The sequence below is a fragment of the Blennius ocellaris genome (genome assembly GCF_963422515.1).
Source record: "Blennius ocellaris genome assembly, chromosome: 3".
NCBI lineage: Eukaryota > Metazoa > Chordata > Actinopteri > Blenniiformes > Blenniidae > Blennius > Blennius ocellaris.
The window spans coordinates 5,145,565-5,430,364 of record NC_137652.1 but is presented as its reverse complement, the minus strand read 5'-3'; the positions used below and the strand labels follow the sequence as shown (position 1 = coordinate 5,430,364).

The window sequence follows — 284,800 nt, the reverse complement described above, 5'->3', positions numbered from 1 at the left end:
GTCACAATCCTTCAAAACTGAGAGTCGCCACAGACGGACGCAACGAGAACCAGTGACACAGGTAGCTGTATTAAAGCAGTGACATTCTGCAAACTATATATAACTATATTACGTTATTTACATCTGTACCCCACAGAGCTCTTAATATACGACTTAATGGCAAAAGGAAAGAGGACAATTTAATGAGATGGTTTATCGTCATTGATGGCTGATTTTTTTTTTTTAATGTACTGTATTTATTTAATTTATTTTTTTTTTAAATACAGAAGTCTTTGGGAAAGCTCTTTTCCTTGACCCACAGATTTCTCCTGCTGCGGTGCCCAACAACACTGAAGCTTTGTCAGAACCACTGTGATAATGAAAAGTTTCTTTTCAGTATCACAGTGGAAATAGATGAGAAAAGTTTAACTGCAGTCTTTATTTGCTGGGACTATGGCTAAAAATTTAAGCAATAAGTAAAATATAAAAGCTTTTGGTTGATCCAAAAATTCAGATCGCCCCCCCAGACACACACTTTGGCCAAAGTAAAAAAAAAACAACAACATTGTTTTATCACTATCCAACTTAAAGCTATAGTGATAGGTTTTAAATGAAGTTTTATAAATGTTTATATAATTTGAAAATGGGATAAGTCGAATGACAAAACTAACTCAAATAAGCTCTGAAACGCAAAAAGCGTTTGTTTGCTTCAATAGCTGAAGATAATACTTACGAGTTAGTCCTTGAATCTATTTTTTTTTTTGTTCCTCACAGATTATTGTAAAAAGGAAGAAAATGTCACATGGGAATTAATTAAACTTTCTGTTTTCAATCCCTCCCAGAATTCAATGGTTTGTCCTTCAGCAGCACCTCTTATTTGTCCTTTTCGGAAAGCTCTGCAATGAAACATCTTCCGGTAAGAAAAAAACACGGACGTCTGCTGCGATCTTGAGAAATAAAAACAAGACTTTATCGTCCCTGCACCTGTTTGGCCTCTGACAGGATCCAAATCCTTGCTTTCACCTCTGTGTGCCTTTTTGTTTTTTTCACAGGACTGTGAGTGCTCCTCCAGCTCTGAGGCCATGCTGCTGCCAAGCAATTTCTAACCCGCCGGATATCACAGTATATTGTTCCGTATAAAAGGTACAGTGGAGGCAGAATAGGAATCAGTGTTGCTCTGCCATTAGGCCGACTGTAGAGGTGGTAATAGACAGTAATCACTGTGTGTGAAGGAGGCTGACCTTGGACGGACTGGACGCAGACACTTATTTTGTCTCGAAAACTGTCCATTCAGCCATTCATCTTTTCTCCGTTTATTTAGAATAGGGTCGTACGAGGCCGAGTCCCATCCAGTTAACACCAGACAAACAGGCGGGACGGATCCAGCACAGCGTGAACGCAGAGAGACAACCCCCATAAAACACGCAGGCATTGACACCGTCTAACTAAAATCACTAATTAACCCTGACAACAGGCCCGACAACATGCAAACTGTGTTGCCGCGTTGGACATCAGCTTTGAAAACGGTTCCTTCTTGATTCTTATTAATTGTTGTATTACCCAGGAATTGATCATTCCGTGTAAAATTGCATAGTTTGGCGGAAAAAGACAGGAGTCATTGTGGAATCTGTGTGTGAAATCTGTATTGATCTCTCAGTCCGGGCAAGGACTGAGTCATTGCCCCAGATACAGGATCGGAGCGGGCAGCAGCTTAAGTCTTATTCATGAGAGCAAATTGATAAAACGTCAGCAGAAATGCGTGCGTTGAACCGGCACAGAGAAGAGGGGGTTCGTTTTCCCTCCCCACACCTCATCTGGGCTTCATCGGCTCCGGGTATTGACCCAGTCGATGAGATTACAGATGCAGTAGCTGAATTTACTTTTCTTTCTTTTCTCGCAGAATGGCAGATGAAACACGGCGAGGAGAAACACCCCGTGATTTATAACGGCTTGCCGATTCCTGAGGTATTTCAGTAATCTCATGATTACGCCCCATGAGGCTCTCGTCTCGTAGTTCAAACGGCTCCAGGTCACCAGGGTCAAAAGGGGGTCACACACGTCTGTAGCGATTCTCACGGCAATCCATCAAGTCGTTTTTTTTCGTAACTTATCCGTCTTTGCCGAACTCTGCGTGGAACAGACATGTTGGTATTAAGATAAAAGAGTGAGCTGCAACCTGTCAATCACAACTCTGGTCGATTATTCAAAGTGACAGGCAGGTTTGATCCGAGTGTAAATGAGTCGTGCGGCTCCCATCCGCACACAGGAACCTTGGACAACACTGTTATCGGTGAAGTCTCGTGCTTTATCTGGCCCACCTTGTTGCACAAAGTCACACAGCTGCATTTCCAATTCTTCCTGCTCGTCTCCCACAACTGAAATCTTCAACAAAATACTGAAACACCAAGTCAGTGATCAATAAAGCAAAGCTGTGGTTGACAATCTTGCCATGATAATAGGTTCTGTGCTGAGCGAAGGAGTTTATATCCCAAACTTCCCTCTTTATAATTGCTTCTCTTCTTATTCTTAACTTTGTTGGTGTAGGTTCATGTCAATTTACGCGCCACAGTGTTTAGTGCTTTTGTGTTTTTTCTTACCTTCTAGTTCAGGATGTTTTTACAATGTTCATCAGGGAGTTTTTTTTTTGTTAGTTGTTTCATTTTCTTTTCTGTTTTTTTTTTCACCACCAATGTGAGGAAAACATCCTTGTGTTTGAACTGCCAGCAAGATTTTCTCCTCGCTTCTATTCCTGACGACTTATCTTTGGAAATCCACAAAAAGCTGAAAAAGAACAAGTTAAAACATTCATAGGACGCATCCCAGAAACCGTCACAATTTCCTTCAACTCGAGCCGAATTATGTGGCACAATGAGACAAAGAATCTAATATACAATTATATTGGGTTGCTAAAGAGTTTGTCAGCATCACATCATCCATTTGTAAAAACAAAAATAGGAAATTGTACATGTTATTGCAAACTGTTATTGTTGGAAAGAGTGAAACTGTATACGTTGGGGGATGTGTGAATTTTTTAGATCATTGATATCGAACCTTTTAGAACAAAAGAGCTGTTTTCAACACGTTCCGATAAAATACAATTCTGTTAATCTTTAAAGAAACAACAAAGCCCATTGATTTTTCTAAAGTATTGCTAGCGGGGAAAAAAAAATCTTGCGTCGCATCCATGACTGAATTTAGAGCAGACGACGTTTTATTTAATCCTTTAAGTTGCAGCTATTTTAGTGAATGTATGTTTTATCCCGCCACCTTTCCAGTGATTTAAGATGTTTTGGTGATTTCTTTTGCCATTTTAAGAGTTTCACTTTTCTACAAAGCAGCTACTTCAGCTGTGTTTTAAAACTTTCTTTCTCAATTTCTTCGGCCCCGTTTACACGACAACGAATACGAGTGTATCCGCAAAAATGTCTTCACTTTTGGGGCATCCATTTACACGGCACTAGTGTGTGGATCCACTGTATCCGCTAAGTTTTTGTACTGGCTCCCAAGGTGGAAAGATTCTTTCATGGTCAATTATGTAAAACTAACCCTGCAGAGACTGCCGGAAGCGATGAACACTCTGACTGCGCATGCTCACATTTCTCCCCCTCCCTCCACTCATTCAGTTGTAAACAAACATGGCCGACCCGTAGTGGTACGACTCACGGTCAGTATTCTAGTTTCATCGTCCATATCAGTAGTTTAATAGTTGAGACTCACCCTGATAGCATCCGATGCGTCATCAGTCCATACAGGTGTCGGGTTCTCTCAATTTCCTTCATGTTTAAAGCGTATTGTTCTCTGCACACATGTCTGTGTGGTTTCATGACAAAATCAAGCAACAGCGCCGTCACGTGGCCCGGCATACTAACTACATTGTTGTCTGTGTGCTGCTGTGTAAATACGCTCCTTTTTTTTTTTTAATGGATTAGGCGTTGTCACGTGAAACGTTGTCATGTAAACGTGGCCGTAGCCAGGAGATAACAGCCTTTTCAACAAGAGTTTACTATGCAAATGAAAAGAAAATAAGATAAGAAAATAGGATAAATAATGTTTTGCATATAACTTTCTGGAGGCTTCAGGGAACCACTCAGGAACAACAGAGCCCACGGGCTGCAGACCTCTGGTCATGGTCAAACATCTCATTCTAAACCAAAAACCATTACAAAGTTTTCATTATTCTGTCTCTCGTTTCATAAAAGTCATGGTTTACTGGTGTTTGCCAAACAAACAGTTATAATTTAGCTGTCCCGCACACCCACTGAGTCTCTTCCATTTAAAATAAAGTCAATATTATGGGAAATACACTTGAAACTGAGTCATTTTGAATAGCGAGAAACTGCCTACTACATTCATTATGTATTTGATTTCACTTCCCTGCTTGTTTTTTCACTTCAAACACTGGAAATAAATTAAATGCTGCTCGACAACTGACCATGTTAAACTAATGTTTAGTGCCACTGAAGCTGGTTGTGGAATCGTTCAAGAGCTGCGCTGAAGAAACAAATGATGAGATGTGTTCAACGTAAAATAAAAATTGCCGAAGTCATATGCTTTGCTAAAATTAACACTTATTCTGTTAATCAGTTTTGAACTGTCCCTACTTCTGCTGACCTCAGACTTGAAGCGACAAGATGTTTCCTGAATCAGTGCAACACGTGGGTATTTTTAGGACACGGATGATTTCACTTTTGCTTCTGTGTGTGTGAAACAGGCCTTGTAGCGCTGCGTTATGCAATAATGGTGCAATGTGTAATAAGCGTCATACATTTTCAACTCATTATGTAATAACGCCACATTTTGTAATCATATTGCTGCAAAATTCTTGAACGTATTCCGTAATAAACTTTGCCGCATTTTGCATTGGATTGCAACTTTAAAAATCTACCAGCCTTAATAGCAGGTGATTTAAAAAGCCCTTTATTCGACCATTGCAATGTGGGCAGGATGTGTAACATGTCATTTTAGTCCAACTGAATCTTAATTTTTTTTTTCTCATGATCAAACAGAACCATGTATATGGATAAAGTTTATTACATAATGCATCAAATTATTATTTTTTCGCAACAAAAAAGAGTAACATATGTAACAAGTTATTACAAAATGTGGCAACGTTTATTACGAAATGCCACATTATTACGCAATGAGTTGAAAATGTATTACATTATTACATAATGCGGCTACATGCCTCGTGCCTAGGTTTAAAATAATATGTACCTTCTTCAGGTGAGGCTGTTGTTAATTCAGCTCCATCCAGACCCACGTAACACGGGTGTAAACACGTGGTTTGGCTGACATACTTTCTCTTGAGTACATGGTCGTCCCATGCATGCAGGCTGCATGTTCTGCAGACACACGGTGTCACTCTCGTGCTTCAGGAGCTCATTAGAATTTAAGGCGGGTTGACGTCCCGCTGTGAAAACCACAAACTGTGTTCTTGTACACATGACTAATTTGAGGAATTTAAATCGCTGATCTGATCAACAAGTCTTTCACTTGTAAGCTGAATCAACTGTTACAAAGACAATTGGATTAAAAAAAAAATACAGGAAAATAAATCAAGTTTTTCTCTTTTTTTCCCTTTAACAATATGCTTTTATAGTTTAAAGTAAATAATGCAAATGCTGGTTTAGTGGTTGGATGAATCAATGCAGTGGCTGCCATGTTAAAGGAAAAGTCATATTATTAACAGTATTAGTGGATTCATCCTTTGGAATGCATGAATTTCTGTGGAAAACTGGTGACCAACCCAATGAGTTTGAAATGACTCAGTGGACAAGAGAATGCATCCACATACTGGCTATAGTCATAATGTTTCACTAGCCAATACACAATATAGAATTAACCAGTGCAAACCATATATAATATACAGACTTGGTGAGAATTGCATAAATATAGTGCGACATAAGAGGAACTCGATGTTCTTGGCTGATATTTACACAACATCATACCAACAGCAGCTCAAAGATCATGGAAAACACATCGGTTATTGAAAGTGGGACATTTTTACATTTGTTTCAAGTAGGTTTAAACTGGATAGCAGTCACGTCCACAGCTGAGTGAGAAGTGATCGGATTCATTTCTGGAGTCTCTTCTTGTCTGATACATGATGACCTGTCCCCCCATTATTATTGTCATTCATTCATTCATCCATCCATCATGAGCGAGTGGAGGCAGGACGAAGAGGACAGACCCCCAGTCCGTCTGTGGCTCAAGCTGAAGTCATCCAATAGCCTTTATTTTCACTACTCAAAAAAATAAATAAAATAAAATAATATATATATATATATATACATGACAAAATCAAGCAACAGCGCCGTATATATATATAGACTTTTCGTAGACTTTTTTTTTTTTGCAATAAAGTAAATAAACTACTTTAGTGTCAGTTATGAAGTGAAGTGTGCCTGTTTTACTAACTGGTGAAGGGTTTGGTTTCCCTCTCTCTTTTTTTTCTCATGTAGTCTGTGCGCTCTCTCTCTCTCTCTCCCCCTATCTCTCCCACCCTCTCGCTCTATCTCCTGTAGTCTGTGCCCTCGCCCCCCCCCCCCCCCCCCCCCCCCCTCTCTCTCAGGGAGAAGAAGGCGTAGACTTCCTCCAAACATTTCCTCCGCCATCTCTCCGCTGCCGAGCCTGAAACTTTTTGCTGGGATCTTTGTTTGGAGCGGAGTGCTCCTCTTTCTCCTGCCCTCTCGTTCTCCCCCGCTCCCTCCTTCCTTCTCTCTCTCTCTCGCTCTCTCTCTCTTTCTCTCTGTCCTTGTCTCTCCACCTGGTCGCCCCTTTGTTTTTGCTGGAAGGAGAGAAAGCCCAGGCTCTTTCCTCCGCCTCTCAGCTTTTCGCAGACATGGACTGGGGCACTGATCTCTGGGTAAGTTGTGACAGCTGAGAGAAATACCTCCAGGAGGTTTGGTTCCTTCCCCCTGCTATTGTTTTGTTTTCTCCTCGATACAATGTTTTGTTTGCTGTTTCTTTTTCCACGGTGGGCCCGGGCAGAGTGGGACTGTTTAAAAAAAACAACCCGCAGCCAGATGATTTCGCAACTCCTGCTGCAGCTACATACCTTATCATCATAAAACCGAGGGGAGACAGGAAGAGGGGGGGGGGGTTCCCACTGCTCCTTATATATATATACTCTTATCTGCGTTTAGTTGGCTTAAAGGTGTGTTTCAACCTTTCCACTCCTCCCAGGAAGCGCTGCAAGGCTTTCTGGTTCCAGCTGGAACAGTCCCTGTCCTCAGGTCTTCTTCTTCTTCCAGGTCCGGAGCTCCAGAGGTCACCGATTCAGCCTTCAGCTCTAAAGTGTCTGAAGTGCTTGCAAAGTATCTCAAAAAAGTCCTGTGAAGACACGGACTGAGGGGTGGACTGTTGTTCAGGATGAAAACATGTCTCCTCCACTTTTCCTTTTTTTTGTTTCTCCAACACACACATAATGGCAGGAAATGTTTGTCACATCAGGAGCTTTTTGGACTTAAACGCTGCTATTTGCTGTCAGATCATGTGTATGTTTTCGTTCTCGGGCTCCGGAGAGTGTCACATTTTTTGTCCTCTTGAGATTTTAAAGAATCTCAAGGTGACGTTTGTTCACAGCTTGCTTTGTCCGTAACTCGGTGGCTTGTGGCTCAGAATGGCAGGAAATCCTCCCATTCCTGAAACTGCGACTCGAAAGTTTGTCGTCACCTCTGAGATGAAGTTCCTGTGTCACTTCTGAGGGAAGCTCACACTTCAGGGTCTAACTGATTAGTTTGATCAGACCAGATTTATCAAGCACTTGAATCTGTTTATGTGGCTTTATTTATACAGGTGATCTTGTTGAGGAGACGGACCTGTTGAATCACATGAGACAAACTTGCATAATATGACGTGAAGTGACAAGGACATAGTACAAGCACCAGCATTTTACAATCAAGAATGAAATTTCAAAAGAGTTTCAGATCAAGTTGGCTCAGGAACTCGACTGGCTGGGATCGATTCTTAACTTGCTTTGTCTTTGCTTGTCGCCGAGATTGTGGAACGGCTAAAACTAAATCAACCTGTTGTTCGTGTATGATTGGAGTAGTAAACAAAGGTAAATGGGTATGCGGTTCATAAGATCTTGGTTTAAATTCCAAACCTGATGTGACGTAGAATTCTGTGTCGGTGCGTGTAAATTGTTGGGCCCGTTTCTATTCATTCCTAGAAATGTAAATAGATTTTCAGTGAGACAACTGTGTTCATAGCAGAGCCGGGCAACGTACCGGCGATCGAAGTGAAAAGAAATTGTGTGCAGATGATTGCGTTTACCCCCCTTGCCCCAAAATACATCTGTCTTCATTTGCTGGAGTCAAAGGTGAAGCAATGTGCTGAGTTTGTGGAAAACAGATCTCTGGGTTCCAGGATTATAATTTAAATTCCTGCTACCGGGCAGATTCAGTACTGTAATGCAGAGTTGGGACACGAGCTTATCAAAACCATGGAAACTATGGGGTTATTGCTGCGACGCAGCAGAACTGAACTAAAGGAATGGCTCGGCCCTCCGCGGCTGCGTCCCTTTGAAAGTTAGAACACTCTTCTCAAATCTCGTTGATAAGAATAAGTATCATGACAGGTATTGAGTGTTGTGTGTCTCCTGGTGAAGAGTACAGAGTTGAGTACGGAGTTGTTTTCCAGTGAACTGAGCAGCGATTGTGGTCACAGTGTGAGTACACACACACACACACACACACAGACTGGGTGAGGCCGCCGGGCTGTGGTTAATGCCGCGTTTGTCAAAGAGTTCAAGTTCAGAATCACTCGTCTGCTGCTGCCGGTGGAGCTGCGTGGCGCCTTAATGTGGGGACAGCCGTCAAAAACCTTCAGCGATTACTGTGAACACCCAGAACCACATCCACAAAGCTGTGTATGTTCTTTCATTAAAAAAACAAACCAAAAAAACAACTATAAATGGGGGCGGGGGGGGGACTCATGACACTTTCTGAAGGCTTGAAGTGGTCATATTGAGGTTTTTCACCCACGTGAGGAAGTCGCGTTATAAATCGTTGTGCAACCATTTTTGGACGTCCGCCATAAAAAACGGTAGTGAGCAGAGGTGATAAATGAATTAAGTGTGCAAGTGTGTCAGCAAGCCTCACAGTGACGCTGGGCGTCGTCTGGACGGAGGCGGTCGGCAACAATATGGAGGTTAAACTGACACAGCTTGAGGACAAATGACCCGTATCTGTTGCCTCCTGGTATGTTTACTGATGTTGTGAAGTGTGATCTGGCTTCTGTCCCCCAGTTTGAGTGTCTTGATCTCTACAACTATGCTGGTCATTCGGTAGAAGGTGCCAGTATGGGGGGTGTTATCTCTGTGTGTGTGTGTGAGTGTGAGAGCCTGTGTGTCACAGGAACCATGAGAGAAGAGGGCGATCGGAGCCGGTACGAATTACTGCATGTATAGATTTAATGGCAAATAAATGCAACAGGTGCCGAGCAACAAACTGCGGAGTGAACCCCGAAGCTGAGGGCGACTTTCAGCGCTGAAGTTAGTCTGTCTAACTTCTATAATTGAACCATAAAAACTGTTCACCCAGAAACAAACCGCCAACCTGATATGAAATGGGCTCTGCAGAGTTTCCCCCTCCTGCGGTCCATCGCTCCCGTCGCTCCAGGTCGCCAGGGAAACGATAAAACGAGAGGTGTGACAGGTTTCCTGAGCGCCGGTGCAGCCGACAGCCGCGCTGAAGAGGCCCAGCTTCCCTGGTGTCTGCTGGAATCCTGCCGAAAGTGTGACTGTGTTTAGAGCGTTGTTTTACGGTCCGGGGACAAAATGGCGGGCCGGGTCGTACCGCTTGGCCTCTGACATCACGTGAAACACCTCGGTTGGACTTGTTTCTGGCTCAAAGGCAAAGTTTATCAATAATCAAGTAGTGAATTGACTTGTACGGTTTAAATATTATCTTTACGAATATAATATTGCACCGTTATTTTGTATGGTGCAATATTAGCTTCATTAGCTTTTCCCAGAGAAATCCAGTGGTGTAAGCACTTTCACAACTTTCACTACAGCGGTGTGATTGTTTAGAGAACTCAAAGTCACTTGCATTGACGAACACGTGTGAGATTATATCGGCTTTTAAATGCGGCGTGCTCACGTTTAACCCTGGTGTCTATATAAAGTCCCTTCTGGTGCCTGATGCCTCCTGTGTTCAAACGGCTTTCGGTTGTACAGGCGGCCTGCGTGGTAGGTGGACGCTCTGCATGGAAAGCCGGCGCGGCTCAGCCTTGCCATGACAATACTGTTTGTCAAGAGTAAACGGACAATGAAGGGAGCACTTTGGTCAACAAACTGCTGCTCCTTTATTTTACCACAAGGTCTCCGTGAGCCACGTTTGTCTTCTTCAGCTCAGTGACCTTGTAATCGCTGCCAAATTGGCCCCAGTTTATCTGAAGGTAGCCGACCGCAGGCCTGATGGCTGCGGGAACATGGTCAGTGTACATAATATATATTAAAAAAATAATAATAAATCCCCTTTTCATTGCGTTCAGGGAGGCCTTTTGCACAGTCAATGTCACTTTGGTTAATATCAAAGGTTGCACTGGACTATATTGTTAGTTTTGACTGCCGGCTAAAAATCCATCTCCTGTAATCTATTCCATTACCATAGTGGCCAGACCATCAGACATAGAATGAACATTTGCATTATAGGTCCAACTATTCATTTGGAGTGGAAAAAAAACAAACTCCAAACACTCATTGCTCTTATCAAGTTTGTGGGGTACGTCACTAAGTATGAACTTACTAAAGTACAATAATTCACATTGAATCCACTTCACAAGTCATAAACCCACATTTCAAATCAATACTGAAACCTTTTTTAGACGTCCCATCTTTCTAGTAAATATGTTAACTTAAAGGAATATTCCCACGTTACACCTACATTAGTTTACAAACTAAACCGCCAGTGTGTGATTTTCATTGAATTTGTTGTTTAGGTGGGAAGTGCAGTTTGGTGGCAGATCAGGGGAGTCAAGCACATCTCAGTTCAGGGGCTACATGGTGCACAGCGGGCGGTGAAATAGTGCCACATTCGTCTTAAAATTTCAACTTTGAAGTTTGTCTCTGTTGTGGCACAGAGTATGCGTGATGAAGAAGTCTTTGTGGAGTAAACAATTACGACAGAAAACTACAACAGTGTCAAGTTAAAGCCGATTGTATTAAAACCTTCTGGTGCAAAATACAGTCAAATGTCTAAAACACTGCAGCATTATGGATGTTTTCTTAAGATTTCTTTTTAATCCAATTTTTTCGTTAAACTTCTTCCACTTTGCTTGGTAGTTTGTCCAGTCCAGAGCCTCTTGCAGGCATGATTTTTTTTTTCTTTCTTTTTTTAAATTTGGCCCCTGGGCCCCATGTGGTAGACACTATATCCAGACAAATTGAGCTGAATGTCAACAATTGAATACCAGCCATAAAGCAACCAATACTGCAGTAGTTTTTAATGTAGAATAAAAACTTTATATGTCGTTCACGGTCCAGAAATGCGTGTCTGAGGTGAATTGGTGAAATGAGATGTGATTCTGAAAGGGTGCGTCTGCCACGCTCTGTCTTTTGGTATACTGTGCTTTAGGAATGTGCTGGTATTTTCAATTTTAGTACATATTTCAACCTCGGCACTTTACTTTTGAACATCCTTGTAAACTTTATCATCTTTTTATGAGGAGAAATTTCCGAAAAACGTCCCATTTCTTCAGCCGTCGTAACGCTTTTATTGTCGGCAGCTTTCTTAAAACCACCTGCAGCTTCCATTCGGCGTTACATAAGTTTAAAGACCACGGTCCACGGGCGGCCTGGGATTTGATCCCACTGGTGTTCAGGTGCTGGAGACGTGGGCGTTCACTTTTTATTGTTCGGTGAAGTAGACGTGCTTCATTTTCTCCCCGTTGCCTTTTTTTGAGGTTCAGATTTAAAAGCATTTGATAGCCTGTTGTTTCATTGTGAGCTGTATTTTTTTGTGAATAACCTTTTTTTGTTGTTGTTATTATAATTTTTTTGTGTTTCTCCACATGCCTCTCAGTTTCAGGGCTTCTCACTCGCTAATGCTAACAACAGTTTTGGCCGCCACCAGCTGCACGGCACAGAACCGAGTAATGATCGGTTTACCCCGAAAGCATGCGTGTACAGAGAGTTGCACTAAAATTAACAGACTGTACGGTCTATTTAAAGTACCCCCCCCCCTCAAAAAGGACTTTTCCTTCCTGCTGCTTTGGAGGGGGGTGGGTGGGTAGAGAGAGAGAGAGAGAGGGGGGGTGCTGTTGGCGTAATCTCCCCCGTGCAGCTGAGGAGAGCAGACTGCAGAGGAAATGGCTCCACGAACATGCGCTATTCATCACGTTTTTATAAGTGTCGGCCCTGAATGGATGATCAGCCTGGAAGGCTACGGTGATACGACTTCCCCTCATCGATCTGCGTCTTCGCTGCCGATAAAGTGGCGTTTGACGCTCACAGAAACACTCCAGCTTCCTCATTGCTTCCTTTGACGCCACAATACTCTGAGCTCCATGTAGTGAGCACAGCTCTTGAAATTCATTAAATATTCAACTTCAACGGTACACGGTGCCAAAAGCGTCTTCTTATTTGGCGTGCAGGTAAACGTAACCCCTCTCGCATGCACGCACGCGATATACTGATCGTATACTGTAATGTCTGTCCAGTGTGGAATCACCAGTTTAATCAACAGCAAAGACGCATCATAGAGGAAGTAGTAGTAGTAGTAGTAGTAGGAATCAGCTTTGAGTCACAAATGACAGGCTGGAATAAAAAAAAAGACTATAAATATCTAAATAAAGTTTGAAAATGAATGTTGCTATGTCTTAAGTGAACATAATATGATGTAACATAATATAAATGTAATAAGGACAAGTTAAAAGCGATTGGATAGACTATGGTGTGGAATTCAAGACAACCGGAGGCAATAAATCTAGTTGTACCAACCTTCCGTTGCCACCAATTAAAAGATTACTTTGAAGACCTTGACATTGTCCTTACCAACTATAAATCCATATATTTTATTGTGACACACAGGAAGTCGATTCATGCCAGTGCTGTTGTTTTTCTTTGGATCGTAAACTGCCGACTCGACACTTTCGTTCTCCGGTGTGCTTTCAGCTCCGTGTTGTTAACGTCTGAGTCGTCGTCGTTAAGGCTGAAACTAGTATTCAACTACTTTCGTTAAAGAAAGGAGTAAAACAAAATGTAGCTCTTCACTTCAGTACGTTAGCAAAGTATTAGTCCGTCATTACATCCCTCCTGATTCAGCTTAGAACTTTTATATCCAGAAACGGGACCACTCTAGAGAAAGATGACACGTTCGTTGTCACACAATACACACAGAATAACTATTTTCCTTCAAAAAAAAAAAAGTCCCATCGAGACGGTGATTTGTCTTTGAAAAATGTCTGAACCGGCTCGCAAGCATCTTCTGGAGTCTAGTCATGTGCGTGAACGAGAGCGTCTGGGACCGCGTGATGTTTCGTCAACACGCAGGGTGGGGACGAGTCCGACTGGTTCCAGGGTTTGGAGAGGCCCCCGGGACGTCCGTCACTGGGCGGCGGTTCACGCTGAGCTAATGATTATCTCATTCCTGAGCTCCCTCTGTCTCACAATCAGCATTTCCTCCCTCTCTCACAGAACATTATGCGTTGAAAGGGGAAACGGGGGGGGGGGGGGGAGAAAGCTGCACACAGGCGGATATTCAAAAGGAAAGTAACGCCAGCTCTCCAGTGTCGAGGTTGTTGTTTGGGGCCTTCTGGTTCTCCACCAGCACTTTGGTTCCTTGTTCCTCCGAATGACTTTAGGGTCATTCTCCTCTCGCCGTGTCCTCTGAGCTCGAATTTATCCTGGGAGCTGCTAACTGTGCTACAGTGGGATCTCCATTTAGACTCCGTCGTCCACTGAGGACTCCATATCTGTGTCTCTGAGTCCAACACACATACACACACAGGCGTAGAGACTCCGCCTGGTGTGTGTGTGTGTTCAGACTATTTAGTTCATCTCGTTTTCAGTGTGTCCCTTCCTGTACGCCATTGTATTCAGGCTTGTAGGAACAAAACAGGCAAATGTCACCTGTCCAACAGGTTTCTCTCTCTCTCTCTCTCTCTCTCTGTGTGTGTGTGTGTGTGTGTGTGTGTGTGTGTGTGTGTGTGTGTGTGTGTGTGTGTGTGTGTGTGTGTGTGTGTGTGTGTGTGTGTGTGTGTGTGTGTGTGTGTGTGTGTGTGTGTGTGTGTGTGTGTGTGTGTGTGTGTAAGGCATGCGTTTATGTAATGAAGGTTGGAATGTGAAGCATTGCCGGCGCTCACCTCTTCCTCTCCACGACAATACACTTGGTTGCTCCTTCACTTTGATTGTGTGAAGAGTTTTGTTTCCATGCCCTGATTGCAGATAAACAGTCGAAACAAATGTGGCGTCTATTTTCCGCTAAACCTCGACTCATCAAGAGGCATTTTATTCGCCGTCTCGATAACAAAGCTGTTAACATTGTGCTGACTTGAAATATGAAAAACCCAGATTGCACCGTGGCCGTATGTCATACGGCTAAAGTGTACAACTGCATATTTTAAAATGTTTGAAAATAACTCATATGGATTTATTTTTGATATATAAATAAATGTCTCTGTGGATGTTTATGACACCTTGTATGTGACATCTATTGTCCAAGATATTCTCTTGGACAATAGATGAAGTTTCAGCGCATCAATCAGGGACTTTGCAGAACAATAGATACCAAAGCAAAGAGGAGTTACGGTTATTATATTAAACCAAAGTGTCTAAGCATTGTCATGCATTTGCAAATTCCAGAGACACTGTTAAAAAACACGACTGAGAAATAGATCTCATGCTTATCACAATTATTACTTTCCTTTAATCATATATTCTTTTAACTTTAGAAAATGATGCATTGAAGACCTGCAGAAGTCACTGAATATTATCAACTCCCAGATGAAGGGGCATTTGTGATTCTGCATTTAATGGTTGTGCCGTATGTTTGGTGGCAATGTGGAGTCACTTCAACAGTGACTCGGTTCACCATGTTCTGACGCTAAATACTCAATGTTTTCATTATTTACCTTAAACAAAAATGTAAGATAACCCAAATATATGTTGTACTCTTACATTGCTTCATGCTGTGGGAAAACATGATAATATTTGACTCTCTATCGACATCCTCGAGACCAAAACAATGAATTAACCGAAGAAGGAATGAGTGGATTAACCAAGAATGACAAGATTAATGGAAACTTGGAAAAACACTAAAGATGCACTTTGTCAGGTACCTCTTGGGTTCATCAATCTGCGTCTAATTAACTGACAAAGCAATCACTGAAGTCACTTTTCAATCCAAACAAAAGTCAAATATTCCCCAGCCTCTCATGGTAAACTGGTTTCATTGGGGGGATTTGTGTGGCTCCATTAGATCCCCGTGATGATTTAGTTGCTGGAATATTTTCTGGATTTAATAAAGGTGACTCATTCACTGCGGCCCTGCAGCTTATCGCTGTATCACGTGTTTACTACCATCCTCATTGCCACAGTTTGCGGTGACGTCGCTCAGTCTCTGACATCCAGAGGTTGCGTGTGAGATCATCTGATAGGCTGGAGCCGTCGCCTCGGGAGGCTTACGAGTAGGTTTGCTTCGAATATCTTCGACAGGCATCACATAAGTACAATCACCTTTTTAAGAACAGTGACGGACAGATGCAGTCCGTCTTTAACATTGCACAAAGAAGACGGATTAAAAATCAAAATGTCATTACAAAGTGCCTTCAAAACATTAGGGAGCAGGTGAAATGTAATAATTGGTAGCAAAAAAGTAGAGTGTTTTTTTTTCTTTTATCAAGGTGGGTAAGGAGCTTGTCCAATCTCTGATCAGGTCTTTCTCACAAAGAATTGCTTCTCGCTGATTGTATTCACCTTGTGATATATTTAGGGTTCAATACTGTCCTCATAGTTCAAGAAATCCCGTAAATTCCAGACTATGAGCGGCTACTTTTTTTCCAGACACTTTGAACCCTGCCGCTTAAACAATGATGATACTAATTGATGGATTTTTACGGTCTCAAGAGCTTCATGCCTCCAATACAAGAGCGATGCGTTCAGGTACATCACGTAGCTCCATACTTTCTTTTTTTGTTTTCTAATTTGGTGGGTACAGCTAATATTCAGGTGTGCTCAATAGTCCGGAAATTACGATAAATCTCAAATCTACTTCTCGTTGTCCAGCACAACAACGATAACATTGTGATTTGAACTCTTTAAATAGATTTTGATCCAATATTCTAAAGGGGGGAAATCAAGGAAAAGCTGGATTTGGAGCAATTAACTTTGGTTTTTGGACCAACAAGACCATGTGAAAGTGTTGAAAAGCTACATAATATGACTCATTTTAAGCTTTAGAAATGGACGATTATATGGGAATTGACAATTGGATGAAAAACTGATTTATTCACCACAACAGAGGAAGACTCAGAACCCAAGTTATGTTAATTTGGTCAATATTGTGTGACGTTCTCATACTTTGTGCGTTGTTCATAAAAACAGTGCAGGTCGCACCCTTAAGCCTCAAAGTCACATTTCCCCTTTAAATTCACATTTCATGCTGTAGGAAGACATAACTGCACGTTGTGTCGGTTTACACGGTCGGCTGCGTCCACATGTCGGTCTCTGGGTGTTTCTCACCAGATGTCTCCACAGTTTGTGTGCAAACAGAAGCTGTATGTAAACACGAGTCGCTCTGTCCTCTTCCTCTCCCAGGACCAGAACGACGTCATCGACAAGCACACGCAGTCGGGCCTCGACCTGGTGGAGCGTTACATAAAGTTTGTGAAGGAGCGGACGGAAATAGAGCAGAGCTACGCCAAGCAGCTCAGGTGGCTCCCGTCATTCCTTTCTGCACGATTGTTTGTTTTTGAACTAGATGCTGGAGTCTATTTATTCACTGCTTTTTTTTTTTTTTTTTTTTTTAAACAGGAGTCTTACAAAGAAATATGCCAAACGAGGAAGCAAAGAAGAACAAGAATGCAGGTGAATTTCCCTATTTTTGCAAATGGTATGAATGAATTTTCGCAAACCTCTGGGTGTTTTTCTTCGAGGAGCTTTACAGGCTTTGTGAATTTCTTTTGGTGGCTCTTATGTTAATGAATTGATGTTGAGGATCTTCCAGGTTTCTGACTCGTATCCGTGCAGCTTCTTTCGTGATACAGTGCATCTCAGCTGGGATCTCAAAACGAGAAACTTTCTTTAATCGAGATTAGACCCATAAAACACCCATTTGATATAGTAATTTAATACTTTTGTATATCTGTGTCTTTATTTAATTTTATTTATTTTTATTTCTAATTTAATTTATTATTAAATTTTTATTTCTAATTTAATTTGTTATTTTAATTAATTTAACATGTTCAGTACGAGGTTTAAAATATACATTATTCAAATTACAAAAAAAACAAAACACACCATCTGTATATAAGTATAATGCAATGAGAATTCAGGAGGAAAACTGTCCTTTTATTTACATTTTACTTGTTAGGAATACATGTGTATGGCCTTAGATATACTTAAGTGGGACCAGTTGACTGCAGGGGGGTAATGCAGTAACAATAATAGAGTACAAATTACTGGCTGGTTTTATCTTGTGTCTAATTAAAGACACAAAAAAAAGACGTTATCAGGCTTCAGTGGATTTCTTCCGCCGATTCCTTTTGAAACCAAGAAAGGTCTTTAACAAGCACATGTTAGTTAAATGATGTAACCCTGCATGTCTCTGGAAAAAACATCAGCATCCCTCCTTCGTGTCTGCTCCCCGAAGAGGACGTGGAAACAAGCCCGCCAGATTGCTTCAGCATGCTAGCATTTGGGGGTTACATTAGAGCAGATAAAACGGGGTTTCAGCCATCGCTTGGCTCTTGTCGCTGGATCTCTGCGTATTATTGCTCCACAGACGGCACCTCGGCGCGTTGCGAAACAACGACTTGCAGGGGCCCGTTTGACCGTTCTCAGCTGTGACTGGGAGGGGTTTTACTCAACGTTCGTCCGTTGTATGTTCAGTTTCCAGCCCCCACCCCCCACCCCCCTTCTTTTTTTAACTCCTTTAACTTTCTTGGTGCAGATTCAGCAATCACGCGTCGTTCCAGGACATCCTGAACGAGCTGAACGATTACGCCGGGCAGCGGGAGCTCATCGCTGAGAACATGATGACCGGAATCTGTGTGGAGCTCACCAAGTTCCTGCAGGACCTCAAGCAAGAACGCAAAACAGTGAGAGAGGGAGGAGTTCGGTGGGGGGGGGTGGGGGGGTGGGAGGGGGTTTAGATGGGCTGTGGTTCGTCATCTTAAAATGTCAACTCTTCCCTCCCCAGCACCTGTCGGACGCCAAGAAGGCCCAGCAGAATTTAGAAGGCAGCTTTAAGCATCTAGAAAGTGTAAGTCCTTCACTTTCTTGTTTGGAAAACTCAACTTTGTTTTACAGTTTTTTTGTTTGTTTGGTTTTTTTTTTTTTTACGTTGGTTGAAATATGTTTCAAGGCAAATAATTCATATCGGGTTTCTATTCATCCAAAGAAATCATCTAATCATGGTTTGAAGGTTGTTAATAGATTGAAATAAGCTCTGGGTGTTGACATTAACGGCACATTTGAATAATGGACCTCTCACTTCTTGTTTTTCATTCCTGTTTTTACAGATGTTACAGAATGTCACTTTAATGATAGTTTGCTTTTATTCTGTAAACGAGAGACAGTTTCATGAATAATGCATCACTTTACTGTAATGTTATTGCTTTTAGCCGTAACTGTTATGAAACTGAATCAGAATAACTGAAGCTTGTTCTTGACGTGCAACTTTTGATACGGCAGTAGACTCTGTGAATTAGCTTCAGCTAAACTCTCTTAACAGTTGCTATTTCACTAATCTCCTCTTGCTGGAGGAGCATCTCCCTAATCCCGAATTGACTCTAGATTATGCTTCACTTAAAGCAACATTTAACATTCAGCTTGTACCTCCTGTAACGTGAGCCCAACTTTGACACTTAAGTGAACCTAAATATTAAATTAGTCATTGTCGGCTACGAGCACAATATGAAGACATCTGAACTACATTTCAAATAGCCAACTAGTAACTGTAATCAAATCCTGAGATTCACCAAAAGTAAAAAGGTAAAGCTCAGTGGACACTTCATGTAAATGTACTCGTTTTACTGTGTTACCCAAATGTGTACCTTAAACAAGTCGTGTCCTCAACGTATGCAAAGGTGAAAAAAACTTTAAATGGTAAATCACTGCTTCCTTTCAGGCTGTTAAAACACACGGCGACGGGTCAGAAGGTAACCTGTGTGTCTCCTAACTGGTTACAAGTCGTAGAAATTGCTCGGCGATTAAAATTGTGTCTGTTAGTCTGTTATTGGTACGTTCTCACAGTTTCAATGCTCAAGTAGTTTCCATGAAGCTGGTGGAGAAGAAGCAATAAGACAAAATGATGTTTCACAGTCTTGCAACTCTACGTTTTTTGGAACTTGGTGTCGACTATCTCTTGCCTAAGCTGTGTATTGCCTTAATACTTTACATCGACTTGAACTACAAAGATCAGCAACAATGGAAACTGGAACCCCATTGACCTCAATGTTCTGTAGAACAATTGTATTATTTGTCATTTATATAAAGTAGGACTTCAACACACGGACCAGATGTGTATCATCAGGTTTCACTGGTTTTCATTGAATTTGTGACCACTTTACAATAGTTAACTTTTTTTTTTCTTTTTCAAATCACTGTTAATTTTTAACTTTGTGAACTTCGACACTTGCGTTCAGTGGCTGTAGGAAGAATGTATAATAAACACAGTAACTCTTAACTTTTTTCCCCAAGTGTGCCCAAGGTGTTAAAGCAAATAAAAAAAGTATAATAATAATCTTGAATTTCTTTGCATGTTTAGTTCCTTCACTCCCTGTGTCGGTGATTGGTAACGCCACTAATACTCGGACTAGCATTAAAAGTGTGTTTTGTGCCTTGCAGACAAAGAAGCGCTTCGCTAAGGAGTGGGCAGAGGCGGAAAAAGCCACACAACAAGCAGAGAAAACAGAAAATGACCTCAATGCCACCAAACTCGACGTGGAGAAAGTACACAAACATATTAACACTTCACTTCCACAACTGAGAGCACTTTTTTTTTGTTGTTGTTTAAAGAATGTTCTCAATCCCCAAAAAGTAGTCCTTGAACTCATCGTCTGTATCTCTCACTCTTCTTCCTCCTCCTCCGCTCTGCACCTCTTCCCACATTCCCCTCCACTTTGCATTTCATTTTGCATCCCTTCAATTACGTCTTCCTCCTGCATCCTGTCATATTCCCCGCTCTCTCTCTTTCTTTTTTCCCTCCTTCCATTCGTCCTTCGCTCTGAAGGCCAAGCAGCATGCCCATGCTCGCACGCACACGGCGGAGGAGTGCAGGAACGACTACGCAGCCGTGCTGCAGAAATTCAACAAGGAGCAGAACTTCCACTACTACACCGAGATACCACAGATCTTCAATGTGAGATTCTCGGAAACACACACACACACACACACACACACACACACACACACACACACACACACACACACACACACACACACACATATATAAACTCATATAAACCAGTGCGACTGCGATCAAAGCAGGCTGTCGCACTCGCGTGTGTGTGTGTGTGTGTCGAACAGAAGCTGCAGGACATGGACGAGCGCCGGATCAGGCGGCTAGCGGGGGGCTACTGCCAGTTCTCGGACATCGAGAAGAACGTGCTGCCCATCATCTCCAAGTGTCTGGAGGGAATCTCTACGGCAGGAGGCAAGATAAATGAGAAGCAGGCAAGTGGGGCTTGTTTGTGGCGTTTTGTCAGTCACTTCTGCTTTAGCGTCGCGTCGCCTCTGATCTGACTCGGTCTCTCGAGCGACGCTCAACTCTGTTCTCGTGTCTGGAGGCCTCATGAAAGAGACGTCGGATTGACTTTTGAGCCTGTGTGTTGTGTAATGCCAGCAGAGCAGGCATGTCACACATTCAGGATGTGCAAAGTCAGTTATACTGTTTGAAGTTGATACGCAACAAGATTCACTGTTTTACACTATTTTACAAGAATCAGAAAGAAGAGCATTTAGTGTCAAAACACTCCAATAAAAGCTTTCTTGCATTGATGTGTCTGAAAATGTTGGTATTTTACAGCCTGTAGGCCACATACCAACTATTTACCACAACAACAGAATCTAATTAAAATTAGTGCACATGGTGCACACAATACAGCTGCTACACTTCTTATTGTAATGCACATAGTTCATGTGTGAGCGCTCACGATTGTTGCCGCGGAGACGGGATTACCGTCGGAGGAAAAGGCCGCGTGCGTTTAGTTCATGTGGAATGAGTGGTCGCGTTCAAGGGCGAAAGTTCTCACTGGTATTATTACAAAGTACGGAGCCCCCGAAGGGACATGGAGAAAGGGGGAAAAAAAGAAGAGGGAAAAAAAAAATTTCTGGGGAAAGGACATGCAAAAGCACGTCCTTTCGCTAAGCACTGCTTGAATGTCTTTATATTTTAGGGCCGATTTCAAAATAAAACTCAATAAAACTCTCGTACGGGTGGGCGTCCTCCATTAGCTTTAGCTTCTCTCAACAACAGTGGGGTGTACGGTGTCTCTGAAAGGACAAACTTAGTCAATCACATACACGATGTGCATATATAACAATATAGTTTTGCGAGATAGTGAGTTTTCTTTTTTCCCTCTTTTTTTTTTATTTTCTCCTTGTCCCTTCAGGGGCACAAAGAAACGTGCAGAGAAATACAAGTTTTGACTGCTGCAGAGCAACAACAGTACCTCGTCCAAAACACGTACCAGCCTGCGTTTCATCGATGGATGAACATCAAGTAGAATTGAGTTCAGCCGGTGACTCGTCCCTCTCCGGCAGGCCTCATTTGGCATGTGGCCCCTCGGGAAATTAATTGCCCACCCTGCCTCACATCCCCGATAAACCTGCAAATATGTCTTCATTTTATATTATTAAAGGAATAGTTAGACTCTTAGCAAATGCATTTAGTGGCATCAAATCATCAGTTTTTAATGAAGCCGTCATCATGCAAGTTGATCTCGTGTCTTTGACCGGCAGTCTGTTATTAATCATTCTGCGTTTGTTTCTTATTGTTGTGAATGCGTCTCCCTGCAGGACTCGTCACTGCTCATAGAGCAGCACAAGTCTGGCTTCGAGCGGCCCGGAGACGTGGACTTTGAGGACTACACCCAGGGAATCAAACCGGCAACCTCGGAGTCGAGCCTCAACCCACCGAAAGTGCGCGCAAAGCTCTGGCCTTTCAGCAAGAAACACAAGGTGAACTCGCCTCACTTCATTTTCGGTTTGCGCGAAAAAGTAAAACCAACACTGAGATTTCGGAGCCTCTCCCCTTTTTTTTTTCTTTTTTTTTTTTTCTGTCTCTGCCGCTCGTTCTTCTGCTAACCTGAAAATCCTCCCCGTCCTGTTTCCAGATTAATAGGAGAAGCTAAAATTATCCTCTCCTTTTCTATTTTGTGTAACTGTGTCAGACTGAGTGGCATCTAGCATCGAGTCTGCAAATTGCAAGCAGCACAATAACACTAATTCATCAGCCCTGCTTGGGTTATGTGGAACAACGGTCCTCACTGAGCTCATAAAAGCAAAAAAAAGTGTGTTTGTGCTGGATGTGTGCAGAAATATAGCAACGCACTGAGCTCTGGAAGACGGCCTGCTCAGTGTTATTTTCTGAAATGCCGCTTGTTTGGGTTATGCGACATGCGCAGCCATTACTGGAAAATAAATGGGAAGCACTAATCTATTGACCAACTGATGATAATCCAGCATGCGGGAGCATTTCGTTTCAAAACGCTAAGCTTCTTAATTATATGAATATTTTTAACATCATTGAACAAAGGCCTTGATTGCTACAAGTCCCAACATATCCTGTAATCAGGGGGATTCACTTTCCCACGAATGTCTCGGACCGGGATGTGGTTGACTCTGCTTATGAGCCGTTGTGATCGCAGCTTGTATCAAATGAGAGGATGATTTCCTGTGTGGGACACGGGGCTTCATGCACAGCAATGTCGTGCTGGAGTTTTAAATGGCAATATCCTCTAAATGAAGTATGGCTGGGGAAACTTGTGTGAGCGTTAAAGAAATAAAGGCAGATTGACTGTATATATAGTATTTGCCAGCACTCACACCTCGACATACAGCTTGGAGAAATATAAATATTCTTTCCACATTTTGTCACATTAAAATGTAAATTCTTTTTGTTGGGATTTTTTTGTTTGTTTGTTTTGGAAGCCAATTTATATTCATTATTTGTTTGATACATATAATCAGCGAGAACACACAGATACACACAAATATCTACAAGCGAAATAAATATTGATAAATTGAATGGGATATTTAAGTATTTCTATAACATATGAACATCTTCGTAAAATGAATAAAGTCATAATTTAAGAAAATCTGGTAAAATAGCTTCTATCTTGGTCTTTTTTTTGACTCAGGTCATTTTATCTATCCTAAATGACAAGAAAATATCTTTAAATATGAAATGTTTCACTTTTGACGCAGCGTTTTTGGTTTGTTTTTTTTTTGTTTGTTTTTTTTAATCTAAAACATTTATAGGAGAAACTTTTTACTATTTTAAAAATTTAATATCTTTTTTAAATCAGTAAATCTCAGGACAAGTCTGTGAATAAACTTATTTTTCTCAGACATTTACTAAAAAAAAATCACTCTGAAAGTAGTAAAGGATATATACGTTGGAGACGCATATATCCTTTACACGTTTGCCTAGATGGAATCATTGGTGAAGTCAGTTTGTGTGAGGAACTCATTGTTTGCTTTTGCTCTTTTTTTGTTTTGTTTTGTTTTTTCTTAATAGAAATAAATGTACAAGTCAGCAGAAATAGCACATTTATCTTTTGTGCGTGGAATCATGGCCAGTTGAATCCATATGAACCGGTCCTGTTGACCTTCTATAGGACCTGATGCTCACTCGACTCATCAACGACGCACAAATACAAACACACACATTCCAGTCATGTCTCAGCCCTCCACCTCGTCGCCCCGAGGGGCAGTTCTGATTCCTGTGTGCTGCGCCGACTTGCCCCAGACACACACATTGCTCCACGTCCTCCTCCTCATCTGTTATTACTGAAATCTCTCCCTCTCTGTCTCTCTCTCTCTCTCTGTCTCTCTCTCTCTCTCTCTCTCTCTGTCGCCCCCTTGTTGTTTCCTCCCCCTCATCATCACTCCGCCCCTCCGTCCACATTTAACTGGTGACCGTTGAAGTGTGTTCTACTGTGGCGTGTTTGTCATGAGCCTGTCTAACACGCCGTCTTCATCTTTCTGTGTCCAGATCACTCATGTGGAAAAGCACGCGGTAATACTCCACGTTACATCTTTTTGGGGAATGTGGTGCTGGATGGTTTTCAAGGGGAAATGCTGTTTGAAGAGTAACTCCACTCTAGATTAAGCTGCACTGACGTCTGTGGTTGAGATGCAACAGGTTTTATGCATTTAGAAACTTCCACAATTTTAACCGAAATGGACTTGTGAAGTTTATATGCAGCATGAAGAGCAGCTTTTCCACAGATGTCATTTATCTAGGTGTAGTTACTCTTTAATTAAACTGAATCATGAAGGCAAAATCAAAGTGGTTTTTTTTGGTGCAGGTTAATCGATTGTCTCTTCTGCGACTAAATTAAGTTGACATATCCTCTATATGTTTATATGTAGTTTGCAAGCCATATTTTATGTTATGTATTTTGTTTCACATGTCAATTTCTCTCCATATATATATATATATATATATATAACAAATCCAGGTAAACCAGCAATCTGTCCACTTTTAGTGTAACTTTCTATTTCCTTCTAAGCACTTTTGTTTTGTGTGTTTCCCTGCCGAGCTTCTTGAGAACTGAAATAACTCGACATTAGTCACCTGCAGAGAACCAAGCGCTGAATAGACGATGGGATGGCATCATTTAGTTAAAACGTTTTGTCAAAACGAATGAGTCAGATTTAAAAATGTGTTTTGTATTTATTTTTCAGTCTTTATTAATGTTTTAGTAGAGTGCAAAGGTTGTTGTTTTAGTGAAATAATCCAAAGCTGGTTAGTTTATGGTGCTTGACAGAAAGGATGAGGTTGGACAGAAGGACAAACTGTCATGTCAACTTGCGCGCTGCTCAAATATCAGCGACGTACGCTCCTGCCGTCTGGACCTGTGCCCAGAGTTTGAACACACTTACCACTTCCTGTTTGCTTTTCCTTCACTTCCTGCTCAAGCGATTTCAGCTGGGTGACGGTGGAGAGATGGAGTAATCCCACATGATGCTTCGTCTTTTAAACTTGACCCACTGGTTACCGTTGAAGTGTTTGTTATAATCCTGTTCTATCTTTCTCTGTCCAGACGACTCACGTGGAAAAGCGTGTGGTAATACTCCTTATTGTTACATTATTGGATCTGGTGTTGGACTGGTTTGCAGGGAAAATACTCTTTAAAGAGCCACTTCACACTGGATGAAGCTGGACTGACCTCTGTGGATGAAATGCATCAATTCTATCCTTTTAGAAACTGCTCATTTCCCCTCGGCGGCATTTAAGAGCACTGCAACAATTACAACAACAACAAAAAATGCATTTTTTCCACAGACATTATTTATCTTGGCGCAGTTGCTCTTTAATTAGCTGCCATGAAGGCAAATCAAGAGCTTTCTCATGGTGCAGGATCTATCATCATCTTTCTAGGGATGTGTCGCAGCTTTTTTTTCCTCTTAAATGAACCAAATAAGCAGCCAGACAGCTATTCAGTACTGTGAAAAAAAGGTTTTTGGCACGTGTCATAAAATGTGGCATCGTAAAGACACTCGACAGTCGAGGTGTTTAATTTGTTTCACGTAACGCAACACAGAGGGAACGAACAGAAGAGACATCGGTATTCAGTGCAGCAACACTTCATGTTGCCCACAGCGTCGGCTCTTCTGTAGTCTGGTTCAGATCACTTTATATGGACTCCGTGATGTTGGGATCACGTTGGCCTCAGCGAGCCCAAATCTTTACTTGTATCTTACTTAATGACAATGGCGATATGATACATATATATATTGATTTCAAACTGATCTGATGGGATTTTGTTTGTTTGTTTGGTTTTTTTTGCTGGAACGGCAGCATTTCTTTCAGACCTGCTTTAAACTTTACACAGTACTGTATAACGTTTCATTTCAGGCTGGATTTCCTTCATTTTTGAACATCGCAACCACAAATCATCTCCAAATGACCTCAAAAGTTGGCTTCAGTGATGTTACTGCAATACTGGGACACATATGGGTTGATATTGGGAGCAACTTAAAAGATCAGCAAACGCAGATCAGATTTTAAGGGCAGCAGTTTCTACTGTTTGCCGTCTGGAGCCCAGAGTTAGAACACACTGACCACTTCCTGTTTGCTTTTCCTTCGCTTCCTGCTCCAACTTGGCCCTCAAGCGATTTCAGCTGGGTGACGGTGGCGTCATCTCACATGTGTCAGAGAGGCTTTCTCTCCGTCTCGCCTGTTTTATCGGTGTGTAAAAGTGTGTTTGTCATAAACCCGTCTCACACTTCATCTTTCTCTGTCCAGACGACTCATGTGGAAAAGCGTGTGGTAATACTCATTATTGTTACATTGTTGGATCTGGTGCTGGACTGGTTTTAAAGGAAAATGCTTCATGAGGAGTGACTGTAGACAAGATATAGCTGCACAAACCTCTGTGGAGAAAATCCATTGATTTCATCCATTTAGAAAATGTGTCAGTGGACATCAGTCATTTATCTCGGTGCAGTTTCTCTTTAATGAACCACCATAAAGTCAAATAAAGGTAATTTTATGGTGCAGGATGCAATATAACATGTTTTCTGGGATGGGTCACAACTAACCTCTTTTTCTGCGATGGTATACTGACTTTTTCCTACTTTTTTAAAACCGTGACACAGAAGGGTCAATGCAACTGCGTAAGCCAGTACCCATCAACAAAAGCCAAAAGACCGCAATGGAAGTTAACCCACAAGTGAAGTGGGATTCCGGGGGACGATATTTTCTGACGGACCATTATAAATTGCACGAGAGTTTAATGAAATGTCAGTAAATCGCTTCTGCTCGACAACTGCGATTACTTACAATCGCCCATTGTGATTGTTTTACTTACGTTTCATTAAAGTCTCCTGGGATTTAAATAGTCCATCAGAAAATGTTGCCCCCCCCGGAAACTAAGCTTGTTTTTCTGACCGCTGCAGCTCACTTCCGTTGTGGCCTTTGCCTTTGCGTTGACCCTTCTGGGCCACAATAAGATCTTCATTTGAGAACAAGCCAGCCTCACAATAGCTGCCGTGTGTCATGTACTACAAACTGCACCCGATATTTGGACAAGGTTGGTGGTTTGAAGTTTTTCTATTCCGATGTTTACCGCTCCGGACACGTCAGACTGTTTTAATATGAGGCGTTCAGAAACATGTATACAGCAATAGAAGTCGCCACTAAAGCAAAGTGGGGTTGTTTTTTTTTTTATGTCTGTCTATGTCTCGGTTGCTCTTCTTTCACTTCCTGCTTCCATAAGCTGTGTTTAGTTCAAGTGAGAGGAAGATCTTGAAAAAACTTAAAAAAAAAAAGGATCCAGTGTTTTCAGCTTCTTTCCCTCTGATGTCTTTTTATTCACGTTGGTTTCAGCCGTCATGTCGTTTATCAAGTCCTGAAAATTCCTACGTTGCCGAATGTAACTTATTGGTTACAAATGCAAATCAAAAGATTTGAATATTGTTTCAGATTGACGGAGGCATTTGCAGTGATTTATGATTTTTCGCATTAAAGTAGATCATGTGGTGATAATTACATGCAAACTTTTGTAAAATTACATGCTAAGAATACTCGTGAAAGTTACAGTTACTCTCAATCTTGTGCTTAAGTTACATTAATGCGCGTACTCGTCAAGAAGGACTTCCTCCTCTGGTTATTTCAGTCAGACCTGCCTAATGACAAGAAGTGAACTGGTTCTTGATCGTGGCGCACACAGCAGAGACGTCGTAATCGTTCCTCTCGTCCGAATGTACCGAGAATCTGGTGCATGAGGTTTTCTGAGAAACACCGTCTTCTCATCCGGTCGGCTTTTTAAATCACTGGCATTACACTGATTAATTATAACTCGTTCAATAATTACACAGTCGCTGGTGTTTTGAGTTTTATAGCTGTAACAGGTTGTGATGCCGCTGCCTCTTCCTGTCCTGTTCAGCGGAGCAGCTGCTGGTGACATTAACGTGCCTCATCGGCTCCAGAAATGTGTTTGCAGAATCTAAATAAACATTATCTGGCCTTTTTATAGGAGCTTCTGTATTTTGGCACTTCATCTGAACTGTTTACTTGCTTCTTCTACTCGGTGTTATTTTATTTATTTATTTTATCCTTTTTTAATTTTAAAACTGGTGTTGTGCCATGTTCTAAAAATCACTTTTCCCCTTTCCTGCGGAAATGATCGCAGTCGATTATGTGACCAGTTGAAATTGCAGGAGCGTGCCACCGTTTGACTTTGCACTAACTGATGTTCTTTCAGCTGAATTAAACCTGTGAATCAGGAAATAATCTGAACCGCAGCTCCACAACACTGCATTATTATGATTACCCGCGCACGAGTAAGATGGGCCTAATTAACAGAGATTAGTACGGCAACGCCAATTTAAAAAAAAAAATTGGGGGGGGGGGGGGGGTTGTAAGTCATAAAATCAAGTTTGTTCTGATGTACCTATAAAGTGTATATACTGCAAGGTACAATCAATTCTTTACTTATCGGCGAGCCGAAAAGGTTGTGGGAAGATTTAATTTTTCCTTTCAAAGACGATCTAAAATTTCCTAAGATGGAGTGGCTTCGGAGCAAAGGGTCTTCCTGTCTTTGTTAGGTGTGTGTGCGTGCGCGTGTGTGTGCGTGCGCGTGTTTGTGAGGTGTTTGTGCAATCTGCACCGGTCCAAACCACTGCACAGCTGAACTGTGGCGCTATTCTCCCAACTGGGCAATTAATGAGGATCATGGGATGTAATGCCTGCCTGAACAGTCACTCACTGTCTGTGTGTGTGTGTGTGTGTGTGTGTGTGTGTGTGTGTGTCGTCTCTTCTCTGGCATCTCGTACGGAGGTCGCTCTACTTGACACCCAGTGTCGGCGCGTCTCTCCGTTTGTCGCGTCGCTTTGACTAACAAGCTGCGTTTGTAGTTTTAACCTGTCATCGTGCTGATGTGTGACAGATGTGTCTTATTAGCGCTGGGAAAACAGACAGAATAAAGGGAGGAGTGACATCTGGAGGGGTTACGGTTTCTTGTCCAAATGGCACTCGGGAGACTCACTGTGTGTGTGTGTGTGTGTGTGTGTGTGTGTGCACGTTTGTGTGTGTGTGTGTAGCCGCCGGCTGCAGAGGATTTCTCTCACCTTCCCCCGGAGCAGAGGAAGAAGAGGCTGCAGGCGAAGATCGATGATATCACCAAAGAGCTGCAGAAGGCGCAAGACCAAAGGTGAATACATCACCAACAATATCACAGAGATCTCTGAGGGTGGAAGAAGAAAAACAAACAAACAAACAAGAAAACCTCTGTGCTTCTCATGTTGGCCGACGAGCAGCTGAGCTGACAGCGAAACCTTTAATGGGCGAGTTAAAAGACTCTGCGTCTCCCAGGTGTTGCTTTGTGTTGCTCTGGATCACATTACACACCTGATTCTTCTCTGTCACTCCTTTATCTTCAAAGTTAAGCAGGAATGAGTGAAATACATCATACCTTTGTGTTTCCGACGACAGTTATTAGTTCTGTGCGGCCCAGTTTCTAAGATCTCCACCAGCCTTTTCACTTTCGCTTTTATTTACATTATTTATATCATTTTATTTTCTCATTTTTTCAACACAAACGGAACGGTTTATCTTGAACGAATGTGGCTGAAGTTAACGGAGCAAGACAGAAATATGAGATGTCTGAAAAAGAAAAGTGAAAGAGGGAGAAAATAAAGGGTAACATTTTGTTGGCAGCTTCATTCCAGTTTGTCCGTTCGTTTGCAGTTTTCATCGTCTACGTCGATTGGTTTTTCAATTGTCTGTCGCGAGCCAGGTTCCAAAAAAAGTGAATTTATTCCACTAATCTTGTGCTTCTTGTAGTCTTAGTTGATACGTTAGTTTTTCCATTATGTAGATTTCTTGTATTATGTCTCAAGTCTCATGTCGGTGGATCCACTTTACCCCAATTCCCTGTTATAACCTTTTTTTCCCCAGCTATTAGTAATATTTTAACCAGATCTCTATCCCCAACACGTATGGCGTTTTCCATTAGGTTACCCAAATAAAGCACCATAAAGTGTCTTAGTACATGTTGCAGTGTTATATCTATAGTTGTCTAAAACATCTATGTCTTCTGGCAATTCCAAAATATGTGCATATCTTGGATATTCTGTATTGGCTGCCTCGTCCACATTCTCTCCATCGTGGGCTGATTTACATTCGAGTGAAACTCTTTAAATGCATCTGCCAAACAATATAATGTCCTCGTCCTTCTGTGCCGCCTCAGTGAAGCACTGGAGAAGATGAAGGGTGTGTACGAGCAGAATCCACAGATGGGGGACCCCTCCAGTCTGGAGCCGCAGATCACGGAGACGACCCAGAACATCGGCCGCCTGAGGGGAGAGCTCACCAAATATGAGGTTAACACACACACACACACATGCACACACAGGAACTGGTGTTTGGGGCTTCTTTTTTTTTTTTTTCTTCTTCTTCTGTAAAAGTTCTGATGCAGTGTATCTGGCTGGTTCATCACAGACGTGGCTGTCTGAAGCAGTGGGAGGAGAGGACTCTGCCAACGCCATCAACAATAACACTCAACATGGGTAAGACGCGCGTTCCCAGAATGACCTGCAGCTGCATCTCCGCTCTGCTTTGTTCACGAGCATAAACATTAATAAAAAGTTATCAAACTCGCGTGTAAAATGGTGCAAAATGGTGTCATCTTCTAGTGAAAGGGGAAACCTTGTAGCAGAATGAGGTTTTCTTAGTTGTCTCTGTCGGGACAGAGATTAAAATTATTATTTTTTTAAACATTGGATAAGGCATCCAGAGGGATTGTTAATGGAGCTGCAGAAGATTCTCGAACATCCATCTTTACAAGATTCAATGACGCAGGACTCCGTACAGAATACATCGACTGTATCGAGCTGCAACGGGAGACACTTCCCATAAAGAATGGAGTCATTAACAGAGTAGACTGGATGTGTATGGAAATACTAAAGCACTAGAAAGTATTCACATTTCATTGATTTAGTCTCAAAACGTTGTGACGCTCCCAAAATCAATCTTTGCTTTGAGGCGAGAGCTCGAGCCACTCCACACTGTCACACAAGCAACTTTAATTCAAACTTGTTTGGAAACGGCAAGAAAAGACAGGAAAAGTTTTTCTTAATGATAAGAGAAGGCAAATTAGATTTTTCAGAACACGAAAACAAAACAAAAAATCACACTTCAAAATGTACGATTGTTGGTTTTTGGATTTTGGGGGGATTTCTGAGTGTTGGAGAAGTGGATCTCTGTCTCAACAGGAAGGACATCTGATATATATTTAAGAACAAAAGAGACATTTTAGATGCTATTTTAGTTTTTGGGAGCAAAAAAAAACTTGAATTGTTCGTTGAGGGTGTTAAAGTAAACTTTGTTTCTGGGGCCATAAAAAGACCAATTGAATCTTGAGTGGGCCAGACCCGTTTTAAAATAGGAATTTTAAACGCGCGTACAAATGTTTCCCCTTTCTTTTAGTGGGAAGACGTAATAATACACGAGACTTGGATTCAATATAGAATAGAATCAAAACACTTTATTAGTCCCTGAAGGAAATTCTTGATGTACTTGATATACGACTAAAACTTCAAATTGTTTAAATTTACAAAAGAAAACTCGTTCACGCTTAAGATGTGAAACACAGTAAAAACTCATGTTCTCACTTCCCAGTGCGTATTTTCTCTTTAAATTGCGGTGCCACTAAAATGTACTGCTACACCGAATAAAACCACAGAACCCCACAAGCTTTTTGTCATTTATACGCTATAAATGACAAAATTGGGTGCAAAGGAGAAATCTCAATTCCCAACATGCCTTCTTTCTTGTAATTTTTTTTAAAGGCGTCAGTGTTTCTTCGGTAAAATGTAGCTTTGGAACTGAATGTGCGGATTATTAAAAACACTATGATGTCAAACCACGAGTGCCAAAAATAACACACATATTCTGTTGCTTTTGCTTCCTTATTGAATATTGGTCAAAACATCTTTGATTATAAACATGAGAGGAAACTGCGGTCCAGTTTGAGGAAAACATTTGTCACAGTTGACAGACAAACGCATATTTTTTGCTCAACTTTTATGAGGTTTCAGCCCCGCAAGGCATCTTTCACGTACTTTAATAATATATATTTATTTTTTTATTTTTTTTTTTTGTTAAATTTGAAGCTGTAATAAATACAAAGTCTGACTGTCTTGCCTGAATGTCCAGAGTTGGGGCGGTGGAGCCGTCTCACAACATCTACACGGACTTCGACGACGAATTTGACGACGTAGAAAACCCCATTGGCCAGTGTACCGCCCTGTACACCTTTGAAGGTACGACCGGACGCTCCGGCGACTCGTTGGCACTCGCACACCGCCTCCAGACTTCCTCTGCATCTCTCGCCCCGTTGCAGGAAACAGCGAGGGCACCATTTCCATCACGGAGGGAGAGCAGCTGAGCGTCATGGAGGAGGACAAAGGAGACGGGTGGATGAGAGTCCTGAAATCCAACGGCGACGAGGGCTACATACCATCTTCCTATGTCAAGTCTTAGCTGGCGTCCCGGGAGCCCCCGGCGACAGAAGTTGAGAGCGCAAAGGTGAACGCAAAGTCATCCGAGATAATTGGAGCGGTTCTCGGCATCTTTTATCTCGGCCGCCGCCGCCAACGACGCGCGAGTAGAGATGAAAGTGAGTGATTATAAAAGCTTGTTATCGAGGCTGATTGCAATATCGCGCACTCCTCGTCTCCGCTCGCCGTGGCGGGAGATGCCGTCTCTTTAAGTGCAGACTGTCAGTCCTCACGGATCTTTTATAGATATCAGCTCTTTTAAAATTTTACCAAAAAAAAAACACACAAAAAAAAAACCACACAAAACTTTTGAATGTATTCCTGAAACTTTTTTGTCACGATGTTGAGTGACGACTCCTCTAACATATCCAGCATTGTAGTTCCCCGATGCTACAGTATATTTATCGCGACGCCTTTATCTGCACACACCTGGTGAACTCTTTCCTCTCTGCTCAGACCCCCCCCCTCCTTCCTGACAGGATAATGTGAGTTTCTTTTTTTTTTTTTTTTTAAATCGTGGTGATGTTTTATGACTTTTAAACTGGATGAAAACCACTACCCTATACGCAGTGCGCACACAATGCATCTCTCGGTGGATGGTGACGATAACGAGTGGCCTCCCGTCTGTCTGGAACTGGTGTTCAGTCGCCGTTATGAGGAGTGAGACACGAAGGGACGTCTCCGTCTTGTGTTTCCCTTCGTCTCATAAAGTCTCAGTGGACGCGTGGAAAATGTCCCGGTGAGTGCAGGGAATGGTTTCGCTTGCCTCATGTTTATAGAACAAACTGGTGTAAAAACTAAAATCCCTCGGCATCCCGGTTCATTTTCAACAAAATGTGTTCCAATTTTTAAAACTCCTTGTGTACCACAGGTCTATAAAGACCTTCAAAGAATTCGCCTCATAATTTAAGGTATTCAAGTATGTTTTTTTACCGTTTTAGTTTAATCAGTGTTCTTTTTTTTTTTTTTTTTTAAAGAATCCAATTCTGTTTTACAAAGTCCTTGTCAGGCCTAAAATAAATCTAGCTGTAGTTTATTCGTCAGTCTGTTTTTTTTTTTTATAGAGAACTGGTGTAGATTAAAGAGTGAAGTCAAGTTTGAAATCTGAGTCATATGTTCCTGTATCCTTCTTTAGCTTTAACAGTTTAAAAGGGAGATTTTTCCATTTTCATTATTTTTCATTCAAGAGGATGTGAAAAGACTTTATTATCAATTTCAAGCTGTATTCATCAAACCCCATCATCCATCTGAGCGTCTCCTCATGGCGGCGACTCCTGTTCAGACAGACTGGACACAATGTGAACCTATTATCTATATTCATTATGTCACAGCTTCTCTGGCGCCTAAAAAGGTTTGAAAGGAAACTTTCTCTGCAATATATTTTGTGAATTTCAGGCTAAACTAAAGGAAAAGCACAATTGCAAACCAGAGCAAAGAGGTTTTCTTTTTTATTATTATTTGTTTTTCTTCTAAAGAGCATCTGTGAATCGCTCGTGTCTGAGGTTGCAGAATTTGTGCACTGGTTTTTCTGGAATCTGATGATTCAGATCTGGACTCTTTTATCTTTGGATTTCTGACTTTGCACAGAAGTGGCGGCTGGAGTGGGTTCGGATGATCAACGGTTTCCTATATAAGCCTCCTTCATATCTTATTTGGCATAGCTTGTTACTCTGGTCATCTGAATCTTTCTAAACCCCTCTGAAACCATTTTTCAAAACCTTTCGTCATTATTCTCACTTGAGATCCCCTCGGTGGCTCGATGGCACCAGAATCAATTTCAAAGAGAGTTTTGGACCACTGCCAGGAATGATCAGGCGCTTCTTAAATCTGCATATCCTTCTGGGATTGAGCCACGTAAAGGTTTACTCGTCTGCTCTTTTTTTCCTATACCACTTTGTCCTGCACTAAATGTTATCTTAACATTTAAAGGGTTTTTTTTTTTTTATTGTATGATACATTTTTTAAGAAAATGTTTGTATTTACATGCATCATAAAGTATAAAAGGAAAAAAAAAAAAACCTTGTCTCTTTTTTTGGTTTTTCTTTACAAATGTTCTTCATAAACAATACAATGCAGAAGCTGATGGACAAAGTTGACGTGTCTTTATTGCATCAGAAACAGTGAAATACATAATATCCAGTGTGGGTTTTTTTTTTTTTTTTTTTTTTAAACAACCGCTGTTAATGAAGTGGCCAGAATCTCAGTCTTTAATGCTCACGTTCACCCTCTGGAATCTCAAGTATGCGACAAGAGGCTTGGGCTGATAAAACAGTCTGACAATCACAAATGTACATTTTGTAAAGTAAACAGATGCAATTTGTTCAGTAAACTCTTCTAAATAGTCCCAAGAAAGAAAAATGAATCCACAGCAGCCCATTTTCACAGTAACTCTCTGCCCACACATTCCAGTTCAAATCCCTTTTCTTTTGTTTCATAAAGTTGTCACTTGAAAAGCTCCGCAGTTTAATCTGGGGGCTGTAATCTCTTCCACAACATGCCGAGGCTCAACTAAAAGCTTTTGGGTTTTTTTTTTTTCCCCCATCCAGTGAAGAAAGTGCTGATTTGGCCTCTCGCTCCTCGCGGCCCCGGGCTCAGGTTAGAAGGTCGGGCTGCTGCGGGGTGATCTCCACAGGTTCCAGTTTATCAGAGAGGACACAAAGGATCTTGTCAAACTTCTCGTATCGCTCCTTTCTGTCTGCCGCCGCGCCCACGTGGCCCCAGAGGAGCCGCAGGGCGAACTCGGTCCGGACGGCCTCCAGCAGCTCGGGCACCGGCTCCCAGCTTCCCGCTGCAAAACGGTGTGACGGGACATTTGATCAGATCGACTCGTAACTTCTCGCCGGATTCGGTGTCTCAGTACAGCACGTTGCACTTCGCCGCTTCCTGCCACAGCCGACGTTAACTGCATATTACTGCAACCCTCATGTGCGACAGATTAATTCCGCTAACTGGAGTTCATACTGCGTTCGCCGTCAAGTCGTCGGCGTGTCAATTTGATGACTTGTACATTCCGACGGTTGTTAGGGAAAAAGTCATCGCTGCGACAGGCGCCTCAAGGGATTGACGTAAGTCGCCATCAAGGGAAACGTTCGCTGTCAAAATACCTGAGAGTGTAACGTCGCCCGTTCTGTCGTACTTCTGTCATTCCTCCCTCAGCTATCTGGGTCATGAGCTTTTAAAAACCTGCTTTCTAACCCCGAACCTCGTGTCAAACCCCTCCATCTTTATTTCCGTCACAGCACACCTCGACTCCGGTTACTGGCAGCTCTAGTTTTTATTTGTTTACCTTCCTCCGGTACTGTCACTGTCATGTGTACGATGGCGTGTACCTGTGAGCAGGGAGCGCGCGTGGCGCTGATAGTCCTGGGAGTGCAGCGCCGCACTGCGAGCCGCCTGGAGGACGTCGTAGAGGAGCTGACAGCCCCGCTCGCTGTTCTCCACGGGGTCTTCGCCCTCCATCAGCATCAGCAGAGGAACCAGGTGCGGTATGGCGATGGGACCCTTCACCACCGAATCTACGCGCAAAAACAAATCTAAAAATCAGATTTCATGCAATGCATGTGAAAGGTTAAGGTTGCTCTATCATTTATTTCTACACAACCTCTTAATAAAAATCAAATAACATCTGATCTTATGAACTATCCTAATAGAATTATGGGGGAAAAGCCCAGACAAAAAACTGGGCCATAGCATCAACATTGCACTTGTTTAAATGAGTTTCTTCACACACAGGATATATAAATGTCATTACGAGGCTTCTGCTGAGCGACATGGTGATCCATCCATTTCAGGCGTGTGTTATTTTTTTTCCATAGCTTAAAAGGGCCTTAGTTTTTAACATTAAAATCAAAAGATGGAGGTCAGTGGTTGTGAATCTTAATCCCGAGGCTCTAAAGGTCTGATTGTAATGAGCAGCTTGTTATCAGGCTGCCAAAAATTCAAATTCATCACCAGTTTACGCAGCAAGAGCCGATACTTGTTGCTGGAATTGATCAATAGGAGAAAATGTTCCATCAACAGAGATCTGCTGAAATAATCTCTGACAATAATTAGTGTCGCACTTGTACATTCATGTCTCCCGTTTGCCACCTTGTTGATCGTTCATTTGAACGACCTGAGCCTTAAGCGCAACAGTTCAGTCTGAAGAAGCATAACGAGGTGTGGGCACATACATAAAGAGAGCCTCACAGATTGTCTATCAGTAACTCAAAACAACTGCAGGGATTCCCGATTTCCAAGTGGAGTCGCAAAGCCTCCGAAATGTGTTGCTTTGATATCAACACATTAAAAACTAGAACTACACTCGTGTGCCAACGCCACATTTGCTTTGCGGAGTTAGAAAGGAAATTAGTGTGACGAGATGAAAGGCGATAAATGGGATTTTTTTTTTCTTTTTCCCAAAAATCTATTCGACTGGTGTTTCATTGATGACAAATCATCCCTGGAAACTTGGCGAGTAGTTATGATGAAAAGTTGGTCAAATACATTCATAGAAACTGATTGTGAAGGTAATGAATTTTTTTCCCCCTAAAATAGATTTGTAGGTATATATATATATATATAACTATATATAACTCAACTGTCTCGACACCACCGCAGTAGTAAGAGTAAACAATTTGATCCGGACGGTATACAAAACTCCAGGTGAATTATACCACAGATATCACTGTACTGCAGTTTGTGTGATAAAGTTGCCAATTTAGTGGGAATCTAACAGAAAACTGGCATCATTATTTATTTTCACCTTGCCTGTATTGGTCACAGGAGGGCCCTCCTCATACATGCAAACAAGTATTGTAAGCCTTTTGTGGCAGACTGATTACTTTAAATATCTTATTAAGCAGTTGAGCCCAACCAATTATGTCTTTGAAACTTTATTCATCTTAGGTTGTCAAAGGAGATTTTGAAAACAGGTGATGGCCGTTCAGTTTACATTAATTAATCCAACAGCACGTACAGTTATTCTTAAATAGCTTTTGTGGCCTGAAAAAAAAAAACCTGTCAATAAAAAAGATAAGGTCTGGACATTAATTAGACTTTGAGTTTAAAAAAAAAATAAAACTAAAAGAGAGTTTAAACTGAATTACACCCTGTCGTGATAAAGCCTCTAATCTGTGGCACTCTTTTAGAAAAAATAATTCATCTCTGTCACTCGAAAATCACCCATTTATTACCCACTGTGCCCTTTGTGTGCACGAGATTAGCAACATTGGGTGTTAAATTGGGATCCAGCACAACAAGCAGGGAGTAATTGCCTGTCGTGTTTGTGCTTTTACATTCCCTTATATAAGTGCTGGAGTGAGATGCATGTAATGTGTCGCTCTCTTGAACGCGGAACACTCACCGTCTCCGTCACTCAGAGAGTTCATGAAGGGCTTGAGATTCTTTTCAAATAAAACGGCACTCTCCGTGTGGTTCCTCCTCAGCGCGCGCCACGTCATCTCCAGCCGCATTACCTGCACGCGTGCGCCCATTAAACACAGGGGGTATACGGAAAGGGAAAGTGCAATCAGCGTTCCAAAATTTGCATGATTTTCACATCCAGCGAGCTGCGTGTTTGTCACAAGTGCTCCACCTGAGGCATCTCGAGAGCCTTCATCACGGCCGAGAAGGAGTACAGGTCGTGGGCGTGTTCTTTCAGGGCCCGAGCCAATGAGATCACTTTGTGTAAGACGGTCGCTCTCTGGCTCACGGTGCCTGTGCAGCCCAGGATGTCCACCGCGACCCCCAGCGCGATGACATGATGTCTAGAGGGTCAAAAACGAGAATGAATAAGACATCTTTGTCTGGACAGAAGATGAAGAGAACTCGTTGGTGAGCTGAATTTCCTTTCTTTTCTTTACCGCTGAGACGATCCGGAGCAACACGGCAATCTCTCACTCACTCTCCATTACTCATAGTACTTTCAAGTATCAACAGTTTCATGCTTATTTAATCCCATGTGTTTGAAATGACACATTCTGTGTTCACTGTAACGCCGCTTGGAAAAAGAAGTGGACATTTCTTGATGAAAACCTAAAAGAAAATATTGCATTCAAATGGGGCTACAAAGCTGTGCTGTACGCCAGTTCTCCCCCAGCAGAAAAAAAACATGAGAAAACATACGCTTGCCACAATTAGCGACTTGAAATTTCACGCATTTGTGACTTTCTGCTTCTGCGTTGGACCTGTGACCCTCAACCATTCTCAGTTCGTATTCACTCCACCTCAATGCATCCCTCAGTGGGCGAAAGCTTTAAAATGCGACAAACACCAAGTCCTACATGGATACGGATCGCAGGTAAGAAAGCGTCTTTCCTCTCTTGATATTTCACTTTCTCATACCTTTCCAGCAAGTCCTGTCGTAACTGATATCCATGTGGCAGAGTGACGAGCTCCAGCCCCGAGTCCACTCCCATGATCCTTTTCTGCTCGTCAGTGATTCCGGTGATGCGTGCTACCTGCCGCAACGCAGCGAAGGGAAATTGTTAACCCGCCGTGTTTTATGTCCGGTTCACTGAACGGGCCTCGGTTCGACCACTTTCAGCCTGCAGGGATCGTCACAAGTCGACAATCCATTTCTCACAGTGTCGCGAGAGACATTACAGACTGAACTGAAACGTGCAAATTGAAAACAAACACCATTGTGTTTGTTTTTTTTTTATTGTGACCTAAAGCCCACCCCGAATGGGGAAGCAGAATGTGGTGTAACCTGACTTCCCCCACTGTGACCTCCAGCACACTTTGAGTTTGAATTGGCTCAAGAGGTATGCAACGTTTTACCTGGCAGTCCACACTGAGCATGTGCAGAGCGGTGGTGTTGGAGTCTGAGCGGTTGAAAGCCTCTTTAAGAGCCAGCAGGACGCTGGGGTCCAGAGGCCGGTTGTTCTCCGGCAAGAGCAGCGACTCAAACTGATCCAACCGGAAACACGATCCCGACTCCACCTGCAGGGACGGAGACAGGCGTGCATCAGCTCACAGCTGCGAGCACGCAGTATTTAATTGATGATTACTGAGCCCGCTGAATATATTGCGGGGACACATCCGACTAATGGGTTCATAAAGCATTTACAGGCATACAGCTTGCACTAACTGCAACACATAGTATTACTCTGACATCTGGTGGCAAAAAGACAGTCATTTAAATAACCCTAGAAACAACATTAAGCTTCTCTGAATCACTGCGTACTAATATTATGAGATTTTATTGGGTGATTTTAATAAGCACAGATTTAATTTTTTATCATGTCACAGGATCATAAAACCGATAACTTGGATGGTTTTAGAGACTTTCAAGTAAAAATTACCTGTATTTAAAAAGCAGCTTCATAAACCACAATAGATTCATGGATATGTGCAAATGAAAAGTGCGTCCTCTGAATTCATTTGTGTTTCTGCTGGATGGAAGTGGAGCTGCATTCTATGATCAGTTTATTATCAAACTCAAACACTGAATTTGTTTGTCAACAAAATAGTGGTCCAATCGCTCTGAAATCAACCCTAAAAAATGATGTATTTATCATCATGGAGGAGCTAAAGGAACCAACAAATGGTGATGTTTCATACTGGGGGAAAAAATGTCATCAATTATTTTTTAAATCTTATCAAGTTCTGCTCCATTTTATTTTCTCTTCCTTGATTCGATGCACCAGCTCGTCCGTTGTAAATATTTGAAGGGATTTAGTTCAATATGAAAGCTGCAAAACTAAGGAAAATATCTAAAACTGTAAAAATTGTGCAAAATGCTAAGATAAAATTAAAAAAAAAGAAAACGGGTTGTGGTTTGGAGCCAAGCAGTCGGCCGGCACTCTGACCTCCACATTCATGAGGAACAGTAGAAAATGTGATGCGACTCATTGACGATATACAAACATGTGGCCGTTCAAAGTGCCAGTCCTCCGCCTCCTCTGCCGTGTCGTCCCGGGGCTCGAAGGGCAGCTGTGGCGACGCGTCCTTCTCCAGAAACCCGAAGGAGGACTCCGTGAGGCGGGCGCGACTCTGCCACTTCTCCTCCGCTCGCAGGCGGTCGGCGTGGCCCCTCCGCCGGGACTGCGGCAGCTGAACGCACAAAGTGAACACTGAGACTCCGCGCCGGCGGGGCGTCTTCCTCGTCGCGACGCGGCGGATGCTTCACCTGGACGACCAGCTCGTCGTAGAAAGAAGAAGGGTCTGCGTTGGGGAAAACCGTGGAGACCCTGAGGGGCTTGGGGGGAGCTCTTGGGTGCAGCTGCCCATCCGAACCTCGCAGAGTCACGCCGCCGCCTGCGGCGGCAGAAGGACGGGGACGGGAGTGTGAACCCGGCGCGTCGGGCGAAGACGGGACTTGGTGCTCACGTCTGGACGTTACCTGGGTGGAAGGCTCGCGTGTGTCGGGGCCGCGGGCTCAGGAGGGGCTCGCTGCCCGTGCGGAACACGGGGGATATGGGGGCGGGGTCAGGCGTCACGGCGTGAGTGCTCTGTGGCACACCTGGAGGGACGGGGTCGAACATTCATGAAAGCCTACTTCGAATAAGAACAACACTGCTAATCATACTACCAATATCACAACTGGATTCTCGAGCATTTCGAACATTTAATGGATCACAAATAAGATTTAGTGATTTAGCTTTCACATATGTGGAACCTGTGCCTTTATTTGAACTTCATCACTTTGACCCTGCAATTTGTTAAATGTGCTCATTAACCCAGTGAGAACAACATTTATCTACGATGACCCAATTTATATCGGTTTCCTGCTTTTTTCTTGTCTATTCTTTTTGTTTCTCTTGAGTTAAATTCAAGTTCTGATATTTCTTATTTTTAAGTGTCTTGACCACATCAAGGATCAACCGATGACTCTCACAACATCAACATCCCGGGAAAATCCCCATCCTAATACTACCGGTATTTTAGTACGGCTTCTTCTAACTTGTACGCTGAAATAAGACGCTGATGTCGTCTGAGGTAACAGTCCAACTCTGTTGCCTTCCCACCCAAAGGCAATCATTCAGAATAGTTGCCCTAATCAGTCCAAAGCGTCCCTCTGTCTCCCCCACCGCCTCGCTCCACTGAGTGACTGGTCCTCTGTGGGCACTCACTCACCCAACATGTTCCCTCCCCGGCTCGCCCTCTTAAAAACACATCCGTCTGTCTTGTTTCCGTTCAAATGGAAACGTCTACTGCAAGAAAACGATATCAAGAGTTCTTCATGTTTTATCAATTCGGACCTTCCAGGACATTTTAAGTAAGAGCTAATTATCTATATATTGTTTCTTATCCTTGAAGAATGTCATGCTCTAGAGTTCATGCAATAAAAATGATAGAACCTTTAAAGATTATTTTCTAGTTTTGGGGGGGTTGGTGATCCAGAACAAAATAATTGTTACAATTTAAAATGTCCATTTCGCAATATATTCTCTTATCTTGTGCTCTTTAAAATTGTTAAATAAAATCACGTGATCACTAAACTACATAAATGAATAAAGGCAGTGGATCTGGATGTGGACTATGCGTCGTGTCCCTCGGCGGAGGTCAGAATGCTCTTGTTTAAAAATGCAGTCTTGAAATGTATCTACTGCAAGAGAAACTCGTCAATAAAATCAAACATTAAAGAGGAACGACGACTGAATACATTGGGAGTAGATCAAAAAGGAGGTGGCGTTTTCATACCAGCTCGCAGGTTACTGTCAGATTGTGCAGACTGAAGCGAAGGCCGTCGTCCCAGATTCTCGAGGTTGGCCGGCTGACTCCCGCTCCTGCTGCGCACAAAACGACTCTCGTCAGCGGGTCCGGCTGCAGAGACGGTTCAGCGCGTGACGCGACACCCCGCCGACCCACCACACCTCAGCAGTGGATTGATGATCTGCAGCATGTCTGGATGTGTGGAGCTGAAGCTGCGCCTCTTGCTGAACTGGGCCAGTTTGTCTGCGCCCCGACCGCTGCCGTTGGACTCGGCGTGCCGCTCGTTGATCACGCGCAGCGGGAGGGTGCGCGTGATCGGGTGGAAGATCACGGCGCCCGAGGCCTGCGAGATGGGCCGGCGTCCCCCGACGTAAAATCGGATCAGGGCGGGGACGTTGTCGAAGCGATCCTCCTCAAACTGGAACAGCTCCCGAGAGTAACCCTGTCGCGCAGACGAGAGGAGCGGCGGTGTCACGTCGCGAGCTGAGCCTTCAAAGCCAGCCGGAAGAGAATGTAACCACGAGAGGCCGCACAGGTGGCGGCTGTCGCTTGCAGCACGGCAGGTGTCCGCTTGGAAACAGAACACGCAATACTGCACCAGACACAGCCGAGCTAGTAAATCATCACCGAGCAGATTTTCTCATTTTGAAACTCTTTCCTGCAGCATCACCAGCTCATAGAAAATGACCTGCACGTGCAGCATTTTGCAAACTAAACCTTCTGCGGTATCGTAGATCAATAAACCGATTGCGTGTTAAGATTCAGAGCACAGACGTACCTTTTTGGGACGAAGCACCACTCGTATGATTTTGAAGTGCATGGGCCCGTCTTTCCAGAAGCAACTTAAAACGTAGTCGCCGGGAGCAGAGCTGGAGTCCCGGACCAGGAAGTCTCCATCCCTCTCAAACAGAGACTCTGCAGCCTGGAGACACAAGTCAGCAGGTTAACCTGGTCACTTTCCGTTCAAAGACACTAGAAATACTTTAATACCCCCAGGGGCGGGGGGAAATGCTTAACAGTATTGGTGTTACAAAAAAACTGATATAAATAAGGTATTGATGAAAGAAAGTGGGGAAAATTAATTTCTGCACAAGTTGCTCAAAGCAAAACTGATTATAAAACAAGATATCTCTTATTTGCCCTTTTGTTGACGGTTCCGGACTGATAGGATATACTTTGTGCGCTGCCAATTAGGAGATATTGAGTTCAGTAGAACAACAGATTAGTTTCCCACTGAGCCGAGTTTATAACAGCCGTTGATTTGAGCTGTGTGATCTCGCCGTGATTTACATGTGAACTGCGCTGATGCACTGGAATCTCTGCAGGAGGTTATTCTACTATTAACACATGTTGTTTTATATGAACGTGTTGGACCAAATAACAGAGACACCTGCTTACAGCATCATTATCTGCAACCTTATGATTCCCTGGGTTTTCAAACTACGGCCCTGCTAAATGTCTTTAAAGAGCTGCAAGGTAGGTATTTCATAAAAAAATTTTCCAGGGATACGACAAGAAAATATACCAGTTTATATTAATTTCAAGATGACTGTATAAGCCACTGGTCTGTGTAACATAAATTCTCAATGATGAACTGACAACAGCCTGCAAAACATGGATTAATCATGACATTTAGCCAGTTTGAAAGCATCCAGCTCGTACAGTGATCAAACAAAAGCTATTGAGTTTTTAAAAAAGGAAAAGACCCGGCAAGTATATCAATAACTAACAAAAGCTCAGCAGCAAAGACGTTCGATAAGTTGCTGGCTGAGTGGGACAGTCAATTCCCAGGTCAAATCTATAGAGTATGGATCATCCGTTTTATGGAACAACAAACTTGAGCCGAGATCTTCTTCCACATCTTTAATTGAAAGCAGTAAAATAACGACATGACATTTGTCTCAGCAGGAGTTTTTGTGAAAACTAAAGAATAGGTGGCTGTACTAGCTTATACGTGGGGAACAAAGATTAAATTGACGAGGCATTAGGCTACGAGCTTGGCTTCTAAGTGGAACTGATCTTCTCACGTCACTCGGCAAAAGAAGCACATTTTCCAAACGACGGTGAAACTATCTTATACCGCGTGGCTTGAGGACTTTATTATCCAGGCGTATATCAAATGAGAATAGATGTGAGGCGCACCTCTCTGCTCAGCTGTCCGTGGTACCAGGCGTGACTCCTCGGGTCCTCGGTGCTCAGCTTCAGCTCCTCCTCCAGCTCCTTCTTCAACGAGTCCATCTCCCTCCGACCACCGAACACCTGCAACGTGCCCCAGCTGGGGTTAAACTGCATGCGCTGTTTTTCCCAAACAGGCCCCGAGAGGCTGCTTTATTGGGAATGACCCGCGTTCGGAAGCAAGCGAGAGACAAAGAGGGCGTGCGCTTAACCTCTTACCTTCAGCTGGCTGAGGTATGCACTGATACTCCTCCTCTTGCTGAAAAACAGGGGGGGGAGAGGTGATTTGGAGCGAACCCCAGGGAGCCAGCCACCGTCCACGATGCCATATTTTCCCTCTCAACACAAACAGCACAAAGATGGAAGGCCAAGGTCTGGGTCTGCCATTAACTTCAGAAAAAAAAAAAACTGACAGGCTTTTAATAGCCTGCCTCATTTTCCTCCTTCCTTCCTCCCCGAGCGTCCACCTTCCTGCCTCAGTAAACACAACGCTCACAGATGAACAACTCAGAGAATTGACAAACCTGGCTTGCTCCGCACACAACCCCCAGCGATCATGTGAACGACGACCCATTCTGGAAAATCTCCCATCTGCGCCTGCTTCTGTGTGTATGTGTGTGTGTGTGTGTGTGTGTGAACGCAGTCAAACAATGTGGAACAAATCATACGTTCGCGGAGTGCTGGAGGGATGTGCTGAAACGGAGATGTGAGGGCCCTTTGTCTCGCCTGGACGTCGCCATCAACCGTCCACACGGAGCAAAACAAACTCGTGGATTCCGGTATTTCTATTTGCAGCGGGTCATTCCTGCATGAGCTCACACATCCTCAAACTAATTAAGAGCCTTCTTCAAATCATCCATGCGGAGATGTTCCAATTATGTTTTTTTTTTTTTTTTGCTTTAATTGTTTGTAAAGGCGCTGATTGAAGTGGATGGCAATTACAGTGGGAGCAGTTCAGCACGGTGTCAAGAGGAAGTCTGTTATCCACAATTAGGCTTCTTGTTGCCGCAGATAAAAGGGGAAGACGAGATTTTGTTTAAATCAACTCTCCAGTTAAAAAACTAAAAAAAAAAAAATCCTTCTATGATGCAAAGGTACACAAACATTCAATGTTTCTTCTTTCTTCTCCTTTAAGTCATTCAGTTCAGTTTTTTGTCATATTTGAGGCAGATGTGTCAGGAGATTTCTAACGGGAAAATTAACAAATGGTTCTCGTGACTCAATGAGGAATCCCGAGCCCTTGAATACAAAGACAATAAAAGTTAGAATATGTCTAACAAATGCCGAGCGGCTTTACAAGATCGCAATCTAAAGTCCCCCAAGGTTGTTAGCACACGCCCATCCCCATAAAAACACAGCAAGGACACGACCTCCACATCCTCAGAGGTGCTCGTGCTGCCGGCTGATCCCACCTCCTTCCGCTCTTCAATGTTGATGAACCCGGTACGACTGGGCCTTTTCCAACAAACCCCCCCTCCTGAAAATCCCTCCCAAAACACACCGATGGCAACAACAACTCCCAACATCTCTTGACGTATAATAAATAGTTTTTAATAAATGACCTCCTCTCCAAATACCATTTCTCTCACCAAAGGCTAAATAGCCAATCATTTTTCAATTACCTTTTTCACGCCTGCAAAATGTCAAAGTATAAGGTACACAGTCACAATATGTCCATTAAAATCATCAAACAAAGTCAGTGATTAAATTAAAGGCGGTTATCAAACGTGCTGCCACTTCACTTCCCCTTGATTAAGTTTTAAGTCATATTTACACACAAGTGATGTTCAGCGCTCCGTCATATAAATTGTCACTGATCCCTTTTGAGGTGTTAAGCTGCAAATTCCAACAGTCGTCATCCCCATTTGAATAATAGTTTGTGTTTCTCGTCCCCAGATCATCTGTTTTGCAACAAAATGCTGATTTTAGTAGAGAACAAGTCTGGACGGGATCCCAGTGCATCACAAAGCCAAACAGAGTGAGACACACAACCATGGCTTTGAGTTTGAGAAGTGCCAAGAGGAGAGCTGACGATCCAGACATGCACAGGAAGAACATGCAATCTCACTGATTCTTAACACTGATTGGCTGAATACATTTTAATGAACGGAGGTGGGGTGTTGGGGGGGGGGGGGGGGGGGGGGTGAGAGATGCAGTTGGACATGTAGTTCATTGGGAAGTCCCCTCAAGTGTGTTTTTATTTACTCCAGCATGATGCATCAGTTCTTGCTGCAGAAATGTCACATAAAAGCATAAGACCTACCTGAACACGGTGTGCATTCTATATAGACCATCTGTATGCTTTCCAAAACAACTCTTTTCTATAATTTGTGGGTTTGCTCGTCACCCTGTTGGTCCCTGGTGAATCACAGCAGGAGGTAACAGGGTCCCACATCCTGTGAGGGGCGTTGGCCCAGACCAACACCTGTGCAACGCGCTGCACAACACCTATTGTGAAATGCAACACGACACCACATATTGCAATGATTAAAAAAAAAACTCCTCTTACAGCTTGTGATCTGGCAGATCAGCTGGTTTTTTTTATTTAAATATGGAACTTCAAACTTTGAGAGTTGTGCCTCAGAGCTGCGCAGCAGGGAGGTGAAGTTAGTTGGGAAAGCTGCAAGTGACGACCGGAGGAAACGTGAGAAGGAAAGACACAAACGTCTTGAAGTGAAAATATGATGTTTATAAAAAATAAAAAAATAAAAAAAAGATCTCTCGCGTTGATTAACGGAGTTCTATAAAGGTGGCGGAGGCCGAAGGGAGCCGTCCTACCTGGCAGTCCGCGTCACGCCGCGCTCCTCGCCGACATGTTTTACGGTCTGCGGTCCAAAGTAACAAAACCAAACAACAGCTGGAAACCTGTAACTCTCAGCCCGTGTGTCGGCGGTCCCTCCCTGCTCCTCCTCCTCCTCCTCCTCCTGCCAACTTCAGACAAGTTCCCACAAGCCTCTCCCTCTCGCTCCCCCCCCCCCTCCGGTCCCCGGCCCCGGGGCTGAAGCGCCGCTATCTGCTCCGGCATTCCTCGGATACCGACACAGGCCGCGCTGCCACATCACCTGGCTGCAGGCAGCAATGCAGGGTAGGTAGGCTGTCCCGGGTAAAGCCTCGCATATGGAGCCGGTTTACTGTCTTCAGACGTGCCTTTTATTACTCAGACTGAAACTTAACGTTCCCCAACTTGTTCCCGCACGCAGTCCCGCAGACTGACGTCCTCCCAGCCTCATAGTCAGTGTACCTACATTTATACATGTTTGGTTTTTTTTGACACAAGGGCCAAACTGGAAACACCAAGTTACTTGTAACGGGAAAAAGTAGTGCCTATTCGAGGAGCGCATTAATTTGCGTTTACTTTACCTGGATCGTGTCAGCCAATCAGAGGGCAGACCCGGATCTACTTCCTCCATCCACAAGATGTGCCTGCACGCGACAGCTTCCACTCATAACATGCATACATTATATATATATATATATATATATATATATATATATATATATATATATATATATATATTCTTCTGAAGCAGAGGGGTGGTATAGTGATATCTAGTATTGTATTATTTGTTAGGCGACGGTCAATTGCTCATATGTGTCCATTTGTCTGTTTATCTGTGTTTTGCCGTGGTGTAGGGTGACGACGTGCGCAGGCCCAAACCTTCATATGCAGCTGCAATCGGCTGGTATTCTGTGTTCCTAAGGTGGATAAGTCAGTATAGATGATGGGTGGATAAATAATCTGCTGTAGAAACTAGAGGTTTTCATAGTGTGGGAGGATGACCTCCTTCCACAGAGGTTGAACCACATTTTTTCTCCTGCCAACTTCATTCATATTTTGTCTCAGTAGTAAGGAGTAGTTGCATGACATATTTCATACGAGATGGTAATAATTGTAAATAGCAGGAAGGTCTGTAACTGTTGTGGTTTTGCACTTGAGCCCTGCCTCCCCCATAGTGCACAAGAGGTATAGACAACTGATGATGGAATATATATCAGCTACATTTATTGACATTCAATTCTGATCAACAACAGTTAATTTTACCGACTACTTTTTTTTTGCGATATACTTTAAAGTATATCAAGTAAAAAACTCAAGCTAAGAATAGGCAAATCACTGACTTCTTTGATACCCTTGCCCCCCCCTTAACATCTTTTGAGCCCCCGAGAGGAAGTCTCGAGGGCTCAAAAACAATTTCAGCGTTACAGTGCACAAAATTAATTAAAATGGTCATTAATGCCAGTATTATTGTCATCTGGATTGATTCTCTACTATTTGAGATCTCACAACAGAAACTATATGCATAAGACAAATCGGGTAAAGAACAAAAAAAGTTAAATCAGAAATTTAAAGATGCAAATTCCAAATGTGTGTAAATGACTTAGCATCTAGAAGGGTAGGCAGAGTGGTGAAAGGTCACTTCACACAAATCCCATCCATCATTTATGCCCATTTAATCCAAATCCACAGGGTTGCAGGCGGCTGAAGCCGATCCCAGATAACAGTGAGAAAAAGACGGCGTGCACCCCGGAAAGGTCACCAGTCCATCACAGCACAAACACACATTTACACCGGATTTCGATAGAGACATTAAATAATCTTAAGAAGCATGACTTTGGACTGTGGGAGTACTCCGAGAATGTGCACACCCATGCATATATGGAGAACGTACAAATTGGCTCCTCCCCCAGTCCTCCACTGTCTCTACCCTCAAATAGGCATTTAATTAACACATTTTACTAGCGTGTTTTAATTTTTTTTTTAAATGGGTTTACCCTTCACCGTTGTCTTTCTGTCACCATTTCTTCTAAAAATTAAAAAGAAACATGCAGGGAAACGGGCATTCATTTCCGCAGACCTTCAAAGAGGAATCAAACTCTGAAAGCCATTGCTTCAGATGTTCACATCCAAATCTTAAGATTTTGAAAAGTCGACAAGTGTTAAACTTCTGCAGCCTCTTTTCAGCTTTTTAGGTGAAAAGAAAAGTCTCTCGCTGTGTCCCTCTTACTGAGGCGGTAAAGTTTATGGGAATGTTGAATGCTGGAGATGGTTGAAGACTGAACTGATTTGTGTGTAATGACCAACGACTTGAGAATCAACATCTCACAAACACACTGAGCTCCTTCATTACTCACTGACCTCTCCCTGGTGGGGAGCGGGACCTGAATATGTAAGTCTAAAGTTCTGTTTCGTTCATTCTTATTCATTTTAAAACTCTATTCATGAATGTATCCCTTTAGATCATTAGGATAATTGACAGCTTTTCAATTGGCTTAGTTTTGTTTTGTTTTTGCCTCCACACACACTGGGAACGACTGTTTGTCCCTCCTTTTTAACTCTGACACAGATTTTATGAGGCGAGTGTTAATGATTATCCAAGACCTGAGGGCACTACCTGGGGAAAGTGGCTGTCACAGACACACACACACACACACACACACACACACACACACACACACACACACACACACACACACACACACACACACACACACACACACACACACACACACACACACACACACACACACTAGAGGGTAAGAGAGGGGAGGGAGTCTACCTGTGTTTGCTCTCTGGACTGGTGATGTTGTCTTCATTCAGGGGGCGGAGCTGTGAGCAGGAGGCGGACAGGCGGTGCTTCTTGTCGGCTCGCTGGAGGCGGGGAAGAACACTATGACGAAACAGGTCCTTTGGCCTCTCCTGCAGGGAAATGGTAAAGACCCAAATAGTTTTGCTGGTGGAACAGATGTTTTAAGCTCAGAGGTGTGCCACTGCACCCTCACCAGATCAAGAGAGGATCCCAAGGAGTACTTTCTGCTGACTCTGCGCTTCACCTGCACATCTGGAGAGGATTTTAAAAAAAGAGAGACAATTTTTAAATGATTAAACATATTGCAAAATATAGAACCTTTTAGGTGTCAGTCAAAGAGGGTCAAATGCATACCATTTTCATTTACGTCTGTTCAAAAGGAAGCTGAACTAAAAGGTACAGCAAGTTAATGAGAGGTCTTAGTAAGTCAGTGTGTTTGTTTTTATTGGAGTGATTCTCACTAAGACAACCAGCAGGCAAATTTATTATTAAAAACAATTCTTTTATTAGAAAACTCAGGCTATACGTCACTCGACAATCGTGAGTGGTGAAATGGAAGTTTATAAAAGTAAGCTTTAACTGGTGAGGAATGGACGCGTGTTCAAAGTGCAAAACATCAAATTACTCATCGCAGTATTATTAATTTTCCCTCACGTATCCCTTTATCCTAACATTTGGCTCCTTTCAGTGTTACTGAACAGAAGAATCCAGCAACAGCCTCAAAATAAATTACCATTTGACTGGATAAAGCAGCTTGTCACGCTCAGCAGAGAGCAGATTAGCGCTCTCCGCGCACTGAAAAGGATGATTCAAAGATAAAGAGATATTTTTTTGGGAGGCTTGTTACACAACACAGGAACAGCATGTAAACAGGAACCGAGGAGGATAGAGAAAAAGGGACTGAAGCAGAAACAGTTTGTGGGAATGCTGTGATGGTATGAGTGACATGCAGCGTACGCCGCCAAATCAACAAGACTATTAATCTATTTTTGTTGGGTTTCGGGTTAAAAGTCAGCTGTTTCACTTCACATCAAAACACCCAACCCCGTACAAAAGACTGTCAAATAATGAAAGCTGGCGTTGTGAGTCTGGATAGATTTGTAAAGTTGTTCACAGCCTCCTGCGCCTGCTCGTTTATATGCAGAACGAAGTAACACGCCGCCACAAAGTTTGCCCTACGGCATCAAGAATAGCCTCAAAAGAAAATGCCCAATTTAAAGGCAGCTATTATCGTAGCAGTTACTGTGCTTTGCGGCGACATCGAGAGCGGCAGTTTGTCAACTCTATTAGTTTGTGCACATTTTAAGGCACATTACGGGGCCCACTTTGTATTTCAGCCCCAGAAACAATACAACACAATGTGCTTCCTCCTGATAAACGCTCATCTGAACATTCATTCTGGATTGTTCTTGTCTGCGTGTGCAATTTGCGTGCAGCTGCTGTCCGTCACCAGAGTGCGGGTCCAGCGTCTGCCGATGTCTCGAAAGCTGGTCGAGGATGGATTCTCTGTGTGTCGCGTCGTCTATCCCTGCATCCCTCAGCTCGCCGTCCGTCACGTTCATCAATCCCTGCAGGGGGACGCAGTAAAAACAAAGAGTACAGACGAAGGTCCCACGTAAAACAGAGCACAGTGAGGACCGGGGACACGCCATCAAAGGGCACGCACACACGGGTGCATTTTGAAAATGTACATACCTCCAAACCGTAATATTCACTCTCCAGTGACTTGGTGTACTGCGGCAGGCCGATCTGCCTCAGCCACCAGGCGATAGAGCGATTATTCATGTCTGAACTGCAACAGGGGGGGAAGATACCGCTGACATACCAGCACACATGCTAACACACACGTTTGTACATGTTTCTGTGCAGAAGAGTTAGTGAGAAAACACAGGGATCAGCCTGACATCGGTTTGGTTTTAAAGAGCAGTCAGCCAGACACACAAGCAGCAAGTCTTGGTACTGTTTGCCTTGCAGCAGCCCCACAGCATGTAACACCTACCTGTTCACGGGGGCCCAACCGCGGCACGCTGGGATATTTTCCTCTCGCCTGCCCTGCGAGATCTCTATTTCATTCTGCCTCTTCTTTCCTTTTCTCTTTTTCTTTTTGTCTATCTTAACTTCTGTTTCCGCCCCTCCTTTGCAGCTGTCATGTGTGTGGACCCGTGTCACCAAGTCTGCCTTGTGGTGTTCGTGGAAGCCCGCTGCCCCTCAAACATTCAGGGTCATTCAGAGAGCCAATCACATCGCACCGGTGGGTGCACAGGACCCCACAAACATCAGCAAATCAACGGGTGGGAATTTGCATAGGCTCTCGGGAGGTGGAGGGCGCAGGTAGAGACATGTCAACGAGAGACGGAGACAGTTCGGGGAAAACAAGAAGGAGGAGACTCGGTAGCTGGTTCGGGTTCAGTGACTGTCAGCGATAGGAAGACGTTCTCGGTGCGTCTTTTCAAACTGCCTGTTAGTCCAGGCCAGGCCGTTGTGAGACGCGGTAAAGCCGGTGTCTGTACGAGAGCGACATCTAGCGTTTCAGCGACTTTATGCGTCGACCTGAGAATTAATGGCTTGACTTTCAATCCCCATTTTCCACTTTGTCCAAGTTGAGTTGAAGCCTGTTTGAACAAACACCTGGCAAAAGTTAAAGTCCACAATCAAAGGGAGACACACATTCACACTTCAATGTTCCCGAGCGGGGAAGTGAACAAACCAAAGTGAACTGAGAAAACTCAACTTGGTACATCGTGATTCTGCAAACGCTGCTCCGACAGGATGTGCTGGCCTGCACTTCAAACCAGGATTATATATTTTTCCTATGAGACAACTGCACTATTGCACCTTGACCTGAAAGTATGAAAGTTGGTATTTATAAAACTAGATTTTTTGTCATAGACTTGACACATTGACTCTGAACAACATGGCCGATGCTTCATTGTGTGAAGCTGAAATGGAGCATTGTGGGTAACGTAGGAGAAAGCAACTCGTCATGAATCATCAACGACGACCTGGAAAAGGGTGGGACGTTGCGTACAGTGTAGGGAAGGATGCAATGGTTTTCAAATAAATCTTTTATTACGGTAAGTGTATTTTTGATATTGTTCCATAATTACACATAAAATGCAAATCAGTTTATAAAATCCCTCATCTGGTTTTTCTTTGCAGCAGCAGTGTCGGTACGTACTTTGTTCTGTCACTGATTGTAAATTAAACAGCTACTGTGGAAAAGTGTTGTGCCTGTCTCAAGGTTATGCTTCAATTCCATCAGACTTAATCTTCATTAAATGTATAAATCCTAATCATGGAATCAACATCATGAAGTAAAATCTAAAGCGATAAAGATGAATTAGGAGAACTGGAAGTAATACTATGGCCTCTTCCGAGCCCTCGTCTCAATAACATGGGGACTGTTTGGGCTTACATGAGGAGACATAAAGATGTGAACCAGATTACATCTACAGAAAACAAGAGAAGAGGACAGCTGTTTATGGAAATACACATTTTTACGAGTTTTTCAAATGTGCCCCTCCAGATGAAATATATTGTGCAAAGATTCCCAGGAGACCTCAAGTCAACCTCAGAGAAAACACGTTGTTTTTTTTTGTTGGGTTTTTTTTGTTGATATGACTGAATTGGGACTGTAATTAAAAGTAAATCCAGCTGTCTCACAGTGGCTGGGTCCTGAGAGAAAACAAACTCAGGAAATAAATGCTGTTCGTCCAAATTAGTCACATGAGCCAGAATGATGTGGCCTAAACAACCAGCAACCCTGTAATGGAGGTGGAGGTGATTCGTTTTACTGCCAAACTGTCCCAGATGGCAAAAGTAGTGCTGGCCCAGATCTGACTTCCGCCCGAGACGTCCACCTCGCCCGTATTCTTTGTAGACTAACCGCACTAACCTCGGCAGATCCCTAAAGTAAAGCGAAATTTAAGAAAACAAAGTTTTTGTTTGAGATGTTACATCTGAATGAGCTCTGATTGCAGGGCTCCTCCCCTGTGCCCACATCCCAGTAACATCACCCCCGGGGGCTTGTCAGGGCGCCTGAGCTGCTGCTTCATTATTCATTGTACGGCACAAGGACTTTCCTCTGACTGACGTCGTGGCAGTCTGTCTCTCTACAGGTTTGAAAGTTCACAAATTATGGATGAGCTATGCCCCATAAATAGATTGTTTTAATTTTGCATTCCGCCATAAGATACTGTCACAGCCTCATTCTGTGTGTCGAACGTTTCATGCAGCTGTTTAGATGCACAAAGTTGGACGAAACATCAGAAAATGACGACTCCATCAGAAGCATGCGCAGACTTATTAAACTGTGTCTTATCTTGACGTATTTGAATAATATTTGGTGTTCAACCTTTGCAATCTTAGACAAAAATACAGTTAGTGGTTTCACACGCAGGCTGAAGTCTCTTCATGAACATGTGGAGGGTGTGTGTGTGTGTGTGTGTGTGTGTGTGTGTGTGTGTGTGTGTGCGTGAGGGTGCGTCAGAGGAAAAAGGAAGTTGCGGCAGATGAAGTTAAAAGCCTTCAACACACTGCAGCGTTGCAGAACACCCACTACGGAAGAAAGGCAAGAACAAGAGAGCCCAAGTCTGAAAAAGAGACGGGGAGGCGAACGTCGAGAACGGAGACACACAACTGCCAGGACGATCGACTTAAGGTAATATAAGACTGCAGTATTTCACTTACAGTTATAAACAGGAACTTTTCTGATACATATATTATATATACTGTATATTGTAGCGTGGGACAATGTGTCTGCTCACTGTAGGGCCAGTGGGTGTGATTGAACTCTGCCACGAACCTGTCAATAGAGAAAGTGACGAATCTCTCTAACTATCTATCTATCTATCTATCTATCTATCTATCTATCTATCTATCTATCTATCTATCAGAGATGGAGTTGTGGCGACAGTGTGCGATCTGGTTAATTGATTGCCGAGTTCTCCCAGAGAACCACCGGGTCACATGGGAGGGAGCACAGGTGAGTCACCTGTGTCAAACACACACACACCTGCGCTCATGCTGTGTCGATAGTTTGGTATTTAATTGTGTGTGTGTGTGTGTGTGTGTGTGTGGCTGGTGCAGGTGTGTGACCTGGCGCAGGCCCTGAGAGACGGCGTGCTGCTCTGCCAGTTGCTCAACAACCTGCTGCCTCAGGCTGTCAACCTGAGGGAGATCAACCTGCGGCCGCAGATGTCCCAGGTAAGACGTTCACGCTCATTGTTGGCCGGTTGTTTCCATAACAACCAGCCGTGCATGGCTGAGGCCTTTGTGGCTGCCCGATAGGAAAATGCTCTAATTTAAATCAGTTCACATCCGGGAGAAACCAGAGTGACCACGATGCAATGATGTTGGAATACATACGGACGTAACAGTCATGAATTACACCCACTCTTATCACCTGCATTGGCTGTCTGGGAGGTTTTAATTGAAGTTCAGTCAAATTTATTGAGGTAAATTCAAAACTAACGTGACATTTTTAGCAACATACCTCAATGACTGATGCATAGTCATCTGACCGAATCATCCAAACAGGACAAACTGGTTGAGTTTACCTGCATATGCAAACATATTTGACACAATAGAACTCTAACTGATGTTAATCGGTGATGTCTTCTTTCCTTTATTTTGATATTTTTTCGGAATATTTTGACAGTTTGGGTTTTTGGCGACCAGGAAAAACTTTTTTTTAAGTTTTTCTTGACAGCTACTCCCAAAGGAAAGAGGCTTGACGTGCGCCCCTTCGACTCAAACAGCAAAACTCCGGCTTTATGTGTTTGTACAGATTTTACATAAGGTATCTCAGATGTTTTAATCAGGTGCAGATGGGGTGGATTGACTTTCATTTGTGTATTTAAAAACAATTTCGATCAGCTCATTTCAACACAGAAAGCCTTTATTCAAGTTTTTCGAGCTAATTTTGACCATATTTTTTACAAACTCATCAAAATCCACTCACAAGTTTTCTGAGAAATGAGTGAATGGGATGAACAGAGAGCCCAGCCGTCACATGGTTGGACTAAACTCCTCCCTCCAGGGAAGGCCTGCTTTCATATGTGATAGGGCTCACAGCGATGTCTTAAACACACTCACGTGTGTGTGTGTGTGTGTGTGGGGGGGGGGGGGGGGGGGGGGGGGGGTGTACTTATTGCACTTCCACATGCGTTCGAAACTTTGGGAAACCCTATCGGTGCGAACGCTGGTTAAGAAATATCCGCTGATTAATGCAAGATGCGAGTCCACTCTTTGGTGTTCACACACACACACACACACACACACACACACACACACACACACACACACACACACACACACACACGACGGTTTCATTTGAGCCGAGGATCTTCCCCACGCTCTCGCAATGAGGGTGACTCCATTGTGAGTTACTGCTGAAGAGTGTGACTCGGTAGATGAGTCGAGCTCCCGGCGGAGCGATGTGGCGTGTGCAAGCAGTATCGGTCAGAATTAAATGTTTCCCCTTTTCTCAAATTAGACTTCCTCTTTTCCCACTGCTGAGCAGACAGACTGAAAAAAAGTCCGAGGGGGACGGAGAGGGCTGCTCCGTCAGGGTGTTTTGCGAGGCACAACAAGCGCCGTTGGGCGGGCGCACTGCTGTCAGTGGTCCCTTCGGTCTTTTAGCCTGATGTCCTTCTCTATCAGCCCCTCTTTGTCTTCATTTCAGCTCTCTGCTGCTCCTGCTCACTGTCCAGCATTCACGCTGGATTTATTTATTTTTTTTAACTCTATATACGGTATATTTTAGCCACAATTTAAACTCTCCCAGCACAGGTTTGTGTTTCACTGTGCAAACAAATATTTCACGTTTATCCACCGACAAGGAAACTTTGCTCTGAAATCTGCGTTTATTGAAATGTGACAAATGTGTTTATTTGATCCTAATTCAATGTGGAAGTCATACTTGGCTTGTGTGGAAACTTGAAATCGCTCACACTCAAACACAGGTAATGAGAAATAAGAGAAATAAGAGAAGCATTATCATATTTCTACTTTGTTTGTTAAAGAAAGATAAATTCAGTTGATAGGACACAACTGATCATCAGTCCATCTGTATTTCACACCTGTGTTATAGCCGAAGGGCGTTTGTCAGATGTAACAGTAAAGATTGATCTCATCTTCCTTTTTTTGCTCAGGCTGTCGTTAAACCACTCATGTGCTTGAATCTTCATGTTGTGTAGCTTTTTGCGTTTGTTTAATTTGCCCATTAAATCTCCATCAATGTCAATGCATTTTAAACATTTTCTTTTTTAATGAGTCTGTGAATATTTTAGATCTCGTACTGACTGATGAATCTACTGATTATTGTTTATATCTCTTTACCTCAAAGTGTGTTTTGCATAGACTGTAGATTGACTGTGCAAAATGAAAACACACTGGAATAAAAACTGTAAATACTACGACTAAGATCGCTAAGGTTTCCCTCCTCCTACACACAAGTAGATGCGGCTATCGCGGAATAAACGAACTGAATTTAAAGACGAGCAAACTGCAGCGATGGACTGAATTCTGTGTTTTTGGTTTTTAGTTCCTGTGCCTCAAAAATATCCGGACGTTCCTGGGAGTGTGTCACGAGAAGTTTCAACTGAGAAAGAACGAGCTGTTCGAAGCCTTCGACCTGTTTGATGTCCGAGACTTTGGAAAGGTACCGTCTGCACGTCCGTCAGAAAACATGAAACCAGAATGTGTCAAACGTGAGCGCGCTTTGGCTTTAAATCAGCAGGAGTTCTGCAGCCAAAACTCACTGTCAGGGTTTTTGTGTTTTTTTTTGTGTGTTTTTTTTTTAAAGGCACTCAGCAGGTGGATTTCACAGCATCTTGGAAAAACTCAATACAGTTATTCTACCTGTGGATTTAGTCTCGGTAATGGTGAAATGGCTCCATGGGGGTGAGCTCAGACCTTGAGCACCATCATTTCGCTGGTTTTGATGATTGCCACTGCAGGATTTGAACTCGGTGTTGCTGCAGATTCAATGCAAAAATAATAATAATTACTGCATGCTTTCATGGCTCAACCATTATGTCTATAAGCAGAAACGCAAGCCCCAGCTCCTATTTGCAGCTTGCAAACGCCCGCAAAGACTTAACAGGAAGCTGGCTGCTGATTCTCCAAATGTGAAGTGGCTCATTGTCGCGCAGCACTTTCACTTTCTGTGCAACGCAGTAATTCAGTGCGTGCAACTTTGAGCTGGAGCTGTGGGATCTTTTTTGCAGCGTTTTCCCACGTAGTATTTGTTTAGGTATTCTTTCACAAATAGTCTCCGTGCTTCTACTTTTAGTTTTACTGCTTCAAGTCATTCACCTGAAAAGGGAAGCAGCTTTGGGTTCAGTCAAGTTCACGTGAAAGGCAGAGCCGTTCAGATCGTACGGCTAAATTAAAACATTAGTGATCTTATGCATATAAAATCACTTCATTCAAATGACCCGACAGGCGAATGGTACAAAACGGTTGCGGCCTGTTTTATAGTGGCACAATGCAAAAGTATTTGCTGAAATTGAATTTGCAGGATTCTCACTGTATTTTGCTTTTTATTATTATTATTATTATTATTATTATTACGTGTGATTCACTGCTCCCATGATGTTAGCATTCATGTGATTTTAGTGACTAATCAACCTCAAACACACGTATTTGTACTGTAAGAGGAAATTAGAGAAAGGCCCCGAACAAACAGGAAGAAGACGCAGCATTCACACAGAGAGGTCCAGACTCCAACCAGTGACGCACGAGAGCGATGAACAACATATTGACTTTTAAATATACTGCACTACTTTACTTTGCTTGACATAAAATAATTTACATTTATGTTCACATTTCTACTTTCACCTTAACTCCTTGATTTGCCCCTGGGTGTGACTGAGAGTGTGTGTGTGTGTGTGTGGTTGTCTGTCTCTTTGTGTGTTTGTCTTGTGATGGACTGGTCGAACGTCTTTTTTATCTCAGCTTGATAGTTGTGTTTAGCTTTTTGTAACTAAGTGTTACAAAAGGTTTTGGGGGGGTTTGGACAGGAAGCAAAATTCGAAAATTCTTTTCGACTATATAGCGTTTTTCTTTTAGTACCTGTGACAGAGGTTGGGCTGTTTTCGGGGAGGAATGTCTCTTTGGTGGAGCTGCGAACAGCTTGTGGACGTCGGCATTCGGGTCCATTTCTGGCGGCGATGCAGACGAGAAGATCAAAAATCGCTCCGTCAAGTTTGAAAGAGGGTTTGATCTCCTCGTCTTAACTCTGCCCCAGTAAGCTAATAAGTGTTTTTCTTTGAAAGTCCCATTGAAGGAGGCGCCGGGTTCTAAGACTGCAGTAGGATGTAAATTACTCCATTCAAATCTTTTTCTTTTTTCTTATTTTTTTTCCCCCTCTCAGAACTTCTCCCACAGACTTTCACTTCTCGTTTCGTCTCTCCTCCTTTTTCTGTCGGTAATGAAAGTAGAAATCCGTCTGAGAAGTCCAGCGGAGACACACTTCTTACTCAGAATATCTGATTTCTGTCTCCGGGAGTACAAGGAGAGACCCTTGAACCTTTTTTTTTTTTTTCTCTTTTCTTTTTTTAGTCGCTGAAAGAGAAGGGTTGCACCTCAGTGGTTTAGCTGTGAGGAGAAAACGCAGGAGAGTCGAATGCTTTTTGAGAGAGGCGAAATTTTGCTGAACACCTTCAGAACTCAATAAACTAAATAGATGACATTTTTCTTTGTCATTGAAATTCATCATTGATTGATTGCGGGTCTTTTCAAAGCCGTTTTTTGAATAATCGCATTTAAACTTAAATAAATCCTCCTCTAAAAAAGTTTTCTTCATAATTGCAAAAAAAAATAATAGTAATGATGCTCACAAAGCCCTGACCCCGAGATCGAGCTGCTGCTGAAACTTTAAGAACAGTCCGACTACAGAAACATTTAAGCTTGCTGATGCACTTTGTAATCAAAAAGGAGAATCGGTTTTGTTTGGAGTTTGTTTCTGATTGCATCTCTCATGAAATCTCTCACTGGTTTCCTCTCATCATATTATCACGCTTCTCCTGTCATGTTATTCCGTGTTCAGACTTAGATACAGAAATATGCTTAAAACTGCGTTCAGATCAGTGCAAACAGATGAAAGAAAGCAGAGTTCTTCGTCCTTCGTCAGCCGGTGACGTTCACAGTCTTAGGCTCTCGCAGTAACGCGACACAGACGCCGTTTCCACGTTCAAATTCAAACATGTCCGTCTTGAAGGGCGACGAACACGCCCGAAATAGCCACCATTATTATCCTGCAGCAGCCAGATGCTGTGGGAGGCATACGGAGAGATGTTTAACAGTTTTCTGGGACATTCAGGTTTAATCTCAGCCGAGGACAGAAAGGAGAGACACTGAAGCCAGTCGAGGAACGAATCTCAACCTTTTGTAGTTTGGTGTCCGCTCCTCATTTTTATCTGCACATGACCCGAGCACCGGGAAGGGCAGCTTTATTTATTGAAAGGGCACACATTTGTTTGTTTGGTTTTGACCAGTAAAATAATGAACCACAAGACGTGGGGGTGAAAGTATGATGGGGAAAAAAGCTATTGTTAAGCCTTTAAATTAAATTTACATGAATGTATGTGATATTTTCTGCCTTAAAATGAACTCGTACTTCTTTAAATATATTAAAGAGCAATTAAATTTGATATCTTTTTTTTCTTTTTCAAATGTGCTTACCTTCATTCTATCTTCACAACCAACCAACGCTCAGTTTTGGGAAAGTGGCGGCAAAGATTTGAGATTGGTGGCAATAGGGAATTCAAAACATCTGGGGGTCTGAGGAATGCCTTTTCCCCAACATGAGCCTCAGTTTTGATTTTTAAGAAGAAATCGGGGTAAATTGAAACAAGTAATGGGCAAAACTGAACCACTCTGCATACAGAAAAGCTTTGAACTCACAGAAGAAAAGCTCTGCTTTTCTGATGGATCCCAACAATATTGTGAAGATAATATTATATAAGATATAATGGAAGTCCAGCGTCTGAGATCAAGGTTGTGTTGTTTTGCGTGAGCATAACTTAAAAGCATCGAACTTGAAACTCAGCCAGAGCGATAAGTAATTATTCATTGCCTCATTCCATCAAGGTTAGACTATTCTAAATCCACTTCCACGTCTCTGGAGAATGTAAACCCGCACTGATTAAACATCTGATATCACAACAAGTCTATATTCTCTTTAATGGCCTCCACTTACATTAAGCTTTAAAAGACATTTTATTGGGTTTTTTTGGTCTTTGCAAGTATGCAATGTTGACTTCAGGTCATGGCTTTTTTTTTTTTTTTATTTAAACTTGCTTTACCTATGCACCATGCCTCTTCAAACCCACTTTAATTATCTTTTTCACTCATCCCCACCTCTTTTTTCTCTCTCTGTGTGTATTGTATTAACCATGTGCCATGTTTTTACAGGTTATTGACACTTTGTCCATCCTCTCTCAAACATCCATTGCTGTGCAAAAAGGATTTCAGTAAGTCAAAGCCTGCCTTTATCATTGAGACGTTTTATTTACAGTGCAGTAATTATCAACAGATGCCAAGATTTGATCGTTTTTGCACTCAGACTGCAGCTGCATGATTTACATTTTTCACGCTATCTTTTGCTAAAGAAAAGCACAGACATATGATGAAAAACTGAATTCATGTTTAATCACGACCATCCACCTTTTAATCAAATGGTTGTTACCTGGACTACATTTTCCTCAGTCATGTGAATATTGTTCATTTATTGACATCCGATGACACTTAGGAATTGTTGACATATCAATACAAAAGACTGTTGCATGTTAGTATTGTTCCGCTGCAGTAATAAAGCTTCAACACTGGTGTCGGTTTTATTATTACTTCATCAAAGAGTTCATTTTGTTGTAATGTTATAATGTAATCTACTTCCCCTCCTGAAGGCCTTTTCCTTTGGAAGCATGCGCTCCTGATGATGAGATCTACAGCGGCCTGTCGGACCAGATAGAGTAAGCCTTGACTGGTGTAACTGGTGTAACTGGTGTGATGTTCCAGAAGAGGAAGAGAACAGCTGCACAAAAAAACTTTTTCTATTGCCGCTCAATTGTGACTGTCAGTAAGACAGATTTTAGCATGATTTAGTAGCGGTGAGGTGGCGCAGAAACAAAGAATGAAGTGTCTTAAAATAAAACGCGCATCAGACTGACATTTTGACCTTTGAGGTGAATTCACACATGAGCAGAAATCAGGCCACAAAACTTGCTGCCACCTACAGATTACAGGAATCTAAAACCGCCCACCGTTTCAAATATATTCCCAGCACATCTGGACACGTTTGATTGAACACCAACAGAAATTTCCACACACACACACACACACACACACCGTCCCACAGAAATATAGTAAATCCTACAATTTATGTGAACAAAAGTTATTTTAAGGCACATTCAGCAGGAGATCATTCAGACACACTCATCAGGCTGCAGCTGCCATGGCGACCATCTGAGCTCCAGCTTCAATAGTTATTCTCTAAATGAACGCACTGTCTATCAAGTTACGAGCTGAAACAATTTACAATTGTGTTTTCAAGCAGGTGCTGAATTATGATGTGGAAGTTGTTCTTTTGATTACAGCTCGTACAGCACACGCATTAGTCGTATAAAAACTTAGATAAGGTACAATTCAGTGACATTAGGCTGTTGGATGGTGGTTAAGTGCTTCCGATTGAAAAGTAATGAATTGTGTTTTTGGAGATGTAATTAATCTTCAGGCTTAGTGGTAACGGATTATTGTGTGTGTGTGTGTGTGTGTGTGTCAGTGACACAGTGGATGAGGATGACGACTTGTACGACTTTGTGGAGGACGAAGAGAACGAAGGAGACGAGATCTATGAAGACTTGATGAGGACAGAGGAGACCCCTGAAACCGTGAGTGTTTAAAAAAAAAAAAACAATAACAAGCTTGTCCTCTTTCTACACCTTATCAAATTCATTTGGTGTTGAAATCAATCTCCTCATTTATCATAAACTTGTTTTGATTGAAATGTAAAATAACCCAATCCGAATACCATCGTCTTTTCCCAGTGGTGGATGTTTGTTGTTCCTCTTTGCTTCTCTCTTGTTATGGACAAAGATTTATCAAGCAGAAAGGCTGTTTCTTGTTTTTGGAGAGGAAACTAAGCCGCTTGTGCATGAAGTTAAAAAAAAACACAAAAAAAACCAGCTGTGGTAGAGTTGAGGACTGTGTTCCAAAAAACCTTGGATGGGGTGAAGTCATTGTATCTCAAGTGGAACAGGAACACCACACCATTCTCTAGAAAACACTGGCCTGAGATGTCCGCATGTTGTGTATAAGAGCTTTTTTATGAGCTCGCTTTGGTAACTGCTCTCAGCAATGTAAAAAAAAAAAAAAAAAAAAAGATTTAAATCCCCTTGAAATAGAACGACATTTATTCCAGTTCTTTTATCATGGTCATACACTCTACATGTACTATATACAATCACTTCACGTGAAGTGTGATATTCTTTTTTGTATTACCTTTAAAATTATTTCATGTTGTAACTTCAAAGAAGGGAAAAAAGAAAATAAAGCAAAGATGTTCCAGAGAATATTTTTCTTTCCCTCTTATCCACCCTTTAAACAATCTGATGATCTCACGGATTATATTTACCACTTTGTGAGTGTCACGACTCCTCAAATTGAAAACCCCTGATCCATACTGCACAGCGGGAAGATCTGCAGTGATGACAGATAACTGCAGACATCAGATTGCAGCGACATCCAGGGAAGGCATCCTGTGTAAAAATCATCCAGATACATAATCAACAAAAAAAAATCTATTTAAAAGATACTCCAATAGAGCTGGCGTAAATATTCCCACTGGAGACACAAACTATGTAGTGCTAATGCAAAATGCCAATTTCTTTGGAACAGACATTTTTCTTTTAATATATTTATGCGTCGCTGGACCTTTAATTTATTTTTAAACTGGTTGCATTTGACCCCATTGAGGCAAAAAGCTATTCATTCATCCATCTTTTCTCTTTGGACTGAGTGACGATGAGCAAAAGGAAAACAACCACACTTACCTGAGGGCAAATCTTTAGTAAAATGAAAATATTTTCATGATTAGACAACGGAATACATTTTTATTAAACGAAAATGCCCTGAGGTCAGTGTTCAACTGCAAGATACAAGTGTTACCACAACAAATTGTGTCTTTATTAACGAGCTTACATTCACAGTAAATTTATAAAAACACAGCAGGCTCAGGCTTTGACTTGGTTTTTTTTGGGGGGTGGGGGTTTTGTCTTTGTGTTCGTGCAGCAGCAGAAATCTGGCGTCGACAAACGGGAGTGCTGCCTGCAGGAGATCAGGCAGACAGAGGAAAAGTACTCCAGTACACTGGAATCTATATTACAGGTGTGGTGATGTAGGAGCCACATGTTCTCACACACACACATATACAGTATATAACATCACATACAACCATGATCGTCCCCCCCCTCTCTCTCTCTCTCTCTTGTGCAGCACTTTATGAAGCCGCTTGCAAAGTTTCTCAAGCCTCAAGACATTGAAAGCATCTTCATCAACATACAGGTACGTGAGGTGATCGTCTGCGTTCCTTCTCCCTGAGACGGCTTCACGTACAACTCTTTGTTTTCTGCACGTGTGTGTGTGTGTGTGTGTGTGTGTGTGTGTGTGTGTGTGTGTGTGTGTGTGTGTGTGTGTGTGTGTGTGTGTGTGTGTGTGTGTGTGTGTTTGCAGGACTTAGCAAACACACATAGGAACCTGCAGGAGGAACTTCGAAGCTCCATCTTGAATCACGGAGCAATCAATCTTCACCAAGTGTTTTTGAGCTATAAAGAGAGGTGCCGAGCACGCACACACACACACACACACACACACGCACACGCACACGCACACATAAGCCACTGCTCACATTGTGTCTATATGTAAAGTGTGTTTTGTCTCTTTCCAGACTCTTAGTGTACGGCCACTACTGTAGTCAAGTTGAAACTGCCACAAAACACCTGGACTATCTTTCAAATTTGAAGGAAGACATCAAGATGAAGCTCGAGGTGAGAAAAGCTCATTAAAAAAAAAAAAAAAAATCCTTGGACATCACACAGATAATCACACTTCAGTTGTCTCTAAAGTCCCTGAGGAGCTTGTTTGTGGTGTTGTTGTTGCTGATGTTGATGTCTGCAGCTCAGATCCTGCAGATCTGTACAAAATTAGGTCATAGCAATGTCACTGTTCCCAGATGGTAAATAAACTCAACTTATCTCCATTCAAGCTTGTCTTTAGGAAAATATCTGATATTTTTACGACATTATAACCAACACGTATCTTCAGTGCTGTATTAGGACATTTGACTTTGTCTCCCTGCATGAGTGCTTTGTTTTATTCATGCAGAAATGAAAGAAGTCTAAACACATTGTGATGTATTGGGACGTGCTTCTTGGTCAGACTGGAGGCAGACATATGCTAATACACAGTAAATATAGCCATTTGAAACTTCTCAGGTTTCCACAGCTGGCATGATCCCGCGAGGATGAAAGAATATTTGGCACAACTTTTAGAGAACCGATGTTTTACAGAACCAAGAAGTCAAGATGCTACCTGTACGTTTTATGAAAGAAACTTCACTTCCTCTTAAGGCTTTAAAATCAAACAAACAAAGTTCCCATCAATGGCTTACTGATGCTTTAAAACAAAACAAAAAAAAATTGAATTTTTCGCAGAAACAGCAATACATTCCACACCAGACTCCTCATTTAGACTGCATAGGAAGTTGGTCAAGTTGAAATAAGAAAATAAACTTTCCGGTGTGTCTCCAAGTGAGAATAATCAGGTCGGGTTGAAGGTTTAGATCAAAGAGATGATGGGTGATGTAACCACTCCGTGGACCAGAAAAACAACATCACTTTAATAAATATCTTCCCTGCGGTCCAAAAGCTCATTTTGCTGCCAGGGGTATTAAACACAGCACACTACAAGGTGGCTGTTCACAGTTCCAGAGCTAGAATAGCCTCAGAAAATATGCATCTAGGTCATTAACAACTAGGCTCTGTTCAGTGTGTGATATCAAAGGCTTCCCACCGCACTTGTGACCAACCACCAACCACATAAAAAAAAAAAAAGAATACCTTGGCATAAACTTCATCACTAACGATTAAGTTGGTGTATCCACATTGACAAACATTATATTGACAGTGGCAGACGTTCTGACAGTCGATATATGATGACTTCCTTCCACGACTGCCAGAAAAAGACCTTGTTGAAACAAGCTCGAATACAGATGTGGTTTACTGCAGATGTTTACTTGCCTCTGTCTCTCTCAGGAGTGTTCAAAGAGAGCAAACAGCGGACGCTTTTCCCTCAGAGATTTGCTCATGGTCCCTATGCAGAGAGTTCTCAAATACCCCCTGCTGATTCAGGTAGGTGTGTGTGTGTGTGTGTGTGTGTGCGCGTGTGTGTTTACTCACACAAAAATCAGTTACTGAATCACAATTTAAAAGTTCAGTTTGGGGAGTTTTTTTCTAATCCAGTGTGTTGGTGTCTGCAGGAGCTGATGAAACACACCACTGACCCAACGGACAAGGAGAACCTCCGAACAGCTCTGGATGCCATGAGGGTGAGTTTACCCACGTGTGTGTTGACATACTGAAATCTAGTGTAATTAACCCTTTGTGTGTGTGTGTGTGTGTGTGTGTGTGTGTGTGTGTGTGTGTGTGTGTGTGTGTGTGTGTGTGTGTGTGTGTGTGTGTGTGTGTGTGTGTGTGTGTGTGTGTGTGTGTGTGTGTGTGTGTGTGTGTGTGTTTGTCAGGACCTGGCACAGTGTGTGAACGAGGTGAAGCGAGACAATGAGATCATCAAACAGATCACCACCTTCCAGCTCTCCATAGAAAACCTGGTGAGGTCACGGCTCAAATCAGTTTTTGAATCAGTTTCCATCAAAAAGAACCGGGTTCCAGTTCAGGACCAGTTCCTAAATGAGCACCGCCAAAGAACCCGTTGTTTTTTTCATTGTCAAAGGAGTCAAGTGAGAGCCACGTCATTGCGTCACTTCATCGGTTTCGTCCAGGACAACGACCAAAGAGACAGAAAACATTGAGTCTCCTCGTCGCTCTATTGGTGTTTTTTTCCCCACGTCCGTCTGTTTTCAGTCCGGCGCCCCTAGTGTCCAGAGAGAGAGAAAAAAAATAAAACGTGTGAATGAGCTTGGGGCTTATTTTTCAACATTTGGGCATTACATGGTGATTTTCTGCTCCTTTCACTTTATTTCTGGACGTGTCTGAATCCAATGTTTCAACATCAGGAGGAATGGAGGTGTAGAATGATAGAACGCAGCCCTACAGCCGTTTATAATGGAAACCTACGTAAACACACGCTGATTAAAGTCCTCTTTCACATGGCGCCATTAAAAGACTCATTCTGTGGCCGAAAAAAATCCAGGCTTTCATTTATAGTAGTCTGTAGTTTGTTTTTTAGTTGCTGATGAACCAAAATTGTGGCTTCATTATAGAGACGTTCTGTGGGTTACAAAATATTAATCGGGCTTAGTGGAGCGGCTCCAAACTAGAACCCGGTTCTTTCCGGTGGAAAAGCCCCCTGATTGATTTCGACTCTCTCTCTCCCGCTCTCTCTCTCTCTCTCTCTCTCTCTCTCTCTCCCTCTCTCTCTCCTGCCCCCCAGAGTCAGTCTCTCGCTCTCTACGGTCGGCCAAAGATCGACGGGGAGCTGAAGATCTGCAGCTCGGAGAAGAAGTCCAAGCAGGACAGGTGTGTGTGTCGTCCGCGCCGCTGTCTGTGCTCGGTGTGTGACGCCGCCGTGGTTTGACTTTGGTGTCTGTGTGTGTTGGCCAGGTACGCGTTCCTCTTTGATAAAGCTGTGTTCATATGTAAAAAGAAGAGTGGCGAGACTTTTGAGCTGAAGGACATCATTAAACTACAGAATTACCAGATAAGAGATGAAACCACGGGAGGGAAGGACAATAAAAAGGTCTCATGCTTCACATGTTGGCACCACTTGTTGCAGGAAATGCGTACATGACGCAACATGCTCACTCTGTGTGTGTGTGTGTGTGTGTGTGTGTGTGTGTGTGTGTGTGTGTGTGTGTGTGTGTGTGTGTGTGTGTGTGTGTGTGTGTGTGTGTGTGTGTGTGTGTGTGTGTGTGTGTAAATAGTGGTCCTTTTGGTTCCTCTTGCTGGATTGCTCTGGGAGGTGTGGCTACGACTTATTCTTCAAAACTAGAGAGCTGAAGAAGAAATGGCTGGAGCAGTTTGAGATGGCTCAGTGAGTAATCAGTCACGTACACACAGAGTCTGCAAGACTCATGAAGTATTTTCTTTTTACAGATATTTGTGACAACTTTTTACTGTTCCTCCCAAAGTTTGAACACAAATGTCTGATTGTAATTGTTTTGCCATAATGAAGCTGCAGAAACTGATGTCTTAGTTATTTCCTGTGTTGTTGAATTTAGAAAACAAATTCATTTCTGATTGAAAACCGTGACACAATGTGCAGACAAGTATATACCTGTATGTGCATACAACAGCCTCAAACCAACACAGAAAAGGTATCATGTGTCAACAAAGTGGAAAAGTACATTGACTTTTGCTGAAGTTGCAAAGTTGAATCAGTATATTTATTTAATTAAAGTAATTTTCAAAGGGGTCATATTATGCAAAAATGACTTTCTAAAGGTTTTCTAACAGTAATAATCGTCTCTATACCTGGAACGACGCCCCAGAAGTGAAGAAAGTGTGTCCTCTCTCTCTCCCTGGCTTGTTCCAGGTTTTAAAAAGTGTGTTGCTCCAACCAGCCAATCAGAAATCAAACCCTATACAGTGTCATCGGGGGTTTAGCCAATCACAATCAAGGTAGGCTCTTCCCCTTTGACTCCTCCCACAATCAGGAAGCTCTGCTCTGGCACATGGCACCACGAGAGGAAGTACTTCCTCCTCTTCCCATAGATGGGCGTGTGTGGGCGGAGCCAGTCCAGCTCACACAGACACAGCAGATTCTGAATGCAGCTCCTATGATCCAATATTCAAATGGAAGAAAATCAAGGAAAAGCTTGATTTGGAGCAATAAACTTTGAATATAATGTTTTCGGACCAACAAGACCAAGTGAAAGTGTTGAAAGCGGCATAATATGACCACTTTAAGTTAAGACTCAGAACACAAACACACTGTCGTTGTCTGTGTATCCATCAGCAGACGGAAAAACTGGTCTCAACACTTCAAACCTGACAGATATGAGCAATCAGCAGGGTGTGATTTGTGCTAAAAGCAAAAAAGTACATGTTTTCAATGATGGAATCTTTACTCAAACACAAGATAGTGTTTTAGTGGAAATCAATGAACGTAATCGTCTGAAAGTGTCTCAGGTTTCAGAACTTCTGCTTTCCAAGTGAAAGCGTCAAACTGGCACCTGCCAACGAATGTCAGTTAATGCCTGACAATTATAACTTCTCATCTGAAAATACAGGAACTCTGGAGTCTGACCAAAGTCGTACCGCCTGGTGTGTAAACATTCTGAGCTTGAGTTTGGTCATGGGAGTGAAAGCTCCCATTAAAAAAAAAACCCCAACAGTTTGATAATGTCTGATAAATAGCCAGATAAATAGATAATTCCGACCACCAAATCATACTGTGGCTAAAGTCTGACTACTTCAGCCGTGAAACACAGAAGAAAAGCAGAACTGAATATGTGTACACACATGCAGTGGTTTGACTGTCATTTAGGACCACTTTTTGTTTCATGTTCTGTTTTCAAATTGTTCCACTTTGTAGAAAGCATACAGACATACCGCAATTTGTTTAAGAAGGCAATGGTTGATGGTAAATTAATAAATCAATTTATTTACATGGTTAATAGAGACAATAAAATTAGTTGTAACAACACTAGATATGTAATAAATACACAAACTGTAGTATTTATTATCACTTATAGGCTATAAATCTTCATTCAAAGTTTTCTACGGTTGATATCTTTTATATTACACTTTATTTATTTGTTTTAGTTGACCTTTGAAAAGAGCAGTGAGTTTTAGCTTTCGTTCTCAACGTCAAGACTCACTGTAACCTCATGGGAGACATTTGTATTCACCAATGCACATCATGTAAATCAGAGGTTTACACCCCCAACTCACAGAGCTTGAACTCGATTGTTCTCCCTTAACTCTCACATTACACTTTTGTTTAATGCTTGGTTATCATTTTTTGGTTTAACGTTGGACTTCCTCATGCTTTTCAGTAATAAAAGCTGCTGGGATAATAATAATAATAATTATAATCAGAATCAGAATAATAATCAGAATAATCATAATCATAATCATAATAAGTATAACTCATCTTATTGTAACTGTATTTATGCCCAGAATATTTAGTTAACATTTAAATTAATCATTATATAATTTGTTTTTACCCGAAAACCCGAAGGACAAAAATTATGCCAGAAAAGGCTTTTTTTTTTTTTTTTAATATGACACATTTAAGTGACGCTACAATTCAAAGGGCTACACATATATTGATGGTATGAACAAAAGCAGGTGAATTAAAAACGAGAGAAAATGAAAACATGAAAGCAATTTTTCTTTTCTAAATCAAATAAGCGGAAATGTTAAAGACAGTAAGATCAACCTCTGCATGTTTGGTTCTGACTCTTAAAAACAGCCAGAGCTTTGCATATTAAAATGAATTCTTTGTATGACAGGAAGCTGGTTAAAAAAGAAAAAAAAGAGCTGAGTTGTTGCGGTCCAGGTTCTCAGTGACTGTGAGGAGCAGCTGTGTTTTGAATCAGCCGCAGCTTGTTGATAGGAAAACCAGTAAAGTCTACATGACACCAGTCTTCACTGTCCTCCCGGTCGTCTCTGAGTAGACTGTCCGCTTCCCTCCACGTTCCGCCTCTAAAGTGGCCTCTGCCGTTTGCAGGTCCAACATCTGTCCCGACAACGCCACGGCAAACAACCACGACTTCCAGATGCACTGCTTCGAGGAAACCACGTCCTGCAAGGCCTGCTCAATGTTGCTAAGGTCGATTCATCTCACTCCCTCTCTTCCCTCTCCTCAATCGCCTCACGCCTTTTTTTTTGTTTTGTTTGGGGGTTGTTTTTTTGGTTTTAATTCCTTGGAGCTCAAACCTTGCCGTCCTCTTGCAGGGGGATCTTCTTCCAGGGGTATCGGTGCTCCCGCTGTAAAATGGCGGCTCATAAAGAGTGTTTAGGGAGAGTTTCTGCCTGTGGACGAAGCTCAGGTCTGTACCCACGCACTGTTTGAATACCGCTTTCTTTCTGATCGCCGTGATTCGCGCTTCTCATGGTTTCTTCCTGAAATTCCAGATCATTCTTCTACATTGAAGAAGGTAAGGCAGTATCTGCTTAAATAGAGTCCATATGTTGGGCTTCTTGTTTTTTTTTTTTAAGGCAAAGTATTTATGCATTCGGTTTTTCCTCCTTCCAGAACCATACAAAGAAATCCTCTGGACACACCGGCATTGGTAAGACATTATTGCTGAATTCTATGAAGTCCTGCAGCAAATCTATTGTCCTGTATTGTTTGTAAATAACTGCCAGGACAGCGCTGGATTATGTATTAATGAACATGTGCACTGATGCTCTGCACGTCAAAGCGTTTGGCCAATCAGATGAAGCTCTGCTGCCTCGAGGTAGATGGCAGGTCGAGTGCCAAATTAAGTGTTGAGACGAGTGAGAAAAATGATTATTGTAAATTATTTAATCTGGTCTTGAATATAAATTACAAATTTTAAATGACCAAAATTCGAGGAAGAATTAAAATGACAAATAATTGTAATTTATTAAAAGAAAATGCGCATTTAAATAATATTTTCTGATTTGAATTGACAGCCCGGACCATTTCATGGCCGGCAGCCACAGAGTCGACGACGGAAACCCAAATATCTAGGAATCGAGAAAAAATAACCAAAATTAAGAGCCAGCATACTCTTTTTCTTTTTTCTTTTTTTTTTTGGTTTAAAAAGGTCACAATTAGTTTAAATTAAAGAGAAAGACTAGTGTTCTTTGTAAGAACAAATCGCAAAGCATAAACCAATTACACAAATGCTTTTATTAACTCAAATTGATATTAAAATATTCAAAAGCATTGTATCGCGCTTCTTTATCTAATGCCTGCTGTGAAATATCTGGTTTTGATTGTTGATGAAATTCGCAGTGTTTTTTTTTTGGTTTGTTTTTTTAATGTGCCATATTTTAATATAGAAATAGTTTGAAAAAAATGTACTTGAACTTTTATGTCGACGAGACAGAGTGCAACACGTCCGCAATCCAAAGAAGCTTTTGTTCTTAGGGGACTGTGTCTCTGCGCGTTGGCCATGTGAAATCACGGAATAGAGACATAATAATGGTATTTATCTATACATGTTCTTGACATTTCCCGATTTAGTGCTGACATTTCAAATCTATAAAGCCAGAACCTTTTCTTTTGTTGTTATCGTTGGTTTTTTGCATTTTTTTTTTTAACAGTAAGTGCTCAAATCTGCAACACGTTGCCTCGTAACCAAGTGTTCAGTACTTGAGTTTGTCTTTTAGATGTAATGGAAATAACGTGTTCGTTTCAGCCGCGATTGTTCTCCACGTATTACCTGGACCGTGAGAGAATCAATCAGCTTCCTAAAATCAAATCTCTTGGGTTGTTTCGCCTTTGCAGGGTTTCCTAAGATGGAGGTGTGTCAGGATTACTTCGGCCTGCCGCCGCCTCCGGTCGCCTTCGGCCAGCCGCTCCAGCTGTCCAGGGGAGACATCGTGGAGGTGACCCGAGCCGGCGCGGACCTGGCCTGGTGGGAGGTAAGACAACGTGCAGCACGCGCTCCGGAGGCTCCACGTAACAATCCCCGTGGTTAACCTGCAGGTCTGACACGCTTTTGTCTTCTTCAGTCTCGTTTTCCTCCCTGCATATCGTTCTCTCACTTCCTCTCTCTCTCTCTCTCGTGCCAAACCTGCACTCCTGTCGGCCCGCAGTGATTCGTCACAGTGATTTCCATCCGGAAAGTCAAATGACATGTGTTGGCTGGGTTCCATTCAGCTTCTCTGGTGTTTGATGGCGCTGCTGCTCTCTCGCTCTGGTCTTGTGGTTCGTTGTCAGGGAGCAGAACTGACAACGTCTTCTCTTACTCTGCTGCTCACTTTATCAAAGCACACGTTGGTTTTCTCAGTCTTTCAGGCAGCGGCCGGACAAAAACTCTCGTTTCGCATTTGAAAGACATGCTCAGCACTTCAGTACCATTTGGCCGGCAATGGTGTGTGAACGTGTGTGTGAATGGGTGAATGTGGTGAGTTATATAAAGCGCTTTGGGGCTGCTCACAAAGCTATAAAGTGCTATGTAAGTGAAATTTACCATGTGTTTCCTTTGCTGCGTCGTACCAATTGATCACAAACACATGTTTTCAGACTGAGTGAGTAAAGCAGCGGAAACCAACACATGAACTGATGAATACATGCAAACCACAACTTATCAGCCTTTATTTATTTATTTATGTATTTATTTTTGTGGCCAGCTTGCTCAAATCTGTTAGATCTACAATTCCTATCTGATTTCATTCAAACAACTCGAAGAGGTTTACAGATGCATTGAAATGAAAATGACAAACGTTGACAAAGCGTTTCGGAAATTAAACCGGAACACAAATGAACACATCATGTTTAGTTTGAATTATGTTTGGTCACCTTCATGTTTAACTTGGGACCTGACTTCTTTCTCTCTTTTTTTTTAATAATTGTTTTTGTACCACTTGTAATAAATGTGGATGAAACAAAAAAAATGACCTAGATGTTAATAAATGAATATGATAAGGTAGCAGACTGATGTATTATATTTTATCATGATGTCTAGCTTTTTGCAGAGTTCATCTTTTTTTTTCATTTAATGGCATTGATCACAGTTGTTAGCATTACATTTTACATGAGTTGAGACATTAGGTAAAATTACTGCAAGTAAAACATTTTAATAATGCTCTTTCAAGCCTGTAAACAGTTAAAGTATTGGTGCAACAACAACTAAATCAAGGCTTTGTTTCAAAATGCTTATTTGGGACTTTTGGTGGAGTTATCGATGGCGATAATGATAGTGGGCAGAATGTTTGGTCAGACTTCCATGATGTCATCGTCTTTTAATGACAGTGGCTGCGAGGAAACTACATATATATGGTTTCAGTTCAAATGAGTATTTCTTTCACCTTGTTTGTTTTTGTGATGGATGGATGGATGGATGGATGGATGGATGGATGGATGGATGGATGGATGGATGGATGGATGGACTTTTATGTTAGTTAGACCAACTGACATAAAAACAGATTAATGGATGTTATGAAAGCAGCCGGCAGCAGTAAACCTTTTCCATCTATTGTCCCCATTTCTAACAATAAATCTCAAACTAATTGATTTTCTGTTCCAAATTACAGTCCGGGGTATCTGTGCTTTTATTCTGACGTTGTAGCTGCGACTACCCGGTAATAGGGAGACATTTCTCAGGATTCGCACACATTTGTGATTCATGATTCATCTTTTTGATGTCACAAAGTTGTGCCAAGTTTTTTTTTTTTCTGAACGTCCTCACTTAACCCCTGCTGGCAAGTTTCACAAGTGTGAATCACCTGATTGTAATCGTCTGCCCAGGATCCTTCGTTTGAAAGTTTGCTTGTCGATAGATCTGACATCAGTAAACTGATGGGAAGATTTGCTTGTGCCGCAACGACTGCACAAGTCATGTGACTTGCTGTTTTATGTGTCGCTCAGGGAAAGAATCTGACCGTCGGTCAAATGGGCTGGTTCCTCTCCAACAAAGTTCAGCCCTACATCTCTGTGAGTCCGTTTCTATCACAAAACATGCATCTTTAATGTTTATTTTCCAGCTAAAGTAAAACTAACAACCTCAGCATAGACCTGTTTTTGTCAACAAACAGTTACTGCACTGGGAAAGAAAGAAAAAATCAACCCATACGTCATATTAAGGAAGTGCAGGGTCGTTCCTGTCACAACCACACAAGGTTTTTACATTTACATCTGTGTGATCTCATGTCTTCGCAGAGGGCAACCCCGGACCTTTCCGGCTTCAACTGGTGAGTGTGAAGAAGAAGTGAGCTGAGTCACTTTGTCCTCAAGTCAGGGTTTACCAGTACAAGCTAACTCCTTCCTGTTTTACACCTCTTCTCCAAAAAAATTTTAATAAAAACACAGGGCTGACCCAGTAAAAAAGAGACTTGCCTTCAAAGATACTGAAAACTAGCAGTAGTTTAAGAGGTAAACTATCCATTAGTTGAATAAACTCAATTGTTAGTCAGCTGCAAAAATATTAACACCGTTTGGAAAAAAAAAAAAAAAAAAAATGGCTGAATTTTGTCATTAAACGCCCCACGTGCCATTACTTAAAGAATATATACTTTGGCACCATCTGGTGGAAATGTCAGGTAATTGCATCTCTTAGCCACAGAAGATAGTGGGACTTTGAACATTTCATTTCCTTGGCCAGTTCGTTTTTCAATAAATATGAGCTGGAAAAAATTGCAGGATTTGGCTTTTTTTTCCCCCACTCTTATGTATAATTTGAAGTTTTTATCTTCTCCTCAAAGCAGACAGCTGTTCAAAGGGTAGTTATGGAAGTTTGCTTTCGTCTCTTCATTGTCACTTCAAAAGTTAAAAACGCCACTTTGTGATTGAAGGTTCGCAGGCAACATGGACCGGACAGCCGCCAAAAACCTCCTGATGTCGCGCTCCGATGGAACTTTCCTCGTGCGGCAGAAAGATGGAGGCGAGTTCGCCATCAGCCTCAAGTGAGAATCAACTTATCCTGTTTTATCCACCTGTTACTTACATGATAGGTTTTTTTTTTTTTTTTTAAATGTGTATATATATAAGTACCGAAACAGCAAATGCATGTGGAGCAGCAAATATTGGCTGAAGAAAGTTGTTGTACGAGTTACTAATAATGAGTTACTTTGAGATGATGTGATTGGGAACGAAATAAAACTGCAACTCCTTCTCCTTCTCAACTCCTTCCCCCCGGGAAATATTCGTTTGAGTCCTGTTTTAAGTCAAAACAATAACCTCAGCTTTTCATAACTTGTGTCTAAATTATAAAGATAAAAAAAAAAAACTGTTACCATATTGATTTCAATTAATGGAACCAAATGTGGGTTTTTTTTTTTGTTTTTTTGTAAATGAGCAAACCAAGAGTGGAAATGGAATTATACGCCCCACTGACTCAGAACATTGCAGAGTTTGGAAGATGACCTGCAGTATCTTTGAAATCCGATGATATCAGTCAACTAGCGAAATTCCAAGTTTGTCTTAAGGCCTGGAGGAGCTCCAGTCTTCCACGTTCAAGGTCTAAGGCTGCGAGAACGTGGACGTCCCACACGTCTCTGTGCCTGTCAGCCCGTCGACTGCAGAGTCGGTGGGAGACGTTTGTGTGACTTTCCTCCTGAGTGCACAAACGTTTTTGCTCGATCCCTCCTCACTGTCACAGGTTCAACATGGACATCAGACACATCAAGATCACGTCTGCTGAAGGCCTGTACCGCATCAACGACAAGATCGCGTTCAAAGGTTTAATTGTGAGTCCCCCCCCCCCCCCCCCCCAACCCCCCCAACCCCAAAGAGCACATGATGAAACCAAATTATACAGCGTGGTTTTTGTGACTCACTTCATAACTCGGGTCTTCTCATACCTCTCTCTCTCTCTCTCTCTCTCTCTCTCTCTCTCACCAGGAGATGATTCAGTATTACCAGAAGAACTCTTTAAAGGAATACTTCAAGGAAGTGGACACCACGCTGCAGACGCCGTACAAACAACCAGAGCAGGGCAGCTCCTTACCCGACACGCCGCGTACCACACCAGGTACAACGGATTTCTGAGTGCGAGTTAAAACAAGGAGGTCGTAAAAAAAAAAATAAAACCCAGAATAAATAAATTACAGATTAACTCCTTCTAAGCTGCGGAACTTTGCCGTTCCTCTCGGTACCTACTCCACGTGTCGTAATCTTCCGGCGTTTCGGTTCTTCACGTGAATGCAAAGTGCCATGAGACGTTGTGGCGCTCTATGAATAAACGTGAACTGAAGGGCGGCGTCGCTCTCGTGTTTTCCAGGTGGCAGTATGAAGAGCTTCGGCGTGGCGCGGGCCAGGTACGACTTCTCAGCCCGGGACCGCTCCGAGCTGTCGCTGCGAGAAGGCGACACCATCAAGATCCTCACCAAGAAGGGTCACAGTGGCTGGTGGAAGGGGGAAGTGTACGGCAGGGTGAGAACTCTATGCCACACGGGATTTGTTTTAGGGGGGGGGGTTTGGAGGAGGGGGGTACATTTTTTGGAGGAATCCATTTAACTTGTGTTGCTCCTGTGTCTTCAGGTCGGGTTCTTTCCAGCCAACTATGTAGAAGAGGATTACTCTGACTACTGCTGAAGCTCCTCCTGAGGGGAGCGTCTTAGTCTGTGTGTGTGTGTGTGTGTGTGTGTGTGTGTGTGTGTGTGTGTGTGTGTGTGTGTGTGTGTGTGTGTGTGTGTGTGTGTGTGTGTGTGTGTGTGTGTGTGTGTGTGTGTGTGTGTGTGTGTGTGTGTGTGTGCGTGTGAGACGCCGATGCTTCTGATTTATTGAGTGCTGCCGTACTGTGAATAAAACCTTTTGTTCGGCTGATGTGATCGTGTGGCTTTTATATGAACAAAGAAACCAACCGCAGCTTTACACCCACCTGGCTCGAACCTAATATTCGATTATCTGCCCTTTAAATATTTGCGTAAGTTGCCGTCGTCACTCACCATTAAAACCCCAGTTTCACATTCAAAGACGGAACCTGCCGGTCAAATTTAGTCTCCAAGCATGATTAGCGTTAAGTTTGTGAGCGCGACAGCTTTATCATTGTGTCTGGTTCCAGATACTGAACTGCCTCAACAAAGTCAGATTGGAGGGCGAGAGAAGAGCTGTTGTGTAAAAAAAAGAAAAAAAAAGCATGTTAGAAAAAGCCTCCATTGAGAGCATCTCTTTGAAAGGTGTCAACATTTTAAGTAATTGCATTTTGCACTGTCGATATGGTTAATTTTTTTTTTTTTTTTTGCACTGGCTGTAACTTCCTGCCACAAACCAGGTCGTGAACACTCAGAGTGAACAGGAGACAAATAGATGTAATTAAACGGCACAATGCCTGAGTGGTAATGAAGTGAAGCCAAGAAAACTAGCAATTTATGAAACGAGGGAGGTTGGGAAAAAATATATTACTTTTTAAAATGTGAAAAGAGAGATCAGAAAACTGGAAATAAGTGATAAATTGAATCCCCCCCCCCCCTCAAATTACAAAAAAAAGAGAGAGAAAAACACTCTGGGTAGTTCTTATTCCTTATTTGGATGAAACTTTCGTGACTGCAGTTGAATGTCGTTGATATCTGTATTGTACCAAACTTTAACGGGACTTAAGGTGCAAATTTAGCATATATATTGAGAAACAAATGCTAATGTGCCCATTCCACAAGGGTGTGAGTTAAATACGTCAACTGCAAACGTGAGAATGGATTCAGGGTTACACATGGCGGTCTGGAGTTGATTGAAACAAGCTTTTAGCCTGAAGTTTGCTGGTTCGAATCCCGCTGTGGGTCCCTATAACTTTAACCCAGATACTCGGGTTGCATGAGGAAGGACATCTGGTGTAAAACTTGCTCCAAATCAAACACGCGGGTCACATGATCTGCTGGGAGGACAGCAGCTGAAATGAACGTTCTCTCGCACGCCTCAAATCAACCACAGATAAATTGAGCTACACTTGTTTTTTTCACCCCGTCTTTACTTTGCGGTGGAAACAAAGACATTGGGGGGGTTAACAAGTACTAACAATATCTACTCTCATACGTCTACTTGTAGGGTTGTTTAAACCAACTCCATTACAAGTAGAAGTACTGTTGTTAAACATGCCAGATTTTTGATTTATCTCTATTGGGATCTAAGTTCACAGTACAATAGTAATCAACTATGTGTAAATCCACAATTATTGGCGATACAAATGTAGATGAATGTTTGGATTAATAAACTTACTTGTGAGTAAAGACGGTTTTTAATGCAGTGATATACATGATGGAAATTCTCCCGAGAGTATAAAGGAAATTTCATACTCTAGTATTAGACGTACCCAATAATTACACTTAACTACGATACTGTGAATATGAGTAGTTTGTCAATTCCTACCCTGTGTAATACCAGTGTAATACCATAATGTGTGACGTGTAGGACACTGCAGTGGGTCACAGACTTGATCTCTATAACTGAGTCACGTTTAAATCAGGCAGGCGTCATCAAATCCAGAAATAAGTAACAGCCACAGGACATTAATGACCAGCACTCAGTTTTTTGAGTATGTAAATATCTGCTTTACTTCAAAAATTATCAAAACAAAAAATTAATACACGTCTTCCACGCAACAATTTGCAGACCGAAAAACAATTAAACCTCAGATGTAAGCGAGCGTCGGGTCAGGTGTCTGATGGAGGGGACTTCCTGCAGCAACACTCCGTTAACACCATCCGAACCCACGTATTTGTGGAGCAAATCGTTTGTCTGTACATCTTCCGACTCATGTCTGCCCTCTGCTGGTCTACTGGTAGTAGAGCTCCAGGTTCATCCCGTCGTGGATTTCATCTGAGGAGCTCACAGTTAAGTACAAATGCTGAAAACTTTATCAACATTATTCTCGTTACAACACTAAAAATATACATCAGAATTGTGCACTTCAAGTTTGTACTTCACAGTGAAGAGATTTCAGAAAGGATACAGTCGCCCAGAGACACGTGGTCCTTGAATATGGTGTACCTGTGGAAATAAGAGAACAGTGAGCTACCAGAGGACGGTCACAGTCAGGGCATTGTTTAAAGACGAGAGCATTACCATTTCTTTAGTACAATCTTGTCGTGCCGCGTTCCTGTCTGGGCTGCGATGAGCTTCTTCAGGTCCCCGATTGTGTCCTCCGAGCTGAGAGGAGGAAGTTAAGGCAGACACAACAGAACATGTCCTTGTTCTCCAGCCTGAGTTCACATATTCTCACCAGGAGACAACAAAGTGAGACACTACACCTGTAGCTGTCAAAAAAGAAAAAAAAACCTCAGGAAACAGCTCCTTTTTTTTTTTTTATCACCATGTAAATGTCTGTATTTTACATTGAAAAGCCTTTTAAAATACTGGATGGTGGATGATGAATGCCTGCCACAATTACCTCCGTCAGTCTGGTCTGCTACTCTTGCTTCTCCTGAATTTGATTTGGAGACATTTTCCAGTATGGAGATTTTACATGCTCATCATAACAAATGTGGGGGGGGGGGGGGACAGTGGTTGGTGCTCTCGCCTCTCTCTGTGGATTTTTCATGTATTCCAATGACCGAAAACATGTGAGGTTGATCTGTGACCCAAAATTGGCCCCTTGGTGTGAGTGTGTATGGCTGACTGTAGGTGTGTGTTTGCCCTGTGATGGACGGGCGACCTGTCCAGGGGGTGTCTCCTGTCCTCACCCATAGCTAGGGTGAGGGCCTAGCTATGGGTCCCCCCCAAGTGGTTTCGTTAATAAATTGATATATAACCTTTTTGGACGGATCTAATGCAAAGCAGCTACAGGTTGGAACCACTATGTGTCAAACACGAGTTTGAACAGCAGTGCAAATGAAAACAAGAGTGCAGATCTGCATCCAACATTTCCTGTCTATGACAGAAAGATCAGCCACATGATTCAACGTCAAGACTTCACGCGCACAGACCGTCCTGGTGACTTCAACGACACTCTGCACCGCTTCCTGAAGGATACTTGCACTTCACCCGGACCTTTTTGCCCAGACGATCGTTACAAATCACCTCGATCATCTTCAGCTCCTGTCATACGGAGAGTTAGCAGACACACGTGCAGCGTATAGACACCTGGAGACAATTTGACTGTGTTTAAAGTTAAAGATTAGACTGAAGTTACGTGTTTATGTCGTGGGGAGGGGGAAAGGTAGCATTACCGTATCATGATTAGCTGATGAATGTTAGCAACTGGGCAAAAGAACAGACTAAAGAAAAAGCATTGTTCTGAAATATATATGGAGACTATGTCTATAGCCAATTTGTAGTGTATCGAAATGTTAAACGTTTCGTTCATACCTGTAAATTCACAGCAGAAGAACAATAAAAAAAAAATTTGTAGTCCGTCTAGGTGCTGTTTTGAGGAAAGTTCTCGATTCTGTTTCCGCTTCCTGTGCGACTCTCAACCAATCAAACAGGCAGAGCTATGATTGACAGCTCACATCGGCCAATCGCAGGACCGGAAACCCCACAGTAGGCAGGCCTCAATCTAAAAACATCTACTGCAGTTTGAGCCCAGTCAGGCGCTGCAGTGAGATTTAAATTTGGGAAACAAAACGCTGCTGTGGGAAGAATAACCATGTCAGATGAGGAGAAGCTACCACCTGGATGGGAGAAAAGACTCAGCCGCAATTCAAGTAATGAGACGTCAGGAGAATCATGATGCGCCAAGCGGCGATGTTAGCTTCGATGCTAACGCCGTCAGCATCGTGGTGCGGCGCTGAAACGAGGCCCTACAAAGTTTAATCATGGCGTGTCGAAACTAACCACAGGGATTCCTCAGCACGGGGCGGTTTTTTTCTGAAGTTGTAGTGGTTTGCTGTATGTCTGTAGTGGCTCGTTTAGGGCAACGCAAACTGACTGCCGCAGGGCCCAGAGTTAGACCACCCCGCCCTCCCGTGCAGACCCGGTGGGAAATCGAACGTGCTTTCATTCATTCACTCAACGAGGCCAACGAGCTTCAAATATCAACTTTGTGCTGCTTCCTTTGTCTGTCAGTCACTCCTCCTGCATATTTGTCCCATTTCCCATGTGCACACTGTGCAAACTGTTTTAAAAGTGTTTATAGTGAATTAACTCTGAGGTTCACTCGGCCTGATCAATCTTTTCCTCTTTCTGTCGAATCACGGGCGGATTTCTGCCAGCAATTGAAGATTATGTTGCACATATTGGTTTTATGGCTCCATAATCTGGATATGAGCAAGTTGATCAGGGTGGTTTGTTATTGTCTTTTGCCACGTACTCTGCAACATTTATATTATTGAGACCCAGTGTTGCATTAGATTTAGAGAAAAGTGGCATATCTGCATAAACATCTGAATAGATTGAGATCAACGGAGAGAAATAGTCTTGGACTTATTGCTTCTAAAGGTTCGTCTTGCAGTGAATGACGGGGTGATAGTTTAACAGACTCTGCACGTGCTGTGTCTTATCTTGTGTGACATAAATCGGTGAATGAGGGTTTAATGGATCTGTGTCTTTGCCTTTGCAGACCGGGTTTACTACTTCAACCACAACACAAATGCCAGCCAATGGGAACGTCCGGTGGGAGACGGCAGTGGAGGGCCAGATCAGGTGGGGTGTGAACATTGTATTCTCTTTTTTTATTATTTTTTAGAAGCCAAAACAAATCTGTGGGCTTAAAGAGTATTAATAGGTTGAAAATATCACGCTTCGTTTAAGAGAGAAAATGATCATATTTCAGTATGTTTTATTTATTTCCTCAGGTACGTTGCTCTCACCTCCTGGTGAAGCACAATCAGTCACGACGGCCGTCGTCCTGGAGAGAACGGGAGATAACGCGGACCAAGGATGAGGCACTGGAGCTCCTACAGAGTGAGTTGGGCACAGCGCCGAGGGAACGGCATCGCGGTTTCACCGCGTCCGGCTGGTGTGTTGATCCTGTCCCTTGTCTTCTGCGCAGATTACATAGAACAGATCCAGTCTGGACAGGAGAGGTTCGAGTCTTTGGCCTCTCAGTTCAGCGACTGCAGCTCGGCGAATAAAGGTGGCGACCTGGGACTATTTGGCAGAGGTACACTGATCACATCCAGGCTGTTCCAAACCAGCTTCAAGCGTTTTTCATTCAGCAGTTTTGTTTGTTTTTTTCTCCATTTCTTTTAAACATATCAAGTGTTTTGCTGGCTTGATATCGAACACATTTTTTGGCAATTAAAAGGAAAGCGTTTCATTATTGCAAATTATATTCACAATTTCTAATAATTATGCTCCACCTTGAGCTCATCCTCCTCTGCAAAGGATTTGCAGAAATTAGAAAGATTATTTTTTTTTTTTTTGCAAAAGGGACGGGAAGAAATGCAAACATCAAACCAATACAATCTTCAAGACCCTTAAGAAGCACAGCATCAAACCATCCTGTGGTAGGAATGACTGAAGGGCCTCAGCGTTCACACGGTCAAGAAAAAATTAAAATTTAAAATGCAATTTGCCCTGGAAAAATCATAGATTTTTATTTTTTTGTTTAAAGTTTTGGAAAAGTCAGATTGGGAATGCAGATGCCGTAATGGATATTGTGGGCAAATTATAATTATACATTTGTTTTCCAATATAATTGATTACTGTCGGTCACGATGTTGATACTTCAGTGGTATGCGATGAGCGTATCAGAATATTTCTGCCTCCGGACCGTAGCTACGCTAGCGCAGGTGGCTTTGAAAATATCAAGGACTCAAAAAAGACGAGGTCTCTCGACCTGCAAAGTGCAAGTTCTGCAAAACTGGAATGAAAGAACAAAAACACAATTGTATTTATATTAAATGAGTTTATTTATGCTACACTGAATAACCAACGTGCCGCGTGGGCGATAAGGTTTAGTTTAAAACTGGGTGGTTTTTTTGCATTTATTTATTTATTTTATCCCTGCTAAGAACTTGTTTTTGTGTGTTTCAGGTCAAATGCAGAAGCCTTTTGAAGACGCCTCCTTTGCCCTCAAAGTGGGAGACATGAGCGGTCCAGTTTTTACTGACTCTGGAATCCACATCATCCTACGTACTGCCTAAGAGAAAAACGTCCTGTAGCTTCTTCCTGCAGACACACACACACACACACACATACACACACACACATAGTCCATCCAAAAACTACAACTGATTCTAATGGTAAATTGTGCCCAGTAAACAAATCGTACAATCTGAGGCACGTTTTCTTCAGGTGGGATCATTTTAGGTTTAGCTCTATCAGACATGTGAGGTTAATTAAATTACACTGGCGTATTTAGGATTATTCCTTAAAACCTCTGGCATTCGTGGCCATGCTGTCCGATAACAGGAGTGCCTGTCGAGGCGACCAAAATCGCTTCACAAAAGCAGAGTTCAAGAATTAATTTGGAATATCCTGTTATCGATATGTGCATGTCTTTAAAAGTATGGAAGACTCGATGTGCTAAAATTAAATAAAATGTACCAGTACATAATTATTTAAAATGTGTGAATAATTAAAAGTGGAATTGAATATATGAATGTAAAAACAAATGTATTTAATTCATTAAAATTGTTTAATGTATTTAAAAAAAAATGTATAACTATTTCACTATTTAATTATTACATGGTACCATGAATTAAAGAAGTAGTGAAATAGTTAATGGTTCTTTTTCCATAAAATGAGTTGGTATTTTAATAACTCATTTAATGCCGCTTTTATATATTCAATTCCAAATTCAATAAATTTAGACATTTAAGTGATTAATGAGATTTATTTAATTTTTGCTCATTTAGTCCTTCGTGTAAAAGGACCATATGCTGTATGTTTGTAATCTTTTTCATTTCTCTTTTTGTGCCAAAGCTGTTACTTCCTCTATGTCATGGCTTTGGAAAATGGATAAATAAGATGTTTGACATGTATTCTCTCCAATGCAGGCTGGAGAATGCAGTTTAGTGTTCTTGGAAAGCCTATAAATGCATTCAATTATTAGCTTACATGATCCATAATGTTTAGGAAGTGCATGGTTTCCCTTTTTGGATGTGCAACGCAGACGACGACTTCACAGCTTTTGAATGCATCCATGAACAAATGAACTATTAACAATGTTGCTGGGGCAAAAATAATAAAACCTTTTTTTTTTTTAAGTCTTTGTTTTCTTTGTTCATTTTTGAAAGCTGCAGATTACATTTCACAAATGTTTGTGGGAGATGATGTGGTTGTAGCGTTAAGCTTTCTATAGAACACCACGAAATAACAGGCACATCAAATGTTAAATTGTGCATTTGGCAGGAAAACAATGAAGAAGGTACGGTTCTCCTCTGACCTGAAGGTATTGTCGGAGAACAAGAGGATCTTCAGCTCTTAATATAACAGGGGAAGTGAGGATGGTACAAAATGACCATAGATAAGAAATAATGAGTTACAAAGAAGCTGCAGCAGAACAGGGTGTCGGTTGGACCAATGCAGTCAAGACCAAGCACCTGTTGGGATTTCGTACCTCGTGAAGATCACGTCTTACCTTTGATGTAGTGTTTTAGCAGTTTGGCTATCAATAATGAATAATTAGCAAAGATAGTTAATTATTTTATTGACAATTTGATCTGTATCATACCTTGAGAGCACAACCTGTTTAACAGGACATGATATCCAATTCAGTTATATCAGTCTCATAAGATAAACTAAACAATTTGGAATTTTTATTAATAGTTAAATTAATTGCAATTATCAGAATTAACAGTAAAGCTTGAAGGATTTTGGAGTTCTTGACACGGAAGAGGCTGACATTTCATTCACCTTTGTGCTCATTAATAAAACAAGTATGAATTAAAAAATTATATTTATTGACAAAGACAAATAAAACAGATTCTAACTGTGTGTGGGTGTGTGTCTCAGAATGAGAGTTTTCAGAGCGGCAGGAAGTCTGTCCTCAGTCTTCCACCATGTGCTGGAGAACAATAGAACATGGAAGCTGGTCTGCGACCTGTGTGTGTCTGTCAAAGGCCCATTTCTGGAATGAGTTGACGTGATTCCCCGTGTCAAATCCTCGGGGGGTCCCAATCAACCAATCAATCCCCGACAGGCTGAAAGCATGGGGCGGTCAGTGCCCTGAGAGCAGGATGCTGGGGTGGATTGGTATGGCGTTGCATTGGCTCACGGCCCACTTGCACTGAGATGCTCAGGCACAAATGAAGATTGTCTTTCATTAGAAATGAAAACACTTTCCTGAGGTCTGCTGAGATCGCAGCAATCTCATTAAAGTGACACATTAACATTTCGACGAGTCGACAGCGTTGCTTTTAGCCTGCTGGTTGGTAATTGCTCCTTCGGTAATCTATAGGCTGCTCTGCAGGGTGTCTCCGCGTGTGTGTGATTGGTCCGATGCCTCAGACTCCGCCCCTTTTTTGTGAACACGCGCTCATCCTGAAGGGAAAACACCGGGATGAAGTCGCCAGTTGATAACCTGCTTTGTGTTAATGCTTATCAGGATCGCACGTGTCTGACTGAGTCAAACCAGGAAACAGAGATGTTGAGATCTCTGATGTTGACGGGCTGATCAGAACCGTCTCCAGATCTACACCAAGATAGAGGAGCTGGTGATGGATTTCTGCAGACAACCACACGTCTTTGCAGTGGTGGACATCCAGGCTTTGGACACTGGGACAGTGGCTCCTGCTTCCCTGGATGTTCAGCTCAAAAATAAATGACAATAATCAGTGAAGAAAATTCTACGACAATGTAATAGCATCAGGTGTATTTTATGCAGTGATCCACTGGTGCTTCTCCGGGACTCGCAGGGGCAAGTTCATCATGACCATTGAGGGTCTGAGCTTAGCAAAGCTGAAATCCATCATGGACAGAATCCCTAACCTCCTTCATTGACAGAATGCAGAATAGGTTATTCAAACCAGCTTCAATACAAAGTTTCAAAGTCCCTCGTCCAACCTGATCAAACATTGTACCTTGTAAATATAAATATTTATCTATTTCCTTGTAATATGTAGACCTGCTTTGATCCCCGAATCACACGTGAAGGATAGATAAAAGTCTTTTCTTATCTCCTTGGACTTTTGGACCAGTGCAACTGATCCAGATCCAAGTGCAGGACTCCTCTCCAAAACATCTGATGACTTGAGGTATGTCACTTGAAAATAAAGCTTTTAAATTCACTGAACTTTGTCAGGTGGTCAAGCTTCCTCAAGCTTTAAACGTGTCTATACGTAATTCCATTCATCCAGGTAGGAGGCCTCTTAAAACAATGAATTCAGCTCATCTGGGCTTGGTCATATGTCCCTTGATGGACGTGTTTCACTTGACCTGATTCAATTGCTTTAAAAGACATGATTTCTTACCTCTTTTCAGGATTTGCCTCTCTCTGCTGGTTACTATGGAGACAAGTGTTCTTGGATGATTTAGTCAACATTTCCTTCAAGTCTGAACTGAGATGTAGAGCAACATTTGCTCTCTGACTCTTAAACGACATACAGTAGAGGGACACCCTGCACTGGGGAGACACATCACTGTGTACGGACACATATTTAACTGTTAACACACCGTGATGAGTGGACAACCTGCCAAACGAGGACAACAGACAAAACCAACCAGAAGAAGCTCCAATCTGGTCCCACCAAGCAAGCTGGTTATAGAGGATTTATACACGTTTGTTTTTTTTACATTTCATTGTATTTTGCACCAGAATGTTTCATTAAAATTGACTTCATGTTGAGATTGTAATCATTTTCAGTGCAAAGTGTTTGATCTTGCAAAAATATAGACAATTTAATTCCATACACTGAGACCACAACAAAGAAAAACTTTGAAGTGTGAATTTAAAGGTTATTATAGCAATATTTTACCAGTCTGGTCACTCAGGATGAAACTGGACTGTATGTGGTCCCCGAAGTAACTTAAATCTTATTTAATAATAATTTTGGATACATCTTATATACATGTAAATTATACAATACATCTTTGTATTGGTTCAGTTATGTGCTCTTAAATAACCAGAACATATTTGGTGTTTGGTTCGTTCAATATCAACTGGTCATACAATTTGTCCTGGTGACCCGTCCGTCCGTAGAGAAGACACTTGCCTTCAGGAGACACTTGCCCTTGGATTTCAGGGTGTCCCTACATCAGAGGTTTTACTGTATTAACAGGGACCATCATTTATTCACCTTTCTTTTCAATATAATTATAAATTCATAAATACACTTCAGTCACAACAACATGGTATGAGCAGGAACAAATCTTTCTAACTATCTGTTATCAAAACAAAAACTATCTATATCTAATCTACAAGGAAGTTGTTTCCAACATTTGAAGGTCATTTCCTTAAAATGGCCCATAATGATTAAACCATTACCTCTTTTATGATCTTTAGGATCTTTTATGATCCTTATCTTTTTTCTAAATTCCTTATAAGCGGTGGTCCTGTGTTTGTGTCTAAACCATTCTTCCTGAGTCTTTGTTGTGCTCAGCAGCATTTACTGGAAGGAGACCAGCAACGGCAACGTCTGAAGATCTAGAACAGGTAGAACATCATTTCTTTTAAAAGATTAAAGCTGGAGATATCTGTTGTGTTGGTTTATAGATCTTCTTTGTGTTTGAGATTTTTCATCCAGGTTTACCTTTTTGAATTTGTACGAGTGAATTGATGAAATAATTTCTCTATTGAGATGGTTTTACTGACGTACTGTAAATCTTAAGTCACTTGCAGCAGAGGGATGAGGGATTTGGTGGTACAGAATCTTTTCAAAACTTGTATCTGCGTGACTTTATGTCAGAAATGTATAAGTGTTTTTCAATACAAAGAAAATGTTGGTGAAATGTTCAACATATTGCCACTCTTGTGCAAAGGTGATGGTGTTGAGCCTCCAGAATTCACCATGCGTTGGTTTCTTCACCAACTAATATGAAACATGAGCTGAAATTAGACCAGTGTGAGACAAGTTCAGTTATTTAGTTTACCTGACCACTGATATGTTGCTGCAATAATAATCGCAGCAAGACTGCAACCAATAACATTTAAGTTTTAGTGGGCCAGATGCGGTGCAGTCCTCTTTCTGCCACATTAGGCTTGAATAGACTCACATTCACACTCCAGCATGAGACATTTAAATACAGATACCAGAAGAGGCGTGTAACTTCCCTCCACTCATACGGTGACATGTGTTCTGTCAGTGAGGCTCTGGACCCCGGCTGTTAGCTGGTTCTGTTTACCTGTTCACTCCTGCAGTTCCGGCAATACTTTCAAAATGACATGGTCTGTACTAGTGTTACCTGTTACACAGTCCCCTCACACTTCCCTCCTCTTTCTCCCGTCTCTGTCATTTTAGTGTCTTTCATTGCAGCCATGCTGTCTATAACAACGCCGCCGGCAGTCTGCCTGAGCCTGCTCCTCTTCCTGTGGTCCCAATCGCCTGTCCTCAGCTGTCAGGTGGGGGAATTCTCCCAGTGTGAGTCCACTCCCTTCGTACCAGGCCACAATCTGGTGGGGGAGGGCTTCAATGTGCTCACTCTGCGGCGAACCGGATCCTACATGGTGGACGTGAAGACTTCCCTCACCCCAAATCGTACCTGCACTCTCTGCTCCAATCCTCTACAAGGACACCAGCTGCAGAAAGTAAATAATACATCAACTGATTGACAGTGACAGAAACAATCACACACAGATTAAAGGTTCATGGTTTGGCCTTTATTTTCAGCTGCCAGTCTCTGCAGTAGATTGGCGTGCAATGAGCAACTGTCACACCAATATCTATGGCAGTTTACACACCTCTGTCAGGTAAGGAAGTTCATCATCTAAAAAAATGTTTGCATTAATTTTGGTGTTTCATGCATAACTTATCTAAAGTGTCGTTTGGACTAGCAAAAGTCCAAGCTATACAAAAGTCTGAATATAGTCACAACCACCTTTAAGCTAACCTTATTTAGTGGTTATATAGTACTTTTCAACTGCTTGAGCAGCTCTTAAAGTGCTGTGTATGTTAGTCAAATATACTTCCTCACACAAACACCAGTGGAGGCAGCTGCCGTGCAAGACAGCTAATTCATTTCATCATTGGATGCCTTTCTGGGTTTAGTGTCTTTCCCAAGCAAACTTTGAAATGTGGACAGGCAGCGATGGGAATTGAACCTTTCACCTTCCAATTGGGAGACACACTCACCGAGCCACAGCCGTTTACAATATTGTCACTGATGCACATTTAACATTTCCATTCTCCATGTTTATTTGATTGTAAATAAATCTTTGACCGCCTCTTTAGAATGGTAGGAAAAATGACATTTGAACTCACTGAGTAACATTTACTTGTACCGACAGGTCACTGTTGAACACCTACACATCCCAGGATAGCAACGACTGGACGGTAGGAGCTGTCTCAAATATGGTTGACTGTTACAATCAAATATTAGCTATGAATAATTTTCAATACTGATATCTTTTTTTAGAATCATGAGTAAATAACTTTGATGTTGACTCGTGGGCTCTCCCCATATGTCATTACCGGAATTTCATTCACCTCCAATCTATGATTCAATCCATCCTTTTAACCCATGACTAAGTACGATTTGTATTGCTTCACAGTTCTTGACCCCTTGACATGATGTTTCATGTAAAAAAGCAAACTTTTGTTGCGTTTGGTTGTTTGTTATATAGTTTTATTATCAGATTAATTTGCAATAAAGGCTGTACTGTATCAATACTTTTTAGGTATAGTGTTGACTCAAGGGGGTGCTAAAGGGGCCTAGCATCCAGTATGTGTTATAATCTGTCATTTATTCCATCAGGTTGGGCTGAATTTACCACCTGCCGGTTTGACTGTGGGAGGAACACAGTCTAGTCTGTATAGCTTTGCATTGCAAAGGACCGATGAGGACCGTCATACCTTCAGCTCACACAGAGTTACCTGCACCCATTATGGGTAGGTAGTGACCCTCCTTCCATCACTACTTGTATGATTTGCTTTTAACGAAGTTTGGATAATTTATTATTTTGGTCTTTGTGTGCAGATACCGTGTCTCAACTAGACCCCCACTCAGCTCAGAGTTCAGTAAAGACTTGGACAGGCTGCCAAGCGTCTACAACAACTCGTCCAAGGACGAGTACAGAGAGCTCATCAAAATTTACGGCACACATTACATCCGCCAGGTTAGGACGTCATGTTAAGTTTCTCGAGTCACAAATAAAAAAAACAACCCTTTTCCTCTGTTAACATCAAACTATATTTCAGGTTTACCTTGGTGGGCGACTCAGGCGAGTGACCGCCTCACGGACCTGTTTGTCCACTCTGAATGGACTCTCCTCCAGTGAGGTACACGAAGGGACTCAACAAAGTCAACACAGTTCTCTCATTTCTTTTGTTTTCGCAGCAAACAAACCAACACAAAATATCAGTTTGACTTCAGTAAGCAGAGCTCAGCTTAACTCAGTTTATCATAACTTAGCTTGACTTCACTTAGTCCAACCTAATAAAATGGACTTGATTTATATTGCACTTTTCAGCTGCATGAGCTGTTTCACCTGCTGCAATGCAAGGCATTGTCACTCAATTGGGAGCAATTTGAGATTCAGTGTCTTGCTCGCGACACTTTGGCATGTGACTAGGTGGAGATGGGACTTGAACCTGCAACCTCCCGGTTTGGAGACAACCACTCCACCAAACATACCATAAATATATTCTCGAGGCAAAACCACATTTCCCAATGTTTTTAAATGATTTGATTCAGTGGCTTCTGAATTTTCAACAATGATATGTTATCGCATGCATGAGTTTTTTTTTCTTAAATGGCAGTACATATTTGGTGTATACTGCACAGTAAGTTCTACTTCTGCCCCACTGAAATAGCATGGCCTGAACCCTTGAAGATTTTAATGAGACAGTCTTTCTGTAAATACAGTTGTTTACATCATGCCACTATAACCTGTATGTAGAGTGCTTTTGCTCTTGATACTGAGACTCTCACCCCCTCTTTTTGTGTTCCAGGTCCACTCCTGTTTATCACTGGGTATCTCTGTTGGTCTCGGAAAAGGGAAACTATCTGGTAGCCTACAGTCCTGCAAAAAAGTCTTGAATAACAATAGCCTCTCTGTATCATATGGCTCCAGTCTTCATCAACACCACACAGAGGTGGCAGGGGGGAATGGCTGGTTTGGGGAATTTTCACTAACTAAAAATGATTCATTGGGCTTTACAAACTGGTTGAACAGTCTGAAGGAACACCCTGATGTTGTGTGGTATGCCCTTCGTCCAATGTTTTACTTGGTGCACAATGGGGCAAAGAGGGCAGGGATGAAGGCCGCCATAGAACAATACTTACTGGACAATGTTGTGCCGTTGGATGAAGAGCCACCTTGTTCTCAGCCGAACTTGGCTCCGAACAACTGTCCCCCACGTGCCGGGAGAGGGACACTGACGGTCACCATAATCCGAGGCTGGAATCTAAGAGGAGATCTTTTTGGCTTGACTGAGAGGTGATGGAGTCGGTGCTTGAACTCCGAAGTTTTTTAAAACAAACCCAATAGTAATTAATATATTTCTTTTAATTTTCTTCCCTAATAGCTATGCTCGGATGTGGTGCGGCCCCCACTATCGACGAACTCGCATGATCCGGTCAAACTACCCTCGGTGGAATGCTCGTTATGATCTGGGAATGGTCAGTAAACCTCCTCCTGAGTACTGTACTCTTTGACTGTACATTTTCTAACACTGAACTGAATCATCCCAACAAGGACAACCATCCTGATTCTAATACAATATAGTTCAGTGAATATCGTTATACCAACAACAATGCCAGTTTAAAGATATCTGTTTCCCCGGCAATTTATTACAATGATGGTTTGAAGTGACGTTCAGTTGTTCATTTTCTTCTTTTATCATGAAGGTGGACACTGACATGAGTTTGAAGGTAGAAGCTTGGGATGAAGATCGGTGGCGTGACGACCGTCTGGGTTCATGCACAAAAAGCCTTCACCAGGGGACACACCTTTTCCGCTGCCCAGCGAGGAGGGGTGGCTTTGAGTTCCGGTACACTCTCACCTGTGACAGTCACCTGACTGGAGATAAATGTAACCAATATAAACCATCTCCAACTAAACGTGTATCGTAAACATTTATGTTAGGTCCGAAGTTCTGACTGTAATACACACTGCTGGACTTATTCCCACTGTCCATCTCTTGTAAATATTCTATTCTTGCATGCAATGCGCAAATTTCACCGTGCAGGATGACGAGCCTGTTATGTGGTTGTGCTTTCCATAAGTTCCAATGTTCCTATTTAGTTACTTTTCTGATTCAGGGACTAGAAAAGGGAAGAGGAGTGGACTGAGCCCTGTGTATTTCTGTTTTAAAAAATAGATTGTGTCACATCCTGTCCCCTCTGCTTCTTCTTTTATTTGACATGTTTTAATCACGTTCACTTTTATTCCATGAGTCACTATTCTAAGCCAGAAAACCTGATTTTCTTTTGTAGTTTTGTTGACATTTTACTGAAAACAATTAAAGACCCACATCATTAATCTTACTTTCATCTAAGTGTATATGTCTGGGATTTTTGTTTTGATTTGTTTTTGTACCATTTTTATCTGATTACTGTAAAGTGTTTTGTAACATTCATGCTCTTGAAAGGTGCTTTTGAAATAAAGTTTCATACATTCATACTGGCTGAATTTGTGTGACCTTTATGGCGATTTTAATCCAGAAAATACATTTACATTCTGTGTTTTTCTCAAAGGTTCAATGACATTGTGTAACCAGTCTGGAGTTCTGTAATATTATTCCTCTCTGCTTGACTTACTCCCACTTTCTGTCTCTCGCAAATCTATCACTGCATATATAAAGTGCATTTCACCCACAATGCAATTTCAGACTGGACCTAACCATGAATTAATCAAAATGAGTTGGTATTTTAATGAATAATAGCACATTTAATGCCACATTTATATGTTTAATTCTAAATTCAATTAATTGACACATTTAGGTAATTATTTAATGGTATTTATTTAATTTGAGCCTGTTTAGTCCTTCATATAAAAAGACCACATGCTGCATGTTTTCCTGTAATCTTTTTCATTTGTGCTTCGTTTTTGTACCAAAGCTGTTTACTTCCCCTATGTCAGACCTGGGCATTTTAAGGCCCGCGGGCCAAATACGGCCCGCGACCCGATTCTGACCGGCCGCGAAAGGTTGCTTAGAATTAAGAAAACAAAAGCTTCTTTCGAATTTTAATGCGTGGACTAAAACCATCGGCTGTATAAACTAAAACGGAAATGCATTTACTTTGAAGCCTGTTTATTTATGCACAGTGTACGTTACCTACGTACGTCGTATACGTAATCCGTAAAACAAGTCAATCAGTGCATGTGATTGGCGGTCATTGTCGCCCCTCAATGATGTACGGGCACGTCAAGAAAAGAAAGGTGGATGCTGAAGGCCGAAATTTCAAGAAGATTTGGAGCACTAAATATTTGTTTACTGAAGTCGGTGGTAAACCCGTCTGTTTAGTTTGTGGGGAGCACGTCGCCGTGTTTAAGAAGTATAATGTGAGTCGGCATTATGAGACAAAACACGCGGAGAAATACAGACACTTGGCGGAGGCTGAGAGAGCGCGAATATCAGAAGACTTGCTAGCAAAGCTAGCAAAACAACAAGGCTGTTTTAGCAAGCTACACACAGCCCGGGATGTAGCGACCAAGACCAGCTTCGTCATATCCCACAAAATCGCTAAAAACAGCAAGCCGTTCTCGGATGGTGAGTTTGTGAACGAGTGCTTGGTGGACTCTGCCGCGCTAATATGCCCTGAGAATAAAGAAGCATTTGAAAAAGTCCCGCTGTCCAGGTGAACCGTCACAAGGGTCGAAGGAATCGCGGAGAATCTCGAATGTCAGCTCAAAAGTGGAGTTGAAAGTTTTGACTTTTTCTCTTTGGCTTTGGATGAGAGCTGTGATGTCTGTGACACTGCCCAGTTACTGGTGTTTCTCCGGGGAATAAGGCAGGACTTCAAGATCCCGGAGGAGCTGGCAGCATCGAGGTCAGTAAAAGGAACGACAACGGGAAGCGATCTGTTCCAGGAGGTCGATGCATGCATGGTCAAGCTTGGACTGAAATGGGACAAACTGGTAGGCGTAACTACTGATGGTTGTCCGAATATGACAGGAAAACATGTCGGACTTTTGAAACAGATCCAAGATAAAGTGACTGAACTCGGCACAGAGCATAATTTAGTGTTGCTCCATTGTATTATACATCAGCATGTACTGTGCAGGTCTGTGCTAAAACTTAACCATGTTATTGATGTTGTAACAAAAACGGTTAACTTTATCAGGGCACGAGCATTAAATCACAGGCAGTTTGTTGCACTTTTAGAGGAGCATGAGAATGAACATGGTGACATCATGTACCACACAGCTGTCAGATGGCTCAGTCTGGGCAAAGTGCTCAAAAGATTTTGGGACCTGAAAACAGAGATTCAAGAGTTTTGTGAGATGAAAGGCAAAAACATCCCCGAGCTTTCAGATATGAACTGGATGGCAGATTTTGCATTTGCTGTTGATGTGACGGAACTGATGAATGAACTGAACACTAAACTGCAAGGCAAGGGCCTTTTCGTTCATGACATGCATAACCTGGTGAAGGCTTTTATGAGAAAGTTGCTGTTTCTTTCAAGTCAACTACAGAACAACACTCTCACTCACATGCAAACCCTTAAAGAAGTCAGACCATCAGCTAATCATCTCTGCAGGTACTCATCCATGTTAGGAGATTTGCATGGTGAGTTTTTAAGGCGATTTGATGATTGTAAAAACATTGAGGATGAAATGCACCTGGTTTCCTCTCCCTTTGCCTGCAGAGTAGATGATGCACCCAGTGACGTTCAGCTGGAGCTCATTGACCTGCAGTCTGACACAGAACTGGCAGAGCACTTTAAGTCAGCATCACTGCTGGAGTTCTACTCATCTCTTAAGGAGGAGAACTTTCCAAACACGAGGAGACATGCTCAGAAGATGTTGGTTCTGTTTGGATCTACCTACATATGTGAACAAACATTCTCAGTAATGAAGTTTACCAAATCCAGGTTCAGATCCTCTCTTACTGATGATCATCTGTCAGCTGTGCTTCCCATCTCCACCTCAGACATTCAACCTGACTTTGATGCACTCGTTAAAGCCCAGCAAAGGCTAGATTTCTCTCACTGAACAAGAAAATACACAAAAGTGTGTTCACTATTACTTTTTGTCTGCACAGCTTGGCAGTTTGACAATCATAATGTGACATATCTTGTTAATGATATTTGGCATACAAAGACATTGTGAAGTCTTAATAGAAAAAAGCGCTTTTGGTTAATGTAATTAAAAAAAGAGTTACAAATGTTTCATGTTTACAATTGTTTTGAATAACTGCACTGAATAAAAACATTTTTTGTTAAAATAACCCTCACTTTCTCTTTACCTAATAATAACATAGACACTTACCAGCATGTGTAAACAATGCTATTTACTGCTTTCAATTTAGAAATAAAATTCATATGCAGAATTGAGTTTAAACTTTTGGCCCGGCCCTCCACAATATTTTCTGCTTCTCATTTGGCCCCTTCGGAAAAATAATTGCCCACCCCTGCCCTATGTCATAGCGCTGGAAAAAATATATATAAAATGTTTGACGTGCAGCAACGAGCCGTCCAGTCGTACAAATAGCGGATGAGTTGCTCAAAGCCGTCTAAAATATACGTATAATGGCCATCACTACTTGTCACCATCTAATTTTGTCTAAATCCATCTTTTTTCAGTCAACTTCAAAACAAACTGGATGGAAATGTAAACTGAAAGAAGAGCAGTGACAAACTTCTGCCCGACACCTTCCTGGTGTAATCAAGTAAAATTGAGTGATCACAGTGCCGTGCAGTCCGTTTATATTGTCCGATGAATTAACATCTTATAATCCCATGAAGTCCCACACGAACAAGTCAGGAATAGTCTGGCTTTGGCTGCAGCATTAGCCTGGTGGATGTGTTTGAATTTTTTCATATTCTCAGGGAATAACTGCTCCTTCTGCAGGTGTCTCCGCATGTGTGATTGGTCCGATGCCTCAGACTCCACCCCTTTCTTGTGAACACGCGCTCATCCTGAAGGGAAAACACTGGGATGAAGTAGCTAGTTGATAACCTGCTTTGTGTTAATGCTTATCAGGATCGCACGCATCTGAGTGAGTCATACCAGGAAACAGAGAGACGTCATGGATATGTTTAGTTTTGGCTCCAGAACATTATCCTCAGTTGAGAAAAAAACTATTGTTGGGATTTATGGTTGGTTATTCGCATTAAAATTGCTTCATAATTCTCGGGTGGTCTCAATCAACCAATCAATCCCCGACAGGCTGAAAGCATGGGGCGGTCAGTGCCCTGAGAGCAGGATGCTGGGGTGGATTAGTATGGCGTTGCATTGGCTCACGGCCCACTTGCACTGAGATGCTCAGGCACAAATGAAGATTGTCTTTCATTAGAAATGAAAACACTTTCCTGAGGTCTGCTGAGATCCCAGCAATCTCGTTAAAGTGACACATTAACATTTCGACGAGTCGACAGCGTTGCTTTTAGCCTGCTGGTTGGTAATTGCTCCTTCGATAATCTATAGGCTGCTCTGCAGGGTGTCTCCGCGTGTGTGTGATTGGTCCGATGCCTCAGACTCCGCCCCTTTTTTGTGAACACGCGCTCATCCTGAAGGGAAAACACCGGGATGAAGTCGCCAGTTGATAACCTGCTTTGTGTTAATGCTTATCAGGATCGCACGTGTCTGACTGAGTCAAACCAGGAAACAGAGAGACGTCATGGATATGTTTAGTTTTGGCCCGGGGGTAAAGGAAAGTCATCTCTGATGTTGACGGGCTGATCAGAACCGTCTCCAGATCTACACCAAGATAGAGGAGCTGGTGATGGATTTCTGCAGACAACCACACGTCTTTGCAGTGGTGGACATCCAGGCTTTGGACACTGGGACAGTGGCTCCTGCTTCCCTGGATGTTCAGCTCAAAAATAAATGACAATAATCTGTGAAGAAAATTCTACGACAATGTAATAGCATCAGGTATATTTTATGCAGTGATCCACTGGTGCTTCTCCGGGACTCGCAGGGGCAAGTTCATCATGACCACTGAGGGTCTGAGCTTAGCAAAGCTGAAATCCATCATGGACAGAATCCCTAACCTCCTTCATTGACAGAATGCAGAATTGGTTATTCAAACCAGCTTCAATACAAAGTTTCAAAGTCCCTCGTCCAACCTGATCAAACATTGTACCTTGTAAATATAAATATTTATCTATTTCCTTGTAATATGTAGACCTGCTTTGATCCCCGAATCACATGTGCAGGATAGATAAAAGTGTTTTCTTATCTCCTTGGACTTTTGGACCAGTGCAACTAATCCAGATCCAAGTGCAGGACTCCTCTCCAAAACATCTGATGACTTGAGGTATGTCACTTGAAAATAAAGCTTTTAAATTCACTGAACTTTGTCAGGTGGTCAAGCTTCCTCAAGCTTTAAACGTGTCTATACTTAATTCCATTCATCCAGGTAGGAGGCCTCTTAAAACAATGAATTCAGCTCATCTGGACTTGGTCATATGTCCCTTGATGGACGTGTTTCACTTGACCTGATTCAATTGCTTTAAAAGACATGATTTCTTACCTCTTTTCAGGATTTGCCTCTCTCTGCTGGTTACTATGGAGACAAGTGTTCTTGGATGATTTAGTCAACATTTCCTTCAAGTCTGAACTGAGATGTAGAGCAACATTTGCTCTCTGACTCTTAAACGACATACAGTAGAGGGACACCCTGCACTGGGGAGACACATCACTGTGTACGGACACATATTTAACTGTTAACACACCGTGATGAGTGGACAACCTGCCAAACGAGGACAACAGACAAAACCAACCAGAAGAAGCTCCAATCTGGTCCCACCAAGCAAGCTGGTTATAGAGGATTTATACACGTTTGTTTTTTTTACATTTCATTGTATTTTGCACCAGAATGTTTCATTAAAATTGACTTCATGTTGAGATTGTAATCATTTTCAGTGCAAAGTGTTTGATCTTGCAAAAATATAGACAATTTCATTCCATACACTGAGACCACAACAAAGAAAAACTTTGAAGTGTGAATTTAAAGGTTATTATAGCAATATTTTACCAGTCTGGTCACTCAGGATGAAACTGGACTGTATGTGGTCCCCAAAGTAACTTAAATCTTATTTAATAATAATTTTGGATACATCTTATATACATGTAAATTATACAATACATCTTTGTATTGGTTCAGTTATGTGCTCTTAAATAACCAGAACATATTTGGTGTTTGGTTCGTTCAATATCAACTGGTCATACAATTTGTCCTGGGGACCCGTCCGTCCGAAGAGAAGACACTTGCCTTCAGGAGACACTTGCCCTTGGATTTCAGGGTGTCCCTACATCAGAGGTTTTACTGTATTAACAGGGACCATCATTTATTCACCTTTCTTTTCAATATAATTATAAATTCATAAATACACTTCAGTCACAACAACATGGTATGAGCAGAAACAAATCTTTCTAACTATCTGTTATCAAAACAAAAAACTATCTAATCTACAAGGAAGTTGTTTCCAACATTTGAAGGTCATTTCCTTAAAATGGCCCATAATGATTAAACCAGTGGCAGTCTTTTATGATCCTTATCTTTTTTCTAAATTCCTTATAAGCGGTGGTCCTGTGTTTGTGTCTAAACCATTCTTCCTGAGTCTTTGTTGTGCTCAGCAGCATTTACTGGAAGGAGACCAGCAACGGCAACGTCTGAAGATCTAGAACAGGTAGAACATCATTTCTTTTAAAGGATTAAAGCTGGAGATATCTGTTGTGTTGGTTTATAGATCTTCTTTGTGTTTGAGATTTTTCATCCAGGTTTACCTTTTTGAATATGTACGAGTGAATTGATGAAATAATTTCTCTATTGAGATGGTTTTACTGACGTACTGTAAATCTTAAGTCACTTGCAGCAGAGGGACGAGGGATTTGGTGGTACAGAATCTTTTCAAAACTCGTATCTGCGTGACTTTATGTCAGAAATGTAAAAGTGTTTTTCAATACAAAGAAAATGTTGGTGAAATGTTCAACATATTGCCACTCTTGTGCAAAGGTGATGGTGTTGAGCCTCCAGAATTCACCATGCGTTGGTTTCTTCACCAACTAATAGAAGACGTGAGCTGAAATTAGACCAGTGTGAGACAAGTTCAGTTATTTAGTTTACCTGACCGCTGATATGTTGCTGCCATAATAATCGCAGCAAGACTGCAACCAATAGCATTTAAGTTTTAGTGGGCCAGATGCGGTGCAGTCCTCTTTCTGCCACATTAGGCTTGAATAGACTCACATTCACACTCCAGCATGAGACATTTAAATACAGATACCAGAAGAGGCGTGTAACTTCCCTCCACTCATACGGTGACATGTGTTCTGTCAGTGAGGCTCTGGACCCCGGCTGTTAGCTGGTTCTGTTTACCTGTTCACTCCTGCAGTTCTAGCAATACTTTCAAAATGACATGGTCTGTACTAGTGTTACCTGTTACACAGTCCCCTCACACTTCCCTCCTCTTTCTCCCGTCTCTGTCATTTTAGTGTCTTTCATTGCAGCCATGCTGTCTATAACAACGCCGCCGGCTGTCTGCCTGAGCCTGCTCCTTTTCCTGTGGTCCCAATCGCCTGTCCTCAGCTGTCAGGTGGGGGAATTCTCCCAGTGTGAGTCCACTCCCTTCGTACCAGGCCACAATCTGGTGGGGGAGGGCTTCAATGTGCTCACTCTGCGGCGAACCGGATCCTACATGGTGGACGTGAAGACTTCCCTCACCCCAAATCGTACCTGCACTCTCTGCTCCAATCCTCTACAAGGACACCAGCTGCAGAAAGTAAATAATACATCAACTGATTGACAGTGACAGAAACAATCACACACAGATTAAAGGTTCATGGGTTGGCCTTTATTTTCAGCTGCCAGTCTCTGTAGAAGATTGGCGTGCAATGACCAAATGTCGCACCAATATCTATGACAGTGCACACACCTCTGTCAGGTATGGAAGTTCTGCATCTAAAAAAATGTTTTCATTAATTTTTGTGTTTCATGCATAACTTATCTAAAGTGTAGTTTGGACTAGCAAAAGTCCAAGCTCTACAAAAGTCTGAATATAGTCACAACCACCTTTAAGCTAACCTTATTTAGTGGTTATATAGTACTTTTCAACTGCTTGAGCAGCTCTTAAAGTGCTGTGTATGTTAGTCAAATGTACTTACTCACACAAACACCAGTGGAGGCAGCTGCCGTACAAGACAGCTAATTCATTTCATCATTGGATGCCTTTCTGGGTTTAGTGTCTTTCTCAAGCAAACTCTGAAATGTGGACAGGCAGCAATGGGAATTGAACCTTTCACCTTCCAATTGGGAGACAAACACTCTACTCACCGAGCCACAGCCGTTTACAATATTGTCACTAATGCACATTTAACATTTCCATTCTCCATGTTTATTTGATTGTAAATAAATCTTTGACCGCCTCTTTAGAATGGTAGGAAATGACATTTGAACTCACTGAGTAACATTTAATTGTACCGACAGGTCACTGTTGAACACCTACACATCCCAGGATAGCAACGACTGGACGGTAGGAGCTGTCTCAAATATGGTTGACTGTTACAATCAAATATAAGCGATGAATAATTTTCAATACAGATATCTTTTTTTAGAATCATGAGTAAATAACTTTGATGTTGACTCGTGGGCTCTCCCCATATGTCATTACTGTAATTTCATTCACCTCCAATCTATGATTCAATCCATCCTTTTAACCCATGACTAAGTACGATTTGTATTGCTTCACAGTTCTTGACCCCTTGACATGATGTTTCATGTAAAAAAGCAAACTTTTGTTGCGTTTGGTTGTTTGTTATATAGTTTTATTATCAGATTAATTTGCAATAAATGCTGTACTGTATCAATACTTTTTAGGTATAGTGTTGACTCAAGGGGGTGCTAAAGGGGCCTAGCATCCAGTATGTGTTATAATCTCTCATTTATTCCATCAGGTTGGGCTGAATTTACCATCTGCCGGTCTGACTGTGGGAGGAACACAGTCTAGTCTGTATAGGTTTGCATCACAAAGGACTGACGAGGACCGTCATACCTTCAGCTCACACAGAGTTACCTGCACCCATTATGGGTAGGTAGTGACCCTCCTTCCATCATTTGTATGATTTGCTTTGAACGAAGTTTGGATGATTTATTATTTTGGTCTTTGTGTGCAGATACCGTGTTTCAACTAGACCCCCACTCAGCTCAGAGTTCAGTAAAGACCTGGACAGGCTGCCAAGCTTCTACAACACCTCATCCAAGGACCAGTACAGAGAGCTCATCAAAATTTACGGCACACATTACATCCGCCAGGTTAGGACATCATGTTAAGTTTCATGAGTGAGTCACAAATAAAAAAAACAACACTTTTCCTCTGTTAACATCAAACTATATTTCAGGTTTACCTTGGTGGGCGACTCAGGCGAGTGACCGCCGCACGGACCTGTTTGTCCACTCTGAATGGACTCTCCTCCAGTGAGGTACACGAAGGGACTCAACAAAGTCAACACAGTTCTCTCATTTCTTTTGTTTTAGCAGCAAACAAACCAACACAAAATTTCAGTTTGACTTCAGTAGGCAGAGCTCAGCTTAACTCAGTTTATCATAACTTAGCTTGACTTCACTTAGTCCAACCTAATAAAATGGACTTGATTTATATTGCACTTTTCAGCTGCATGAGCAGTTCCCTGCTGCAATGCAAGGCATTGTCACTCAATTGGGAGCAATTTGAGATTCAGTGTCTTGCTCACGACACTTTGGCATGTGACTAGGTGGAGATGGGACTTGAACCTGCAACCTCCCGGTTTGGAGACAACCACTCCACCAAACATACCATAAATATATTCTCGAGGCAAAACCACATTTCCCATTGTTTTTAAATGATTTGATTCAGTGGCTTCTGAATTTTCAATAATGATATGTAATCGCATGCATGAGTTTTTTTTTCTTAAATGACAGTACATATTTGGTGTATACTGCACAGTAAGTTCTACTTCTGCCCCACTGAAATAGCATGGCCTGAACCCTTGAAGATTTTAATGAGACAGTCTTTCTGTAAATACAGTTGTTTACATCATGCCACTATAACCTGTATGTAGAGTGCTTTTGCTCTTGATACTGAGACTCTCACCCCCTCTTTTTGTGTTCCAGGTCCACTCCTGTTTATTACTGGGTATCTCTGTTGGTCTCGGAAAAGCGAAACTATCTGGTAACATGCAGGCCTGCAACAAAGTCCTGAAAAATCAGGGTCTCTCTGTATCATATGGCTCCAGTCTTCATCAACACCACACAGAGGTGGCAGGGGGGAATGGCTGGTTTGGGGAATTTTCACTAACTAAAAATGATTCATTGGGCTTTACAAACTGGTTGAACAGTCTGAAGGAACACCCCGATGTTGTGCGGTATGCCCTTCGTCCAATGTTTTACTTGGTGCACAATGGGACAAAGAGGGCAGGGATGAAGGCCGCCATAGAAGAATACTTACTGGACAATGCTCTGGCGTTGCCTGGAGAGCGACCTTGTTCTCCGCCGAACTGCTGTCCCCGACGTGCCGGGAGAGGGACACTGACGGTCACCATAGTCCGAGGCTGGAATCTGAGAGGAGATCTTGTTGGCAGGACTGAGAGGTGATGGAGTCGGTGCTTGAGCTCTGAAGTTTCATAAAACAAACCCAATAGTAATTAATATATTTCTTTTCATTTTCTTCCCTAATAGCTATGCTCGGATGTGGTGCGGCCCCCACTATCGACGAACTCGCATGATCCGGTCAAACGACCCTCACTGGAATGCTCGTTTTAATCTGGGAATGGTCAGTAAACCTCCTCCTGAGTAATGTACTCTTTGACTGTACATTTTCTAACACTGAACTGAATCATCCCAACAAGGACAACCATCCTGATTCTCATACAATATAATTCAGTGAATATCGTTATACCAACAACAATGCCAGTTTAAAGATATCTGTTTCCCCGGCAATTTATTACAATGATGGTTTGAAGTGACGTTCAGTTGTTCATTTTGTTCTTTTATCATGAAGGTGGACACTCACCTGACTTTGAAGGTAGAAGCTTGGGATGAAGATGTGTGGCATGACGACCGTCTGGGTTCATGCACAAAAAGCCTTCACCAGGGGACACACCTTTTCCACTGCCCAGCGAGGAGGGGTGGCTTTGAGTTCCGGTACACTCTCACCTGTGACAGTCACCTGACTGGAGATAAATGTGACCAATATAAACCATCTCCAAACTAAACGTGTATTCTAAACATTTATGTTAGGTCCGAAGTTCTGACTGTAATACACACTGCTGGACTTATTCCCACTGTCCATCTCTTGTAAATATTCTATTCTTGCATGCAATGCGCAAATTTCACCGAGCAGGATGACGAGCCTGTTATGTGGTTGTGCTTTCCATAAGTTCCAATGTTCCTATTTAGTTACTTTTCTGATTCAGGGACTAGAAAAAGGAAGAGGAGTGGACTGAGCCCTGTGGTGTTTCTGTTTTAAAAAATAGATTATGTCACATCCTGTCCCCTCTGCTTCTTCTTTTATTTGACATGTTTTAATCATGTTCACTTTTATTCCATGAGTCACTATTCTAAGCCAGAAAACCTGATTGTCTTTTGTAGTTTTGTTGACATTTTACTGAAAACAATTAAAGACCCACATCATTAATCTTACTTTCATCTAAGTGTATATGACTGGGATTTTTGTTTTGATTTGTTTTTGTACCATTTTTATCTGATTACTGTAAAGTGTTTTGTAACATTCATGCTCTTGAAAGGTGCTTTTGAAATAAAGTTTCATACATTCCTACTGGCTGAATTTGTGTGACCTTTATGGCGATTTTAATCCCGAAAATACATTTACATTCTATGTTTTTCTCAAAGGTTCAATGACATTGTGTAACCAGTCTGGAGTTCTGTAATATTATTCCTCTCTACTTGACTTACTCCCACTTTCTGTCTCTCGCAAATCTATCACTGCATATATAAAGTGCATTTCACCCACAATGCAATTTCAGACTGGACCTAACCATGAATTAATCAAAATGAGTTTGTATTTTAATGAATAATAGCACATTTAATGCCACATTTATGTATTTAATTCCAAATTCAATTAATTGACACATTTAGGTAATTATTTAGTGGCATTTATTTAAGTTTAGCTTGTTTAGTCCTTCATATAAAAAGACCACATGCTGCATGTTTTCCTGTAATCTTTTTCATTTCTGCTTCGTTTTTGTGCCAAAGCTGTTTACTTCCCCTATGTCATAGCGCTGGAAAAAAAATATATATAATGTTTGACGTGCAGCAACGAGCCGTCCAGCCGTACAAATAGCGGATGAGTTGCTCAATGGCCATCACTACTTGTCACCATCTAATTTTGTCTAAATCCATCTTTTTTCAGTCAACTTCAAAACAAACTGGATGGAAATGTAAACTAAAAGAAGAGCAGTGACAAACTTCTGCCCGACACCTTCCTGGTGTAATCAAGTAAAATTGAGTGATCACAGTGCCGTGCAGTCCGTTTATATTGTCCGATGAATTAACATCTTATAATCCCATGAGTCCCACACTAACAAGACAGGAATAGTCTGGCTTTGGCTGCAGCATTAGCCTGGTGGATGTGTTTGAATTTTTTCATATTCTCAGGGAATAACTGCTCCTTCTGCAGGGTGTCTCCGCATGTGTGATTGGTCCGATGCCTCAAACTCCGCCCCTTTCTTGTGAACACGCGCTCATCCTGAAGGGAAAACACCGGGTTGAAGTAGCCAGTTGATAACCTGCTTTGTGTTAATGCTTATCAGGATCGCACGCGTCTGAGTGAGTCAAACCAGGAAACAGAGAGACGTCATGAATATGTTTAGTTTTGGCTCCAGAACATTAGCCTCAGTTGAGAAAAAAACTATTGTTGGGATTTATGGTTGGTTATTCGCATTAAAATTGCTTCATGTCTGGCTCCCAGGATCCACAAAAGAAAAAGGGAAAAGAGAACAAGGATAGTCCAAACGGTGTGTTCTCCTCGCTAGCGGGCTGAACTTTAGTGTGGTTCATGTGATCCACTTTGTGCTCTCTTGATCTCCCAGTGATGCAGAGGTGTGCTCTCTGCTTGGAGACCAAGTTTGAGAAACGGGGGGGGCAGTTGGTTGCAAGGCAGTTTGACCAAGTTTGCGTTTCGGACACCTGCTGTGCCCAGGTTGGGTTTGACCAATGATAGGCCTTTTCCAACCTGGGGCTTGCGGCCCTCAGGTCGCTGTCCTCCCCTCATGCTGTTTTCTTACCTTCCCATTGTTCTTGCAGCCTGTTCTTTTGGGGGAGAACTGCTTGAAGGAGAGCATGGATTCCGGGCCCAACACTATTGTCTGCACAGTGGGCAATTGGAGTTTTTGGCACATAAATGGGCAGTGCGTGAAAGGTTTAGAGAATATCTCTACCATGCTCCACACTTCATCATCTATACTGACAACAACCCATTCACACACATCATGAGTACTGCCAAGCTGATGGCTGTGGGTCACCACTGGGTTAGAGGGTTTTCTGACTTTTGATTCAAAGTAAAATACAGACCTGGAAAAGCAAACACAGATTCCCATTCATCGTCATGTCTGTCTCTCGACATCGGCAAGTATGTTACAGCGTGCACAGAACTGTCACAAGAAAGTGTGCCAGCCGTATAGAATGGATCTTTAGTGGCGCAGGAATAAGACATCGCTTGGATTGCTGCCCTTACTCTCACTTCAAGTACTGACCAAGAACCTTCAGCACCACTTCAGACCATCAGCAGGGAAGAGTTCGTCAAAGCTCAGAGCAAAGATGAGTCAGTCGGTGAGCTTCTCAACCTAAAAGAAACAAATGCAGTCATGACCAGTGACACACAACGAACAGTTGGTTGAGCAGATAAGAAACGTTTACGTGACTGGAGTAAATTGTACATTGACAATGTACTGTTGTACAGACGAACACGTGACAGACAACTTGTCCTCCCAGCCAGGTACAAGCCCATGGTGTTAAAACATCTCCACAACAACATGGGACATATTGGTGTTGAAAGAGTGCTGTCTATGATCAGGGAGAGGTTTTATTGGTCCTACATGAAACAGGAAGTTGAAGACAATGTAACCCGAAATGTATCAAACAAAAGAAACCTCCAGTGCATGTCTGTGCTCCAATGGGCACAACTACTTCAAACTCACCACTGAACCTCATTTGCATAGGTTTCCTCCACCTTGAGCCCAGCCAAGTTGGACCTGAATGCATTCTGGTCGTTATGGATCATTTCATTAGATTTGCTGAGGCATATCTGACCAAAAACCAAAATAGAAAGACAGCAGCTGAATGCATCTTTGGTGACCTCATTCAGAGTTTTGGATACCCAGGAAGATTACATCATGACTCGGGTCATGAGTTTCAGAATGACCTCTTGAGAATGCTGTGCGAAAAAGCTGGAATGAGACATTCAAGGACAACATAGTTCCATCCCCAAGGCAATCCAGCAGAAAGGTTCAATAGGACTCTATTGCAGATTATTAGGACCCTTGGTGAAAAGCAAAATGAATGCTGGAGTGACCATAAAAAAACCCACAAAACACTCTCCATGCCTATGACTGTACGTGTCATGAATTCACATGGTATGTACATCAGGAGACAGGAGACAGACAGACGACAAGAGCCCTCCATTGAATCTTACTGCTGCTTGTTAATGACCTACCAGTCAAAGCTCCACCTGACAGACCTGAACCTGTACCTAAGGGATAAACCAAACACACCAGACACTGTGACGGAAACGTTAGGTGATACCAAACGACTCTGATTCTGAGGAAAGCACAGGAGAACACCGACTGAGTTCATGAAACAGACGGGGAACCTGGAAGAGAGCACAACATACCTACCGCAATCCGAACAAATCCAGTCAGGGATCCCACAAATTCAGGCCACACACAAACAGTCATGTTCAAATATCTATACAAGATGGAGTACCCATCAGGTATGAAAGACATGAAACCCCAAATCGGCCAGCCAGTAACCCAGTCCATCTGATGAACCTTGCATTCCTGGAAATAATTAAATGATTCCACAAGTACCTGAAGTAGACCTCACAGATGAGGTTAGAAGGTCAGGCAGAGTGAGGAAGCCAAAGCAAATACTTACATATCAAATGTTCGGTGAACCATCATTTCAACACAGTTTCCACTCTTACCTCACGATACGTCTCTGCCTGAATGGTGTTGCAATACATACCACCAGCCACAGGTTTTGCACCTTACATTCCATACACACATGCACCTTACACATACATCACACCCCTCCTGCATTAATCGTCAGGTATTTAAGTTTTAGGGAGGAAAAGGGTTGATATTGGATGTCAGGAGCCAATTTCATTTTTGTCAGGGAGCGTGTGCTACACAGAGATGTCACATTTTTGTGATTTATATTGATTATATTGTGTTGGAAATTGTAAATACCCGTAAGTGGGAGCATTTTTAATTTGAACATGTTTGTAAAGGTCATTTTCAAATTCCGCCAATAGGGGGCTCCTGGGGACAGCATAGTGTTTTTAAGGCTCCTGATGACAAGATGGTGTAGTGTGTTAAATAACACATCTTCTGACTGGAGGAAGGAAGGAAAGAGAAAGTAACCTGTTGTCCGTCTCAAACTTTTTTTTTTCCTGATTTCTACAGGTAAGTCCACGTCACAAAGCACAAATGATGCCCAAACCACTTTTATACTTTGTTGTGTCATGATAAATGTTGAAATTAGAGCAGTTCTGGTGCAAGAATGTGTATTTTTTTTACTGTAATGCCAGTGTTGTTATATGCTAATGAGTATTAGCTTTGCAGGCCACTTCAAGCAAAATATGACTGCTGTACTTTATTTCGGTGTTCCATTGACTTTTTGTCATCATTGTAGGCGCCCTTGACATGCCTAGATATATGTAAAGTTTACTATAGTTCATGTTATTGTGTATTTATTGTGTGTGTACAGTGTCCTTTGTTGAACTTTACCAGCATTTTTATGGGTACCCTTATTTCAATTATTATTGCAAAGCTTTGTGTTTGAAGAAAGATGTGTGAATCTGACACAATGGCAAGGGAAAGAAACAGAACCTGTTAACTGCCTTATACACTTTTTCCTGATTTTTACAGGACAAACTAATCTGTTAAACAGACTCTATCACCAGGGCCTGTTACACACAATCTTACACAATTTGATAGCATCAGCTACGTTTTACACAGTGATCCACTGGTGCTTCTCCGGGACACACAGGGGCAAGTTGATCATGACGGTGTGGATTTAAAGAAGCTCTTACCAAAACTGAAATCCATCATGCACAGCATTCCTAATCTCCTCCTTCATTGCCAGAACACCAGCTTCAATAAAACATTTCAAAGTCACTCGTCCAACCTGATCAAATATTGTGTCTTGTAAATATGACAAATACTTTACCACTTTAAATTTGAAATGCATTTGTTTTCCTATTTCCTTGTGATATATAGACCTGCTTTCATTCCTGAATTTTCTTGTGTAGGACAGATAAAAAAAAAAACTCTTGTCTTTTCTTAGCTCCTTGGACTTTTGGACAAGTGCGACTGATCCAGATCCAGGTACAGGACTCCTCTCCAAAACATCTGATGAGTTGAGGTATTCGTTAAAAAATAAGGTTTTTAAATTCACCTAACTTATTTTGTGCTTGTCCGGTTGTCGAGCTTCCATAAGCTCAAAACATGTCTATATGTATTTTCACTCATCCAGGTAGGAAGCATCACAAAGGAATTAATTAAAGTCATCTGGACTTGGTCATATGTCCCTTGATGGATGTGTTTCAGTTGACCTGATTCAATTGCTTCAATCGACATAATTTCTTTTCAGGGTTTGCTTCTCTCTGCTGGTTACTATGGAGACAAGTGGTCTTGGATGATTTGATCAACATTTTCTTCAAGTCTGAACTGAGATGTAGAGCAACATTTGCTCACTGACTCTTAAATGGCATATATTAACAGGCACCGTGATTTATTCACCTTTCATGTCAATATAACTCTAAATTCATGAAAACACTTGACTCCCAACAACATGGTGTGGGGAGAAATAACATTTTTCTACAAAAATGATCTGTGATCTACAAGGAAGCTGTTTCCAACATTTAAAGGTAATGTCCTTAATATGGTCCATGATAATCAGTAGCGTGCAGTGGTGTTTCAGTCAGGGCCAGCAGCTTTCTGATTGTTCAATCTCAGCTCTTCCTATATTCTCCCATCTCTGTCATTTTAGTGTCTTTCATTGCAGCCATGCTGTCTATAACAACTCCGCCGGCTGTCTACCTGAGCCTGCTCCTCTTCCTGTGGTCCCAATCGCCTGTCCTCCCCTGTCGGGTGGGGGAATTCTCCCAGTGTGAGTCCACTCCCTTCGTACCAGGCCACAATCTGGTGGGGGAGGGCTTCAATGTGGTCAATCTGCGGCGAACAGGACACTACATGGTGGATGTGAGGACTTCCCTCACCCCAAATCGTACCTGCACTCTCTGCGCCAATCCTCTACAACGCTACAAGCTGCAGAAAGTAGATAATACATCAACTGATTGACAGTGACAGAAACAATCACACACAGAATAAAGGTTCATGGTTTGGCCTTTATTTTCAGCTGCCAGTCTCTGCAGTAGATTGGCGTGCAATCACCAGATGTAGCGCGGATATCGTAGGCAGTGTGCACACCTCTGTCAAGTAAGGAAGTAGTATGCAATCATTTTTCACTTTCATGCATAACTTTAAATTTGGACTAGCATTTGCACAAAAGTCTACATAGTTCCAACCCCATTTAATTAAAACTTATGAAAGTTTACAATGATGATACCACTGTTTTTATCCATAACGATGTATAATATTATTTTCCAATGCACCTTTAACATTTCTATTCCCCATCTATATTTCATTGTAAATTAAATCTTCTACATTACTCTTCGAAATAGTAGTAAATTGCTTTTAAAGTTTTTGAGTAACATTTAACAGTGACTTTATCTTGTGCCCACAGGTCACTCATGAACAACTATGCCTTACAGGACAGTAACGACTGGAAGGTTGGATCAGTCTTAAATACTTTGACTATTACAATCAAGCATTAGCTATTAATAATGTTCAATACTGGTATCTATTTTGGCTGATGTACAGATATATGTGAATAGTTAGGAAATAACCTTGATGTTGACTCGTGGATTCTCTCCATGCATTTACTGTCATTTCATTCAGTTCCAATTGATAATTCAAGTCACTCTTTTAACCCTCTATGAAGTAAGCTATACATTGCATCCTAGTTCTACATAGTTAAACATGATAATGTTTTTAAGTGGAAGTAGCAATCTTCTGTTGCGTTTCGGCTGTTCATTTCATCTTTTTTATTATCAGGTGAATTTGCACTGACTTTAGAATACTGAAATATCCGTGATTAGTTTTGTAGTTGTCTATAAAGACATGGGGCCTGATCTATAAAACATTGCGTAGGGTCCATACTAAAGGTGTACGTGCACCTGGAAGCTGAAAAAGGTTTTTATAAAACTGTGCTTACACACACCTGCACACTTTTCCCTTTATGAATCACAGTCCACCTGGAAGGTTGCGTAGTTCATATCCCGCCCTTGACTCACCCACATTCTGCCATGAATGGTCAATGAAAAGTAACCTCACGCATACTTTATCCTAAACAAACCTACTGATCATGAAAATGAAAATGACATTATTTGGTGGTCGCAGTAATGGTATCCCTCATTTGAAAAAAGTGATCGGCAGCACATTGTCACTGCTGAACAAAAACGGGGAGTCACAGAGAGATCTGTGACTGCAGAGGTGAAGAAGTGAAGGTGAAGGCCAAGAGAAGAGTGGCATGGCACCATCGTATGGGCCACGGAACCCCCAAGCCATGGCCGAGTGTCAGGGGGCAAAGGAGACAGATTTGCTGAATAAGGCATAGGTTATATATTGTGGTTTTTCTGGACACTCAAAAATGCTTTATTCATTCATCCCATACTCGATGGTGGTAAACTGCATTTGTAGCCACAGCTGTTCTGGAGCAGACTGACGGAAGCAAGGCTGCCAATCCGCACCATCGGCCCCTCTGACCACCACCAACCTCTCACACTGCATTCACCCAGACAGTTTAGGGTTCAGTGTCTTGCCCGAGGACACTTCGGCATGTAGACAGGCAGAGACAGGAATCGAACCTGCAACCTTCCGATTGGGACACGACCGCTCTACCAACCAAGCCTTGCCATGTGAAAACCACAGGGGAGACAAAGCTTATGAAAAGGCACTGTGGACTTGTGTGTTGTGTCCTCAATCACCCAAGAGTTAAGTGACGAGGAAGTTGTCTGTCCCCAGCAGCAATGCACTCCGCATCGGTGGGTCCCGAGCACATAGTGGCGCCAGCGCATCCATAGTGCAGCGAAATGCGGGGCTGTCACCTTGCTATTTATATGCTTACTCAGCAATTAGACTGATTTTTGTACACATTGTCTAAGAGCATCCGGTATGTGTTATAATCTCTCATTTATTCCATCAGGCTGGGCTGAATATACCATATGCCGGCCTGAATGTGGGAGGAATACGGTCTCGTCTGTATAGCTTTGCATCACAAAGGTCCAAAGAGGACCGTCATACCTTCAGCTCACACAGAGTTACCTGCAGCCATTATCGGTAGGTAGTGACCCTCCTTCCATCATTTGTATGATTTGCTTTTAATGAAGTTAGAATGGTTTATTAATTTGGGTCTTTGTGTGCAGATACCGTGTCTCAACTAGACCCCCACTCAGCTCAGAGTTCACTAAAGACTTGGACAGGCTGCCAAGCGTCTACAACACCTGGTCCAAGGACGAGTACAGAGAGCTCATCGACAATTACGGCACACACTACATCCGCCAGGTTAGGACAGACACATTGTTGTGTTTCTTGATGCACAAATTAAAAAAACAAAACAAAAATAAAAACCCTTTAGCTCTATAAACATCAAACTTTATTTCAGGTCTACCTTGGTGGGCAATTCAGGCGAGTGACCGCCGCACGGATCTGTTTGGCCACTCTGAATGGACTCTCCTCCAGTGAGGTACAACGAAGGGCCTCAACAAAGTCAACACAGTTCTCTTTTATTTTAGCAGCACACAAACAGAAACCAAAAATAAGTTTCAGACTTCAGTAAGCAGAGCTAAGCTTACATTAGTTTAGCATAACTTAGCTTAACGTCACTTATCCTAACAAAAAAAACAACTTTATCTGAACTTACTCACTTGAATATAAATATCGAGATTCAATTTTTACATATGTTGGGATCTAACAAATCCACAGAAAGTTGGTTTATTTCTAAGGAAAGACCAGATTAAATTGGTCTTGATCAGATTCAATTATCAAGAACACAATTAATAAGTATCTTTGATCATTATTCATCATTATTGATAGCTAAACTGCCAAAACCCAACATAAATGTACCCCGTGCCCAAACTCACTACGTGAATGGTACTTAGTGAGCCGTATGAGGCAAGAAGTCCCTACACATCTATTAACTAATAATATGGCTGATAATTCTAGATATTTTATAACTGATAGTGTAAATTATAACAATTTTTGACTGAAGCTTCAAAAGAAGAAATATATTATCAAGACAAAAAAAACATTTCCCAATGTTTTCAAACAATTTCATTCAGCGGCTTCTGAATGTTCTCTAACATTTTGTAGTCATGTGCATGAGCTTTTTTCTTAAATGACAGTACATATTTGGTGTATACTGCATAGTAAGTTCTACTTCTGCCCCACTGAAATAGCATGCTCTGAACCCTTGAAGACTTTAATGAGACAGTCTTTCTGTAAATACGGTTGTTTACACCATTCCACTATAACCTGTATGTAGAGTGCCTTTGCTCTTGATACTGAGAATCTCACCCCCTCTTTTTGTGTTCCAGGTCCACTCCTGTTTATCACTGGGTATCTCTGTTGGTCTCGGAAAAGCGAAACTATCTGGTAGCCTACAGTCCTGCAAAAAAGTCTTGAATAACGAAGGCCTCTCTGTATCATATGGCTCTGGTCTTCATCAACACCACACAGAGGTGGCAGGGGGGAATGGCTGGCCTGGGGCATTTTCACTCACTCGTAATGATTCATCGGGCTTTACAAACTGGTTGAACAGTCTGAAGACTCACCCCGATGTTGTGTGGTATGGCCTTCGTCCAATGTTTTACTTGGTGCCAAACAACAAAAAGAGAGCAGGGTTGAAGAGTGCCATAAAACAATACTTACGGGAAAATGCTGTGGCGATGAGAGAGCCATGTTCTTGGCCGTACTGCAACTCCTGTCCTAAAGAGACCTGGAGGGGGAGACTGACAGTGACCATAACCCGAGCCTGGAATCTGAAAGGAGATCATGTTGGCGTGACTGAAAGGTGATGGAGTCAGTGCTTGAGCTCCGAAAAGCCATCTAACAAAAAAAAACAACAGTGAGCAATATTTTGCTTTTCATTTTCTTCTCCAATAGCTATGCTAAGATGTGGTACGGCTCCGACTATCGAAGAACGAGCATGATCGCGTCAAACTACCCTAGGTGGAATGCTGAATATTATCTGGGAAAGGTCAGTAAACCTCCTGAGTAATGTCATATTTAAGTGAATGTGAATGTCTTAGCAGGTTGTCTTCATCTGGAAGAACTGAATCATACCACCAAGGAAAACCATGCTGACTCACCAATGGCAGTACCAGTTCAACGACTGCATGATGTTATCTGTTTCCCCAGGCAATTTATTACAATGATAGTCTGAAGCTAAATTCAATGGTTAATTTTGAGTTTTTTTCATGAAGGTGGACACTCACCCGAGTTTGAAGATAGAGGTTTGGGATGAAGATGTGTGGCATGACGACCTTCTGATTAGATGTACAACAGACCCTCGCCAGGGTACACACCGTTTGACCTGCGAATTAGGGCTGAGTGGCTTTGAGTTCGAGTACACGCTCACCTGTGACAGTCACCTGACTGGAGATTATTGTAGCCGTTATCAACCATCTCCAAACTAAATGTGTATTCTCGGGCTATATCTTCAGTCTCTGGCTGTGGCTGTAATACACTATTCAGGGCTTATTCCCACTGACCATCTCTTGCCAAACTTTTATTTTTGTATGCAATGCATGAATTTCACTCTGCATGACGACGCATCTGGTATGTGTTTGTGCTTTCCATAAGCTCCAATGTTTTTATTCAGTGACGATCCTGATTCAGGGACAAGAAAAGGGATGAGGAGTGGACTGAGCATGCGGCCCCTGTACTGTGCCTACATTAAAGGAATATTATGTTTCATCCAGTCTTCTCTGCTTCTTGTTTTATTCATGTATTTGTTTTGATCACTGTGCTTAACCTTTTTTCACGAGTCACCATTCCAAACCAGAAAACCTGATTCTTGGTTGGGGTCTTGTTGACATTTTACTGATTGCGATTGAAGAGCCACATCATTAGTCTGACTTTTACCCAAGTGTGTTTGTGTGGGAGTTTTGTTTTGATCTGTTTTTGTAACATTTTTTTTAATCTGATTACCGTAAAGCAGGGGTATTCAATTAAAATGTTCAGAGGTCCAGTTTGACAAAATGTCTTGATGCAAAGATCCGGAAGATCTCTGTAGAGTCAACATTAGCTTCTCTCCCTCCCGGACTTCTATCAGAGTTTAAATAATGCCAAGTTTCGTCTGATGAGGCGCCACGCAAAGAGAATGATGTGCCTGTTCGGCTCAACATACATACGTGAACAAACATTTTCTCTGTTAAGTCAAGAACAAAAGCCAACTGAGAACCAGAATGACTGATAGCCATCTCTATGAAGTCCTTTGTGTTTCAACCACCAAACATTCTCCCAACATGCCAGCCATCCTTCAATCCAAAGGACAAGGTTCTTCACATTATAGGTGAGTGAGAGAGACAGTATTCATACATGTCTTCTTTACTGACCTGGTTGCAATTTTGGGAAAAGGCTGCAAGAATTTTAATCATGGAGAGTGTATTTGTTTCACTCTACCAAATTGCCCCTTTGTTGTTTTTTTTTCTTTTTAGTTTTACATTAATGACAGCCTCTGTGTGATCCCATATTGACCCCACAAGTATACAAGAACAGACACACGCACACACGCACACACATATACTTCAACGGACGGACAGTACGCAAATCACTCGCGCGTTAATGCGCATGCACAACTCGAACAACGCGCACAGGTCATTTTGCTCCGGCATGTTATTCGTCCGCAGACTGTCAGTTCTCCTGGCGGGGTGTAAAAGCGTAAAAGTCCCTAATGAACTGCCTCCTCTCATGTCTCCGTGCCTCCTGTGGATGAGGGCTTCCTGTGTTTACCGTTTATGCGCTGCGTAAAATAAAATCTGTCTCGACCGCTCTGGTTGTTTTTTGGGTTTTTTTTCTATTTCTCTCTCTCTTTCCCCCTTCTCATCTTCGGAAACGTTTAAATGTTCACAGGACGCAGCCTGAAGGCGGTGTAAAATAAAAATAAAAAACTAAACTAAACTAAATGAATAAATAAAAGACCTCTGTCCCAGGTCTCTCCGGACACACGTGTACCTCATTTAAGGTGTCGGCGCGTCGCGGCGCCGCGGCACCGACAGCGCGCGGTCGTTTCCGCTCCGGAGGAAATGATGATGGAGGAGGAAAGTTTGTGACGCTTTGTAGGGGACTGTCCAGCAGGGAAGGCTGGAGGTCATTTTTTTTTTTTTTAGTCTCTGCGCAGTTTGTTCGCCCCTCGTCGCTGCCTTGCCGCCGGAGGAGACTTGACAGCTGGAGGAGGAAGACTGTATGGATTCACGATCGACAGTGTGCGCGACACTGAAATGTCTCAGCATTGGAAATGCAGCTCATCGCCTGTGTGTTGCTTTTTATTACCACAACAGGTAAGGACATGCGTCTGCCCGCTGCCACACCGTCAATATCGTGCGATTATTATTCGTCTGAAATAGTTTGTAACTGAAACGCTTTCCAATGAAACATAATCCTCATAATCTATAAATCAAATTCTGTATAATATTGCTGTAATGTCCGTAAGTACTATAATGTTGTTTATGTTGACTTGGAAAGATACCAGCTGGGAAAGTCCCATTTCCCAGTTTGGAGGTTGGCCAAAAAAAACCACACAAAAAAAACAATTGCATACGATGTTGTGATTTACTATACAACCTATAAATTTATGCTTTTGTCAATTCTCTTATATGTAGTTTTTACGATTTCACTGTTGACACTTTCAACTGAAAGACATTTCTAACAGAGGGCATCATTAAGAATTACTTTTCCTGTGTAGGTTGGCTCCAGTGACACTTTCCATCATGATGTTCCCAGTTTGAATTTTTAGGTGTCTTTGCCACTCTGATGTGGAACCTTTCCCACTTTCCAGTTACTCATTATTGCACTGATGTTTTTGTGGTAAGGAATCAAAATTGAGACGATTCGTTTAGCACATAATCCGATGTTTGGTGGACTAGAGGCAAGAGCGGTAGACATCAGATCTGAAGCTCACGGGTTCAGATCCCACAGTGGACAGGCTGCCCACTGTGGGTCCCTGAGAAAGACCCTTGACCCCTGCAGCCCACCACTCTGAGAAGGAGGATGGGTTAAAATATGGAGAAAGACATTTCCCCACAAAGGATCAAAAGAGTATAGAAAATTCCAAAATAAATCTAGATTTAGCCTTTATCTATAATGTCACTCAAATCATTAAATGTCATGTTTCAACATTTTCTCAGCGTATTCCTCCAACAATCTTAATACCAAAATGGTCTTCTCTGTCAAAGTGCTCTGGAGGCGATTCATGCCGGTGTTCTTTAGTCCCTGATCAACGCCGTCTTTCTCTTCTCAGATAAAGCGTGGGCTTCGTCGCACCGCCGCTGCGGTGGAAATGTCAGACTGGACCAGGAGCCCGCTGGCCACATCAATCTCACTTTACCTGGACTCTTTAAAGAGGCGGACAGACTTCACCCTATGAAGCGAGAGTCCGACAGAACCTTACAGCTTTCAGTTTGCACTTGGACGATAGACGTCCCCGCGGGGAAGACGGTACTTTTAAAACCTGAATGGTCAGGAAGTGGTTCGAGCATTTCGGTGCAATGCGTCTTGAAGGAGGAAAATCGGGTCCTGGAAAGCGGGCGAGTGGCTGTGCTCTCCGGCTGCGACACAAACGAAGCGGCACTCACATGGGCAGGAGACGGACACTCGTCAAATGTCCTTCACTTGACTTATTATGGTGAGAAACCCTTCCTCCAGTATGGAGTTTATTTGATTGAGTACGTATGGCCCACTGGCCTGCACTTTGTCCGATCACGAGAGTTTAATCTAATTGCTGTAATGACATTTGGTTCAGGCTTGTTTCGACTGTTTTTTTTGGTTTGTTGTGCTCATCTCAACATAGTTTGAGAATAAAAAGGGTTTTTGTGTACAGAAACACAACATGATTTAGGCGCGTGTGTTTTGAAGCTAAACAAACATTCAGTGAAATGTGTCATCTACCGTAATATTTCCTCTGAGCCGTCAATGTGTGAAATGATAAGTTCTCATGCTGAATGGGCTGTGTGAATGTTATGTAGACGTGGTTTCCACTCCGTCTCTTCTCACCCTGTCCCTCGCCTGTTTTTTGTTTGTTCCTGGTTGTCCAGTCCAGGAAGATGAGAGGAATTCCTCGGATGGCCGCGTAACCCACCATCCAGACCAAGACGTCACCGGCTGGACTCGGACAGGAACCAGCTTTACAAGTGCGGCTCCTATTGGTCGAGAGATAGTAACAGGCACAGAGGGGGGCAGAGGTCACCCGTGTGAAGGCCTGGAGTCGAGTTCTGATCCTCGGTGTCCTTCTGGCGGCTCGACTCTGGAGCGAGCGGCGCTGCTCCCCGCCTCGGCCCCGGAGGGTTTGTCTGTCGCTGGTCGCGCTGATAGGGAAACTCTCCCTCTTCCTGAGGAAAAACCAAACAATGAAGCGGATACATCTGGAGGTGCTCGCCTCACTGATGCTCCAATTACCGCCAGAGAACGAACACACCCATATTTTGAGCCTGAACTCAATACAAACGTGGAATCCGCACACCCTAGAAATGAGACCCGTCCAACCATAACAGAAACAACCCCGAGTTTCCATTCCACGTTTCTCACAGATTGGCAAAAACACGCATCCAGCCAAACACCCAAACAGGCGCTCAAACGCTCAACCCCACAAATGGACCGGCGAGTGTCCAGCTCCAGCTTGCCTCTCATCACATCTTCTACCGAACAGCTTCCTTCTCAGACCACCGGAGCGAGCGGCGCCATCGACATTTCCCGAGGTGTCGCCGTTGCCGGGGCGGCCAGAGATAAACCAGCTCATTCCTGGAGGAGCCTGCGAAACACCGATAGGGTGAGCTCCGATCTTTCCTCCTCCACCACCTCCAGCCCTTTGACTTCTTCCCCCAAATCTCCTCAGCACGACTCGAGCAGTTTCAGTGCTTATACCGACCCCACTTCAGTCTCGGAGTCCACGTCCATGTCACAAGGCCCCGGCGGGGCTCATTCATCCACTCCCCATGCCCCGGAGTTTGCCGCTGCTGTTGGCACCACAGAGGCTGCGTCAGTCCATCCAAACTCAAGTCAAAGTGACTCATTCGTATCAGCCGCCTCAGAAACTACTGTTCACACTCCTGCAATCGAGCTGTCGGAGATGTTAGAAAACGCCGAGGCGCTTGATGTAATCGTTTCTTCCACTGAGAGTCAAACGAATGCCGAACTGAGTACGGAGAGCCTCACGGACATTTCCTACTCGTCCTCGTCGTTCGCCACGCTGGCAGGCAACAAAGACGCAGAAAGCACACGGAAAAATCTCAAGAATGTCGTCACGACTGTGGATACAATCACCCCCTCTCCTGATGTTGGCACGGACGGTGGACAGACTTTTTATACAACAAAGGCATCTCTAATCGTGAAAGATGATGCCCAAAACACAGACACCTACACGTTGCACCCAACTCACACAAACGTCAATGACGACCTGACCACAAATTCACCAACTCCTCTTTCACCGTCTGCACCGCCGTACACACTCCAAACAAACACTCCGTTGTCTGACAGTTCTCCCACCACTTTAACCTCCCCTGTCAGTGACTCCACTGAGCACCAGACTTTTGTGGACCTCAAATCCACACCGCCGCCCCTTGAAACGTCCCGCATACCTCGGCCGGACGCTCGGCCGTCTCTCTCAACGTCTGCCGAACTCTCACATGAACAGCAACACAACTCTGAAACCACGACGCCCACGTCTCTGGTTTCATTTACGACCAGACGATCGGGTCATGGCAGAAGAGAGGAAAATGAAAACGAAGGGGATGAACGCCGCCAGTGGACGCTTGGCAGCACGACATCGCGTACTCCCACGGTTCGACCACCAGAGCCCGGCGTGCTCCAGACAAGCCCTCCTACCAGGAAGGAGAGTCATTCAGTGCTCGCTGCTTCAGCCGCAACCTCCACGCTGACCTGGAGCTCTGCAGAAAGTCCCAAGTTCTACATTGTGCCCGACGAGCCCGTCATCGTCAAAGGTGCTGTGCATAAAGTCTTTGTGTGTTTGGGATTACTTGCTGAGGCCAGTAGTAATGAGACTTATTGTGATTCCTTCTATATAGTGGAGTACATTGAGCTGCTGCTGCAGATAGTTGTGGAGGAATCCAAGTCGGCTTTCACTGATGGATTAGAGGAAGAAACGGCTGCCTGGGTGAGGGACCACACTCAAGTTCACGGCCATATATGACAAAAAAAAAACGAATAGATTTGAAGCAGTTGTTCCAAACCTGGAGTTTCTTCTGGCTGGAACAACTGTGACTTCTTTTTTTTTTTTAAATAATGCAAGCTTCTCAATTTCTTTGTAGATGGAACCATACTTGCAGAGAGCCCCGGGGTTCAGCAGGCTGCAGGGAGTCTGGAGCAGGTGAGGAGGCGTAGGTGAATCCATTTCTCCAAATTCAGGCAACAGGAGGTAAAACGGTGTTGCGCTTGTTGTGTATTATGATATTTTGGTGATCATCAGGCCATATTCAGGAATAATGTGTATGGTAAATAAACTTTACTTGTATAATGCATTTTACTGCTTCAGTAAATTCTGTAAGCTTTACTTCCCCTGAATGGACAAGGCGAGGTGGACCTAGACTTCCTCATTACCCTTGGTCACCTTGTTACGCACAGGAAATACCACATTTGGACAAATCATGTAATCATAAAATTACTGAAATTCTGCAAATTGAATTTTAAAGTGGGGGTATAAAAAACAAACAAACTTAAAAGGGATGTAATAACGGGTAAAGACAGTGAATATCCCGTCCCGCTGCTGTTTCAGTGGCCATGCAGTGCAGAGTCTGGTGCTCTTCAGAACCGGCGAGGCTCTGCAGTGGCTCAGCGCGTCCCGATCCACTTCGCTGTTGGAACGAACGGGACTGGCTGAAGCTCTGCGGGAGGGGACGGAGTTCAGATCATCCAGGATCACCAACATCACAGTCGGAGGTGAGCCAACGGGCTGAGAATGCCTGCATAAAAGCGCAGGAGGCTTTGAAAGCTTCCGGCCCAGTCTTTTTCACGTATTCAATAATTATCTGACCAGTTTTGATCTTATTCTCTCGAAAAAAGGAAGAAAAAAAAAAGTAGCAATTTAATAATCGGTAGCAGCAGCTTCATTTACCTGAGAGGGAATTCCAGTCTTAATGTCTTTACTTTGTTAACCCAGATAGAGAAAGACGAGGCTCATTTTAACACCATAAATTAAGTTAGCCCAGTTATAACAAATCACATTTACCTTACTGGCTGACTAGTGTTTGCTGTAGTATACAACAAGCATATACATGTATTTACAGTGACTTACAACATTTTGTCCAAACGCATGACTGAACAAAAATACATAATTTTTACACTGCGTCTTTTGACTTTTGACTCTACATCATACATGTCAAGTGCATTTGTACAAACAATGCACAATATAACATTGGTAGCTGGTCAAACGTTATCAGACAAATATCTAAATTTGCATATCAATGCAATGATCAAAATTCAATGCAAACTACAAATGTGAAAATTGAACTTCAAAGTGACCAGAATAATAGCCCTTCTTTCTTATGAATCAACAGTTTGAGTTTAAGTGTAATATATAATGGAGAAATGATTTCCATTGGGAAAAAAACACGTGTTTAATATGCGTACATCACAGGTAACTTATTTAACTGCATCCATAGTTGGGATTAGTTGATCAGTTTAAATGTATTTTTATTATTATTGTCGCTGAAGTCACATGCCAGACATCCATCATAATGCGTCTCATTTTGTCCATCACAACTCATGAATGCGTAAGACTCCTTGTTTAACTTTGGAAGTATTTACATTTACATTCTTAATCACAACTCGATGATTTTCAGAATTAGTGGAAGCCTCTCCTGTCATGAATATGTCCCTACTTTTTATTTGATTACATGACAAAGAAGGGTTTTATGTCTTCAAATTGTTTTAAAAACTTACTGACAGACTCATGCCGTCCTTATTATGACTAGTCCCATTGGTGTGTGAATGTGAGCGTGAATGGGTGAATGAGCTGATATGTAAAGCGCTTTGGGACTACCTCAGTGTGGTTAGAAAGCGCTATATAAATCTAGACCATTTACCATTTACCATTTAGTCCATGTCCACATGTATAAGCCCTCCAACAGTGTTGCCAAACAGAAAATTATTTACTTTTAACTTTTGTTTTCATTTAAAAAAAAAAAGAAAAATGCTCAGGTCTTTCACCAGAAATTCCTCCACACCAGCATTTTAAAAGTTTTTTGACTTGAGGACTTTCTGTGTGGAAACTTTTTATCAAATGGATTTCAAGTTATTTTCCCTCAATGAGAAGTGAAGAATATCCACAGTCTCACCAGTTTTCCTCACTGTTCATTGTTTCATTCCCTCCAGGGTTGCAGGGAGAAGTGTGTGGTTGGTTACTGAAGTGTCCCGCGGGCTACAAGTGTCGCTCCCAGCCCGGCAGTGCCAACTACAGCTGCTCCTCCGTTTGCCACTTCGACCACTGCCACCACCACGGCATCTGCACACACCATCCAGGCCAACTGCCCGTTTGCCGGTAAGAGCCTCAAATCCATGCTCCTCTCCTTCCACTCCAGAATATTGCTTTTTTTTTTTTTTTTTTTTTAATCACTTTTGTGATTTGTACGTCAGCTGCCTCGTAGGTGATGACTTCTGGTACATGGGGCGGAGGTGTGACGTGAGGATGACTCGAGCTCGCCTCGTGGGAGCGTGTCTCGCTGCGTTAGTCATCGTCGTGACCGTCATCGGTGGTTTGGCCTTGGTGGCGGTGCGGCGATACCGAGCCATTCTGATCCAGGCCAAAGTGGACCAGACCCGTAGCAGGTGCGCATAAAACACACTCCGGCAAATCAACTTTTCGCAATATGTGTCAACTGCAGATCTTATTAATGGACGAAACGGACTGTTTCTGAGTCTCAAATCAAGGGCTCCATCCTTCAGAAGTAGAAATCTGCAGGGTAAAGCACAGGATGAGATGGTCTACTGGGATTTTCCAGCCTACCAGTTTTGTTGAACCACTGCATGTGTAACCATAGCAACTGTGGAGCCAGTCTGTAAATATGGGGGGAAATGAAAAAGACGCTTTTGGATTTTGGTGGCACCGTTTTGCTCCAGAAACCTGAGTTAATTCACTTAGCCCACACCAAAAGAAAGAATCACACATATTTATGTTGGTTTGTGATCAATTTAGTTTGTAACGTGTTTGAGTGGAAAACAAGTCCTGTCACGAGGAAGTATTTTCCTCTCGTGATCTAAATGCCAGATGGGGCTCAGGACACACGCCAGATAGGAATGTTGTGCAAGTCGCACAGATTGTCACATTAACTTTGGGCCGTGAACGTTGGGACATGGAAATCTGTGACGGATGCACCCGTTTGGACCCTCTGTTGTCTTGGAAATGGACGACTGCACTACTATTTTACATTCCTGTAAAAGCACTCCACAGATCTGGGAAATAAAATCGGAAAACTATTTATCTTGATTATAAATAAAAACTAGAGGAATAAAAGGACTTTACAATCCTCATTCAGTTGGGAATCAGCAGCTCAAAGCGCGACGTGTTCTTCACATGAGTCACAGTCATCTGTTGCCCTTATGGTAGCAGCTGAATGAGAGACCTCATTCATATCCATGTGTGTGTGTCCGTGTATTTATTTACCAAGAGGAGTTTGAGTGTTTTGGATTAAATAGGGAAAAACTCTTGTCACTGAGGTCATTGTGACAAGAAATGTCCACTAGGTGTCACAGCTTCGCTGCCAAACCACAAACTGCAGATAAAGGCTGGACTGTTGGAAAACCTCCAACAGTCTGGCTGCTTCTCAGTCTGAATGTTTAACCTGCTGAAAGCTCTCTCAGGCCAGACACTGAGCCTGCAGGTGAACCAACCGGCTGTTCAACACAGCTAAAACCCTCATTTCCCTCCTGATAGAATAATTTTTTGTTGCATCCAATAAAAAAAAAACTGGTGCAAATATAAGAATTTTGGGAATTTTTTTTTTTTTTTTACAACATTCTTTGCCATATTTACAATGCTGTGACTTAAGTGGTCTTTTCTTAGTAAATAATCTGTATTTTGTTAGTTTTGATAGTTTTCTTCTAATGTGAGCCATTTACGTTCTTACCACCAGGATGTTTGGATTCAAACCAATAGAAACTGCAAAAGGAGTGAAAGGTTTATCCTCCCTACACGAGGCAGTTGGGTTTGGTTTCCCTGCATACATTTAAAGTTGTGCTTTTAATCGGGAGTACCTCTTTAAAGGAAGGACGATAATACTCTTTATTGTCATGGGTAGAATCCTCAAGTTCAGGGCCTTGAATTCACAAACTACCCAAAAGACTAATGGTGGTACTATATGGCTCTGTTAAGTTAATAAATAAATAAAAAAAATCCTTATAATAGCACGACTGTCTTGATTTAAGCATAATTTGGACACTGAACTCTGCTAAATCTCGACAATGTTTTGAGAATCATGGAAGGTCTATTTGTCAGTCAAATACTCTTTTATTTGCATGTTGATGCAAGCGTCTCTGAAAATACAACAATAGTGATGCATGCACTGCTGCACTCTCTACTATCTGAGTTGTGGTTATTATAGCAAGTACGTTTATCCCCCTCGATATTTGTGTGTTGATGCAGCAGAGCTCCGTCTGTCACCGAGGCATAGTAAATTCATTCATGAAAGCTGATGTCATCCACAACAACAGGGTCAAACTCCTCCCCTTCTCTCATCTTAGGAGTCCTTTGTTCATCACTGAACTAAACTCAAACTCTCCCCGAAGCTTTGAAGACAGTTTCAAACAGAAACCTCTGGCCCATGGGGAAATTGCAGCACCATTTAGGGAAGAGTCACATCTGAGGGATAAGATTCAAGAGTTCCTCTTCATAGTAAAGATGGACTGTTGTTCATTTAGCTTGAGACGGTCTAAAAAGCATTGTTGGATCAGATCGAAACCAATACGCAAGTGAAGATTAATTGTGCAGCTTTGCCGTGTGCAGCTATCGCAGGTTCAACCACTTCGACGAGCTGTCGGCTCGGTTCTGGCTGCGTTCGTGGGCGGGATCGGCGGACTCGCTGGACAATCCGGCCTTTGCACGCTCCAATGATTTACTGCATCTGCGGGCCCTCGACCGCCCCTGCTGTTACCACGACGACACGCTGTCCCTGGCTTCCACCTGCCCCAGCCATGGGACACACATCAATACAATCTACCCCCACAGGTACACACCAACTCTCGTCCACTTGTGTGTGTCTGTGTGTCAACCCAAATGATTCAGAAACATGTGAAAAACAATGTAAATTAATCAATCTTGGAGGTATAGTATATATTTTAAACATCAAGAGCCCATGAGATTGTTTCTTAATATAAAGATATCAAAATAATATGCACCCAATTTGCACCCGTTTTATTGGAAATGCAAATATTCTCTCAAACAAAACAAGAAAATCTCGAATTACCAGTGTTCATATGAGCTGAATCACCAAAAAAGGCTTTTGTAGACTAAGAGAGTGATTGTTTGAAGATCCCTCTTCACAATTTGCAAAGTCAAAAGAGCCGATTCGGCTAGAAATGCTTTGATAAATGTACCTATAACCACGGTAGTTCAAAGGGCTGCAGGGTACTCGATAAACTACCTATTCTGGTCGCTGGTGTTGTCATAAAGACGTTTCAGTCATTAATCCATTGAGATCCTTTCTGGATTCAGAGTAAAGAAACAATTCATTGTGAACCGTCTGTGATGGGTCGTACAAATCATGGAAAAAAAGAAATCCTCACATGATATGAAAGGTTGACGTGGAGCTGAATCACTTACACTAAACTGAACAGAATGTTAATCCACAGTTTCTCTGCTCTGATATTCTCTATATGCGATGAGACTGCGTCAGTGTTTCTCTCACTGGATGGAGTGAAATCTGAGACATGTTGGAGAGAAATGTGGAAACCTGTGTCAGAAAACTCACATTGTGGTGAAGTCTTTTTGTTTGTGTGCAGGACAAGCAGCCCAAAAAAAACACACAAAAAAAAAACGAGACACCCAGCCGCACAAAGGAATGTTTTGAAAAAAGAATGTTGCACTGTTTAGAAGCTGCGACGTACATTTTTTTTTTTTCCAGCTTAACCGCGACCAAATCAAAGAAAACCAGCAGCAGACAGATGTTTGAAGCTTCTAAATGTGTACGTAGGAGATTTCTAGGTTATTGTGGAAGGTTTTTTAATAGCATACCAAACAATTTTTTATTTATAAAGAGCTTTCACAAAACCATAATTGAAGCAAACTGCTGTACATAAGGAATATGATTTAAAACATAAGAAATACAACTACAAAATACAGCTAAAACAGGAATAATAAGACTTTAAAAAAACAAAACAAAACTACATCAAATCAATGTCTTAGCCATAGAGGAAAAGTGTTTTGTTTTTTTGTTTTGTAGATTTGGTTTAAAAGTGGACAAAGTAGAGGCCTGTCTGATATATGAAGGCACATTTAATAGTAAAGGGTGCCAATAACTGGAAGAGAATGCCTGGTGTATTCGATAAAGGCAACTTTTATTGATTGTTTGACAAAAACGTTGAATATTTGATTGAATCTTACCGAATTCATTCAGCTGCATGATTTTTTCCCCCCCTCATACCGTGGAATTCTTTGGTCGTAGCTCATTCTCACATCAAAAGCCGGCCCTTCCTTTCGTAACACCACTCGCTGAAGCAGAGTGTCGTCATCTGGAGCTCCTCCAACAGTCCTGGAATAGTTCAACACGTATTGCTCAACATCGGTTGGCTCCTCTTCTCTCAGTCTTTGGTCCAGCTCGTCTCAAACCCGCCTCTCGTGAACCAGATTCCTCACACGCATGTCCGCATTTTCTCCTCCGTGAGGTGAATTCCCTGCAGTGGGTTTGGTGGCACCGACGACTCGTCCACAGAACTGCAACCCCAGACAATGTCGACCACAACAAATTTTTTTTCAACATTACTGATTCGAAGGATTGAATCTCAAAGTATATTTGACACGTTTGTATGGATTATTAAGTATGTTTGACACAAAACCATGCTAGTGTATTCAGGTCGACAATATTGAAGCGTAATAATCAGCTTGATTCCTGAGTCTAATGGCCGCCTTCTGAAGACAAAAAAAATGTTTTAATCAATGTTTGTTTTACAAGTATTTCACAATATTGCCACACCATAACTTGGATATGGAAGAAAGAAGGAGTTATGTAATAAGTTGAATGAATTTTGGCTAATATTTTTTGCTCATCTTGTCTTCATGATATTTATATGCGGCGTCCAAATGAGCTTTTCCTCAAAAGTAATTCCTAAAAATGCAATTGTTCAATTTGTTTACCATTAAGAGAATGGTAAACGAAGACAAACAAAGCCATATGATACTATACTAAATATATATGGACATATACTAGATATATGAAAAATGTATGAAACACCAATTGGAAATAATATGTAAAAGTACATTATACATGATTTATTTTCTCAAAAGAAATTCTGAATTCTCCTCGGTGAACGAGTCGTCCCGGGTTGTAGTTTTGTGGATGAGTTGTCTGACAATCGGAGGGTTTACACCAAGGCCTTAAACCATAGGATCCTCTGAACAATTCATGTTGGAGGATGACTGTTGCCTCGATTGTACAAAATATTACGAGTAACTTTTTAACTCTTTGTAGATGTACAATATCTGGCCTTTTTATACTGTAGCTAAATGTTCCTGTGTGTTAAAGTGGTTCTATTATGCAGATTGTCAACACGTTCACATGGTGGTGTTGGTCTAAAAACTTTATATTTAAATTATATTCATATTATTTCTCCAAATCCAGCTTTTCCTTGATTTTCCTCCATTAGAATATTGGCTCATAGGAGCTACATTCAGAATCTGCTGTGTCTGTGTGAGCTGAACTGGCTCCGCCCACACACGTCCATCTATGGGAAGAGGAAGGAAGTACTTCCTCTCGTGGTGCCATGTGCCAGAGCACAGCTGCCTAATTGTGGGAGGAGTCAAAGGGGAGGAGCCTACCTTGATTGTGATTGGCTAGACCCCCGATGACACTATATAGGGTTTGATTTCTGATTGGCTGGTTGGAGCAACACACCTTTTAAAACCTGGAACAAGCCAGGGAGCGAGAGGACACGCTTCTTTCACTTCTGGGGCGTCGCTCCAGGTATGGAGACGATTATTACCGTTGGGGAAAACAAATGGAAGGTGAATTTTGCATAATATAACCCCTTCAATCAGCAGAGAGGGCTGATCTGGGATATTACTAGGAAATAGATATATCCTATAAAAAGTTGATTTTGAGGTATTGAGAGCTCGATACAAAGGGTGATGCACAAAAACAAAAGGTGCACTAGCCTGTGCATGAAGGTTGGTTTCTTTTTTTCTTTCAAATATTGACAATTTACCTCTACAAGCTCAATCATTAAACTACATGTCCAGCTTTTCTTTTACACATTTTGTACTCTGCTCCTGAAACTTCAAGCATTTTGACTCATTCTCACGGCGAAAAGACAATGACCGTGTCAGTAACACCTGTGGCCTCCGTGCCCCTTTTTCAGCTCCCAGTACGGTTGGCGGGGGAGCGAAATGAGCATGGGGGACGGCGTGCTGGACTCGGGTAAGGCCAGTGACCTTTCGGTGTGTAGCTGGCCGGTCGAACCCATTCACTGGACTCCGTTCCCACTTCTGCAGCAACTGGCCGCTCACAGGACGCCCGCGGTGAGTGTCGGACGGAGCGTGCGGTGGAGCTCGAGGCTTTCAAGGAGGGAGGGGAAACGTGTATCAGGTTTCATGACGCGATATCGTGTTGTTCCCCTGTGTAACCAGGTCAGGGTGTCACGGCCGCGGTCGTACTGCGAAGGCATGGAGCTGGTAGATCTGGGGAGGAGCTGGACTGCCTGACACGCACAGGAGAATCAAATGTGCCCTGCAACTTGTTTGTTTTTGTGTGTGTGTGTGTGTGGATTTTTGTACGGTGAAGCTAAAGTTTTAATGTTTTTGTTAATTAAAGGAAATGGAAAACACAATGTAAATGTGTACATATGTTTTAAAAGAGGTTGTACAGTTGTTTCTGTCATTTTCAGTATAAATAATCAGTGTGATGTCGAGTCTTTGGAGGCTGGCTGAATGTCTGTATGACACAATGGGTTTCCTACATGGAGGATTGAATAATGTCGGGTTTTTTTGTTGTTGTTTTTTTGGTGTATAGTGTTAACAAACATGTCAAAAGTGCTGAGGGTAATGTAATTTTAACACACCAGCTCTAAAACAAATGAATATATTAAACAGAATTTTTTGGGGGTGTTTTTTTTTTTTTAATGAATTCAACTTGTATAAATGATACCTAATGTGGAAACGTCCAGTTACGTTTGGCCCCAAAATGAATATGTCTGATAACTCACTATAAAACTTAAGTTGCAGGATCCTGTTTGGCCCGTGGGATGACCTTGCATAAAAAAAGAAAACCACCAGCTTATGGCAACACTTCCTGCATCAGGAAAAGCCTTACTGTTACAAACATGAACGTGGTGTTTGTGAAATCATGTGTACTTGAAGATGCAGGAATTGTTTGGCCAAAAGAAAATAAGAGTCTGAAGAGAACCACAGACTCAGGAGGCACTTATCTTTATTTTGAAACGTCAGATTTTGTGAAAATAGATCATTAAATGGTTTTCGAAATTGTCGGCCTTACTTGTGTCTTTAAGGGAATAAAGTTTTACATTATTTACGCTTTACAGCCCAGGCCTTAATAAAATCAACTTGGGCTGTTTGTGCCATGTAAACTCTACATTTTGGTAAAGGGGGGTTCAACTGTGAGACCAGTTTGTCCATTTTTGCCATAAAAATGTTCACGGAAGCTTTGACTTTTAGGACAAATGACCATTTGGACTCTCATGGTGAATCAATAGTTTCCGATGGTGCATTGTTCAACACAAAATTAAACATTTCAATGTAAAAGCTGTCATTTTATCATCAGTAATATTCAAATTAACGTCGATATATATATGTTCATGGCTTGGGCTAAAAAAAAAGAACTTGTTAACCCCTCGGGGCCACTTCCTCTAAAATGAATAAATGCTGTTTTCTTGTGTTTGACTGTACAAATTGTGTTTTACCAGATTTGAGGTGAACATTTCTACTGACAAGTTACTATCTTTAATTATGACTTGAAGGAGCATCCTTCTTGTTTCTCAATACTACATAAATACTAGTCCTGAGTCCCCCCCCCCCCCCCCCCCCAGTGGTGTGTATGAACCTCAGCTGGAATGTGAGGTCACAAATGACTGTACCTTGTATGACACATTTAGGTGTGATGCTAAAAAAAAAAAAAAAAGAAGAAATGCAGATGATTTAAGGGGACAGGAAATGTAGTAGATTAAGGAAGCAAGTGAATGTGTGTTTGGGTGACGGAGAGCGAAAGAGATGAGTGAAAAGTGGACAGAAGCTACCTGCTGGGCTTCTTCCATATACGGTCTTTTAGTCAGAGCTGAGAGTCAGGCCTGAGACTTTCTCGGTGTGAGTGAGCAATGCAGGCGGGGAGTGAGTATATGTGCTTGTTGCAATGCATGCATGAGTCATACACACTTGCAGAGTTTTGAAAGGGCTCGGAGAATGGCAGGAGTGTCCAGAGGGGAAAAAAAAAAGAGAAATTCCTGACAGAAGGGAATTGAGATGTGAAGTGAGAGAGGGGGAAAAAATGTTTTTAATTGTTTGGTTTGTTTTTTACTCTTGTTCCAAACAGATCAGATATACATGATGAATGGCAGTGATTTTCACACAGGGCCAAGCACACAAACAACCCTAAATAGGGAGATTCATTCATTTCCTAAGACTGGTCACATGACCTGGGCAGTGCATTCTTCCCCCCCATGTGACTTGCTCCAATATCTCCTTATATGGACGTCATCCAAAGGAACTCTTAAAGGGATGGTTGTCCTGTCCTGCGTCTATACTTGGTGTGTGTGTGTGTGTGTGTGTGTGTGTGTGTGTGTGTGTGTGTGTGTGTGTGTGTGTGTGTGTGTGTGTGTGTGTGTGTGGCAGGATAACACAAGGCTAAGAGTCAATTCCCTGATCAGCTCATTGACCCCCTCCTCCACCTCCACCTCCACCTCCACCTCCACCCCCTCCCTCTCGGTACTTTGTCCTCAGCTGCTCCACACCTAATGATATATGTGTGCCTGTGTGTGAGTGTGTGTGTGTGTGTGTGTGTTTGCACGTCTATGTGGTCACTTCCTGCATGCATCTACACAAGCGACCCACTGTAGAAAACCTACATCCTGTCCCTTTTGGAGAGCCGGCTCACATATATCCTTATTAGGAACACATAAGAGCCAGTGAGAATTCCTCGTGTAAGTTTACGAGTCTTTGTCCGGTGCCCTTATTGAGTTAAAACAGCACCCTGACCCACCCACCTAGTCTCCGGTCAACTTGTAATGATAAACTTTTGCATAAGGATTCAAATCATACTCACACGTACGGATAGAAAGAAAGAAAGAAAAAAAAGAGTTTCAGTTCCAAAGGACAACAGGTGGTTGTGTCTCACTCTGAGCACATGGGCAGACGCACTGTACCTGCGTGCGTCACGCTTCTGATTAATGAACAAGTGACGCTTCGCCTCACTGCCAGACACGCCTGTTTACTCAATCGGTGGAGTTGATCAGGCCTCTAAGAGTTCACACATCACCCGGGCGAGGAGAGATAAGAGATTTACGGCCTCCACAGTTTTGCTGTAAGCGTATCTCAGCTTCAATCCCTATATCACCATTACACTGCTCCGTGTGTGTGTGTGTGTGTGTGTGTGTGTGTGTGTGTGTGTGTGTGTGTGTGTGTGTGTGTGTGTGTGTGTGTGTGTGTGTGTGTGTGTGTGAGAGAGAGAGAGAGAGCGCCACCGCTATGCTGGGGCAGACGTGTCAGGCATGGTGTTAACAGTCCTGTCAGTGGCCCTGGGATTGCCAACGCCCCATGGATGGTGTCACTGCTAATGAGCATCTGCAGGGGCCCGAGACAGTTTTGTCTGCAGTCGTTCATTTTGGAACAAAGGTTTTCAAAGTGTGGGGGTGGGGGTGGGCCTCTCCTGGATGGTCCCAGAACACCCCGGAGGGAAACACTTGGGGGTTCAGGAGCATGCCATTTCACTGCATATTGTTCCTTTATGTCATGAAAAATCATAAAAAAAAAAAAAAGACAGAGAATAAAAAAATGAATTGCAATCTACAAAAACACAATTTTGAATGAACTGAAAAAAAATGTAAAAGTAACAGTAAAATCATCTATAGTTTCAAATGTTGAAGATTAAATATATTTTTTAAAAACTGTCCAAATTTTTCAAATGAAAAACAGCCAACAAGTAGGGGAGGAATTTTTCATTGTCTACGGATCCACCTCCACCTTCAACAGCCATCGTTTATTCATTTATGGGCTGTTTTGTCTTAGCTTTGTAAAGCACAAAGATAAACAACAGCAGCATGAAAACGAATGATCAATCCGATCAGAGAACTCGGCCTTCGGTCAATATCGATGATTAGAACTGTTACACAAGACGCTGGATTGCAAAATGCGCGTCTGGTGCAAGAAACGTTACAGCAAATACAGATACGTGCACATGTCTGCTTCTTCCAAGAGCCGTTATTGTGCAGAAGGGATATGTCAGTCCTTTGCATGCACATGAATCCTGCTTATATCGATGAACTCATTTAAAACAAAAACAAAAAAACAACAACTGAAATAACAGTGGGGGTTTTTAAATAAAAGGTGTAATTGAGCCGTGAAGGGCCTCGGCTGGATAACTTTTGGAGGATATAGGTTAGTTTTCCCGGTGCCTGTCCCCCGCTGTCATGTCAGAGCGCAGAGCCGCGCCACACCCGGTGGACGCGGCGGGACCAATCGGCGCGCGCCGTGCGGAAAGTTCTCCTTATATGGAGAGGGGCTGCAGCGCGAGCGCCGATAAAAGCGTGCAGTTTATTGGCCACCACTGCAGTCAGCCTCCGACAGTCCCTGCAGGAGTGTACCGCTCAGAACACAGTCCTCCGCCGAGAACCCTCCCTCGCACAGGTAAGAGCTGCTCGAAGTTTGTCCGCCGCACTATTTTGCACACGCAAATGCGCACAGGGAACCGGTGTAAAACGCAATAAGCGGTTAATAGTTGTGGGTTTGTTGCGAGGTTTACCTGAAGTTGGTTTGTCACGTTTGTGCATTGCAGTGCTGTGCAGGTCTACGTGACGTTTATTTTTATTTATATATATATGTAATGTGTGGAAAATGCTGTCGTCGCTTCATTAGTGTTTAAATCAGATCTGCGTTAAAAAGGCTTGACCTTATCGTTTACATGTAAGCATCCTGTCTGGCACGGGCTGCGGCTCCGGTGTCTGGTTCCTTGCCGGCGGAGGATTAACTGGATTAAACGCAAGAGACAAAACTGTACTTGGAAGGTGATTAATTGATGAGGGGGGACTGTTGGGAGCAATCGGATGCCTGCTCATTTTTCTCCTCCTGCAATCATGCAATGCACCTGATGGATGGGCTAAATGGATCAGCCGGTTATAGCGGTTCAGGGAGTGGTCGGCTGTCGGTGTTATCTGGGGGGTTTAAAAGACACCCGGGGCGGCATCCGGGCCGGTCCGCCACCGTCTCTCTCTCTCTCTCTCTCTAAACGAGATGCGCTCCCTTTTGCCTTATATGGGCAGACCCGGAGAGAAGCCGCCTTTTGTTTTCCAGCCGCGGCTCTGGACTGCGACATCCAGCGTCCAGTCTGCATTATAACAAGGATTCAACTTTGGTTAATGTTTGCCAGATGTTGCATACCTCACCCAGCAGCTGCTTTAATTATTTTTTTGGTCGTCTTTTCTCCACACAGAAACATAATGGAAGACGAAATTGCAGCCCTGGTTGTCGACAATGGATCTGGTATGTGCAAAGCTGGCTTTGCAGGAGATGATGCTCCACGTGCTGTGTTCCCCTCCATTGTTGGACGCCCCAGGCATCAGGTAAAGCCTCTCGATGATGCTGTATAACCCCACGCACACCCACCCCCTTCCAAAAAAACAAGCAAACCCTGATCTTTTTATTTACATGTGTAATCACAATTTTTTTTTTTTTGCCTGCTTCAGGGTGTGATGGTTGGCATGGGCCAGAAGGACAGCTACGTTGGTGACGAGGCACAGAGCAAAAGGGGAATCCTGACCCTCAAGTACCCTATTGAGCACGGCATCGTCACCAACTGGGACGACATGGAGAAGATCTGGCATCACACCTTCTACAACGAGCTGAGAGTTGCCCCCGAGGAGCACCCAGTCCTGCTCACCGAGGCTCCCCTGAACCCCAAGGCCAACAGGGAAAAGATGACTCAGGTAAACGAGGCCCGGCATTCCGGTCAAAGTGCCCAAGTCGGAACCACCTCCACCCCTGCAGGGCCCAGCAAACTGTCCCCTCCAGCGTTTCTTCTCTTCCTCAATCTGTCGATTTCCTCCTGCTCCTTCCAACCTGCAGGTTTCCTCTGCCCCGCGCTGATTTCTTCTCTGCGGATGCTTCAGGTTTAAATCTTACTGCACTTTGTTGCAAACGGGAATGATTGGTTGCAGCATGAGCCGCCGTCCTCTTTACGGGACAGGTGGACGACCAGCTTCTAACTCCACCAGTGTGTCTGCATGATGCAGAAGAGCAGGCCGCTGCACTTCACTTTGTCTGCTCAAAATGTCCATTTCCTTTAAAAAAAAAAAAAAACAGCTAATCTTTAATATGGGGTTGCGCTCGACAAACCAGTGTGCAGTTTCTTTGCGACTGTACTAACCTTTGCCAGGTTTAAGTTTTCAGTGACTCACCTGTCCTTTCTCCGTTCTCCTCCAGATAATGTTCGAGACCTTCAACACCCCCGCCATGTACGTGGCCATCCAGGCTGTGCTGTCCCTGTACGCCTCCGGTCGCACCACCGGCATCGTCATGGACTCCGGCGACGGCGTCACCCACACCGTACCCATCTACGAAGGCTACGCCCTGCCCCACGCCATCCTCAGGCTGGACCTGGCGGGCAGGGACCTCACGGACTATCTCATGAAAATCCTGACGGAGAGGGGCTACAGCTTCACCACGACCGGTGAGCGTCCTCCTCTCTTACCAACCCCACTGTGCCAAAGTGAGAAGCAGGCTGGAGAGACTAATTGCACTTTCTTTTTTTCACAGCCGAGCGGGAGATTGTGCGCGACATTAAAGAGAAGCTGTGCTACGTTGCACTGGACTTTGAGCAGGAAATGGGAACCGCTGCCTCGTCCTCCTCCCTGGAGAAGAGCTACGAGCTGCCCGACGGGCAGGTCATCACCATTGGGAACGAGAGGTTCCGTTGCCCCGAGGCACTTTTCCAGCCGTCTTTCCTTGGTAAGAAACGGTTTGTTTCGAAAAGTGTTATTGCTCTCGGTTCTACGTGTACCAAGAGGAAAACAACTTTTACCCCTCACCCACAGGCATGGAGTCTTGTGGCATCCACGAAACGACCTTCAACAGCATCATGAAGTGTGACGTTGACATCCGTAAGGACCTGTACGCCAACACTGTGCTGTCTGGAGGAACCACAATGTACCCTGGCATCGCCGACCGCATGCAGAAGGAGATCACTTCTCTGGCGCCCACCACCATGAAAATCAAGGTAAAATTCTTCACATTCCTCAATCGTGGAGGGAAAATTCACTGCCTCACCTGCCACTTGGTGGACAAATTGGTGTATTGCACGTGTGGGTTGACCGCCCTAACCGCCGCTCCGCCTTTCTCCCGACAGATCATTGCACCCCCGGAGAGGAAGTACTCCGTATGGATTGGCGGCTCCATCCTGGCCTCCCTGTCCACCTTCCAGCAGATGTGGATCAGCAAGCAGGAGTACGACGAGTCCGGCCCCAGCATTGTCCACAGGAAGTGCTTCTAAACAGACTTGTCGCCCCCCCCCCCCCCCTCCCACTCCCAAAACACACACTGCTACAAACCCAAACGACTGGCTCTGCATCATTGCCTACACCAACACACTGTGTGCAGAGCCCACAACACCTCTTCCTCTTTTTGGTTTTTTTGGTTTTTTTTCTTCCTCATCACTCTGGCTATGGCACCATGCCCCCTGATGGGGAGAAACTCTGCAGGAAGTACAGGGCGTTCCCAGGCGGTGCGAATGTGAGGAACATGATGTCCATTGTCGTGTTTGTGTAGGTCATTCCAGATGTCTGTGTTCACCACCTTATTTGCCTCTATGAAGGTTTATTCTCTGGCGGGCCCACTGCCCAACAGAACTGTAGTATTGCTTAATATGTAAATTATATAATCTGAAACTTATTGTTTTGTTTTTTTTTGTACTTTCAGCCTTAAGCGATACTTGGTCAAGTTTGTTTTGGTCGTCCTGAGACGACGCTTCTACCTTGTATTGAGGTGTGATGAAGGATTGTGCATCCGATGTACACAACAACCTAATAAAGTGCACATGTCTGAGATTCCAGCCTGACTTATCTGGTTGTTTCATCTTCAACATTATTCAGCTAGTATGCTCTTGAATGTCCGTCACTTGGCAGTAATTTCTTAAAGCTGTCAAAGTCTACCTGTAACAAAGCAGGTTCATTTCGCTCTACCTCAACCACTCTGCAGCAGGAGGATTTGAAATGGTGCCAGCAATTGGTCTGATATTACAAGAATTTAATGGGTATAATTCAACTTTACTATCAAGTCAACCTGTGGAGTGGTATTTAATGGGAGTAGTTTTTTAACGGTGTGTTATCCTTAGCGTTTTTTTTTTGGGGGGGGGGGGGTTTAACATGCCACTGGCTGCATTATGTAATCATTAGACTGTCCCACACCAGTTTTTCACCTCTGACATTTTGCTTCTCTTCCATAGACTTGTCTGTACAAATGGATTTAATTGAAGCTGTTCCCTTTTGTGAACAATTTGGAATTCAGTGTCTTGTACTTGTGCATTTGACGTATGGTGGTACTACTAGCCTTGTGATGACCTGGTCTGACATTGAACCTCCATAACTTGCCATAAGTCTACAGTAACTGGCTCATCTGGGTCCTGTAATGTATAGCCAATGTGAAGGTGGTATAAGCCTGTCTGTCAACCCCGAGGGCAATAAAATGCGGTTTTTCAAACGTCTTCCATGACCAGCAGAATCTAAAAACGGCACTGAGGGAAGACATTTGGTGCTTGAAGACATCAGAGTAGGCAGGTAAACTATGCAATCTTAAATCCCCTACAGCCCACAGATGTGTGCAAGTCTGATTACATAAAGGGAACTTCCCACACATCTGTTAAATTATCCCTGTATTTAGTTGCTGTATGAATTTTTAATATAAAATGGATGTGCACTGGCACTACTGCAATTTCATCAATACAGCTGTCCACGTAGTTTGCTATAAGGATGCATTCTTAGATAATGAGCTGACGAATGGAATTTGCATTAAATTAGCGGCTTCAAAATGAATCAAATCCTGTGTAAAATCAGGCTCTGATCATTTGTGTTTCAATTAAAATGTGTAGATCCAGTCATGAACACATCCATACTGTATGGAACCTTTAATTTCAGATTAATGTTCAGAGTTCACATGAGTGTCCTTCCAAACCAAACAATTTCACTACCCTGGACAGGACATGAGAAATGTTCCAAGTCTATAAAGCTCCGGCTGCTGCAGATATTTGCTTTCCACTTTCCACATGTGGATGAGAGACACTGACACTTTCTAAATCCCTCTTTGTTCCAGGCATACATGTCAAACAGTGTGTGGTCAGTGTAAATATTAATTTGTAAATGAGCAGACATCCAATAATGGTGATAATGATGGTAAAATATACAGAGGATTTTTCCAATTGAGAATATCTTTTACGTTCCTCTACATACTGTGTAACCCCATCAGAATTTAATTGATTCAGTGGTGAAGGTTTAATTAAGTTTTAATGCTGATCTCCTAAAATCCAATCTTTTGAGTTGTTTCCATTATTTAAACTGTCTCCTGATACTTACACTTGGTTCCTACGTGCTGGAAGGTGCCACATAAATTGATTTAATCAATCATCAATGTTGTTCACGGTCACAGTGAATCAAGTTGTGTAAACAACTTCTTGGCCAATCAAACAGGAATATAATCACAATTGGCCAAGGGAAAATGATAAACCTGGACAGTTCCCATTTGAATAATTAGCTTTTTTCCCCAAACATGTTGGGTCCAGCAAACACATGATATTCTCTGAAACTGTGACACTAAATGAAGGTGAACAATAAAAATTAAAGAAGCAAGATGGGGAGAAATAAGAAGTGCCATACATTAAATAATGTTCACTTTCATATCCATCCGATTGTTATCAGAGGGTTCAGATTAGGTGTAAATGTTGACACAGCCACAGCTGGAACTTGGTTTCGATGAATCTCTGACTTTTTATCACTGACATTTTAATCACTTTGCAGGTATAGTCATAATGTATGAATAAGGGCAAACATGATATTCATCTTTTGTGCAAACAATAGACCACAAGCAAACCTTGAGCAAATCCTGATGGGAAACCAATAACACTGTTGTGATTAATGTACAAGGTGGCCTAGAGGCCTGTTTCCTGCAGTGTTTAATATGTATTATCTTGCTTCGTGCTGTGAAAATGTTCCAAACAGTATAGTCTGCGTAGATACACTGTGTATTAACCACTTCACTCGAAGAGATGCATTCATCACCTTGAACGTGACAACACTTACCAGTGGTACAATTAGGAACAGCAGGGGAGTCAAACTCATTTTAGATCACAGAGAACATAATTTGTTCTCAAGTAGACTGGACTCATAAAATTGATGCGTATTAACCTATGATGAATTAATCAGTGAGTACATTTAGGACAATTTGTTGCTTGTTGGTCTGTGTATCTGTCCTATTCTTTTCTCTCCTTCTATTTCCTAACTCCAACCGCTACAGCAGCTTGCTCACGTGAAAAACTGTTGGGTTTTTCTCTGTAAAAGTGCCTTGAAATGATTGTGTTGTATTTGCTGCTATATAAATACATTTGAATCTAATCAACACCAAGTGTTTGCACTTCTTTTAATGCAGTGTGAAAAAGTTACCAGCCTAAGATATAAGGACTATTGTCTCTATACAGCATTCTTCAGTGTAATCTTCAATAATAAAACGTTTACAATCTATGTGGGGTAAAATAATGAGATTGGTCTCCATTTAGTCTGAATTGATTTGAATCACAGTGAAAGGAGTGAATGGCCACCATCGATAAATGTTTTGTGTTCCTGCCCAAACAATCACTGACTTTGTAAAACAGGAAAAAACACAGAGAATAATCTGGAATCGAGCACTGTAAGGCAAAAATGTAAAATCTGCAAAAGACATGAAAGAACGCTTAAAACTGAAAGGACAAAAGTGCTTTGTATTGCATACACAATTACAAAATAAAGTTCTAATTAGTTTCTGATACAATGCCAAATTTTGACTTTTTGGAATCATGTTTACATAAGAGGAGAAATAGTTTTTTGGTTAATGAAGTGACATACGTCTGAAGTTGCCCGGTCCAATATGGCGGAGGAGGGGGAGAGGTCGTCGACGGACAGACAGGAAGTGTGTCCGTCAGTGAATCCCCTCCGATGTGTGCAGCACCAAATTCGGCCCGTGCAGTTGGTTTGAGGCGGCTCGTTTAGGATCATGGCTGTCTTTTGCTGTCTGGTGTGGACGAAGAGCTGAAACGCCGCCAATCATGAGTGGGCCTGCGTGGGGCCTCTCGGAGGACATGGACCGACAGATTATTCAGGTGGGGGCCGCTGGCAGACATATCCGGGCGGTGTTAGCGGTGTCACGGAGCGGAGCGCCACGGAGAACCAGCAACCTGCGCTAACGCTGTCAACGCTAGTCTGCTCCGGTGTGGCTTCACCCACATTTAAAGTCAACTTTACAGCCAAGCGTTTCTTAAAATACACAGACCCACTGTTGTATTCAAACGTGTTTTAGAGTTTACAGGTTTGTCAAATATTATCCACACACTGTGATCTCCATGCACTGCCAGAAATGTTACTGCATTTGAGGATGACTAGACATGTAGTACTTTGGCTAGGGGTGACAGGAATCTCAGGTTAGTTTTAGTATTTCAATGATGTTGAATTTTCATGGCGCACAGATGATATTTGTGTACTGAGATGCGTTTCTTAGCATTACAGGTGAACTCTCCTTAAATCAAATAGTGTGCTTTTAGTATCTATGTCTCCTAAATATGACCTGCTACCAAGGAGGAGTGTCTTCTGAGAAACATATAATACAAAAATCGTAATCAGTACGTCATGTGCAGTGAGATAACATGCATTGATTGATTGAAAAAGATATCTTTTCATCTTCTCTCGCTTAAAATCAGTTTCTGTTATGTCATTCTAGCATTTTTAGTATCTTAAGTATTTGTTTTCTATGTTAAGACATCCAAATATGTAGCATACTAGAAACTCGAGCTCCCAACCGTCCATCCACCTTAACTGCTGCTTCACCTAACTCAAGATCACTTAAGCCTTGGAGCCGATCCCAAGTTCACATTCACACCTAAATCTCGGTGTAAATCTCACATTCACACCTAAAGGCACCATGTCTCACATCTCTCTCTCTCTCTCTCTCTCTCTCTCTCTCTCTCTCTCTGCCTCTCTCAGGCTGCATGCGACGACGACATCATGCGCTCCACGGCGGTGGGCATGTCCGACCTGTCCGACGAGATCCTGCTGTGCATCCTCCGCCACGTTCCGGTGTGCGACCTGCTGCTCAGTGTGGCCAACGTCTGCCACAAGTTGCAGGTGCTGTGCCACGACAAAACCTTGCTCACCAACGTCAGCCTGTCTGAGGAGTATCAGGTATAAACACGCCCGAAAGGGAACTGCGCCGGGCACAAATAGGTACATTTCAATGACTTGGGGATCAATACGATGCTAAACATCTATTGTTTTTCTCCCCCCCCTTTTGTAGGCCGACGACCAGCTGGCGCGGTCTGCGTTGCGGCACCTCCGCAATCACGTGCAGTCGCTCAGCCTGAACGGGTGCTACTGGCTGTCGTCCTCCACCATGGAGCAGCTCACGCGCTGCAGGGGCGTGACGCGCCTCGACGTCACCGGGTGCCGCCTCACTTCCCTCCGCCTGTCCCGTCTGCTCTCCTCCCTCTCTTCGCTCACGTCGCTCGCCTTCGACGTGACGCCGAGCTTCAACTCCGCCCAGCTCAGCTCCGAGGCGGTGGACGCGCTGAGCCGCCTGTCGGAGCTCCGACAGACGCTGCTCACGCCCAGCTACGGCGTGGTGCCGTGCTGCGCCCAACTCCGCAAGTAGGACTCTCTGGGTTCGCTGAGATTCGACGGCAAATCCGGAATACTTCAAAGAAAAATGGAGCACGTCTCCAGGTTGGGGACGCCTGGAAACAAGCATTATTTTCCTGACACGGTGTGGTGTGTATGTGTGTGTGTGTGTGTGTGTATATGTTGTTGTGCCGCAGGCTAATGCTGCAGTTTGACATCCCAGATGTGACCAGAGAAGGTGTCGGAGTTTCCTGTCAGCTGATGGTTGGTCAGAGCAGCGTGCCGCACTACCAGCAGCTGGAGGAGTTCACTGCCAGGCTGGCTCCAGGAGAGGTGAGGCGTCCCGCGTGTGCACGTGCATCGCAAACAATTACACTGCCATTAAAAACCCGTCAGATTTGCATCCGTCTGACCTTCCACGCCTTCTTTTGTTTAAATGAATGGGTGTGTTTCATTGGGTGAGCCGTGGTTTTATGTGGCATGTATTCAGAATGACAACAAATAATGTAATAATGGCTGGAAACAGAATCATTTGGACTGTTTTAAATGTGATAAAGGCAATAATGTAATATAATAGTAAAGGTTTTTTGTTTTTTTTTAAGCTATGATAGTTTTTTCCCTCAATAAATGAATATGACGACGATCCTATCCACTATACTTATTTTTCACAAGGAAGCTGCACAAAACCTGAACAATACCTGCTTGTATTACAATTTGAAAGTGCTTATTATTGCTATTCAACATGTTCCAACTTATTGGCAAAATGTTATTACATAATTATCCATTATTACATAATGGATCAAATGCCTCATTACACTGTTGTAATGACTAGAATCATACTTGTTAATATAGGCTTATTTTTATTTTATTTTTCCATGTTTCATCTTAAAATATTTAGCGTCTTGTGTTTTAAAGTGACTCTACCGGGAGCCAGTGGGAGTGAGGAGTCAGTTTTAGTTGTTGATGTTCATCTCGGCTACGTTGTCAATACTTTTCTGAAGCAAATTCCGTCTTATGAACACGTGTTTCCAGCATTTAAATTTTGCGGAGCGAGTTTGTTGACACTCGGCTCTCGACTCGCGCTGGAAAAACGATCAGTTTCACAACATTTCATTCCCTCGGCTTGACGAGACTTTCTCTGAGACTTGAGATTTGTTTTTGTTTCCGTGGTTGAGGAAGTAGATCACGTTCATCTGCGTCACAAGCTGGAGAGAAAATGATTGAAATGCCCAGAAGGGGAGGAAGGAGCTGATCTGTGTCTGATTCTCAGGTGAACCAGACGCTGCTCCTCCTCTACCTGGCGGTGTTCAGCGTCAACGTCCCCAAGCGTCTGCGGGTTTTCCTCGTGTCGATCCCCGGTCCCAACCCCGCCCACTGGCCCGCCGCCCCGGCGCTGGCCCAGAGCCTGAGCCAGCGGGGGGACCTGGTGGCCCTGCAGCTGCCTCGCTCCTGGCTCGACCCCCTGGCGCTCAAGCGGGCGCTGGAGGGCAACAGCCCCAACCACCTGAGCTTCAGCCGCTGCCCCACGCTGTGGCCGCAGGCGTTCCAGTCGCTGCTGGGCGGGGGCGTCCGGGACGCCGCGCAGCTGACCAGCCTGAACCTCAGCGGGATCAACCACGTGCCGTACGCCGAGTGCCGGAGCGTGGACGACCAGCTGGTGGCGGCGACCATGAGCCGGCTGGCGGACGGCTGCTCCAACATCAAGCACTTGAACCTGATGCACAGACACTATCACCACGAGCGCGCCGCCACGCTGGACGGGAAGAACCACCTGTGCGCCGGCCTGGCCAAGCTCAGGCACTTGCGCTCCCTCACCCTGCCGGCCTGCGCCGTGTCGGACGGCGCCAACGCGCACATGGCGCCGCACTGCACGCCGCCCTCGCCGCTGTTCCAGGGGCTGATGAAAGTGCCGCGCGTGGGACTCCAGAACTACAAGCCCGACTCCGAGTGCTCCCAGTCGGGCAGCACCACCTCCGGCCTGGCGCTGCTCTCCGCCGGCTGCCCGTCCCTGCAGACCTTCGAGCTCATCGGGCCGGGCTTCGCCTCCGCGCTGCCGCGGCTGGAGCCGTGCACGCGCGCCAGCGTGGAGCCGCGCGGCATGTGCGCCTGGGCCCGGGGGGTGGGCGACGCCCACCTGGCGGCGCTGGAGGCTCTGCCGCAGCTGCGCCGTCTGACCCTGGCGGGACTCCCCGGGGTCCTCCGGGGGACGGGACTGGTGCAGCTGGCCAGGCACTGCAGGGACATCCGGGTGTTGTCCCTCGCGCATTTGGGCTCTTTGAAAACGATGAACTACACCGCCGCCCTGCTGGACACGCTGAGGCAGTGCACGCAGCTGCAGGAGCTCAGGTCAGACGAGTCCCTGGTGAAACCTTCATTTACAGCACGAACACTGAACTCAGTCCCAAGTTAAAATAATCCTCGGCAGCTTCAGTGGCGCCACAAACAACAACACTTTCGTCAAATTGTCAAATCTATTCATCTTTATTATGGTGAAACCTACATGTCCGGTCCGACACAGTTTGGGTTTTTTTTGTGTGTGTTTTTAACACACCTTATTGTTTTAATCCACATACAAAATAAAACCATCAGCCAGCAAGTTATCCATTTAATCAAGAAGAAATGCAAAATGTCATCTAATTCACCAGAACAGTCATGATAACAAAAGAAATAATAATAAAAATAATAATGCTAATACAATATTTCTAAAGATGGAGATTCATTAAAAAAAGAATAGATTGAGTGACGGAAAAGAAACGATTTTAGATCGTCTCTCTAATCGTAAGTCAGGAGCAAGCAGTCATCAAAAGGCTGTTGAACTTGAATTTGAGAGATAATTGATCTTTGTCGCAGCTTGTAACCTTTCATGAGGCATATTAAAGACTCACTCTTTAGATCATTCCGGGTTTAAGTTTTGTTTTTTTATTTTAATAATGCAACCGTTGGTGGGTTTTGGGATGGCCAATCAGATTACAGGTTGTAGATCCCTTGTTTTTTTTCCCCCAATCATCAGCTTATAAATACCTCATTCTTGAGGAGTGGCAGAAAACTGACATAAAGAACATGCAAAAAACAAAGTCGTCAAAGTCAAGTCATAGATGCCATCTGCAGCTGTTCGTGTCTTTAATGTCTCATGTTTAAATGTGTTTTTTGTTTTTTTTTAAATCATTGTTTGTGTTGCTCAGGTTAGAGCAGCCCTACCTGAACGCTAACGCGGTGTTCTTCGAGGCTCTGTCCTGCTGCTCCCGCCTGCAGCGGCTCTGCCTCATCTCGCGGAGCGGCACCTTCGACCCGGTGGCGGCAGAGACCTTCATGGAGCGATGCCGCCACGTCATCATGTGCCACATGTTCACGGGCGGGACCCTGTTGGCCTGCCGCACTCTGCAGAAGGTTCTGCTCGACAGGTCAGTGAGTGTTTTTCAGCGAGCGAGGCCACATCGGCTCCCGTCTTTCCAACTGGCCTCTGTTTTGTGTGCCATGCCAGGTTTTCCGCCGAGCGCTCGGCCCTCAGCGTGGTCGTCTATCCGCTGCAACATGAAGACTTGCCGTCGGTCATCAGAGACATCCCGCTGACGCTTCTCGATCGGGTGACTTTGTTCCAGAGTCACGTGGCGCAGCCGCCACATCTGTCCCCGTTGTGATGCCGACGGGAGGTGCAATAATGTCCTTTATTTACTGTAGGAACTAGAATTTACAAAGAGACTGTTACATCCATTCTGTGTCAGGCTGCTGTACAACACATCAATCATGATTGTTTGAATTTACGTGACACGACGGTGACGACCATCAAAGGGACGCTATGCTCTCCGTCAGACTGACTTGAGTTGTCGTCAGTGGCTCCACGGTGCAAATCGTTTCTGGTACTACGTCACTCCGGTTCTTATAAATAAGTGCCAACTATATCATCCATGGGTTTGTACTAAAAGTTTGTACCCGAGATTGTACATCAAAAAAGGTTTTAATAAACTAAACATTTTAATCTCTGCTTGACTGGTGTTTTTCTGGCAAAACTGTTGGTTTTTAATTTGTTACTACAAACTTAGATCTTTGATTTATTGTTTCTCTTGCACCCATGGTGTGACAAGTTTTATACTGTATGATCTGTGTGTGTGTGTGTGTGTGTGTGTGTGTGGGGGGGGGGGGGGGATTAAAAATGCAAGGTTAATTCTTGTGTATATCGAAGTACTACTTTGATATAGTACAGATTGCATTTATTGAGACGATTCAAAATGTTTTAGAAAACATGCTTCAGTGCACAATTGGCAACACTGAACAGCGGTAATTCAATGATTTTTGTCTCCAATTTAATGGAGATCCTCAAATAGCTCAGATACATGCAAGTAACTTTTTTTTCTACATGAATATTAAACTAAAAAACAACATTAATAAAAGGCATTGAATATTTTGACTGATGTCTTGTGACTACTGCCTCTGATTGAAAATCAAAATGATATGATCTTATGAAATACAATACATTTTTGGATACTGTATTTTTGATGAGCAAAATTATCTGAATGTCCTTAAGTCACTTGATAGTCAAGGTAGATTGTTAGAAGTGAATTTACTCGGTCTGCTTTGAAGCACAAATGTAACACTGTTGTGGAATAATGATAATAATTTCATTTGTAATGGAACTTTACGTTGAGTTAAATGAATATAAACAGGTTAGAAATGCAAGTATTTGATAACCACTATCTGGTGTGGACACCTTTAAAATAGTAACAAAAGCACTTATGAAAGTATAAAAAGTTTAAAGAAAGTAGTTTTTAGGTGAAGTTTGTCATTTTATGCACAGTTTTTGTGTCGCTTTGCGCGGTTTTATGTGTAGTGTATGTGTTTATGTGCAGTTTCGTGTAGTTTTCCGTTTTTGCAATATGTAGTTTCATTTGCCGTGTTTTGCCCCATAAAAAACTACAATTCCCATGATCAGGCATAAATAGTCACTATCGATACTATCGTACTCTTAGAAATGTCGATACTCGAGTCGTAGAATCTCGCAGTGGCTCCGTTATAAAAAATAAGCTTTTTTTAAAAGGATTAAAAGTCATGTTATTGATCTGTGAGGACTTGAAAGCGATTTAAATGAGGTGTAGTTCCGGTCACGGCGCGGTATCGATTAGTCGGGTCTGCGAGTCTGTCATTGATCCAGCGTGCTGAAATCCAACATGTCAGCGGCCACAGTATCTGTTCACAGCCACGGGACTCTTTGAGTTTGTGGTCGCCTGCGACGTGTTTAGTCGACGAATTAATCGCGGTTCAAAGATGTTGACGACCTTCGCCTGCTCGTGCGCGCGAAACGGGGGGAAACTGGTGGCCCCCGTCGCCAGTCTGTCCCTGAGAAGACTCACTCTGACCGGGACGCGGGATTTTCCACAACACCTGACGTGCAGGTCCGTGTCCCTGTCGGCGTCCTCCCGGGTGGCCGCGCCGTCCGGGGACCCTCCTGGCTGGGAAAGCTTCGGCTCGCTGTCCGCCGATCTGTCCGCCAGGAGGTCGTTCAAAAAAACCAGCCCGGACCTCCGAGACCTGCCACACCTGGATGGAGACCCCCGGGACGAAGGGGAGGAGGAGGAGGAGGAGGAGGAGGAGCCCCTTCAAGCTGCGAGGAGGCCGAGGAGGAGAAACACACCGTACTGGTACTTCTTACAGTGCAAGAGGCTGATCCGAGGAAACAAGGTTGGTACCAAAGAGCTGGTGGTCCTGCTGGCCCGGGCCTTTGCATGTGGGTGTCCCGTGGAGGTGATTTCTTTGGTTTCCGTCTGTGGTGCATGTGGTGCCACATAAATACAGTTGAGTGTTAACTTGTTTTGTGTCCCTCGCAGCTGCAGGAGGCTCTGGACATGTTCAGCAGGGACATGCTGCAGGGGGAACGGCTGCAGCCGGAGGAGTTCAACTACACCGTCCTGATGGGAGGCTGCGGCCGGGCCGGGCAGCTCCAGAAGGCCTTCAGACTCTACAATGATGTACCGTCATTTATGATAACAAACATTAAAAAAAAAAAAAGAGAGAGAGAGAGAGAGACAAGGTCACATCCTGAGCGATCAGAGATGCCAGTCGACTGCCCGGTTATGGCTGCAGTCTTCGTCGTCACATTGCTGTAATGTCTCGGTTGATCTATGATTTAGATTTTTCCCCAAAAGAAAAGCATTTTTCTGAATGAGAAGAAGCGGTAATCTAAAGTCAAAAGAAAAGAAAAAAAATCTACATACACACAGCTCTTATAAAAATCAGCTTAAAGGGGTCACATTATCAAGCTTTTCGAAACACTTTCACACAAGTCCCATTGTATTCAAAGTTTATTGCTTCTCCTTGATTTTCCCCCCATTTGAATATTGGATCCTAGCAGCTGCATTCAGAATCTGCTGCGTCTGTGTGAGGTGGACTGGCTCCGCCCACACACATGCCCATCTATGGGAAGAGGAGGAAGGACTTCCTCTCGTGGTGCCATGTGCCAGAGCAGAGCTGCCTGATTGTGGGAGGAGTCAAAGGGGGGAGGAGTCTACCTTGATTGTGATTGGCTAAACCCCCGATGACACTATATAGGGTTTGATTTCTGATTGGCTGCTTGGAGCAACACACTTTTTACAACCTGGAGCAAGCCGGGGAGAGAGAGGACACACTTTCTTCACTTCTGGGGCGTCGGTCAAGAATGGAGACGATTATTACTGCTGGAAAACCTGAAAGAAGTCAATTTTGCATATTATGACCCCTTTAAGGCTACGAAGTCATGGCAGGTGGTTCAGGATCTCTCGGTGAACAAACCATGACACGACGCAAAACATTTCCCCCCTCACCGTTTCCTGTTTGTCGTTTCTAATAGTGTTTGCGTGTTCCCTCCCTCCAGATGAAGAAGCGAGGTCTGGAGGCCTCCGACGCCACCTACACGGCGCTCTTCAACGCCTGCGCGGAGTCGCCCTCCAAACCCGCCGGCCTCCAGCAGGCTCTGAAGCTGGAGCAGGAGCTGCGTCGCAAAAACTATCCGCTCGGCACCATCACGTACCACGCGCTCCTCAAGGCCCAGGCCAAGACCAACCACCTGCAGGCCTGCCTCCACACGCTCAGGGTGCGCAGCCGATCAAAGGGGGGGGGCGTTTGGCGCCGCGTCGGGTCTAACCGTGGGTGTGCTTGTAGGAAATGCTGCAGAACGGACACGTCGTCACCCAGGAGACGTTTCACTACCTGCTGATGGGCTGCTTGAACGACAAGGAGACGGGATTCAGACTGGCCCTGCAGGTAGATCGCAGAGTTTCAAAGCTCCAATCGTATTGGTCATTAGTTTTAATTAATTTTGTTTAACGCCGAGGAACATTTGAGGTCATTAATTATCCAAAGAGTTTCAGTACATGATCACATCAGCCAGAAGTTTTCTGTGCTTGTGAGCTACAGCTTCGAGGTGATATTAAGTAAGATCCATTTTATTGTCTGCTCCAAGCGGTGACAGACATTTGTCTTTAATAAGGCCCTAGACAATAAAATACAACACATATTTAAAACACACTTGAGCCACATATACAGACATAAACGAAAACAGGAAACAGTAGCCGATCAAAAAAGGAATTTTTATATATATATATATATAAAATAAATTATTTAATTTATTAAATATATATCATTCGTTTTAAAAGTAATTTATCAATAATGTAATTATGAATTAGAATTATTATGAACATAAATCTATAATTTATAAATAAAATCAATTGTAACGAATACATATTTTTAATGTACAATTTAAAATCAAGTCCTTTTATTGCACCAGTTTCTATATTTGTTTGGTAAAAGTGTAAAAACTCCACAAGTATACTTTTTCAGTTTAAAGTTCAAGTAAATTCTACCGAAGCTCCATCTGACCATACATTTGTTTTCACAAGCGGCTGATATTTTATTGTGAAGTTGGGTTTAAGAACATCGTTGCGGTCGGACTTCCTCCTTAACCCGTGACGGAACTTCCAGGTGTGGCGCCAGATGCTGCGTTCAGGGATCATTCCAGACTCGCACAACTACGACTTGCTCCTGCGAACAGCGCGGGACTGTGGGCTGGGCGACCCCGCCGCGGCCTCCGGCGTCCTGCTGGCGACCGACTGCCGGGGTCGGAGTCGCGGGAGAGAAGCGTCGGCCCCCAGAGCCTCGCTGGACGTCGACCTTCTGGAGAAGCAGCTGTTCCCGCAGCCCGACGCACACGGCGGCGGTCCGCGGGACGCCGGACACGACTCCGCTCACCTGGTCCCAGTCGGTGCGACGGCGAGCGTCCCGCCGTCCGTCTGCGCCGCCGAGTCCACGGCCCCAAACCTGCTGGACGTCTTTGAGGGGAAAAGAAGTGCGGTGGTCTCCCTGGGGACGGCGGCCGAGGCGTCCAGTCGACTCGCCCTCGTCGGTGGAGCTCAAGGTCTGCTGGAGAAGATGGCGAGCAACGGCGTCAGCCCGGGCCTCCGGACTCTGAGCCTGCTGGCCGACATGGCGGAGCCGGGCGCCCCGTCCCTGCAGGGGCTGTTGAAAGTGGCCAAGCAGCATCGGGTGAAGCTCGACGTTGGGTTTTTTAACTCGGCCATCCGCAGGGCGGCCCGGGCGAACGACCACGAGGCGGCGAAGGTACGAACGCAGAGACACTGAAGCGCAGGTCTGCAGCGCCCGCATTGTGTAACAGTGATGGCGCAAGATGTGATGATGATGTAGTTTTTATTGTCACTATACCAGGTACAATGAGATTAAACTCCAGTAACAGTGCAACAGTGTACAGAATAGAAAGAAAAAAGTGCAGAATATGTAAAAAACATAGTAAGGAGAAATAGTGCAAGAAGGAGGGGGGGGGGGGGGGGGGGTGTAGAGGAGGTCCAGTCCTGAGAGCAATACAATATGTTGTGTGTAATTTACAGGTAATAAATGTTACTATATACAGATGTGTTCACATTATAATGTGCAATATAATTTTTACTTTCCACCCACAAAGTATTATTACACATTATAAAGTATAGGCCAGTTGTGTTCACATTAGGTGGGTATGGAACGTAATGTAATAAATGATCAACTCATTATGTAATAATGCCACATTTTGTAATAACTTGTTAAAAAAAAAAATTCTTCTAATTTAACCTTTATTTTAATGTTACAATTTGGTGCATTGTGCAATTAATTTCGCCATTTAGCCATGTATATAGTTCTATATGTAATGAAAAAAGAAGTTTCAGTTGGACCAGAATTATATGCCACTCGTTATGTAACCTGGCAATGGTAGAATCGGGTGGGACTTTCTCGATCACCTGCCACTGTGGCTGGTGGAGTTTAAAAGTTACGAGCCAATCAGTATTTCTACCAGCAATTTCTATTTTCTTGAAAAAAATGAAACCAGATAGTAAGCGCCACTGAGTGCATTTAAATCATTTAGTAATAACTCCTGCAACGTGAACAAGTTATTGCGAAATGCAGCGTTATTACATAATGAGTGGTACATTTATTACATATTATGTAATGAGGTCATTTCAGTTCTATTACATCTCACCCACACTGGATCTGATGTGGATGTTTTGAATCAGATGAGCCTTAAATGGCCGTTCAAATTAAAATTTTTGCCCCCCCCCTCCCAGGCTGTGCTGAGTGTGATGCGCCAGCGCAACGTGAGCGTGGACGTGCAAACGTTTGGCTGCCTTGCATTGGCCTGTGAGCGGCAGAAGGACGGCCTTCAGCTCCTGAACGACATGAAGGTGAGCGACAACCCTAAAACACAGGATCTAAGTTAATTTGAAGACTTGCGTCAGTACGTCATCAATTGAAATTATAAATGACATTTGAATTCTGCCACGGCCGCTTTGTATAATTGAGACATTTCTCCATTGTACAAAGCAAATTCCACAGAAGTGAAAAAAAAACCAAAACGTGCTCATGTTTTAAAGTTCATCTTAAAATGGGCTCCAGTGTTTCTGCGTCTGGTTAATATCTGTCTGACTCATTTCATGTCGGGCCTTTTTTTTTGGGTGCAGCGATGAGCCGTGTTCATGACAATGTGCAGTGGTTTCTATCATGTTATAATCTCCTTTTAAATTCAGAGCCTTGACACCACCGCCATCATTTGTTTTCTCGGGAATCTCCCCTCATGCACAGATTTCTCTGGATTTTGAGATTTTTTTCTGTGCAGGTGGTGAAATTCTGAGGTTTTTAGCCATTTTGCAATCAGATTATTGCACTTTTTGCAATTTCCTCCACCTTTTTAAATCTGAACAACTATATTTAGGATCAAATAAAACAAAGCTTTTTAAATCATACATCATTAGTAAGTGTAAGAAAAAGCAACAATTTTGCTTAGGACAGCAGTAATATATAATATGTATATAATGCTATAAAATATATTCGTATTTAAACATAATAAAATGTATATATTGCAATAGAGAATATTATTGATTGAAATATTGCCACACTATATTTTGTATTGAAATGTAGCTAATGAAATTTAAATAGTATATTATTATTATTTGTATGCTATTATTATTATTCATATATACATTCATGTATATATGTATAAGTATGTTTGATGTGCATGTATAAACTGTATATATGAAACATGTGTTATATATTGAGTGTGTATGTAAAAGTTACTTTTTATGTCTTTGTTTTTCTGAAGACTGCCAAATTAAATTCACAAATCTGATTAATATTAATATTAAACTATATACATTTCAAAATAAGAAAGCATGTTTTGTTGAAACTTAGTTCCTTCCATTGCTTCCTTTTCTTAACTATTCTGAAAAATACAATAATAATTGTATTAATTTGGCAGCTTGGTGTTTTTTTTACCCATCAGGTGTTTCTTCTGCTTTTCCTCAGGAGGCGGGACTTAAGCCGAATGTCCACGTGTTCTCCGCTCTGATTGGCCGAGCAGCTCGGCGACTGGACTACGTCTACCTGAAAACGATCCTCCAAACCATGACGGACATGGACGTGTGGCCCAACGAGGTCATCATCAGACAGCTGGAGTTTGCCGCACAGTATCCTCCCGACTACAACCAGGTGAGGCTGTGTGACGGAGGAGCAGGACACTCAGTCGTCCTCCGGTCGGCCACAACGTTAAGAACACCCGATATGAAGAGAAAAAAAAGTATTTATACGAGTGTGACTACAGGTCATGGCGCTGCAAGACTTCACAGACGTGGTTCCAGATGCTCTGTCAGACTCCCAGTGGTGTCCACGCCACGATGGTCAACCTGTAATCAACCAATAATCACACATGATGTTCTGGTCGATCTCTGTGATTAGACACAGCAGCTCTTGCAGAAGTGAATAATACACTTAACAAATGACTAAGAAAAAAAGACATAATTTCGGGCACAGCTGCCACAGTTGGCTTGCATATTTGCTGTTGTTACCGTCGCCAAGGAAAGTTCATTCCTTCATTAATTCATTGGTATGTATGTATTTTACCATGTTTTTGCACACACTCAGATTGCATGCAAACGGCTAGCCCGTTCCGAATATGTCCCAAAAAAACTGTGAAAAATATTTTCCCAATATTAAGCGGATGAGAAAAATACCTCACGCCCGTTGCCATGGAGACGCCCCCCGCTCAGTGTTTCACACAGTGATGGAGCTACCTCGTGAGCGTCGATACGAGCTCACGGCTATCATGCTTGCAATGCTAACTGGGTTTCCCAAACAAATGTGGCGCTGGCGAAAGGTCTGCGCTCTACCGATTGCAGCTCTAGTTTGCAATGTGTTGTCATGGCAAATCTCTGCAAAATTCCACTAACGGACATCGATTATACTCTCGATAAGAATCAGCCACCACAGCTACTGTAACAAACTTAAGCCATGTGAAAGTGGGTTGTGATTATTTTCCTTCCTCATTATTAGTGGAGGCTCAGGAGGAAGAATCTACTCACGTATGTCTATGACGGCTATCTGATGCGACCCCCTCTCTCCTTCCCCGTCAATCCCAGTACAAGTCCCGAAACAACTACCTGGTCCACATCGACGGTTTCCGTGGTTACTACCAGCAGTGGCTCAGACAGATGCCGGCCCAGAGCGCCGACGGCGAGAAGGCGGAGCGTCGACCTCAGAAAGACGAGCTGACGGAGGCACGGAGGAACCAGAGGGCAGCAGCCAGGAGATTTCATTCCCGGAACCCGGACAAGAAGAGCAGCAGCGTGCAGACGCTGTTCTAAAAACATTTTTAATGGAATATACGTTGCAGAAAAATGTACAATTCAAGCTCATCACATGAGTCACGAGACTTGGTATTTAAACGTTTATATTTGTATATTGATTTACTCTTTAACTTCAGACTTAAATAAACTGATGATTCGAAGCTGTGTCATTAAATCTCGTCGTGTCTGTGTTGTTCACAGCGTGAGAGTCGGCTGGACCAGCCAGCAGGGAAGCAACAGAAGCGAACTTCACTTAAACACAAGTCGGGAAATAAATGTGTTTACACTCATTTCACCACCAGGTCTTTTTGGGAGCCGTCCGAGCCAGTGATAAGATTCTACAGTGATTAGATCCTCTTGCGTTTTCACCATCTGCTCTTTTTAGAGCTGGACTGAACTTTCCTTTCTATGGAAACTAAAGGCCAGGATCTAAAGTCAACGTCTTAATTCTTCAACTTCTGCATGATGCAAAAGCAGCGGCTGTTCAGATACGCCGAATTGTGGCTTTTAACACTATGATCATTCTGGCTGTACAAATAAAATACCCCCGAGTGACAAATCCTTGGATGAGTCTCGAGAAGAATAAAAAATAGCCTATGTGGTCTTTATTTCACATACATTTAATTGCTTATTAAAAATGGATTTTAGCCCAGCTTATGTTGCGGGATGGTGGGACACGTTTTAGATTAGACAGGGTAAAACATTAGAAACAAGCGTGAAAAAAATAAAGAGTTCAACTGATCACCAGAGACGTTATTAGAATTACTGATGATTAAAACATTACTTTCAACATGTCAGAAGAGCACTTAAAATTCAGTACAGCTACTGTTATATTAAATCAAAATACTCAATTTCAAGTATTACTTTTTCAACCAATTCACTTGAATTTTCAATGGTGGACATTTACTGCGATTCCCTGCATATCTATGTTCAAAAGACATGTGAGATGTAGAAATTGAATAGAATTCCAGTTTCACTATAAGCAGGTTGACCTCAAACTAAATGATGTTTTCAGTTTGGGTGTCATCCTCAACAGCAATTTATGTGTGTTTATTGATTGATTGATTTATACACATGTTTGTATTTATGTATTTTACTAACTTCTGTCATCATCCAAGGACCAGTGTTTAGATTTTGGGACGTTAACGGCTAACTGTTTCTGAATAAATCCCAAAAAGCTGAAAATTAAAAGGTCACATAGAGCAGGCAGTGCAAATAAATAAATAGATAAGTAGTGCAACAATAGACTACAAATACATCACCAGGTAAATAAATACCAGTAATAGTAAGAATCTTATAAAAGTGCAAGTCAGATATAAATTCGACAAAGATTGTAGGTTAAAGGTTAAAATATGTATCAGCAGGCGCAAGAAGTTTTTGGACCGGTTGTCATTTTAATGTTGAGGCGGAAAAGTTACTTGTAATCTCACTTACTTTTAAAAACAAGCAATCAGTAAAGTAACACAGTTATATTTTAAAGTTGTAACTATCAATCAGTAATCGGGTTACTTTTTCAAAGGAGCGTATTAGTTATATGTATTAAGTGTGGTAAATTAAATATTTCCGTTCTATTCTATTGAATATGTGCTGTTGTTGTTCCTCCACTCCGGCTGGTGGCGCTATAAATCGGGAAGTGTCACAAATCTCCACAGACGAAGAAGAAAAAGAAAGACGATACGGTCGAAGTTCCGCAGGCGCGAAACTGAAAACATTAAAAGTTGTTTAAATCTAAAGTTTACGGTAAGAAACCCCCGACATGTGCAACGAGGAGGCGTTTTAACACCAATTACTGCTTGACGTCGCGACAGTTCATCTCAACGGAGGTGTTTTCTTTTTTTTTTTTCCCAATACGCGTTTGGCTTTTTGTTTCCTTGCGAGCTTCCTGGGAGACTAATGGCTTCTATCGTGACAAGAAACAAATCCTCTGCGGGAAACTCGCGCGAACTCAACTTGTTGTGTTTAAAAAAAACAAACCTGACTCGTCACACCAGTTAAGTTTCTGATTTCTGTTTCGGTTTCCAGAGATATTCGTGATGGACGGCGCAGAAATCGTCATCATCCTGAGTGACGATGAGGAGGAGGACCAGAGTGATGAAGACCTTTCCTGTCTCATAGTGGAGGAGAAGCACGACAAGAAGCCTGGTAACCACAGTTTGTTGCATTTCATTTATTTAAATGTGCAAAAAAATCCAAAGAAAGATGTAAAGCAGGGGCGTCAAACTCATTTTAGTTGAGGGGCCACATCCACTTAATCTGACCTCTGGACAAGTCAAACATAACTTATTAAACTGCAGATATGGACAAATGCAAAGTCTTTCCTTCTTTTGATATTATGTGTGCGCATACAATTGTCATGTACTTGTACAATGACTAAAAGTAGTCAAATAGTACCGTAATAACCCTTTTAATTGAAAGTTTAAAGTTTATCTAGGTTACGGTGCAAAGTTGATATGATGAAAATGTTTCTGCTTTCATGAAACCAAACCACTACTAAATAAAATGGCCACAATATCGACAGGAAGCCAATTTGAATGAAACTTTCCGGTGTAAAATACAATGAAATGTCCAAAACAAAACAAATGGGTGTTTGTGCAAACTCACCTGACTAGTTTTTTGGGGGTTTCTTTGCAGTAAGGCAGCTATCTTTCATGCCAACATCACTGATATCTCCGCTGGGGTCTCAATGTTGTTGTGTCTGCGACTCTTTTCTTGTAAAGCTCTATATTTTCTTTTGAAATTGTCATAATTTAATGTATAATCTTTAATCTACGTAGTGATTTGCTGGGCCGATTGGCCTACGTTTGACACCCCTGCTTTAAATTCTGAGCCCCCAGCTTTTAATAAGTAATATTTTTTGGGAATAAGTTCTGTCAGTTGATTATTAATCTAACCATGTTGGTCAATATTTAAAAATATTCATTCAATAAATATTTTTAAATATTGACCAATGGTAGATGGTTGGTTTATTATGGTTTATGTCCATTTACTCAACTATATTTTATGTATTCCTCTTGTTTGCAGTGTAATTAAAGGCTCTTATATACCGTATTTTACAGACGATAAGCCACGACTTTTTCCCAACGCTTTCAACCCTGCGGCTTATAACACGATGCCGCTAATTTATGGATTTTTCCGTGTTAACGGGCTTCGTGCTGCCAGATTCTACTTCCGCATGTAGATGCATGCTGTTTTTAGTGTATCTGCTTCTCCAAAACTTGCCTAAAAAGTGACGTTTCTGCTCGCCTTGCCTCGATCTCGGTATCCTGAATAACCCGGAGCGCCCTTCCCCTCTGTGTCAGACTGTGTGTCGCCTCCAAGCAGCCTGGATGAAGACCTGGTGGTCACCTTCTGCCAACGGGCCGAGATCCTGCCGCACGCACGCTACGACTGTCCGGTGCACCCCTTCTTGTGAGTCGACCGTTTCTATTCACCAGCAGGTTCACCCAAATAAAACGACGACGACAAAACAACCGTGGTTTTCTTCTGTTCTGCTCAGATGCACAGAGTCGGAGACCGACGCTCCAGTGGGGAATAACAAACTCATTTGTGATCAGTGCTTTTGCTACATCTGCGACAAGCTGGCGGCGTCTGTACGTATCAGTCTGATTGGTAAACGTGATCGGAAACGACTCACTGCGACTCGGTTCTTTGACGAAAAGGCACAAATGCATCACTTGTCTTTGACGTTGGGGCGACTTCAAGTTTCTGAAGTTATTCTTCATTATTTATACAAACGCAGTTGGAGTGGGGTGTATTGCAGCATACATGTTTTAGTGTTGTCTTTAGTTTTCCTACCAAGTTTCAGTTGGAGCACTTTGTACTGCTCACAATCTCAAAAGTGATTTTTTTTTTTTTGTTGCTTTTCTTCTTGTTCTTCCAACATTTTTGCTGCATTCCCTCCCCCAATACTAACCCCAGGAAGATTAGACGTTTACACTTGGGAAAAAACTGATTTTAATACCGAGATTTCTATGCAAAACAAATCTCACAAAAAGAAGCTGATCTAAGAGTTTGAGACCGAAGGCTTTTAATCGTTACACTAATGGTAAAAGCTGAAACCGAGTCAAGGCTGCAGATAAACTAATCAGTTTAACTTTTTTGAAAACATTTCTGCATCGACATACTGACGCAGGTTTGAAAATATAACCTTTAACTCGTGTCAGTTCAGAGCTGCCGTCCTTGCGAGTTACATTCTGGGCTGCAGAAACAAATCCACCTGATTTATTCCAAACATATATATCCCAATCTTATAATATTGACCCAAAAACCTCACCCCCCCCCACTGTTTTTACACAACTGTGCATCATGCCGTTATTCGTATCCGATCTCACGGGAGCGTAATTTCCCCGACGCCTGCAGGTTTCTGCTTGCGAGCGGCGTCTGACTGCTTGCCGTGTTGGTTTCAGTGTGAAACGTGGAGCCGCGGCGTCGTCTGCCACTGCAACAGCCACAAGAGGAGCAAATTCTGGAACGAGCTGAGAAACGGCGCGCTGCTGGGACGACTGAAGAGCTTCAACATCACCCTGTCGGAAGCCGACGCCCACCTCCGGCACGCAGGTCAGGAAGCCGGGGTTCACCGTGGTGGAAAACGTCACACTTGAATTCTGGATCTCGCGTGACTGACGTCGCGTCTCCTGTCCCCCCCCCCCCCCCCCCCCCCCACGTCCAGAGATTATGTTGCAGAGCTTCAGACCGGCGCTGACCACTCTGTTCTCGGCGTTCCTCAAGGGGAAGCCAATGCCGCAGTACACCCAGAACCAGCCCGCCGTCTATCACGAGTGAGATTTTGTTTCACTATCCAAGGATTCAGATTAAATCACTGCCTTTTTACACGCGGAGCTATTCAAACTGTGGATGCTGTTGTGTCTGTGCGTCTCTTACTGAGTGTTTCAAGCGAATAACCCAAGATCTCTGTAGCTGTGAGTCTGGTTTTTAAATTCGTCACCTGACATTTCCGGGCACCTTTGAGCTTCCTGCCGTGTCGTTGAGACGCTTTCAGGCTCTGGAAGTCCCTACGGGGGACTGTGGGTCAATCCTGCTTTGTTCAAAGCTCATTAGTCGGCGGGTATTGCTGTATTTGTGAAACGCAGGATAATGGGTGTCTAAATTTAGATTAAAACAAGCTTCGAGCTCAGGAGAGCAACGGCTCTGAATGTTGTACTTACTTTTTTTTTCCTGCACTGGTGACATGATCGGACCCTCTTGTTTCAATAACCTGCTTTAAAGCCATAAACTGACAGTACAGATGCCTTGTAAATGGAACGGATTTCAAAAAAGCGACGATATGACCTGATGCTTGTGGGCCCAGAACCAATGAAATGACATCGATCACGGTGGTGCAATCGAACGGTGATGTTTCGACCGTTAAAAGACGACATGCCGTTGCCTGATGTGTCGTCTCCGCTTCCAGTTATCGAGGCGTGTACGAGCTCGTGTCGTCCTTCCTGGACAAGGCGGATAAAGAGGAGAGCAGAGCTGCAGCCATCATGAATCTGGGCGCCGCCGAGGACTTCCTTAAACATTTTTTCCTCGACGGGTACCGCAAGCGTCACTTTGAATCCAACGTCGGGACGCCTCACCAAAGTTTGTGATTTAATCTCCATGTGTTTTTTCCCCACCAGGATGTTCTTCTTTCCGACCTTCATGGCAAATCCCAGTCGGGCTAAATTAACGTTACTGCAGAGGTGAGCGCGCATACAGACTCCCGTCTATTGTGTCGCGTCTTTAAGCGATTCGGTCGGATTGACTTGCGCTTTTCGATTTCAAGGGTAATCAACAAAGTGCAAAGGCTGATGGTAACGGCTAATTTCACTTCGCTGTTCATCCACAAGCTGCAGGAGTTTTATAAAGGATTGTCTTTCCCCTACCATTTGAAGAATATGAAGAACAGGTGGGTGTTTCACACTTTGTCCTGTTTTTGCTTGTGAAATATTGTTAATGTGGTGGCAATGATGTGTGTGTGTGTTTGCGCTGCAGCCTGTCTGTGCGCCCCTGGGACGACGTCCTGCTGGTGACGGTGCTGAAAGGACAGAACGTGTCGGGCGTCCGTAAAGACAAGGGAAAGAAGGACGTCCTGATAGAACCGATTAGTGTGGTTCTGCTGAGAACTGAAGCGCTGCAGCACCAGAACAGGTTCGCAGATTTTTTTTTTTTTCTTTACGTCGACTTCAGAAACGTTGCATTCAATAGAAATAAACACAAAAATGCAATCATGTAAGTCACATATTCCTTTAAATACACAAACATGAAATGTTGAATGCTACCAGCAATTTACAATCAAGTTTAGGTGATTTAAGGTTTTTAATGGGGGGGCAAAAAAAAAAAAAGTTGCGTATGTTAAGGCCCTCAATAATGTGTTGGTTTTGGGGGAATAATAATAATAATAATGATCCCTACGGTTTCAATTGGGTGTTAAAGTGAAGAGAGTTCAAGGCAGTGGCTCGACAAAAAGAAAAATATTGGTAAAATGATATTTTGTTGCCTATTGAGGTGTCTTATTCTACGTTTTAATGGGTTTGATGTTCTCTGAGAATCACTGAAACCAACGGCCTCATGAAAGCTGTGTTACGTTCTGAAATATGCACAGACGTTTCTCTTTCCCCGGCTCCAAACCAGCAAACGCTCCTCTTTCCCAGCCTTATCTGGTAACGGAATGTCAAGGTGAACTGTCGGTTGTTTGTGACACTGAGTGCTTCCAGCCACTACTTTCTCTGCTCGCTGACTTTGCCAAAATAGATAAAGAGTCGCGGGGGTGCAACCTTGGACAAACACTCAAAGGCGGACTCTGTTTTTGACGCGTCTCTCGAGGGGCCTCAATGAAATACTCCTGGTAGAAAAGCCTTTGTTTTTAACGAATTTATTCCAAAATGAGCATGGACACTTGGATTTTGATCCTGACCAAACAATTCAGACAAACTTGCATTAATTTTCATGAGGCTGGATTATTCTAACGGCTGCAGCTCATCCACATCCCTCGCCAACACAGAGGGTGGAGCTGCATTTACACACGGGCACGATGCTTTACGGATATAATTTTTCCGTCATTCGTGGTACAATCCTAACATTCTTAATGTGATATCCAGATGTGTAGTGTCACGACGACAATGTCAAACTTCCTGCTGACACACTCACTACTTTTAAACGAGGCCTTAAAGAGCAGATTTTAACATTTCCTTTTCATTTATTCTCCTTTTTCTGCGTTTCTTGATCGCCTTATTTGACTGTATTTCCACCAATTCCTTGGTGTAAAGCACCGTGTCTGACTGGTTCTGTAAAAACAAGTTGGTCCTTTCAATAATCGGGTCGTACGGCGCTGCTGAATCTCACCTCTGCGTCGCAACTTCCTGCAGGTACAAAGACCTGTGTCGATATCTGCGAGTTGTCAAGACGGACGATCCCAAATGGTGAGTTTCCACGCTTCGGCGTTCTTCTAACCGAGACGGCCGCCTTCAGTTTCGGCGTTGACCTGGCGCCGTTTTGCTCCCGTAGCTTTCAGCCGCTTCAGGGCCTCATGCCTTTCTTCATGTGCGCGGCGGGGGAATTTAACATGGCTGCGAAGAGCCTCCTCCCCACCGGGAACGCCGCCGCCGTCAGCGTCACGCCGCTCCTCTTCCGCATGTACCTGCGCATCTTTGAAACGGCGACGGTACCGAAGCTCATCGCCTGCCGCCTGTCGGAGCTCTGCAACCCCAACGCCACGTGGGAGGCAGTCAAAGGTCGGACGGCAAAGGCATTTTTTTCACTCTGAAACGTTAGAGAACCACATTTCTTTTGGTTCTTCGAGAAGTTAAACTCCCGTCTCTCCGTAGGGGCGATGCCACTAAAGCGCACCGAGCTGGTGAAGTTTGCCATCCTGGTTCAGAGACACTGCTTTGACGTCTACATCGATGTAAGTATTTGGTAATGAATGTTCTCTGCAACGCAAGACTTGATTAGACGTTTGTCATCCACGTCATTCCGGCCATTGTCCTGGAGGATTGAAACTGCATCTGTCAGAGGGTAGTTCGGATTCTTTTAAACAGCATTGTGTGGCACAAATGAAGGTCGACATGTTTTCTTATCAGAGGAACGGGACGCTGCACATATGAGAATACAAGTAAACATCTTCGTATCTGTGTTATTAAAGTCGTCTGGGGCCGATTTCACACAGGTCCATCCTGGACAGGTGTGGATGTGACACATTTACACCGATTTAAAGGGGTCATTTGATGCAAAATTCACTTTCTAAAGGTTTTCCAGCTGTAATAATCGTCGCCACACCTGGAGCGACGCCCCAGAGGTGAAGAAAGTGTGTCCTCTCTCTCTCCCTGACTTGCTCCAGGTTTTAATAAGTGTGTTGCTCCAACCAGCCAATCAGAAATCAAACCCTATATAGTGTCATCGGGGGTTCAGCCATTCACAATCAAGGTTGGCTCCTCCCCCTTTGACTCCTCCCACAATCAGGCAGCTCTGCTCTGGCACATGGCGCCACGAGAGGAAGTACTTCCTTCCTCTTCCCATAGACGCACATGTGTGTGGGCGGAGCCAGTCCAGCTCACACAGACACAGCAGGTTCTGAATGCAGCTCCTATGATCCGATATCCAAATGAAGGAGAATCAAGGAGGAGCTGGATTTGGGGCAATGAACTTTGAAAACAACATTTCTGAATCCAAACTCTTTGTTTGTTTCTGATTCAGTCGGAATGTTGGTCCAGTTTACTCACAATCGTCAACTCGCCGTCTGGTTCCTCCGGCGCTGTGCTGCCTCCCTCCACACAGTTTCTATACGTATGTAGTTGTTGTTTATTATTATTGTTTATTTTAACTTTTTTTTTTTTTTAAATATCAGTTGATGTTGTTTTCCTCTCTGCACTATATGTCCGTGCTGACTGACCACTTGAAGGACGCCCGGGAGAATGTGAATTCGATACTCCTCAATCAGGATGGCAGCAGGTTTTACATCCCGCGCTACTTCCTGGAGGTCAGTCTGCTCCAACGTACCGATGTACCAATGTAAAAAAACATATCAAAAAAAACATATCAACAGATATTAGTTTTTATCTTGTGTGAAAATTACTGTCAAAATTATTCTATTTTTAACTATTCAAAGATGAGATCTTGTTCTTTTATGAAGATTAAAATTACAGATTCACCTAGAATTTTACTGACCTGCATTGATGAAGTGTAAAGATATCAACACTATAATGAATAAATGCCTGAAATTAAATGAGTATGCTGATAAACCCTCTGTTTGTTAAAATCACGTCATAAATCCTCAATAATAAACATGGACACACTCAAAGCTTTATCAAATGATGTCTCCTTTGCTCACTTGTGTCTTTTATGAGACGTCAATACATCTTTCTTTATTCTTATTTTATTATAGGCATGTCACATTTCAAACATTTTGTCAAATCGCATACATAATCCCTATATAAACACACACACATCCAAAAGTATATACACCATCTAATGATGATAAATAATTAAATTCTAACCTTCACCTTGATCAGGTCTGTTGCAGGTGATTTGACCTCGATCACGGGAAAAAAAAAACCTTCTCTGTGGAGAAGCGATCACATACCGTCTGTCCCGGGTGTTTCATATTTGTGTCCCGTGGTGTTGCTGTGTTTGCAGATCTACCCGGACCAGGCCCTGCTGCTGTTGGTCGTGGGGGCGTTGGCGCAAAGGATCATCTCTTGCCTTCTGTATCCCGCCATACCCGTCATCAACACTTTCAAGGTGGAACCCCCTGTCTCTCCTCCGCTGACTTCACCACACAACTGTGAATTTTCAACACGCGTTTCCACGACAGTCGAATAACAAAACACAAACTCCCCCCCCGGTAACGTTTCTGGCTGGCAGGAGAACCCGTGGGCGTCCAGCTGGCTGTACGACAGCTTGTCCTCCAACATGGAGCGCTTTAACGCGTTTGCTCAGGCCATTGCACAGGAGATGGAAAGCACAACAGGTATGGACACTCTGGTTTTCTCCCCTCCTTGTGAATCGCTGAAATACACTCTTTTTTAAAGTCCTTATTTAGATTTCTTGTTTATTGAGTGTCAGAAAAGATTCAACTTTAAGAGGAAATCCAATGACCTGGAGGAAGAAGCAAGTAAAATAAAAAAAGAAACCCTAACCCTTCGCTCATCAATGGTGCAAGAACGGTTGAGTGGCCTGGCTGTGATTAGCATAAACTCAGATGTGGCACAGCAGCTGCCATATGTTGAGCTCATTGATGACTCTGCATCCAGAAAATGCAGATGTGTGCATCTGTAAAGTTCTTGTTCCACTGTTGATGGAGCCGATTTTTTTTAAACTCCCCGTCTCGTTTTCCCCTCCCCCGCAGGCAGTCCAGTGGCGGGTAAATTCGACTCGCCTCCGTCGACGGCAAGTCTCGCGGCGCTGAGCCGAGACGGCTTCTTCAGAGAGAAGCTGTGAGGGAACGCCAAAGAGGTCCCGTCCCGCTGACTGGATCCATTCCGATCGATCACTGTGTTCATTGTTCATTTGCATTTTTCTCCACGACGAGATCTTTAACTCGAGCTGCGAGTGACAAATGACAAATACGCTTGTTTACTGAAATCATAAGTTGCTACGGCGTTTATATTAAATGATTTAAACCCTTTTAAATGTATTTTGCTAAGTGGGGGGGTGGGGAAAGTCTTTATGCACAAAACAAGTGTTACGTTTTTTTTTTTCTACTTTGAAAGATGGGATTTGATTCTAAGAAGTTTTGTAACGCCTGTTATTTAAAAAAGAATCACTGTTTGTTCTGGTGAAGTTGTCGCGTGAATGTAAACGATGACGTCAGCAGAGTGCTGTGTACATTTGCGAGTAAATGATGTCTGAGCGCTGTTCACGCCTCGTCTTTCTGTCGGTAGCGGCTGAATAAATTCTCCTGCTGCAATGAAGGACCTGCGCTGTGTTCAGTTGGGAACCAGAATCAGTTCCAGTTCCCCCAGCGACCCTGATTTCAGACGGTGAAACGTAGACGTTTGAGGTTAAGGAAGACCTCCGTGGTTCATCAGACTGTTTTTACGAGGAATGCAACACAACGGGGAAAAAAACTTTGCTTAAGATTCATTGCACATAAACTGAAATATATAAAGCCTCCAGCATAAAAGTCATAAATCAAAACCAACATCATGAACTATTACATCAGATCAAGTGTTGGTCGTTTTCAGTTTAAATTTTTAAAAAATGCTTGAATTTTAATGTCTAAAACTAAAAAAAGAGTGACTTTCTGATTATATTTATATTTTGAATGTTTATTTACATGCAGTGAGAAAAGTGAGTTTTGATTTTTTGTTCCGTGTGATTCAACCACCGAAAAGGAAGAAGAAAAAAAAATCACAAATCTTATCAGTTCATCTTTGAGACCAATCAGCTCAGAGCATCTGGGAACCGAGAAACGAGACTTTGAGTTAGAAACGCTAGAGCGTTATAAACCATGTGAAGTTTATTGGTTTGCCTTCCATTTATTACAGTATTACAGTGATACCATCTCTTCTCATGGCTATAATAATTTTTTTTTAGTAGAATACAGCAACGCTGCTGTTGCCATGGACACCATCTATTACACTGCAATGCTTCTTGCTCCTATTTCTAACTGGATATTTTTTTTCTCAAACACAAACGTAAAATGTTTCAGAGAGAAATTCAGATTTTTTTTTTCCCCTTTTAGGTTCGTTGACACACGAGCGAGTCGCCTTTCAATCAAACCTCCTTTTTCCTTCAAAATGCCTCCAGTAAAGCATCAACATCATTCTTATTGCACGTGTTGCTTCTACTACCTGTTGCCAATAAATAAAAAAAAAAAACTTCTGCCAAACTCGAGACCGTGAACTAAAATACACATTAAAAACACAGAAACCTTCCATTTAAACTCGACACCAGCTGAATGGAAAGACATCATTCAATGAGAAGTCTTGTTCAAGCATGATGTAAAATCTTTTTTAAATAATTCTTATTACAACAGGTAATAGAACATTTTAACCATAAAGCATCAAATGTGTGTCTTTGGGTGTAGCACTATATTATTTGTTTGTAGAACTACATTTTCCATACATGGGGAGGAGGCATACGCTGAGTAAATGGCAGATATAAGGCACTATTGAGCAAAACAGAAACCAGAATACAGTCGCTCTGATCGATGGGAGATAAAGCTTTAATCATTTAATTTGTAAAAATAAATTTAAGTGTAATGGAGTACAAATGTAACTTTAAAAATACAATTTTGCTCAGTGCAACACCACAAGTGCAATTCTTATATAAGAAATGACAAGATTTAAATTAAAACTCTTCTTAACTAGTCTATGGATCCCAACCGCTTATAATATATAATCATTTCTTTCTTATCATGTGAAAATATTAAGAAAGTCTTGACATTCAACCGAAAATGACCCGTACTTTCAATTTAAAGATTTACAGCAGATGAAACCAGCGAGTTGAATTCTATTTAATTAATTGTACAGCGTTCACGTGAGGCTCATTTATATTCAGTTCTTCGTGTCATTTAATTTGAAAACAGGTAAAGGTGTTCGAGCCAGTAACCACAAAGTCATCCTCTCAAGCAGCTAAATTAAAAACGTTCACAGCAGCAGACGATTTCAAACAAATCCAGTGCATTTAAAAAACAAAACAAAACACGTCCGTCACGCGACTCTTTAAGTGGCGAACGTGTTTCTGTGGAGAAGCACGGGGCCGTAAGAGAAGCTCAACACCGGCGGTCCGCGGCCCGCGTGCCTCTGCTTGACCAGGTCGGACAGGAAGCGCATGACCCTCCGGTCGCAGAGAGTCTGTGGGCTCGAGGCGCCGCCGTCCTCCTCCTCCTCCTCCCTCGCGCCCGGTTGGAAGGTGTACAGCAGCACCTGATTGGCCAGCGCGGTCAGGCAGCTCTCCACGTGCAGCAGGTACGTGATGCCGCGGCCGATGAGCGAGTGAGGGTCCGCCAGGCGGCCGAGCAGCGAGCCGGAGTAGGACGGACTCCTCAGGGTCCTCTGGTCCAGGTCCAGCAGGGCCAGGTAGCGACTGTAGCGCGTCAGGGAGTGCAGGACGGCGGCGGACGAGCTGGACGAGGACCTGGTCGTGGAGGAAAAGAGAAATGAGATTTGAGGGGAGGGGAGGGGCAAAAGCCTCAGCGGTTACCTGTGGATTCCGATCAGCCTCCAGGTGAGCAGGTCGGTCAGCTGGAGGGGCGTAGTCAAACACGGCATCACGGCGCCGCCGTCGGGTCCGGGGTCGGGCAGGAAGAGGCTCAGGGCGTCCGCCAGCCTCCTCACCAGGGTCTTGTCGCCCCCGATCACCACCAGGGGCCGGCCGCTCAGCAGGCAGAACACCGCGTGCGGGGAAAACGAATTCCGCTTGACGAAGCGCAGGGCCCGGAGCGCCGCCTTCCTCCTGCGGCTCCGGGCCGAGCGGCCGCCCCGGGGGGCGGCGGCCGAGTCGTAGGAGCTGGTGACGCTGGTGAAGCTGGTGCAGTCCGACCCCTCGTCCACGCTGAGCAGCCTCAGGTTGGGCCGCGGCGGCGGCGGCGCCCACCGGTCCTCCTCCGCGGGGGGCGGCGGCGGCGGCGGAGCGGCGAAGCTCACCAGGAGGTCGGGCACCGGTCGGGCCGTCGGAGGGCGCGGACGCCACGGCGGCTCCGACTCCGCCGCTCCGTCAGCTGTGGAGAGAGAACGGCTCCGTTACGGGCTGGAGGAATCAAACTCCGGTTCAACTCATCACAAGTGACACGGAGAAACTTCAACCCGGGATCATGGAACTCCGCTGACATCTTCTTTCTTTACTTCCTTCCTTCTTTCCCTTCCTTTCTTTTCCTCCTTCCTTCCTCCCTCTTCCACCTTCCTTCCTTCTTCCTTTCTTTCCCTCCTTCCTTCCTTTCTCTTCCCTTTTCCTTCCTCCTTCCTTTCTCTTCCGCTCCTTCCTTCCTTTCTCTTCCACTCCTTCCTTCCTCTTCCTCCTTCCTTTCTCTTCCTCCCTACTTCCTTTCTTTCCTTCCTTCCTTCCTCTTCCTCTTTCCTTCCTCCCTACTTCATTTCTTTCCTGCCTTCCCTTCCTTCCTCCCTACTTAATTTCTTTCCTTCCTTCCCTTCCTACTTCCTTCCTTTCCCTCCTTCCCTCCCTCCTTCCAGGAGTAAGAACGAACAGAGCGATTGAACCAGCAGATGGCAGTAGTGCAACATTCACGGATGCAAACTGCCATTAAACCCAAAAGAAGAAGGAAAACTTGCAAAACGTAAACTCTGGATTCAGAAAAGTGGTGCAGAGAAATACCGCCATGCGTAGAGTTTTTGTGCAAATTAGAACATTTTTATGAGGCTGAAAATACTTTACTTGTCTGTTTACAGTCGTGTCCGTGGAGGACATCATGTTGACCAGATACGGATGATATTTCAGTCCTCATGACTCCTTTCAGGTCAAACTATCTTAAAGTAGAGACGTGTTGCAGATCTCATAGATCTAGTAGTGTATTGTACACGGGGCTGCACAATATATCACAAACGTATCGACACACACCAAAGACGAGTCACTAAACTTTGTTTCACAAGAGAAAAAGAGGAAACGTGTCGTAGGAAATACTGAAACGATCGTTTTTTTGACAGTGATTCATCACAGACAGGATCTTTTTCCGGGAGTTGAAGTGTTGAATCGTCACATTCCTTCATTAAAGCTTTACAGGCTCACTGATTTACCGAAACTCTCCGTGTTTCAAAAAATTACTTGTTTCTCGTCCCACAACACTTTTCAGTGATTCCGTTAGATGGTTAATACTCAACTCCACACTGCAGAATGTGTCCTTTCATTTACACCAGTTTTTTTTTTCTTTTCTTCACTCACATGCATTAAAGTTCCACCTGATCGATCAGGTCAAAGTCTGATTGATTCTGCTGCACATACAAGACACACAGTGGAATTCAAATGGTCACGTTTCTCTTCCTACAGTGTCGACTTCTATGACCCCAAAATAAAAAAATACAACAAATATTGACTAAATGCGTCACCTTAAAATAGAATAAAAATAAATACATAGAGAATATATGTGGAAGAAAGAGTGCAACAATCTCCAGAAGTGAAATGTGCACTATATCCCTCGAATTTACGAATAAAATACAGTGTCGCCTCGGAATAATGAGCCGTAATCATCCATGCATATGGAATGTGCCTAAACATGAGTGTATGTCGTCCTGATACGAACATTGCGCACCTTGATATCACAATAACAATAAATTTGCTCTATATTTTGCGGCTCCAGTTCATTTTTCTGTGCCGTGGCAAACTCTCAGCACAAACACATTTCCTCTCCACATGAATTGTCACATTTTTAAAGTGCAAAGGAAGAGAACGTGTCATTCATAGTACAATATTTTACGTCGATCCTATGAATGTAAATACGTATGCATCTTAAATTCAGCCGTATTCCTGAATGGCATAGTACATGTTTACTTGTCATTTTGTATGTGTTTAATTAATACATTTAAACAATTAAAGTCAGATGTAAAAACATCTCGGGCCGCTGCGTTAATTGTACTCAGTTACAAGAAAGTCAAAGTACTTTTCTTGGAAAACACTCAGAATGGTTTGTTTTTTTATTATTATTGGAAATGCTTGTAGCTATAAAGCAGGGATTTTCTTTAAAAATAAGAAAAAATTACTTGGTGGATTAAATAAGCTTTGTTAAAAAAAAAAACGAATTCATAACTTACACTACAAGTCTCTGTGTTTTAATGTAAAGTCTGTTGTTTCCACGATAACTAAATAAGTATAATAAGTGAAGAGACACTGAGGTACTGTTTCTTTGCCAAGAGCAGTTAAAATCATGTTCAATGTGTGTTTTTCGACCCGTCATATTAGAGTCGCTGCGTTTTCCTCCCGATTCAGTGGCTGACGATTGATCATTGAAATATAACCGTGTCTCATTTCCAAGAACGTGACGGGACCTTGTGAGTAAAGGGGAGGAGCAATAGACACGGGTGAAAGCCAGCGAGGAAGAGGTTATTCAGCCTCACCGTGGGAGATTCAACTAGGCTTGAAAAACATGCCTGTTGACTGATGAAGTTATTCTTTGTAGAGCGGTATTTATCTGGAAAACCTCAATGGAACTTTTTCAAAGGTTCACCTTTACCCTTGAGGGTTTGCATTCTGGATCCACCCTTTAATGAAGCTTGTTGTCAAAGTGGCTTAAGAAATGTAAATATATGTGAAGACCAAGATGAGGGCGTGTGTGTGTGTGTGTGTGTGTGTGTGTGTGTGTGTGTGTGTGTGTGTGTGTGTGTGTGTGTGTGTGTGTGTGTTACCTTGCAGGAGTTTGGATGGACTTTCGCGCCGGTCGTCTTCATTCTTCATAATATCGGGTTCCTCTTCGCCGCCGCCAGCATTAACATCTCCGTGCTTTAAAGACTCGCCTTGATCTTCCTCTAGAGCCCCCTCCTCATCGTCCTCATCATCATCATCCTCGTCTTCTAAATGATCTTCATCCAGAGACTTCTCCTCGCCGGGGTCAGGTTTACCGTGGGCCTGCGGCTCAAAGCCGTTACTCAGGCTTTGGTGCTCCGCCTCCTCTTCTGTTATGGCCTTGAGGTCGTCGGGAAATATGGACTCGGTGGTGCTGAGCACCTCGATGCTGTCCTCGCTGTTGGCGCGCATGGCGTAGGCTCGCACGCGCCTGACGCCCACGTCCGCCGGCGCACGCCTCGCGTGAGCGTCTGGCATCCCGAACGGCGTCTCTGGTGGAGGAGACGGACCGTAAAGGAGTTGATCAAGTCAAATATCACCGAATGGTTTGTTAAAAAGGCAGGAACTTGATCAACTGTTTAACTAGGTGTGATTTAAAAACGGTGAAATTACTGAACTCTACAGTAGCGTAGAGCCGTCTGGAGACGCTGATTAGATTTGAATTATGTGAATATATTCAATAATGTCTTCTTTATTCTCCGTAAAACCAAAACCAGTCCACCAACTGGGTCCAATCTGGTTGCCATGGCGACCTTGGATAGTGTAAAAATTACCACGAAAAGCCTCAATGTCATTTTTAAAAATTGAATGAAGAGTTTTTCGAAAGTTGTCTTTCAGGTTTTGGACTGTTGTTAAGAGTAGCTGCGGTAAGATGACTCACACAACTTCAGCATTAACATTAAAGCCACACCGCGAAGGCTGCAGGAGTCAACGTACTCTGGAGAGAAGCACTCTTTCCCGGGAGGATCAAACTGGGCTGAACTGTAATGAGTTTGACACCCGGCTCTAAACTACTGATAATAATAATAATAATAATAAACACTACATTCTGAGCCTGAAGCTGAATCTTACAAGCACAAGTTGGGCGTTTTGTTCTCCACTTATTAAAGCGTTAAATGTTGAGGTGAACCGCGCAGTAGTGGACTTTCCCAAACAGCCACGGACGCTTGTTTCATTAGAACAAACGAGAAGTGGCACATAGAAAAAAAAAAAAGACACGTTGGTATAATTCAAGTCGCCGCCCTGACGGATCCCGAGGATCTGGGTTTTATTCACTGAGACACAATTCAAACTAGATGATCTGCATTTCCTGCGGCAAATGCATGATAGTGTGAATGCAAACTGTAATGCTTTTTGCTGCCTGCCTGTGGCAGCTAGACTGGAATGCTTTGAAAAAGTTGCAAAAGTGGAAAAAAGTTGCAAAAGTTGAAAAAGTTTCAATAAGTTGAAACAGTTGAAAAGTGTCAAACAGGTGAAAAAAGTTGAAAAAGTTTCAAAAAGTTGAAAAAGTTTCAAAAAGTTGAAAAAGTTTCAAAAAGTTGAACAAGTTTCAAAAAGTTGAAAAAGTTTCAAAAAGTTGAAAAAGTTTCAAAAAGTTGAAAAAGTTTCAAAAAGTTGAAAAAGTGTCAGTTGTAAAAGTTTCGAAAAGTTGAAAAAATTTCAAAAAGTTGCACAAAATACTAAAAGTTGAAACAGTTGAACAGTTTAAAAGTCGAATGGTTGAAATCGGTGAAGATTTGAAGAAGTTATAGCGAGTTAAAAATGTCTCCATCCGTCAACATTGGAAAAAAAGTGGCACAAAAGTTGAAATATTTCAAAAAGCCGGAACGTAGCCGGAAAGTGCCGAAAAAGCTGCACGATTTGATACTTGAATGGTGACGAACGGGTGAAGATTGCCAGAGTTGTAGCGATTCGAAAAACGTACAGAATAAACAGAAACAGACTCGAGAGAGTGTGAATGCCTTGCAATATCTGCCGGCCTCCTGCCGTACCTTTGACGTCAGGTCCGGCGGCGACGTGCTGAGTCCGGTACGACTTCTCAGTGCCGAGGACCTCGATGCTGTCACCGCTGCTCACGCTCCCCGCCATCTCTGCTTCGGGCCCGGGGCTCCTGGTCTCATCCTCCCCCGCCTCCAGTTTGATGGGGAGCTCCTCCACGCAGGAGAAGAACGAGTCCAACCCCGCGGCCCCCCGCAGATTCTCGTCGGTCGCCTGCGGCTCCTCCTCCTCGTCCTCCTCCGCGTCCTCCGGGCTCCACAGCCCAAACAGGAAGTTGGTGACCGCCAGCCCCCTGGAGAGCGAGTGCGTGACGCCGGCGGTCCGCAGCACGCTCCGGTCGCCGCGCAGACGGCGCTCCGTGTCCGCCAGCTGCCCCTTCATCAGGGAGAGGAAGTACCCGTTGCACAGCTGCTCCAGCGACTTCAGGCCGTCCTCCGCCTGGCGGGGAGGGGTGGAGGCGAGGGCGGGGGCCGGGGTGGGGGTGGGGGGCCGCGGCTCCAGCGGCAGGAGGGCGTGCGGGTCGGCGAGGTAGTCGGCCGGGTCGTAGGGCAGGAAGTCGGGCTGTTTGAGCTTCCTGTTTGGGTAAGACGTGACCTGGCGGAGGAGATCTCTGTGGCTGAGGATGGAGCGCCCGATGGCCTCCAGCTCATCGCTCTCCTCTCCCTCCCCGGGGGAACCGCCCGCCGTCGCCCGGCTGCCGGCGGTCTGCTGCAGCAGAGTCAGGCGTCTCAACCTGGAGGCATCAGAAACCACAAAGAGTTAAAAAAAAAAAAAAAAGCAGAAGCCAAAATCCGAGTACCGTGAACCGTTACAAAAACGCCGATCGTACTCAAGCTGCTGGAGTTTCCTCTGCAGCTCCAAGGAAAACGCCTGTCTGTTTCCCGTCTTGAGGCTGTCGGACGCCTGCGAGAAGCGCGTGGACAGCTCCCAGAAGTTCTCCATCAGCTTGGCCTGGTCGGAGCACACGTAGGCCACGCAGAACGGACGCACCATGCCCCGGGCCTCCAGGTCGTACAGGGTCATGTGGTGGACGTAGGCGAAGGCGTCCTCCGCGGAGTCGCCCAGGATCACCTTGGAGTCCTCGCTGAAGTTGAGCTGGGGGCCGGAGGAGGAGGAGGAGGAGGAGGAGGAGGAGGGAGCAGCGGGGCCGGGCCCCGACGCCTGGTAGTCCACGGACATGATGCGTACGGAGAAGTGGTTGAGGTCGAAGGAGCCGATGACTCTGTGGTCGTCCGGGATGGTCAGAACGGGCTTCGGTCCCACCTGGACACACACACACACACACACACAGTTTGTCTGTCAGAGATCAACGTGACAATCATGTCTGTCGTCTTCATTCTCATGTCTTGTTATGTTTGTTTGGGTTTTTTTTGTTTTTTTTAACCTTGAGGAGCCCTTCCTGTCATGTCTGGTTGTGTTGCAGCCTTTCCCAAGGCGTATTCTAGTGACCCTGCTGTGGTTTGTCAATGCAAAGCTTCACCGTGCAATGATTACGTTTCACTCCTGCTTCAACCTGCTGCTCAAAAAGCTTCTCTGAAGCCGATTTCCCACCGTCTGAATCAGGTGATGCAGCTAGAAGACATTTACACCATGCATGTGAGTCGTAACTCCGGGAGCAGAACTGAGAAACTGGCTGAGGTGAACAATCAGCCACACGATACGTCTTGTGTTTCACCTTCACTCTCCTCAAAATGGGAAGTAAATAGGTGACAGACGTTGACCTCTTCCTCATTAAATTCTCTCTGAAGCTCTCGAAACGAAGCTACTTGTGCAGAAATCATTTCAAAGGTTTGTACCAAAGCCTCTTCGAAGGCCATCAGAAACAACAGCCACTGGGCAGAGAGCTCACAGGCGGGTTTTTCCACATTCATGAGGCAACGATATAAAAATATCCTGAAATTGCCCGGATGTGACGGTCAGTCTCTCAGTGTTTGCCGTAATGGACTGACCATGCCCTGTGGACCAGAGGTTCAGAGATGAACGGCTTTCCAAAATAATTCATGTGTATAATGGAAAACAAAAATCAATTAACTGACTAATCGCTGGAGAATTGACATGTGTTTTATGTCATTTCATAACACTCCATCTTCGGTTAAAAACAGCAAAATGTCATTTAAAGCATAATAAATTGATCAAATGTTTATTGTTGGCCCCAATTTCTACAGGAACCTGCATCATGATCTTTATATCTGCAAGCACCTTGTCTATGGATATCGTGGAGTGAGTTATACTTTGTTTGCTCAGCATATCTGCCTTAAAAAAAGAAAAAGAAAAAGAGAAGAAGCTTCCTGATTGACTGAAGCTGAAGTTACTCTCTGGGTGACACACATCCAGGAAACGGTCCTGCAGCATCAAGTGTTCAGACAGTGAGAAACAACAACCGCAGACATGTTGCAAGACTGAACCAAAAAAGAAAGAGAAACTGATGATCTGGGTTATATATTTGAATATTTCCACCGCTAAAACCACATTAACCTCATCGTTGTTCCCCAGAATCTCAATAAAATTGTTTAATTACACCCACCCCCCCCCCGCAGGCCCACACACCTGCTCTGAGAACTCGGCCACCAGGATGAAGTCTCTGTTGAACCGGGCTGCGGAGCTCCAGGGGTGGGCGGCGGGGAGGAGAGGCACCGACAACTCCTCCGGGACTCCCGCAGCCTCCCGCTCCTCCTCTGCCGCCCCGAAGCCCTCCGCCCCGGTGAAGGCGAACAGGTCCGGTGACCCGATCATGTTCGTGCCGGTTGACCAAGGAGCTCAGCCCGCGGAGGCGATCATCATCGGCGGCGGCGGGACGCCGGTGGGTACACCGGGGGCGTGCGGCGCCATGTCCCGGCGCCTCCCGCCGGGGCCTCCGGTGAGTGAGTCAGCTGTTCACACGGGACAACAGCCGCGGTGAAGTTGAGGCTGTGGGGCACGGGAGGAGCCGGGAAACGGGCTTCCAGCGGCGGCGGGAGAAAAAGTTAACGGAGAAGCGAAACTTCTTCTCCCCCCTGCGGGGGGGGGGGGCGGAGACGGTCACACGGTCCGACGACGACCTTTGTCCCGGGATCCCGCTTCCTCTTTCCGACACTAATAAACGTTGACCGGTCGGTCCGAGGCTCCACACGCAGCCTGACCGGGACTGACACGCCGAACCCAGGCCCGCCGGTGACCCGGCAGAGAGCGGCGCTTCGCCGGGGAGGAGGCGGGGAGAGGGGGCCGGACGGCCGGGGTCAAGTCCGGGTACAGGCAGGGAGCTTTCCGGAACTTCGCTTCAGATGAAAACACACACACATACGCACACACACACACCAGTAATGGCAACACCCTGAATAAATACAATTACTGACGTTTTATATCACCCATTATTTATTAGGTGCCTTTTTCTAAAAAAATTAATAAAATAAAAGTTGTCTGAAAAAAAACAACGAATGAGCAGATGTTTAAACTGTTTATTATGAGATCGAAACACTTAATTTTTTTTTTATGTATTGTAAATGTAACTGACAAGTAAAATGTATCAAATAAGTTCCACTGCATAACTCAGAAGTGTTAAAAAGACTCATATTAAAAGCCATGTTTTTATCTGAAATTCTGTTCAATTAAAGCATCATCTCTAATTGTAAAGGATTATAACTGTATGTTCACGACAAGAGCATCTCTCCATCCATTACTTCCAAGTTCAATAAGATAATGCATCAAATTATTTGTTAAGAATTTGTGGGTGACAGAAATCACCCACAAAAGAAGAGTTTGATGCTAAAAACATTTTGGAATTAAAAGAAAAATGCTTCCCTCCTGCAAATATTGAGATCCATTCATTTATTTATATTACCTACGTGTATAGAAGTGCCTCACCAAGCTCCATTCACAAACTTAAGTTCTCATTAAATTATGTTAAAAATAAAGTTGTTTTTAATATATGATGAAGTTGTAAAGAAAAAGTATTGAGAGTCCACTTTTAAACTGAATTCTAGGCAAAACACTTTTACACCGTGTTAATTTTTTTGATGCACCACTGTAAGAAACAAGACGATATCAAAAGTGCTTTAATCTTTATTCTGCAGTTTCACTGCACACAATGCATTTCCTTATACCCCTCATGGAACAACAGAATCATCCGCACAACATTCATCCGGTGTTTAAAACAACTGCTTAAAATTATTAAGAGTCTAATCATAATTTAATGAATTTTGCACCCAAAAATTGGCAACAGATTTAAGTGCTAAAGAATGAGGCTTCACACATCAACATCCGGTATAATAAAATATACATTTGCAGTTTTTCTAAGCCGACAGAGCTTGAGCGACTTAACGTGAGCAGCAGAAGCGGGTGGACTTTTGTCAGGTTGTCATTGATCTGCATAGTTAGAATACTTGAAGGACTTTCAGGAAGAAGATGCGGAGCAGCGGTTGCTGATGAGAAGATCTACAACCCCGACGCCGACCCGACTCGTACACTGGCCATCGACATCTTACCGAATTCCACTCAGGCAAAAACCCAATCGCAGCCTTTTGCAGCACAGCCACAAGCTGGACAATGGCTCCAAACATTTCCTCACGTCTTCTCTGTTTCCCGTCACATATTTTAACCCTCGGCTCTGCAGCCTCCTTGATGAAACTCCACCCCGTCCACCACTGCAGACATCAATCCGCGGTGCCTGCACAACAAATGAAGCCCTTCCTTTTGTACGCAGGAAGTCGGGGAGATAAACAAGGAGCCCTGAAACAAACGTGATGAAGCCAATACACCTTTAATTTGTCAGAGCTCGGGGGGGGGGGGGGGGACGTGATGTCCAGAGTTAAATGAGCAGTATTTCGGGCTCCGACACGGCGCAGTAGAGCATGAAGCCCATCTGGTCCACCTGGTCTTCCGACAAGCCGCTCAGCAGGTTGACGGCCGGCTTGAAGTAACTGTGCATGGCGCCTTGTTCGAGGTAGCCGATCAGCTCCGTGACGCACTGCCGGAACCGCACGTCCAGGCTGGCCTCGGACCAGTCGCCCTCGCCGTCGCTGAGGTGCAGGATGAGGTTGGCCAGCGGCGCGGCGCGCAGCGGCCGCAGCGCCGGGTTCAGTCTGCACACGGCTTTGAGGACTTTGAGCACGCGCCGTCGGCAGCCGCCGTCGGCCGCGTCGAGTTGAGCCAGACGCTGCGTCTCCCACGGGTAGAGAGCGAGGCGCCAGGCGTTCAGCCAGGGGGAGGTGAGCTCGGGCTGCGCCGTCAGGACCACGTCGTCCTGCCGCAGCACGGGCAGCATGGTGATGAAGAGCGGCTGATCGCCGCTCCCCGCACCTTGGTCCTCGGGGTTCGGCCTGAAGAGGGCAAAACACATGAGGGGGATGCAGGTTTTTTTAAGACCGTGGGAGGAAATGTGTGACGCGAGAAAAAAAAAAAAACACCCACAAGAACGTTCAACTTTTGACAGATCAACAAGCTGCAACTGCAATAAACAACACTAACAGCAGTACAGTAAAGGTGGAATCATGCTCCATGAGAAAAGGAAGAAAGTTCGGCACTCGGCGGTTCTGCCGAACAAAATTACGTCAATTTGGTTCGACTCTGCCGCCGGGGATGAATTATTTCTGTGCCGCGCTGCTGAAACGTCGGACACTGCCGTGTGCTGCTTCACGAGTTCCAGCTGTATCAGTCATATCTTAATCATATTCAGCATGTAGCGCCGCTGCTGCATGAGCCCTGAAGCTCGTCAGAGGGTGGAGGGGTGGATTTACGTGATGTCCCTGAACGCATCACTCAACAGAACCTGATGTTAAAACCAGACCGACGTCGCACCTCGGACACAAATGTTCTCTTTTATGACTGAAACAGTTCTGCAAATGTATTTGTGAAAACATTTGAAGCAAAAAAATAAGCTGTGCAGCTGACAAGTTAAAACAGCGCTTCACAGACATGTGCCTGCTGTGAGGGGGCGTGGCCTGCAAGGTCGACAGCTTCTTCTTGGGAGCATGAAATGTCCAGCTACACACACACACACACACACCTGATCTCCAGTCTGAGTTCGGCTCCTCCCAGTATGGGTCTGACCAGACAGTCCAAAGTGCTGCTGATCGAGGGCCAGTTGATGGTTTCCATGACGGCCTTACAGAACATGTTGACAACAGCCTCTGCAGAGAGATACCCGCCCACCAGGTGCCTGCAAGACACAGCGAGATGCTGGCTTCTGTTTCACACCTCAAAATACAAAGTCTTTTTTTAATTTCAATTTACTGTGAAATGGCCAATATGCCAGAATTCCGTCGTTGGGATCAGATTTGCGCTGCTGAAAGCTGCTGCAAGAATGATGACATGAACTAAATCAGTGAGCTAATAGAAGCCAAATGATTGCAAAAAAACGAGTGAGTGGGATTAAAATCTGTGTGGTTTCATGTGTCACAAGTCAATTTACATGCAATTATAAACGAGGCCAGAATATAAGGTGGCAAAAATGACATCAAAGCTCTAAGTAAGTTATCATTGCAACTCCAGGGGCGTTCATTTGAAACTGCAGGATCACGGCTGCTGCGGAAGTTACAGGAAGAATACAATTAAACGGAGAACATCATGATGACGTCTACTGGTCCCACACTATTAAGAAACTCTGGTGATTGATTGATTTGTGCCGAGGCCATTTTCATGTAGATCACCGAGATGTGAAATGCTTCACTTTTACATGGTCACGTCACACATAAGACAGATCGTGATTAACGGACGACTGGAAAGCAATGAGGTGATGTTTTTTTTATTTTATTTTTTTATTTATCACCTGTCCCAGTAGCTGCGTCCTCTTGGAAAATATTCCAGATTGAGCCGTCGGACCATCCAGTGCAGAGGATGTGTGAGCAGCGTCTCCTCTCCTGGTATGAGGCGCCAAAGAGAGGCTTCCAGCTGCAGAGGCACCATCAGACAGGCGTGGTCCGCACTGACCACCTGAACACACGCGCGTCGAAGTCATACAGCGCGGAGAACAAGTTATACGAGACGACGTGACGCAAGATCATTTGTCACCGTGTGTGTGTGTGCGTGTACCTGCAAATCATCCAGCAGAGAGCCTCCGAGGCTCATTTCCCCCAGTGGCATGTCTGGGTGGCGGCTGTGCAGGAAGCCTTGGATCTCGGTGCAGATGTCCAGAGCCAGAGACTGGGCCCGCTGGACCTCACGGGGGGCAAGCGCCGCCCTCGTGTGATAATACTGCTGCAGACGCTCCTAAAGCACAGTTTACAAACCTTCAAACTCACGCCAGAGACAACGTGCAGGTTCCTGGCAGCCTGTTGTTGTAACACCTCTGCTGGGAATACACACGGCTCTCCCAAGTAATGAAATATTCCGTCTGCGTGTCTTGAAGCAGACTGAGCAGCAGAAGGATGGGTTTTTTTGCCTGTTGCGTAGCCGCAAAGAGGAGAACTGGTTAACGGCAGTACAATTTCATTGAAACACATTGGAAACTGTTTAATATAACTTTCGTGTAAAACTATGAATGAAACAGTTCTTTGAGTTAATCAAGACTTGCCACATATTTCAGGCTAAAGCCGTGAACAATTAACAAATCATAATGTGAAAAGTAATGGAAAGTCCATCATAGTACTTCACATGAGACAAAGGCTGAGTAATGTTCGAGCTGTGGAGGGTAAAAATTATTCAACCTACCAAACTGTAATTTTTTATTTTTACTTATTCTTTTTTGTGCTGTTTTTTGCTCTTGTTTAGATATTTACATATGTTTACATATTTTAATTCTTTAATTTGATAATTTCTGCACCTTTTTACCTTGAGCCGTTATAAGTTTGTGTTTCCCCCTGTGGAGGAATAAAGCTCTATTCTATTCTATTCTAACTTTGTCAATTATAAATAAAAAAAACCCAAACAGAAACACAGCTCTACAGTATCTACTTTAGATGCGTCACTCATCATTGGCATTTCTCTTTTACTCGCTCTCACAACACCCACTACTGTTATAAAAGGTTCCAGCTATTTACGACAGAAAATCGAAATTTTCAAGGATTCTTGAAAGACCGCTGGGTCTTTTTTTTTTTTTCTTTTTAGAAGAAAAGTCACAATGTTAAAGTCCTGGCTCGTGTGCAGTCATACTCTGCTAACATTTACTGAACAAATTACTTCATTATTTCAATATGCAACCTTCTTGCTCATGTGGACGTCCTGCAGACTGACTGGAGGCCCTTTTCATGCTTCATTTGACTCCGTCCACACACTTCCAGCACACACGGGCTCTTCGTTATGCAGTGGACTCTCAACCCGTGCATGATAATGCGAATCCCCTCGGCGCCGCACTTAACGAAACATGTCACACGAAGGAGCAACGGCTCAGCAGAGGTCCACCAGAGCAGCTGCTGGGATTGAACGCGTCAGGCGGTGAAAGGGCGAGAGCGTACCTGCAGACTGAGGACGCACAGCTGGAGCCTCTTGGGTTTGGACTCAGGTTGGGGCCGCGCGTCCGGGGAGGCGGTCCCAGGTTGCTCGCACAGATCCGCTGATTGAGGAAACACGCGCGCGTCGTGTCATGTCAGCGGATTTGGGTAAAAAATAAGGAACCGGTTCGTTCTGTGCGGCGGAGCACTTTAGTGACTACCGGACGCTGCGGATACCTTTCTTTTGCCTGGACGCCTTGGCCACATGCTTCATCACCACGCCCTCGATGCCCTTCCTGAGCAGCGTTGGGGAGGTGGACGCCAAGCTCAGCTCCTCCCAGCTCTCCGCCATCTTCTGCTCCACCTTTTCGTCGTCCGCTGCACGCCCGGCGCGCTCTATGAGCTGGACAAAAGCACCCATTGTCTCATGCCTCAGACACCCACTGCTCCACCTAAGAAGCAAACAAATGTCGAGCAGGACGGATCGTCCTGAAGACTTCCTGCAAATCTATTTCCAGTTTTGAAATCTTTTATTTCTTTTGTCCACCGATAATTGATTTTCAAAATGAAGTTTGCCCAGTTATGTTAATAACTACATTTGGCAATGTCTCTCAACGAGCTGCAGTTAAGACAATTCAATTGTCCACTTTATGTAAATCTGTTTAAATGTACCTGCATCAACAGTCTGGAGACATATTAGTGACACATGCATTTTATTTGGTTACTGCAATATAGGATGAGACATAAACAGTCTGGAGCACAGGTGCAGTGATATATTCCCTATATTCTGCAGCTTGTAATTAGTGTTTTACTCGAAAGGTGAACTTTCCATTGGCCTATAAATTTGAGACACACCTGCACTGAAGCAGAGCTTAGAACAATTCCATTTTTTTTTTTTTAAATACAGATGAATACTGAGGAGCATTTGTGTCTCAGTGGGAGTTTTGGTGGCATTTCAAGCTTCATGACAAATGTCCAAACTATTGAGGATAATACGTAGTGATTCGGTACCAACAGGCCTCAGACACTCACTCGTTTCACGGCCAGTGTTGCGATGCCGAGCAGGGCAGCTCCTCCAACTCCCAGAACCAGCCGAGCATTAGACAGCAGCAGGTCGATGACCATGGCGATGCCATCTTCCCCTCGCCGCCGACTGCCCTGGAAGTTCATGGCTTCCCCTTAGTGGTTAGCCTTCGGAGGGGAAGAAAACAAGGCTCACATTTAGTGGTGGAGAAAAGCGCAAGTCATGACAGTCAGGTGGAGAGAAAATTGCCTGTATTCACAGACCTTCAGTGGAATCAAACTTGTGTTATCGGATTAAACAAACCTCTTTTAAGTCAGAATAACAAGGATGTGTATGGGGATGGTATGTGCTGCAAAGACACAGACATCTGAGAAGAGTCCGACCAGAATGTGAGCCAGCAGCTGCAAAGCGTGACTGAAGATCACGGCACGAGTTTGAACGCTCCGCAAAACAACATCCTTCTCAGATGGAAAGTGATTGCGTAAAACACCATCATAACACCTGTGTCTCGCCGGGAAGCTGTGATTTTGCTGCTACAACATAGAACTCATCACTTGTCCTTTCAAAACAGGATGTCAGAAGATGTGTGGTTTGTATTTTCCAGTTTGGTGGCAAAGATTGGGAAGCGTACAGATCATTAGATGGTAGAACGTTCCCATCATTCGCGACAGTGGTGAGTCCTCGGCTTTGAATGCCGAGTACTGCTACAGTGAATACAAGGTCATATTTTAGGGCTTTAAACTGTAATCTTATTTGGGGAAAAAAAAAAAAAAAAAACAGGAAGCTGGCAGGATTACAATCAGACATGCCTTCTGCTGAGGGGGCTGGATAAAATATTGCAGTTAGTTTCCCTCTCTTGGCCTCCGCTGTGCCAAAAACAGGAACTTGTTCCACATAAAGGCAGGAAACTCAAGTAGAGTTTAAAAAAGAAAAAGAAGAATGAACTCGGCTGCAGTTTTTATCTACAGTAATGTTTCACTCTTACGACGTGTGACTGTCTTGCGGCGACTCTCCGCCATCAAACTCAGTGGCACATCTGATCGACGTCGCAGCTCGCCTCCGTGTGTGAACCCATATACGACCACGACAAGTATGAACTGAATGTCTGCACTGGAGTTTCCATATTCAGCTGCAGGCACCTGACGCCCGCAAATAGCCACCAAACACTACCCTGGGCCATCTTGGTATCCTGCGCGTCCTCTCTCCTTGCCAGAGGTACGAGGTCCCGAGACCAGAGCCGGGGCTCTATTTATAGAACCAACGCATGCCCAAGTCACACCAGCTGGGTGAATTTGGTAACGGGCCTTCTCGTAGAGTCGCAGCAACATACAGTACTGAGGTCAACCTTTGAACGCCACAGGGCCCTTTCGGCTCCATGTTACAGCCTCGTGATATTGATAGATGCCACTCAACAGTAGCGGAGCTGCACACCGACGTAGCCCGGAGCAACTGACTGACACACTGATCTGTCGCTCAAAGGTTCCACTGGCTTCTCGTCCTGTTTCTGGTGCGCAGAAAAAGCACCGATCCGGCATTAAAGCACCACGTTCAGACTAACGGTCGTTGTGAAGCTGGAGGTGAATGTACCACAATGACAGCATGAGCAGAATCAAATCCTCCTTTGCCGTCATTGATTGCATCCCTTATATGGGATACTGGAAAAAATAGAAATAAAGTCATTTGTTTGCAACATATTTTCAGAGCCACAAAAGCTAAATAACGGCCAGCTGTTTTACTCCTATTTTTTTAATTATTTGACTTAATAAGATTTCATCCTCCAGTGACACATACATGACACAGAAGTTTTGGCTATTGTGAAAACAGCCTGTATTGAAAGAATGCTTCACAATAGATAAACAGAAGAGGATCAGACACAAGAATTCAACTTTGGGGGAGGAGATGAGAAAAAAAATCTGAACAGTGCCCAGTCATGTAATGGATGGACCACCGCAGACACAGGCAGCTTGGTTTTACAGTTGTTTAAATACTGCCTGTTGAGTTTCCATTAATAATGTCCCACAAAGATAAACAAGGCATTTCTATTCTATACTATACACCTTTGCCACCTAATAATGTGCTCAAGGTTTTCAATCAATACACAAGATTTGAAATATGGGGTGGAAAAAAAGGCTTAATAGAGAAGATGTGTTCAACTATTTGTATATAATAAGATAATGACATTTTAACAAGACCCTTTGGCAGTTAATTTCCAAACAAACTCAGATGGGCTTTTACTGAAAAGTGGACAAAGCGCAAACAAGAGACAGTCGAGATAAACGGCAAACATGCAGACAGCAGCACGCAAGACTTAAAGTGAAGCAAATCCCTCTTCAGGTTGATAACACTAACCAAATGTACTGTGGACACAAACTAATGCCAACATTGTTAATGTTCACTTGCCAACTTCGGAGGATTTGGGTAAAATAGTAAGTGACAGAAGAGCTTTTGGCATCAAAAGGAGAATCCAACATCTCTTTAAAAGAGATTATCGAAGGTGTGAGAGATGGGAGGAACGCCCGCATATTACTTACTTAATATTTAAAAAAAATTTTTTAACCAACATTGTGATCTTGTCCAGGTGCAATGAACCACACACAGCCACACACTTGTGTACCAGGAAGGGATGTTGTTCAAAGTCTGTACAAACAAGTGTCACCTTCCTCCCCCTCAATCAATCCTAAATTGACACGATGCTGCAATCAGGAGTTCAGGGGGGTGGAGGTCACCCAGTTTGTTCTTTGGATTTGCTGTGGTTCTGATGACTCAGGTTGTTTGTGATCGCCATGCGACAGAGTGACTTTGAGATATATCAGGCAACTCCGTGACAATGCAGATTAAATCAGTGGCTCGTTGTGGAGACACATAACAGGGGGCAAGTTACACCCTTTACATAAATGCATCACTATACCAACAAGAACGTGTACACCATGCTTCACTTCCTGCAACACTCAACTTTTAATACGTCACATATTAGTTACTTCCACTCTCCAAAGCACTGTCCTGTGGATCATTTGTCCACACTCCTGAACTTCTTGTGCTTTAATTTCTGCGTCCAGACCTCTTATCGGGGTTTTCTGTGTTATTGTTTCTAAAACTGAACTAATGACACCGTTGGAAATCTTTGAGAAAGACTAATGCATCGCCTTGCTGGACACCTGATCGATCTCATCTGGCTCTTTGTGCTGCAGTAGACGAACTTTGACTTGCATGTGTATAAACAATGGCAGCTAACCAGCTGCTTTGTTAGCCGACTAGCTCCGTTAGCACCAACTGACAGCTAAGTTGTTTCTTCGCTCTCCTGCTGAGTTTACTCACCGCTCAGTGCGAGGAGGAACGCGACAAAGGGACCCCGAATCATGAGCGCGTGTTTAAATACGGTTCTTAAACGTATGCTCCCCCACCACCCCCAAAAAAAACAAAGACTTTTGTTTCTCCTTTGCGTCCAAATATGTATTTTTACCACTTAAGCAAACAGCTGCTGGTTTCTTCTTCGCTTCAACGACTGGAGTCACTGTTTACGGTTTAAGTGCAACAGCGCCACCCGCAGACACTTTGTGGAAACTACAACAGGCCACAGCATGCAGCAATGTGATTAACCCAATTATTCTATAATCGCACCTGATAGTTTGCTTTAAAATATGTAATGCCTCCAAAAGCTGCTTGGAAACCAGATGCATATGGCAACGTGCTAGAAATTGTAGGCTTTTGTTTTAAATTAATTGTTCAAGATGCCTGTGTCCATGATGGAAACTAACAGAACAAGACAAACATACTTCTTTTGTGTAACCACCTTTATCTCCATGCCTTGAGGTGAAAACACTCACTTCACTATTATGAGCAGAGGAATAACACTCATGTTAAAACATACTAAAACAAAAAGTTTAAAAGCTGTAAACTACTGGCTGGTCAATTGAGGAGTTATCAAACTGTATAGGATCATCCTGAAAGATCAAAGATCAAGTAGAAATAAATTGAAGATAGGACTGCTTGATGCATGCACAAGTATTAAAAACAAGATACACGCTTTGATTAGAAAGAGACAACCACTCCTGCTTTCCTGCTCAGTGGCCCGACAAAAGTGAGAAAACCTTTGGACTTTATTCATTGAGCCTCCGTTAAAGTTCAACGCTTTACAAACATTGTGACTTGAATTTTTAAATAGTTTTAACAAGAGATATGAAGTTAGAAAGTAGAACATAAAATATAAAAAAAAACAATCTATAATTCATAATGAGGTATGTTGCTGCTTTTTAAGAGGCGTGTCATTTCTGTTTGAGTGTGGCACTAATGTAGATTTTTTTTTTTGCATTTAAGCTTGTGATTTTGAACAACTACTTCCTGATAAACTCGAGGTAAAATATCTTTAGACCTGGTTTTGGAAATCCATTCTTCACGAGCCCAAAGTAGACCGAAGGCGTAAAAACTTGAGGCGTCTGTACTCCGCGGAGCAGTCTTTGTTGTAGGTGTTCTGAGTGGTGCATAGTTCTGTCAAACACATGAAGAGTGTCTGCATAAATCTTGTGACTTAGATCCAAAAGTACACGAGCTCTCAGGAGACGCCAGAGATCAGAGGGCCCGAGGTTTTGCTCGCGTTGAAAGTCTGATTTACACACATTATAGAAAAGCATTTTAAGAAACTCCCTGTAATTTGGAACAGACCTGTGGAAAATAGAAAGGCTCAGGAAAAAAAAAAAAAAAAAGTCACACGAGTTGCACTGGTCATCTGTCTGCATGTGTCCATAGTGTCAGATGTGTTTTGTGATCAGAAAGTCCAGTGAGATGATGTTGCCTTAAAAAAAAAAAAAATCTCTATAGACATTTTCAGCTTTATTCTTTATTTAACCTGCACCCTTTTTCCAATCAAAACAAGTGTGACTACTAAAAAGTCATAAAATCACCCCATGTGCGCCCACTCTTTGCCTCATACGGATCCGTTTTACCGACGAGTGTCACAGAGCGTCGGCGAGCCACGAACGCCACCACTCAACCTGTTTTTAGCAAACGATTGCTCCTCTGAACCGGGGTTATTTTTGTTCCTGTGTAACTCCAGACAAACTCCAGTCAGCTAATGACTACCTCGGCCAAACACGGCAGACGGGGATGAAGCAACCCGTTTAAGCGTTTACCGCCGAGTTCCCTCTCCGACCCAACAGGCGCGAGACACAATTAAGGTGGTTTCGGTCAAATTAAGTTCCCACTGACCCCAGTTTCACTTGATTGAACGAGAAAAAAAAATAAAAAATCAGCGTTAATGAGCATCAGCAGTAACATGACGTCTGTCACTACTGAGCGCACGGCTACTGAAACTGGAGCGTAAAACAAGACCTGAGTTCTCAAACGACTCCATGAAAGCATCAGTTTAATTGCTGCACTGCACTGCCACCTCCACAGAGACGATCCAGTCGATTCACAAACACCCCGAGCATGACTGCACATCCGGCAGCTGCCGAAACTTAAACTGCAATACAGAGGCCGATGTGAACGAGAGCAAAAAGTGTGACACGGGACAGTAAAAGGTATAGATCAGAGGTGTCGGTGTGGGGAGGGGGAGAAACAAAGAAAAAGGGTTCATTCTCAATAAAAGTCCCTCAATCAAAAGACTATACAAACGTATTATACATTATAACAAGTTAGATTACAGCTCAGGTTTTCCTCTGTACAAGTCCTCGTGACCCTTTAAGCTCCTTGGGTCTGTACACTATGGTTACAAAAAAATACATGCTATCGTGGGGTTATCTATGAACAAAGAATAATAAACTCAAGGTAAATGAATAGAGCCAAACCAGAGAAACTCCAGTCTGTAACGATGAGCGGAGAGATTCGACTGGCAGAAAACAAATGTACACTCAAACTGATGCAGACTCAAATCAAAGTGTCGACAACAGGATGACTGTGCTCCTCCATCCAGACGACAAACACAGATCAAACAATGGTACAATATTGAAATATATAAAAGAACAGATATTCAGATGTGAACATTAGTGTGACGGGAGTGCTCAGTGGCGTCTCATTTTCACTTTGCGCCCTGAACTCTCGCGGTGTTTGTCGTAGTCTTGTTTGCGCCTCCAGTAGTTCTCCGAGCTGATGCTGTGACGACTTTGACGAGAGAAGGAAGGATGCCGGTTCTCCTCTTTGTCCATCTCCAGAACCCTCGGCCTGGTGGGGAGACGCATAGCGGTTAATTTTAACACGCTGGACATTGCTTGAATTCTGGAGTTGGATTACTCTTGTGCACTGTGGTGTGGATCCCTGGTCCAGGTAAAAAAAAAAACTACATTTTAACATTGCAGTCACAGAGGCATTGAAACATGGGACAAAACACTTGCTGGAACTGTTGTGACTTGTGTTCAACATCCCTGTCACAACTTATCCAAAGCAGAGCTGTGTGCTGAGCTCAGCATATGGAGGATTCCTGCAGGGGTCATATTAGCAAAAAAACAAACAAAAACAACCTTTACCCTGCTCTGGTCAATTAAAATGCAGCTTTAACGTGTCCATATTTAATTTCAGGAGCAGATGTGAGACACAAACATCTGCTGGGAAGACAACCTGAATTATGATCCATTTATTGTCTAAATGATTCACTTTCCACTTGGAATTAAACGGTTTTTGAGGTGAACAGTTTTCAGCTTGACGTTCGGCTCCATGCAATGAGTAAACATTGAAGACAGTGTGACTGAATCAACTGAAGCACGTCCAGAACAGGTCAAGGACACAGAAGCGCCACACTGAACACGTTCAACAATGGCCACCATAAGGCTCTTATCCAACTGCATGGCTGGGTGCCAGCGTGTTGCCATGTCAAATAACGCTGGCTTCAGCCTGCATATAAAAGTAATAGTTCGACATAGCGCGTGTCAAACTCCTTGCACTCTGTCTGAACTTGTCGATGTTACAAGCCTAACAAACTGCTCTGTATAAGGTTTTAATAGCTTTTTATAAAACATAAGCAGGACAGTGTTTTATTTATTTCTAAGAGGCATTCAGGAATAACAACGATGGAGATTCTTCAATAAACCTTTTGGAAATCAACTCACAGGTGGACATTGGACATGAAATTGCATTGCCAGGTGTAAACTTGGTAAAATCTGAAGTACACCATAACAAAATATGAGTTGGTTTTTTTACTACTCATACTGATTTTAGTTTCAAAAGCATCTCCGGTTGTACTTGAACACAGAACAGAAGGTGTTTACTACCTGTGAGCAGCATCAGGTTCTGCTCTGCGATGAGAGCGTTTGGTTTTCATGATCTTGGTGGCTGCTGGTCTCTCAGGAAGTGAAGAGCTTAAAGGGCTGTCAGAGTCCAGCCTGGGAGCGTCAGGTCTGGTCCTGACAAACACATACGGAACAAAACGTAAAACCATTGAAATTGGAGTCAGATTCTGATTTGATGAGACGTAATAAACACGGTGGCTTACATCCTGAGGATGATGACTGCACGCCGCTCCTTGATGTCTTGAGGCCGGATGCAGTGCGTAATGTCATCAGCAGCATATCCACTGTGAATGGAAAGTGAGCGTTTGGTGACACACCGGGCCTGGCAGGCACACAGACAGTACAAAACAAACAAACAAACAAAAAGTCAAGTCACCTGAGCACCGTGACACTGCCCCTCCTGACGGGCAGGACAAACACCGGCTCCGACACTCGGATGGGCTTGAACTGGAAGCGGCAGCCGAAGCACAGCGCGCTGTCGCTGAAGAAGGACACGGACACGATGGGCCGCGCGAAGATGTGCAGGGGATCCACGTGCGACACGATGCACCCGCCCGGCTGGTAGTCGTTGATGACCGCGCTGTTGACGAACCCCTCCGGGACCACGCCGTTGGCCACCAGCCGCTTGATCACCAGCTCGTGCACCCAGCCCGGGATCTCGTCCACCTCCCCTTTGCGGTACAGCCGCTCCTGACCGGGGCCACGCTTCTCCAGCTGGGCTCCGTACGTGTAGCCCTCCCCGAAGAAGTACTTGTTGCGCAGGGGCGCCCGGTCCACGGTGTGCTCGCGGTAGTGTCCGGCCTCTCCGCTGGCGACCACCTCGTCGATCTTCCCCTCGATGAGGGCGCACTCCTCCGCCGTGAAGATGCTCTTCTGCTGTATGCTGCTCCGCACCCGGCGGGCCTCCTGCTCCCGGAGCTCCGCGCTGTCGTCGCTGTGCCCGTACTCGTCGTCATCGGAATCCCGGTGTTTCCGCTTTCGCGTCTTCCCGCCGCTGTTGCTCGTGTCGTCCACGTACTTGTTTTTGTAGTCGTCCCTGTGCGGCGTCATGGACTTGAGCTTCTCCCTCAGGTCGGAGTAGCCGCTGGCCGCCATGTCGAGCCTCCGCGGTGTGCGCCGCGACGCGGGCTCGGAGCTTAGCGGAACCGCGAGAGCCTTCAGCGCCGCATGTCAGCGCCGGGCCGACCGGGGCTGCCTGCCGGCGAACGGGCGGAAAAGGGTGGACGCGCGAGCCTCTCTCCTCCGCGCGGACGCGGCTAACATCAAGCTAGGCTGCACTGCCGACACGTCCCCGCATTGACGCGGCGGCGTGGAGCGACACTCGCCGGAGTGTGTGCGTGTGGACGGACGGACGGACGGACGTGACCGGGCACTGGAAGGAACGGGAGGCCGCCGGAATGAACGCTGCGTCGACGCCACGCCACACGGAGCCCGCGGCGGGGCTATAAGGCTGCTAGCTGCAGTTAGCTCGGCTAGCCCGGGTGGCTCTGTCCGTCACCGCCTGGAAATACGGACAAACCACGCAGCGACATTTCACACGGGGCCGCTGAATTCCTCAAAAGTCCCGCGCTGCGCTGGACGTCTCCACCCGGTGCGTGGAATACACGGAGGAACAGAAACAGAGGCTCCGGCGGCTGGATTCACACCATCGATACCGTCTCCAAGAAAAACGCTGAAAATAAACTCGTGTAACCTGCAGGAGCCGTGCGCATGCGCAGTGGAGGCCTGACGGCGAGGGGCGGGGCTAAAACTGTTTGGGAGCCCCGAGGACACCTTTTAAATCCACTGGAGGTGATTGTGTCCCACTAACCTCCCATTTGCCTCCAGCAAGCGCACAAGGGGTTATTCTCCACTTGCATTCAACACGTTTGCATTCCTAGACACTTTTATAAAATGTGCACAATCAGAGATTTTATAAATTTACTCCACCACCTCTTACATTGTTGTATTTGCCTGGTTATCTGGAAATTATATAAAGTAGATTATTGGTTCAACAAGACCAATAAAAGCCCCAAAACAACCACGAAGCTGCAAACTCAACACAGACACATTAGAACATCATCAAACTGAGACAAAATTACCACAGATATACTACAAAAAGACACCCAATGTCAAAGCAAAACAAAAATAATCATGCTCTCATTTCAAAATATATAACTATAAAATGCAAGCAATGAATCCGCAGTGAAAAACAAAATAACCACAGTAAGACAAAGAAGAATTAAAATGATTCATAGAACACAAACACAGCCACAAAAATACAATTCCATTTAATGAACATCTGTTCCACAATGACTATATATGATTTTATATATATTAATATCCACTTGCTGCAACAACAATGCAAAATTCCTCTTTGTGACATATACAGGATTATCCTGTCTTATCTAAGATATTTGCAGTAATAGAGAAATAGACACTCAGAACAACCAGTGAATGAATATTGACACAATTCAATTTTAAAGTGAACGCCACAAAACCACAATAGGTTCATACAAGAAACACAATGATAATACAATACCACCATTCAGTGTGAAACACAAAATGACAAAGCAGTAAAAAATAAGAAACACAAATCAACAGCAATGATGCACAAAAGCCATGTGACACAACACATTTTGAAACAAACTATTCTGATGTGAAATAATGATGGAAGACAACATACGAATCTGACACAAAAAAATATGAAAGAATTGACGCCACAACATCCACAATTATGAACACAATCACCAAGTAAGACCCCAAAATACCACAATAATAAGACACACACCTAAAAATACACAAAAACAAATAGATTAAACACAAACAAGTGACACTCAACAAGACATTACATTTAAAATATCACAAATGTCTACAAAAATGTTGAATAAAAAAAAGAGAGAGAGACTTACGGGAATGAAAATAACTATAGTGAAACCCAATTTGACCACAAAGTGGCACTAAAAGACCACAAAGACAGAGCTCTCCAGCGATGAGGGGGAAAAATATCCGGAAAGACAAAAAGAGAAATTGAATTCCCCGTGATGGGAATGAGGAGGTTTCTTCCGCGTCAGACCTCCAGATCACTCTCAGCCAGTGTCTTTTTCTTGAAGGTGAGCATCTCTAGAAACTGAGTGTGGATGAGTGTGTGAAACACAGATTTGGCTACAATCACAATAACCAATAAAGCAGAATTGGAGAGGATGTTATTTTAACAGCAAGCAAAGGAAGACATTAATTGAAAACGTGGAATTTTATGCCATTTTGTAAAAGAAGGAATTCGTTGATTTTGGTCCACAAAATCTAGACATGAAAATACTTATTTTCTGGGTAACATCTCTCATTAAAGCTATAATTTTCAATTTACTGTGTGTATCCACTGTGGTAAATGAAGTGCAGACATATTCACAAAAAACACATATTTTATTCAGTTGAAATATTCTTTACAAAATACGCACCGATGTTGGTGTGACATAACCATTGTGTACACGTTTGGTTTTATACTTGATAAATAGAAAAATAAAAATAAAAATGTTATAAAACTCATCATCATCTCCCTGACTGTTCATTAACAAACATTTTTTATTTACTAAAAGCATCGCAGTAATTGCAATAATCCAAAATCTTTGATAGTATTCACAAAACTAGACCCCCCCCCCAAAAAAAAAACCAACAAAAAAAACTAACTAACCTCAGATGAGCCTTATTTTACATAATCGACTGACGGCTGCTGGTTGGAGGAGGTAGGCTGTTTATAGCGGCTTAAATTCCACGACGTAAAAAGAAAGTTTGTGTGTGCATTTATCGTCGCAGGTGTTCTACAACATGGTGATTTCACTGGGCGGCAGAGTGAGCCTCTTCTCTCTCACGGACATCATGTTTTCCACCTGCATGGCGATGACTCGACACAGCTCCAGGCCCTGTGGACGCAGGGAGGCCACATCAGCACACCCAGACTGGAACACCGGGGGCCAGCGATGAGTCTGTCCTTGCCCCCCCCCCAATCTGTTTACCTGCTCCAGCTGCAGCTGGACGACCCGCCGCGCGTCCACGTCCCCCAGGGTGAGGTCAACGTACGGGTAACTGGTTCCAGCAGTGGGCCTCTGGGTACGGCTGGACTGCACCTCCGCCAGGGGGACCGCCGCCGTCACCTCCTGCAAACATGGAGGCCGCCAACCAAGCATCACCACCATGCACAACCGCGTCTTTCACACTGCAGCTCTGCATCTCGAGCTGAGTCATACACTGATCCGTGTGTGTGTGTGTCCTTACATGTGTGTTTTTGTGCAGGAAGTGCAGACCATGTTGACTGACTGCGAGGATACAGGGAGCGAAGAAAGTGGTGGAGCTGCTGCTGTGGATGTAGAAGAAGGAGGAGCCGAACATGGGGAATGCACTGACCAGGCCTGGAAGCAATGGGGGTGGGGGGGGTGGGGGTGGATGTCACAACCCTGGGACATTTCTAATGCTCTTCAATAGATATCACATCATCAGTCACTTCTCTGTGTCCATGGGAGTGAGATATACTGTATTTCGCCCGCAAGGTGACATTATTACATTTGTGATACATGAAAACATCCAAAACATCCACGGACAGAAAATTAACTCAGGGTCCAAACAAGTTTCCGTATTTCCTTTGCTTTAACTTGACTTCATGTAAATTAGCAGCAAGACGTTTCAGTGGCGTTATAGAGCGACGGGTGGAGTCTGTCTGAATTAAACCTCTCCTCTTGATAAGCACTGCTGATTGTGGCGTCATCGTGCCAAGATCTAAAGAGCCTCCAAGGAGTCTGAGGATAATTAACAAGTCAGGATTCCTTCTGTGTGGAAAAAAAAGAAGCTGCTAAGTCGTCAAGGACTGACCACTCAGCAAATTCATGCCAAGAGACGAGTGTTTGATTCCCCCCCCCCCCTACAAAAAAAAAAAAGTCTCTAAAATGTCATCAGAGGATCTGCAGGTAGCCGTGGTGTCACATTGTGTGTGGCTGCAATTAGACAGCTATTGCACTAATTAGACCGGCACAGGAGGAGTGAAGTAACCTGCTTCTGCCAAAGCAAAATCCTTAGTTTGTTCATGAAGAGCTTGTGCTCATTGACCGACTTGATAACTTCAAAGAAAGAATAAACCACATCCCGATGATTTTTAAATGGAATGTCTGATTTAAATCTATATAACAATTATTTGAATTGTTATTTTTTTTTAAAAATTCAATTCAATCACAAAACTAGATTGGGAATACAATTTGATAATGCTGCATTTGATAGAATCTGCACACTTGCATTTCCTACATGATCAAATCTACTCATAATCACAGAGTAATATTGATTATACAACTTAATGGAGACCAGATAAGCAACACCAGTGCAATCTTATGTTCACCAGTACAACATCTTTTTATATAAAGTATATTTCTATGTAATAAACAATAATGCTGCCCAATGGAGCATTTAAACAACATAAACTGTCTTCAAACTGAATTCATGCTTACTATAGCTTGGTGATGACGAGAGGATTTTTCAGGATTTCTCTTGCTCCTGTTATTCACCAATATCTTCAGTGATCTATCCATTTATCCATCGAACCATCGAACCATCTATCCAATGCATCTATTGATTTTTCCTTCACCTCTGGAAACCCACGTTATATGACATTGGGGCAAAAATGAGGACAGACCCTCAGTCTTCCACAGAGTTCGGGTTCGGGTTTTAGACTAAAAGAAGAAGTCATAGTATGTGGAGATAATCCAACATGCATAGGAAAGAGTTGTTTTAAAAAAAAAATGTATTACAATGTGGCTGGTATCGACGACACTTTGATTCAATTTTCCGTCCGTTGTTCCCCCCCCCCCCCCCCCCGCCCCCGCATCGTGAACGGTGATCTCACCCAGAAACTGTGCTCGGGCCTGGTGCGGGTTCAGGGACTGCACTTGCTGCGTGTGCTGCGTCACCATGGTAACCCACTGCTGGGGGGGCTGCTTTTTGAACAGGGGTGTGGCGATGTACTCCGATAATTCGTGTCTGGAGGAGAGAGGAACAGTAACGCAATCTCAGATAAACAGGAGTCGGTTTCACCCTGTGATTTTTCAACATTTCTCCAAATGATTTTACACAACCCAGTGAGCTGCTCTGCTCCGGTTTTGGCTCCGTGTGTGGGAGGAAAGAGACGCCGATAACAGCGGCGGGGGAAAGAAATCATGGAAGAGTTTTTATATAGCTGAAGAAGTTGGGAAAAAAAACAAAAAAAACAACCCACTACAAATAATAACTGAACTACAGTCTGGCCCTGTATTTATTGAGCTACTGTAAGAGAAGCCAGGCAACAATCTGTTAAAACTGCCAAATGAACTACGTCATTTTATGTGTTTAACATGTTCCAGTTTCATAAGTGTTACATGCACCAAAATTCATTTCAAAGAAAAGATTAGAATGAGGTGTACAAAACAACGTGGTGGGTTTGTTTGTTTCTGCTGAAGCTGTTTGGGAAGGATATTAAGTTACATAAACTAATATAAAGCAAGAGTTCAGTTACTTTATGTACCACCAAAAAAAAAAAATATATATATATATATATATATATATGTATGTATATATTATTTTATTTATTTATGTATTTATTTTATATATCCTCCTTGTCTGGCTTCTTTTAAATATATATATATATATATATATATACAAGGAGTGGAGTATGGCTGGTTCAGGGAAGCAAAGCCTTTGGCTGTGCACATCGATGACAGGCTGTCCAACGTCATGTATCATCTCAGAGAGAAGCGACATTTAACGATAGAAAGAAAACGAAAGGGCTGTATTTTAGAGTTTTATATGTTCTCAGTATAATTTTATTGGGTTAAAGGGAGTCAATTATATTCTGAGATATTTAAAAGAAAAATTCTGCAGGTCGAGAACAGTTTATAGTTAAACAAGTCAAAAATGGACATTTGCTCTGAAACGCATCCACATTCTGCCGTCCTGGAGTCGTGCACAACAGTAACGTACACAGGTTACTGTTGGTTAATCACATGGTGCTTGACTGTCAATAAAATGTGCAATCCGAACCGTGGGACAGCAAATAACGGTAGGAATGTGGGTGAATTAAACAAAGGCAGAAAATATGAAATTGTGCGGAGTGCTTTTATCCTTTCACACGTCGCAACTTGACTCGTAAACAAAAAATTTTTTTTTTTTTGAATGGAGCATTGACTTTATGGGTAAAAAATCTGGCTAAATGTTGGAGTATAAGCTGATGCATCTGTGTTTCATGAATGCTCAAGACGATAAGACGTGCAACTTGAGGCACATAATAAACAGCTTCTTGCTCTCTGTATATTGATCGCAGGCTGGCTTACTTTATCAAGGAGGATTTTATAGTGTTAGTTTAGTATCGGCCTGATATAAAATCAATATTAACGTGATGAACCGGTGGGGATAAGAGTAATAAAGTGGACTCCTGACAGGTGTAAAAGATATGGAACTATAGGCAGAATTTGCCGGCCGTCCACTTTGGCGGTGATGAGGAATAAAGCTGAATCACTCTCTCAGTGGTGTGGTTCGCTCACATGCTGGGGATGAAGATGATGTCTTTGGCTTTGTGCTGCAAAGCCGCCAGTTTGGAGATCTGGTGGAACTGCTGATCGCTCACTTTTCCGTGCGGGAGAACATTCAGGAGACCTTTGCGATAATCCGGAAGGATCTAAGGGTTCACGCACAGTGAAACACACACATACGTGAGTGGCCGGCAGGTTGTATGTGAAACACCGACCGTCGTACCTGGTTGTAGTGCATGGCGACACAAAGCTCGTTGTCGAACTTGAGCGGCTGAGTCCAGACGACCCGTCTGAACCAGAAGCTGTAGTTGGTGTCCACCAACTCGGCCTCTGTCGCCACATCCAGGATGTACTCGTGTTTGTTCAGCGGACGCACATTCTGACCTGGGAACAGTGAAGCAACGGTGTTCACTTTTTATACCGCTTCTTTTTTGAGATCCCAGGGGATTGTGAGTCAAAGCACAGTACAAAGTGCAGATCCATCCAGCCATCCAATATTTCACTTTGTTTTGTTTTTTTTGCTTTATTTTTTATATGTTTAGCATATCAGTCATGAAAATAAAAATTCCAGCATCTCAATATATTTTATTCCAAAATGTTAGATTTTTTTTAGTATTTTCTTTAACTCAAGCCATAATTATTCAAATATAAATAAAAATTTTTTTTTTGAAACACTTAAGCCATGAAATAAATATTTCTTTTGGAGAAAATATTCAATATTTCAACATTTTTCTGTAGGATGTTCACACTTTTATAAAATGCTGTCATATGTATTTGTAAAACGGTCAATACATTTTTTTGAGTGTGTCTAATAAATTGTCACGATTGGTGTTTTTTTTGTTATAGTTATATGTGAATATATGTAAATGTGTATTGTAAATGTTATGTAACTCCGTGTAAGTATCTTTATCCATTCTTTTTAAATCGACGCTGTCCAAAACCCCCCCAAAAACAAATGCCTTGTACGCTGAACATACCAGGAAATAAAAGACTGTGATTAAGTGGTCGCGTCAAACAATACACATATATACATTTATAGCAAAAGAGCCCTGATGCGATTTATCAGACTCATCTGGTTGTGTGTATTTCCGTTAATGTGAGTCGCGTAAGGTGCAATTTTTACAAGTTTCCCAAAGCACCTTGTAAAGCATCACCTATCTCAGCGCTTCACAAAACTACTTCGTCATGCTTTCTTTGACTGTCATCAGCTCAACATTGTGCTGCGGTGAGCACCGCTGTCTCGCAGCGTGTGTGTCTCCCTCTGTGCTTGCTGTGTGATGGATGGGTGACCCGTCCAGTTTGTACTCTGCCTTCAAGTACAGTCAGCTGGGATCGGCTCCCCACGGCTCGGGATTGGATAAAGTGGCACAGAAGATGAAGAAGATTTACGAGACGCAGCGGAACTGTTGAGTCTCCAAATACTGAGATTTGCAAGACACAACTCTTACTTATTTGAATTTGTGCCTGTTTATGCTCAAATTAAACATGTTGGAGCGAGTGCAGCCAAAGAAATCACCTGCGTCTGCGTCACGTGTAATGATTTGTTAGTACACTTATGTATGCATTTCGCCCATTGAGGGTTTCCAAATGTTTTGCTCAGCATTTGATTTGACCTGCACTAACAAAAACAAAAAAAAACCAAGCAGAAACTACAGGCACACATGCTCTGAAATGTCATGTTAGTAGTGGAGTAGCCCCACGCTGAGCGGCCCGCTGTGCTTCAGAATAGAACACGAGCAGGAGCAGCTGCCAGCTGTTCTCATGTGGAGATATTCAACCCTCAAACATTCAGCCCAGAGTCCCCCCCCTATAACCCCCCCAACCCCCCAAAAAATCAAAAACCCCAAAAAGGCTAAAGGCATAGAAGCATTATTTCTGGAGTCATTTTGAGAAAACAGTGTGCAGCACATGGTGATTCAGCAAGTGTCTTCTTTGATCGATTGCAGAAAAAGTGAAAAAAAAAAAAAAAAAAAAGATCCAATTTACTGTGCATTCACTCAGCAAACGGAGCAGGAACAAAGTGCGGAAATCAGACGGATTAACAAAAGTTTAGATTGTGATGTTTCGTTATACATCAAGAGTGTCGTGTCGGGAAGCTTGCACATAATAAAGAGGGACGGCTGAACACTGGGGTGTGATTGGCAGAGTTTCACCAAACTTGTTTGTGAAATGATTATATGATATTGAGAGCCACCCCCACTCCCACCCGCCCCCCCCCCCCCCACCCCCGTTGTTTTTGCTACGACAGTCTCATCACGACTTGAGAACATAATGACTTTCTCCTGCAGCTCGAAACCAGAGAGCAGGCTGATATGTGATCTGTGAGCGGATCTGCTTCACGCATGACGCTGTTTAGTGTGTGTGTGTGTGCGTGTGTGTGTGTGTGTGTGTGTGCATGTGTGTGTGTGTGTGTGTGTGTGTGTGTGCACCTCTGTTGGTCACCAAAAACACGGCATACTCTTCCATGGCCTCCAGCCGGTGTAAGCCCATCTCATAACACAGTTCCTCAATCACCTCCAGGGCAACCTGAAAAACACAACATAAGACGGCGGAGTGGGTCAAAAGCCTCCCCGCACGCCGGACGCCACCGTCGCCGGCTGCTCAGCACTTACAGAACCGGTTTTGATTTTCACATGGCGTTCGATGCCTCCAGGAAAGAGAAACAGCTGGCGTTTGGAACTCCGTCCCGCCTGAGGAAAGGCAAACACACACTCACAAAGTGTCCCGATCTATATATACCGTATACTGTAAATACCCGGGCGGTGACATCTAAATGCAGAGGATACAGTAAATCACTGCAAATTTAAGACTGGCTGCTTCATGCTGCACGGAAAATATGATGCACTTCAAGATACACTGAGATCTAAATCACTTGATTGCTCTGATGAGGCTTTTCATGGTTCACATGTTCTTTGTGCAGCCATAAGGAAGTTTTCCTTTCAAAGGGTGATTTTTAAATTCGAGTAGAGCCTCTCGCCATTGATTTTGCATTGATTGTGAATTCATGTGGTTTTGAAATTGCCTCAGTGTGTCTTACAATTGAATTCTCTTTCAGCATGTCTTCGGCCTTCTGCTCGTCCTAAAAGCTCTTTTCATTTGTTATGCTGTTGTTGCTAATATTGGTAGTGTATTTTTCTGCTCTGATTGTGCTTTAATTAAGCTTCCATTATTTTAAGATGTGGTTTCGGGATACATTTCATTGGTTTGACTTATTTCTTTTTTCAGTTTTTTTCTTCTTCCCCACAGCTCTGAAGATAACTAATATGAGTGTCTCGTTAAGCTCCCCTCTTTAAGGCAATCAGCCCAACAGCTCCAAAATAAATTTTTAAAAATGGCTTGCAAGTCTCTTGTTGCATCTTTGAAATATGTTACCAACAAAAAAAAAGCCGTGCGCTGCACGTTTGGCCAAGTGTTGCTGAAACAGGAGTAAAAAGGTGCACTTGTTGGCAAATATTTGAGACGACGGTCCCCAGCAACACTGCAGCCATGTAGATTCTCCCATAGTCTTTGAGTTGCGTTCTGGGGAGGTTTTGGATTAAGACCGTAAAGCTCTGTGAACGTAAAACCAGCCGATTGTTAATCAAAACAGATTTGGTCTTTTTCCGTGTCAAAGAAAAGTGTCAACGCTGGAATAAAATCAGAGATCAGGCATGTATGCACATTTTCCTCAAATGACTTTTAACGTTTTACGTCTCTCATGTGACGTAGAGGATCTTTGCCAGGGGTGGAAGGAATTCGCTTATAATATTTCTGTAATTAAGTGTTTGTGGTAATTGCGTTCATGAGCATGTCTCTATAATTTAACTTCAGTAGTTGGAAAATCGCAAATTGTCTCTTGAGCATGAACACAACTTGATATCACATTAAAACCTATTAAATCATCATTTTTGTACACAATATGTTGATTCTTTGAACGGACATTTCGATGATAGGAGGAAACACAGACCATCATCGCCTTCAGCTCCATGCTGCTGGGGGGAACAGTGCGACCACCATACTGGAACGTCTTCTTCAGGTTCTGCTCGCACGCCTTGGCTATACCTGCGGCACACGAAAAGAAACATTTACGCCCCAGCGATGGCTTTGCTGGCGCGCGCCGGTTACGTAAAACGCCTTTTGTTTCTGTGTGCCCGCGCGGTGTTTTCACCCTGATACTGTGCGCCGGCGCTGCGGGAGGCCTGCTGCAGGTATTTCAGCAGGAAGGGTTTGAGGACCTCGGAGCAGCGGTGGAAAGCAGTCAGGATGTACAGCAGCCTCCAGCCTCGCTGGCAACTGTCACTGCGGAGCAGCAGAGGAGTGCCGCGCACGCAGACACACACACACACACACACACACACACACACACACACACACACACACACACACACACACACACACACACACACACACACACACACACAAGATCACAGGCTCAGTGACGAAAGAGGCTTGTAGCGTGTGTCAGTGTGTGGCTCGCATGCCGTTAATGTGCCTCCAGCTGACTTACGGTTTGGAGCTGGTGTTAGTGGTAAGCTGTTTGAGGAGCTGGCAGTAAGCCTCATCCCTCATCAAGGTGAACTCTCCTATGAGCTGAGGACCCACACACACACACACACACACACACACACACACACACACACACACACACACACACACATATAGAAAAAGTGTCAAAGAGAAAATCACAGCTCAATAAATAATCATGTGCATGATTACCTTGAGGAAGGTGCTGACCACTTCCTGTTCCGTCAGGCCCCGAGGTGTAGAGTCGCCCATGAAACGCATGACGGCTACACGAATTACACAACAGGACACACACACACACGCACGCACGCACGCACACACACACACACACACACACACACACACACACACACACACCCACACACACACACACACACACACACACCAACAAAATATAAGCGCTGACGTGCAGAATGTGCCGACAGATTCAATGCGCCATTGTGTCATTTCTGTTCATATGACCTCGTAGGACATATTGAGAATTTTCACTTAAGAGCTTAACAATCTGCACGACATCCTCGTCCCTCAGGCGCCGAGTTCACACGGGGGAGGAAACCACAGAGAAATCATCGGAGGATTGGAAGTGCCAACGAGGAATTCTCTGCCGTCAAGGCCGGACAGACGGGTAAGATGTACCACGCCACGGGAACATTTTAACCAAGCACGAATAGGAGCCCGAGTGTAATCAGAAGATGTAACTAGAGAAGAGCCCAGAGAAGGTGAGAACTCACACAGGAAGAGGTCGGCTGCCACTCTGTTCATGGCCGGGTCCGTGAACTCGATCAGAGACTCTGTCAGAGGAGTCTGCAGAGGAGAAAGTCACACAAGTGAAGCTGAATGCGAAAACACCTTGACGAGCTGGTTCGTAAGCGATGACAAGACGACGGTACCTTGGAAAACTTGATCATTTCAGTGGGCTCTCTGGAGTCTCTGTTTTTGCTTTTGCTCTTCAGGGAATCTCTGAGAACAGAATCAGTCACAGCGTGAAGCTTTCGGATTCAAACAGCTCCCGTCATTGCGTCATTATCACTGCTGCACTTACTGTACACGCAGTTGTCAGTTGGTGAAGGTGGAGTTGATTGAACTACTTTACATGCCGGGAACTGCTTTTATATGCTATACCTTTTCGCACACCGTTGCTTTTTATATCCCTGTGGGTAAGATGTAGACCTGAAGGGGATCCTGACTGAGCAGCAAGGGGTCAATGAAAAATTACGAATAAAAGGGAAACTACGGTACAACATGCATGTCGAGTGGCACAGCGGAAGCGTGCTGAGGCGGTGACTGTGGCTCATAATGATCCTCTGCTAAACCCCGTTTCCTTTGGCCTCGAGCGGGTTGTTGGCCTTTTTAAGTTACAACATCCAGGACACGTGTTTCAGCTCTGAAATTAACATGAGTCGATATATCCGACTCACCATTTCAGTGTGATTCTTTCTTTGCATGAATTCTTAAATTTCTAACACGCTTGACACTCTACTGCTTGTTCTTCTTCTTGTTCCAAACTACAAGTGGAAAAACTTCCTGTTTTCTTGGATGCGGCCCCTACACTCTGTTGTGAAAGTCAGGCTATGAAGCGACATGAACTGAAAAGTGCTGTTTTCACACGGTGCATGTCACACCAAACTTGTGTAAATGTTCTTTCGGCTTGAGAAGATCTGTGTGTTTGTGTGGCGCTCTCACCCTTTCCCGCTGGGGGCCTGTCTGAAGTATTTTTTGGCGAACTCCAACATGTCGTATTTACTGTCCTGCAGGGCCCGCTCGTCCAGTTCTCCATCACCAAACCCGTCGAGAGAAACCTTCTGAAAGGCAAGGAGTGACAATGACAAACAACCTGAGTTCCGCTGGAAAGGCAGAGAGAAAGTGTGTGTGTGTGTGTCCATGCATGCCGGCTAACCTCGATCGTTTGATCTATTTCATGCGCGGCCATGGTGGACGCTACAGCAACGGCAACGGCCGATGAGACGGCAAACTGGCCCGCTCCACCCCGAGGCTCCGCCTTGCGGTCCAGAGGCAGCGACAGAAAGTCTGGTGGAGCGACGGGATGGACACACTCGGCCGGGAAGCCCCCCGGGCGGCTGAACACGGCACCGAACTTCCAGCCTGACGCAGAAACACAGAGCGGAGGGATCATGAGCGTGCATCCTCAAACAGGTTTTTCCCTCTGCTTTAAGCCCCGATCACTATCTGCCTTTCCCCTTAACAGCGGGCCTGCTTTTCATTTGAATGGCTTTGATTCCTATCTGCACCGATTTCTTTATCATCTACAAGACTTGACTCTGTGCCCCCTGCTGCGCTGATAACCTGGCACATAATGCCGGCTTTGCTCTAATCACAGTCACTGCACACACCGGGCTCTCTGCCACTTTTGACACTACTTTTCTGCAAATTAACACAAATTAACCTATAGATAGCTTAACCTTGGTCTGGTGGAATATCGGTCCTTATGCTTTATCTTATGCTTTAAGTAATAAAAAGTAGTAGCTGGGTGGGTAGTGGAAAAAGCGCCATACCTCTCGATTATGCACCAATACTGCATAACATTAGGAGCATGGGCATCCTGACTGGTCTGCAGCCACATACCCTCATTATTAACAAATTGCAAGAAACTATGTATTCTGAAAGTTTGATATATTAAACAGAATTTACTTCTGCAGTAGTTTAAGTTACCATACAGCAGTTTTTACTCTGTTGGGTTTGACCATACAGGTTCACCTGAACTATCCATGTGCATCAATGAGCCTTGGCTTCTCCTAACTCTGTCACTGTTTTTTTTAGATTTACTTTGACCCCTGTTGACAGATACTGATCACAGCAGACATGGAAAACCCCACAATAGACGCAGTGTCAGAGATGTCCCGACCCAGACGTTAAGCTATTACACTTTGGAACTAGTAATGCATGTCATAATACAGACGTATTTGATAATATTACCCTCACCTGTCAGTGGTTATAATATACATATTGATGAGTTTAAGAGGCACAAATTTATGAATTCAGAGGAATTACATTTCATTTTACAATTCCTCTCGGCTTTACCAAGCGTTTTAGCTTTTTATTTTCACCTCCTTTATGTTGAAGCACTTATCCCGATTAAAAAAAGGTCTGGAAGAAAAAGCTGCGAAGTAGTGAATGAAGCAAAGCATGTAGTTGCTAAATACCTCAAGATTTCCCAAAGGGAGCCGACGGATGTCAAAACAGAGGTAAATACAGAGATCAGGCTGAAGTCACATTTATGAATAAAAAAAACCTCAGTGTAATGGATGTGTAAATAGAAGAAGTTAACTATAGTCTTTTTGAAACAGGCAGGCAGACAGACAGACAGGCAGACAGACAGACAGACAGACAGGCAGACAGACAGGCAGACAGACAGACAGACAGACAGGCAGACAGACAGACAGACAATGGGAGCAGGAAGTTGCCTTGAACGTTCCCAGTTTAGAAAGAACCAAACGTCAGAGATTCGAATGTTACATTAGTCTGCATCCGGCACTCTGTGCACTTTTTATTAATGAAAACGTTTGAAAGCAGATCTCAAGGTCTGAATAAAAAGCCAACGCATCACAGTAAATTAAAAATCTGTGTGCAGGTGCACTTTCATCGCCGCCTGTGTAACTCAGCGTCAGCTTGACGTGACATATGTGATCCTTTTTTCATCTCTGACGTCCTCAAGGAATGGCATGAGTCAATATTTTTTCAAATTGTGTCGCCACTTTCCATTGGGAAAATACATTTTCTGATACAATATTGTATTTAAAGAATGCCGAAGGCTATGTCGCTGCATCATTTTTTTCCTTGGTTTAAAAATAACACAATATCTCCAGGGTACACGCGCACAGTCCAGCTCGGTAAATCGTTCAGAGCTGTCTCTCCGAATTGACTTTGGCCGTGATGCTGAAATTGAGGTACAATTTACCAATATGGCAGGTTTATTGATCCATTTTGCTTTTTTTAATGAAAGTAAGTCGATTCCATGAGCACTCACCAAAGTCTTGTGTGTCCCTCTTCAACTCCTCCAAAAACACCACCTTCCTCCTCACCACACAGCCGTAGCTGTGACCTGGACGGCAGATTCAAGCGCTTAGATCACAGGTTCAAATAAAGTGCAACACAAATCCTCCACAGCCGACGCTCACCTTTCTCCAGACCGTCCATGACCTGCAGCCTGATGATGTCCCCTTTATGGAAGCTGAGCATCGAGCGGTCGTCTGTCACAAAGTTACGTTCTGCAACCACGTAGTCCGAGTCCTGAGGAGAAATACCACAATGACACAATCTCTTCCTTTAAAAAAAAAAAATATAAAAAAATAAATAAATCACATAGGACACTCACAAAGGGTTAAATTTCCATCTGGACTGAAATAGTAAGGAGGGCTGCTACAGTATGTGATGAAAGGTATGAAATGAATGGGACCAAAATGAAAGTCTCAATAAACTATTCAAAAGGAGTGTGAATACTTTCAAGCTGATAAATCACTCAGCTGTTTTCCCTGTTACAGAATAACAGTGATTTGGCCTGATGGGCTGTTTTCCTAGAAAAAGGTCTTAAATAAGTGGGCCCATCCGATATTCAGGATGATGTTATGTCGAACTCTGCAAACATGCCGAATAAAAGCAGCAGATACCAGACAGAGCGACTCCTTTGAATCGTTGCGTCTCAAATGCATCGGATGCCACAGTGACATGGAATGTCTGTCGAATTTATACAAATTCTCTCACAAAATTTCCCTCAAGAGTCTGAGGTGAATTTGAAATCCCAGTAAGTTCAGAATTCCACCACTCTAATAATTTATTGAACGTGAGAGCTCAATACCAAGGCTTGACTGAGACGCTGCATTGAGGAGAATTGAAAAAACGGAATTGAAAGTTCCTCACTTCCCATTTGTTTCCTGCGCTACTGTGCAATATACTCTACCTTTTTGATTTCACTGATGAAGGTGTCTATCAGATGTTTGACCTGGAAGGCCTTGGCGGAGAACAGGATGAGCTTTTCACTGCTCAAATTGAACTCCAGCATGTTTTCCGACGGGATGGTGACAAACAGGATGTCTGCATACCTTAAAATAAAGTTGACAATTAATTGAAAGAAAATCACGATTCAAGATGGTATCTTGTTATTCACAGTATGTGAATGATGACAGTTGAATATTCTGGCTTTTTGCTTTTCATCGCTGTGCAAATCATTTTATTCGGCGTGAATATCCGTGACTGACACCTGCGTTGTTGCTGACTCAGAGCCGTCATGCACATTTTTATTGTTTAATTCTCCCTGATGAAACAAAGCCAAAGAACTGCCAGTGTCTCTCCAAAAAAATGTAAGAATAGAACACCACATACGTGTAGGGTCGGAGGACTCTGAAGTAATCTGGGGCTGCAGCGCTGCTTTTCACAGTCTTTAGCAATTTGATGCCACTGTGGGAAACTGATAGCACCTGCACACCTGTTCCCACACTTCCCTGCACACACACACACACACACACACAAGGTGAGGTTTAATAAGAGCGAAATCAACACACTGACTCCTCCTCCGGCTCTGCTCACCGAGGCAGGGAAGAGTCTGGAGAAGTATATTTCCCAGGTTTCTCTGGCTGCGGCGACAACCGTCTTCTTCACGTGCTCCTCCACCGGGTCCATGTTCTGTTCGACACCGTGTTTAGCTGCCATTCGCACAAACAGAAACAGCGGCTCATGAATGTCAAAGGGATGTGTTTGGAAATCGAGCGCCGGGCCTTGAAAAAAAAAAGAGAAAAGAGAATGTCTCGAGGAAGAGCAGGCAGACTACCAAAAAGAGCTTTCATTTTCTGCCTTTCATCACGGGTGATGCGCACACACGCCTCCGACAGGGTGTCGTTCACTATCTGGAGAACAGGGGAAGAGGGGAGGCACGAGGAAAGGAGTGGAGAAAAAGTATTAGGAAATTTATTCCACAATTTATTTATTTTTTTTAAATTAGACCATAATGTTGAATAAAGAAAGAGTTGCCTGTTTGAAAATGAGATCCAGCACCAGAGGATTGTTGAAGCCGTCTTTGGGATAGAAAACCTGTTGAAAGAGTTCAAACACTGAACTCATGATCGTTTTACGGATGATAATTAATCTTTTTTTTGTTGTTGTTTTTGTTTTGTGTTGTTTCGTTGTTTTTCGTGTGTGTGCCCACCTCCTTCCTGAGATACAGCCTCCAGGAAACGTTGGTGTAGGTGTAGTGCTCCTCATTGGCGCTCTGATGAAGTTGTGTCTGGATGGTTTCCGTCTCCACTGGAAGCTCTCGGGAAACTGCACCAAACACACATTCTCTGCTATTTTCTTCCAGCAATCTCGTTCCCGCCACGACAAAATAATACTTTATTGTTGGAATCCTGATGACAGAAATGAAAGATTTGCCCTCCACCTGCTGTAACAGTGAATGCATGTTACTGTCCTCTTAACCTTAATTTATCCTTTTTAATCTTGCGACTTAAATTGGTCAATCTACACTCAGCCAGACGATGATTGGGATGCTATGTTGCTTTAAACAATAGAGTTGTTATTATTTTCTCTGTGACGTTGGCATGCCTGGCTTTTCTCCAGACGCCCAAAGCTTAAAGCTTGTCCTCCACACAGAGTGGTGGTGTTATACAGTACATCTGACAGGCAGTCGCTGCACAACAGAGCAAACTCTGTGTGTTTACAGAGGACCTTCGCACGCCACTGGGGACTGCTGGTTTGGCCCGACTGTTGTGGATCAGGAACAGAATCTCTCTCGGGGCTTTTCATGCGATTGCCGCGGCGGACTAATGAGTGCGTGAACTCATCAGTTTGTTTGGACTGTCGGCTGAGCAATATATAGACAGATAAATGCTCCTCGTGCAGAAGGTCCAGCAGAAGGTTTGGTGAATCAACAGGGGAAAGAAAGCGGCAAAATGCCTCTGAAATATCGAGAATTATGAGGTACTGAAGCGTAGTACTGATTGCATTACAACTCTAAGAATACTCCCAGGTAAATATGTTTGCTTTTTATAAAATACTAATTTATTTGGGCTTTAAAGTTGAGAGAAAAGATAAACACATTAAATGAACATATGTTTTGCGGTTGTTCTTCTGCTCAGTGGTTTCGTTTTCCCACGTTTGATGCCGTAGAGTAAAAATAAAACAATAAAGCATGAATTAAAAATGGCACCCTTTGGCTTTGTGTGGTAAGAAATGCACGGAGCACAACATTATACACAATCTGTTCTTCTGAGAGGGAGGCAGAAGATTCAACCAGAGCAGGAAACTCCATATGCTTTTCTTTACTTTGGGGGGTTGTGAGTACCTGGGGGAGGTTTGGCGATCGGCCGATCGGGAGCTTTCGTCTTTACGCTCTTGGTGGGTTTGAATCCCGCCTCTTTCATTGCAGATGCAGAGGGCGAGGGGGCGACGGGACGCTTGGGCTGCAGGACACAAAAACCTTGCCTGGTAATGTGTAACATGCACTTTCAAGGAGCGTCGTCCATCAATCAGACATAGTCAGGTTTGTACCTGAGGAGCAGGAGGGTGCTCCATCTGGGGTTTGAGGATCTGGAGAGCTTCATCACGCGCCGTTTGCTTCTTCATAAACTTCCCCTCTGGCCTCCTGCACACACCCACACCAACCAACCTCAAACTTCAGCTGTAAGGTGTTTTAAGTACAAATATAATGTGTGTAACATGAGCGTGTATATTTGGTGTCTTCATTCAATTTAGGCCAGACTCACAGCATGTGACTGATCATAGGATTAACCACTGTGCTTTATGCATAAAGAACAGAACTTCAAGTTCGGGACATAGTTGTTATGTATGTTTGGTTGTTTTCCGTGAGTGTGTGCCTGTGTGTATTGCGATTGCGGGGACATAAAGCTAGTTCACCCACTGACATTATGGAGATTTATTAACCTCTTTTACACCGAAAATATAGTCCCCATTAAAGAAAATGTGTACATTTTTAAGTGCAGACTTGATTTAAAGCTAAACTAAAGTTAGAGTGTGTGTGTGTGTGTGTGTGTGTGTGTGTGTGTGTGTGTGTGTGTGTGTGTGTGTGTGTGTGTGTGTGTGTGTGTGTGTGTGTGTGTGTGTGTGTGTGTGTGTGTGTGTGTGTGTGTGTGTGTGAGAACCTCACCTCTTACCAGGTGGCAGTGAGTCTGGTGGCGGCGGTGGGGAGTTGTACCTTTTGATGATTTCTTTATAATAATATGAAACAGATCGGCGAAGAGAACATATGAATTATATTGCATGATAGTTTCTTTCTGTGTCAAAGTGATAAACTTATAAAAATCTATGAACATTTCACTGTATTTATGATATTTATGATGTGGTTTATGGGTGGGGTTTTTTATGCTAAGTTTTTATGGTTGTTTTTACATGAACTACTCGATGTGCGTCGTCTTAGATTGCCCCCGAGGGGATAATGAAAGTTTCTTGAATCTTAAACAAATGAACTTTACACAACATTGAAGAACCTGTAAACGTAAACATGTTAAGTAGACTACCTTGGACGTCGTGGCTGGGGACGAGGTGGTCTGCAGAGCGAGGTGAGTATTTCACCACCTCACCCACAGGAGGAGGACGAGTCGTCACGACTGGAGCTAAAACACACAAACAACACAGCTGAGACCTTCTATGCAGAGCAAAACTAGTAATTTCTCGACGAAGCACTATTATTCAGTCTCTTGCCGGCTTTCTTGCTCTCTCTTACCAAACTTCCTGGCTGGTTTGTCCTTGTTTATCGGAATGCCTGGAGCCTTTCTCCGAGAGACGCTGTCCTTCTGCGAGAAAGAAACAGACAAAGGACGTCACTTAACATTCTGCTTTAAATTTTCCTGCGCTTTGGATGAAGTCACATCAGACGTCTCTTCAGGGACCTTCGTAAACTTGCAGAATTATGGTTTTATTGCACCACGTTGTACAAGGAATTTGTGAGCATTTTAGAGAAGAAAATTATTTGTTTCTGCTTAATTGTGTTTTCGCTTTTGGAGGATGAGCCCATACTGTGCCCACCAGTCACTGCAACATTATCAACTAAATACAATAAGACACACACAATTCTAGTTACTCCAGGCATCTAATTCTAAATATATGCTTAGCCTTTATATACTGTCAGCAACCGTAGTACTATTCCAAGTTGATTTGATCATGTTAACTCATCTATTACAGAATAAATTTGCCCAATGGATTATGCCACATCTCATTAAAAGTAGTAGTTCGTGGTTTAATGCTGAATTTACACGTTTTTCCACATAATATATTATTGGAAAAGGCTACTGGGATGCATAAACAATTAAAATTGAATTGTGTGCACTCATCAGTTTCCACTTAAGTTTATCTTATATGTTAATTAGTCTCCACTAACTTACAAACTTACAATAATAAATTCAGTAATAGATTACGTTTTAGAAAAAGTAAATGCTTAATATATAAATATTTTTCATGGTACTGTACCCCCACCCCCTCAAAAAAAAAAAAGAAAACTCTCTCATGCCCCCATCCCACAAGTTCAGAAGTACTGCAATACATTAAGTTTGAAATACATATAGTGTAATTCAATAAAGTGATCAATGGTTTTACCCGCTTCTCATTCATTTCTATCAGGACTGTTTAGACATTTTTTTTAATAAAACTAACATACAGGCATAAGACGTCCCCTTGAACCTCAGATTTTTTATACCGAATATGTCTTTCCTTCAAAACGCATAAAAAAACCCACACAATATAACTGTTGCTGAGGAAATAACCAACCCCTCGTCATTTTGAACTCACGGGTCACCAAAGAAACTTCATAAAAACAAGTTTCAAAAGCAAAACCTTTTGACTCCTAATTGCCTCACTGTTCAATGTCCCTGGTGACAACAGTGAAGGAGAGGCCGCGGCCTCACCCCGCCGGGGACAGCAGACATGACTCAGCTTGGCATTTGTCGTTGCCATGGCATTCAGACGGCAGAGACCGAACGCCGATGACCCACCCCGGTCACATCGATCAGAGATGGCGATGACTCCATGTCGGCCAAAGCCGGGGGAAAGAGGCTCAACGGCGCCCTCCAGAGCGTGGAGGAGCCTCAGGGTGCCAGGAGGGCACGCCGTCCAATTTTTTATCAGCTCATTCTTTTGTTCCAGCAATTTTAAGTCCATAAACTAAACCATAAAATCGTCGTTATTTTTTAAGGGAAAATCAAAAAAAAAAGCTGTCAAATAACACTGCAATTAATTATGAAAACTTTTTTCCTCCCATAAAATGTGTTTTTATACTAGAGACTTTGTTCTGTGTTGAAATAATTAGCCTAAGCTCAATTAAATGTTCTTTATTATATTTACTTTCATGGTTTAACAATTTGATATCAAAATTACATGAATTAACATTAATTGTTGATTAACACATCTATTGTTTCATACAGGTTCTCACCGTTAACTTGCTTTGCTCTGCGCTTTGAGTATTAAATAGAGTTGACACAAAAAAAACCCAGAACCCCTGAGGCTCTCGACTCTGTTCGATGTGGATATGAGTTGGAATTATGCGCCTTTTACATTACAGCTAGTGTATTAAGGTCGACACTATTTCACCACGTTTCCAAACCATAACCCAGAAGATGTGGAAGAAGGATGGCGCTATATGATAAGTTGAGTGAATTTTGATCCGATACTGATCAGATTTGACACATTATGCCAAAATGTTTGGCAAATTTTGACTTCAGGCTATTTCTATGTGGCTTCCAACTGACTTTTCATCAAAAGTAATTCCTAAAAATGTATTTACATGCTCTTGTTCAATATGTTTACCATTAAGATTCCACCCCAAAATCAAACAAACTCGTGAGTATGAAATCCGAACCTGTGCAGCGGGGTCGGACTTCGGCTGCGCCGCCTCCGTTTTGTTCGCGGGGTTTGGTCGAGGTTTGAGGTGGGGGGGCCGAGGCGGAGGCTCCGGTTGAGGATCAGCAGCAGGCTGAGCTGGGGGCTGAGACGGAGGCTGGTCCTGTTGAGCGGAGGGAGGATAGGGGCTGGGTGGGATGGTCGCCGCAGCGTAGGGAGTCGGGGTGAAGTTGGCGTAGGGGCTCGGCGGGATATTCGCGTACGGACTTGGTGGTACGGCGGCGTACGGGCTGGCGGGGGCGTACGGGCTCGGCGGGTGGTTGAGCAGAGGACTCATTGGGGGGCTCGTGAGCGGGGAGGTGGGCGGACTGGACACCGGGCTGGTCACCATGGCCATCGCCTGCATGGTCATCTGCTGGGCCTGGGACACAGTGAACAGACGCTCGACTTCCAGCAGGACGGACGGCGACACAGCAAAGCAGCGGCGACGCGAAGCGTGGAGTTACCATGATGATAGCCTGCTGGTTCACGATCGCCTGCTGCTGCTGGGCCAAAACAGCCTGCTGGGCATCTGGAGAGGGCGCACAGCACACACGGCAGAGGAATGCAAAATCATGTCGGATGAGGTTGTTTTTTTTTTTTCCTTTTTTCTTTCACACATTTGTCATTGCACTCGATACAAACCAGGTGTTACAGGTGCCACCGCCGCAACAGGAGGCGACATCACACCTCCCACAGGAAGCACTCGCACAGCTGCGGATGCAAAAACACACTCGCATCAGAGGTTTCCGCCAGATTTTTTTTTTCTTCCTCAGGCTGTTTTGTTTTTACGGCACTTGTTTGTATTGGGGAACACTGGGAAGGAGCACGGCGTGTGAATGTGTAGCATGTGTGTCTGCGGTCGTGGCGGACCTCCGGGTGGCGGCGGGGGGCCGGCGGGCCGCCCCTGTTGCTGCCACGTGCCGCCGACTCCCCCGGCTCCCTTCATCCTGCTGGACAGCGCAGCCACTGCTTCTGCCTCCTGCGAGGAGAGAAGGCAGGACAGACGCCTGATCACAATCTCCATCGAGACAGACTGAGGATGATCCCTTATCTTAGCTGGGCAAGACGGATGTCTGAAAAAACTCGTACTGCTATGAAGGGCCAAAACATAAAAGTATGCCGATTTCCCTCGATTATATTATGTCTCTAAAAAAAAATTGTTGAATTCTTATTGTCAGTGAATGAAAACCTAGATTTGAATCGTGGAAGCGCAGCACTTTGTTCTGCTTTAAGGTAGAATATGTGATAGTTTTAATCAAGAAGTTGTAGAAACTACACCCAACTCCCTGTGTTTTAAAGATAATCCCCCTCCCCTCTTATACACGGAACACCACTTTGTGACAAAAAGTACTGATTCTAACTTTTTTTTTTTTTTTTTGGTATTTTGAGCAAGAACTTGAGAAGCAAATTTTGACATAACAAAAATAGCAAATATGATTGTTGCCATTCAGGACAAAGAAAATGCATGACTAAAAATGACCTATGATACATTTAAACCAAGTCCAGGACTTCGATTAGTAAGTAGTAAATAGCAAAAGGCAGGATGTGGACTGGTGGACGTACAAGTACAAGTGTGACCCACCTGAACAAATAATTCCTTGTTATTTACAGACCTGCACCTGAACTTCAATGAGGTGTAAAGTTGAAAAGTCTCTATTGAAAATCACTATGATGCAGTTTAGAAAAAAAAAAAAAAAATCAAATTTGGCTGTCACTTGTACAGTTCTTGTTGAAATCAAACAAGTGAAACATTGCAAGTTACAGTGACATTTTGATAAGTTCTCAGTGGTTGTCATGGTTACTATATTACAAACTTGCTCACACTGAAAAGTCGTTTCATTTTTTCGGCCTCAGCCCGGCCACATGTTGGGGTCTTTCTCTGCCTATATTCCCAAAACATTTGACAAACATTGACAGCTGGAGGTTTTGTGTCTTGCGGATTTTCTCCAACTGTATGTTGCCTGTTGTAAACAGAAAACCCGTATAGTCAGTGTTTGTGCCTCGTCTCAAGATTTAGCTATGGGCTAAATTCATCTTTAGGTTGACTGTTTCTTCTTGTTCGTGCAGTATCTCAAATGCACATTGAGCCATTTAAGGGAAAATAACTTTAATCACAAGTTGAATGACATTTACAGTAGGTTGGTTTTGGAGGCTAAAAGTTGAAGGTCAGAGTCACGTTGATTTTACTTGTAAAATTAAAGAAGTAGAAAAAAAAAGAAAAGAAATATAACATATTTCACTCCTTTTCTGGGTGGTTTTCAAATATTGTATCAGTCCAGAAAAACGATAATATGGATTGCAGAACAAACCAGACAGTAATCTGCATTTCATTACTTTTTCTTTTTTAATTATGTAAAGGTTTAGCTTGCTCACAGAAATCTGGTGTTATTAATACCTGGGTCTATTTAATTCTAAGCAAAATAAGTATAATTTACACTGAAATACTGGAGAATAGTTTACTTTCCCCAGTAATGATGAATTATTGTATTTAATTGAATTAATCCCATGTGGATGGAAATTATAATTAGTGGCACTGCCTCATTGACAGATTAAACACAGCATTTATAGATAAGCATTTATTATAATTGTAGTTGGTGTATCATGGGGCCACTGGCTTTCTAAAACATCTTGTATGATATAATTAATCGTCAGGTACCAAACTAATAGAACTGTGACTGCAAAGTTTTTACTGGTGAGTCGATAATGACGGTGAAAATGGGTGTGTGCTTCGCTCAGGCACTCCATCAGGAATCAACCACTGGCCCATAAATCTTCACAACAGTGTGTGTGTGTGTGTGTGTGTGTGTGTGTGTGTGTGTGTGTGTGTGTGTGTGTGTGTGTGTGTGTGTGTGTGTGTGTGTGTGTGTGTGTGTGTCTCATTAAATAATAAGTCCTTCATTTGCCAGAGTGTCAGTCCCGCGTAAGCAGATCCCCACGTTGCCGGGGTGGGAAATCGCCGTGGCGATCTGGTGGCTGTGACAGTTACGGTAACTGGGTAACGTAATAGGTTGCTGGGCGGGAGACGTCTGTAGAACACATCTGATACATGCTAATTCCTGTCAGCCACATCCGATAGCGCGGCGAACGTTCGGCACATCCCCGTCCCAGCTGATGGATCCAACGTGGCCCGTGTTCGACTGCAACGACTGAATGTGTCGGCGCGTCATTCAATATCACGATTTTATGAGAACAAATGAAGTGCAACGCGAGAGTAAAGGAAAAAAATACATATTTAGTTTTAGCATGTCACGCAGAGCTTACAACAAACCCTATATACGTATATATATTTTCTGGATGCTATTCATCAAGGCTCCAGCAACTAGTTTTGGTGCATATTCATGAAAATAAATTGTATATATTTTGTTTGCATAACCTGAGCCCCTCTGAATACATCTAATTATGTACATTTGAAATAAAGTGATGCTTTGAAGAGATTAAGAGCAAAACCAAGTGTAAGTTACTGGCAAATAACTTTTGCAGAGTTCTCAATTCAGGCAGTCCGATCAAACGTGACCAAAACCACAAGAGCGTTTGATCCCCGCAGACGGAACCCCTTTCAAAGTGTTGAAAATAACAAAAGCCATTATTTGCATTATTTAAAAAAAAAATAAAAAATTTTGCAGATAAGCTGCTAAGGCAAATATTTTGTTTTGTAAGACTGAGAGCCAGTAGTGAACGGCTGATAGCAACGATTCTAGTTGCTCAGAAATCCGATCCGTAGCTGCTGAAAGCTAAACCTTAACTAATGCAAATTAGCGCGGGTTGTCTTTCTAATGCCAGGTTGCAGGTACGATTCCACATCTCTATCCGTCCATATGTTGAAGCGTCCTCGAGCAAGACACCAAATCGCTCCACATAGATGGATTAAGTGGTGCTATATAAGTGAAATCCACTTGCCATGAGGTAGAGTTTGTGAAAAGATCGTTTGTTCTCAATTGTTAAATGTAGATCTGGAAGGAACGGAGTTACAGTCGGTTACGATGTGAGATATTGTGTAAAGTACCATGACATTACTCCTGGTGCTGAAATCCCCACTATAGTATGTTGTGTCTACAACTTGAATCCAACTGTACAAATTTGGAAATCTGAATTAAATACATTTTCCAGAAAAAACAAACAAACAACTAAACTGCTCAGGGATACACACTGAAATGTGGTTTAACTACAGCTGTCACATTCATGACTTGTGCACGTATGAGAAGGAGCCTAATCCCCTGCGGGCTCACTTCCCGTTACCTCTACGCTTAAAGAATAGCAGAAGTGAAATAATTAGTTTCTTCGTAGCTGCCGGTGAAATTGGTGGTCAAGTGTGTCACGGGGAGTGGGTTATGCAACTTACTCCGGCGCCGTCTGACAGTACAGGGTCAAACAGGCTGTCAAGATAACGATCCATCCCTCTCTGAGGCTCCAAGTCTGAGCGAGAAGGGACGACAGGAGTTCACGGCCTGTGCAGCTCAACGTTAATTTCTGTACTCACGCCATCTCTGCAGCGTCTCACTAATGTACCTTGGCCGAATCCGTCACAAGCGGGTATGGTGGGAGACAACACGTCATCCTTCATGTCGAAGCCGCCACCCAACAGGCTTCTGTGGGGAAATAAGAAAACAGCAGGTTCTTATTTTATACATCCCGAGGCTCCAAACAACAGTGATCTTCACCTTGACTCTAGTTTAAGTCTTGATTGGTGGAGGTTGGAACAAACATTTGTTCTATTTAAGTGTTGTTTTTCGTCAAACGCGGCCTCCGTACCTGCTAAGTGCTCCTCATTGTTCACCGGCTTGGTGATAAATGTGTATGTCTGAGGTTTGATGGCTTGTTTTTTTTTTGAGAGCTGAAATAGGTTTCCTGCCGTGATGCGAAGCAGAATCAAAACACTGAGCGTGAACTGAAACCAGACAACTGAACGACCTTTGATTTTAGCAGTGATCAGTCAAAACAGACTCACGCAAAAATGATGCTTTAAGCTGAGCTGTGAGTCAAAATATACCAACATTCATGAGATGATTGTAGTTTTGCAGTTGTGTATTTTTGTCCAGCGATTTTGAACCTGAAGTCTTTTGTGAACATGATGGATCGGAGGGATTGTGACATGATTCAAGAAAGAACATCTGACAAATCTATGGCTATTATTTCTTTCTTTTTCTTTTTTTCTCAATGATTCGCTGGATATTTCACCTCTAAAAACTGCACGAATGCAGAGTGGGGTGGCATTGAAACAACTTAATGTCTATCTGCGTCTATGGGTGTTTTACTTTTGGCTTTTTTTTCTTCTTTAAAAACATTGTTTTATTCATCCAAATGTACACTTCATATGTGTCTTTTTAACTAAATATACAAACAATTTTTCATATAAAAATGTGCATATGATTTCAATATCATTGTGCTTTGAGATTTATTTATCCAAATAACAGTCTTTTTTTTTATCTTAATTACACTTGCTGATTATTGTTTTGTTCTTTTCCTGTTCATTTTCTTGTTTGTGAGACTTTTTCCTCAATTTTGAGACCTTTGTGCTTCTGATTTCCGCTCTGCGGCCACCAGGTATGAAATCATTAGGACTGTTAATTGAGTAATAGTGGGAGTTGGAGAATTAGTCGCTATTTTTTCAAAAATATAGTTAAATCATTTTGAGATCGCCCAGCATGACTGTATAGTGCATTGAATAATCTATGCCATTTCAGTTTGTATTTGCACATTACACATGTTGACATCATCATAGAATATATTTGAATAGCCTGAATAACTGAGAAGGTTAAAACAAAATTAAACATCTGAAAACTATAGTGTGACATAGAAGGAGCTTACATTGAGTTTGTACTCAATAATGATAATACATTTTATATATAAGTGCCTTTCAGGTCTTCCATTTTCTCTATACAGAATGAAAATGTTGAAGACAGTTAAAAAAAACAAAGAGTTTGAAGACACCGTCATTTCTTATGCTAACTGGAAGTATTCACATGAAATGCAAGCGTTAGTTATTAGATATCATGTGGGTTTTTTTTTAAATAACTTTTTTCTAAGACAGTCCATACAATTCAAAATGACATGAAATAAAGTCACGTTAAGTTCAAGGACATTTACAGGTATGTTCACCGCTGACATTAAAGCTCAGAGAGTTAATTGATGCCTGATCTGGATGAACATGCCACGGGAATAAGCAGATTATTATTCCTTAAAAAAAAAAAACATGTCTGGATGACATCACAGCCTACGGAGAGAACGTTTCCTACTGCAACATCTGTGACATCTTGTCTTCAGGTGACTTTTTGGTGGCTCAACACTGGTCAGAGGATTAACCGCCATATGGGGATTTAGTACTGGTTGGTTGCCCAGCAATGTTGTTGAAATCTCATATTCAGGTCAATTCATTTCACTTTGAACATAGACTGCAAATTCAGCAAGATTGAAAATAATCTAAAGTAAAACCACAGCTGGTTACGATACTGACACTTTGCACGAAAGCCTCGGGGTAACCCTGAGCCTGCGTATGAGAGAGAGGAGTTACACGTGTTTTCTTTTACGACTAGGAAAAAGACACCACGCCAATTAGCATTCTTATTGCTTAGCTCAGCCCTAAAACATAACGGTGCTGGTGATCCACTGTTATCTGAACACAACTCAGCCTCTGACATGACCGGCTTGAATTCAGGCACGTGTTGGGAATTTACTGTATACGGTCACGGTCGGCATCGCTGATCGCTTTTGGCCACAGAAGGAGTCGTACAGACCAGCAAGAAATAGCGACAATGGAAATAATGACATAAATAATGACTCCTACTACCACTGTGTATCACAAATATTGATATTTAGTCTCTAATCAAGGTCAGAGTGATGCGCATTGGCTAGTAGGTCAAAGGGAAGGCTGGAGAATAGAGGAAGTCTGTGTGTGTGTGTGTGTGTGTGTGTGTGTGTGTGTGTGTGTGTGTGTGTGTGTGTGTGTGGGTGTGTGTGTGTGTGTGTGTGTGTCTCACATGCTGGCATTGGGCCGCACTCTGCTTGGCTCCTGTGCAGAGATGATAAAGTAGCTGCTGTGTTTTGGAAAGTCAGCGGGAAGCTCGAGGTCTGACATCAAGTCCAGCACGTAGTCCGATCCCTCCAGCTCCACCCACTGAGCTGGCTCCTTCAGCAGCACCGACCAGCCTCGACGGCTCTCCAACGCACCCCTACACACACCCACACAAACAAACAATAACACATTCAAATGTATTCAAACCAACAAGCGGAAACCCCCCCCCCCAAAAAAAAGTAGCATTTTCTTTAGTTTCCCTCCTTCTTTTGGATAATGTGACATTAATAACATACCGGTGCTCTAAGATGTCTTTGGCCATGTCTTCCCCCGTTGTCCATGGATGGAGAGGACACAGGAAGGACACACCTGAAGGAGCAAAAGTTATATTCTCAAGAAAATGCTTCTTTATTTCAGACCGAAAAACAATTGCAAATATTCAAGCGTGTTATTCCATCATGCAGTGGCTTAGAGTCATCTATATCAAGCCGTGAAATGATGTTTTCCACTGTATCGCTAAATCAACGGCGGCAGCCGCCTCCCCGATCTGTCGAGGAAGACTCTCCGACTGCAGCACCTCAAACAGACACAAACACAGCCAGTGAAGCGAAGTGAGTATCAGGTGTTGTCTAATCCTCGGCAGACTTGCCAAAAAGGCCAGCAGACAGATTAGCCGGATGAGAGGAGAAAATGAGAAGGACATATTTTTTTTGTGTGTGTGTGTGTCGACTATAGAGCAACCATTGACCAAGTGCAGGTAAAAAAACAAAATCAAAAACAAAATCAAACTGTGAGCTGAGGTTGAGTCAAAAGGTATAAAATTAATCGTCATTTCAGTAATCACGGCAGCAAATTTGTATCCCCGTTTGAATGTGATACAGAAACAGACACATAAGAAAGTGCTGCTGCTATTTCTTTTTTTCAATCAGTAGAATGTTAGATTATGGTAATGTGACAAAACTATGCTGTAAGCCTGATGGTCTTTGGCCTTTTTTAGAGGAAAACCTAAGGAGGGTGGTGGTGTATGAACAAAATTCACATTGTTCAAGAAAAGCATGAGAAAAGTACCGTTTTGTCATTTTAATTCTATTATTATTAAGCTGCATGGCCCTACAGTGACGTAATTCTTGGTTTGAATCTGAGTGGTGTTTGGGGGCCTTTCTGTGAGGAGATTGCATGTTCCCTTTGTAGCAGCCCAAATGATGCATTTCAGGTTAATTTGTGTTCCTAAAAAAAAAAAAGCCCATTGATGTGGATGATGGACGATTGGGTAGTAAGTTGCACTACTCTAAAACAACACAATGATTCACTATCTTATTCAAACCAATAAAGAGACACCTGCTCACCAAGGCTTGTTGCAAGGTGAGAGTGCTTAACTAAAATGTGGCTCATAAATGTAAACCCAGCGGAGTGCATATATAAATCAAACTGACTACGACACTGGTAACAGATACGAATTCAGTACGTTGACAAAACATTCCAGAGTTGCTCATGCAGATGTTTCTAATGTGGGAACATCCCAGAACAAATGAAAAGATCCTTGCATGAAGAGAGAGCATCCTAGCTCCATAGAGAAATACTTGAGTCACACGTATTCTTCGTGTGAGGCGATGGTGTAAAGTCACTACATCTCAATGTGGCTTTGACAGAAAAAAAAAAAGATGGCTGGTGTCAGAAGAAACTTTCCCCTTGAGAGCAGATGTGGAACGTGTCACTTTCACCGATGCCAACATCTCTTCCTGTAACAGTTCCATGCCGGTGCGGGGAATTAAAAAAAATGTGTTTCAGATCACCTCACTTGACCTCCGGACCAACGCCGGTTTGTTTCCTCACCATCAAAGCAGTGGACGTGCAGAACGGTGTGAGCTCTCTTGCGATTGGCCGTCCACTCCAGCAGACACGGCGGGTACGTCCGGATGTAGTCTGGCCCGACGTCGAGCCGCTGCAAGCCCTGGAGCAGACGGTGCTGACAGACACAGTTGTAGCCCTCGGGGCCGTAGTCGGACACGAACCTGCAGTAACAACAACAACAACAACAACAGGAGGCATGAGGAGAGACACAAACAGATATATATTCAGACAAGACAGCCAGGGAAGCACTGCTCTCACGCGAAACAGATCTAAAGTCCCTCTCCGAGCACTGTGAGCGTTACTTTGATAACGGTAATCAGCGAGACCTTAACGGTGATGCAAACACACTGAAATGCTTCAGTCTTACTTCAGCAGGTACTTTGCCAGCCTCTGCGAGGGCAGGAAGGAGGACAGGCAGGAGGAGAGGAGGAGCCAGCCACGCTCTGAATTCAGGACGTTGGGATTCCGCCACACCTGCAGGAGGGAAACGACGTGTCAAAGCACATTAGAGGAGGTCGGTACATTTCCCTGTCATCGTAAAAAGCATTGTCGATTCTTACTTGATTGGCAACCTGAGCCAGGATCTCATCTCTGAGGCTGGGATTTGCCAAACCTCTTTGGATGATGTAGTTCCCAAAGAGATTCTCCTGAGCCCCATTCAAGTTGGGGTCACCCATGAACCTGAGGATCTATCGGAAACAAAAAGGCGTGTATTCAGGATACGCACTGCAAATGCTGTTCAGCAAAATGATTCCCTTGAGCTTCAACGTTTTAAACAACAGGTAATAATAGATTACTGCAGGATGTGCTTATGGTTTGCATGTTCTTCCTCCGCATGTGTGGGTTTATTTCTGTGTTTTCACACCACAGTCCAAAAACATACATCTTCGGTCAATTGGTAAAGTAAGTGTGAATGTGAGTTTCTTTGTGTGTCACTTTTAATTAAATTGTTTCTATGGTTACGATTCATTTTTGTATGTTTTCATCAAGTCGTCTCACGGGACTGACTCAGAGAAACGGACAATGACACATACAAGCAACTACAATTAATTCAGAGACGCCGTTTAACCTAAAAAGCATTTCCTGGGCTTGTGGATGGAAGAGGGAACACCTGGAGAAAAAAATAAATAAAACAACTGATAGAAAACAGGAAGAACATGCAAACTTCGCAAAATGACTGATTTCAAATTTTCTTTTTGACATTTTTTTTCTGATTTACACCAGTAATCTTAGCATTTAAGTATTATTTGTGCGACGTATTCATCACCATGCCAGCAGTTAAAAATGCCGTCTTTCATTGTTGCTTTTCAGTTATCGATGCAGACGTGAGGATATTTGACAAGAAACACATTTTGACACAAGACATGACAGTTTTTTTTTTTTTTGTTTTTTTTTATACACACTTACCTGCAGGTAAACGCACTTAATCACATCAGCAATAATAACATATTTGGTACTTTGCAGTATTTTAGTGTGAATGTTTAACAGAACTTCTATTATTGACGTGACGCTGTTATCTTTGAGCTCAAAGAAGGATTTGAACCGAACATGTACCAGAATGAAGATGTTCAGCGCTCCTTGTTTGTGCTCCTCGTCCATTCGGATCAAGGAGTTTTCCAGCGGGGCTGTCGCCATCCCAAACAATGGCTCCTGAAACACACAGAGTACATGCAGTACACACAGCGACTGTCTGTAGTGCTCACATAGATTTGCCTTGATGGGACGCACGCCCTGGTAAATTTATGCAGTGTTTACATGTGAACACAGTTACTGCGTTGCCTGTGGGCTTGTATTACTCATGGGGTTGGCGCATGAATTGGTTTACACAGTCACACTGTGGAGACACTCCTCCCCGTCGGGAATCGTAAAGCAAGTCATCGTAATGCAAATCACAATACTTCAGTGGGAAAACTTGTTGGACTGATAAGCAGGTGGGGGCTGTCATTTTGGTGAGTGTGCAAAAAAAATAAGAAAAATAAATAAATCGACATGATGACATCTGCAGTGACGGAAAGACAGAGTCTGGGCCCACGAAGCTTCATGTGCGCCTGATACCTGTAGGGTGTGTGTGTGTGTGTGTGTGTGTGTGTGTGTGTGTGTGTGTGTGTGTGTGTGTGTGTGTGTGTGTCTGTGTGTGTGTGTTTGTACCCTAAATATGGCCCGGATGTAGTGTGTCATGAGGTAGTTGTTGATATCCAGGGGCAGAGTCAGCTGGGGGTCAACCTGGACCTTGGGAGCCTGGACCACTGCCAGACAGTCGGAATGCAGCTCCTCACCACCTGCAACACACACACACACACACACACACACACACACACACACACACACACACACACACACACACACACACACACACACACACACACACACACACACACACACACACACACACACACACACACACACACACACACACACACACACACACACATAAGTTGTGACACAAACTTTGTATAACTTTTCTAATTCTATCAAGATGAAGGTCAGGGCCGAACCCGGTGTGCCACAAAGGGGGCCGCTGGAATATTAATAAAACGCAACGGACGCTTTTTGCTTCGGAGCCCAGATACGAGCTCAAGAGACTCGTTCGCACAAGACATCTTCAGAATATTGTTGAGCTGAAGCGGCGCCGTGATTGTGGACGGTCCAAATGTTCTTGGTTGAAGTTTGGAGGTTATCGCCACCAGGGTAAGTTCAACCCTGAAAAAAATGCATCCCTTGCTCTTCGCACTGAGAATGTGTGTGTGTGTGTGTGTGTGTGTGTGTGTGTGTGTGTGTGTGTGTGTGTGTGTGTGTGTGTGTGTGTGTGTGTGTGTGTGTGTGTGTGTGTGTGTGTCACAACACGCACCGCATTACATTACCTGAAGCCGCCTGCAGCAGGCCTGCCAGCTCAGCAGGGATTGGCAGTGTTGTCACATTCACGACCTCCCGATTGACACGATCCTGCACATTTACACAAACACCTTGATCACACATGAATGCGCCCTCTTCATCTTTAGCTCAGATCGAAGCCCTCTTCTCCTCCTCCTCCTCCTCCTCCTCCTCCTCCTCCTCCTCCTCCTCCTCCTCCTCCACCACCACTTCCTCCTCAGACACTTTCACCCCGTCTCTTTCGTCACTCACCTCCTCTGCTTTCCTCGCCGGCTCCACCACTGTCTGACAGACAGACAACAGTATCACACTTCACACATTTGTTCAGTTTTTAATACTTTATCTCTGCAACTGTCTCCAGCGTCGCTCTCCTTGCATACCCTCATGTAACGCTGGCGGTTGACGACGAGCCGCACGGCCGAGCGTAACTTGATGAGGTACTTCCTCTTCAGGACAAACTTCTTTCTGTTTGGGAAAAGGAGAATCCTTACAGGATGGATCATGGAGCCATAAGAACAGAAACGTTCCCTGCAAATTATTTGGATGCGCTTGTCTTCAGAAATGTGCACTTCTTTGCTTTTCTTTTTCTATTTTTTTTTTTTATATATAATGGGTCCTTTCCTCAAAGGTACCAGAGTGTGACGGATGATCTTGGAAATTTAATTGCAGATTCAAAATGTTTAACCTTGAGTTTAACGTCAGTTTATTGACTGTTAACTCACTGGAATGAGATTCCAATTTCAGCTATTTGAGGCTGACAGTGAATGAGAAATCTATCAGCTTTGATGAATGAGCACAGCCTGAATCCCCTGGACTTGTCTCCTCGCATCAAGGAGAAAGAAGTAGGTTGATAAGGTTCACCCTGTTTGGCTCCGTGAAACCGAACGCCGAATCCCAAATTGACTGAAGTTGAAGACTGAAACCCCAGACTCCGGCGACACAGTGTGCCAGCCATTAAATAACAGTGAAGCTCAGTGGATTCAACTTCGAAGAGGAGGCTTGTGATTCATTTGCAGGAGATGAAAAGAGTTGTTTTGTTTTGTTTTTTTTAGCTTTGTTACGTCTGTTGTAGTTACAAACCGAAGAAATGATAGTGTCACTGCGCTGTTTATCACTCTTGCAATTTCTCTCATGTCGTCTTTCAACTCGCATGGTGTTGGAAACGACGCTGTTTCGGAAGAATTTTTGAATTTTTAGATACAAACGCCACAACTTTTGCACTCTTACCGGACGATGTAGCCACGGCATCGAGCTTCGAACAGAATCATGCGCCGTCTGAATTTGGTGAACTTCTTGCGGACGAAACACATGCGAGTGTATCTCTGCAGCGTCATGGCAGCAATGTTCAGCACCCGGTCGCGCTTCCCCTCCAGCAGCTGATACAAGTCTTCTTTCAAGAAAATCTGACACACACACACACACACACACACACACACACACATACGTCTGCAGCATCAGTTTTCAACCGCAGAGTGCGTCTGACATTTTCTTGTGCGCGTGTTACTCCGAGGGCTGACCTTACTGACTCCCAGCTGATAAGAACCGGCCTTGACCGGGCCGAGCTTGTGGAGCATGATGACACAGTTCTCACCGTCGGCAGGCGGAGGATCCCTCAGGCAGAGCAGGGCTTTATACCTGTGTCCGTGCGTGACAGTTCGGTTTAAACACTGGGGTAAACGACAACACAAACCTCACCTGTGATGAGAAACGCCCACAGTGGCAGCGGGTCTGTGAGGTTTAGTACGAGGCTGATTGGCATTGTTGGGTGTTCGGTCTCTGCTGTTCGGTGTTTGTTTGCTTCTACCGGTTTTAACGTGAATCTAATTGCCTGTGGACTCCGACATTGTTCTTCTCTGTGATGCTGCACTTCAGACTATTTCTGCAGCGAGCGGTGAGAGGTGCTGGGAGATCAATTGGTTTCAGCTACTTTGCGACGGCAGGAGCTGACAAATGCCAGATGGCCATTTCAGCATGAAGGGATTAGTGTGTGAATTGTACTCTCTGCTGCAAAGAAGGCAATTATTCAAACACTTTTGACAAGTTGATAGTGGGAAGTGGTTAGGGCAGTCGATGTGAATCTTTTCATAAGGAAGATGAAGAGGATAGTTATAATTAAATCTCACATTTATCCCCAAATGTGAATATTAGTGAGTGGCCAACCTTTTAAGGAAGCTGTGAAAGTGCAGTCTGATGGGATAACCGTCCTTTCTGATGTAGATGGTCTCCATGATACCCGAGTAATGCAGCTGAGTGTTAACCAGCTCCATGTCGAACACTCCAGGTTCCTGTGCATAAAAGAACCCCTTTGTTACGAATTTAATCAAATCTGTTATGCAAAAAAAAAAACACAACTACAAGACAAACAAAGCAAACAAATAAAACCACTGCAAACCTTCGCAAGAAATTACAAATATACCTTATGATGATTTGGCTTGATGCATCGCACAAAATAAGAGGTGCACCTGTCACAGATGGATGAATGGATGAATACAACAACAAGATTCAAAGAGCTAATAAATAAACAATTGAAATGATGTGTGTGAGGAAAATGGGCGAAAACAAACGATTTCCCAGGTTTATAGCTGGAGTCAAACAGAGGTTACAGCAGTCAGCGTGGATACAGCCAGAAAAACTGAGACATTTCTTGGGGTTTTTTTTCGGTGACGAGAAACCGAACAAAGTTATTTTCTGGTCAAGTTATTTCATGTTTCACAAGAAACTCAAGTGAAGAACTCCTGAAGTTCTCTTAGGGGACCACCCACTGTCGTTGCACACACCGCGTGCTATGCATTGTGGGTACCTAGTAGTGACAATGGCAGAGACGGCAGATTTGGAACTGAAGGAAGAAGAGGAGGAGGAGGATGATGATGAGGAGAGCATGTTTAAAGCAGAGGAGGAGGAATATATTTTGTGACAAGTCATGATTACTGATCGGGTAGTAAAAAAAAAAAAAAATGGAGGCGCCATGTTTGCCATTTGCGCGTTCTCATAAGCTTCATAAGATGTGTAATAAGGATTTTCTTACTTCCCCACTGCCTCGGCCAGCTGCTCCTCAAAAACTATCTCTTCGTGTACAACTTTTTCTGTATCATTAGTTCCTCTCAGCTCTGGGAGCAAGAAGAGATTTCTCTGTTCAGTATGTAAAGCTGTCAAAACAAAAGGCGACTTGTCAAAAGATCCTGAATTATTAAAGCTGCTTAGGGTATAAAAAGAAGAAATGATATATATTGAGGCATGTGAAAATAATATTCTGTAGTAGGCAGCACACGTACTATATATATATATATATATATATATATATATATATATATATATATATATATATGCTACTTTATTTCTTTTTAGGCACCCTGCAGGTTTTCTCAATCAGACCAAGACCACCTGTGTACAGGGGTCTTGGTCTGATTTCACATAAACTCTCTATTGAGCGCTTCATGGGACAACGATGCCTTCAAGAACCAAACAGAAAAATGGAACTGCCAGTCTCTTGAAGTGTTTTTTTTGCTTTGTTTTATTGCTATGTGTCAAAGATGAATTACTGGTGTGATTTTCCTACTTTCTATTTTTCTTTCACAAGCTCCTGGTCGGTTTGTGGCAGGTAGAAATATCCACACAAAAACCCCGTAAAGGGCATTTATTTGATCACTCAGCCTTTCTGGGATAGTTAGAAAAGTTTAGTCACGTGATGGAGGTTGAACGTGATGGGTTTTCTGAGCTAACGGGTCGATATAAAAAATATGTGCAACAACAGTAACACACACTGTCTATTCAGAATGTTTTCATTTATATGGAGTACCACCTGAATGCAAGCAAAGAACTGGACGAACATGCTTTTAATTTGCTTTATAACCAGGAAACTACAAGCCTGCAGACACCTTGGCAGACACGACTGAGGCTTTTCAGCTTAAGACAGTTAATTCAGGAACAAGGCCACAATGTGGTGTGTCTTATTGATGTGTGGTCTGAAAGAGATTGCTGCTTGTTATAGTCATTTCCTTCTGCCCACACCTCTCCATGTGCCTTGCAGCATCTCATCACTGCCTATTTTGGACATTTCCAGTATGAGTCATTATTATTTTGCGTCACCACTAACTGGTGCTTTGTCACACGGGGTCTGCCGTTTGCAGAGCTGTGGAGCATCATCGTCACCACACTGAGGGTTTGTCAGAGGTCAGTTGAATGTGTGGCGCTCATTCAGACCTTTCCATCTTCTCCAGCAGCTCCTGCAGGCTGGTTTGAAACTTTGCGCTGACCGTGTTGGCTTGATACCGGCGAGCTGTGCTGCTGTGCCGCGAGTGAGAGCGCTGCTGTGACATGGCGTCCGAGTGCTTCAGGAAGAGGCTCGACACCATCTGTACCCACGGAAACACACACAAAAAGCACATGGAAGACAAAGAAGCTACGGCAACAAAAAGTGCTAAAACGAGACTATTTATCAGAGAAATTCACACGTCAAGCTCCTCTCATCTCAACAACAAATCTGTGGGAAAATACTGAAGGTAATGACAATTTACTAGGAAGTAGAGCTGCACCGGACATAATGAAGACATAAAGTGAACGACATTGACATCTCGCTATTCTTTCGCTACAGGGTTATTGTAAATTTAATACCGGACTGCAGTTGAAGTTGCTAATTGCTCATTTAAATACTAAAGCAGTCATTGTAATTTATTGGAAACTAAAATACTTTACTTGATTACAGTCATAGTGAATTTCCACTGTTTAGAAAAGCAGCGAGTTACTCCACTGCACATGATTTCAGGAATAGTTTTTGGTTACTCCTTCATATACTGTAGCAGTGGAATCACCTTATGTGAGTTAGTTATGACTAACTGCTAATCAGTAGTTGATTACAGTCAAAGTTAAAAGTTACTGAAGAACATTGTACTTGTGTACAGTCACACATATTGCTAAAAATAGTAGTTGAGTCATTTTACCAGTAACTAACTCTCAGTAACTAAGTGTTGGAATTTACAAAAAAAATTATAATTAGTGTTTGAAAAAACTTTTTTTTGGGGACAATATTTAAAAATGTTTATGCAGCACATCCACCGTACGCATTTGAAAATCAAGAAAAGAAAACCAAGCGACAGGACAAAGGGGAAGCTCGAGTTTCTCACTCTGTTCTTGCTCTGGATGAAGAGGTCGAGAACGTCCTGCCGGACCGCGTCGAAGTTCTTGTCCAAGAATTTGTGCACCTGTACCATAAATCATGGGACAGATATTGGAGGTTGAGGAACACAGTTGAGAATGCGCATATATGTACATCATTCAGGACACAACACAATTTCTCGGAAGGTTGGGAAGACGAGTAAAATGTGAACAAACGTCAGGATTCTGTGCAAAACTTAAGGCCGATTTTATTCAAGCTGGAGCATAAACTCCATATCTGATCTTTAATGTGAGAATAAAATAATAAAAACAAACAAACCATAAACTCATTAAAATACTTATCCTAAATTTGATGCTATAAAAGGCCATAAAATAAGTAGTTCTATTATAAAAAGCAGCATTTGACAATAAATTGCAGTAATGATAATACATGCCAGTAATTTGATTGGGGTGCAGTGAAGGAAATATTTCAGATATAAATTTAAAGATAAGACCTACCTCAATCCTACCACTCACTAGACAAAATATTATCAGTTGAGTCATCAAAGCTGTAATCTTAAAGGTATTGTGTGAACGAAAGACAAGTGTGAAAGTCATTATTTGGTGCTTCGGGCCTTCAGGCAGCGCTGCATTAGAAAAACAGACATGATTCTCCACTGCGTATCCCTGCATGGACTCAGGAACATTTTACTCATCATTGTCTGGGAACACAGTTTCCTGTAGTCCAACACTGCAAGGCAATATACAACACAGAAGCCATATTTGAAAACCTACTAAAAAGAGAGTCATTTTATGGACCAGGACTGTGTTCAGATCAATCAAAAATGTGAACTATTTTTGGAAGCCATAGAAGCTTTGTTTTAGCATCGTAAACAGGAAAATAGTGCATCCAGTTTGTTCTCAGCTTATAAGATTACATATCTGAAGACAAAGATGCTATTTAGAATCTAGAAAAGTATCAACATTGCTTGGGGATGGCTCATTGTCATTAGATAAATACTACTACTACTACTACTAATAATAATAAAAATAATAATAATAATAATAATAATACAGGTAATCTAAAATATACATTTTCAAGAGAGACCTGTTAATGGCCTCAACATACAATATGGTACCTCAGCTGTTAAAAAGGTTAGAGCTTAAGAGATCTGCAAATTATTACATGTTTTTTTTATTCACGCTTTACAAACCGCACGGATTGGGTTTGAATTTGAATTGGTAGCAGCTGTGGTTCCCATTGCTCTGTGGTGGAAAGCAATCCATTTATTTATCATGTGTACCCAGTAGCACACAGCGGGATTTGGTCTTTGCTATTTAACCCATCCTATCCCAAAGGGGCAGTAGGCAGCCGCTGTTTGGCGCACGCGGAGCGTTTGGGGTTTAAGTTGCTTCACTGAAAATGGAGATCAATGACAGAAAGCAAGGAATAGGATGCGGAGAAAAAGTACCTGATAGGTGACCTTCCCCGCGTAGTGTTTCAGGGTGAACTCTGGCAGTGGCATCTTTGGCCTGGCATACAGCGGATTGTTTCCATGGTGATAGTGGCACTTCTGCAGGAAGGTGTGGTCTGTTGCCTGGCGACGGCGGGAGACAGTTAAATGGCTGGTGATCCATGGAAACCGCAGCTCTACAGCGTGAACACGTGTTGCATGGGAGCGCCGGGCAGATTGCCTCAGCCCCTTCCCCGTGCAACGGCGCGTTCGTATTTCACTCTGCGCACCAGAGGCCTCATAATGCGTTTATCTCAACACGAGCTCCGGCGGCCTCGTACATTAGGAGCCCCGGGAATAATGATAGCACCAGGTAGGCAATTAAGTGAGCATGTGGGAGAGACTTGTGTATTGATTGGGGCTGGCTACACTTACGGTCTCCCACTTTATGAGGAATCCAATAGCAAGGTCTTTTTTTTTTCCCCCTTCTTTTTTCTGACTCAATTTCTTTGGAAAACTGTGGTATGAAGTGTTTGAGTTCTGAGTTATTGTCAGCTGCTGGATTTGACTTCACACTGCATCTCAATAATGTTTTAGAAGTTTCTGGCGAGCGAAACTAACTTTGTTTTGAGTTCAGCGACTCCTCACTGGAGTCGGTCATGGCTGACTGAGTCTTTCATCGGCTTGTTAATTAAAGTCGTGCACACATTCATAGATTAGGTTCATTGATATTTCGTTTGCATTTAATGTTATCTCAATTATTGACACTTTTTTTTTTACAGACCATCCTGCTCTAACCAAAATCCTTTTACAGATTTATTCAGTTTGAATCAGTTTGATTGGGAGTTGTTTCAGTAGTTTTTCCAGCGTCATAGTTTTCTCACTTAATTTGTTTATATGTCTTCTTATGCTTTGCCAAGAGTTACTTCACGCAATTCCAACAGCTGCTCTTCATAAAGCTGAAAATGAAAATGCTCCCCCCCCCCCCCCCCCCCCCCCCCCCCAAATACTGTCCTACATGTGGACGGATTTAATTGTACCAAATTACATCAAACATGTTTGATTTATGAAGCTGAAATCTCTCAGTGGTGAACTCCACCATCCATAAGTAACACCATTTACTGCCTCACAACATCAGATTCCCAATTATCATGGGAAAAAAGATCTGATCACAATATCAACAAAAACAATAATTACCACTCTAGCTTTGCATAATGAGCATCATGAAATAATGTCTATAGGGAACCAGTAATCCCAAGCTGTCTTGTTAATATTCCACTGGTAAGTTTTTTTTTTTAACTAAATGTTGTTTTCTGTCCACAACAGGTTCCTCTTGTGGTCGAATGTGTGAATCTGTATGAAAGGAGCCGGTGTTAGTGGTACTACCTGTATGAAAAAAAGGTTGATAAAATGAATTATAGTGTGCTTGTCCGTGTATAAATATGTATTAAGATTTCAAACAGTGAGACAATTTAGGGAACATTATAGAGTCGGAACTTCCACCTTCACTGGACTCTATTTTCCAGCTACATTCGGTCTGACTACATCCCCACTGACCCTCCAGCTATCAAGGCCAGCTATTAATATTGGCCAAGACCCCGTTTACACGACAAGGTTTCAAATAAAAATTTCCGAAAGTTTTGCGTTTACACAGCAATGAAATGATGTCTGTGTACACAGTAAAGGATGGCACGGAGAACGACACACTAGACATCAACCACAGACATTGATATGGACAGACGACCAAGTTGGATTGTTATTCCTGGTGACTCTCAAGTATAAAACTACCAATTCTCACCGTTGCTGTGTAAATGGACGTACTATGACAACAACTGTGGTATTTCACTCTTGGTGGTGTTGATGAAGGGAGGTCATTTCTACTGACTTTCTGTAGCTGTGGAAGACAGAAGGTCTGTCAGGTGGAGTTACCTGGGGGAAACCGCATTGGTCATCCAGTATGCGCAATATCCCATGAGGCTTAGCAGCGACGAGGTCAAGGCATGCCTGGTTGTGGCCGAAGGGCTGCTGCTGCCACTCTATCTGCTCCCGCATGTACTCCTCCTACACAGCACAAGACGGCACACAACAACAGGAAAGTTAATCAGGTTCGACGGTGAACATAAAACTTCCATAAGCTCACTGTTGGTTTTCTGAAGTCTTGCTCTGTCTGTTAAGATTTAATGGCCGCATATATTCTCATATGTGAGGCTGCTGAATCTCTTTACTGCATGAGCGCCGGGTTTCCCCACAATGCTGCGTAACTTGTGGCGATACAGTGGTACCTTTTCTAAGGCGATTGTTAGGAAGAGTGGCGACACTTTCAGAAATTGAGATTCATGGCTCAGTTTATCCTTATATAGTTTTTTTTTTTATTAAAGACTTTACATTTCTCTACTTAGGATTTAGCTAGTATTGACCTGATCCACACACAAGGTGCCCAGTTGCACTTAAACCAAGTGTCAGAAAGTCACTTCCTGGGGCAGACGCTGTTTTTCATGGGTAAAAATGTCAAGATACTTTTTTGAAGTTTGATTTTTGGACTGTGGGAGGAAAGTGAATGACGTGTAGAAAAACAACAACGAGGACATGCAGATTCCACACAGAAAAAAAAAAAAAAAAAAAGAAGCCCCTAGAGCCAGAGTGGAACTGGGTATTTTCTTGTTTTGAGGTGAAATTGCTATTCCACTGTGTGACCCTGCCTCTATTCACTCACATTCATATTTATTTACATGTTTTTCAGTTGGACTCAATTTTAATGATGTGGTGGTTCACGTGCACACACAAACTCCCAGCAATATACTTTTTTTTTTTTTATTGTAAGTTTCATCTGTAACTTTTGTTTGCCAGTTTTAGATAGCATACTATTGAGTTCCATGTGACGTTTGAGTGGATCTGATGGTGATAACAGCTGGACCATTCAATTGAAGACACATGTAACCAGTTAGTTAAAACTATCCAGGTCTCACATGTTGCTTGCATGGAGCTTATTTGAGCTTCATTACAGACTGTTTTCGTATTTGCAGATTGTGATGCTTTCTCATTTTTGTATGTATTTTTGTGTGATGGTCATATGAACTATGGCGAGAAGGCTTTTCCTCAGCTGATCGCTTACTTGATGCATTAGAACAGATTTATTTGAACATCACAAGGCTCATTTTTGTCTTTTTCAATGTTTGTCAGACTTTGAGGAAAATAGACTTTTCATGTGAAAATGCATCAGTACATAAAATGAGCTTTCATCTCCCCACCCTGCTGTCACTTGTGTTTTTTCTTTCACATCGCGCATATCATTGCACTGGATTATGCATTAACAGGAAGAATTGGAAAAAAAAACATGTTTTTTGATCTCCGGCTCAGATTTCAGGAATTATTTTTCCAAGAGTATATGGCATCATCAACGGGGAATGGAATGCCAGAGGGGGGCATGATTCTCATCCTATGTTGTCGTCCCTCTGATGAATACATTTGATCCCATCAAGGGAATAAAACCTATCTCCCTTTCACAATGATTAAAGCTTCTTCACGAGCAGGTCAGATGAAACACTTAAAATAAATGCCTTTCAAAACCTAAATACAGGTGAGCTGTCAACTCTCAAGAAGAAATCCTTGCAGTCTCACACCATGTATACTTTGAATATCTCCAAAGAATACGATTGTTGTCAACAATTGCTGAGCACCATTGGGAAACATAATAAAAAGTGTGTGCTATAGAAGCTTTTATTTTGGAAAATCCCATGAGTCACCTGTTGCACTAAAGCCTGTTTTATCGTTTCAATTTGTTTTCATTACACTTAACTCATGTTAACTTATGAAAATGTAGGTTTTAATGATGAAATGTTAGTTTTACATCTGCCAGTTCATTTGGATTCTGCTTCAACTTTGCAAGTCACAGATTGCATGCTGTCCATGTGTGTTTTAGTAGGTCAACGTAGTGTGAGAATGTGAACCAGTGGTGAGCCTGACCTGCTCCTCCTGGAAGATGACCTTGTTAAAGAAGAACTGCAAAGTTTCATTGGCGTAATTGATGCACAGCTGCTCAAAGCTGTTCACCTGTAGCTCCTGGAGATAGAGAGCAGCCCCATCGGGGAGGGGTTTTGATTAGGTAACGGGGGTCAGCTCAGACCCATCGCCGCCGTAGCGTCACTGAGTGAGCGTTGGCCTGACCTCGAATCCATATATGTCCAATATGGAGATGGAGAGCGCCTCGTTGCGCGGGTAGACCCGGCCGTTGATGCGCTCCGTCAGCCAGCTAAACAGCAGCGAATACAGGATCTTGGCAACAGCATCTCTATGAAAAACACACAATAAGGTTTCTATGGAAACAGAAATCCCGGTTCCTATGGAAACAGAGGACATCTGAAAAATCTCTCCCCCAGCCCTGACGTCCTTTGTCCTCACATGGCTCCGCCAAAGATTGGAAGAGAATATCAAAGACTCATCCTTCCCTCTCAGTTGTCTCCTGCCATGGTTTCAGTGAAGGGGTGAAAATAAATGAGGACATTAAACGTCCTCAAATAAGGCTGTCGGGCAGCGCTTCGTTTGAAGATGTTCCAAGCAGACCGAGGCGCATTGGATTTCATTTAGCAGATACCACTGCGAGCTCACTCCTCTCTAACTCACCTGGCATCCACAGCACTCTCCACGGTCAGCGGAGTGTAGATCTTCTCCCGCACGGTATCCTGCAGGAGGCGGGAGTCAAACACACACGTGACGCCAAGTATCATCCACTCCTTCCCATGAATTTCATTTGTGCGTGAAGTAATGACACGACGTGGTGTGTGTGTGTGCACAGGTAGGCTGGTGGAGGTGTGCTCTGCTCACTGTCAGTTTGAAGGTGACTGATTTCTGCAGGTAGTCAGGTGAGACCTGCAGCAGCTCCGCGACCACCCGGATCTCCTGCGTGCTCACCACCGACGCAACCTCCTGACCCTCAGCCTGCAGGGGCACACGCACGCACGCACGCACACACACACACACACACACACATACAAATATGGCGGCGTACACATTCATAATTACCTTCATCCATCAACATCATCATGATCATTCAGCCGTGAAACCAAATGCATTTATGCACTTTTGCGTGCGTGTGTGTGTGCGTGTGTGTGTGTGTGAGTGTGTGTGTGTGTGTGTGTGTATAACCTGGTGTGGCTGAAAGTAGACGTTCCCCAGATGAAGGACGGACGACAGTACTCTGTAGATACCGTTTTGCTCCTCTGGGTTGAAGCACATAATGTCCATGGCACTCAGCAAACGCCTGAAGTCCTCCCCATCATCCTTCCCCTCGATGGTACAGTTCCCTCCCTGGGTCCACGCACACACACACACACACACACGCACACACACACACACACATACACACACACAAACACAAACACACACAAAATTCGTCAACAGCAGCACAAGCAACCCAACAAATTCAGCTCTTATGGCAGAACAACTTAGAATAACAAGAAATAATGATACATTTGATTCACGGGAACCTTCTGCAGTTCTCAAGGTCACGTTACATGAATACAATAGAATCTAAGTATAAGCTATTATGAAGGTACGGCGTGCTTTGAGAGGTGCTTTGAGACGTGATTTGAAGATGAGTAGGTGCTCGTTGGGAAGGTGGAGTCCAGGGGCAGACGAGGAGGGTGTGTATGTTTCCGGTGAGGTATGCAAGAGTGAGATTAAGGAGGGTTTTTAAAGTGAGCGGCAGGATGGGAGCCAGTGAAGCTGATTTCTGTGGCGAACTTCATAAACGAGCGTCACAGTAAACTCAGGTGGGACGTAACAACAGTGTTTCAGGGGATATGGTTGATGTGGGAGGTAAAAGACACTGGGATTCCTGACCAGAGAGGAATGATGGATGACAGAGTTTAACGAAAAGTGTGGAATTCCAGTTTTATTTCAGTTGTGTTGGAGAAAGTTCTGAGCGAACCAAGTTTTTAACTTTTTGGAGTCTGTGTGGCGTCGGGCTTGGGGGAACGGTAGAGCCGAGTGTCATCTGCGTAGCAATGAACTCATCTGCCACAAGTTCAAACTCTTGTTTCCACTCCAGCATCTTTGCTGCAGGATTAAAAATTTTTTTTTTACATCTGGGTTTTCCCCCCACTTTAGTTTCATATCATTACTGATAAGAGACTCTAAATGCGAACCAAAATACACTAAAGTGGCCGTTTAACAAATATAATGGTCAACCATTAGCAGCATGCTTACAATTATAATTAACCCAACCTTTAACCTCCAAATGTCAAGATGCGACCATCTTTCCAATATAATTCAAACCCTAACCAGCACCCGAGTCACTCCAGAAACTGGTCTCATGACGGTCGCAGATTAAAAGTCATTGGACTCCTCATAGTTGTAGTAATACTGAAGTAAGCCTTAATAATGGACCAAACCCCAAAAATATATATGTCAGTAAATGTGATGAATTTCATGCCAAACACTGGTTGAGAGATTTTGAATTTCTCACTGATACAAAGAAAATGTCACAAGAAATTGTGTGTCTTTATCCGCAAAGCTGGCAAGTACTACTGCACCCCCTGATGTCTCAGCGTGAATCTGAGCTCAATATTACATTTTATGCTCACGCCATTAATCAAATTGTAGAGTCAGTGTTGCATTTTTTTTTTTTTTAGGAAATGACAGCAAGATTGAGCTCAGCAAACACTCCTTGTGTGTGTGTGTGTGTGTGAGAGAGAGAGAGAGAGCGAGAGAGAGAGAGAGAGAGAGAGAGAGAGAGAGAGAGAGAGAGAGAGAGAGAGAGAGAGAGAGAGAGAGAGAGAGAGAGAGTTATTAATAGGAACATGAAATAATTTACACATTGCAGGATATTAATGGGGACTTGTAATCATTATTGGGTCAAAAATAAAGCCCCATGTTTCCCTGTATCCTGAGTTCTATGAGGAACAATTGTCTCTTTTATGTGAATAATATATGTTCAGACCAAAATACAGTCGTGAGAGTTGGAGCTGGGCCCGTCATAGATACGAGCGTTAGATACGAGGCGAATGTGGATGAAGGCAAATGTCCCCAGAAATCAATGAAACCACATGACAGACAGACAGACAGACAGACAGACAGACAGACAGACAGACAGACAGTGTACAGCACCTGATTCAGATAGTAGTAGGTCTCAGCTTCCTGGAGATACAGTGAGTGTTTCTCATGAGGAGGAAGACCCGCGAGCATCTCATAGAAGATGTGGTAGTTCCTTTCTGATTTGGCCTGTGAACATAAAATAAATATATCCTCATAAATAAAGCATGTCCATGCCCCAACCATTTTTTTTTTTTTTAATTAGAGAGAACATCAGATTTTCTGGTGCCAATTTTGTTGTGTCCTGTCAGTTCTTAGTCCTCTACCATCTGTTGGTGCTGGATGATGGACTGTGGTGTTTTCTTGAGCTTGTCTGTGTTGTTCCTTTAAACAATACAATAGCCTGAATAGTAGCTAACTGAAGCTTTCACTGAATTATATAACAAATAAATATTTAGATATTTTAAAATTCCATTTGCATACTTGAGTATTCTTTTTACACAATGCATGGGAGATAAGAAGGGCTAAAAAAAAGGTAAAAACTTCTAAAATGGCTAAATATGGCTTGAAAAGGTAAAACAACCTAAATCAAATAAGCAAAAAGCAATTGAAAAGAAAAGGAGTAAAATGGCGAAAACCCCTTGAAATTGTTTAAAGGCTTAACTAGTTAAACCACAAAAATGCCAAAACTGTTAAATCCACTAAATCCACTGAAAGTGGCTACAAAACCTGAAGCACTGAAAATATAATATGAAATCTACTTTTCTCAATTGTCGAGATTCATAATGCAAACGAAGATAAAGGTTTTTTTTCCCGTAAATACAGCAAAACATGATATAAAACGGTCATGTTCATTTTAAAAGTAAAACGTTATATATTCTGAGGCTCCAAAAAAAAGCCACAAAAACAGCACTTGATATAGCATAGGTAAGTAATAATTGTGTGTCATGTGCTCCTCAATCCTTCTTTATCTGTTTGCATGTGTACGAACACAGCTCATGTTAAAATGTATATTTCGCTAAAGTCCTTGAATAATAGAAGGGTGAGTAAAATAATGCGAACGCATGTTTAAACAAAGGCATCTTGAACACTTCTTATGTGGTCCGCCTGTACGATCTCCTCTTTCTTACTGTGACTCAGGTGTAAGATGACTCCTTCAGTCTTACGTGCACATGTGTACCTACATGTGTGTGTGATACGCTTCTTCTTCTTTCTTTTTTTTTTTTTTACCTGAAAGACAATGCGGGACTTCTCCAACAGGTACTGAGACGTTATGGCACCGCTGATTACACCCCTGGTAAATGACACACACACACACACACACACACACACACACACACACACACACACACACACACACACACACACACACACACACACACACACACACACACACACACACACACACACACACACACACACACACACACACGCACGCTGAGTTAAATAACAGGTCATGCATGTGTAATGTGTTGGGATCTTGTCTTAGAACAGGAGGATCAGCCCGTCTAACTGTGCCACTGGGACATGTTAGCACATTCTCCACTAAGCCGAGTGCGTTTGCGCCCATTCAGAGTTAAGCTCACGTGCAAGCTGTGAGTTGGCGTTACACGAGTTTGTGTTTGTCAGGGGGAATCTACAGCAAATCTGCACTCGTAGCAGACAAATGGCTGATAATGTTTCACTATGGCGACACAATCACTTGTACGTAGTCTGGTGTTTTTCAGTCTAATTGCGTTTTAATCATCAGCGTGTCGACGGATTCTGAGGTCTCTTTCCAATAGGCCACTTCCTGTACTTTTCTTAAAGACACTGTAGGATTTCAACAATAACAAATACTTCAAAGCCGATTCACAATTTTGCCCATAGCGACTATCAATTTAGTGTGAAGGGGAAAATAACAGCCATTCTGTTGACCTGGAATGCAGACTGCAGAAAAATGTCATGAAGGTGTTCCCCTGTCCATTTGAGCATTTTCTAACCACCTAATCACTCCATGAAAATATGATTTCATAATATCTCTTATAATAATTCAGAAGGCTGAGTAAACCTTCTCTCCTCCCTCTGAGAAGGACACAAAAGCACCGCGATAAACGAATGGAAAAGATGAATCTATGAAATCCTTCAACTGTCACAGACCGCAGCACTGGGGACCTTCCTGGACTGATAAAAATGAAATTGGTTTCCCCAAACAGAAAGGAAGAAAACCTTCTGGCAAGCATTTTTCAAGGATTATGAGTCCCATACTGTGATTCATTCTGGAATGTGACCGCTATTGTTTAGTTTCCCCGAAGTGTCCTATTATAAGTGCCTCAATTTCTGATTTGACTGATAAATTACACTTTGCAGATAAAAGAAGCAGGTAACACTTGAAGTGAAAATCCTAAATAATATCTAAATAACTATCGTATACATAATAAATAAATAACATCTTAGCAGGACAAAGTTGAATGACAGAATAACACAGAGGTCAACGAGGGCTTCTGCTGTTAATGATTGAGTCATTCGGAGTCATTCAGGTAGCAGGACGGTAAAGTTTGTTTTCATTTATTTTACACTTTGGACTTTTCTTTCAGGACAATTATGTTCTTTGGGACCACATGAAATGACATGGGGTCAGACTGAGCCCGCTGGCCTGGCGGTTGACACACGAGACCTTGAGTTTTGAACAGCAAGTGGATCAAACCCCACTGACCCTGAACCCCACTGAGCCCCACTGAGGGGAGTGCAAGAAAGGCATCTAAGAAGGCCAAAGACACAATCCTTTCGTCTTTTTCTCGTAACTCTAAGTCACTTGTGAGCCCATATATAATATTTCCAAGAAGGGAAAGTCAGTTTTTTTACCATTAATATTTTAACGAGTCAAACTTCCCAAATATTCCAAAAAGTTGCTGGTACTTACTCCTCCATGAAGATCTGTGTGTATTTGCCAAAGCGTGACGAGTTGTCATTGCGCACTGTTTTGGCATTTCCAAAGGACTCCAACAGGGGCGTGGCCTCGAGGATCTGACCAATCAACACAGACACACACGTTACCACGGCAACCTTCAACAACTGTGGCACGTTGTATCAAATCAAGGGAATAAACACGTTACCTCTATCTGGAGAAATTTGGTAGATGGAAGGGAGGAAACAAATGTTTATTTATGAAAACTCCATGTATTCAGGAACACATGGTGTGTAGGTGGATAGCTAGCTGAGCTACCTGTTGTGTGACGTTGCGTTTGTGATGTATGGCTGTCAGGTAACGCAGGATCAGTTTTGTAGCTTCAGTCTTCCCCGACCCGCTTTCACCGCTGAAATAGAACAAAGCACCGTCTTTCTTTATTCACCAGACAGGAGAGTCAGTCTCGTCACAAAGTCCCATTAATTTTGGATTAAAACTTTTTTTTGAATAGGTGCAGTTAGTTGAATGACAGTGTTTGATACCTGATCACAATACACTGGTCCTTTTTGGCATCCATCATGGTGTTATATGAGAGATTAGCAATGGCAAAAAGATGACTGCAACACAGGAAAACAATGTACATGAAAAGGAATGTGTGTGTGTGTGAGTGTGTGTGTGTGCCTGTGTGTGTGAGAAGTGGTAATGAAATCCATAACCAAACTCCCCCCTGGCAACCAACCAATAACAGTGAAACGGGAGCCTCTTACCAGCACCTGAGAGTGTTTGCCTTTACACCTCCATTTACCAACGTGTAATATCCCAAGAGTGTAGCTTACACCACATGTAGACAGATGTCAAGCAAGGATAAAATCACACAAGCACAAACTGCCTCGGAGTGGAGAGTTGAGCTTATCTTCTCCGCTGAGCTCATAATTCCACTAAATGCTCACAGTTTGCTAAATTTATTTTAATGAGACAAAATCTTTAGAAACGTTAGTCTGCTTCTGGCTATTTTTTTCAATGAAATGCACATTGTGAGATTATTGGGAATTAGAAAAGCAGATGTGCTTATTCTTGTAGGTTTAGCACCACTTCATTTTGACAATATATCTGAAAGTCAACGTAAGGTACAAAGTTCAGTGTTGAGTTCCCACACACACACACACACACACACACACACACACACACACACACACACACACACACACACACACACACACACACACACACACACACACACACACACACACACGCTCCCAGGCCTTACGGGGGATTGTCACCCAGACCACGGCCTTCATGCTGGAGCACCATGTCCGTTCCGTAAATGTTGAGCAACTTGTACGGGTTCACAGACACCAGGATGCTGCCGATGTAGGTCTGAAGTGAGGGAGATAAAACAGATAACGAGAAGGACAAGAGGAGGAAGGAGAGTGATTTAATGCATACGACTTGCCTGTGACATTTTGACAATATTAACTATCTGATTTGCATTTTAGGAAGTAGGCATACGTATACAAGCTCCTGGTCGTAGCGTTTCTTCAGGTTCATCAGGACTGTGGTCTCATTCAGCTCACTGAAATTAAACAGAGAGGAAATTAATACACATGCACTGAGCACATATTGTCACAGGGGGGAACTACTCCCACACTCAATTTGACACCTACTTTGACATCCAGCATTAATTACTTTTCAAAGGCAGTCAAGAGCTTTCCTATTTCTTAAAAACTTAAGTTGAATTATCTAGTGTGGAAGCTTCCTTTGGATGTGAAGCGTTGACTACTTTGTGTACCAAACATAAACAGTATAATGATAGTGTTTCAGAGTGGAGAAACAAAATGCTTACGAGTGTGTGACATGAGTGCAACGAGATCTGGGAACATTGTGCTTACGGGAGTTGTGTCATGTCCTCCATTCCCTCCGCCCAGCGTTTAACCCTGTGGCCTGTTGTGGGCATGCTCAGAATGGAGTAGATCTGGTCACACAAGCATAATCATATGTAATTAGTCCAGCATTGTCAAAGCTCGAGGCCTGTTGTCAACCCTTGATGCAAAGCTGGTGTAAAATATGCAGACACTCAGATTGGCTTGTTTGTGAGCTCCAAAGGGAAATTATTTTGTAGGCACGCATTCAATTTGGAAGCGTCAAAAACTGTGTAAAATTCTTGAACCCATTCAGAAATGCAAACACGGTGCTATCGCATAAATTCATTGATGTCGGTACCTTGTCATACCAGCTTTGACCTGGTACTTTTTCTCTGTCTGGAGTCCAGTCTGGATCTTGAATCTGTCCATCCACAACTCGAGGCCTTGGTGAATATCCATCCAGGACCCCTTCTTCTCTGTACATGGACCACTTTGTCAAATTCTGCACTGTCCCATGTGGTAAAACCCTCTCAGCTGCCCAGACGTCTTCCTCTCCCTCCACTCCTCCTCCGCGGGTGTTCCTGGCCCAGTGGCCTGAGTGAGGCCCGTATGGGGGAATCACAGCATAGCGATTATCTTCACCCTGCAGTCCTGTTGGCACCGTGTAGGAGGCATAACGGAGGTGCTGGTTTTGGATGGCCTCAGCCAAATGAGGATTATGGAACCGACGTGTGAGAAGAGACTTGTCTGGCAGCCTATGAAACAAGGAATTATTCACTTTCATCAAGAACTTGTACAAAAATGGATGCACTAAAGAAGAACAATTTTGCATGGAAATACTAAATGGTAACAAGTCCGTCCACATTGTTTTTCTGTTACATGGGGTCATAGGCCTGAATTTCAACTGTTATTACTGGGGCCAATTTAGTAGAACAGTGTTGGATGGAAAAGAAATCAAAAACCTACACATCTACTCCGCTAGATTTCTCAATTGGTACTTATCTAAAATACACAAAACCAATCAAATTGTCTTTCCTAGTATCCATTAATATTGCAGTTAATTTTGTACCTGTAGCTTACACTGCGCAGTTCCTCATTTTGTATTGCAGCGGCAAGGTTAGGAGGGGTGGGTTTGGGTGCACCTGACAGTACGGAGCTGCCTGGCAGGTGATAAAGACCTGAAGAACGAAGGGCCTGGTTTTGCCTGAGAGCAGCTGAAAGGTTCGGAGTGGACGGCTTTTGGCCTGGGATGACTAGAGAACCATCAGAAAGCTGGTATGATGCATTGCGGAGGTGTTCATTCAGGAGGGCCTGCAGGGGGCAGAAGCAAAACAGCAAATAGTTTTCAAGGAGTCTAATTTCCATAAAACTATGCACAATATCATCCCGCACTTTCATAGTTTGTAAAGGCTAAAGTGTTTTACAGTAGCCCAGCGAGTGAAAACTGAACAAAGTAAAATTGTGCTGTAATATAATTGAAATTTGAAAGGTACATACTTTAGACAGATCAGGGGCAACTGGTTTCCTTGGGTCAATGATAATGGTTCCATCAGGCAGAGTGTAGGACGCCTCCTTCAGATAGGGATTCTGCAGGGCTGCCATCAAGGTGGGGCTCTTTGGTTTCCTTGGGTCCACTATAATAGTTCCGTCAGGGAGTGTGTATGAAGCTCCTTTCAAAGCTGAGTTATTGAGAGCCTAGGTATTACAAGAGCTTTCAGTTAGGGCAGCCTTGAGCAAATGCAACAAATGCAATTTAATTAGTCTTCACTGAATTACACATGTTGGAATATACATTTATTAAGCACATTTTCCACTGGATTACTGTGTGACAACCTTTCAATTATGCACGCTTTGTCACTTGTATGGAATTTTTACAATATGGTAGTGGGTGAGAACAATAATGGATAACAAACAAACACAAAGTGACAGGAAATATAGGGAAAGAAAACAAAACAGTGTTAACCTTTGCCAGGTTTGGTGAAATTGGTATATTGGGGTCTTGAACTCCCTCTGGCAGAGTGTAGGAGGCATTTCGTAGTGCTGAGTTTTGAAGAGCATTTGATAGATTCGGGGAGACGGGTTTTCGTGGATCAATGATTATCGTGCCGTCTGGTAGGGTGTACGATGCACTTTTTAAGTAAGGGTTCTGAAGTGCTGCTGCAAGGTTGGGGGACTTTTGCTTCTTGGGGTCAATTACAATGGTACCATCGGGGAGTGAGTACGAGGCTTCACGCAGGATTGGGTTGTTAAGAGCCTTTGCCAAGTTTGGAGAAATAGGTTGCTGGAAAGACAAAGAAAAACAACAAATGTTTTTATTAGCTTAAACGGATATCTGCAGGACAGAGAATCAAACAAGCAAAACAACCAGCTCAAATTAAAGCATGATGAGTTAATAATTACTTGATGTCTGGGATCAATAATGGTACCATCAGGGAGTGTATATGAAGCACTTTTTAGATCCTGGTTTTGAAGAGCTCTTGAAAGGTTTGGAGACACCGGCAACCGGGGGTCCTATGGGGTATAAGAGGAGAGAGGGGACAAACTATCAATTGGTTTATAATAGTTATTCCACATGTATAGAGAGGTACACATCAGGTTAGGAAGTAAATTTTGCATACCACATTTTTACCTACCCTAATAACTGATCCATCAGGCAATGTATAGGAGGCCCCTCGAATTTGTTGGTTTTGCAGTGCATGGCCAAGTTTTGGAGATAAACGTGGATCTGCATATGGTGAGGCCAGAGTTCCATCTGGAAGCCGATATGAGGCCTGCATCAGTTGCTGGTTTTGCATGGCACTCCCAAGCATTGGGGAAGTGGGTGGTGGGGGTCCATATGGAGACCTTCTGAGTTGTACAGGTGTCTGATAAGATGCTTGCCGAAGGTTTGGGTTCTGCTGAAGAGCACTGTGGAGCTGCGGCCCAGCTGGTGCATAAGGGTTACGTCGTTGCATCATAGGAGATCTTAAAGTTGAAACGTTTTGCAAACCAGACCGATTTTGAAGTGCATCATAAAGCATCGGTCCAGGGCCAGGGTCCGAGATATAATCATAAGGAGTAACAACAGTTGGTCCATACGGTGATTGTAACTGTGGGATTTGATAGGAAGCGACACCTCTTAGTGCTTGCCCATGTCTCATGGCTCCAGAGAGCATTGGAGATGAGGGTATGGAATTGGCGTAGGGGGATTGCGGCATTTGTAGAGGAGATGTATAAGACGCTTCTCTCAGGGCTTGGTTTTGCAGAGCTCCAGATAATATTGGAGAAGAAGGAGCCATAGGTTGTTCAAAAGGTGACACTGGCCTTTGAAAATGAGAAACATAGGATGCATCTCTTATAGCTCGATTCTGCAGAGCTCCCGACAGCATAGGAGATGAGGGAATATATGGGTCGACTAATTCGGGAACCATTTCATTCATGCCTACACCAGACAACATTGGAGAGGAAGGGGCAAATACCTGTTGTGACTGGTCACCGTAAGTGTCTGCATATGGGTCAGCAAAATGTGACTCTGGAGAATAAGCAGGTGAATGTACTGCACGAGGTGAAAGGATAGGTGAAGAATGATGAGAAAGACGAGGAGAAAGACGAGGAGAAAGACGCAGGGATGCAGGATGGGGCATATGTTTAAGTTGTGGTGAGGGAGGAGGCATCATTCTTCCTGACTGCCGGGCCATGAGGGGACGTCCTCGAGCTATGGGGCGGTGATGAAAACGGCCAGATTCTCTTCTCCCCAATGGCACTCGGTGGATCATGTGAGGAGACTGAAAAGGAGATGAGTGGAGGGAGGAGTCCACTGTGAGAACAGAAGACCTATTGCTTCTTATGGAGGAGGCACGGAATGGGCGGACATTCTGTGTTGGAGGGGGTACTGGGCGGCCCCGGAGACCCATAGGGGAAGGTCTGACAGTACCTAAAGGAACATTTCCCCCCATTCTTGGCCTGACCAGTGGCGTAGGTTCCCTGAGCAGTCGTGTTGAGCGACGTGAAAGGGTCGGCGATGAAGGAGCAGGGCGCGGTCCCACAGGAGAGAAACTGCGACGTGATGGAGAGGGAGAGGGTGACGGCCTTCTACTGATATGTGGAGAGTGGGCTGGAGATACATGACTGGGAGACAAAGGAGGGGAGGGTGACCTTAGCATTTTTCTAGCTCCAAACGGGCTGGGGGCAGCACTGGCTGATGGTGGGGGACTTTGTCTTCTCATGGATGCACGGGGTGACAAAGGTGGAGAATGCTGCCTCAATGATGCTCTTGCAGATAGTGGTGGGCTGCGCCGTATCATAGAGGCCCGCGGGGAGTGGGGAGGTGAGGCACCCCGACCCATGGGAGAAGACGATCTCTGAGGTTGCAATCTACGACGAGTGAGCGGGGAGGCCATTGGGGATGTCGGGGGTGAGATATGTCTTGACATAACAGAGGGAGGTCTCTGGGCATTAATGAACCCACTCATCGTGGATGGTTGTGGGGAGAAGCTGTGTCTCTGTGCAAGCATTGGAGAGTGTCCTGGGGAAGGTATAGCAGAAGGATGCCGTTGCATCTGTGGAGAAGGCATGATGACGGAACGACGAGATGGAGTCGGAGAAGGCTGCAAGCGGCGTGCAGGAAGGGGGGACATACTTGCTTGTTTGATTATCATGGCAGTTGGGGTAGGGATCAGTGGTAGGCCGTAACCTTGCTGCTGTTGATGTGACATCACCATTGGATCAGTGATCATCTGCTGCTGAAAAATGCAAACCATATGTAAAATTATTTTAAACAAAAAAAAGAAGAAGAAGAAGAAGAAAAAGGCTACCAATGAAAATGGGGTAACAATATTATACTGGTTTTAAGAATATTATAAATCTCGCAAATGTTCAAATAGATATTCATATCAGCCAAGTATTAATTGCTTTTCTGAATATAAAAATAATTATATTAGGGTAGAAAAAACTAATTGAAACACCCTCAAGTTTAACATCAGTTACCGTTAGTGAAATGTCACAAGAGACATTTGTATAATTACAGGAAAAATGCAAGACTATTCCCCTATTGGCTGCTTTGGGGGCTATGAATATTCCAACTGAATATTAGATCAGTTCCTTTAAATGTCACAAATTAAAAGTTTAATAGCATAAACCCACAACCATTTATTGTAAAATTTAATTTGCCATGAGCTGTGTAGCAAACTTCAACCTGTGTAATTGAAGCTGGTTTTTTGCTCAGCCAATGGCAATGACTTCTCAAGATGCTGGAGTAGATGTTATTAATCACATTATCATATATTTACACAACAATAGGAATCAAGTTAACAGTTCGCAAATATGTCCTTCTGTGACCCCACAACTCTAAAGAGTAGTTATACATAATCAATGACACAGCAGAGCTAGGATTACCTGTTGGGGCATCATTTGTGGAGGCATCATCTGTTGCTGTGGCAACATCATTTGCTGTGACATGATCTGCTCTTGTGGTGACATCATTTGATTGGGCATCATCTGTTGCTGTGGTAACATCATTTGCTGTGACATCATCTGCTCTTGTGGTGATATCATCTGTTGCTGTGGTAACATTGGCTGCATTTGTGACTGGATCATTTGTGGGGACATACTCTGATCTGGTTGTACCATCATCTGTTGCTGTGGTGACAGCATCTGTTGGTGTGGTGAGCTAATTTGAGGAGGCATCATCATTGGATCTTGAGCAGACATCATCATTGGTTGTTGAGGTGACATCCTCATTGGTTGTTGAGCTGACATCATCATCGGTTGTTGAGCTGACATCATCGGTTGTTGCGCAGACATCATCATTGGTTGTTGAGCAGACATCATCATTTGTTGTTGTGGTGACATTGCCATTTGAAATTGTAATGAAGTCATGTCACCAGGCAGGCCTGGTGCAAGAGGAATCTGGTCTTCGTACTGGATATCTGACATATCTTCAAATTCTGGATCAGGTGGCAAAGTCGGTGGAGGAGGCAATGGAACATCTAGACGCTCTTTCCCAAAAAGACGCACTTGAGGTCGAGGAACTCTAAATGTCACATCTCCTCCCTGAACTCCACCCATATCCCCATACTGCTCTACCTGGCCTCGATATGGGTCTCCATACATCCCATGTGCTGGACTTGCTCCTTGTCCTCCAAAACCAAGGACCTGCTGGTCTCCTGGTGGGAATCCAACAATCTGTTGGGAGCTAAAGTCCTGATAGGCCATGCCAGCATCACTATAGGTTAGTTGATAGTCTGGTGGAAATCCCTCTTGCATCCCCATAGCTGCTGCATGAGGATTCTCATAAAAACCTGCCTGTCCATTGTTGTAATAATCCAGCTGTTCTTCACCATAGTAAACCCCTTGGCCAGTTTCATCATAGTACCCCTGAGGCTGAGGTTCATGCAATCCATTTACCCCATACATATGGTCATCACCCGCTGCATAGTAGTCGAAACTCTCGTCACCATACATTGCCTGTTGCTGCTGGTATCCATATTCAGCCTCTTGGTTGTTATGGTAGCCTTGTCCAGAGAAATACGGATCATAGTAATCTCCCATACCATCATCATGAAGACCACTCTCATAATATTCTGAATTTGGATCATGCAATCCTTCCTCTTCATAATAACCCAGATCTTGGAAATCTACCCCACCTGCTCCATTGTCATAGTATAACTGACCTTGGTCTCTATATGCTGCAGCTGCCTCATCTCTATAACCTCCATAGCCATCATCATAGATTTCATACCCTTTGTGGTGGGCTAAGTACTGTTGGTCATATTCATACGGCTCCTCCCCATGCTCATAGCCATTGTTGTGGTATCCATGCATATAGTCCCTGTCTTGTCGGCTTTGTCCTCTTCGGCCTCCCCAGCCATTACGTCCCAAATTTCCCCGCATTTTCGTGGACAGAAAGCGCTTGGTTAGCCAGTTAGTTGCCGCCGCAACTTTGCCGAGCAACACACTTCTGTTCTTGAAGTCATCTGAAGGCCCGTCACCACCCTTTTTTCCGAACAGGCCTTTGAAGAAGCCCCCCTTCTTCGCATTTGAAGAGCTTCCTCCGCCGAGACGAAGCAGCATGTAGGTCGGCTTCTTCCCACCGTTTGCTGCTGCCTTTTCCTTAGCTTCCTTCTCTTTTTTCCTCTTTTTGCTGCCCTTGAACCTCATCATGAACCGAGAGGTGTTCTTCAACATGGACTTGCGGCGTTTCTTCTTGGCAAGGCGGTTCTTCCTTTTGCCCAAACCAAGAAACAGACGTGATGTACTTTTCAACTTCTTCCTGCTGTTCCTACGCCTCTTGAAGCCAGAAAATTTCATGAACATCCTGGACATGTTCTTCAGACCTTTCCTTGGGATTTCCTTTTTTGGAGTTGCTGGAGTTTCCTCTTTTTTTTTGGCTTTTTTCTTCTTTCCATCATCAGATTTTCCTCCTTTATGGTGGTGGCCATCTTTAGACTTTTTCTTTGATTTGCTGTATTCCTCTTCATCTTCTTCATCCTCCTCATCTTCATCTTCATCTTCCTCTTCCTCCTCTTCTGAATCCTCGACATGTCTAGACTTCCCCCCTTTCTTTGCTTTTGCTCCCTTGCCACCTCGCCCCCTTCCTCTCTTGTCATCTTCTGAGTCCTCCTCATCCTCTTCTTCACTTAACTCTTCATCCTCTTCCTCTTCACTCAGCAGTTCCTCTTCCTCTTCAGACTCCACTTTTTTACCTTTACCTTTGTCCTTTCCTTTCTTTCCATCATCTTTTCCCTTGGGTGGTTCCTCCTTTCCCTTCTTCCCTCCTTTCTTATCATCTTTTCCTCCTTTCTTGTCATCCTTTCCACCTTTCTTATCATCTTTGCTGGCTTTTTTGTCATCTTTCCCTCCCTTTTTATCATCCTTTCCTTTCTTTTCCTCCTCTTTCTTTTTCTCAGGCTCTGGTTTTCCACCTTTCTTAGCATCCTTTTTCGCGTCTTTCTTGCCAGGCATTTTCACCAGTGGCTAGGAACACACCATGCCCTCTTGATCATATACGATGGAGTTCCCTATAAATACAAAAGCACAAAGATAGCGTTTGAGAGGGGAAACTTTGGAAATGTTTAGAAATTAAGAAAAACAAAAATCTGACCTTTAAAAGATTCCTTCTTTTAAATATGACTTTGTGCTGACCCTGTCTCCTTGTTCAGTATTTATGTGAAGACACGACCACCTGGTCAAAGCAGTACACTGCCTTAATCGGGTCCCCATGAAGACTCCTGTATAAATAAGCACATCTATATGTCAAACATGTTTTACCTGATATTGCTGCAGTCCTCTGAAAAAATACACAAAAATACAACTATGATTAGCTATTTATGTATAAAGACAGGTGACGAACATTTGCTGAATATATTTACAGAGGGATCATATCTTAATACCACAAACTTAATCTAGACACATGATAACCTATGCAAAATTAGGCCCTGTATATAAAGCAATGTTTTGTAGTAAAAATGCCAAACTTTCCTTGAGTTTTGCATACCCATTTACTTGACAATGGTGGTTGGAGCCACTTAAATGCAACTTATTGAAAACGGCTCCCAAGGTGGAACATTGAAGAAATGCTTGTGCTCTGCATGTAAACGGGCAAAGACCAAACTTTCTGGAAACACTCGGACTCTGTCCTGAGTAGACCGCAGAAGCACTGCTACTGCTCAAGCATGCTACTAGTGCGGTAGTTCTTCAAAAGCAGATGGACAATATAACAATAATGGCTTCCTCGAGAATGGCATGGCTCCAAGTCCATATTGTCCTGGGAAAATATGGACTTGTTTATTAATGTTGATAGTGTATAGTTGTATGTCTGTATGTGTGTGTGGTTTCATTACAAAAACGACGAACAACGCCAACTCTTAGCCTGGCACGCTGACTACATTATAGTGTTTCTGCTGATGGACATCAATTTCAGGAAGTGGCCGTGTAAACCTGAAACTTTTATCAAACGTAAACTTGAAAACGATGTGTTTTCACTTGAACGCTGTTTAAACCGTGTGCGTTTGCTTCTTTGTAGAGAGTTGATTGAGAAAAAAAAATCTTGTTCTTAATGCATTTCAGTTTATGACAATGTACAGTGCTGTAAAAAGAAGTAACTATTCCATAATGCAATACCAAGAAGAAACCATGACATTTCTGTCAGCTGCAGCAAATTATTAGAATCTTTGTCAGGCACTCCAATCCAATGGTATTAACTACTATCGTAGGGCATAAAGATGAATTGGCAGGTCCTGACAGTAATGGTATAGTTCAAGCTCTACCGAGAACACCGATCTCTACATTATGGAGACTGTTTAGGATTACAATGAACCAGATTACAATGAACCAGTGTACTTCCACAAAAGCTAAGTTCTGAAAGGTCCTTCAGAAAAACTTCCAGGAGAAACAGAAACCCTTCAAAGAATGTTTGCAAGTGTACACATGATTTGATTTGTGTCACTGGTTACTTGAGACTATTGTCACAACTCCATCACAAAACAACCAGTTCAAGTCACATTTGGCTCTACAGGGTGAAAGTGCGTTCTTGCTATGCCATACGGGGTAAGGTACTAAACTTACTTTCATTTATGACCGAAGATCAAGCAATGCAATCATGGTTTTTAATGACCTGGATGCCTCCCTGCTCCAACACTACTGATTATTAGGAGTGGCTCATCATCAGGTTTTCTGAATACCTTGATGGTGAACACGCATAATATTCAGACTGTTGGAGCGTGGAAACATTCAAAACATGCAAGACCGTGAATCTACATCACACCAGTGTTCAAACTTTACCCCAATCTGTCACGTTCCATCCTTTAACCTCCAATCGGATTGCTTTGACTCCTACTTAGATAAACAACCCGTATCAGATGAGAGCAAAGCTCAACCCCTCAATGTCCTACATGGAAAGGTCACAGAGTTAAACAACTTCTACAAATCTTAAATCCAACTGTCCATACATTCTATTTACTGTATGCCCTCAAGTTTTTTTTTACTCTTAATTTCACAAATTTCCACACACAGTGATCCTGTAAGCAGTGAAAACACGCAACATATGCAGGTCTTTGTGCATCTCAACTCTCCACAGTCCCATGTTCTTCCTGTAAACTTGCCAGGATTCTTCAGGCAGCTCGTGGCATGAAATTCATTCATCAAGACAGCTTTCTATCATAGTCACCTCCGCTTCAATGACAAATGATATAAGAAGAACTGTGTTCATGTCCGGGGTCGTGGGTCTTCAAAAGTGCTGCGTCCAGGTCCCAGGTCTCTTCTTTAAGCAATCAAAAAAAAAAAAGAAAGAAAGAAAGAAAGCAAAAATACTCTGAGCCAGCGTCTTTAGGTGACACTGTGCTTCTTCCTCTGACCTACTCTGTCCTCTGTTGCTCACTACAACACATTCCCTCACTCAACACGACACTCCGTTCACACTGCCCTCCTCAGAGTGTGTGACAGCGAGTGTGTGCATGAGTAAATGTGTGTGAGAAGAAGGAGAAGGAGAGAAGGGCAGAGGACAAGTCTGTTGCTGTGTGCGTGCGTGTGTGTGTATGTGCGCGCGTGCGTGAGTGTCTTTGCTTGTGCAATTGTATGCGTGTGTGTATGTGCGTGAATGTGTGTGTTTGAAGTGTTCCTTGTGGCGGGCCATGGAAGGAGTCTTAATTTGTCATCTGGCTCTACAGGTGAAACTTGAGATCTCTGGGCGGCTGAGGGGGCGGGGCATAAATAATCCAAAAGGTTGAGGGAGAGAGAGAGAGACAGAGAGAGAGAGAGAGAGAATGCAGAATATAAGCTTGGTTGCTAAAACGCTATCCACCTCAAACCACCACATGAACTGGCAATTGCTTCAGTGTGTGTGTGTGTGTGTGTGCAGCAAAAAAAAAAAAAAAAAAAGATTGGTGATGCATCTTTCTAAGAAACATTATATTTAAACAGGATCACACTGAGCAATGCAGCCACCACCGGCCCACTTAGACACACGTAACAGCAGGAGAAGGAACAGAGGCAGGAGAAACACCCACTTGTTAGAGATACAGTATGACGTCTTCCCTCTTGGTATCAATGACAGAGGAATGATTCTCTCTCTTTCTTTCTCTCTCTCTCTCTCTCTCTCTCTCTCTCTCTCTCTCTCTCTCTCTCCCTCTCTCTCACACACACACGCAGAGGAGGATCGGTAACAGGGCTGTGATTATTAATGCCATCAACCAAATTATTCCTCTTCCACAAGGAAGGGGTCGGATTGCCCGATCTGCCCGGTTGCCGGGTTGGGTGTTGGGTTGCCAAATCCTGATCTTTTGGTCTCCGTATGTAAGTCAATCTGACTATTAACACACAGCAAAGGGCACATGTCGTGTGCATGTGTGCACAGCATGTTTCATAGAGATTCCTCTGAGTGGGTGCACGTGTGTTAAAAAGGCGGAGAGCGTAATGAAAGAGTTTTTATGTTTTCCCTCAGATTTCCCACGTTTTTTTCTCTCTCTCAGAGTACATCTGCCTTTGAAGGAGAATGAAAAGACCCTATCAAATGTGAAAAGCTCTGAGTTGCAGCCAGTCTCCCTCTTCCCAAAGCAATCGCTGCTGGCAGGTGGTCCTCCATCTTTTGATAGAATTTGTAGAGAGGAGACAACACAGAGAAACTGGGATACATGCCCGGGAGAGAGAGCGAGAGAGAGAGAGAGCGAGAGAGAGAGAGAGAGAGAGAGAGAGAGAGAGAAAAGAAGCAGACTTTTGACAGAGGTGGACTTGATGAGGCTCATCAAAAGCATTCAGGTCCTGAGGGGGAGCAGCAGACCATCTTTGTCACTCCACACACACACACACACACACACACACACACACACACACACACACACACACACACACACACACACACACACACACACACACACACACACACACACACACACACACACACACACACACACACACACACACACACACACACACACACACACACACACACACAGCAATCTGCTGCTATCTAGTGGAGCAGCATTACACCTGCAGCACTTTTGACAGTTTGAAGTTGGTTGGATCAGGTAAGTTTACAGGCCTGCAGCAAGCAGCTTCCACAACACACACACACACACACACACACACACACACACACACACACACACACACACACACACACACACACACACACACACACACACACACACACACACACACACACACACACACACACACACACACACACTAGTACTTGCTTAACCAGTCGGCATTGATTTCTCCCTAATTTCATATGGTGCTATAATGAGTGGCAAGGCGATACACCGAGCAATCAAACCGCAGTAGAGGCATTCATCTCACAGGGAAGAAGGAGATTAACCAAAACCAAAGCATGTGGTCAGATGGACAGATGTGGCCCTGCATGTGTGGAACCCCCCCTCTACCCCCCCCCCCCCCCTCCCCAACCTCACCTTTCCTCCAGCACAGCCACACTTTGGAAAGCCGTCACGTCACTGGAGCCCCGTAGTCACGTTTCTCCATCTTCTTAAGAGGTCGAAAAAATTGGGAGGGGGAAAAAGAGAGACAAAGAAAAAAAAAAGTGGGAAGCTGCCAATTCGAGATAAATGTCTTTTAAAATGTCTTTAACCTCAACCACTTACTCATCTCCACGCCACTGCTGCTCCTCTGGCGGGGCTCAGAGCGGCAGGGGTCGGTCGTAGGGAGGATAAGTGTGCCACCGGGAACGGAGGATGAATATTTAACGACCGCTATTCTTCGGCGGCCTGCCGGGGGCTTGAGTTCCACCCGCGCCGGTGAGAGCTGATGAGCTCCGCGGGTGGGCAGCACCGGGCACACACACGGAAATCCGCACCGATGTACACAGTGGTAAATAAAGAAGCCGGGCACACACACTGGGCATGGACATATCAGAATGACCCCCACAAATAGTGCGCGAATTGGTCACGTTAGTGAGATTGCCATGCGTGAAAGAAATTGTGCGCAAAAATCCATAAAGTCCCCCCCCCCCCCCCCCCCCCCCAAACTTATGTGAACTAATTATTTAAATTCCTAAAAGTATTGGGTTTTTTTTTAGAATGTACTTATGGGACCCTTTACAGGTTCCCCCCTCTGTGTGAACATGGTAAAGTGTGTCATGAAATGGCTCAAGGGGGAGACGGAGGAAGGTGAGCGTCTCCGCGCAGCGATGCCTCCGCCGCCCGCCAGATGGACCCGGCCGACAACAAACAAGCCGAGGAGCCGCGAACTGCTGCATCTCCGTTGGATTCGCTCTATAACCCAGACGACCTTGCCACCACCCCCCCCCCCCCCCCCCCCCCTCCCTTTCCCCCCCCATCCACCCCCTCACCCACGCGCCGCCCCCTCATCCTAACAGGTTTTGGCTCTGGTATTAAACGTGTTGCGGTGCGCCGCCGCACTCTATGCGTTTTTGTCCCCCCCCCTTTTCCCCAAAAACAAGCCCCTTTCCTGGGTTGGAGCTATTTTTAGCCCTGTTACAGAAACAGTGACTTACATGCTATAGACCTCCACCAATGGCCAAATGTGTGCATTTTTCTTTTCTCTCTCTCTCTCCCTGTTTTGTGATTGACGTGTTGTAATGTAGCACCGCTGTCAGTCTGCGCTTGGCAGCCGAGCAGCACACAGCCAGACTCGGTCAGAGAAGTCAGCTGTTCAGCCTGTCAGCTCGTTTTTCAATCCAGACCCGGAGCTCTGTGCTTTCATCACTGTGCCCACCAACATCCACACACATTTTTACATTTTTTTTTATTTTTTTTAATTTGTTCAGTGGGAAAAGGAGTTACAGATGGGATTCATAGATGGATTATGGAAGAAGAACCCCCTGGGCACAGATGTGTACAAGATCATCAGTCCTGCAATAAACAAAACACTCAAGACTGTCATAAATTAAGCCGAATAGTTTATTTATTTTGTGTCTCAAACCGAGCAGATGCATCATGTCGCATTTAGTTTTCCCCAGACTCTTTAGGGAGGTTTTGGGCCACAGGGCGGTATTATTATCTTTTTTTTCCTTCTTTTTCTTTTTGCTCTGATTGTGTGAAGGGTGGACAACGAGATAAAAGACAGTATAATCCAAAACCATGGCCAGGATGAAATGACTGAGAAGGTTGTTCAACATTCTTTGAATCACAAAAACAATTGCAATCACAATGCGTCCATTTAACTTTAAAATATACTGGAAAATCCTCAACAGTTAAAAACACGACGCTGGTGGTTAAACATATATTAACTGATTAACTGAACACACAAACATAAAAAAAAAAAAAAAAAAACCAACACTGATAAATTTACACTTTGCGTTTGTGTTGCAAGTGAACGGAGCTGTCCATGGTTCTGAATTACGGTCTTACTCAGACGGTGGGGTTTCTTTAAGTGCCGGGTTTGTTTCTCCTTTGGGGGGGAAGGAGCGTCAGAGTGCGTGGGAGCAGGAGAAGTCTGGGGATCAGGGGATTCCCTGTCTCTTTTTATTTTTAATGAGGAAATCAGCATTAAAAAAAGAAGATATGACAGAGTGGGAAACTACATTATTTAATCAAAAGTGCATTTTTGGAACTGAATTGATTGACGCTGAAGTATGACGACGATTTATTGAAATGGATAATATGGGCAAATCTAATTCTGATCACAGGACAACTATCAGTCATGTACGCCACAAATCAATTCTTCATGGAAGAGTGGCGAGAAGAAAGCTATTGTTGAATCACGGCCAGAAGTCTTGTTTGACAAGACAAGACAAGACAAGACAAGACAAGACAAGACAAGACAAGACAAGACAAGACAAGACAAGATAAATTCAGTCATCAGCTCAACACACACACACACACACACACACACACACACACACACACACACACACACACACACACACACACACACACACACACACACACACACACACACACACACACACACACACACACACACACACACACACACAGTATTCACAGTGTCAGTTCAGAGGCAGTTTCTTACTCAGTTTCTGTTGTTGAACCGACTCACAGCAGCAGGTGTGAATGACCTGCGGTCGCTCCATCCTGGATGGTGGCTGCAGCCGTCAGCCACTGAAGGAGCTGGTTTAACGCTCCTACGACGTCGTGGAAGGGATGAAAGGCGTCGTCCGGTCAAAGGCGAGTCGGAGTTGATAGGAACATTGATGGAGTGACATCCAGGTCAATCGTGGAGTGAAACTCACTAGAGTCTTCAAAATACTTGAGACAGTGATGGAGGTTCACCTCAGAGCAGGAGGACGACTCTAAACACACAGCCACAGCTACAATGGACAGATTTGCATGAAAGCGTATGAATGTGGTAAAATGGCCAAGACCAAGTCCAGACCTTCATCCAACTGAAAATCTCTGGCGTGGCAAAATGTGGAAAAGTTGTAGGCATATGAATACTTCTGCAAGCCGATGTAGCTGTTTGAAATCAATGTTTGGGTCTTTGTTTAAGTGTCACACAAGGTTTTTTGGGGGGGATCTCCTCCAGATATATGTGTTACATTTCCTATAGCCATGAACTATATGATAATCTGTGTGTGAATAATTTTGTCAAAAACCTCAGCTTATTAATTCAATAGTTAGGTTCGACTCCAGTTTATAAAGCTTTTACATTGTCTGAGAGGTTCATTATGATTATGAAATAGTAAAGGTGACAGAAAGTTGTGTTTTTTAATACTTCCCGAACATATTTTCTTTTGTAATGAGAGTTCCTGTTACTTAACCTGTTCTAACCAAGACAAAGCTTATCAGATTATAGAAAGATTTAGAGGGTATAACACTCTCTCTACTGTTAGAGCTATGAGGCAGCAACCTCTTTGGGCAGCAGTGTTTGTTTGATTCTCTCTGGAAGGAAACCTTGCTTGAATTATTTGGCTGTTTCAAAGACACAGTAAGGAGTATTTCCTGCAGGAAACGGCTGACCCCTGACAACAGCTCGCTTCGGGCACTGAAACAGTAAATATCTATAATGGCTGACATGCAGCGGGGCTCCTTTAGACTTATCAGTCAGGGAAAGTAATCATGTCACCCCACAGGTACAAGCTGCCTTCCTGTAATAACATATTGAGAAAAATCCTGTTACAGGAAGAAAACGATGTTTCAGCAGAAAAAAAAAGTCACAACAGATGTTGAAGTGCATTTTTTGACAGAAGATTCTGAAAGGTGAGTGGACGTCTTGAAAATAAAGTTGCAAAGTTCCCTGATTAACAGACAAAAACCCCACACAACTGAATCGCCAATGTTCTGCAGACCGGTACGATCCATTATTTTGTCTGTATAATTGAGCTCCTCTGGTCCAGGATGCCCGGAGGCCTGTGTGCTTTAGATGCAGTCGCATTCCAAGTTTCCTCTGTAACTTTTTGCACAATATCATGAAGACACATCCATGTGATTCTAATGCATTGGAGCAGGAGTACGTAGGAAACATGGAGACCGACAGTTTTCCAAGACCAGGAACCTCTGGATTAGTTGATAACAAGCAATACAGGTAAGAGCAAGTAAATCATAAATACAGGACCAGACTGAAAGCAGATTGTTAAAAGTAACACTAAGGGCTGTCACAATATCAGGTTTTTGAGTTTACTATTATTAGAAACCACAATGTAAATGGTAACACAGCATCATTCTTTATGAAACTCATATTGAAAACAATCCTTTTTGTCATGTGCTTTGGGATATTTTTGCTCTAATCATGACCTCCCTTCAAAAACAAAAGCGTCAACGAAGGTTCAGTGTCTAATCATCCAAGTTGGACACAATGAATTAAAGTCTGTAGGAAACGGCAGATTCAGCAATTACCCCCAGACTGTCTTGTCTGCTTGCTTGTATAAAACAAACTAAATTACAAAGACTATTTCAGACAGTGAGTGATGTTTTCGGGGAAGGTACATGGCGAGCAGTGCACTCCAACCTCTCTCCATCTCGCTGCAACTGCACTTCACCACTGTTTCTCTTCAGCTATCAATGCTCGCCATCGGTACGGGCTAAGGGTATTCATTTAACTTTAAAGACACAATTAAGACCTTACCGTACCACTAACTTCCCCTGTTCCTGGAGCTCGTTCTCTGTGCTGAAAGTAGTGCAGACAAAACAATGCTGCAAACTTTGTGTTCTGTTGGCTTTGGATCATTTATACAATTTAGTGAGATACCCATTTTTTTTAATATAAAATGACAACATTTTATTGTTATATTATGGTGAGCCCTACTAAAAGTCAACAAATAAATAAAGAAAACAGGGTTAGAAACCCACGAGGACAAATAGAAAGTAAAATCAGTTATACAAATGATACAACTAGAATTTAAGAAATGGTAAGAAAGATGTGAGGAAACCAACATTTTAATTTAAACACACTGAATTAAATTTTCAGATGATTGGCAGGGTCGCTTTTGTGGGTTAGAGTTGGGTTGGAGTTTGCATGTTCTCCTGCATTGGTGTGAATGTGAGTGTGTGGTCGACTGTCTCTCGGTGTTTTCCCTGGGACGGACTGACAAGTTGTCCAGGATCCACCCTGCCTTCACACTGCCTTAGTTGTGGAGCAGCTTTTTCCCCCTCACATCTCTGAACTGGATGACAAAGGTGGCTGTACGTGAGTTTTTCAGACAATGAAATAGATGCAATAGAATATTAAAAAAGGAAAAAAAAAACAAAGTGTACAAGTCATGTTTGAAAAGTAAATTATTATTCCCTCATGTTTATATGGCATTTGTTTAAAAAAAAAAAAAAGGTAAGTACCTGAGTACGCAAATACACATTCACAGAGGGAATGTCTGTGAATTACTGTTTCTGAGCCGGAGATAGATACAGTCGTGAGCTTCCTGCTACCAGGCTTTGTGAATTGGACAGCAGGCAGCAGATCAGTGAGCGGATCGCCAGCATTAGTTTTGCTCCTGAAGGAGTCTCGAGCTGTAACAGCTGCTCTGAGACACCCAGACTCTGCAGCAGGTCAGAGGGGCGACTGTAGGAAGCTCCCACTGGGACGAGACAATCTGTGGACGTCTGTGAGTGTAAAAGAGGGAGAAAAAAAACAAAACGAACTTGAGGCGATAAACCCCATAGATGGACAGAGGAGGAAAGAAAGAGGGAGCCGGGCAAATATGTCCTCATGCGCTTGATAGAGGCTCCACCTGGATAGGCCGGGATGGAGAAGGATGGCGAGACTGCTGGAGTCGTGAGGGTCCTGCTGCGTGTCCATCAGTTTCAAAGGATCCCCGCTGCTGCTGCTGAAGAAAAAGTGTCCTTGAGTCACATGTTGAACCCCTTCCCGTTCAGAGGCACACCTGACTGCTGTCGCTCTGGAAGGCGTGTTTCCTCGCCAAACGCAGCTTTTTTGGATGTGTTTTTCATCCAGATGAGGCCCACTGCTGTCATGCTGCTTTAAAGGTGTGTGTGTGTGTGTGTGTGTGTGTGTGTGTGTGTATGTGTGTGTGTGTGTGTGTGTGTGTGTGTGTGTGTGTGTGTGTGTGTGTGTGTGTGTGTGTGTGTGTGTGTGTGTGTGTGTGTGTGTGTGTGTGGATGAGGGGTAAAGGTTGGTTAGTTAAATTAGAGCATCTGGAGAATGTGTGAATTGTTCACGGACTTGCGTAATGCAATACGGAAACCTCTCGGCATGGAGACGTTCAATCTTTATATGAGGGAAGGTCACACAGAGCTGGAAGTGTTTTGAAACATGAAAGACCATGATTGAAATGAGGAGTCAAAAAGCAAGAGAGAGAAAGACTAATTATTGCACTGTGTGCACCCAAGGAACAATTACTATACTTTTTATTTTTCAGTCCCTCTTTATTCCATAGGATGCAACACATAAAACATTTGATTGTCCTCGTGTGAAATCTGCTTTGTCCTTTGATATGACATCAGTTTTTGACTTTGATTTTGGGAGTTTTTACTTCAAAAACATGTAATTTTATTTAAAAAAAAAAAAAAAAATGAATGCCGCAACTCTGCAACATAAATCCTATTCTGCTAGAATTCTTCAAAAGATAAATTAATTCAAAGCCATGTACATTTTCTAATTCAAAACACTGATTTATGAATGCCTCTCACCTTTTCTCTTCAATACTTGGATTCATTGTGCTCATGTTGGTCCCTCAGGACTGCCGGGGGATTATTGTTCCACTCCAGTGTCATAAGTGAGTGTCTCTTGCACACACTCATTTTCATCATGATTTGATTCATTTTGATCAGAGAGAAGAGCGTCTGGGGCGGCATACGGGCGTTGTCGTTAGCGCTCTCACAGGGATATTATCTGGGAATGTCTCCGGTCAAGAGCACGTCTTGTGTGGGTTTTTCTCCGAGTCCTCAGGCTTCAACCCACAACCTAAAGACGTGTCCGCTTGATTAATATCGGTCTTCATTGCTGTGATTTCCAATTTCTTTGTTTATGCACTGGGGACATTTTTCACGGGTCACCTGGGATCGGCTCCACCTTCCAACAGTCTCGACTTAGACGTCTCTAGAACAGTGATACTTATCATCTGGGTCGCAACCTAAAAGTGACTCACTGGCCACTTATAATGCGATAAAACAAGATTAGAAAAAATTAATGGAACATTGTCTGTTTGCACAGTGGGGGGCAATGACGTCTTGTAATGCGAGATAACGATCGTCAGTTCGCACTGAAGAAGACCCACAACATTTGTCGACATATCGTACTGAAGCATGATGAAATACAGGTGCCAAGCAGCAGAAGACAGGTGGTTTTCATAAAGAGTCGGCATATTAAAATGTGAAGCCATTAAAACGTCATTTGGGACTACATCTTGAATCTAAATCTCAGTACAGGCCAATTTTCATGTAAATTTGCAGATAAAAACACATTTGATGCTGAAGTGACTGAAATGAAATGTCTTGATTTTAATTCAAATGGAGCTAATTGCGCACAAGGGTCAATATTCTCCTCTTTACGTCTCCATTTTCTGTCCATTCAGTCATTTATTTTTGTGTTTTATAATGCAATATTCCGTTCAAAGTACTTCAGATATTTAAGGATGTTTTTTTTTTCATGATGTGGGTTGAGACTTGTCAGGAAGGGGTGAAGGTCGTTTTATGGAAGTCGCACCAGTTGCCAACCACTGACTAAAAGTCAAGATGAAAAACCATCCAACAAGTCAAAAATGACACAAAGATGACAGGATAAGTCAAAACCACGCAAGGACCTTGGCCCTCCAGGACCAGCAGGACCTCTTCTGGTGTTCCTGGTTAGCAATTTGTACTTAAAGTGGTTCAACAGACGGCAGCTGATGGACGTGTGACAGGGCAGAGGTGAGGAGCAAAGCCTTGGCGATGTGGACTCTTCACACAAATTGCTGTATTATTGTGTCAGACCTTGCGATGCATTGCAACCTGCTGCGCACGCGACTGGGAAATGTCCACGCTGACTGGTGATGATCAAAGCATGTGAATACTCAAGGAAACCTGAGCGCCAAGAGGATTATTTGGTTCCTTTTTTCTTTTTCTTTTTTTTTTTGCTGACATTTTGCAGACATTGAGGTGTGTTTTTCAGCAGTGGATGCATTATAAGAAGATTTCCCACACAGTCGTACACTTGTTAGCTCTCTATCCTTGGTTTCCAACGCAAGTTGAAAAAAGCAGTTGAGGATGGATGGATGCATTCAGACGATGATAGTTACATCCAGTTTGTAGACGTTTGCAAGACTTAAAGATTCTCATGCCACAGGAGACCTTCAGAACTAAAGAGACCCACACAACATCATGTAATCATTGTGTCAGATTGTGGAATCACAATATTTAAATGTAACCATAAATAATGATAAACACGTACAACACAGCTTCATCGGCATAACTGCATGTTGATTGCAATTCTCAAGTTGTTGTTTTTTCATAATCACACAAACACCCCAATGGATCCTCATTATTTTATGAAAAAAACTATTGATTTTCATCCCACCACAAACCAAAACCATAGCAGATGATGTGACGTCTCAATGTTTGTTGTGTTCCAGCATAAATACAATAATAGTCATCAGTAATCAAAACAAAGTTGAAAAATACATACTCACAATATTCAGTTTAATTGTATTTTTCCTTGTTGATTCTTATTAGGAAATTCTCCACACAGAGACAACAAAGAACAGAATCAGCTGGTACTAAGTATATTAAAAAAACAACAACAAGAAAACCCCCTCTATCACACTTTATGGCGCTTTTAATTCAAAGCGGAAGCTCATTAAAATGCTGTATGCTCCGGGGAATTAATGAATAAGTCATTTCGTCTTGACATTGGGCTTCAGGAACCTGCAGTCTAATCAGAGGAAGGGAGGGTCTGGTGGAAGTGTATGTAGGGGGATGTCCAGGAGCTTTGCAGAAATATTAGTTTTAAATTTCTGCAAAATTATGGCTTTTGTTTTGTTTCCCCCTGAATAAAAGCCTCGCATTGCATAAAATTAGACTGATTGGCCATAAGTGTACACATACTAATGAAAAGTAATGATATTTGTCTGCTCTCCAGCTTTACAAAATGAGCTTTTATTCATTCAAATCCTGCAGTATTTATCTACATTTATTCGACCAAATCATTTCTTGGCGTGGCTATTAAATGCCATACAACCATAGCCTCGCTCCCTCCTGGGTGTTTTGAAAATACAACACTGTAAGGATTTCACTTAGTGCAACTTCAGATCTACTTCACTCTTGGGAGTGTGGGAGCAAAGGGGAAACAGAAATTATCATGTTGTTTTCTGCACAGCGGGTGATTATTTGATCACCGCGAACCACTTGGTTCTCAGATCATGTTTTCATGTTGGGATGGCGCTGCGGAATGGAGATAACACCTGCTTTTCCACTCCGAAGCACATAAATGGAATTTATTTGAAATGTGATGCATCTCATAAGCCTATTATAGGAAGCCAAATTACAAATGCAGATCTTTTTATATAGAGCAAAGTGGGCAGTCCACCGGTTGTCTGATGGCTTTTTGTTTTTATAATTTAGACAAAGCGGCAGCACGTGGCAGCGGCGACACCTGTAGCCTCAGACTTGGCAGACTTGGTGCTCTGACTAATTGTCTTGCAATTTCAGACATTTATTCATATTATGCATAATACATGCAAGATGTACCACTGTAATGTATCAAATTATTCTCTTGTGTGGTTTGCATACTGATGCTCCATAGCATTCACAATTAATCCATCCATTCACTATAGGGTGGGCTGGAGTCACGCCAAGCGGACGTCCCCCTGGACAGTTCACCAGACCATCAAAGGCCAAACAGAGACAGACAACCACTCATTCTCAGAGTCCCCAGAGAAAACACACGAACAAGAACATGCAAACACCACGGTGAAAAAGAAAAAAAATCCCCCCCAAACCGGCTCTCAAGCCGTGTATATTTGTCTGCGAACCGCCACCTCACTGTGAAGCCCGCCATGCAGATAATGTGCGTAGCGTATTTCACAGAATGTTTAAAATGCACTTGGCTTTTCAAATAATCTTAACAGGCGGTGAATTTTAATTGTAAATTTAACATATGAATGAGCATTGAAACACAAAGTGTATTGTAGTATCCCCCAGTGCTCTTTATGAGCTCCTGCTGCACTGTGTGATATTTCAAACAAAACCCCTAACCGTGTTTTGTTTTGCGGTGCTTTGCACATTATATTAACTTTAATAATTTATGAGCCCAAAGATATTGTCATCCATAGACAGGGTATGACTGCAAAAGGTTAAATAAAGATTGAAAATCAATCTGCAGAAGGGACTGTCGGAGAGATGCAGACTGGAGGGATCCATGCCTGGGCTAATGCTTCGCCTGCTGTCACCCCAACAGGCACCCAGATCTGGAGGAGATGGATGAAAATCAATACAACGGCACATCTTCAGACTATACTACATGAGAGTTGCCATTGTTGGCTTTGTTTTCATCCTCTCTGCGCTTAGATTTTGGATTTAAAAAAAAAAATTTAGGTTATCATTGTAACAGGACCAAAACCCAGAGGCAAAACGGGAAGGTAGGTGTAGGAAAGAGAAAAGAAGACTTTACTCGGCAAAAGGCAGGATACACAGTAGGTCGGAAACAGGTAGGCAGAGGCAAACAAGACCAGAAGGGTCCAGGCAGGAAGCCAAAAGTCCAAAAACTATCTGGGCTCTGAATTACTAATGCGAGCAGGCAGAGAGTTGCATGGAATGAGGCTGCAGCAGACGATCTGGAAATGAGAGGAATTTCAGTGCATGTTTGAGTAGGTGTGGGTCCGATCGGTTAATGAGTTTCAGGTTGGCAAACAGGTGGAGGATCAGGTGATCATTTATGGTGGGAACACACTGGAGAGGCGCCGGCTGATAGAGCGTGGATGAAAATTAATCACGGGTCCATTCCAATACTAAACTAGATTACTATCAGTTATATTGGTACCTTGGTATATTGGTGTCTGAAACATCCTTCATTCTCGAGCCACGGAAATGACAACCATAACAACCAGAAGACCCACAATGAAAACTCAGCAGGCAGGAGGAGTTGGATGGAAATAGGCTTCACTTGTCAAAAGGCAGGATATAGGTCAGCAACAGGTAGGCAGTCATCAGAAGCAAACAAAGCCTGGAAGGGATCAGGCAGTAAGCCAAAAGTCCAAAAGACTAGCTGGCATAAGAGATGCTAAAACCAGTAGGCAGCTTGATACCACAAACAAAGCTGCAGTAGACCTTTACCACAGCTGGAAAAGCACAGAGGCAAAATGCCACCAACAAGTTCGGTTCTATTAAAAATCTCAAAAACTGTGAGTCAGGCTGCACAACACCCGACCAATGGAGCAATTTCACATGTAGGAAAGATAACCATGTTTAATGCTCTGACAATCTGCAATGTCCGATCTGGAAATGACTAGAATGTTCAAGCAGAGGCGAGTCAAGTGAGAGAAAGGCCTAATGAGTAATTAAATGAATTTGTCTGACATGGTGCGCACATTAGGGAAGAGTCTTACCAATTAAACCTCATTGTGACATTATCATTTTAAGGGGGTTGTCATGCCACGGGTTGTACAAGAATATCCCTCCGACGGAGCCTCGGCAGTCGCGCTGATGCTGCTGGAGCCAGGGTGAGGAATGACACTGAAGCTCTCAATTGAAGTGATGCAGCGTGGGACTACTGATGAGCTTTGCCTTGGCTCAAAGGAACGCTGGTTCAGACACAAACTGGAGGTGAGCAGGTCAAAGGAGGGTTGTATTGATTCCAGGGTCGATTGGCAGCTGACAGCAGCGGAGAAAAGGACAGCTCAATCGACATTTTATTGCAAACTTTGACTGGTATAATTGGATGAATTATGCTCAGAGTATAGAGACATTTGCTCATTTCCTCAACATGGAAGGAATAATGTGAGTTCTGCTCGGGACATTTCATACTTCAACCATAAACGTGTGAGCAGATCTCCTGGGATGTCATGTGACATGTTGCATTACAATGGTTTCATTGGCATTAAGCTCATTTCGTTTGGCTCTTCGTGTATCTTGGGAGTAAATCGGATCTCGTTTCCCAACTAAACAATGTAGAAAAATTGGACAAAATTAAAATGAACAATGGCAATCTGATACACAGCCACAATGGTTGTGTATCAGATTGCCATTTTTAATATTCGGTTGAAAATCCTTTTCAGTCAATGATTGCTTGAAGTCTCAAAACTACTGACATGACGAGACAGTGGCTTTGGCCCCTGATCATATGGATCAATGCTCAGTGATTGACGTAAACATTGCATATGCGTGTGGCCGCTGGTCGGTGGAACCATAAGGTGCAGATGGTGAGGTGAGCACCAACCATGAGTAAACGAGTGGAGAAAAGTAAAAAAATAAAATCAATGAAAAAACAAAAAATATTTTTACAGCCTTTCCAATAACACTTGGGATGTCTCATGTAATGTTTTTTTATCCAGAGATTTGACAGAATATTACTCAAAATATGTTCCACACTAAACAGAGTGTCACTAAATGTTTGGTTGAGACTGAAGAAATTCTGTTTGGTGAAAACGGAGAGTTGGTCCTAATCACATATTAGTAATTATAATGAGCCTGATGACAGCCCAGGTTGGAGTTAATTTGTTTTTAATGAGAGTTGTTTTGACATATTGCATCAGAAAAGTGCAGATTTAAAGCTCCCTTTCATACATATAAAAATACTTTGAGTAACACTTTGAGGTCAACATGTTTTTTTTTTTGTTTGTTTGTTTTTTCCCCACCTTGTTAGAAATTCCTTTGACAACCTGTCGTCATCGAAAAGTCCAGAATCTATGAATCTAAATTTTTCATTTCAAAGGATTTACGACTGGATGTCTCCTGTGTCACAGGAAGGCCATCCTCACTCGATCACAGCGTTTCCCGGAGAATTCATCTTGCATGCTTCAGTGGGTTGTTTCCTCCACACACCGGATTCAAAGGAGCCTAATGAGGACCCATTCATCTGAATCGTGTGTGTTTAAAGACAAGTGGAAATCTAAGAACTCTGCCTATTTGGTAGTTTGGCGTCGTGTTTCCGATCTGTTGGAGCAGTTCACTTGTTGAAGTGAAAAAAACAGAAAAACAAAAAAAAAGCATCTCAAACTCGATGTTTCGATAAAGAGGGCCGAGATGCCTTGAGAAGAAGGTTTTCTGTCCTGCATTCTAATGAACTGTTTTGTAATTTGCAACACGGACCTAAAACGTCTAAACACACTGGAACTGGATGTGACAGGTCTTGGAGCGGCGTTCTGCCAGCAGTGTGAGTCACGGAGAAACTTCGGCCATTGCATTGATTCCCCTACGGAACATTTATCAATCAACCATAACGTTTCGCCGACAGGTGGGTTTGAGTGGGTACCTTCATTTTTCTCAAGGTGGCTGGGACAAGAGTAAAGTTAGGAGAAGAGAATAACCAAAGATTGCATTTTAGCGTTTCTGCATTAATCATACAAACTACACATTTCTGCCCAATGGATGGTCATCGGACACCGACATGAACGAAACGCTGTGCCCAGACCACGTGTCGGGAATCACAGTGCAAGAAGTCCCAAACACGGATTCAAGCAAACACTGGGAGAGAGAACAACTTTCCGATAGAGAATTAATCTACTTTTACTCTCATGACTCTGATTATCTGTGCTTGATCTCATCTTGTTCCCTGTCTATTGTTTTCTATAATTTCTCAGTGTGTACATGATTATGTGCTGTTTCTTTATGCGGACTAGCTTGTTTTATCTCTTCCAGTGTGTGTGTGTGTGTGTGTGTGTGTGTGTGTGTGTGTGTGTGTGTGTGTGTGTGTGGGCGTGAGCATATAAACCAATCAGCGATATCATTCTGACCACTATAACAGGTGGTTCATTCTGATGTCTTTATCTTGGCACCTGTTAGTTTGGGAGATTCATTAGATAGTGTACAATTTGTTCTCTCGCTTGATGTTTCAGCCAACATGTGTAAACAGAAATATTGGAAAGAATAACCCAAGTGTAAAATTGTGAAGGGTCAGAGCAGCTCCACTGCAGTGCTTCGTATCTATCAAATGTGGTTGAAAGAAGGAAAAGCAGCTTCTCATTGAGGTCCCACCTTGCAGATTATCGGACTTAAAGCAGGGGTCTCCATCCACGCCCTGCGTGTTTCAGGTGTCTCTGCGCTACAAAGCACCTCATTGCAATGAACGACTCATTCCTGGGATTTGTTCGGTGTGTTGAAGCAGGGGGACGAACAGGGTTGGAGACCACTGACTTAAAACGTCAATGAAAGATACCACAGCACAGCCATCAGAGGTCTGGAGGAGCCCATGCTTCCACGGGTCAGGGCTTGAACTGCAAAGAGGGGATCTTCACAATAAAAGCAGATGATCATAATTTGATGGCCGATCACTGTGCGTTCTCAGCTTACACCACTCCCATGACATAGCCTACCCTAACACACAACATCTCATCGGCTGATGCCGCAAACATCCAGGTTGAAATAAACTTAAACGTAATGACGTTTTTTTGTTATTGTCTTTCATTTCCAGTGGAGTACTTCAGTTGTTTTAGATTTCTCCAAGCTCCAACCAACAATAGTAAAATTGTTTTGTTTGAAGGTCTTGATAATATTCTATTTTAATAGTCATTCAGAATGAAATACATTTATAACCTTTTTTTTAAGTGACTTTGGAGTCTTTTTCTAGTTACTTTAACTTGGTACATCACGACTGCAGTAAACCAGGGGCCATTATAATCCGGCTTCCCCGTTGACCTCAACCTGCACTTGTAAATGCTGAGGTGTTGCAGCACTATTTAGAATTCCTGTCAGCTCTTTAAACTCCTCACAATGTCATGTAAAGTTGACTTTCAATTAAGGTGTATATATAGACTGAGCTTTGAGTAGAGGTTCCCTCCATGCCAGGAGTGTCCAGTCCTGGTGTTGAGAGGACTTTGTCCAGCTCTACACATTTCATGGCTCCAATGTCTCAAATGATGGATGTGATGAATGTAATTATCTGCTCAATCAGGGGTGTCCAACATAAGGCTTGAGCCAAAACTGGCAGGCAAAAGACTCCAATCTGACCCACCAAACCACATTTTGTGGACATTACACTGTGTTTTGCGCCACAAGGCTTCATTAAACCGGCTTTACGGTTGAGATTGTTGAAAGTTTTGATAGTAATTGTTTGTCCGGCCAACTCAAGGTGAACTAAAACGTGTTTGAAATCGCTGATCTTAATGCATTATTCCTTCCAATCAATTATATGGAAACAATGATGCATCTCAACTCCCAACATCCAGACAGCAGCCACTGTATTATACTTCTACTTTAACTTTTTGTGCTATAAATGCAGCTCAGTCTCGATATTATTTACAGTCCAACAACGGGATTTCAGTGATCTGGAGAAGCCACTCAGCGGAGAAAACGGCTTCCGTTAATGCTAATGCTAATAGAGACGGCGACGTTGCAGCTGGTATCATGGATAACAAGTAGCAAGCCAAAGTAAACTTAACTGATTCCAACCATGATAGTATCTCTAGTAATCTGTTACTTAACTGGGCTGGTTGAACAGTTTCACGTTGGTTTTGGCGAGCTGTGATGTCACAACTCCTGGCTGCAGGTAAATCCCATGACCTCAGCTTTTCGGTGTGTTTCAGCCGAGGAATCTGAGAACATCTTCCAGTGTTCAACCACATGATTCAGCACAGTCACACACTAGAGAGGTACTCAACAGTAACTTCAGTCGAGGGGGACTTCAAATAACACAATTTAAGGTTTACTTAATATTATTCAGCTGCTTCCATCTCAGGGGATTTTTAATATTTGTTTTGGTGTTAATAGTAACACTTGTCTCAAGATCACAAGTGAAAATGTTTGCTGTGAAAAATTAACATTGATCAAAATTGAAAATCTGTGATAATCACAAGAAATACGAGTAAAAATATAAAGCAGCTGCAGGGTAGCGCAGCGTAAAATATAACCACTGATGATTGGAAGATGTTCTCACTCATTTTATAGCGCTCCCGAGAATTGCTCGGTTTCTTTATGTCTCATGTCCATCGGCCGTGTGTTCCTTTCTATTTGCAGAAAACAAACAATAGTTTAAAAGGAGAATCGTGGACAAGTGATCAAGAGATGCCCTCGGTACCCCCACATCCCACTCCGAGCTCTCAGTCCACAGGGAAAGCGCTGGGCTCTCGCAGTTTCCTGCTGGCCTCGAGGTCCCAGTAGGCCACTCATGATGGTCAGTCCACCTACGCTTCAGTGTTGTTGCCAGAGGCAGAAACGCACCAGCAGCAGCCGCAGCAGAGCCATTGCAATCAGGATGCAGAAGAAAGAGGGAACCACCGAAGGTATTTCTGCGGCAGATTCAAACGTGCACAAACCCCCAGAAGTTGGCGTCTGATTAATTAGCGTAAATATTTGGCAAAAAGCTGTTTACACTTTCACTTTCTCTGTCTCTCCAGCTACACGACGCCCCCCTCCCCCATCCCACCTCCGTGGGAAGAGTAAATGATTAGGTGTTGCCTCCAGGAGCAGCTGGAGAACATCAGAGATAAACGTCAAGAAGCAGCTGGAGTGAGTTCACCTCATTTAGGCACAACGTGCCTGCTTGTTCACTCGTCACTCAAACACACACACACACACACACACACACACACACACACACACACACACACACACACACACACACACACACACACACACACACACACACACACAAGGAAGCCTAACACTAAATTTCTGTTTATATCCTGAGTATATAAACATGTTTACAGGAGTGAATAGGAAAGCAGGGACGGAATGCGATGATACCCATGGAAACGGCAGTCTCAGTGTAAATCCTGTCTTTATGTGCATACACTGCAGTTTATCTGATGGGAAACCCGAAATGCTTTGGGTTGTAAGTTCAAAAGTCTTAAGAAGTAACTCCATAAATGTCAGTTTTGTCTCCCGAGCTGGGAAAATGCCCAATTTAAATTCAGCTCTTCCAAGAAGGGATCTGGCAAACGTGCTGAACAGGCTCTTCCTCACAGCATTGGTAAGATCTTTACAATCACAAACTCCTTGCATGTACAAGGAAACAGTGAAAACTTTTACAGATTCCCCAGCAGATTTGACAAGAGCTAACTGCCCTACAAGCCGTTGCAGTGATTCTCACCAAGTGGACATTTGAGCTTTTCATCTTTCCCTCATGCTGCATCCAAAAGGGGAGCGACACCGTGTCGTCTCATCGAGAATCCAGCGTTCACTCTCTGATTGTAGCCAGTGATATTTTCTCCGACGTTATTGCCAGTATTGGAGGAAAATAGACGCTGACAGCGTGACAGTTTGTAACTGAGTGTTTGTGGCGTCCTCATGGGTGTGGTGTAATGAGGATAATGTTGGCCACTGGGTATCGAAGTACAAAGTGTCAAAGAAGATTACGCAGCAGGTAGAAAACAAGCTGCAATCCATGAGAGACAAATAGTCCCTCTGCAGCCATGTTAATGTGGCCTTTGCTGATCTCATTGAGTTGGACCATATGTGCCAGGGAAATGCCACAGTATCCCCTTACAAGTGTGTGTCTGTGTTTGTGTATTTGCGTGTGTGACTGCGTAATCTAGCCGCCGCACTCTCTCCCTTGGTGGTCTTTAAGGAAATACAGCAGATGGACAATATGTTTACCGAGGTGGAGCTTCTAACACACCAGAGGAAATGTTTTAAAAGCGAAAATCCCCTCCATAAAGAAAATAACCAAAACAACTACATATATACAGTATAAACACAGCCTGTAGTCTTTATACAAACAAAACAAAATGCAATGTAATGATGGAGTAATTTAAGTGAGAACAAATATGAAAAAACAAGGATTAAAAAAAGGTGAGTTATGCTATGCTTGTTTAGATTTATATGGAGATTGATTTCTTAGTCAGTTAGAGAGAGAGCTTTATTCCTCACCAGGGGGAAACACAAAAGTTATGTTCATTTCATGTCATCATTCACTTTTAAATCCATCAAAATCTATCAATTTTTCTTCCACATCGCTTCATTGGTTATAGCAGCCGATTCCAGTTGTCATTGCACAAACAGCAGGGAAAACCCTGGACACGTCACCAGACAGTCGAAGTACAACAGTCACACGCTCATTTACACCCACAGTCATTTCAGAGTTGGTTCCTTTGATACGCATGCCTTTGGACTCCATGAGGAACTGGAGTACCGTCGGAAAAACCCACAAATCCACAGAGAGAACATGCAAATCAAGAATATCCTTGCACTTCACCGCCATGCAGCCCATATTCAGTTTTATCTATACACTGCCAATTACAACACAACCATGGCATGGCACTTTACACTTCGTTTCACAGCTTGATCCATCTTGGAGTCTGAGGCTGTCAAACTAAAATCCCAGCTGACGATGAATGAAGGCAGGTTGTAACCTGAATAGGTCACAAGTTCACCAGTCGCACTAACTGGTGGCACCAATTAGCTGCATGTGTAATATATTCGCTGTGGGCAGAAACTGTTACACACAGGAAGAACATAAAAATCAAACAAGTGATGCAAACATGCAAAGGTCTCTTTCTATTAGAGGGAGTTTTTCCTTTCCACCATTGCTCATGTGGATTTCTCGGGTTTCTCTCTGTTAAAAGCGCCTCGAAATGACTGTGTTGTATTTGGTGCTGTATAAATCAAGTTGAATTGAAGTGAATTGGTTTGATATTTTTGGTGAAATTTGGTCTGTTCAAGAGAAGTCATTATGTGGCATTATGTTCCCTTGAAACGAGACCAATATTCAGATTCAATCATATTTCCCACTCCATCACCAAGGAAGATAAAATAAAATAAATGTAGCCAGCAGCTGGCTGATGGCAGAGCTGGGATTTTATTTTGTTGTCTGACTATTGGATTCGTCACAGTAATGGGGCAGTTATGCCCAGATAAAGCCTTGTCAGTGTACTCCGTGTTTAATCAAAAACACTGAAACTTTTACTCCGATTGAAGTGCTTCCGTGTGCTGATTTTCTCTGAACTCAAATAAAACAAGTGGATCAAGAGTGCCAGTGGCTTTCAGGAGTTCAAACGGGACCTAAAAATACATCGCTGGAGTGGGATAGTTCATCTGTAAATATTTACAGGTCCACATTGTTCGTCTGGCGTCTCACCGAGGGCAATCCTGGGCGCGTGCAGACAAACAGCCTCTCCGACGCTTTGCCGACTGTCAAACGTCTCTGTCCCACTTTTCTCACTCAGAACAACTAATAAGTTGTGACAAAGCTCCCAACATTTGAGCACATCTTGTGTTTAGAGGTCATTCTGTCTGTCCTTATCAAGACATCTCTGCTAATCTGAAAATTAATAATGCTTCAAACTCACAGTCAGGCTTTTGTTATTGCCAGTGCGATATTTAATGCCCCCTCTGGCTACGCTGATAATAGAAAGGCCATAAAAAAAATTTTAAAAAAAGGAAAGAAAAAAAAGTTACAGCCGCAAGATGAGCTATTTCAAACTGTTCCGTGGACTGGACCAATTAGTGTGATTTGGCCACAGCCTCCAACTTTTAATGCTCTATTGAACCAACTGTTTGGCTACAGGTTGCCGTGAGCACCCAGAAAATATTGTGACACTTTGAATAAACAAGTGGGATTTCCTGTTACACTGCGAATTTCTCATCTGTCAATCAAGGTTTTGCCCAAAGAGCAAAAAGTCCAACTCAGCTAACGGTGTGGTTTCCCCATTCAAGTGGACGGCATTGTTTCTACAGCCACAATTGGCTAACAGGTATGATGCTCTAGTGAATAAAAAAAAAAGAAAATAGAATGTTGAATTTGATCGCGGCAACGCGTTTAAAAAGGAAGAAAACAAGTGGAGGAGCAATTTACAACTGAACATGACTGGTTTCAAATGGAGCGTTTCACACAGGCACGGAGATGTGAAGCTGAGCAGAGATAATATGCAACTACTTGTTTCTAAACAAGATGACAAGATTCAGAGACTCGAGAGAAACCAAGGAATAAGGCCAAATGTCAAAAGTGAATTCTTGTGATCTATAAACCTTCAGGTGAAAGAAGGAACATGAGTCTGTCTTGGATGTCGCAGCATGAGCTCAGAAATCACTGTCAGCGAACACAGTTTGGTGTATGTTCAAACTTTATCATGCAAATAATGAAGCCGTGTGAAACGCTGCCTTCCAAACCTTTCATCTAAAATGGTCTGATGGCAAAGTGGAACACTGCTCTGTGGCCAGACTCACCAAAACTCTGAAGCTCATCTGAAAAATCACAGATGGCGTGTTTGGTGGGCTGAAGAGGAAAGAAACCATGCAGCTTGTTATTAGCAGACAATTCAACACGACGGCAGTGACGGTGCGACGTTGCGCTGGTGCACCTACACCGCAAAAATGTCAACGTTAAAGGTTTGATGTTCGTGTTAAATAAACATTGTTGGTGTCACTTTAACATCACACAGTTATAAAACAACATTGTTGACTTTGTTTATTTTTATTTATTTTTTTAACATTTTTTCATGTTGTCAAACTGGAATGGTGATGAGCTGGTGTTGAATAGAATAGAATAGAATAGTTCTTTATCACCAATCTGAAAGCAAAGTGAAGCTCGTGTTGGACATTGGAGCAGCGGCTAGCACTTATGACTCATAATCACAAGATCATGTGTTCAAATACCACTTGTCCTTGTTAGTAATACCTGTCAGTGTCCCAGTTATTAACTCCACCATATCTTGTCAATATAACACTCGGCTAGTGTTATTTTTAATATTCCATTTTAACACCAAAAACCAGTACAATGTTAATGTGACACCCAGTAGCATTAGATATTAGCATTAAAGGGTGTTCAGTCAACAAAAACACTTTAGGAAATGTTTCTTTAACACCAGCTCGTGTGGACACATTTAACAATATGGGTGCATTTTTCCTGTGCACATATCTAAAAAGGCTGCATCATTAGTGAAGAAGTACATTGAGATTTGAGAGCAACATTTAGCCTCCTCTCACCCAGACGACACCTGTTTCAGATCAGGCCTTCCATATTTCCGCCAGACAATGCCAAATCAAGACCTGCATCCATCACAGGAGCGAGGCTCCACAGTAGAAGACCACAGGTGTTGGACGAGCCTGCCTGCGGTCTGCACCGTACATCAGGTGGAAATAGGAGACGCGTCATGAAAAGAACAACCCAGGATTGAAGACCCACACTGGTGAGCCGCTAAACTCCTGCACTCGAGACGAATCGGACAACTTTTCTGCTTCCCAAAAATGTAGCTGCTGTGGTATTTATGTTGCCATTGTGGAAACATGCACTGGTTCACAAGACTTGTAAATCGTTCTGTTTTCATTCACATTAAGTAGAACAGTACAACTTTTTGAGAGAACGGGACTATAAATTAATTTTGTTTCATACTGGGGACTCTCTTTGTGTTCAAGCCTCGTGTCTCGCTGCTGCAGCAGCGAGTGGCTGTGAGCTCCACACCATTGCCGTGTTCGGCGGCGGCTCGAATAACTTCGAGTTGAAACTTCATCAAAGTTTCACTTCTCTTCTAAATGTTACAGGAATAATTGAGCATTCAGGGAAAAAAAAAAAAAGTCTTTCTTGCTGGAAGCAGGTGTTCTGGCTTTATCTAAAAAGATAACTAAACTCACTGGTCAGCACTTGTACCATTTACCAGAGCTTGTTTTAGAAGGAGGCTGTGTTGTGTTGCTAGGCAACCAATTCTTTTTTCTTTTTTAATAGGCGGATGCTCAAAATTTGGAATCACTAACCTTTTTTTTCTAACTGTTAGCACTCAAATTACATGCATAGAGAGAACATGCAAATTATATGAGCTATACGACCTTCATTTAGATAGCACAGTCACAATTTTACAATCCTTTAATTGTCATTATACGAGTACAATGAAATTAAAAATAGTTTTTCCTGTGTCGGAATAGTTTCAGTACGACAAAAAATTTTTTTGTTAATAGCACGATGTTGTTTTGTGCAAATAGTAGCTTGTTTGTCTTCTTAAATGACACGTTTCTGGGAATGTGTGTGTAAAAGTTAGGATATATAAATATGAGAAACTAAAAAAAACCAAACCAAAATATTAAAAGTATCATGTAAAAATAACGCCACATCCTTCCGTCAAGCCTCCAATTGTTGAAATAATACTGATGGTAGTAACTCTATTTGACAAATTTTAACACAAAGTCACAAAGAGCAGAATTAATGTGACATAAAAACACACAAACCCCTCGGTTCGAGAGAGAAGAAAGCCGATTAAAAAAAAAAAAAAAGAAGAAGTTCACGTCTCAAAATGTGTGTTTTCTGAAGAGATTTATCAGAGGACAGAGACGAGGCCTAATTTCCTCTGGCAGGTCATTCCACAGTGACGGGGCTCTCACAGGAACGGCCCTGTCGCCCTTGGTTTTTAATCTTATCCTGGGTATCATTAACACAGACCTGTCAGACGACGTTTTGGGACATATTGAGTGAAACACTCGGGTCCAGTCCCGGCTTCACCTTCAACCTAATAACTCCAATCGTAACGTCACTTCTCCACTGTACTGGGAGCCACAGCAGCAGAGCTAAAGATGTGGGGGGGGCGATGTGTTAGCTTTTAATGATTTTTTTTTTTGTACTAGTGAATTATCTGGAGTTTGTTTATATTTGATTTGGACAAACTGGAGCCCAGGGAATTGCGGTAATCTAAACATAATGAATGCAGGAGTTTCCAGGGTTTTTGGTGACAGAAGATTGTGGATCTTAGAAATTTTAAGTAGCTGCAAAACCATTAAAAAAAAAACCCTCCCCCATATACAGGCTTCGGCTTATTAACTTTATGCAGTTTTTTTCTTTCTCCACCAATTTGCAAGTTTATGTAAGGTGCATTGCTGATAAGGTTTCAGGCAGCGGGCTCAGGGAAAGTGGACCTCCAACTAAGCTCAGCTTCTGCTACAGCTGCTTTCTGCTAACTCAGCGGTAAATATATTCTAGGAAGACTTGTGGTCCTTGTCCGGTGGAGGATACCGTCACCACCACTGTGTGAATGTGACCGACTGCGCGAAGCACTTTGGATTTTTTTCTGGGATTAAGCGCTTCAGCAGTGTCAAAGCTGTGTCATCCAGTCACTGCACTGATTCCCAATCAATGAAAACATTTGATGTATTGACTGCTCTGCCAAAGGTCTTCTTTAAAAATCCATAGCAAATATGTTGTGAGAACCCGGTGACGGCCTGAAGCCTCGGCTCCAATAGAAACAACCAACACACACACGGCTATTGAAAGAAAACTTCAGCTCACTGAAGGAAATAACTAGAATTTGTTCCATTTCTGAAGCCGTGAGGCCGTATACAGTGAGAGCGCTCCCCAGTGTGTTGCATCAGGGTCTCCACAGCCGGAGACACAAGTCAAACAACAACAACAACAACAACAACACTGCAGCAATAATTTCAACCCAACTTGCAGGACCCAAGAGATAGCGCTCACGCTTATGTCGTTTATTTCACACTAAATAAAGCAATTGCGTGTAGATAAAAGAACATTCAAGTTTGAACAATTTCATCAAACAGCTGAGAGAAAAATAGCGACAACAACCCACACTGACACGTCTTCTTTTTATGCCTCCCTGCAAGTGACAGCAATGAATTTCTTTCTTGTTAACGCCCCAGTATCGACCGTCACAGTTTCTTAAAACTTTTGGACATGTGTTTACTGAACGATTAAATAAATACCTCGTCAGAGGTCAGTGCAGGCTGATCGAATGAGAGTGGAATTTTCTTTCAGGGTCAACCTTATTAATCGCCGAGGGGTCGTTTGCGGTACAGCCCGCAGTAAAACATACATAAAAGAAAACATCATTCGTAACAGTTGTTTTCCTCTGTTGTTTTGGGGTTTACAGTCAGTTCAGGTTTTACGTTGAATTAGAAGCCTTGTATTTCGCCAGACAATGTCTTGACTATTTGTACTTCATTCACTTATAAGAACATGTTTTATTGTCATGGTTTCCTTTTCGTATGATTTATTTCCAGTGATTAAAACTCATGAAGAAGAATGCATGCTGATCAATGCCCTGTGTTGAACCCCCTGGCATTGGATTAGCATTTCTAGAAAAGCAGTGTGATTAGCTGCATCTGTCATAGTTTATTCCTTTAAACCGAGACCTTTGCATGGATAGAATTTTTTTTCCCCTTGGAAGTCATGCAATTTAAAAATCAACTTAACTGAGCAGTTGTTTTAATATGACTCTATATGTGAGTTCTAAATGGATTCAGACTATGAATTATTCAAATTCCTGGACTTAGCCTGTGCCAAATAACTTAACTCCACTTCATAAAATAGTAAAATTGTGTACCTAAGTAATAAGGAGATTTTCTCATTTATGCATATTCAGCACACCTGCTTTTTTTTTTTTTTTTTTTTAATGGTTGAGTCTATGTTTTTGTAATGAAAATTAGGGACGATTATTCTCACGCAGACAGGTCTCGCTTGAACTTGAAAACTTTCTAAATCCTTATTCGCAATTAATTATTTAATTATTGACTGACCTTTAAGAGCTCGGGATAATTGCTGATGTGGCCAAGTGAAAAAGACACAGCAGTGCATCACTCCCAACTAATTGATTTGGCCGCTGCACTCGTGAACTTTTCAGTGTGATCAGCACTGTGACAGGAAGTAATCAGCCATCAATTTCTGAGATGAGTGGCTTTCAAAGGCGCCCATAAATTTGAATGGTTGATGGCGGCGCGGAGGCAGACGGATGAGAAGCGGACCCCGGAGCTCTCCCGAGAGCCGAGCGCCGCACACTGCCCCTCTCCGGCTGGAAGCGGAGCCGACAGTGGGAGAGCTCATTCCAGGTCACCCACTCTCTGTGGGCGAGAGAGGGTGGAGAGTGCAAGAGGGGGAGGGAGACAAAGTGAAAAAGACAGACAAGAGAGCGATAGAGAGAGGGTGAGAAAATATCTATAACTCAGTAAATGCCAGATCTCGCATCGTTCTGTTCCAGATAGAGGGCCTTGAATAAATTTCACTTTATTTTGTTGCCATTTATTGACGGAGTGATTCATTTCCTGAGTCTATATAAAGCCGTGTACTGTAGCTACAATGCGGTGCGTTCGCTGTGGCAGTGCCTCGTCTGAGAGGGAAAATGATGAGCAGTCATTGTATAAAAGAGAAGTTGGTCTTGTGGGCTTGCCTCTCCTCTGAGCTCATCGTGCCGCCGTGAGGCTGAACGCAGCCCACCTACTTTCTTTACCAACCAGCTCACTTCCAGTTGCATGGAAGTTTACCGGTGAATCATCCCTTTGTGTTTTTCCGACAATCAAAGTCCTGACGAGTGTCACTTAATCTCCCGTTTCTCTTGGCGCGAAGTCAACAGTGCATTTTTTTTTTAGAAACGGGGCAACTCTCTTCTGATGCTGGGATTTGGGGGTCAGCTGTGTACCTCGCCCTGCGTTGCTGATTGGCTCATTTTTTGTTTTATGTTTTTCACATGTACCAATGTGAAAGGAGACAACGCTGAGAAAAAAAAAAGTGTCATCTCGCACAGTTAAACAGTGAATGGGCTTCACTTATATAGCAACATACTGTATTAATGCTTCAGCAGTCTCAATGCATTTTACATGATCAGTCACATTCACCCACTCACGCACACTCACCCACCCATGGCGTCAGCAGCCAGGCATAGGCACCAGTACACCAGTGGTGTCTTTGACACATATACAGTGTAGGATGGGGGATCAAACTGCCAATCTTGATATTGGAAGAAGAGCCGCTCCACACAATCGGAGCCACAGCTGCCCCAGTAGATTGATTTTTCATGTCTACAAATTACAGCAAGCAAATTTACAGATGGATACCCAATACTCTCTCCAAAGGCATTCTGGGCAAATACATTCCAGTAGTTGTGGTGAGCCAGTGCATATTCTACTGGCAGAATGGTCGGCCATGTGAAGGAGCTGCCTCAACCTGTTAGAATCAACAATCCTTAAAAACGCAGTCTGTCTCCATCAGCGGATCCCGAGGCATCGCCAGGCTAACTGAGCGCTATGACTCCTCCATCTGGGTCAGGTTCTCTCCTCATACCCTTAAATGAGAATCAGAAAAGCTGAACCGTTACACCCCTATTGGCTCCAAAAGTGTTTGTAATATCGCCAATCTTACTTGCAGGTGACTTCCATCAACTCAGTGTGGATCAGCAGGGGTGAGAAAGAAAAAAAAAGTGTGCAGACAACTATTCGACAGGAGGTGTCTATCACTGATCTACCTGCATCAATGGGGACTATTAATAATGAAATTAAGGCTGGATGAATGTTTCATGTCGCTCCTTTCATCTCAGCATGCTGGGATGAAAGGAGCTACACATTTACTCACTGTCACACTCAGAGTCACTGTTGATGTTATTAGTAACACCTGTCCCGATGAGACAAGTGGAAATATCTGTTACGAAAAAGGATCATTGATCAAGAGAGGAGATGATTTCGTGGCGGCAGAGCGCGTGAAGGTGGCGCCTAAATCTGTGCGGAAAAGGCCATGAAATCCACAATACTAAGTCCAAAAAGCCAGTTGCAGGGTGATAGTAAAAAATATAACCAAATGTGTGCCATTAGGTCTTGTTGTCATGGAAACAATGCATTTTTTACTAGAAAGATTTTTAAGCAAACTTGACAGTTACAGGCTTTTATGGAGGGGGTGGGGGGGGGGGGGGGGATGGGGGGGTGGGGGGGGGTTCAGTTAGTGATGCAGCTAATTAGCAGGGTGTGCTTTAAAAGATTTCCATATTAGTTGCATCAGCAAGCAGCGTGTGTGTGTGTGTGTGTGTGTGTGTGTGTGTGTGTGTGAGACAGAGAGATCAGAGCAGTGAAGGCAGGGGAACGGGGGGGGGGGTCTTTTGACACATGGGTAATTTTTCACAGTGGTAATGTTTCATTAGTGGAGCGGGAGAGAGTCCTAAAAGTGGAGTAATTTTGTGCCTCGGCATGGTCTGATGTCATGCCTTGTCCAGGAAAAAGAAGCAAGGCATCCCATTAACTGAAGTGAGCTAAAATAAAACCAAACATTTTCACATTAAAAAGTAACAAAAGTCAACTTCAAAGCCTTCGTGATCATTTTCTTCTCGGAGCCCAGCGATTCACCCAGAAGCTGTCCTCTGTAATCCAGAGCAGATGCATTCTCAGAGGGAGCGCCGGGTGTTTGTGTGTCCAAACCAAAAAGAATTAGTTGGCATCACTGACAAATACCCAAAGCTTCTTCTCCATGTCTCCCGGCGACCACCACAATACCGCGGCGGAACATCATTTCCAGACTTTAAATGTAAACAAGCAAATGGTCCCTCAACTCAAATATTCTTTAGTTTATTAATTAACGTGACTCAACCTCGTATCTCTCACTTTCCCACCAAATCATCCAACATGAACTGTCCCTCTAATATAATTTGATCCTCTCAGTGAAAACCTGAGCTTTGCCGCCTCCAGGCCAGCCTTTTGGTCAGTGCCAACTTTTTTTTTTTTTTTTAAGTCTCACTATGGTCCTACTGACCTTTTCCTTCAACCGAGCTGGGACCCCCTCAGTCCCAAATCATTCTTGACACTTTGTGAACAGTATCTGTCATCTAAGACATGAATTAAAAGACAAAATGTACAATATGCATGTTATAGTTTCCAGGGGAGTTGTTTAACATCCGGTTCCTCATGATTAGATATCAGCGTTTGGGGCAACTTGTCTCATTCAGGTGTGCAGAGTTTGCATTTTCCTCTCTGAGCGTGTCTCCGTTTTTCTCTGAGAATTCCTACTTTAACAAAACAGACATGTGATTTTAAAGATCGTACGCTGCACGCTGCCTCAAAGTGACGAGCCTCACCAATTAAGATTTACTTCGGTGTTTAACTCTAAGGTTGTTTTAATAGCAAATTGACGTGTTTCTGCATTTGTATTTGAGCACTGCAATGACATTTTCTTTACTTTGATTTATGCTTCTGTGCCTATTAAAATTAATGCAATTAGATTAGATTATATTTTAGGCACAAGTCTCCCGAAACACCATGAGGAGGAGGACAGAAACGTTTACGGATCCTTGTCGCTGCAGACACATCAAATTTTACGCAAAACACTGTGTCACACAGTCTCTACATGCAGTTTTTAGTAATTTTGCTACCATGAGAAGCCCATACTTGACCATTTTAATTTGAAAGTCCCATTTTAGGATCAATTCAAGTGACATATGAATGACCTTTTAAAAAGTCAAAGCTCTAAGATTGGAAGAAGGTACAATTATTCCTGGAGGATTGAAAGGGAAACAAATAATAAAATGCCCTCCCAAAAAAACAACAACAAAAAAGAAAAACATGAAATGCATCTTTATCTGATGAAGATGAGTGTCTCTGTATGGAAACATTCACGACCAGCAAATCCAAGAGGGACTTGAAAACAATTTAAGTTGGTGTGAAATGATTCCCGAGCGGGACTCATTTATTGGCCACATTCCACGATTGATTAAAGTTTGATGATTCGTCTGCTTTACTGTCGCTACACTTAATGAGATATCGAGGCTGAAGAATTGGCTCTTATTTGTTACGAAGGGCCAATGTTACATTTCGTCCGCTGTTGAGGCAACATGTGACCAATTCACAGTCCCTTTTTGAATTTCCACACATCCGAGTAATTGAAATAAGATGAAACGAAGATGACATGATGCAAAAGTGCAGATATAACTTATCCAACTTGTGTCGTCAGTAGAAATACATTTCATAGGCTCCAATTTTAATTCTTGCAGAAATGAGAACACTTGAAGCATACCAACCACGGTTCCTGGAAGTGATGGTGTGGCTAATCTATCAAAGCCTGTTTGGACTTTAGTGGAGAGACTGAATGATTTGAATTAGTTTACATCCACAGCAAAAGTCAGTGCTGAGTTCAATAAAATGTTTTAAAACGACCTCTGTGCAGGTTTGCTGAGAACTGATGCTGCTTTGAAAGCAGAGGGTGCTCAGACCAAAGGAGGATTCATCCCCGGACTTTTCACTTTGCACCGTGCGTTAAGTGATTAGAAACCACAAACTATTAACACATCTTTTCTGAAAGCACTCTTGCAGATCCCGTCCAAAACTTTTACATAATTGTAGAAAACTGTCTGAGACTTTTCATCTTTCTTTCATTTGCTGCGCTTGGTTCCATGTAATGATAATTCTGACATATAAAGCCTGTGGATGGTGGGACAGCAGGCGTCACTCTGTCGGCCTGAACGAGTGGCTGGCATCCGGGGCAGTCGGCGAGGCCACTTGTTTATGAATGGGGGGCTCTGAGTTGCAGCACCGTTTGCAAAACACAAGCCATGTGTATCTGGGTTGGTGCCTCCGCCATAACAAAAGTGGTGACACTGAAAAAGTCAGTTACCATGGATACAAATATTGCCCACATCATTTTTTTTCTTCTTCTTCTTCTTCTTCTTCTTCTTCTTCTTCTTCTTCTTCTTCTTCCTTTTTTTTTGGGCCTTGTGCAATCATTTTCTCTCCCCTGTAATTTATTGATTTATTCCTATTAATCTATTTATCAGTATGTTAGGGTGCCTGCCTGCTGATTTCGTAGTTGGAAGCACTTTAATTGGACTTCTGTTCCTTTCTTATGATTCATTTCAGGAATATTAAAGTACTATGGGCTTCCACTGATCGCCAAAGAACATTAGAGGAATGAGCTTATGTCGTGAATAATTATACAGAGTAATAACAAAATAGTTAGCACTCTGTCGACACACGACGCAGTGATAATAGGTCTCGCTTGTTTTGCAAATATTTTATAATCACGCTCTGCTACGAGCTGCCTTGTGAAATTTATAGCGGAGAGTGAAAATGAAGAGGTGAAGCCAGCTCATTAGGGCGTCTGGATGTCGAGAGCCAGATCTGAACCTGAGCTAAGTGTCTGCATGTTGTGTCCAGCGTTGTCTCTGCAGCTTCGACATGCCCGGGTAACTTCTCTTCAATGGGCTGTTGGTCCATGAAAGATGCATGACGACTGAGACCAGCAGTTATAAATCAATTATAAAATTGGGGACGCATGTTCAGACAGTTCCAGCGCCACTCACTCCTCTTCTGTCTAAAAACCTACAATACAGACAAGGCAGTGCTGACTCACCATGCTGCCCAAGTGTTTGTGCTACTGTGCTCCAGATGAATGCATACTAAATGAGAGAGAGAGAGAGAGAGAGAGAGAGAGAGAGAGAGAGAGAGAGAGAGAGAGAGAGAGAGAGAGAGAGAGAGAGAGAGAGAGAGAGAGAGAGAGAGATCCTCAGCTCTCTGCACAGAACCCTGACAAAAAGGTTGTGTCCCAGAAATTACTATAGGGAGGTCTGCAGGCATGCATATCCTTTTTTTTTTTTTTAATAAAAAGGACAACTTTTAAATGCTTACTTATGGTAGCCTTGGAAAATCTATGATTGCATTTCCTTGGCAACAGCTTAAGGTTTAAATATAGAATGAAATAAGCTTAGTCCTGCTCCATTGAGGCTAATTTCTGGAGAGGAGACTAAGAATGAAAGTTATTCTTAATGGCATCACAAAACATCTCTCCACTTCCCCCCAGAGTAGTGTCCTGTGTCTGGCCTGTCCCAAC

The 284,800-nt window shown here is 43.2% G+C and overlaps 17 protein-coding genes across 24 annotated transcripts; 11 read left to right on the top strand and 6 right to left on the bottom strand.

Annotated features, from left to right (window-relative positions):
* Positions 1-6,604: 6,604 nt before the first annotated feature.
* On the top strand, positions 6,605-34,964 carry trip10b (thyroid hormone receptor interactor 10b). Of its 2 annotated transcripts, XM_080520010.1 has the most exons (16): positions 6,605-6,844; positions 16,742-16,857; positions 16,958-17,011; positions 18,096-18,243; positions 18,345-18,407; positions 19,994-20,098; positions 20,379-20,507; positions 20,675-20,821; positions 22,166-22,327; positions 24,366-24,389; positions 25,420-25,443; positions 29,423-29,532; positions 30,571-30,703; positions 30,822-30,889; positions 32,538-32,644; positions 32,725-34,964. In XM_080520010.1, the coding sequence occupies exons 1-16, from the start codon at positions 6,821-6,823 to the stop codon at positions 32,862-32,864; spliced, it is 1,554 nt and encodes a 517-aa protein (XP_080376136.1). In that variant the 5' UTR covers positions 6,605-6,820; the 3' UTR covers positions 32,865-34,964. The 2 variants fall into 2 exon arrangements, with proteins under 2 accessions (XP_080376136.1, XP_080376137.1); XM_080520011.1 differs by lacking the exons at positions 24,366-24,389; positions 25,420-25,443.
* A 24-nt stretch (positions 34,965-34,988) lies between these two features.
* Positions 34,989-52,400, bottom strand: sh2d3a (SH2 domain containing 3A). 3 transcript variants are annotated; one of them, XM_080519980.1, is made up of 19 exons: positions 52,283-52,400; positions 51,979-52,075; positions 51,734-51,851; positions 50,477-50,535; positions 50,254-50,393; positions 44,915-44,954; positions 44,663-44,779; positions 43,299-43,442; positions 42,682-42,962; positions 42,509-42,597; positions 41,208-41,327; positions 40,995-41,122; positions 40,733-40,918; positions 39,644-39,805; positions 39,206-39,321; positions 38,457-38,628; positions 38,226-38,337; positions 36,211-36,396; positions 34,989-35,669 (listed from the first exon to the last, which is right to left on the bottom strand). In XM_080519980.1, exons 2-19 carry the CDS (start codon positions 52,066-52,068, stop codon positions 35,473-35,475), a joined length of 2,457 nt encoding a protein of 818 aa, XP_080376106.1. In that variant the 5' UTR covers positions 52,069-52,075; positions 52,283-52,400; the 3' UTR covers positions 34,989-35,472. The 3 variants fall into 3 exon arrangements, with proteins under 3 accessions (XP_080376106.1, XP_080376107.1, XP_080376108.1); XM_080519981.1 differs by having other exon boundaries at positions 42,509-42,594; XM_080519982.1 differs by lacking the exons at positions 50,254-50,393; positions 50,477-50,535; positions 51,734-51,851; positions 51,979-52,075; positions 52,283-52,400 and adding an exon at positions 47,474-47,565.
* A 2,474-nt stretch (positions 52,401-54,874) lies between these two features.
* Positions 54,875-77,811, top strand: vav1 (vav guanine nucleotide exchange factor 1). 2 transcript variants are annotated; one of them, XM_080494220.1, is made up of 29 exons: positions 54,875-54,943; positions 55,179-55,267; positions 55,372-55,488; positions 57,830-57,946; positions 61,705-61,763; positions 62,196-62,261; positions 63,071-63,179; positions 64,582-64,674; positions 64,783-64,851; positions 65,020-65,123; positions 65,234-65,333; positions 66,600-66,695; positions 66,824-66,892; positions 67,085-67,171; positions 67,954-68,039; positions 68,124-68,259; positions 68,444-68,553; positions 71,197-71,298; positions 71,424-71,518; positions 71,604-71,626; positions 71,725-71,761; positions 72,949-73,085; positions 75,034-75,099; positions 75,325-75,356; positions 75,957-76,067; positions 76,763-76,850; positions 77,005-77,134; positions 77,384-77,535; positions 77,644-77,811. In XM_080494220.1, the coding sequence occupies exons 2-29, from the start codon at positions 55,181-55,183 to the stop codon at positions 77,695-77,697; spliced, it is 2,532 nt and encodes an 843-aa protein (XP_080350346.1). In that variant the 5' UTR covers positions 54,875-54,943; positions 55,179-55,180; the 3' UTR covers positions 77,698-77,811. The 2 variants fall into 2 exon arrangements, with proteins under 2 accessions (XP_080350346.1, XP_080350345.1); XM_080494219.1 differs by having other exon boundaries at positions 64,579-64,674.
* A 1,817-nt stretch (positions 77,812-79,628) lies between these two features.
* On the bottom strand, positions 79,629-81,499 carry ubl5 (ubiquitin like 5). Its single transcript, XM_080520564.1, has 5 exons — positions 81,403-81,499; positions 81,068-81,132; positions 80,161-80,244; positions 80,048-80,085; positions 79,629-79,914 (listed from the first exon to the last, which is right to left on the bottom strand). Exons 2-5 carry the CDS (start codon positions 81,121-81,123, stop codon positions 79,871-79,873), a joined length of 222 nt encoding a protein of 73 aa, XP_080376690.1. The 5' UTR covers positions 81,124-81,132; positions 81,403-81,499; the 3' UTR covers positions 79,629-79,870.
* An 88-nt stretch (positions 81,500-81,587) lies between these two features.
* pin1 (peptidylprolyl cis/trans isomerase, NIMA-interacting 1) lies at positions 81,588-85,187 on the top strand. Its single transcript, XM_080494355.1, has 5 exons — positions 81,588-81,740; positions 82,595-82,677; positions 82,830-82,938; positions 83,027-83,137; positions 84,013-85,187. The coding sequence occupies exons 1-5, from the start codon at positions 81,683-81,685 to the stop codon at positions 84,120-84,122; spliced, it is 471 nt and encodes a 156-aa protein (XP_080350481.1). The 5' UTR covers positions 81,588-81,682; the 3' UTR covers positions 84,123-85,187.
* Positions 85,188-89,395: 4,208 nt separating this feature from the next.
* Positions 89,396-99,866, top strand: LOC308149293 (perforin-1-like; the record flags this gene model as incomplete). Its single annotated transcript, XM_080520984.1, has 10 exons — positions 89,396-89,665; positions 89,748-89,827; positions 90,365-90,410; positions 90,832-90,965; positions 91,054-91,192; positions 91,275-91,355; positions 92,028-92,515; positions 92,604-92,697; positions 92,926-93,146; positions 99,827-99,866. The coding sequence occupies 10 exons, from the start codon at positions 89,396-89,398 to the stop codon at positions 99,864-99,866; spliced, it is 1,593 nt and encodes a 530-aa protein (XP_080377110.1).
* Positions 99,867-100,701: 835 nt separating this feature from the next.
* On the top strand, positions 100,702-104,436 carry LOC308149291 (perforin-1-like; the record flags this gene model as incomplete). Its single annotated transcript, XM_080520982.1, has 8 exons — positions 100,702-100,971; positions 101,054-101,128; positions 102,143-102,276; positions 102,362-102,500; positions 102,587-102,667; positions 103,338-103,813; positions 103,902-103,995; positions 104,224-104,436. The coding sequence occupies 8 exons, from the start codon at positions 100,702-100,704 to the stop codon at positions 104,434-104,436; spliced, it is 1,482 nt and encodes a 493-aa protein (XP_080377108.1).
* A 4,344-nt stretch (positions 104,437-108,780) lies between these two features.
* On the top strand, positions 108,781-115,501 carry LOC308149213 (perforin-1-like). 4 transcript variants are annotated; one of them, XM_080520887.1, is made up of 11 exons: positions 108,781-108,865; positions 109,749-109,826; positions 110,469-110,740; positions 110,823-110,902; positions 111,210-111,255; positions 112,731-112,864; positions 112,951-113,089; positions 113,190-113,270; positions 114,121-114,596; positions 114,689-114,782; positions 115,009-115,501. In XM_080520887.1, exons 3-11 carry the CDS (start codon positions 110,471-110,473, stop codon positions 115,219-115,221), a joined length of 1,533 nt encoding a protein of 510 aa, XP_080377013.1. In that variant the 5' UTR covers positions 108,781-108,865; positions 109,749-109,826; positions 110,469-110,470; the 3' UTR covers positions 115,222-115,501. The 4 variants fall into 4 exon arrangements, with proteins under 4 accessions (XP_080377013.1, XP_080377014.1, XP_080377016.1 ...); XM_080520888.1 differs by having other exon boundaries at positions 110,454-110,740; XM_080520890.1 differs by lacking the exon at positions 115,009-115,501 and adding an exon at positions 114,838-114,971 and having other exon boundaries at positions 114,689-114,754.
* Positions 115,502-116,957: 1,456 nt separating this feature from the next.
* Positions 116,958-130,853, top strand: LOC308148964 (uncharacterized protein). The gene is made up of 11 exons (XM_080520562.1): positions 116,958-117,087; positions 118,047-118,430; positions 118,840-120,741; positions 120,826-120,914; positions 121,069-121,127; positions 121,533-121,696; positions 123,131-123,296; positions 123,392-123,583; positions 125,757-125,978; positions 129,323-129,482; positions 129,591-130,853. The coding sequence occupies exons 1-11, from the start codon at positions 117,045-117,047 to the stop codon at positions 129,663-129,665; spliced, it is 3,456 nt and encodes a 1,151-aa protein (XP_080376688.1). The 5' UTR covers positions 116,958-117,044; the 3' UTR covers positions 129,666-130,853.
* A 2,874-nt stretch (positions 130,854-133,727) lies between these two features.
* actb1 (actin, beta 1) lies at positions 133,728-137,229 on the top strand. Its single transcript, XM_080520259.1, has 7 exons — positions 133,728-133,814; positions 134,617-134,746; positions 134,870-135,109; positions 135,606-135,852; positions 135,939-136,130; positions 136,217-136,398; positions 136,528-137,229. Exons 2-7 carry the CDS (start codon positions 134,624-134,626, stop codon positions 136,669-136,671), a joined length of 1,128 nt encoding a protein of 375 aa, XP_080376385.1. The 5' UTR covers positions 133,728-133,814; positions 134,617-134,623; the 3' UTR covers positions 136,672-137,229.
* Positions 137,230-140,419: 3,190 nt separating this feature from the next.
* Positions 140,420-145,960, top strand: fbxl18 (F-box and leucine-rich repeat protein 18). Its single transcript, XM_080520699.1, has 7 exons — positions 140,420-140,520; positions 141,398-141,595; positions 141,708-142,057; positions 142,225-142,360; positions 143,298-144,373; positions 145,210-145,428; positions 145,509-145,960. The coding sequence occupies exons 1-7, from the start codon at positions 140,467-140,469 to the stop codon at positions 145,663-145,665; spliced, it is 2,190 nt and encodes a 729-aa protein (XP_080376825.1). The 5' UTR covers positions 140,420-140,466; the 3' UTR covers positions 145,666-145,960.
* A 1,267-nt stretch (positions 145,961-147,227) lies between these two features.
* Positions 147,228-154,586, top strand: ptcd1 (pentatricopeptide repeat domain 1). The gene is made up of 9 exons (XM_080517149.1): positions 147,228-147,700; positions 147,847-147,987; positions 148,869-149,087; positions 149,156-149,257; positions 149,975-150,610; positions 151,603-151,719; positions 152,837-153,019; positions 153,946-154,242; positions 154,354-154,586. Exons 1-8 carry the CDS (start codon positions 147,287-147,289, stop codon positions 154,168-154,170), a joined length of 2,037 nt encoding a protein of 678 aa, XP_080373275.1. The 5' UTR covers positions 147,228-147,286; the 3' UTR covers positions 154,171-154,242; positions 154,354-154,586.
* A 1,226-nt stretch (positions 154,587-155,812) lies between these two features.
* On the top strand, positions 155,813-164,797 carry LOC308147218 (uncharacterized protein). The gene is made up of 18 exons (XM_080519325.1): positions 155,813-155,892; positions 156,175-156,294; positions 157,452-157,560; positions 157,649-157,742; positions 158,559-158,709; positions 158,822-158,930; positions 159,563-159,688; positions 159,774-159,836; positions 159,920-160,042; positions 160,129-160,284; positions 161,502-161,555; positions 161,641-161,867; positions 161,961-162,040; positions 162,829-162,918; positions 163,034-163,111; positions 163,768-163,872; positions 163,996-164,101; positions 164,480-164,797. The coding sequence occupies exons 2-18, from the start codon at positions 156,186-156,188 to the stop codon at positions 164,569-164,571; spliced, it is 1,872 nt and encodes a 623-aa protein (XP_080375451.1). The 5' UTR covers positions 155,813-155,892; positions 156,175-156,185; the 3' UTR covers positions 164,572-164,797.
* A 1,480-nt stretch (positions 164,798-166,277) lies between these two features.
* On the bottom strand, positions 166,278-175,539 carry smcr8b (Smith-Magenis syndrome chromosome region, candidate 8b). Its single transcript, XM_080521189.1, has 6 exons — positions 174,913-175,539; positions 173,195-173,628; positions 172,359-173,098; positions 170,430-170,858; positions 167,281-167,797; positions 166,278-167,214 (listed from the first exon to the last, which is right to left on the bottom strand). Exons 1-6 carry the CDS (start codon positions 175,096-175,098, stop codon positions 166,800-166,802), a joined length of 2,721 nt encoding a protein of 906 aa, XP_080377315.1. The 5' UTR covers positions 175,099-175,539; the 3' UTR covers positions 166,278-166,799.
* Positions 175,540-177,083: 1,544 nt separating this feature from the next.
* Positions 177,084-185,188, bottom strand: mief2 (mitochondrial elongation factor 2). Its single transcript, XM_080520867.1, has 8 exons — positions 185,047-185,188; positions 181,740-181,898; positions 180,945-181,110; positions 180,732-180,829; positions 179,371-179,547; positions 179,108-179,271; positions 178,346-178,498; positions 177,084-177,659 (listed from the first exon to the last, which is right to left on the bottom strand). The coding sequence occupies exons 2-8, from the start codon at positions 181,875-181,877 to the stop codon at positions 177,149-177,151; spliced, it is 1,407 nt and encodes a 468-aa protein (XP_080376993.1). The 5' UTR covers positions 181,878-181,898; positions 185,047-185,188; the 3' UTR covers positions 177,084-177,148.
* Positions 185,189-187,073: 1,885 nt separating this feature from the next.
* alkbh5 (alkB homolog 5, RNA demethylase) lies at positions 187,074-190,652 on the bottom strand. Its single transcript, XM_080519141.1, has 4 exons — positions 189,325-190,652; positions 189,152-189,232; positions 188,931-189,062; positions 187,074-187,887 (listed from the first exon to the last, which is right to left on the bottom strand). Exons 1-4 carry the CDS (start codon positions 190,041-190,043, stop codon positions 187,728-187,730), a joined length of 1,092 nt encoding a protein of 363 aa, XP_080375267.1. The 5' UTR covers positions 190,044-190,652; the 3' UTR covers positions 187,074-187,727.
* A 2,093-nt stretch (positions 190,653-192,745) lies between these two features.
* myo15ab (myosin XVAb) lies at positions 192,746-249,805 on the bottom strand (the record flags this gene model as incomplete). The annotated part of the gene is made up of 73 exons (XM_080520678.1): positions 192,746-192,847; positions 192,941-193,081; positions 193,200-193,333; positions 194,812-194,945; positions 196,481-196,614; positions 196,692-196,852; positions 198,898-198,994; positions 199,081-199,158; positions 200,415-200,509; positions 200,616-200,746; positions 200,955-201,037; positions 201,164-201,237; positions 201,703-201,775; positions 201,862-201,931; positions 202,655-202,773; positions 202,869-203,074; positions 204,957-205,031; positions 205,108-205,219; positions 205,887-206,028; positions 206,309-206,427; positions 206,513-206,628; positions 206,754-206,829; positions 206,954-207,013; positions 207,129-207,244; positions 208,263-208,380; positions 208,469-208,562; positions 209,085-209,145; positions 209,455-209,550; positions 209,661-209,730; positions 211,788-212,189; positions 212,275-212,339; positions 212,453-212,521; positions 212,681-212,789; positions 216,150-216,223; positions 216,317-216,396; positions 218,785-218,976; positions 219,116-219,188; positions 220,653-220,831; positions 221,038-221,144; positions 221,231-221,359; positions 222,225-222,320; positions 222,819-222,949; positions 223,532-223,613; positions 223,794-223,826; positions 223,922-224,006; positions 224,769-224,944; positions 225,059-225,176; positions 225,702-225,826; positions 225,958-226,003; positions 227,742-227,893; positions 228,662-228,739; positions 230,105-230,230; positions 232,016-232,147; positions 234,050-234,145; positions 234,251-234,374; positions 234,707-234,765; positions 234,908-235,021; positions 235,229-235,390; positions 237,191-237,304; positions 238,346-238,409; positions 240,018-240,121; positions 240,321-240,411; positions 240,545-240,619; positions 241,270-241,379; positions 241,512-241,575; positions 241,892-241,974; positions 242,223-242,619; positions 242,934-243,175; positions 243,362-243,559; positions 243,828-244,145; positions 244,265-244,375; positions 244,498-246,579; positions 247,238-249,805. 73 exons carry the CDS (start codon positions 249,803-249,805, stop codon positions 192,746-192,748), a joined length of 13,122 nt encoding a protein of 4,373 aa, XP_080376804.1.
* Positions 249,806-284,800: the final 34,995 nt, after the last annotated feature.

Excerpts from the sequence above, each read along its gene's own strand:
- trip10b (XM_080520010.1), top strand. The coding sequence starts at position 6,821 with ATGGACTGGGGCACTGATCTCTGG. Across the intron at positions 22,328-24,365 it reads CTTTCAGCAAGAAACACAAG|ATCACTCATGTGGAAAAGCA; the intron begins GTGAACTCGCCT and ends TTCTGTGTCCAG. Across the intron at positions 30,890-32,537 it reads AACAATAACACTCAACATGG|AGTTGGGGCGGTGGAGCCGT; the intron begins GTAAGACGCGCG and ends CTGAATGTCCAG.
- sh2d3a (XM_080519980.1), bottom strand. The coding sequence starts at position 52,068 with ATGAATAATCGCTCTATCGCCTGGTGGCTGAGGCAGATCGGCCTGCCG. Across the intron at positions 41,123-41,207 it reads CACGCGAGCCTTCCACCCAG|GCGGCGGCGTGACTCTGCGA; the intron begins GTAACGTCCAGA and ends CTGCCGCCGCAG. Across the intron at positions 35,670-36,210 it reads CGCGCGCTCCCTGCTCACAG|CGGGAAGCTGGGAGCCGGTG; the intron begins GTACACGCCATC and ends ACCGTTTTGCAG.
- vav1 (XM_080494219.1), top strand. The coding sequence starts at position 55,181 with ATGGAGTTGTGGCGACAGTGTGCGATCTGGTTAATTGATTGCCGAGTT. Across the intron at positions 63,180-64,578 it reads CAGAGGAGACCCCTGAAACC|CAGCAGAAATCTGGCGTCGA; the intron begins GTGAGTGTTTAA and ends GTGTTCGTGCAG. Across the intron at positions 66,893-67,084 it reads CAGCTCTGGATGCCATGAGG|GACCTGGCACAGTGTGTGAA; the intron begins GTGAGTTTACCC and ends TGTGTTTGTCAG.
- ubl5 (XM_080520564.1), bottom strand. The coding sequence starts at position 81,123 with ATGATCGAGGTGATTTGTAACGATCGTCTGGGCAAAAAGGTCCGGGTG. Across the intron at positions 80,086-80,160 it reads AAGATTGTACTAAAGAAATG|GTACACCATATTCAAGGACC; the intron begins GTAATGCTCTCG and ends TTATTTCCACAG. Across the intron at positions 79,915-80,047 it reads CCACGTGTCTCTGGGCGACT|ATGAAATCCACGACGGGATG; the intron begins GTATCCTTTCTG and ends TGAGCTCCTCAG.
- pin1 (XM_080494355.1), top strand. The coding sequence starts at position 81,683 with ATGTCAGATGAGGAGAAGCTACCACCTGGATGGGAGAAAAGACTCAGC. Across the intron at positions 81,741-82,594 it reads AAGACTCAGCCGCAATTCAA|ACCGGGTTTACTACTTCAAC; the intron begins GTAATGAGACGT and ends TTGCCTTTGCAG. Across the intron at positions 82,939-83,026 it reads GGCACTGGAGCTCCTACAGA|ATTACATAGAACAGATCCAG; the intron begins GTGAGTTGGGCA and ends TCTTCTGCGCAG.
- LOC308149213 (XM_080520887.1), top strand. The coding sequence starts at position 110,471 with ATGCTGTCTATAACAACTCCGCCGGCTGTCTACCTGAGCCTGCTCCTC. Across the intron at positions 111,256-112,730 it reads AGGACAGTAACGACTGGAAG|GCTGGGCTGAATATACCATA; the intron begins GTTGGATCAGTC and ends TTATTCCATCAG. Across the intron at positions 112,865-112,950 it reads GTTACCTGCAGCCATTATCG|ATACCGTGTCTCAACTAGAC; the intron begins GTAGGTAGTGAC and ends CTTTGTGTGCAG.
- LOC308148964 (XM_080520562.1), top strand. The coding sequence starts at position 117,045 with ATGCAGCTCATCGCCTGTGTGTTGCTTTTTATTACCACAACAG. Across the intron at positions 120,915-121,068 it reads AGGAAGAAACGGCTGCCTGG|ATGGAACCATACTTGCAGAG; the intron begins GTGAGGGACCAC and ends ATTTCTTTGTAG. Across the intron at positions 121,697-123,130 it reads CACCAACATCACAGTCGGAG|GGTTGCAGGGAGAAGTGTGT; the intron begins GTGAGCCAACGG and ends CATTCCCTCCAG.
- actb1 (XM_080520259.1), top strand. The coding sequence starts at position 134,624 with ATGGAAGACGAAATTGCAGCCCTGGTTGTCGACAATGGATCTGGTATG. Across the intron at positions 134,747-134,869 it reads TTGGACGCCCCAGGCATCAG|GGTGTGATGGTTGGCATGGG; the intron begins GTAAAGCCTCTC and ends TGCCTGCTTCAG. Across the intron at positions 136,131-136,216 it reads TTTCCAGCCGTCTTTCCTTG|GCATGGAGTCTTGTGGCATC; the intron begins GTAAGAAACGGT and ends CCTCACCCACAG.
- fbxl18 (XM_080520699.1), top strand. The coding sequence starts at position 140,467 with ATGAGTGGGCCTGCGTGGGGCCTCTCGGAGGACATGGACCGACAGATT. Across the intron at positions 141,596-141,707 it reads GCCTGTCTGAGGAGTATCAG|GCCGACGACCAGCTGGCGCG; the intron begins GTATAAACACGC and ends CCCCTTTTGTAG. Across the intron at positions 142,058-142,224 it reads TGCTGCGCCCAACTCCGCAA|GCTAATGCTGCAGTTTGACA; the intron begins GTAGGACTCTCT and ends GTTGTGCCGCAG.
- ptcd1 (XM_080517149.1), top strand. The coding sequence starts at position 147,287 with ATGTTGACGACCTTCGCCTGCTCGTGCGCGCGAAACGGGGGGAAACTG. Across the intron at positions 147,701-147,846 it reads GGCTGATCCGAGGAAACAAG|CTGCAGGAGGCTCTGGACAT; the intron begins GTTGGTACCAAA and ends TGTCCCTCGCAG. Across the intron at positions 147,988-148,868 it reads CCTTCAGACTCTACAATGAT|ATGAAGAAGCGAGGTCTGGA; the intron begins GTACCGTCATTT and ends CCCTCCCTCCAG.
- LOC308147218 (XM_080519325.1), top strand. The coding sequence starts at position 156,186 with ATGGACGGCGCAGAAATCGTCATCATCCTGAGTGACGATGAGGAGGAG. Across the intron at positions 161,556-161,640 it reads AAGACGGACGATCCCAAATG|CTTTCAGCCGCTTCAGGGCC; the intron begins GTGAGTTTCCAC and ends TTGCTCCCGTAG. Across the intron at positions 162,919-163,033 it reads CCTCCACACAGTTTCTATAC|GACGCCCGGGAGAATGTGAA; the intron begins GTATGTAGTTGT and ends GACCACTTGAAG.
- smcr8b (XM_080521189.1), bottom strand. The coding sequence starts at position 175,098 with ATGATCGGGTCACCGGACCTGTTCGCCTTCACCGGGGCGGAGGGCTTC. Across the intron at positions 173,629-174,912 it reads TGGCCGAGTTCTCAGAGCAG|GTGGGACCGAAGCCCGTTCT; the intron begins GTGTGTGGGCCT and ends GTGTGTGTCCAG. Across the intron at positions 167,798-170,429 it reads TCCATCCAAACTCCTGCAAG|CTGACGGAGCGGCGGAGTCG; the intron begins GTAACACACACA and ends CTCTCTCCACAG.
- mief2 (XM_080520867.1), bottom strand. The coding sequence starts at position 181,877 with ATGAACTTCCAGGGCAGTCGGCGGCGAGGGGAAGATGGCATCGCCATG. Across the intron at positions 181,111-181,739 it reads CAACACTGGCCGTGAAACGA|CTCATAGAGCGCGCCGGGCG; the intron begins GTGAGTGTCTGA and ends GCTTTTGTCCAG. Across the intron at positions 177,660-178,345 it reads GAACTCAGACTGGAGATCAG|GCCGAACCCCGAGGACCAAG; the intron begins GTGTGTGTGTGT and ends TGCCCTCTTCAG.
- alkbh5 (XM_080519141.1), bottom strand. The coding sequence starts at position 190,043 with ATGGCGGCCAGCGGCTACTCCGACCTGAGGGAGAAGCTCAAGTCCATG. Across the intron at positions 189,063-189,151 it reads GCAGTCATCATCCTCAGGAT|GACCAGACCTGACGCTCCCA; the intron begins GTAAGCCACCGT and ends TGTGTTTGTCAG. Across the intron at positions 187,888-188,930 it reads GAACCTGATGCTGCTCACAG|GCCGAGGGTTCTGGAGATGG; the intron begins GTAGTAAACACC and ends TCTCCCCACCAG.